The sequence below is a fragment of the Kogia breviceps genome, chromosome 4 (assembly GCF_026419965.1).
Source record: "Kogia breviceps isolate mKogBre1 chromosome 4, mKogBre1 haplotype 1, whole genome shotgun sequence".
Classification (NCBI taxonomy): domain Eukaryota; kingdom Metazoa; phylum Chordata; class Mammalia; order Artiodactyla; family Physeteridae; genus Kogia; species Kogia breviceps.
This window is the reverse complement of record NC_081313.1, coordinates 61883976-62164101: the sequence shown is the minus strand read 5'-3', so window position 1 is coordinate 62164101 and position 280126 is coordinate 61883976. Positions and strand designations below refer to the sequence as shown.

At 43.4% G+C, this 280126-nt stretch overlaps 1 protein-coding gene and 1 long non-coding RNA gene across 8 annotated transcripts; one reads left to right on the top strand and one right to left on the bottom strand.

Annotated features, from left to right (window-relative positions):
• The first annotated feature begins 89933 nt into the window (after positions 1–89933).
• Positions 89934–274843, top strand: LHFPL2 (LHFPL tetraspan subfamily member 2). 7 transcript variants are annotated; one of them, XM_067031193.1, is made up of 6 exons: positions 89934–90371; positions 102334–102412; positions 182219–182406; positions 191087–191144; positions 249353–249999; positions 270648–274843. In XM_067031193.1, the coding sequence occupies exons 5-6, from the start codon at positions 249570–249572 to the stop codon at positions 270902–270904; spliced, it is 687 nt and encodes a 228-aa protein (XP_066887294.1). In that variant the 5' UTR covers positions 89934–90371; positions 102334–102412; positions 182219–182406; positions 191087–191144; positions 249353–249569; the 3' UTR covers positions 270905–274843. The 7 variants fall into 7 exon arrangements, with proteins under 7 accessions (XP_066887294.1, XP_058917384.1, XP_058917391.1 ...); XM_059061401.2 differs by lacking the exon at positions 182219–182406; XM_059061408.2 differs by lacking the exons at positions 102334–102412; positions 182219–182406 and having other exon boundaries at positions 89986–90371.
• LOC136794020 (uncharacterized) lies at positions 257647–261394 on the bottom strand. Its single transcript, XR_010840175.1, has 3 exons — positions 261146–261394; positions 259630–259910; positions 257647–257759 (listed from the first exon to the last, which is right to left on the bottom strand). It is a non-coding gene; the product is annotated as an uncharacterized lncRNA (long non-coding RNA).
• Positions 274844–280126: the final 5283 nt, after the last annotated feature.

Genomic DNA, 280126 nt, shown 5'->3' with positions numbered 1-280126 from the left:
TCTCAGAGGCAGTTTAACAACCCCTGCTTTCTTATAAAGCATACCCCTTGGGGTGATCTCACCCCTGAGGGCCATAACCCACCCAGCACCACACAGGAGTGGAGTCCTGGTGACCACAACTGTGTCTGCCTGGTGACAGCGCTTTCACACCTTCAGGCCCTCATCCTTGGGCTGGCCCATCCCTGAGTCTCAATTTACTCTGGCGGCACCCCTGAAGCCCATTTCCTCCAAGCAAGCTTCAGTGGTGGAGGTCCTCTGTATAACTGAAAACTTTCTTTCTACTTTTAGCCTTTCTTTTTCTGGTGTGAATAATCCCAGAGCCTTTCATCTGACTCTGTACTTCTGTCAGCTCTTCTGATCTGCCAGCACTCCTGTGATTCCAGCTTTGACCCAGGCTAGCCCATATTTCCCTCTTCTCCGTCCTCTTTGCTGGACTAGCTCATCCTTCAGGTGTAAACTTAAAGGTGCCCTCCCCTGGGAAGTTTTCCCTCTAGCCCTGCTGAACTGGACCCGTGTTCCTGACTGGCCCCTCTCCTGTGAGAGAGGATATCACACTTATTGTTATTCAGGAATAAATGTCTGTCTTTCCCACCAGGCGGAAGTCTCCTGTCTGGTTTGTTTCATGGAACATCTTTGTCTCATCAAGCAGTGCTTGGCACTTAGACATGACTAGTTGAATGAATGTTCCGTTTGTTGAATTCAAAGGCCATACCTTCTGATTTCAGGATGACATTGCAGTCCCTGACTTCAAAGCCTGGCCCTTGTCCCCACCCCTTCCATCCTCCCTGCAGACCGTGTTTACTCAGTCTGATGGCAGCCCAGCCCCGCTGCCTGCTCTGGGGAAGTGTGTGTCTGGAGCACTGGCTATCTTCAGAGGGCTTTGTTTGGATCAGCTGGAAGGACTTCAGCACCTTCATCAAATGGGGGTGAACATTACACTATCCAGACACCTTAGGCAGGTTTTGTTTACTCTGGGATCTCCTCCAAGATATCAGCTGATGGCTTCAAACACTTTTTATGGTCTCACATTTGGAAAGATTCAGATTTTCCTCCTTCATCTTCCAAACCTTCCCTAAGATTTTCCCCCTTCATTTGTTCAAGCTTTATTATAAATGCTTTTCCCTGTGTGACTTTCCCTGCAGAGAACTGGCTGCGTAGCTTCTGCCTAGAGCTGAGAAGTCCTGCAAATGCCAAGGACTAGCTGCAAAGGGCAGGCGGCATGTCTCCTGATGCTCTTTAGTTATCCAACCATCTTTAAGAGGCTTTTCTCCTCCCACAGGGTGGAGTAGGTGGGTTTTTTGGTGTAGATACAGTGGAGGTAAACTAATCATTTCCTTAAGGAAAGTGGAGTTGGAAATTTTTTTTAAGGTCGGGGTTGGTGTTAATAGAGATCCACTCTTAGTCACCCAGGTGCAGACTAGGATAGCATGAACCTCGGTGAAAAGTGTTAAGACACAAATGCATTTAGGGGACTTCCCTGGTGGTCCAGTGGTTAAGACTCTGCTTCCACTGTAGTGGGTGTGGGTTCAATCCCTGGTCGGGGAACTAAGATCCTGATTGCCACATTGCACGGCCAAACACACACACACACACACACACACACACACACAAATGTATTTAAAACACACACATACATTTGTTGGGCACCTACTATGTCTGGCACAGCTGGTAACAAAGATACGTAAGCCATGGTCTTTACCATCAAGGAGCCCACAGTATATTAGGACAATGACAACATGGAATGGTGAGTGCCATGTAGAGGTAGAGAGACGGGAGTTAAAGATAGGAAGAGCAGAACCATCTGGGTTGCATGTATGACCCCTGACCTGGCAGCACTGGTACTGACTGTGGCAATGGGACCTAGAAAGCCAGTTTTAAAAAGCCTCAAATCCCTGGGACCCAAGTTCCCAGATGTCTTCACGGTCATCAAGATTGTTTGGAGAGTCTCATATTTTTCTCTCAGCTGGACTCAGAAACCGGGGAAACAACCCAAACACAATACTCCTGCCCCATGTATTGATTACCTATTGCTGTGTAACAAATTACTACAAAATTACATCTGGAGATAAAAATTATTTATTATCTTGTAAAACAAAGAATGTTGCCCACCCTCCACTTCTATAAGGATCAAGTCATTAGCCACTGCAATTACTGATTGACAGTATACCCCAAAAGGAATGCAGGACAAGGCACTCTGTGCTTTGGGGGAGAAAGACCCCTTAGAAAGTTAGATATATCTCAGGAAAACTTGTTTTGTGAACCTGGATTCTTGCATCTTCCCCGTACTTAACAAAGCATTGAAATCATTACGATAGTTCCTCGTAAGTAGCAGTAACCTTCTACTGAGATGTAGGCTTGACTGCACATACTACTTAGCCAAAATCACACATATACAGGCCTTTCCTCTACCGCTTCAGAGGAGTTCCTCGCAGCTACCTGAGAGGCTCTCTCCTGGGCTATAGTCCCCAGTAGGACTCAACTCACAGCTCTTACATTGTATGTGTGTGTGGTTTGGTTTTGTTTTTTTTTGTTTTTTTTCGGTCAGCAATCTCCTCCAGTTTCTGAGGGTAAGGAATCTGGGTGCATCTTGCCTGGATGTCTCTGGCTAAGATTTCTCATAGGGTGGCCATCTCAGTGAAGACTTGACTGAGTCCGGGGGTGGTAGGATTTGAGAGAGGGCACAAGTACCCATGATGGAAGCCACCATCATTTATAACCTACTCTCTCAGAAGTGACATCAATTACTTCTCTCATGGTCTGTGTGTTAGAAGCCAGTCACTAAATCCAGCCCATACTCAAAGGGAAGGGATTATTCAAGGGTGTGGATACCAGGGACAGGGATCCCTGGGGGCCTTCTTAGCGGCTGCCCACTGTGCCTCTCCCCTGGCCTATTGTCCTCCCTTTCTCATTGCTTTCTTCCCAGTTCAGGTTTTGCTTATTAAAAGGACTAGTGATTGCTTCCCTCTTTCCTCTGTGTCACCGAGAGTGGGGAATGGCCTTACATCATAGCAGGATGTTAGGTTGGATGTTCCGCTTGTACAGGTGGGGGACCCAGAAGCACTTGGCGGTGCTGGCAAAGCCTCCCTCTCAAGAGGCCAAGTACTGGACTTCCCTGGTGGTCCAGTGGTTCAGACTCAGTGCCTCCAATGCAGAGGGCATGGGTTTGATCCCTGATCAAGGGAACTAAGATCCCATACTCTGCCTGGCTAAAATAATAATAATAATAAAGTTTAGCTTTTAAAAAAGGAGGCCAAGTACTGAATGGGAGGCAGTATGTTCAGGAAGAGGTCATTTCTGGAAGTGTTTGGCTAGAGGGGAGCCATTTTTCAAATTATGACTTGAAGCCCCGGCCTGTCCCTTGTTGCTGCTAAATCATCTGCCATCTTCTAAAGATGCTTGTAGTCTCCTTGAACGCACAGGGCCGAATAGCTGTCTTGTAGAAGAGTACAATTTCTGTGCCTTTGCAGGGCTAAGCCTTTCTTATATGGTCACAGAGGCCAAACTGTTCCTGGTACCTTCCCCATCTTCCCTTTCAGAGCTTCCAGTCCCTTCCTGGCTCTGCAACTCAGTATAGTCACCCTTAGTACCCAGTCATCCTTGTCTCCTGTGAGCTCTCTGCAAGACCCAGTGAGTCCTTGCCTCCTTCTTAGCTGAGAAGCTCTTAAGGTACAACTCCTTCGTGGGGACAGTCAGAGGCCCTTGCTTATCCCAGGGTTCAGGATTTAAGCCCCAAAGTTATAAGGTGGCATGGGCAACAACAGTTGTTATAACACAATAGTGACGAATGAACTTACCCACCACTCATAAAAGGTGTCATGCAAATACCTTGATCCTAACTAAACCAGCCTCCTTCCTAACCAGCCAGCTCCTCCTCCTTGTCAGCCATCCTCCAGCTGATTTCCAGTGTCTTACAAATGCAGAATAAGATGTAAATGGAATGCACTTTGATGAAGTTGGAGAACTACTCACTCATGGGTAAACCCCCTAACAAAGAAGGATCTGGCAGAAATGGAGCAGTTAACAGAGGGGAGAAAATCGACAAGGATATAGACACAACAGGCTATTCAAAAGAAGGTGATTTGAATATCAGAGATGGAGATGGTAGAGCAGCCCTCAGGAAACTGATGAAATTCTTGAATATTTTTGCAAAAATATTCCTTTCTATCTTCCTGTCCTTGAATGTAAAATGAAGGAAGACATACTGTGTTGTTATATACTTTTATCAAACAGCTAATGCCAAAAAAACACAACTCATTTCTTTTTATTAGTATAAGAATTGGTGCACAATTACACAACATCCATTTTATAGAGTAGATTAAATATGTATGTATAATTTTTGGTTTTGTTCAAAGATCAAGTTCTAACCAAACCCAGTTTTTTCCTTCCTATTTACTATGATATTTTAGGTAAGGTTGGTGAGGTCACTGTTATGAGGTGCAAGGCAGGTCTAAGGAAGAAAAAAGACTATTTTAAGCAGAGGCAACAGCTAACTGGATGTGGAATGGAACTTTTCCTGTAGTCTCAGGTGTTGGCTAAAGCTTCAAAGCTCAAGCCAATGTGATAAGAACCCGCACATTCTAAAGAGAGGTGCTAAAGAAATCCCACAGGATGTGTGAAGGAAAGGCTAGAGGTTCCTAAGGGATCTTTGAAGGGAATTTGTAAGAGGAGCAAGCTTGGTTTTTTCCCCTCCCTCACCAGGGAGAAGGGGATCCAGCCACCCAAAGCAAGAAAAGAGGGGGGCCAAGAGACCCTCAGGTTTGGGGGTGTCTTGCAAGAAAGGGAGACAAACTTGCCTCTCATTTCAAAGAAGCTTGTTGAGTGGTGAAAACATGTCGGCCTGCATAGTGCTGCTACTGGAATGGAGGATACCAAGCGTCTTGAGAGAGTTTGCCTTGTGTCTCCTAGAGTCTGGGGCGTGAAGACTGGGAGTTCTGAAAGCAGGAGGCTAGAGTGGAGCTGGGTGGCAGGGATAGCAAGATGAGACTCTGCCATTTGAAAGGCTAAGAGTGAGAAGATTCCCATGCTTGCTTTAGTAGTGAGAGGACTACCTTCTAGGACAGGGGGTTCCAGCAAAGAGAGAGACTGAGAGATGAGCTGGAGACTGCAGTGTGGGAAGTCCCTGTAGTGGAGGTGGAAGAGGGTACCTCAAAAGTCCCATTAATATGTCTTATGAAAGAGCTAGACTGAGAATGCAGGGGACTCCAGACCTTCAGACACAAGCCACACACAGTGCACATGTTGAACACGATGGCCTCTGCCCCTTTGCTCTCATTTTTCCTCATCTGCTAAGCCCTAGAGGATCCTGAAGAAGACGAGTCGGGGGAGAGAGGAGGAGGGTGAAGGAACAAGCCACTCCCCCATCTCCATTATAGGGCCGTAACCACCATGTCAGACCCCAGTCGGAGGGAGGGAAGAAACATTAAATTGGAGGTGAGACTCAGGTTGGGTGTAGATTGGAGCTTTTAAAATCCTAAAATGGAACTGATATTTGAAAGCGATCGAAGTTTTGAGATCTGCCTGGAGAAATCACCAAAGAACAAGAAAGGAGACCCAGACAGAGCTCATTTGAAGACAGTGGTTTTGGGGGGCGGGGGAGAACTTTTACCAAGTTCAGCTTGCTTAAAAAACTGATGAAGTGTTTGGAGAAGAAGTAGTATTCCAATTTGCAATAGAGGAGTTCTCCCATTTCACAAGTGTACTTACTCCTGGAATTTCATACCCAAGACATCACTCCTTTCCTAAAAGAACGCACAGTCTAGTGGGAAAACTGGAAAGAAAGTGATTATGGAATATAATACAGTGTCATATTGGGAAAGTACAGGGCGCTATATGAACAGAGAGGAGGGCCACCAACCCGATCCTGGGGGCCAGGCAAGGCTTCCAGTGAGGTGATATCTCGGTTTTTATGGAAAAGACAGAGCCAACCAGACAAGGGGGCAGTGTTGATGAATTAACTTTTAGTTGTGTTGGTCATGTAAGTATCAACTGAAGAAAAAAAACAAGCACAACCTAAAAGTTGAGAATTATGTTTTATTCGGCAGACTTTCTGACTTAAGCCAGGGAGGCAGCCTCTCAGATCCCTCTGAGGGACTGCTCCAAAGAGGTGAGGGAGGAGCCGGGATACATAGGAGTTTTTGCAAGAAAAAAAAGAAAAAATCCAGGTAGTCAGAACATCAAACGATTACTTTTAATTAAATAAAAACCAGACATCCCAAGTTAATGAAGTTAGCACTTTTCTGTGTATGAGAAGATGCAAGAGACTGGGCTTATTGAAATCACTGCTTTGACATACACCTTGACTATCTAGGGCCAGCATCCTCCTTTTCTCCAGCCTGAACCCCCAAAGAGTGCACAGTCGGGACAGCTACAGTGGCTGATGGCTTGATGGCCGCCACATCATTTGTTGACTGAAATGGCGGGAGACATTTTTCATCCACATGAGTGACTATGGGCCTGGAGTTCAGCAGCCCTGTCTGTGTACTACGGATCCTGATTTGGCAACATCACCAGAGTGCAGAGTTTGGAGCCCTGCAGGTAGATCAGATCTCTCAGAAAAAGTACATATAGAGAAGACAGAGCCTGTGGATACAAGTTGGTCAGATTGGGATGCACTTGAGAATACCTGTCCCCAGGACCTCAACACCTAAATCCTGTTCTAGGACCCTGGGGAAGGTAAGTACATGAAGAATGTAGCCAAACAGAGGAATCCCCCAAGGAATGGATGTTTGAGGGCTTTAGCCAAGGACCTCAAAGAGGAGCCCTAGCCCTGGTGAGCTGGGCTTAGGTAATAGAGCTGCACAGACTCTCTAGACTGCAGTAGGCAGATCTAAGAACAGACTGAGTGGCCACCTGTCTTCATAAGCCCAGATGCAAGTCTCCACTCTGTCTTATCCCCTTTAGAGAAAGACCAGGTAAACCTTAGAAAAGGCATGGCCCAAAAGATAAGGAAACAAAGAGAGGTTTATACTGGTGCTTGGAGCATTGCTGATGGACATTGCACCTTTAGGACATGTGCTTTCCCAGCAGCAGATGGCCACTGGCTGACTCACTACACCAGATAGCCAGGAAGATAAGAATCCCAAAGAAGGGGCCAAGAGAGAAGGCACCAACTCCAAAATTTGGGGCTCAAGAAAGGGTCTTGGCTCTGAAGTAACTATGTGCCAACCAGTTTCCTCCTAAGAGTTAAAGAACCATCCATGCCCCTAGAGGCCAAGAGGGATCCCCAATATTTGAGGAACGAATAGAGGAAGAAAAATGGGACACAATGGTTGGAAAAGTGAGAGAAACAGCAGGAGGGTGTTTCCATAAAAGCTGAGGGAAAAGAGTTTAGAAAGTTGATCAATATAAGAGCAAAATAGTGTCCTTTGGATTTAGTGGGGGTGGTCACTGACCACCTTGACAAAACCAGGTCCTGAGGAGTGATGGATTCAGGAGCCAGAATGCACTGAGCTCAGGTATGAATAAAATGTAAGCAACTGGAGGGAGGGAGTAGAGATTGCCCTTTCCTGAAGGCTGCCTATGAAGAAAAGGCAATAGTGTGAGAAACAAGAAGTACCTGTAGGAATGTAATGGCATGAGAGAGGGGTTTTCTCTTTTCTAGTTGTGAAATCTTAGAGCTTGTTTGAATGATGACGGGGAAGAGGGAGGGAGAGGCTGAAGAGGTGAACGAATGGGTCATAACTGATAAAGACTCAGGAAGCAGGGAGGGATGGATCTAGAAGAGCACAGACGTTGCACAAGTAATTAGCCTTGGATAACAGTAGGAACAGTCTGTGACTAAGCTAGGGAAAGAGCAAAGAGCAGAGGAGATGAGGTAGATATAGGTAAGTGATAACTGGAGGGGAAGAAAGGTTGATGTTTATTTGCTTTCTTGGTGGATAACAAGGGTGGTGAATAATATATCAATGAAAGCATTTTGTACTTTCAAAATATTTACATAAATATTTAAACCTCCCATGAAGCCAAAGAGGTCTTCTGGTTGGTTCCAAATCTGGGTACACACCACAGGTGCTATATTACCCTTGACTCTGGATTGGTGTTCTCTCCTCCCACACATCTAAGAACTCCCTCAAACTAATCTTTCCCCACACACTGGCCCAAGCTAAATCATAAGTATTTCTTACAGCTGCTGCCGTTGAGAGAATCCAAACAACAGTGGGTTCTTTTCTACCTTACCTCTGTGCCACAAACTTCCCTGCCACCCAGTGGCAACCAGCACCAGCATGGCTCTCCTGTGTTCGTGTTCTGGCCTGTTGCAAAAAAGGACCTTGACCAAAGCCAGATCTACATTAGATGCATGGCTATAGCCAAGAAATATTCCCTGACTTAATGAGGGTCCAACTTGAGATAATTTGGGTTGAGGACACTTTGGCCAGTTATCCACTTCAATTTCTTACAGTGACTCAATATCCAAAGGACCTGAGGCAGTGGCCATGCTCCATCAGTCTCTCAGATTCCAGGCTGTTGTTTGTCCCACAGTCTTTCTCCCAGACCTTTCCATTCTCAGGTAGCAGCATTACAACCATCTCTTGGGATCCCCTAGTTATTAGTTCATGATGGGAAGGAGGGGAGAAGAGCAAGGTTAAAATTGCAAAAAATGTGAAAGGCAGAGAATTGCATTGGATCAAAAAAGCAACCCTGTGACTATTAAGTTAGGTGACATCTTTCTGCTTTCATGCCAGTTGTTTTGAAGGCTACTCTGAAAGAGAAATTTGGAAAATGCTTTGGGCAATAATGGCATCATTTGACTAAAAAGATGCTTTCAAGACCAACATTTAGGGCTTCCCTGGTGGCGCAGTGGTTGAGAATCCGCCTGCCGATGCAGGGGACACGGGTTCGTGCCCCGGTCCGGGAAGATCCCACATGCCGCAGAGCGGCTGGGCCCGTGAGCCATGGCCACTGAGCCTGCGCGTCCGGAGCCTGCGCTCCACAATGGGAGAGGCCACAACAGTGAGAGGCCCGCGTACCACAAAAAAAAAAAAAAGACCAACATTTATTTGGGTATATAGACATATATTTGGGTTGCACATTCTAATGTATTTGTTTAAAAGTTTCATTATTTTATGGTCATAGTTTATAAGTCTATCAAGCAGGGCTCTGACAGTTAAAATGAAGCTCTTCCAGCTGAGATAGAAAGATTTCTTTTTTTTAATGTGGATTCAGTATCCAACTTTGTGCCAAGTATCTTTAAAACTTTCCAGTCCAGAAGAAGATTGAGGCTTTTTGACATTGTGAATCAACAGTGCAGTTAAAGGTCATAGGTTTTAAAAATTTGACACAGTTTAGCTTTGACTTGTACATTCACGAGGCAGATCTTTTTGACCCCAGAGTGAAGATGAGACTGCTAATGCTGATAGGGCAGCTCCAGAAAGCAAAGTCACTTTGTTCTGAAGGCAGCTGTTTTCCTGGGTGCTGTGATTTAATGTAAACCAAAACAGATTCTCCATGCACTGGGCAAGCAATAAAACACAAGCTGGGACATTACGTCTGCTCAGGGAAACTGTCCTGGTGACCCAGGACAATTAATACAGTAGATCGTCCTGGCCTCTCCCTATCACCTCCTACCCTTTCTTTCTCTTTCCATCCATTTCAGCAGCCAATCCAGCGGGCTTTTTGTACTTGTTCCAGGCGCCATGTTAAATGCACTGGACACAGACTTGGGCTCCACCAGGCTTGACCCTAGGTGCGGTCCAGGCATGATGGACACACTCCCTGTGGCCCTCTTATTCTTGGCTGTTTCAGGAACCACCTCTCAGTACCTCCACTGGACAAGACCCAGTCTCTCTGGAGAACAGCCAGTGACTATCATAGTCTGTAACTCCTGTGGGGACCATGGGGCCATATGCAACAGGTGGGTTGTAGCAGGGAGTGAACAAAACACATTTCTCCAAAAATGCTGAGATCCTAAGTTGCTCTTTTTTTTTTTAAAGTAGATGTCTCCCCAGAGAGGCCCTTTTGAGTGCTATCCTACTGCTGGAGAAGTGCCTTTGTACCCTGACTTTTGCAGTAAAATCCCACTTAGGCTCATTTTACATTTACTAAGCTCCCAGTGTACACAAGTCATTGCAAGTATATCTACTCTGATTCTCTCCTCTCCCTGAAAACCCTCCCCAGCTCCAGGGCAGAACCAATGCCACCCAGGCCCCATCTGCTGGGTGTCAACAGCTCTTTCCTCTCATAAAAACTATACATGACCACAGGTTTGGGATTTTTTCTTCATTTTGGAAGAAAAGAAAAACATGCAGGGTAAGGACACAGTTATGTTGTCAGAGCGATTTTTTGGCTCTTGGTCTTGTGGGGGGAGAGAGGAGAAGGCTTGGTAAAAATTAGCTCAGTTTTTCCTTTTTGTAAACACAATCTGAAAAAAAATGTAAACCAGCTGAGTCGGCAGAGCATTTGCCTGCCCCAAATGGAGGCATTTATGGTATCAAAGAAAGTTTACTTAAAGACATTTCAACTTGGGTTTCCTGTGCATGAGTTGAGAAGCCAGTGAGTAGATAAGGCCTGAATGGAAATGGACTTTCTTCATTCACACAATCCCCTAGAAACCAATGCCCTTTATGGAAAACAGGGAGGTTTTGTTTGGAGGATAGGTCTGGGGCACTGGAAGAAACCTCGCACCAGAACACACTTTGATGTGCCCTGGATTGAAATTCTGTTTTCCCGGCCTTCAGCCTTGGGGTGGACATTAAGACTGGGCTAACACTTCAGAGAAGGTTCTTGGATAGCAAGGTTTTCTCCTCCAAAATTATGACGCTAATAATCCAAAGTATACAGCCACGGTGGCTCAGGCAGCCAGCCCTACCTTAACAACACAGAGTTAGCAGAACCATATTTTTATTCATAGTGTCATAAATCAAGTCTCTTGGTTAAGGTGTTATATTCTACGGCTATTTCCTCTACAGAATATAGACTGAGTAAAGCACAAATTTGCCTACTCATGATATGTGGTCCAAAATATGTTTAAAAGACTAAAGCTCATTAAGTTGTTTGGACTTACACATCAATTACATTTATATCTAACAGATGTAATATCCTTACCTTTTTCCATCTAAGTCAATCACACACACGCATTTGGCACCTTCAAGGAAGGCAGTGTTTCAGGCTGACATACAGAAGCCTTAGATGGGGTCCTGGCCATTGGGAAACTTCATTAAGGAGACACAGAACTGTGTGAAAAGTACTGATGTCTGCAACTTACTTGAAAATGCATTTTTAAAAGCAGATGAATTGATGGGTAGATAAGAGTACATCATAACTCATTTATAGCAAAATGCTAATTATAGAATCTAGGTGATAAGTATATGGATGTTCAGTGTATAGTTTTCAACTTTTCTGTATGTTTGAAATTTTTTGTAATAAGACATTGGGGAGAAAAATCCATGTAGCTCTGACCATTGAAGAGAGCAAATGGCTTTCAGCTCTCACAGACTGGAAAGACCACAGAATATAATGATGTAGGTTACTGAGTCCTTGCTGTTCACTAAGCACTTTATGTGTACTATCTCATTTGCTCTCACAACCACCTATGAAGTACCTCACTTTATAGATGGGACACACAACCTGGAAAAAAAATGGCACAGAAAGGTCCAGAAAGCATGAAATGTTTGCACAGAGTCACACAGCTGGTAAGTGTCAGGTTCAGGATTTGAACCCAGGTCTGACTGACTCCAGAACTCAAAGCCATGACTAATGTACCACACTTGGGCCCCAGATGTGGATGCCTGACATGGCGCCTTGTGTTGGGAGGAAAGCACTTGATGTTTGGGGGAAAGTGGGAAGGATGCCCTCATGCTAGCCCTGCCTTCCCCTCTAATGGGTTTCAAATGGTTTGGTTCTTTAATTGTTAATAGACACCCAGACCACCACCTGGGAGTGTTATTCTGGTTTCATCTCTTTTTTCTGTCTCAGTTTGAACAAGAAGTTTACTTAAACAACAAGCTGCTTGACTTGAAAGAAAAACTATATAGAATGCATTCCTTTTAGAGTAATTATCCCCACTTCAAGACAGATTGTCCTATGTGTAACAGCTACATACAAAAATGTTAACAAATTGCCCCTAGTTTTACAGTGATCAATGAAAAACACTAAAGGTCTATAATAGAACAAACTATGCAAGGATTTTTTATGTTGTTGTTTTTTGTTGAACAGTGAGAGAACAAAACAACATGCTGCAATGTAAAGATAAGAGCTGAAGGAGCATGCAGCTAATGGAAAGGGAGAATTTCCATGGAATCAGGAAGTTTTCCCCATCCCACCTCCACTTGAAATTGATCAAAACATACTATTGGCTATTTAGATTTTTTTTAAATGCAGCATATTTGTGCACATACACCATTCCTGGATATGCAATAAAGGAACAGGAAAAGGAAAATAAAAGGATAGAGAAAACTGTTTTGTAGTCACGATGTGGTGGAAACAGATTGTGGTTTTCTTTTTTTTAATTAATTTTATTTATTTATTTATTTTTGGCTGTGTTGGGTCTTCGTTGCTGTACGCAGGCTTTCTCTAGTTGCAGCGAGCGGGGACTACTCTTCCTTGCGGTGCACAGCCTTCTCACTGCGGTGGCTTCTAGCTACTGCACACAGGCTCAATAGTTGTGGCTCGCGGGCTCTAGATGCACAGGCTTAGTTGCTCCACGGCATGTGGGATCTTCCCGGACCACGGCTCAAACCCGTGTCCCCTGCATCAGCAGGTGGATTCTCAACCACTGTGCCACCAGGGAAACCCCAGATTGTGGTTTTCTAATCGCGAATGTACTCGTAGTCTGTAGGAACAGAGTTCTGGAGTAAGGTACCAGATTCCTTTTTGGTAGACACGGCCGGAACACATTAATTGTATCTTCATCCTCCGTTTCCACTTGTGCAGGTGTGTCTGTTTCATTGATTGGCTGCCCATGAAATCAGATTCTGGTCTGCCTCACTGATAAACCCTGTTGTTTACAGCAGGCTTCCATTAGGTGGTATAAAAATGCCTCTTAATCTTAAACTGTACCACAGAACCAGCCACCTTCAAGTTAATGTCATCTTCGTTCTCAGTCTTAACTCCTTCCTTGGGCTCTTTGTCGACCTTGGTGAGCGCTGGGGTCTCCTCAGCTCTGCATCACAAGAAGGGTACCAGATCCACACTGAATGAACATCATCTCATCTTGCCTCTTAGTGTCTCTGTGGAGTTGCTTCCAGCTATTTGTTGAATAGATGAAATACGACAACACTCCCTAAATCAGGCCCTTGATGTAGTTTTCAGCTGCCTGGGCGTTCTCCAAGAGTTTGTAAAAAGAAGAAGAAAATCATTGAAAAACCAAATACTCTAGGCCCTCCTTTTTCACTTCAAAGACCCTAAATATCTCTTGACTGAGGTGCAGAGCCTTTCCCATTGTCACGGGGGTCGGGGTGGTGGGTGGGTGGAGGGGTGTAAGGGAGGGGCTTGGCCATCAGACCTGGGTGCTACTTCTTGGAGTGTCTGGAAATCCCAGTGCAGCCCCAGGGAGGCAGCCTGAGGGTGATGATCCAGTCAAGAGCATCAAGGCAAGGGAGCTCGGGTCACACAACAGTATGATTTCCCTTTGCCGGCCCTCATGAGGCTGTCTGTTCAGGCCTCAGATTCAGCTTGTTTGGGGTTTCTGTTGTTTTCCCCTTCCTTTCACCTTTTAAATGGAAGAGAGGAGGCTGCTTCCCACAACTAGGGAAAAAGAATTAAAGCCCAACTGGATAGCTTTCCCACCTGCATGCCAACAGCTCTCTAAACCCACCACCGCCCTAGAATAGATAGCAGGAGAAAGGATTTTAAAAACCAAAGACAGGGAGCAGGGAAGGAATTTCTCAAGGCTGGGCCTCTGGGTCTTCTCTGAGTTGGCCCTCAAGATAACCCAGAGGTCAGGCTGTCAGAGGAGCATTTGCTTGTATTTAATGCCCTCCAGGGACTCTGAGCCCAGGGGTTCTAGCCGGAATCACTGTTCTGATTTCTCGGGGATGTGTTTAGTGTTTAGGCTTCACTAGACCACTCAGTTCCAGGACAATGCGTGTGAGGGGTTGTGCACGGGAGGTGCTGAATGCCAGCCTCCCTCATTCTGGACTGAGAATCTCCGTCAGTATCTTGCCACAACTTTCCATGGAAGGCTCAGATCTGAGTCTGGCCCTTCAGGCCTTTAAGTCAAAGTATTGTGGGGTCAGATGGTAAAAGCTTTAGAAATGTTCAAAGGAATCTTAGAGATCATCTTATCTAACCCTCTCTCTTTTTCTTAATCGTGGTAAAATATACATGACATAGAAGTTATCATTTTGACCATTATTAAGTGCACAATTCGGTCACATTAAGTACATTCAAAATATTGTGCAACCATCACCATTACTCATTTACAGAATTTGTTCATCATCCCAAACTGAAACTCTGTACCCATTAACCAATACAGCCTTTAAAAAAAAAAAAAATACAATGAAGAAATAAAAAAGGAGAAGGACTGGCCCAATGTCATGCAGGTAGGACAAGGGTTTACAATCTTGGAATCAAGGGCTCTGACACATCACCTGATTTCTTAAAATAGGATTTTACACACACACACAAACACACACACACACACACACACACACACACACACACACACACACACACACACACACACACACACACACACACACATTACCTATATGCACCAAGTACTCAATTCCTTGTTCTGGAAGCTGCACTTTCAGAAGAATGCTGGCAAACAAGTAGTTGTCCAAAAACAGCAGACAGGATGGTGGCAAGGGACCTGGGAACCCTGTCCCTTAGAGATAGGAGTTTGTGATGGGGGAATTCAGGATAATAATGGGTGTTGTCTTCAAAAGGTTTAAAATACAGTGTGGAAAAGAGATTGAACTCACCTGGCTTCAAAGGGCAGGACCCGATGGAGGAATGCACATGGCAGCAAGGTCATTTTTATTAGAAATGTCAAAGATCTCTTTAATAACTACACTAAAGCAGCAGGCAGTGAGCTACTGGACGTGGGGAGCAGAGGTTGGGTGACCACCTGTGCTGACATACTGGGGAAGGAATTTATGCAGCTGAGAAAGTGTCCCTTCCCCTCCCTTCCATGAGTCACGTCATGAAAGAGTAGGAAGATGACGTCTGAGACCGAGAACCCACCTACTTAATCTAGCACAGTTCATGTTCTCCTGGGGCCAGAGTCCTGAAACAAAGGGATCTGGAAGCATTTGATGAGAAGGTGTTCATAGTTTTAGCTGATGACGCACTTGGGCAGTGCATGGAATGGTTAGACTATATAATCTCCAAACAGTAGGTTGTGACCTGTCATGAAATCAATATACTCAGCAATTTTTTAAAAAATAAAATAAAATTGAATAGAATATATCAGAGTGCAATACGATGGTAGGGGTAAATATTAGTCATTTTTCAAGAAATATTTTTGGTTATATTGTGTGTGTGTGTGTGTGTGTGTGTGTGTGTGTACTACTTTAATGTAAAATGTATGTTTTACCATGGGTTTAATTTTCTTTAAAAGTTTAAAAGCCACTACTTAACACAAAGCATGGAACAGACATGTCTGGAGTCTTAGAAATGGATCACAAGTTGCTAGAAAGGTCACATGCCAGAGGAGAGAGGTGACAGTCCCCACCAGGCAGCTCTGGCTGTTTGCTTTCTTGGCTCAGTACACTGCGACGTTTGTGTGTGTGTCCCCAAAGTTGGTCCCATAGGGTAAGCAAGTTGCTTGGCTGAGAGCAGTCAAAAACCTCTGCACACCTGAGGAGCAGAGAAAAGTGCAGGTCTGACTTTTTGTTAAAGTCTTTCCATCACGCTGAGGGACTGTGGTGAAAATGAATTTGGCTCCTCAGAGAGTAATGAGAAACAAACCCTGGAGACAGAAAACTAAGGGTACATGCCATCCTTCCCTACCTATCCCCATACGGATCCCCACACCTGTGTGCAATTACTTCACCGTCTTACCTGAAATCAGGAATTTCAGTCTCCCTGGGACAGGACAATGTGCACATATGCTGGGGACTGTAATTAAAAGGGAACTGCTAAGAAGTTCTAGAGAGGGTTTTGAATGGATAGGCACATTATGGAGTGCAACTTTTTGGACCACACTGTGCAAGAGGATGTCTATAGTAAGACCAGGAGACAGTTATACATATATAATTATATATATACACACACACGGTGTTTTCCAAACTAAGGGATACTGCTGCCAGTTTTCTGCTGAATCCTTTCTATAATGCAGGCATGTATAACAGATCTGTTTTTGTCTGTCCAACATCCCTTCCCAATTCTGACATCAGTATCCACCTTCCTCCACTTCCTACATACAGTTGTTCCTGTCCTGCTACCCATTCCATGTGGTTCTCCTGGGACTGCGAGTCACAATGTATTGCCCCATCCCCCTGGCTTCAGGGATTGGTCCATGGAAAAGGCAACATACTCAAGCTGGACCAATCAGGGATTTTCCTTATACATTATATTAAAACAGTAGGCAATAACTCAATTTTTCCTATGGGGTTGCTACGCTTGGAAGCTGTAAGTTCGAACTGTTTTTGGCCCCATTTTCCTCCAGCCACGTTGAGGAAGACTACTGACAAAGTAAGAGAACAAGAAATCTGATGACAGTCATGCTACTTTGACCAGTTCTACTCCCTACCACCCCCCAGCCCACCCCACTCACGTAAATGGACATATAGAGGGGTGTGTACGGTGGGGAGAGGTATGTGTTTGTAACTTAGGCTGGTAGGAGTTGGGTTTTGTAATTTACACCTGAGAGGGTTGCTTCAGCATGCATATAATGGATTGGGTTCAGGATTTAGAGTGAAGACCCGTGTTGGAAGTATAGAGCCGATTCTTATTAACTGTATTCAAGATATATGACTTGTCCAAACCTCATTCTCTTCATCTGTACAAGGTATTTGCGAGGCTTAAATGAGCTGATATGTGAAAGTGCTTTGTATGATGATAAAACGTTGTCTGAATGTTAATTACTAATCCAAACACCTTTCTCCTACAAAAAAAGTGGGGCTGGGGAGTCTCCCTCGTGACCCTCCCAGCCAATCCACTCTACCCAAAGGAACCACTGTTCTGACCTCTTTCATTAGAGATTGTCAGAAAACCTGGATTTGAATCCCAATGTTGCTAATTATCAACAGTAAGACTTCAGACAAATTAACTTCTTTGAGCTGTAGTATTATCAGTAAAATGGAGTTAATTTTAAAAAAAGAAAAAAACCTTGGAGGGTCATTGCAAAATACTAGGCTTTCTAATATAAGCTTTCTAACAAAGATCCTTACAATGTGCTGAGCTAAGGAATAAGTGGTTTATTTCTCTTCTATGAAACCATCCAGGACAGGTGCTTGGGTTGGTGGGTAGCTTAGGCAGCAGGTCTGATAGGAACTCATGGGTTTTAAGACCATTACGTTTTACACCAACTTAGCCAACAGGAAAGGGCGAAAGAGCATGGAGGAGGCAGCTCCAGTCGAGTGTGGCACGCTCTTGCTCAGGATCCACCGGTGAAGGTGTAGACATGTGACCACACTTGGCTCAAGGGAGGCTGGGAAATGTAGTCCCAGGCTGAACAGCAATGTTCCAACTACAACTCTTGCCAGCGATGAGAGAAGAACAGATTTCAGTGGAGAGCCACTGCACAAGGTGTAAAAGAGATAGTGCATTTAAGGTGCTTAGAATATTCCCTAACACAGGGTAGTTCTCAAATATTAGCTGTTGCAGTATTGTTAATTCTCTCATGCAATAGGAATTAAGAAAGAAAGCTTTTCCTCAAATTAGGCTACAAAATGACTCTTTCTAGGAAAAATGTTTCTGATCTCATTATCATGTTCTGCCAGGTTCCCTTGGCAGCTCTCAGCACATCACTCCCCCCTTTTCTCTAAGAGCCTCCATTCCTCTGGCCCGAAGAGCTTCTAAAATACTCCCTAGTGACAATCTGGAAAGACAAGCCATGGAGAAAGTCCAGCATCGTCTGGTGGAATGCCCCTTTTACTTATGGGATGAGCTCAGAAGAGAAGACAATTAATGATAAATCGGTGTTAGATTTGTTACATTTGCCAGCCAGTTTTGGCCGAATTATGAATTCATGCAAACCAGTATGTAGACTCTAGGGATCTCTCTTGTTAACTCTGACACTGACTGCCTCCTCTTCTGCTGACAGACTCCTGGGGGAGACGGGATGTGGTGGGCCCCTGGCTGTAAGAGGATGGCTAAGATTGATGGTATGCCTTCTGATGCCATAAATAAAGCAGGCCTCAGTTCCATTAGCCATGGAAATTTGCACTAGGAAACTAATGAAGTCTTTAATTATAAAGTCCTAGCTGTTTAGTCTTCCAAGGGTACAGGGTTCCTAATTAGTACTCTGGCAGAGGCCATAAGCCCGGGATGGGCTGTGTTGTGTAGCTGGATGTGTGAGAGACCACCCACAAGGCCAAGATGGAAGGAAGGTCAGAATAGGGCTTGTTCATGAACTCAGCAGATGGGCTGCCAAGGAAACAAAATTCCTCACCACTCTTTTCCCTGCCCCTGACCCCACCCTCTGGACTGTCTAGATCCGGGAGGAATTGGGCCTCGCTGAGGACAGCCCACCTGCACTTAGCTCATCCACAAACATTACCTGGTTCCTTAGCAACCTTGAGCATCTCCATAAGTAATAAATGTGCAGTTTTACCCATCAGCTGTGAGTAGGACCTGACTTCTTCCACCCTACTTGTTATAGTTTCCAGCTGTGACCAAGTACAGGCATGGCTTAGGAAAGAAAAAGAAGTAGAAATGATTGTCCCCCCTACATGAACTATAAAGGAATATGGGGGAACCAGGAAGCACTTCTTTGGTCAATCACTCTTATAAAAGTGCCTGCAGGGCTTCCCTGGTAGCACAGTGGTTGAGAGTCCGCCTGCTGATGCAGGGGACACGGGTTCATGCCCCGGTCCAGGAGGATCCCACATGCCGCGGAGCAGCTGGGCCCGTGAGCCATGGCCGCTGAGCCTGCGTGTCCGGAGCCTGTGCTCCGCGGTGGGAGAGGCCACAACAGTGAGAGGCCCGCGTACCTCAAAAAAAAATAAAGTGCTTGCAGGGTAGAGGTGTCTGGTTGGGGATGGGTAGGGGAGGTGGAGTGGTAGGATGGACTGCCCAAGGCCATGTCCACACACGCAGTGTGAAGTAGAGGCCATTCTTCTGATCATTTGGGCTAAAATTCTTTCACTGAAAGATCCAGAAGATCGAAGCCAGGTTGCTTATCTTTATTTATTTCTAGCTTGACTGTCTCAGAAAATTACCTCAGTTTTCTGTTTCACTTCACTTGTCCAGCCAGCCTACAGGGAACTCAGTTAATTGCCTTGTTCCTGACAAGGTTCAAGTCCCAAGTCCAAGAAGCTGCTTCTAGAGGCAGCCACGGTGTTTAGGTCACTGCAGTGTCACCTTCCCTATCACCGAAGGGAACTGTTGCCAGCCTGGGGTAGGGGACCACGAGAATGCCATGTTGTCTGAACACTAAGAGCCAGATGGACCCCACCATGGATTTCCAAGGGAAGGACGGAAAGACAGAGGAAGCCTATACTAGAAGCATCCAAAGCCCCTTCGGGTGGTATCCATAACAACTGGAGGAAACAATGGTAACAGGCATCCTGACTTCAGGCTGTAGAGACTGCCCAGGGTAAGTCAGAGCTAATAAAAGTGCTCTGAAAAAAAAAAAAAAAAAAGTGCTCTGTAATGTCCCTGCACAAACTGTTGAGAAGTTTGCAAGCCTCAGAGCATTTTCACTTTGACCCAGAGCCCCAGAATCCATCAGCTGGTGATTAATTGCAGGAAAGATTAATTGGGGAATAGATCAGGAACAGAAAATGGTTTGTATCAGTGTGATCATTAAAATTTGATCAAAAGCTGGACTTGGCTTACATTTGGATGGCATTTCCCAAAAGCAAGTTCTAAAAAGCAGCTCCCAGTCTTCCCCACCATGAACTCTCTTTGAATTCCCAAGTAATATGTTGAGGCAACAGTGCATAATGGGTCAGAAAGAAGTGGAGCAAAGCAGATGAGTGCATTGGGATCTTTTTAAGTGGTAATGTGGAAGGCAAAGCAACAGAAATAGTTTCAGCCTTAAGACAACTGGTAAAAATCAGAAGTCTTAGTAACAATGAGTATGGTTGACTTTTTTCTCTGTATTAAGAAGAAATAGTATACAAGCAATGTGAAATTTATATCCTGGCTAGGTCTTTAGTTAGTAAGTCTGAAGTTTGGACTTATAACATTTTCCCATAGTTACAAAGCCAAAGATCCTTATGTTGTAGACGTCACCACAGATGACCGTCACTCCAAAAGCATCCCATCTTATCCACCCAGGCTGCGCTGAGGACCACTTCTCCTGGGGCCCTTGCAGCACCTGAATCCACCCAATTTCACCTTATTACACTGTTGTGGTTGCCTTTTTATATCTGTGTCCCCTAATAGACTCTTAAGTTCATTTTGAGAAAACTCTCTGGCTTTAGCTCATTGTTGGATCCTCAGTAAGTGTTCTGTAAATATCTGTTTAACTAATGAAAAAAAATGAGCCGTTGTTAAGTTTTCAGCTCTTCCATAGAAATCTATACATTTCAACAGTAGAAAAATAAAACCCTAACTCTGGTTTTTTTATAGATATCTGTTGTTCCCTTCTCCCATACTGATATCAGTTTACCCCATGTGGGACCATTCCTCATAAAGCTATAGATTTCCATTGCTTCTGTTGGAAAATGCATTTTGGCTTCGAGCCAGGATCTCAGGACTCCCAAAACGTGTTTATCCTGCTTCAGTGTTTTTAATGAAGACAGTTGCTTTCTGCCTCCCCACCTGCTCTTTTCTTTTCTTTATACACCACCCCCTGCACTTAGTGCATAAAGAGGATGTCTCCTAGGTTGTCACAGCAGAAAGAATGCCACCTACTCACATTCATAAGCACATACTTGTATCCTGGGGAACATTCCTTAAGTGATGTATTTGTATCCTGGTAACTGCCTCTTCTTCCTCCTTCCCTTCCCCTCCTTTCCTTTCCTTTCCCTTCCCCTTCCCTTCCCTTTTCCTTTACATTTTCCCTTTCCCTTTTCCTTTTCCCTTTCCCTTTTCCTTTTCCCTTTCCCTTTCTTCCTCCCTCCCTCCTTCTCCCCCACCTTCCTTCCTTCCTTCCTTCCTTTCCTTCCTTCCTCCCTCCCTCCCTCCCTCCCTCTCTTTCTCTTTCTTTCTTTCCTTTTTTTCTTCCTTCCTTTCTTTCTTTCTTCTTTTGAAAAGGAAAATTAGAAGACAGTTTTGAACTTTTACTTTCTCCTGTCACAAAATCATTAAGAATGTTCAACTCCCAATCTCTTCTCTCTTTGCATTCTCACATTTAGCCAAAAAGAAACAGGTATTCCCATCTGCTTTGAGAGTACCTACTTCATTTCATTTTTATTCTTTAACACTATTTCATTTGTGCATTCCTTAGCTTTGCTCTTACCATCTTGCAATATGCAAACACATCTCTTTCCATCTTGAGTTTCCATTAACGCAGGGAAGATTTTGCCCTGGCAGTCTGGATTGTGGAGATTTGTAACTACTCAACTGGTAGGTGACATTGGCGGTTGGAGTGAGGTTTGGAGATGGCAAAGGTATGAGAAAGTCAGTTGAGTAAATAACATGTAAAGACTAATCTGCTTTGAAGGCAACATCTATCCCATTCATATTTCGTGAAAAATATTTACATAGCCAAAATTATATAAGTAGTGAATATTAATTTAAACAAAATATGCTGTAACTATTTGGGAAGATGGGGAAAGAGAGAAAGGATATATTGGGGGTGAGGTAGGGGAGCATAAGAAAATTTTAAAGAGTTAAATTTAGCTCTTCCATAATAGAAAGTCAATAGACAATGTCCAACAGTTTAAAATCAAGAAATTTCCCCATACTTTAATATATAACATTTTCATTCATTTCATGTAGTCCTAAATATTTTCTAATTTTCATTGTGATTTCTTCTTGGACACAGGGATTATTTAGAGGAACATTTCTAAATTTCCATATATATTGGTGTTTTCTAGTGTATTTTTGTTACTGATTTCTTTTCAACTGCAGTATGGTCACAGAGCTTATGCTATATGACTTCAATCCTTAAAAATGTGAGACTTGCTTTATGACAAGTATATGATCAACTTGTATGATCAACTTCTCCATATATGCCTTAAAAGAATATATACCCTGAAGTTGTTGAATACTTCATGTTGCCTATTAGATTATTTCTTAGTCATGTTGCTGAAGGTTCTGTGTTCTTACCTATTTTTGTCTGCTTGTTCAAGTTACAAAGTACGTTTTTAAAACTCCCAGTAAAATAATATTTTTGACTCTTCCTATTTAGTTCTGTCAATTTTTGCTTTATAGTTAAGCCATATTTTTTAGGTGAATACAAATTTACAATTGTCATATCTTCCTAATAAAATGTACATTTTATCATCATTGTGTCCCTCTTTACAGATATAGTTTATTGTATCTGATATTAATAAGGTTATACCCACTTCCTTTTCATTGGTATTTACATTATATTTCTTTTTTTTTTTTTTTTTTTTTGTGGTAGGCGGCCCTCTCACTGTTGGGGCCTCTCCCATTGCGGAGCACAGGCTCCGGACGCGCAGGCTCAGCGGCCATGGCTCACGGGCCCAGCCGCTCCGCGGCATGTGGGATCCTCGCGGACCGGGGCACAAACCCATGTCCCCTGCATCGGCAGGCGGACTCTCAACCACTGTGCCACCAGGGAAGCACTACATTATATTATATTTCTTAATCCATCTTTTTACTTTCAACATTTCTGTATTTATATAGATATAGATAATTCTTATAAGCATAGTTTTTTAAAATATGAGTTCAAAGATATTTGACCATTAATTATCACATTGCCTATATGCACTTACTGTGATATTGGGGTTTGTAAACTTATAAGTAACTTACTGTTACTCTTATTTGGTCTACATTCTTTTTTTTTCCCTCTCCTTTCTTCTTATTTTGAATTTTTTCCCAGTTTCATTGAGAAATAATTGACATACAGCACTGTGTAAGTTTAAGGTGTACAGCATGGTGCTTTGATTTACATATTTTGTGAAATGATTACGATAGGTTTAGTTAACATCCATCATCTCATACAGATACAATAAAAGGAAAGAAAAAAATTTCTCCCTGTGACGAGAACTCTTAGGATTTTGTCTCTTAACAACTTTCCTATATATCATACAGCAGTGTTAACTATAGTTATGTTGTCATTACATCCCTAGTTCTTATGTGTCTTATAACTGAAAGTTTATACCTTTTCACCACCTTCCTCAAATTCCTCCCTCCTCCCACCCAACCACAAATTTGATCTCTTTTTTTTTTTCGGTACACAGGCCTCTCACTGTCGTGGCCTCTCCCGTTGCGGAGCACAGGCTCCGGAGGCACAGGCTCAGCGGCCATGGCTCACGGGCCCAGCTGCTCCGCGGCATGTGGGATCCTCCCGGACCGGGGCACGAACCCATGTCCCCTGCATTGGCAGGCGCACTCTCAGCCACTGCGCCACCAGGGAAGCCCTGATCTCTTTTTCTATGGGTTTGGGGCTTTTTGTTTTTTAGATTCCACATATAAGTGAGATCATACAATATTTGTCTTTTTCTGTCTGAATTATTTCACTTAGTAGAATGCCCTCAAGCTTCACCCATGTTGTCACAAATGGCAGTACCTTAAAGTTCCATTGTCTTTTGTTTTACATAATTTTACACTGCTTCTGTTAAACTCACTCGTCTGTCTCATTGTTGTTCCTTGAGTGTTGTCTGTATCATAATCAGGATCAGTTTAAGATTTTTCTCTTTGTTTTTAGTTTTACAAGTTTTACCATAATGTAACTAGATGTGGTTTTCTCTTTCTTTTTAAAAAATCTGTTTGAGATTGGTGAGATTTGTTGAATATATGGCATATTATCTGTCATCAACTTTGAAAAATTCACATTGTACTTTTGCCTCATTCTCTCTCAAATTTGTGGTATCTTCTTACTGTATCTTTTTTTTTTATCATTGCCTGTATGTTGTCCATTAGTTTATCTCTTCACAGTTCATTCTGAATTATTTGCTCTGACCTATCTGCCATTTCACCAATTCTGTCTTCATCTGTCTTAAAGTCTTTGTTCAATCCATCTACTGAGTTCTTAATTTCAGTTATCTTTTTCAGTTCTAAGATTTCCACTTGGTTCTTTCCTATACTTTCCAGTTCTCGTCAAAAATTCCCAGTCTTTCCGTTTGTCTCTCTGAACATAGTAAACAGTTAATATGAGACTTTTCCTGATACTAATTACCATATCTGCAGCTCCTGTGGGTCTGTTTCTGTAGTTTGTTGTTTCTGATTTTGTTCATTAGTTTGTTTCACGTTGTCTCATCATCTACTTGGTTATTCTTCATTGTGTGCCCGACGTTGTATTTGTAATATTGCCTGTAGGATCAACTTTAGGTCTAGGGTGACATTTTCCTCCAGAGAAGAATACCACCAATTTGTGTTACCTCAATCCAAGCTCAGAGATGAGCTCTTTTGAAGTTGAGCTCCAATCCTTGTAAGGCATTTCTAACTCCAGAGTAATCTTTTTGGGGTCTCAATCTAGAATTTACCAGAGGTCCCCTTGGTGAGCACTAGTCCAACATGACTGTCAAAAGTGACCTTCAGCCTTTCAGCCAGCTCTTTCAGAGTGGCAAAAGTCCCCAGGGAAAACCGTCTCCACATGCTGGGTCATTCCTCAGCCTCTCTCCTCTATCCTGGGAATTCTTTGCTATCTTGATTCCTCTCAGATGCTTTCAAGCAGGCATTTAAAATATTTTGTCCTCCTCTTCTAATTTTCCTCAATGGATGTACTGGTTTCAGTTAGCCAGTCTATCATTACCAGAATCTCAACAATTTTTAAAAAATGAGTATGGAATCTATGTAATGACACCACATTATTACATAACTGAGGTTAAAAACATATATCTCAGTTCCAGAGTGATGTATTCCATTTCTACACCAATATTACAGCATAAAAATACTTTTTCTTATATTAGAATCTAGGAAGAAAACTGCCAAAATTACAGTCACAATTTGGGGATTTCCAATTTTTTTCTTATGGTATGAAGTAAACTGATATAAGATGTCTCTGTCTTCCCATTTTCAGTCTTCAACTCTAATTTTTAAACTTATTTTAGATGTATTCTCACAGGGTAAAAACATATAAATGTAGAATTGCATAAATTTGGTTGGGCCTCTATTCTTTTTTTTTTTTTTAACATCTTTATTTGAGTATAACTGTTTTACAATAGTGTGTTAGTTTCTCCTTTACAACAAAGTGAATCAGTTATACATATACATATGTTCCCATATCTCTTCCATCTTGCATCACCCTCCCTCCCACCCTCCCTATCCCACCCCTCTAGGTGGTCACAAAGCACAGAGGTGAACTCCCTGTGCTATGCAGCAGCTTCCCACTAGCTATCTAATTTACATTTGGTAGTGTGTATATGTCCCTGCCACTCTCTCACATCGTCACCGCTTACCCTTCCCCCTCCCCATATCCTCAAGTCCATGCTCTAGTAGGTCTGTATTTTATTCCCATCCTACCACTAATCTCTTCATGACAATTTTTTTTTCTTAGATTCCATATATATGTGTTAGCATACGGTATTTGTTTTTCTCCTTCTGACTTACTTCACTCTGAATGACAGACTCCAGGTCTATCCACCTCATTACAAATAACTCAGTTTCATTTCTTTTTATGGCTGAGTAATATTCCATTGTATATATGTGCCACATCTTCATTATCCAGTCATCTGTTGATGGACATTTAGGTTGCTTCCATGTCCTGGCTATTGTAAACAGAACTGCAATAAACATTTGGTACATGACTCTTTTTGAATTATGGTTTTCTCAGGGTATATGCCTAGTAGTGGGATTGTGGGGTCATATGGTAGTTCTATTTGTAGTTTTTTAAGGAAGCTCCATACTGTTCTCCATAGTGGCTGTATCAATTTACATTCCCACCAGCAGTGCAAGAGGGTTCCCGTTTCTCCACACCCTCTCCAGCATTTATTGTTTCTAGAGTTTTTGATGATGGCCAATCTGACCAGTGTGAGATGATATCTCATTGTAGTTTTGATTTGCATTTCTCTAATGATTAATGATGTTGAGCATTCTTTCATGTGTTTGTTGGCAATCTGTATATCTTCTTTGGAGAAATGTCTATTTAGTTCTTCTGCCCATTTTTGGATGGGGTTGTTTGTTTTTTTTGTTATTGAGCTGCCTGAGTTGCTTATAAATTTTGGATATTAATCCTTTGTCAGTTGCTTCATTTGCAAATATTTTCTCCCATTCTGAGGGTTGTCTTTTGGTCTTGTTTATGGTATCCTTTGCTGTGCAAAAGCAAAAAAAAAAAAATATATATATATATATATATATATATATATATATATATATATATACACAAATGAGATCTAATGAAACTTAAAAGCTTTTGCACAGCAAAGGATACCATAAACATGGCCTCTATTCTTTTAGGGAAAGTCTGAAAATGTTTTGGCCCTTGAAAAACTCAGACTTCAAATTTTTAAAAATTCTATATTTCTAAGATTTCTCCTCCTTCCCAAAGAGTATTTAGCTCCTTTCTCACTGGTGGCTATCTTGTGCAAGAATCCCAGGGAATCCTCACTTTAAAGGAACCAGCATCATGGTCATAAGACAGCAGTAAAAGTGGAATTTTAAAAATTTTAAACAGGCAACGGTATCTAAGGTCTGAGATGACCAGACTTCAAGGAAATCATTGAAATTAACATGTGCTGGAGCCTCTGGAATTGGGATTGAATAATTCCTGAGCTCAGTATCTTGTCAAAGCAGATTGAAGAATGGCTTTTGCTTGATTTATTTTCCATTTAAATAATCGTATACACTGTGCTTCCCCATAACTGCACCATTATAACTGGATTAGAGCATTTGGGATTTGCTTTTTAAAAAATCAAACAGTTTATATGTAGATTGGAAGATTTAGACTTAAAAATTTGCCCAGTGCAATCTTGATACTCCCTTTACTGAGGTATGTAGATTAGAAGATCCTTTCAAGTAGACGGTGGTTCCCTTCCATCATAGTGGGTACCTCTAGTTAGGTGAGTGAGTGAGTGACTTACTGTAACTTACTGAATGAACTATTGTTGGAATTAGAGCATAACCATCCATGCTGGAAATGCTAGCTGGCCACACACCAAGATCAAGCAATCCCAGTCAAAGTTGCCTATTCATTTTATTCAAAAAAAAAAAAAACATTTATTGAGTGCTTCCCATGTACCAGCACTGGGAATAGAGCAGTAAAAAGTCAGACTTGGTCCTTGCCCAATGGGACTTATGTTCTAATAGAGAAAATATGATAACAGTACTTAGCAGATAAGCTAGAGAATTGCAGGTTGTGCTGTGTCATCAAAAAATAAGCAGGATGATGTGAAAGAGAGTATCTAGAGAGGCCATGTTAGATAAGGGGATAGGGGAGAGTCTAAGGAAATCAGCCTCAGCCGGAGGCATGAGATTGAGCCAGCCATACAAAGATCTGGGGAGAAAGAGGTCCAGGCAGTGGGAACAGCCAGAAAGGTATAGTCAAGGCCCAGAAAGGAGGACCCCCCCCCCAATTAGAATATAGAGAGAAGAGGGGGGAAAAAAGAGATTAGGAAGGTGGGCAGGAATCGGGTTTTTAGGAATTTAGGGACCTTTGTAAAGGTTATATGTGACTCTAATGGTAAGTGAATATTTTCTCAGTATGGAGTGATCCAGTATCCTCCTCATAAGGCAAAGGAAATTTATCAGGATTGATCTGTCATAAACTGCCTAGGGGTCTGTATTCTATGGGAAAAGCACCGAATCACTAAACCTAAAGTCAGGCTACCTGGAGTATTGGTCTCAGCTGTGTTCATAGTAATGGGATCATAATGGTACCTGGCCAATCCATTTCATGAAGTTCTTATCAAGTCTGGATGGACAAACTCATCTGAAAGCACTTGTCAACATGGAGAACTGCATGAATACACAGTGTTATTCTTTTGATTTCTGGCACAATCTATCACCTGTAATGATCCTTTCAAAGAAATTTCAGAGGAGTGACAAGCCATCTGGGTGTTACATCCTGGGTAAAGCAGAAAAGCCTGTGCCCACCTACTGGGCTGTAGGAAGGATTAAATGGAGTGGCCTGTGTGTGTGTGGCACACCTAACACCCGCCCCAGAGGCTGTGGCCTCCGCCTCCTACCAATCTTGGTTCAGTGACTTCTGTTCTATGTTTATATATACTATATCACTTCTAGTCACCACTTCAAAACATACCTGTCCTTCCCTGATGAGTAGTGATTTGAGCATATTTTCATAGACCATTTTTATGTCTCCTTTTGTAAAGTTTCTGTTCAAATATTTGCTTAGTTTTTTTTATATTGGGTTGTTTAGCTTTTATTATTGATTTGTAAGATTTCTTTACTCTAATTTTTTCTTTATATATTCTTGATATGGAATTTTTGTTTTAATCCATGAAAAAGGTAATTAACAAAAGCTTAGATGGCTACAAGCAAAAACAAAACAAAACAAAAATACTTACCTATCCTGTGACCCATGTTCTCATGATTCCTCTCCATAAGGTAAAGAAGGATTCATTTATGATATTCCTGCCAAATTATACCACCCAGATAAAATACACTAGTTTCCAGAAGGCCTAAGCAATAACTCTGACTTGAGGAATATCAGGTACTGCAGAAGTCATCAGTAAGACAGAGAGAGAGAGAATTCTGGATTTTTCTGGACTCCCCAAATTACATGGAGTGTATAGCTGCTGATTCTGCCCATAGGTAGTGCTGGCTTTCCCCAGAATGTTAGACAAAATCAACACAACATTGATTGTCCATACATTTTCCCCCTCATTTGAGTCTTATTACCCAAGTCCAGGCCAGATCACCCCAATTAATCTACTGCTCTAACACTCCCCACACCTAATCCAACATTTTCAGCAGTTTTCTCCTTCCTTCCTCACTAGACTACCTATAGCTAAGGTGACAATATATATCCCAGGATGATCATGGATTCTACCTGTTTTTCTGGCCTTATTATCAATATATTGATCGCTCTTTCAAATGTGTGCTAGTTTGGAAAATAAAATACATGGTAAACCTTACCTGTAACTGAATGAATGTGAGCGAAGCCTGAAGGCAAATCTAGGGTGAGGAAAGAGAAAAAGCAGAGTTATAAGGCCAAGTTTAGAAGGTTCCATTGTCTCACCTGCATCCCCATTCCCCACTCTCTGGTCCTCAACAAGATTTGCTGGCATCATAGCAGGGATGAGACTGGTTCTCAGGAGAGGTGTCTGATAAGCAAACTGAAAGCAAGAGATTCACAGAAATTAGAGGTGAAAAGACTCAAAAGATAATGGAGGATGGTCTTAAGGGGGCATCAAAAGATTATATACACCCCATGAGGATGTGGGAAGACAGCATTTTGTTGCTTGAATTTTATCTCCATTCCCTAGGGGTTGGTGGGGTGCACAGTATTGGCATCTGGACTGATTCCCTTTGCTCCTTACCACTCAGGGGTTCCTGCCAAGGACCATAGAGGACTCACCCTGACCAGGCAGGTTGCCAGGATTAGATCTGGCTACCTGGACAAGGAGGTAGGAGACCATTTGTCACTTGGTGACCATGAGAGTTATTTTCACTTTGATGAGCAAGTTTTTAATCTGCAAAGTAAAGAGAGCTAAACCAGATAGTCTCTAAGACAATAGTTCAAAATATTTGTATATTGCTCAAAGAATTTGAAGAACTTTCTCCCTTAGGCAATTTTACATTATTTAAAATGTTTCTTTAACACAAGATGTAATTTCCAACACATGATAAATGTGGACATTTTAAAAACCTCATTACATCATTCTTTAAAATGTATCCAAATACCACAGCCATTTTATACCCACCATCATCACTTTGAAAATATATCAAAAAATTATTCTTAAATACATGGAAATTTTACATTGTTCCCTTTTCAGTTTGAAGTCATTTTATTCTACTTCCCCCAAAGAATTTTACCCTTGATATAATTTATCTGTGTGCTTGAAAGCTTTTTTAAAAAAATCACTCTCTCATTCTTTGATATAACAAAAGTGTGTGGACACATTGAAATTTTAAAAATTTCCTGCTACCATAAAGCTCAAAGGTAAAAAAAAAAGAAAGAAAACAACTTTAGATGGAGTTATCGCTACAATTGATCTGACCAACTGTAATCATTAAACATAAAAGTAAAATTTTATTGGAAACGTATCTCTTGGTAAGATAGATATAGCTGCCTTAGTTTTTGGATTTTTTTTAAACGAAATTTATTGATTTATTTTTGGCTGCATTGGGTCTTCTTTGCTGTGCACAGGCTTTCTGTAGTTGTGGTGAGAGGGAGCTACTCTTCATTGCGGTGCACGGGCTTCTCATTGCAGTGGCTTCTCTTGTTGCAGAGCACAGGCTCTAGGCACGCAGGCTTCAGTAGCTGTGGCACGCGGGCTCAGTAGTTGTGGCACATGGGCTTAGTTGCTCCACAGCATGTGGGATCTTCCCAGACCAGGGCTCGAACCTGTGTCTTCTGCATTGGCAGGCAGATTCTTAATCACTGCGCCACAAGGGAAGGTGGGAGTTGCCATAGTTTTTAAGCAAGTTCAGTTATTTTTGGTTGAGTATAATTTATCACATCAAAGTTATTCCCCTTTTTTTGTTTTTACAAATGTTAATGCTGAGGAACGTTATTTATATACGAGCAGATGGCAATGGAAGGATTTTTCTTACAGCAGTATCACTCTTTTCTTTGAAGTCCTGAGTTATATGTAAAAAATGGCCCTGTGATCCATTATTAAAAATAGTTTTTAATGTTCTATCAGCTGATAACTCAATAGGTCCTCTTTCAATTATTTTGAAAGCAAAAACTTGGAAACTACCTTTCACAAGAAATTAGACTTGCAAAAGGATTTATTTCCCAATCTTTAAAGTTGTTCACTTTCTCAAAACCAATGCCAATATTTTGAATTGTTCTTTTGTTTGGCCTCCCAGGGGTCTTCCCTCTCTAGGCAATACCCAGAATAAAATGCAGGACAGGTGAGACTAACTTTTGTCAAGTAAGAAAAGGAGGACTGGGAGAAAAGAAGTGAGAAAGTAGAACCAGCCTGGCAAGGCACTTTCCCAGACATATGAATTTTAGGCACGAGCACTTGTATTCATTCTACATCTAGAAACTGATTTCAGCCTACTAACCCATGAATATACACCCTGGAAGAAAATCTTCCTGATCCTCAGGACTACATAAACCTCAGTTTGAAGATCCAGCTCTAATATCTAAAAGTCCAGACAGTGTTAAGTTAAAGCAAAACAACTGAAAGAGAAAAATTTCAAGTTCATTTTGCTTATTTATTTCTGATTAGGTAATACATTCACCTGGTATAAAATTAGGAGGCATTGAAGCACATACAGTAAATCTCCATACCCCTCACCCACTGTCTGTCAGCCATCCATTCTTTTCTCTAAGCAATGGGTGTAAACGTGCCTTGTGTAATTTGTGGAGAAGATCTATGCATATTCATGCGATTATGATCAGAGCTATTCTTTTCTTCCTCCTCTTTCACAGCTGCTACTGTACTATACATACTGCCTTGTACCTTACTTTTTTGTTATTGTTTTGCTTGGAAATTACATTGCAGTTTTTTTTTAATATCATCATACAAAGAATACCCTCATTCTTTGTTGAACTGAACAGCATTCCAATGAATGTTATAATTTGCTTAAACAGGCCCATATTGGTGTCGTTTTAGGTTGTTTCCAATTGTTTCTATTTAAACAATATTGTGATAAATGTATTGTACATATATCACTTTGCATATGTGTGAATATACTCATTGGGAAACTTCTAAAAGTGGAATGTCTGGGCCAAGGGCCTGTATGTATTGATGATTTTATTTAGACGTTAGTAAATTGTGCATCTCCAAGGAGGATATACCAATTTAATCTACCACCAGCAAGATATGAGAGTGCCTATCTTAGGTATCTATAAATTCTGTAACTACTCCTATAACAAATCATCCCCAAACTTAGTAGCTTCAAACATCAGTGATCGTTTCTTATCTTTCATAGTTTCTGTGGGTCCAGATGATGGGTCACTTGGCTGGGTCATTCTGGTTTGGCATCTCTCAGGAGGTGCATTCAGCTGGTGGCTGGGGTCATTTCAAAGACTTCTTCAGTCAAGTGTCTGGTGCAGGACTGGGAAGAACTGAGTCTCCAGGTGATGGAATTGTGGGGACCACTCAGGTGTCTCTGTCCTTTCATGGTCTCTCTACATAGTTTCTCCAACCTGGTGGCATCAAGGTCGCCAGACTTCCTTTGGAAGCAAGAGGCAAGAGAGTTCTCTGGACCACAGGGTTTAAGAGGGCATTTTTTTTTTTTAAGGCTGACCCTATACTCGCACACCCTTGAAGATGAGTGCTTTCTGACATTTTGTGCCCTGGCCCCTCTCTTGCCTCATCCTATTCCCAACCCTGCTTATATGTCACATAGCATCTCTTCCACACCCCATTCTTCAGAAGAGTTACTAGCCCAGAGGCAAGGCGAGGGGACCCAGAGGAGGGAACTCCATCTTGATAAGAACAGTGTCAGTCACATTGTATAAAGAGCATAGGATATATGCTCAAGTTTTGTACCTTTCCAATATGAAACATGGCTTTCTATTTGTTTTTTAAAATGAACTTCTTTCTGAATATAATTGAATTGTGCTTTTAAATTTGCATTTCTCTTATTGTGAGTGAGATGAATATCTTTTGAGTGTTTACTTCCTCTTTGGCTGTCTTTAGCAGCTTTGTTCATTTTACTATTGATTTTCTATTGCTTTATGCCTATTTTTCTATTGATTAAGCCAATGTGGGAGGAGGGGAGAAAGCTAATTGTTCTTTGGTCTGTGAGTGAGTTACAAACATTTCTTTCCAGTTTATTGTTCACCTTTTGACTTTGCTTATAGTGGCTTTTCTTTCTTTTTTTTTTTTTAAATTGAAGTATAGTTGATTTACAATGTTGTGTTAATTTCTACTGTACAGCACAGTGATTCTGTTATACATATATATACATTCATTTTTCTTTTCCATTATGGTTTACAACATGATACTGAAATTAGTTCCCTGTGCTATAGAGGAGGACTTTGTTGTTTATCCATTCTATATATAATAGTTTGCATCTGCTAATGCCCAAACTCCCAATCCATCCCTCCCCCATGCCCTCTCCCCCTTAACCACCACAAGTCTGTTCTCCATGTCTGTGAGTCTGTTTCTGTTTTGTAGATAGGTTCATTTGTGTCATATTTTAGATTCCACACATAAATGATATTATGATATTTGTCTTTCTCTTTCTGACTTACTTCATTTAGTATGATAATCTCTATGTCCATCCATGTTGCTGCAAATGTCATGATTTCATCCTTTTATATGGCTGAGTGGTATTCCATTGTATATATGTACAACATCTTATTTATCCATTCATCTGTCGATGGACATTTAGGTTGTTTCCATGTCTTGGCTATTATGAATAGTGCTGCTATGAACATACAGGTGCATGTATCTTTTTTAATTATAGTTTTGTCCAGATATATGCTCAGGAGTGGGATTGCAGGATCATATGGCAACTTTATTTTTAGTTTTTTGAAGAACCTCCAAACTCCTTTCCATAGTGGCTGGACCAACTTAAATTGGTGGCTTTTCCATGAAAAAAAGATTTGTGTGTGTGTGTAGTTAAATTTCTCTTTTCTTCTAGCCTTCTGGGTTTTTTGTCATATTTGGAAAGGCTTTTCTCACTCTGAAATTGTGAGTGTTCCCATGTTTTCTTCTGTTCTGTGTGTGTGTTTGGCTTGGTTTAGTTTTTACATTTTTACCTTTGATGCAGTTAGTATTTATTTTAAGGTGTGAAGTGTGGATTCAAATGTCCTGTTTCCCAATGGCTATCCAGTGGACTTGAAATGTTGCCTGTGTCACGTTACATTCATGAGCTCTGCATGTCTTTTCCTTCTGTCCTGCTTGTTCCTGTGGGTCTTTATGTGATGGTCCCACACTGTTTTGAGTATTTTAGCCACATAATGTATTTTAACACCTGGTAAGACGTCTTCCCCTTATTTATCATTTTCCTAATTATCTAGGCTATTCTTTCTAGTTTATTTTTCCATGAAAACAATTCCTTAAGTTAATTGCATGGTGATATTACCAGTCATGAACTGTGATTAGGCTGAGATATTTGGAATTTTCTGCACATAAAAGAAAGAAATGGGAGGTAACTTGATGTCCTAGAAAGAAAACTGACACTTACAGGGACAAATTTCAGTCTCAAATCTGCAGAATATTCTGTGGCCTTGATCTAAGCCATGATGATACTTAAATAGAAATGACCCAGAGTGGTAAAGATTAATGAGGAAAAAAAAAAACCCTAACTTTTTATAAGGTCATTTTCCTCTCATAAGAATTTTAGTGTGCCAACTCTCTCAGGGTAATTGAATCTTTCTTAATGATTAGGAATCATGCAAAATTTCTGATTGTTTGTCTGTATTACTGTTTGGGTCTAGTTTTCCAAAAAACCAAATTGTTTCTGAAAGCATGGTAAGAGGGTAGTGGATGGGATTCAGTCTTTAGAGGTTTTATTCACAAATATTGTGTTAGGCTTTTCCATATTTTTCAACAAACCAATGAATCTAATGAAAATCTCTTAGAAGTACATTTTTGTTACTTTTCCATTTCAGTTTCAGGGTTGTAAACACTCACATTTCTGTGCTCTGAATAATGTACAACAATATTAAAATCATAGAACTTGGTTCTTATTGCAACTTTCCTACTGAAGGGATCAAAGGCATTTGCTATTGTTCCTTCCTTGTTCTCCTGGGATACTGTGAGATCCTTCAGAGTCTCTTGCGTTACATGCGTGTAAAATGCCTTGGATTTGCAGAGGTTTTGCTATTGTTATTTAATAATGTGTCTCAGAATTTCAGGATTTCTATCATGGGAAAAAACCAAAGCTCGAAAGTTCAAATAAAGCATGAATAAAAAGCAAACAGAGGGCTTCCCTGGTGGCGCAGTGGTTGAGAGTCCGCCTGCCGATGCAGGGGACGCGGGTTCGTGCCCCGGTCCGAGAGGATCCCACATGCCGCGGAGCGGCTGGGACCGTGAGCCATGGCCGCTGAGCCTGCGCGTCCGGAGCCTGTGCTCCGCGGCGGGACAGGCCGCAGCAGTGAGAGGCCCGCGTACCAAAAAAAAAAAAAAAAAAAAAAAAAAAAAAAAAAAAAAAAAAAAAAAAAAAGCAAACAGAAACTGAAAACTGTATTGTATATCGAATTGTGGCTCCAAAAAGATATGTCCAAGTCCTAACCTCTGTACCTGTGAATGAGACCTTGTTGGAAAATAAGATCTTTTTTTTTAAGTTAGTTTTAAAATTGAGATATAATTGACATATAACTGTGTAAGTTTAAGGTATAAAACATGTTGATTTGATACATTTATATATTGCAGTATGATACCCACCATAGCTTCAGCAAACAACTCTATCACATCACATAATTATCATTTCTTTTTTGTGGTGAGAACATTTAAGACCTAATCTCTTAGCAATTTTGAAGTATCTAATTCAGTATTATTGAATATTGGAAATAGGGTCATTGCAGATGTATTTTAAGTTAAGTTTCTCAAGAGGACATCATCCTGCATTTAGAGTGGGCCCTCAATCCAACAAGTGGTGTCCTGGTAAGGGAAAGGAGAGAAAGATTTAACACAGAGGAGCAGTTGGTGTGAAGAAGGAGGCAGAGACAGGAATGATGTGTTTACAAACCAAAGAACACTAAAGGCGTCCAGGCAGTGAGCAAAAGCTAGGAGACAGGTGTGGACTGGATTCTCCCTCAGAGCCTCCAGAAAGAACCAACCCTCCTGACACCTTGATCTCAGACTCCTAGTCTGCAGAACTGTGAGAGAATACGTTTCTGTTATTTTAAGCCACCCAGCTTGTGGTAATTTGTTATTGGCAAAAAAAAAAAAAAGCAGACACAGGAAACTAATATAGACCTCTGTACCCATCAAGAGAGGCTGAGCAGAAAAACTTTCATTCTCAGAGTCCAGGAAAATCGTGAAGTAGAAGAAATACCTCTACCCAGCTTCCTCGCTCCCCTCAGGTGCCCCCTATTCGGGATCCCAAGCCCCAGCACCCGCTCTGCAGGCCTCACTCAGACTTCTCCTCTGTGATTCACTCTCCCCCAGATTCAGGAGTATCCTCACTTCCTCTTCAAATTTTCTCCTGTGCCCAGACATCCACCCATGATCAGCTTACAACAGATTGCGAGCTTGTTCACAGCATGGTGGAAACCAATAATGTGGGGTGTTGACCTTCTCAGGAATAGTTTTATTTTAAAAACAGTTGGAAAGGGCCCTATCACAAAGGAATTCACTCTCCTGGTGGAATCTCTGGAATTGGCATGTGGTGGGGTGGATAATTTTGCAGAGGGTCTTCTCCCTGCCTTAGTCCTCCCTGCCTTCCCCCCATCACTGCACCCCCCGGACCCTGAATTCTGTGGCTTCATAAGAGCAAAGGAAGGACCCCACCACCTCCAGCTGCACAAAGGACCTTTCCAGGCCCAGCACTCTGCAATGAGTGGAGGCTCAGGTGGGCAAGGCAGATTGACCTGGAGGTTAAGGATTGTGGGGTGCTGTGGAGAAACTGCTTTGAAGGAAGGGAGATCTTCCATGAGGGTTGTGTGGCCAGAACTGGCTACATAATTTTCAGGGCCCAGAACATATTGAAAATATGGGCCCGTTGTTCAGACTCATTAAGCATGTCATGATGGTGACAGCCGAGCACTGAACCATGACAGGGCCCTTTTTTTTTTTTTTTTAAATGGGATATAGTTGTTTTACAATGTTGTGTTAGTTTCTACTGTACAGTGAAATAGAGTTCCCTGTGCCATACAGCAGGTTCTTATTAATCTATTTTATACATATTAGTGTGTATAGGTCAATCCCAATATCCCACTTCATCCCACCCCACCCCACCCCTGCTTTCCCCGCCTTGGTGTCCATACGTTTGTTCTGTACATCCATGTCTCCATTTCTGCCTTGCAAACAGGTTCATCTGCACCATTTTTCTAGATTCCACATATATGTGTTAAAATACGATATTTGTTTTTCTCTTTCTGACTTACTTCATTCTGTATGACAGTCTCTAGGTCCATCCACATCTCTACAAATGACCCAATTTCATTCCTTCTTGTGGCTGAGTAATATTCCATTGTATATATGTACCACATCTTCTTTATCCATTCATCTGTCAGTGGACACTTAGGTTGCTTCCATGTCCTGGCTATTGTAAATAGAGCTGCAATGAACACTGTGGTACATGACTCTTTTTGAATTATGGTTTTCTCTGGGTATATGCCCAGTAGTGGGATTGCTGGGTCATGTGGTAGTTCTATTTTTAGTTTTTAAAGGACACTCCATACTATTCTCCATAGTGGCTGTATCAATTTACATTCCCACCAACAGTGCAACAGGGTTCCCTTTTCTCCACACCCTCTCCAGCATTTATTGTTTGTAGATTTTCTGATGATGCCCATTCTAACTGGTGTGAGGTGGTAGCTCATTATAGTTTTGATTTGCATTTCTCTAATAATCAGTGATGTTGAGCAGCTTTTCATGTGCCTCTTGGCCATCTGTATGTCTTCTTTGGAGAAACGTCTATTTAGGTCTTCTGCCCATTTTTGGATTGGGTTGTTTGGTTTTTTGATATTGAGGGCATGGCCCTTCTAAACATGGGGCCCTGTGCCACCACATAGGTTGCGTGCCCATGAGGCTGGTCCCGTGTGGGAGTCACCAAAAGCTTTGAATCAGAAGTGAGGGGCTGTGGTAACTTGGGTCAGTGGGCATCTTTTTGTGGACTTGAGCTCATTCCAGAAACTGTGTAGCACAAAGAGAAGCTGCCACCATCAAAGACATGGGCTTGGCAAGGGGACCTCGAGGGAGGTGCTGTTCAGGCTGCCCAGATGAGTTGGTATAGGTGATGGGGGAAAAACAGTAAAACAAACATGATCAGGTATTTAAAATTCCTCTAGCAGGAAGGCTCCTGGTAGCTGAGGGAGCTCTTGTTTTTGGACCCCAAGGTCATCTTGCCTCTGCAGGATGCTCTTGCCTTTGCATGAGCCAAGGGGTAAGGGTCTTGGAATGGGGAGTTTAGGGTGAGGGCGAAGGTTAGTTTGCTGATGCTGAGGGAGCTTACAGGGAAGGTGAGAGATCTGGGAGTAAAGACACATCTAGGGGACTTTTCTAAGTGCAATTCTGTGTGGGTGGTGTAAACACCCTGCCTCTATACCCCTGGGCCCCACTCCCACCACACACTCTGGCAAATCTTCAGTAAAGGAATGACTTCTCAGGAATCTGTGTAGTGAGCTTTCTTTGGGGCATGAAGAGAAGGGTTTAGTTCAGGTAAGGGCAGAGAGTTGGGGTGAGGGCTAGTGTATTGCAGCCTCGTTAGCACAGAGAGGTAAGCTTCTGCAGAATTCACTGAATTGAAGGGGGCAGCTGAGCTGAGCAGCCTCAGAAAAATCTCAGTGAAAAAATTTTGCATTTCTTTTTGGTCCCTGAACTTGGAAAAATCAGGAGGGGGAAAAATATGGTTGGTGGGCCCAGTCTGGTTGGGGTGGGTCCAGTTACTGTGGAGAGAGGTGTGTGTGCTGGACTGGCATTGGCTTAGTTCTGGAAGCCAGGGACAGAGTCAGAAAGAGTACTGAAGCTTCAGGCTCCCTCCTGGTTGACAGCAGATAAGGCCCTGAGAGCTCCTGGGGCTAAAGCCAGGTAATTTCTATTCCTCCTGCCAGAGTAGCTTTGGGCTTTTTCCTAACCAGGTTCAAAATTGTTGCACTGTTATGTTCTCTCTGGCTCCTGGATATTTTGCTGATGGGTATAACCTTATTATTTTCCTAGTCAGCAAACACTGGGAACTGATATTTAGTCTAGAAAGTGTTATCTCTATATAACTAGTTGGTGGGTTGTGAGTATGTTTGGTTGAACTCACTTGTCAAACTGGTCTGAGGCCAAAGTACACATTTTGGTACCTGTCAGTTCCTGAAACGAACTCAGCATATTTTCTCTTTCAAGTAGCACAAAAAGTTTTTATTTGTCTGAAGTAAATGACCAACAGTGTCCCACCTAAGCAGGTTCTACAGATGAAATACCTCAAGATATAATGTGCCCCCTAAAAACCCTGAGAATGTGTCCACTAATGTTTAATTTCTGTAAACTACACTGGTGTGAACGAAGCAGGAGCCATGGTTGATGTTTGTCATTCTTGTGTTGGGTGGAGCAAGGTATTTCCAGTTACCTGGTTCACCTCTGAGGCCCCTTTTCTGAGAAACACCACCATCTTTTACCGCTCTTCCAAACTAAAACCTTAGCTGACCTCAGCTCTGGTGAGATTCCCAGGCACAGCCCACTTGCATATGATACAGCGAAAAAAAAAAAAAAGACATTTACTCCTAGCTGGCAGGTTTTACCTCCAGTTCTCAGGCATAGAATTAACTCAGGTATGCAATCTTCTAAAGCTATGGCTTCAAATCTACTATATGTACATTAGTCTCTGCTTATGGAATTGCTATCTATTCATTTAAGCAGGCCAGAAAATGTTAATATTATAAACTCCTAAAATGTCATTTGGTAGCAAAGTTTAAAAATGTATTGTGCCCTTAAGCCACAAAAGTATAGTAATACTTAATTTTAGAACTCTATATTTTAAGTTAGGTTTGTATGTGGCATTTGATCCCTGAAAAGTGTTGTTTGCTAGTTTCAAGTACTCCTCTGCCTTTTTCACCCTTTACCACTTGTTATCTCTCCATTCCAGCCCACCACTCCTCCCTCACCCCCCACCAAGAGAAAGCCTGCAGGAGGCCAGTGGTTTTATTCCATTGTTTAAAGGACTGAGTGAAATCAACCACTTGGGGATTCCATCCATCAAATCCAATGTTTGGGTTTGTGTTGTTTGGTAGATGAAAACATCCAAATTGGCTGTTTCCCAGTCCATTCTATATACCACCCTGTGAAAGCCAAGACCAAGGGTCCTCCCAGGAAACAAAAGAAAATAGGTAATTCTGTGAGCTAAGAGGCCAACAGTTCTCCATCTTTCCCACCAAAGCCCTTTCAAATTCCAACATGTTTGCTTGTCCATAGTCTTCAGAAGTGGAGAGCAAAGGAGCAGTCAGAGCAGCCAGGTTCATTCACTTATTCATTCATTCATTCATTCCAGCAAACATTTACTGAGCACTTACTATGTGCCAGACACTGTTCTGGGTGTGTGGCTACAACTGTGATCAAGATGCTGATGTGGAGGAAGAAGGTTCAAGAACCCACAAATCATACCATAATAGATGTAAGGTCAACCCCAGAGAGAAATATAGCCTGAGAACCTTACGGCAAGGACATTGTCATCGACTGTCTCTGCCTCTTCCCTCCATCCCACATCCATCCCACATCCGTCCCAGCAAGTGAATATGGCCAACGGCAGAGACCTCTCTCTTCTCATGTAAGACTACCCTTCCCATCAGTCCCAGCTTTGTCCCCTAGAACTTTACAGAACCACCATGTTCTTTCTCCCTGTGATCACCCTTCCACCATTTGAAAGCAGCTGCCATGTTTCTATTATTCTTCACATGAAATATAGGGACAAGGGTGTGGGAGGATAGCCCCAACTGAGTCCACGCTAAAGTGCAGAAATGCCTGGGCTTTTCTGGAAACTGCTGGGGTGTCTCCACCAGAAGTCTGTTTGAATGAGAATGTGAAGATCCTATTAGGAATGAATTCACCCAAGGAGAGGAGTAAGACTAAGGGAACAGCTTGACCCACCACTAAGCCTTGATCACTGGGAGAAAGGGACAAACCTGAGCAGAATTCTGGGTCCCCAAACAGAGTTTTAAAATACACAGGTGTGGGACTTCCCTGGTGGCACAGCGGTTAAGAATCCTCCTACCAATGCAGGGGACATGGGTTCGAGCCCTGGTCCGGGAAGATCCCACATGCCACGGAGCAACTGAGCCTGTGCACCACAACTGCTGAGCCTGCGCTCTAGAGCCCGCATGCCACAACTACTGAGCCCACGTGCCACAACTATTGAAGCCCGTGCGCCTAGAGCCTGTGTTCCACAACAAGAGAAGCCATTGCAATGAGAAGCCCGCACACTGCAAGGAAGAGTAGCCCCCTCTCACCACAACTAGAGAAAGCCTGCGCACAGCAACGAAGACCCAACGCAGCCAAAAATAAATAAATTTATTAAAAAATAAAAATAAAAAAATAAAAATGAAATACATGGGTGTGTATATGCATAGAAAAGGAGGTAGACAAAATGGTGATTTTTTTTTATTTTCTGAGAGGTGGGGTGATTTTTTATGTTTTCTTTATACTTTAAAATATTTTTAATATTTTCTACAATAAATACATAAAACATACTAATAGAATAAAATTTTATTTAAAAAATCATGTAGAAACTAATTTTCCATAGTGATTGATTTATCTCCTCCTTTTCACTGTAGAACAAAGGCCCTTTAGTTTACATAATAAACAACCTTCATAAAAGGCTGTTGAGATCAGCAAACATGCATTGTACAATTGTTCCAGTGTTATTTGTTGGTATTAGCCCTCTCTCTCTCCAAGTGTATGATAGAAAGCACCTGGCACGAGGTCCATAAAGACACTTTAATAGACCTTAATGACTTTCTTTAAACAAGCTGCCAGCAAATCTTCATTAGCATCTGTATAGTTTGAAAAAATAAAAGTGACCACTAGTAAAAATCTATTTCTCCTAAAAGATTGCAAAGGATCTCTCCGAGAAGGCTGGAGACCAAGACATTAGGGCAAAATTTCTAGAGCAGTTAAGCACTGCTTCTTAACACGTAATCATGTTCAACTAAAATTGATTTTCAGATTTTTTTTTTCTTTTTTTTTTTTTTTTCGGTATGCGGGCCTCTCACTGCTGCAGCCTCTCCCGTTGCGGAGCACAGGCTCCGGACGCGCAGGCTCAGAGGCCATGGCTCACGGGCCCAGCCGCTCCGCGGTATGTGGGATCCTCCCGGACCGGGGCACAAACCCATGTTCCCTTCATCGGCAGGCGGACTCTCAACCACTGCGCCACCAGGGAAGCCCGATTTGCAGATTTTTAAGAGATTTACAAAAGTGATCAAAAACATTCACACGTGTGAAAATGACCATCCAGAGAACTTGGGTTGTAGTTACAGGATTTAAAGAAAGAGTAACTCTAAATTATATTTTATGACCAAGTGATATTGAATGCATGGGATAAGATTTCTAGTAAGCATCCTAATGCTTCCAATACTATGAATTCCGTTTTTCTTAACTCTGATTGTTGGGTGGTCATCAGATTCTGTTTCTTTCTAACGTGATGGTAATCACACAAACATGCTGTTTTCTATTTCTTTGCTGGGTTTAAGGTTACAGGGTGAAAATGGTCACAGTATACTAATTTTAAGGCTGGCTCACTTGAGGCACATGTTTCCAGATGGGCCCTGGGATGGGATGGGATCTCCTTGGAAACCAGAGGCATTGAGAAGTTCGACAAAACGAGGTTAGGAGTAAACTTGACTCATTGACAGTTCATTGATGGTCTTTGGTCTGGAAAATGCTCTTTAGTGTAACTGAAATAAGTTTCAAAATCGAAGTGGAGTGGGGAAGAATGAAAAGGTTAAAATTATTGCTGAAGACTTGAGGTTTTATGGACGAGTTTTTCTTTTTTCATCTCCAATTCTTATTTAGTTTAGTTTTTTTTTTTTTTTTTTTAACAAATACTTTTGTTTTTTTGGCCATGCCTCGCAGCTTGTGGAATCTTAGTTCCCCGACCAGGGATTGAACCGGTGCCCCCCCCCACCCCCTACCGCCACCCCACCCCACCCCCGCAGTGGAAGTACCAAGTCCTAACAATTGGACTTCTGGGGAATTCCCTATTTAGTCTTATGTAATGATGACATCTTCACAGTTGCTACAGAGGTAACTGATTTAAAGAGTCATTGAAGTGACTCTTGTTCCTAGAAGGAAGTATAGTATACATGAGGGATGCCTCTCACCTCAGAAGGAAGGTGAGTTTAGGGAAAACAAACTTGGAAAAGTTCACTTTTTTAGCTTTAGGAAAACATATTTGGGATCCTCTAAAATTAACTTGAAATGAACCCCATGTTTCATCTGAGCTAGTGATCTAGTAGTTCACCCAAACATTCATTTAAAGTCAATCCTCAACTGTTAGTCAATTCTCAACTTTCTTTTGTGTGTTTGGGAGGTCTTCTTGCTAGAAGCACAATTTAGTGTCCAAAACCTGAACTCCGAAACCAGTCTGAGTTCAAATCTCCAAAACCTGAACTCCGAAACCAGTCTGAGTTCAAATCCCAGCTTCATTACTTACTAGTGTGACCTTGAGCAAGTCACTTAATCTCCCTGTGCTTTGGTTTTCCACATCTATAAAGAGGAAATAATAGTAGCTACCTCATATAATTGGTGTTAGGATTATAAGAGTTAATATACATAAAGCAGAGAGAATAGTGCTTAGCATATGCCATGTAACTCCTCTCTATGTTATTATTATTATTTTTAGAATTAGCCCTTTCTTTCCAAAATGTATGAAAAAATAAGAGTAACCACTCTTATTATTGTGGCCTAAAGAAATGAATATTCTTCCTGAAGTTTCTAGTTTATTATCAAATTGAAAATCGAGCATTGGAGAGAATGCAACCCCATATTTCAAAATCATAAAGGTATTTGTTTCTCTACAGTTTTCTTTTTTGTGGTTCATTTTCAAATGTGACAGATGTGCTTTTTTTTTTCAGATGTGCCTTTTTTAAATGGGCATTTGATGAATTCTCTATATGGGAGAAAGGCTGGAAATGTCAGGTTTTTTCAAGATAATAAAGCAGTGAACCTAAGTGAGATTTTAATCTAAACCTTCTATAGGAGTAACAGCCCTTGATATCATATTATATCCTCTTCCCGTTCACTCCAGAGTCCTGTTCATCTTTTTTTGCTGCAGCTGTTTGTTGGCACTGGAAAATCCCCTACTCCCAGGACTCATTTAGCCTTCCAGGTCTTCATGAAGCTCATTCTCCCCCAGACAAGATAGATTCGTTTTGTTTTGTTTGCTTTTCTTTTCTTTTGTTCACTTTTCCTTTTATATTTTCATTTCCTTCAAGAGTTTTAGTGCGATTCTTTCTTTTCTCTTCCATTCCCTTTAATAGTTGGTGTTTCCTACATGTGGGCTACACTTTCTGAACTGCGTTGCTCTGCACCTCTTTGGAAGACCTGCTTTCATTTTTCCTGTCCAGGTCATTTGTGGAAATCATTAAAGTTAGAGAATTAGTACTAATGACTGGTCAACTCCATTAATGCAGTCTCCCCTCTGTGAAAGTTTACTTTTCTGGTTCAATGTCTTTTACTGCAAAGCTTGTTAAGAGCCGTTATTGCTTGAAGAAGGTGCCTCCTGGAACCTTAAGACTTCCTGTTTATGCAAAGGGCAGGGCCCCATTGAACTCTTGACAGTGTGGGCAGCTCCTGAGCTTTGCCAAAGAGCTTCCAGTAGGATCCAAGAGGAACCACGACTGGGACTTAAAAGCAAGTGTCTGCTTAGCTGCCATGTCTCTACTAGAGGCCATGAGGAAGCACCCAGCCAGAGCTGGGGACAGATTTGGTGCTGCCAGTAGAGAGGGCTGCACCAATGTCAGGGTCCCAGCATGGCTGCCTTTGAGTGTGAAAGTATATTGGCTCTGGAAGAGGAAAAGTTACCTTTGTCAAAGTCCCCAGGCTGAGTGGATAAAAACCAAGGACTGAGTTCCCATAATTATGGAACCAGACAGACTGCTGTATTTAGCTCCTGTTCATACAAATAGTGTTTATAGAAAATCCAGACTTCCCCAAATCCCTTCAGTGTCCACCAGGGTCTAGAGGGGTCATAATCTGTTTCCACTATAGTGTGACACTTGTCACAGATCTGAGCAGGTCTGCAGGAGCTCAAAGTCTTCTGTCCCCTGCTGAGTTTCTAAGCCCTACTCTGTATCAAATGCTCCCTCTCTATGAAGCTGTCCCTATGGAATAATTATTAAAATGCCAGCAAACTCCTGTCTCCAAGCAGGGGATCTCTTCCCGGATTGGGGAGTGGGGCGCGGGGCGCTTGAGGCTAAATTAATCATTGGAAGCTGCTTGATGAAGCAGAATCTCAGCAGGGAGTCCTGGAGAGGAGCCAGGACAAACCCAGCAGGCTTGCTCCCATGGTGTCAAGTTTCTGGGTCAGGAAGAACCAGATGAGGCACTCGCCCACATGGCCAGAGCAGCAAAGCCGAGGAAAGAGTGTGCATTTTTCATCATGTAGGAGGGAAGAAAGCCATGGATTCAGGACCAGCCCCCTGAGGGGGTCTTACCCAGGCCTGGAGAAGCATGTGCTCCTAGAATGCCCACCCTCCGGCCAGGTTCTTGCTAGCATGGCCCTGAATAAAGCTGGCATCATCTTGCTTCCTGGTTCCCTGTTATCCGGGCTCCATACCATTCAGTCCCTTCCTGTCGGTGCAGTCATATCAGGTAGCAGGTGAGATACAGCTCTGTTCCAGTATAGTCCTCCTAGATTAGACATACAGGGTTAGTATGTGTTGTTATTGTTAAAGCCCACTGCCAGTATTCCTTCTAACCAGGTTCCAACTGTGAAATTGTGGAGAAGAGCAAAAGACTCCTTAAGGTTATCATGTCTTCCTCCTTTTAAAAGCCATTTTCATCCTTATATTCTGGCCTCACAATACTGCTTATCTCTTACCTCAATAATCCTGTGTAATAAATGACCACAAAATCTCCATTACATATAATGGTAACCAGTGTTTTGCTTGGGTGTCTGGGGTGGTCAGCCAGGCCATCTGCTGGGGTGCCTCACACATCTAAGAGTGGGCTGGCTGTTGGCTGGGTGACCAAGGTGACTGAGTTCAGCAGGCTAGCCTGGGCATGTTCTCATGGCATGGTGGAGGAACACAAGGGAGGAAGTGGAATCATGTAAGCCACTCTATTTTCTGTTTATGAGGTGTTGCTAACATCCTACTAGCAAACTCAGTCACGTGGCCAAGCCCGGATTCAAGGAGTAGAGAAACACATTGCCTCTTAAGGGAGAGGGGCCATAGAGTAACATGGCAAAGGGTGCTGGATACAGGGAGGGTTGCAAATATCACCCCCATCCTGGTCTCAACTGGGGTTAGGCTCACTCCATAGAGAAGATAAACTCCCACAATAGCAATCCCAACATAGTGATCTTTTTGTCTTGTTTATGTTTCCCTTTGCTGTGCAAAAGCTTTGAAGTTTCATTAGGTCCCATTTGTTTATTTTTGTTTTTATTTCCATTTCTCTAGGAGGTGGGTCTAGGAGGCTGTCTTTTCTCCACTGTATATTCTTGCCTCCTTTATTAAAGATAAGGTGACCATATGTGTGTGGGTTTATCTCTGGGCTTTCTATCCTGTTCCATTGATCTATATTTCTGTTTTTGTGCCAGTACCATATTGTTTTGATTACTGTAGCTTTGTAGTGTAGTCTGAAGTCAGGGAGCCTGATTCCTCCAGCTCCATTTTTTGTTCTCAAGATTGCTTTGGCTATTTGGGGTCTTTTGTGTTTCCATACAAATTGTGAAATTTTTTGTTCTAGTTCTGTGAAAAATGCCCGTGGTAGCTTGATAGGGATTGCATTGAATCTGTAGATTGCTTTGGGAGGATAAATATTGATAGAACATTTCTAGAAAGCCTTTTGCAGTGTGTATCAAAAATTTTTAAAACGTTTCCAACTATTGAAATCTCTCTAAGACAAGCTGGACCCAGGACCCTGGAACAGGGTAGGTTTCAGGGAGCATGGCTTAGGGTCTGGGTAACACAGGGTTGACTTTTCATGGTCACTTTCACCTAATTTGTTGTTTGTATTTGTTGTTTTTATTGTTAGTGATATTTCAGGGCATTAGAAATTTTAAGCTTTTATCTGTTCAAACCTGTTGACTTTAGAAAGTCATCCCCCACCTGAAGTCAGAAAATTTCAACCATATTTTCTTCTAGTGTTTTCTCCAGAGATTTGATATTTTAAAAACATTTAACTCCTCTAGACCTATAAAACCACTAACATAAAAAATGTAATAACACCAAGTGCTGGAGAGGGTGTGGAAAAACTGGGTCTCTCATACATTTCTGGTGGGAATGTAAAATGGTACAGTCTCTCTAGAAAACAGGTTGTTAGTTGCTTATATAACTAAATGTTACCATATAACCCAGCAATTGTGTCCTTGGGCTTTATTCCAGAGAAATAAAAATTTATGTTTACACAAAAACTTATATGCAGGGCTTCCCTGGTGGCGCAGTGGTTGAGAGTCCGCCTGCCGATGCAGGGAACGCAGGTTCGTGCCCCGGTCCGGGAAGATCCCACATGCCGCGGAGCGGTTGGGCCCATGAGCCGTGGCCACTGAGCCTGCGCGTCCGGAGCCTGTGCTCCGCAACGGGAGAGGCCACAACAGTGAGAGGGCCGCGTACCAAAAAAAAAAAAAAAAAAAAAACACGTATATGCAAATGTTCACAGCAGCTTTATTCACAGCAGCAAAATATTGAAAACAGCCCAAAGTCATTCAATTGGTGAATAGGTGAACAAACTGAGGTACATCCATACAACAGAATAAATACTACTCAGCCATAAAAAGGAATAAGCTATTAATGGCTGCAACTAGATGGACCCCAAGGGCATTGTTCTTAGTGGAAAAGGACAATCTCAGGAGGTTACCCGTGTGATCCCAATTATATATAACATTTCTGAAATGACAAAACTGAAAGATGGAAAACAGATTAGTGATTGTCAGGACAGGAATGGTGGTAGGAGGGAAGTAAAGGGTGTTGAGGAACCCAGGAGAGCGGAATGGTTGGGGATGTGTAAGGACATAAAGAGGTAGCATGAAGGAGTTGTTCTGTGGTGGTAGAACAATTCTGTGCCTTGTTTGTGGTGGTGCTTACACAATTCTACTCATGGGATAAAATTTCATAGAACCGCACACTCACACACACATGCACACACATACACACACACAAATGCAGGTTTTAAAAAAATGGTAGAAAATAAGTATAGTGTGTAGTCTGGTTTAAAAGTAACTTTTCGTTTTCAGTTTCCTGGTTTTGTACAGCAGCTATGGAAGATGTCATCACTGGGAGATGCTGGGTGAAGGGCGCTTAGGACTCTACTGTTTTTGCAACTACCCATGAGTCTATAATTTTTTTCAAAATAAAAATTTTTTTAAATGTAACACTTTAATTAATCTGAAACTTATTTTATAAATTGTATGAGATGAGAAACTGAATTGATTTATATCCACATTGTTACCCAAGATCCTACTATTATATCTTGACTAATACTTTCCTGCCCCACTAATTTATGGAACCTCTTATGATTTTCATTGAACTCTTAAAAATTCTGGGATCTCTTGCTAAGTTACCCAACTCTACTGTTCTATGTGTTCTTTCATCTTGTGCCAAAGTCTCACTGATTTAATTGTTGTGACGTTACAATGTTTCAGTAGGTGATAACACCAGTGATTCTTTATTGCTCTTAATAATAATAAAGAGGAAGAAGGAGGAGGAAGAAGAGTCATGTTTTCTGAATACTTACCATGATCCAGATATAGGACTAAGATCTTCACTTGGATTGTATCACTTAATCCTCTTAATACTCATACGAAGTAGGTTTTATTGTTATTTCCCTTTAACAGATAAGGAGTAAGAGATTCAGAGAAATTGGGCACTTACTCAGGATCACAGGCTAGTAAGAAGCAGAGCTGGGATTCATACCCAGACCTGTAGGATTCCAAAGACTATTCTTTTAACTACTGTTAACATACTGTCTCTTTAAAAAAAAAAAAAAAAGAAAATTTATTTCATTTGTTTATTCTTCTAGTTCAACTAGCAAAATCATACAGTCATGTTCTGAATAGAAAAAAAATATTTTGGTTGTACATTCTCAAATGTCTAAATTACTTTTGAAAAGAGTTAGCTATCTTGACATTTACTTTTCCTATGCATGGTCATGGCATTCAAGTCTTATATCATTCAAAACAGCCAGTTTGATTTTTAAATTACTTTAAATATCTTTGAATAGGTAATTCAGGTTCATGATACAAATGTCAAAGGTACAAAAGGGTACACAGTGAAGTGTATGTGTCCATCCCAGCCCATCCCACTGTTACCAGTCTCTTATGTGCCCTTCTAAAAATAAACGATGGAATTGTAAGTGTATATGTGTATATAGTCTATACATACACACATACTATTTTGCAACTTGATTTTTCTTCGTTTAAAAATCTTAGAGTCTATTCCATGTTAGTATATAGGGAGCTGCCTATTCTTTTAATGCCTACATTGTTTTCCATTGATTGAGTATAATAAAATTTATTTCACCTGCCCCACATTGATGGACATTAAGGTTTTCATTTTTTTCTTATTATAAATAATGTTATAAAGAACATACTTGCACGTACTTTATTTCATACATGTGCAAGAATATGTGTAAATTTAAGTCCCTAAGTGTGAAATTTCTGGATCTAAGGGTTTGTGCACTTATAATTTGAATAGGTGTTTTCCAAACTGACTTTCAGAAACTTGAACAAATTTACACTACCACCAACAAGAGAGTGCCTGTTTTTCCAGAGCCCTTATCGAATTCTTTATCTTTGCCAATCTAATAAGTGAAAATAGTATTTTATTATAGTTTTAATTTGCCTTTCTCATATTACAAATAAAAGTGAGCCTGAGTTGTCAGTCATTTTCTTGATGATTTGTAGGAGATTTTATATATTAGAGGATTTTACCCTTTCCTTGTAATTTAAATATTTCCTCCTGGTTTGTCTTTTTTTAAAAAACTTTTTAAACTTTGCTTATGCAGCAGAGTTGCCATGCAGAAATTGTTTCTTCTCATGTAGTCAAGTCTGTCAATCTTGTCTTTTATGGTTTCAAAGTCTTGTATCATACTTAGGTTCCTCTAGTAATTGTATGGTTCTTTTAAGCCTTTCACTTATCTAGAATTTATTTTGTCTTTGTTTGGCTTGACTACCCAGTTGTCCCAATATTATTTTTAAAGTGAGCCATTTTTCTTTCCTGATTTGAAATGCCAACTGAGTCCATCTATACTAAATTTCTGTTTGTATTCAGGTCCATTTATGGACTTTCAAGGCTGTTTCATTGAACTTTATGACAATTCATGTGTCAGTACCTCACAGTTTTACTTATTATATTTTGATAACATGTTTTATTGTCAGATAAAGCTTGTGTCTTCACCACTTTTATTTTTCAAAACAGTGAGCTTGTTTATTCTTAACTGTGATGCTGGGCCCATATACCTCAGGGCTCCAGCCAGCTCATATATTCTTCCCAGGCCCGGTCCTGAGTCAGGGTCTCTATTTCTTGTTCTTGTGCACATTTAGAAGACTGCTTAGCAGAAATGTGAGCCCCCTTTACTCATCTCCCTCTGGCAGGGGCTTCCCTAAAGACCTTCACCAATAGTGCTTCCACATCCTGGAGGGATTCACCCTCTCTGGATCAAACACAGTGCTTGAAGTACTTCTCTTGCTGAAGTTCTCAGAATAAGTTCTGAGGTTTGATGTTTTTCTCCAACTAATGTCAAATAGCAGGCCTGTAATTTTCCCAAATTTAAAAGCATTTTCCCCTGGCTTCCTGGCTGGCTCAGACTTGCAAAAATAGTCTCGATTTCAACCTCACTTCCTCTAACATTGTGAAAGACAGTGTGTGGCAAAGCCTTAGAATATAAAATGTTTCTGACATTTTCACTCTGTGACTTGCCAGTTTTTCATTTGATTCTTTTTCCTTTTTATAAAGACAAATTAGAAAGCAATCACTCCGTAACCTTTGGCTTTGTTATTTTTTTATCCTTTGTGCTACCTAGTTCTATTTCCTTGTCTATCACTCTTCTCTATTGATTTTGGATGGTTTGGTGTTTGCCTTTGTGCTTTGCAAAGAGGGCCATTGATTTTGAACAGATCTAGAAACGTTGGGAGCTTTTGGTGACATAGCCAATCTTAGTGTTGCTACTAAAGGCATTAGAAGTTGCCTTGCAAGTGAGTTTATTGTCTCAGTGTATGATTATGGAAATAAAGACTGCTGACAGTTTTTGGCAAAGACCTTCAGAGTTATCACCTGCCTATTCATGACAACAAGAACCAAGAATGACCTGTTGAATGTCCTGCTGAACCACTGATGGCAAATGTGTCTTCAGTTTCAACTCTAAAAACTAGGATACGCTGTAATGGAGAGAGAATTTTGGAAGGAGAAGCAGGAGAATATAGTCATAATGTGCTCTGGCTAGATGGAATACGTCACCACGCTCTGGAGAAAAAGGCTGCTGAACAACTCATAAATAGGAGGTTGTATCATACAGATTCTTCTGATGGTCCCTAAATGATAAGCACTGGGGATAATGAGAATAGTGAAGCCTACCTTATTTTTTCACCTTTCTTCCTCACAAATCATCCCCCAGATTTTTACCCAGTCTCTTGCATACAGCACATGTGAAATTAGTGGCCAAAGGGCAAGCAGTAGAAAAGAGTAAAGGAAAAAAATTTAGTCATCCTCAGGCTGAATGACTAGATGCTAAACAGTTGAAAGTTTCCTCTAGGGACTTTCCTGCTGGAGCAGTGGTTAAGAATCCGCCCGCCAATGCAGGGAACACGGGTTTGATCCCTGGTCCGCGAAGATCCCACATGCTGCGGAGCAAAAGAGCCTGTGCACCACAACTACTGAGCCTGCTCTCTAGAGCCTGAAATCCACAACTACTGAGCCCTCGTGCCATAATTACTGAAGCCCGTGCGCCTAGAGCCCGTGCTCTGCAACAAGAGAAGCCACCGCAATAAGAAGCATGCCCACCGCAAAGAAGAGTAGCCCCCGCTCGCCACAACGAGAGAAACCCCGTGTGCAGCAACAAAGACCCAACAGAGCCAAAAATAAATAAATTAAATAAATTAATTTTTAAAAAAAAAGAAAGAAAGCTGCCTTTAATTATATAGCAAGGATGATGGTGAGGTCCCCAGCCCTAGAGATGGTGCCATGAGAATGACCACAATGAAGCCTTTGCCCAGGAGCTAAGGTACTTGCTGCTGGCACATGTGGATCCTGCCAGGCTGACCAAGCATCCCCTCCCTGTCACCGACTCTGCCTCTGGAGAGGTAAGGAGCTATCCTCCATATAAAGTGCTTAGGGATTCATGGGCTGAAGTATGGTGATGCTCCAAGCTAAAGGGAGTATTTCAAAACAGGAAGTGCACCTGCCCTTTGACTCAGCAATTCCTGGGTGAAAACCTGTGAGGGCATTAATTTGAAAAAATGGATTTTTCGGTTGCTTGGGCTGTGGTGCAAAATATGCCCCCCCACCGAAATCATCAATAAATTCTATGGTTCTCATGAAAGCAATAATTTTAATGGCAGCTGAGGAAAGAGCTCACACATAAGGTGATGGGTGAAGAAACGGGTGGCTGCATAGTGAGAGTTGGGCTGATGACTCGCAGGTTTGTGAACTTATTCACCTGCCAGTCAAGCCAGACTGTGTCCAAGACAAACCTTCGAAGGTAGAATGAAGCAATGTCTCATGAACACTCACCCATATCATCAAAGGCTGAATCATTCTTGGTTCATTCAGATTTTCATGTGTTGGCTCTTCCTGGATATTCAGGGAAGCAGGGGTCCTGTGTCCAACTAGAAGTCGGAAATCTTTTGGAGGTCATCTTATTCTTGATTTTCATCTAATGGGGCATTCTCACATTGGTCAGTCACTGTGTTTTGGGTCAGCTTTCTAGCCACATCTGTCTCTTCCTCGACCAGACCAGCCCTGACTCCTTACTAATCACGGCAGTGAGTGGGGGTGAGGGTGAAGTGGGGCAGGGAGCAGAACAGACATCCTTTCTCTGCTGGTTGAGCACATCTGCGGGTGGCCAGGGAGAGATCCTGCCTACACCACACCTCAATTTTCATCACCCAGCTCTTCCTCCCTATTGATGAAATGTCTCCCTCACATTTACTCTTGGTGGAGTATCTGGAATCTCATAATCTCATAACATTCATTCCAACTTGTTATCTTCCACAATTTTTACCTCACCCAATATTTGACATAAAAAAAACATAGGCAACATGACAACTTGGATATGAACTCAGTTCAGGGAAAGAAAGCAGTCATCTTTAATCTGATAAAGGATACCTAGCAGAATCCTACTGAGCATGGTGCAGTACATAATGGACTATTACCCAGCAGTGAAAATAAATGAATTACAGCTCTGAAATAAAATAGGTAGGTCATAGAAGCAATGTTAAGTAAAAAAAAAAAAATGTAATTCCCAGAATCTACATATATAATAATATAGCAATTTTATGAAGATAAAATCTAGCTAAGATGAACTAGATAGATAGGTATTTTACTAGTCCCTATGTGTAAAACACTATATATGTGTATTCATTTCCTGTGGCTGCTATAACAAATTACCACAAACTTGATGGCTTGTGATGACAGGTTATCATTCTCTCCCAGTTCTGGAGGCCAGAAGTCTGAAATCATTCTCACTGGTCTAAAGTCAAGGTGTCAGCAGGGCTGTGCTTCCTCTGGTGGCCCTAGGGAAGAGGTGGTCCCTTGCTTCCCCCAGCTTCTTGCGGCTGCCAGCATTCTTTGGCCACATCACCCCAATGTCTGCCTCCAAGGTCATGTTGTTTTCTCCTCTTCTACAGTTAAAGCTCTCTCTGCCTTCATTTTATATGGACACTTGTGATTGTACTCAGGGCCCACCTGGATAATCCAAGCTAATCTCCCCATCTCAAGATTCTTAACTTAGTCACATCTGGAAAGTCTTTGCCGTATACAATAACAATCACATGTTCCAGGGATTAGGATATCTTGGGGGTCCATTATTCAGCCTACCACTACTCTGTGTGTGTGTGTGTGTATATATATATATACATACACACACACACACACACACACACACACACACACATACATACGAATACTTTTTTTTTTCCTAGAACGATAATATTAAATTCAGGAGAAGTGGTGCTGGGACAAGATTGTACAGTCTTCTAAGAGCTGGTTCTGCACATCTCTTCCCAGCTCCACGCTCAGTTACTTCAGCTTGGTAGCTTGAAATCAGTCATGTGGGAGTATTTACATTGCAGAAATGGATGAGCACTGTAAATGAGAGCTTTTCCCCCAGAGAACTGGTTTATACTGTCAGGAGCGTGATTACTCTCTTGGTGAGTGAGGCAGAGGGGTGAAATTGGGTTTGGTAATGCTCTCGTTTTAAAATTGAGTAGTGTGTTTACAGATGTTTGTCTTATTATTATGTTTTGAACATATATATATATGTACACACACACACACACACACACACACACCTGTATAGAATTTTGAAGTTTTTTATTTAAAGAGAAGAAAAATGAAAGGTACTAGGAAGTTTCTGATCTTTCAAAAAAAAGAAAGAAACCTATACCAATGGATGGCAAGGATGTGAAGATACTGGATCTTTCTTCCATTACTAGTGGGAATGTAAAATGGTAGAGCCACTCTGGAAAATGGTATGGCAATTTCTTACAAAACTAAACATTCTCTTATTATACAACCCAGGAATGGGGGTCCTGGGAATTTATCCCAGAGGAATGACAACTTGTGTCCACATAAATCCTGGACACAATGTTCATAGCAGCTTTATTGTCAATAGCTAAAAATTGGTAACAACCAAAATGTCGTTCAATAGGTTACTGGTTCAACATACTACTGTGTTTAATTACTGATACACACAAAGACCTGGATGGACCTCAGAGGTATTATGCTGAGTGAAAAAAGCCAATCATAAAATGTCACATATTGTATGAATCTATTTATATTATATTCTCAAAATGACAAAATTATAGAGAACATATAGTGGTTGCAAGGGGTTAGGGATGGTAAGGAGAAGAGGGGTAGAGAGAGAGAGACTATAACAGGACAGGAGGAAGAGGAGTGGTGGGTAGCAAGAGGGAGATCTTTGTAGTGGTGAGATATTCAGTACCTTGATCATTGGGATGGTTTCATGAATCTATGTATATGATATAATGGAATAGAACTATATATATGCATTGTATCAATGCAATTTTCATGGTTCTGCTATTTACTCTAGTTACCTAAGATGCAGCCATTGAGAGAAACTGGGTGCCAGAGCCATGGAACCTCTCTTATTCTACCTTTGTAACTTCCTGTGAACCTGTAATTAAATTCCTGTGAACCTGTAATTAAATTCACAAAACTAATTAAAAGTAAAAGAAATTTAAATTTTTCAAAAGAAAAAAGCGAAAGGCTGTCATTAGTTTTATACCTTCCCCTGCAAACTCAGCTCAAAACCTAACTTCTGTGCTAATATTTCCTTTGATTTTCCCCAAGTCACCCTTCAAATCAGGGTAAGTGCCAAATCAGAGCACCCACAGTTATTCAGCATCATCACTGAGCGCCCCCCCCCCCGCCTATTTCTTCTGAGAGTCATCATTTAAGATGCCTTTCACGCGTTTCTCCCTGTCTCTCCAATGTGTTTATGTAACCTCTCTCTGGCTCCCTTAATCACACCTTATCTTGAGTGAGCATCCCCCAGATCTCCCTAGGACAATCTGTTTATCAGTATGGGGAACAAACACAAGGTTTCTTTCTTATCCTGACTTGCCTGAAGTTTCCCTCTGCAACCTGTTCTTAAATCTGTCCCAGCCTGCCTTGCTACCCTTTGTCACAGACACTGACCACTGGGAAGCAGGTTAAAAGTATTTTCTGGGGCTTCCCTGGTGGCGCGGTGGTTGAGAATCTGCTTGCCGATGCAGGGGACACAGGTTCGTGCCCCGGTCCGGGAGGATCCCACATGCCGCAGAGCGGCTGGGCCCGTGAGCCATGGCCGCTGAGCCTGCGCGTCTGCAGCCTGTGCTCCGCAACGGGAAAGGCCACAACAGTGAGAGGCCCGTGTATCACAAAAAAAAAAAAAAAAAAAAAAGTATTTTCTGACAAAAGCAGAGTTGTATATATTTCCTTTTCTTTTATTATCACATTCCCATTTTCCCTAGCCAGAGGGTCAACAATAATAATTTTTTTTTCTCTTCTCTTCCAATAAGCGAATTCCAGCCAGGATCGATAACATCCTTGAATAGGCCAGGAAATTTTAACTTTGATAAACCAGGAGGTAGTTAATGGAGGACTTTCTGATCAGGGGCTCTCAGCTTATAACATACAGAGTTACAGGCTCTTAGGGGAGGGGAGCTTGCAGCCCTCACACATCCCAGAGGATGATGCCTGGGACCAGGGCAATTTCAGGCTATGATATTCCTCTCACCATTCTTTTCTCAACCATTTCTGCATATTCCTGCTGAGACCAATGCCTGTTGATGAGGTTTCCACTTCCTGCCTCTAAGTTTTCTTTCTTTTTGTAAATTCATTTTTTGTCTACATGCACAAAGTTAAAGTCAAATTGTATCACAAGACTTGTGAAGGAAAAAACAGCACTCCTCCACCTCCTACTCCAGTTCCATTTCCCAGAGGCAACAATTTTGACCTCTTTCAGTGGTTTCTCCAGATATTTGCCATACTTATATTGCTATTACAGACATATCAGTTTTTAGACATACCCACATTATCTGTTGACTTTCTAACCAATGGTAGAGTGGGGATTGAACTTTCTTTCACTACCATCCCTCCTTCCCCTCCCCCAATAAAATATCAAAACTTTTTTTAAAATGTAATTGACATTTAGTTTTTATATTATGTTCCCAGCCAAGCTAAGTAGTGTAAGGTAATTATATTTCTTCTGTTTTACGATTTTTGTCTTACCTGCAGTTACTTGCCTTTCCTTTTTCTTAGGCTTGTATATACTTGTCTCTGAATCTTTCTAGACTCTCCCACAATATTGTAGACAAATTCCTCTTAAAACAATTTTCCTCATGGTAAAGACAGGTTTTCTGATCAGGTTTTTTTGTTTGTTTGTTTTTTAATCTGGAGGTTACCTTCTGGGATCCTGAAGGCTTTCTACCCTATGTGGGCTGGTTACTCACCAGGCTTTCTGAACAACCATCAGTCTAGGGCTACTCTTTACTCCTCTCCTTGGTCCTGGGCCAAGTTGGATCCTTTGAGGAGACACTAAGATAGAGTTAAGAGAGCAAGAGATTTATTGAGGAGAAATACCAATGCAAGGAAAGAGAAGAGCAGGACTGAACAGTAGAGATATCAGATTGTGTTGCAGACCCGACTCTACCAGCCCTATAAGGAGTGCCAGTGCAAACAGTGTCCCCTTGGGAGGCCCCATGATAGTGGAACTGGCTCGGTCCTTTTGTCACCGCCTTGCTCAATTGTTGACCAAGGGCCACCCCAAGAAGAATGTAACCTTGGCTCAAAGCTGAACCATAACCCAAAGGAGCTACCATCTAGAGGCTGTCAGCTAACCACACTTCTTTCAGTTGAGCAGCAAGTCATTTTCTGAAGAGGGTCTGAGCAGCACATTTCTAGGTCTGCACAGATCACATTATCTTCCTCTTTATTATTTTACTCCCTTATTTTGTTGGAGCACACTCTCAGTAGTTCCTTAAAGCACTTAGAATGTAAATTTTTTGAAACCTAGAATATCTATAAATGTCATTATTTTACCCTCATACTTGATTGTTTGGTTGGGAATAGAATTCCACATCCCTTTGACTTATAATTTTGAGTAATTGTAAGAAGATAACTGCTCTATCATCTTCGGGATTCTGATGTTGCTGTTCATAAATCTGATGCCATTGTGTTTCCCACCCCTCGTATTCTCACTTTTTTCCCTACTATTTTCTCCCTCTGGAAACTTTTTGGATCTTTATTCCCAGTGTAATTCCCACTGTAATTTAACTTTTTTTTTTTTTTTTTTTTTTTTTTTTTTTGCGGTATGCGGGCCTCTCACTGCTGTGGCCTCTCCCGTTGCGGAGCACAGGCTCAGCGGCCATGGCTCACGGGCCCAGCCGCTCCGCGGCATGTGGGATCTTCCCGGACCGGGGCATGAACCCGCGTCTCCTACATCGGCAGGCGGACTCTCAACCACTGCGCCACCAGGGAAGCCCCCCACTGTAATTTAAAATGACATGACTTGGTAAACTTTTTTATTCATTAGGTTGGGCACATAATGGGCATGTTGAATCTGGAGAATAATGACATTATACCCTGAGAAAAAATTTTTAATTACCTATTTAATAATTTTCTTCACTTAATTTTTTCTGTTCTCTCTTCCTTGAGCATCTGTTAGTCAGAGGTAGAACTTTCTGGATTGATCCTCTTTTGTGATCTTTTCTCTCCTATACATATCATTTGTCTTTATTCGTAAACTCTCTAAAAAAAGATTTTATCTTCCAGTCTGTCCATTGAATTTTTCATTTCGCTGTCATGGCTTTCATTTTCAAGGGTCTTTTTAAAATTCTCTGATAATTCCATTATAACATCCCGTTCCTGTTTCATAGACACAACATCTTCTCCTATTTGTTTGAGGATGTTAGAGTTTTGTTGTTCTTTTTTAAAAAATTCTTCTCTCTGTATTATCTCAGTTTCCTCCAGGTTCCTTTTTTTTTTTTTCTTTTTCTTTTACATTCTGTTCTCTGTCTTTCAGGTTGAAGGTTTTCTTCAAGTATCTGATGATCTTTAGTTGTCTGATCAAATTTAAGAGTGAGATACTGTAGAGCTCATTGAAAGGTATACAGGTAGTCTTGTTAAATGGTAGGCTCTGCTCTAGAGAGACCAGGTGGCAAGCTGGCCTTTTAATTAGGGGTCCTAAAAGGTCAGAATCTATAGAACTTTTCTGTGGAATCTTTAAGTTTCTCTCAAAGAAGAAAACTAGTCTCCTATCTGTGTGCTGCAATCCTGGCTGCCATTGTTTTGAAAGCCAGGAGGGAGAGAGACTGAGGGACTCTCCATTTAGTACACAGATTTTTATTCAGTCTCTGTTTTCAATAGGGCATATCCCTCCCATCCTCTCCTAAGATCTAAGATGTGTTGGTATCCCAGAATGGGGAGCTTGTTATGTTTACATGTTCCAGAGAATTAACATCTAGTTTCTAAACTAGGAGGTGGGGGTAGGAGGTGGTTGCCTGCTGGGTGGGGGGAGAGGAAAGACATGGAGCTATAAATTCTCTTTATACAACTTTCAACTAGTCCCCTGTTTTCATTTCCATACTTAACTGACATCTTCCATAACGCCTAACACTCCAGTTCTTGAGACTTTCCAGGGTTCTGTAGTGTGACCTGTCTTGCTCCTCACTGTGCCTCTCTCTGCAAGCACATTCTTACATTCACCTTTCTCCACTCTGCTGTATCAGTAACTTCTCCTATGTCTACCTCTTCCAAAATTTTTATACCTTTATGTGGCTGTTGTCTTCTGTAATTTGGAATATATATATATATATATATATATATATATATATATATACATATTTGTTAAATATCTTTACTAGAGCTTTTTCAGACAGAAGAGATATAAATGTATATATTTAATATATATATATTTAATATACCATGTTTAATTGAAAATCCCTGACATGAATTTCCAGTGGGTTTACAGGAAGACCATAGTAATTTCTCTATAACTTTATTCCAATTCTTACAAACATTTAGGCATCCTTATGACACAGGGAAAACAGCAGTTCCAGAGTCCCATGACTCTCTGATATTGCTGTTTCCTTGATTGTCCTGGATGTTACACAGTGTTCTTCATGCAGTGTGCTTGTCAGGCAAGACTTTGGTTCAGTTATTTTCCCAGCTCTTTTGGAATGTACTATGCCATGACTTTGTTTTGTGATTCATATTCCAAGCTTTGGTATTAAGGGTGGAATAGGAGTGAACATTGTGTAATATCATAACTTCCCAGTAGAAATTCACATCATAAGTCTTCAGATTTTTAAACTCAAAGGCTAAGCGTTGGCTGCCTAGAGAGAGTAAATGTTTCCACAAAAGGAAAAGAATAACCTTTTTGCAAGCATAAAACTGTGTTCTCTACCTCTTCTAAGATAAACATAAAATTGCTCATGGTGAAAAGGACATGAAAAGTTGTCCAATTCAACCACTCATAGAAGTCTTAGAGCGCCCCACTCCCCATCATCCCCATCAACCTGTAAAAGGAGGGTGGAGACCATACTTGAACTCATCTGGTGATGAAAATTTACTCTTCCTTTAGGCGACCTCTTCCCCCTTCACAGCTCTAACTGTTCTGATTTTTATTATCTACCCCTGACTGAGCACCAATGATGAGCCTAGCTCTCTGCCACGAGCTTTACAAATATCTCATTTAATCCTCAGCACAGCCCTGGAAGTTCTATCATTCCCATTTTGCAATTCAGAAAACTCAGAGAGATTAACTGTTTGCCCAGGATCCCACAGCTAGTGAGTGGCAGGGCCAGCAGAACAGTAGTCTCTCTGTCTATAACTCCTCATTTTTTCTATTGGTTTTTCCTTTTGTCAAGCCCATAATACCCCCTTTTGATAGCTTTCATCCACCAGGGCTATTTCTGTCCCTTGGGAGCATAGAGGGAAAAACCTCACCTCTCTTCCACATTAACACTCTTAAGCTATTTTAAGATATTTATCTGATGCCCTTTCTACTCCAGGCTAAAACTTTCTTAAAAAAAAAAAAAAAAAGAGGAAGAGAAGAAAGGAAGATCAATATCTGTTTTAAAGATATTAAATGTATTTCTCCCTTTAGTTTCTGAGTTCTTTTCCTACTTGTGACGCTGCAGGACCACTGGTCCAACCTCATAAGAGGGCGTACCCTGGATCTCTTCAGTGTGTGGTTGGAAGCTGCTGCCCAGAAGGTAGCTATGACTCTGCCCCAAACTGATGGTTGCAAAGGGCCAAGATGGGCCTATATAAACTGGGAGCATCTAATACATCAGCCTCTGAAGTTGTACCAATCATAATGGAATTCCTTTGGGAAGAGACCCAGATGAGTCTGGGGCAATATTAATTGCTTAATAAAAGGGTTCTTACATAGACTTTGTTGTGTGCACTAAAGCAACTTCAAATTATAAATTGACGTTGAACCACTGCCCATATAAGTCCCACCAGATAGCCTGGTGCCTTGGTTGCAGGTAGATTTGTTTTATGGTGCTGTTGCCCAAATTTGCCTGATCATAAGCCCCCAGGATCTTATTTAAACTACAGAGTTCCGCACATCACCCCAGACCTCCTGAGTCAGAATCTGCAGGGGAGGGATCTGCATTTTTAATAAGCCTTTCCAAGGGATTCTCATCATCACCAAGTTTAGAAAACACTGTTTTGAGGAGTTCATTGCCTGAAATTCCATTCCTTGTTTTTAAAATTTGGAGAAGAAAAAGAGTTGAATGAAGATTATGAGGGTTAATTTTATATGTCAAATTGGCTGGGCCATCATGCGCAGATATGTGGTCCAGTGTTATTCTGGATGTTTCTATGTGGGTGTTTTTGGATGAGATTAACATTTCAATCAGTGGACTTTGAGTAAAGCCAAGTGCCCTTGGTAATGCAGGTGGGCCTCATCCAATCAGTTGAAGGCCTGAATAGAACAAAAGGCTGATCCCCCTCTAGCAAAAGTGAATTCTGCAGCGGACAGCCTTAGACTTGAACTACAGTATGGCTCTTCCCTGAGGCGGGGTAGATAGAATAGTTGAGAAGAGAAGAAATGAAGAGAGCCGTAGTATTCTTCTGAAGGCGCAAGGGGAATTGAAAGGTACAAAAGAGCTGTAATAACTTTGCTGTGACAACAACCCATAACAAATACTTTTGGAAAGCAGCAGGAGTAGAGACTGAGGCCTGTTTTTAATACTAGATTTGTTTTTACAACAGACTAACTGAGGTATAATTTACACACAATAAAACCTACCCTTTTAAGTAGAAATTGGATGAGTTTTGATGAATATATAATATAAACTCATGTAACCACTATAAGAATCAAGCAGAATATTTCCGTTACCTCAAAAGTTCCCTTGAACTCCTCTTTAGCCAATTCCCTCTGCCATACCTGGCTCCTGGCAACCACTGATTTGTTTTCTGTTGATATAGTTTGATTTCTAGAATTCTACGTAAATAGAATCACATGGAATGTAGTTTTCTGTGTCTGTCTTCTTCTACTTAGCAGGATGCTTTCAAGATTTATCTATTAAAAAAAATTTTAAGTAAAAAATAAAAAAATATTTTAAAATATATAAAATAAATTAATGAAAAAAAATTTTGTTAAAGATTGATCTAATACTGCAGCATCTATCAGTAAGTTTTCCTTTCTGTTGCTAACTAGTATTCCACTGTATCAATGTACCACAGTTTATCTATTCACTAGTTAATAGACATTTAGGTTGTTTCCAGTTTGGGGCTAGTATGAATAATGTTGCTATGAGTATTCCTACTCAGGTCTTGGTCCAGACATGTGTCTTAATGTCTCTTGGGTAAATACCCAGGAGTGGGATTGCTGCATCATATGTTAAGTGTATGTTTACCTTTATAAGAAATTGACCAACTATTTTTCAATGGCTGTACCATTTTGCATTTGCAACTGCAACGTAGTACTGAATTTTTTTGACAAAGACATGATGTAGACATGTACAACAATTCATTGCAGACAGATCTACAAACACCTTTCTTTGGTGTCTTCAGTGTTACCACATCCAATCTCACTCTGCTTGCTGCACAACAGGCCAATAGATCAGGAGACAAGGTGTTGAGGCAAGGAATAGCGACTTTATTCGGAAAGCCAGTAGACCATGAAGTTGGCAGACTAGGTTCCCAAAAAAAACATCTTATGGGGTCTGGATACCAGTTTCTTTTATGGAGCAGAGAGGGGGAGGAGTTGAGGAAGTAAAGTAAAAGGGCCATTAGTTTTGCCTGTCTTGGCCAGCATCGGGGAGGAAATATGTTCATTTCTTCTTTTTTTCAGCCATTCACTGGTGGGCAGGGTCAGATTATCTCCCTGTGAGCTGAACAAAGGCATGTTAGTTTAACATTCAGGCAGAGGGTCAGGGTTCCCTGAGTCAGGCCATTCTGTATGATTATAATAACAAAAGCAACGAAAAGCAAAGAAACAGATCCAACATGGGGTCAGATTTTGCTCTTCCCTGTTACATCAGCAGGCACAGAGAATTAGCTTTGTATAAAATACTGCTTAAGAGCACTGGACCTGGAGTCAGACTGAGCTGGGTCCCTCACTGGATTCAACAGTATTACTTCTGTAATTCGGGAAAAGTCACTGGATCTCTCCAAGCCTATTTCCCTCATCTGTAAAATGGAAATAGTAATAGTTCCTCTCTGCTTAGGCATGTTGTGAGGATTAAATGAGATAAAGCACATAATGTACTTAGTATAGAACCTGGTACATAATGAGTGGTCAACATAAATTACTCTTATTGCTCTCATTACCTTCTTTGAAATAGTATTTGTTGCAATAGGGTTTAACTATGTGAGAACATGGACTATGAACTTGACTTCTTTGGAGTTTCTTTTCGGTAACAACTTAGAACTCAAGAAAACCATAGGAAGCTGGAAAGGATGTTTTGTCACTGAAAGAAGGTATTTGTGGTTATCTGGAATGAAAAACCAGCAAGTCTTTCTACATCCTCTCTAAATTTTCTGACTTTAGTTTCCTAATCTCTAAAGCACGGGTAATAATTCTTGACCTTTCTCTCTCACGGGTTTGATGTGGCAGTCAAAGGAAAAACACTTTCATTAGAAAGTGTTAAAAAAATCTGCCACCAGTGAAAGTTTTAGAAGATAGCTTTCATAAGAGATGATTTCGTTAGAAATAATCAGAAAATAGTGTCCTTTAAAAATTTCCTTTTTCCAGTGTTACATTGGAGAAAATAAACTGTTAGTTGGGGGAAATTGCAACAAAATGCTATTAAAGTAAGACTTGTAAGAAATTCGTACCAAGAAGATCAAACTACCACATAGGTCCTAAGCCAGCACTAATGTACCTCCAATGTAAAAAGGAACATCATGCACCTGGTACCTTTTAAACCTACAGTAGGCTAGCAAGCTGAATTCAACATAGTATTTTAGTGGCTACAGGAGAATGGTTTGTCTGTGTATGCATCCAAACATCTGCTTTCAGTTGCTTAGTTAGATGACACATGAGTTTGAACATGTGACTTGAAATCTTTTTTGAGACTCTATTTTTTTTTAACATCTTTATTGGAGTATAATTGCTTTACAATGGTGTGTTAGTTTCTGCTTACAACAAAGTGAATCAGTTATACACATACATATTGAGACCCTATTAATTGCGTGAAAAAAGCTGTTTACACAATGGCATTTTCTACAGTCAGGAAAGTTTTAATACAAATATAAATTATGTAACTCTCCATCACAACCATGTGAAGAACAGAATATAAAGTACAAAGTTGCATTTGGGAACAGAGAAGTAATGTGTATTCAGAATGGAAAAGAATTAATTGTGCCTTCCATAATTTATGAGCACTGCCAGCAGTCAGCCTAAGCATCTAAGTCATGTTTTTCCCCCAGGATCCAGATTATCAGGGTTTGGTCCCACCTGTCCTGTGGAGGAAGTCTAATTCCACCTTATTTCCCCAATAGGAAGAGGAGAGAGAGGAGGGAACCTTTGACACAGCTGCCCCCAGCCTTATCTAGGTGATGTGGACTCTCAAATGCAGATACTTAGCATTTCTTATTTAATAAGTTGCTTTTTTTAACCAAAGTCAGAGCATTTATCATAAATTATTTTTAAAACTCAGAAATAAATGAATGAAGTTATATTTTTCATATGCTAATGATAAATGTATTCATCATTTTTTTTTCTCCTATATGTTTTTAGTGTGGACATTCTGATATTTACTATGTGGACTGAAATAATTATGTGTGGCCAGACATATGGAACATGTGGTTTACTCAGAATTCAGCCCCAAATGTCACCATTCAGAAGCATTCACTGAGCACCTATCTACCTCAAGAATACTTAGAATTATCATGAAAATGAAATATGATCATGTTTGTGAACATGACTAAATATTATATATACTAAATTAATAATAAATATAAATATATACATATTTTTGTATGTATATTTTATACATATAAATATATACATATTATATACATATACATATATATATATTACAGATGAGGAAACCAAGACCCAGAAAGGTACAATAACTTATCCAACATTTCACAGCTAGTAAACAGGAGAAATAGAATTGAAATTCTGGTCCTGCTATTTGGCTGTTGCCAAATAACAGATGTATAATCCAAAAAACTCAGGACATGAAAACTCTAGAAATATATTTTGACCTGTGACCTCAAGGAGAACTGCAGGAATACCTCAGTTGTTCTCCAAGGAAATCAACCTCAAAATTAAGACATACATCTCAAATATCACTACTTTCCTTAATAAACTGAATAGGTCTGTAATCTATAAATTTCTTAATATTTCCTAAATTAATTTCTAGTTCCAACCCGGAATATCTCTTGGGATAAGAAGTACCTTAAGTTTACTAGCAGTTGTGTTTTTCAGTATTGCCTTTATATCAACATAAAATATTTTTCACACTTCAGTGAATATTCCCCATTTCTAGTGTTCTGAATTTTGGGGTACATATTCTTTCCCTATCCTTACTTTCAGAATTTTATAAAGTTTGCTTGTATCTTCCCCCCTAATTAAGAACACTCAGTTTCTGAGTCTGTCTGAATCTGGCCTCATAAGCAAGTCTCTTCATTGCAGAAGCTGACTCTGGGCATCTTGCAGTTGAAAAAAAAAGATAAAACCTGCCTACCTGGCCTCCTTCACAGGCCTCCCTCTGGTTGGACATGGTCTCCTCCCCACTGTGTCCTGCAGGTCTGCCTTTAGGACACCTACTCCCTTCTCTTCTTTCCACTCAAATATTAATAACCAACTATAATTTAGGTTCTTTCTTGCCCTTCATTATTTCACACAGTTAATAGGCCACAATATCTCCTACCTTTCTGATGAGTGCTAACATTTTAGTTTATGAAAGCTGTCACATTACAAAAAAAATTTTTTTAATGAATCAAGCAAAGGATGTGGGAGAAAGAGAGAGAAAAAAACCCACTATCTTTGCCAATCAAAAGTTTTGTGCTACTGTATAGCACAGAGAACTGTGTTCAATATCCTATGATAAACCATAATGGAAAAGAATATTTTTTTAAAAAGAAAGTATCTATATGCATAACTGAATCACTTTGCTGTACAGCAATAATTAAAACAATGTTGTAAATCAACTATACTTAAATAAAAAACTAATAAAATAAAATAAATTTATTTATTTATTTTTGGCTGTGTTGGGTCTTCATTGCTGCGTGAGGGCTTTCTCTAGTTGTTGCGAGTGAGGGCTACTCTTTGTTGCAGTGTGCGGGCTTCTCATTGCGGTGCCTTCTTTTCGTGGAGCTGCGGCTCCAGGCACACAGGCCTCAGTAGTTGTGGCACGTGGGCTCAGTAGTTGTGGTGCACAGGCTTAGTTGCTCCACAGCATGTGGGATCTTTCCAGACCAGGGTGTGAACCTGTGTCTCCTGCATTGGCAGGCAGATTCTTAACCACTGCAACACCAGGGAAGTCCCAAAATAAAAATTTTTTAAGGAAAAAAACAGTTCTGTGGATCACAAGTGTGGTGGGCATCAGAAACATCTGTAGATTACTTGGCTCAACCCCAGACCTAATAAATGAAGATCTCTAGAGTGGAGTCCAGGAATCTCCAATTTAACTGGGCCCCCGCAGGATGATTCTGATGTAAGTGGTCAGAAGCATTGAAATACTGTGATGTAATCAGTCAAACCATTCTCTTTTGGAAAGAGGCAGTGTAGCTGATCTAAAACTAACACTATTCATGACTTCTCACTTGTGATAGAAAATTCCACTTAAAACTATGAGCAATCTAGGGCTTCCCTGGTGGCACAGTGGTTAAGAATCCACCTGACAATGCAGGGGACACGGGTTCGAGCCCTGGTCCGTGAAGATCCCACATGCCACAGAGCAAATAAGCCGGTGCTCCACAACTACTGAGCCTGCGCTCTACAGCCCGCGAGCCACAGCTACTGAGCCTGCGTGCCACAACTACTGAAGCCCGTGCGCCTAGAGCCCGTGCTCCACAACAAGAGAAGCCACCGCAGTGAGAAGCCCGCGCGCCACAACAAAGAGTAGCCCCTGCTCGCTGCAACCAGAGAAAAGCCTGTGCACAACAACAAAGACCCAATGCAGCCAAAAATTAAAAATAAATGAACAAAAACAAAAACTATGAGCAATCTTAGAGGCTCTTATTCTTCTGAATAGTCTAAAACAAAAGACCAAAACAAACAAAAATATCCACACATCGAATCAAATAAATGCTGCCTGAAGCAATAGCAACCGCTTTTTGCCCATGATTTGGAGAGACGGTTTTTAGTTCTTCCCCATAAAGTAGTAGAAAAATAAATGAGTAGAGATCTGTGGGCTCCTCTTTCATGGGCCCTCTATAAAACCTTTGGTTTTTGCCCTGAATGAGAAATGTTTAAATGTCCACATGCATAATCAGATAATTTCCAAAATGCCTTTCCCCTGGTCTAACTCAATTCAGATAACTGTGTTTGTCTGTGAGAAACCCTCAGGGAAAACATTCAGGCCGAATGATCTCATGCCTGGATTTTGCAAAACAATATGTGCACAAGAGCAGAATTTATATCATCATCGAATCTGTGCCATTCCCCAGTCCAGCCCCGGAATATTCTTCAACAGTGTGTCTTCTTCTCCATGTCTGAGTCATTTCCTAGGCCTGGATCCAGGACAGCCTGCAGACCCCTAGCCACCACCCAGGCCACATGGGGAAGCACTTCTATACTATTTCTAGGAATGGCGTCTTTTAAAATTATTTTACACTTATCTCACCCATTTTGCTATCCCAGATGGTTTTAAAAGGGGGGATTGCGTGGCTGAAAGTGATGTTTTATCTTTCCTCAAAATAATTTAAAATTTCTATTGTGTCCAACTGAGGGAAAAGTCAAAGTTGTGCCATGGTGGTAATGACTGTCCTTGGAGATATTGGACTAGTCTCTTGGGGCAAAATTCTGGAGACTTGTTTGCTGCCTTTGGAAATCAGCTGTCTTTGCACCCCTGTTTCGTGGGACATCTGGGGTACTCAGACTCTACCTCTTTTTCAGGGAGATAGAAGAAGCAGGAAACGTTGTTCTGGATAGAACCTCTGACCACAAACAACTGATAGTAATATTTCTTGGTGCTTGAGTTTATTAGACCTATATCTTTGTGGTTGAAAAGCTTTGGCATCATTTTCCTGGTTGTCACCTCCAGAAAGGCACATAGCATGTGTGATCTACACGTATATTTTCCCACTGAGGAGAAGAGTCAGGGAGAGTTATTCTGTGCTCTGCCTCTGGAGAGGAAGCTACGGTTTTCAGCCAGGCCTGCTCAGAAGATTGTCCTGGAGGCCAGTCTGGGATCCGCCGAAAGGGGGCACATCCAATTTGGTGACTGCAGGGTGAGACTCTGAGCCCAAACTTCCCCACACATTGCCTGTTCCAATGAACTCTTTTGGCTTGGTTATAAGTTCTGAAATCTCACCATTGGAAATTCATTTGAGTTGATAGATCTCCTCTTTAAGAGGTCAAATAAGAATGAGTTGGGGGCCTAGAATGTTCTTTCTGTAGCTCTTGTTACCTTACCAACCGGCTCCTATAAAAATCAGGTATCACCTCTTGCAGAAACCTCTTTCTGGTCGTTGGCCCTTCTTTGAGCTCTCATAGTCTAGGGCTGTGTTGTCACTTCCTGTCTGTGGTTAATATTCTCTACTGGCCTTTCTGAAGGTAGGAACTGTGTATGTTCATCATTGTATCTTCACTGGACCTGACGCATGGTCTTCACTCTATAATAGTTGAATGAGCCCCAGTTTCTTCCATTGTAAAATGGGGTTGATGGCAGTAATGCTCCCCTTCTCAGGGTGTCTGTGAGCATAGGTGAGATAATCCATGTCGAAATGTTGGTCAACTATAAGGAACTGTGCAAATGGAGGTCATTGTAATAACTTGAGAGGAGGTGGGAAAGAAGTCCCAAAGAGGGACACATACACCTCACCATTTTGGATATTTTCCTGGGGTCCATTCTAAGTGATTACACGTAGAAGTCATTATACATTGGACTTCGCTCTGTCTTTATACCAAGATCCTTTGCCTTGTGTAAACCTGAAAGGATTAATCCCATAGATGTTCCCAGAGCTCATCTTTTTGTAGAATGAATAACCAGAGGTAGAAAAATCAGATACTAATTTTCACAGAATCTGTTTGATAACTGCTTCGGTGGATAATAGCATTAATTTTTAAGGCTAAGAGCAAAAAGAGACCAGAATCTGCTCATTACTCACGTGGACCATAGCCGAGCGGGAGACTGTAGCAAATTGTAGAGGAGATGCCAGTTGCTTCCTCCCCACTCACATCTGCTCATGAGAGAACCTGCCTCCCCTCCCAGCCCTGTTCTCAGCTGTTTGGACAGGGCTAGAGAGCCACAGTTCAAACCTTCTCACCTCAGAGAAGTAAAGTCATGACAGGGCTATGCCATTTGGATTATTAAGATTTGAAGAGAGACACTGAGGAAGAGTCTACCTTGGAAACATGAACGGGGAGGCCATGTTGCTCTAGGCTTGAAGCACCCGTGCACATCAAAGCAAAGAGAGCCAGGCCTTGACCCTGACCTGCCATTTTACCAGGCCCTGTCTGTTACCATTTCCACTGTCACCATGCCGAGGTCAACTCTAAGAAAGGATCTGTCATTTAAAAGGTAGCTGAAATGTAATGGGAATCAAGAGGATTAGAAAGCAACACACCTGTATTTAAACAAGACAGGAAAAAAAATAAGTAAATAGAAAAAGAAATAGTGTTTATTTATGGTAAATGCTAGAGCATGCAGCAGCAAACTGATAGAGTTTTTTTGGACATTCTGGATGGAATTTCTAGGCTGATTTAAGTTCTTTAAGGACTGATGATGCTGGTGTCTTATTATATTTATTCAGGTTAAGAAAAAATAAATTGCCTAAGGCAAAAGTAAATGTCATATGAAAGGTGGAAAATGGAGGTAACAAAGGACTCATGTCCAAGATTAAAACTGAGGAGATGAAGGAAGTGGTGAGGAGGTAACAGAGGAAATGTTACTATCCAAGTTTGTCATCTGTGCCATGTAATTTGGCCGCCCTCTGAAGTTGGTGACAAGAGGATTTTGATGGGGGTAAGGGTGTCAGAATTGGCTATGACCTGGCATAGCATTCTAAGTCATATTCATAATTGAGTTGTTCTTACTTGGAGATAGTATTTCTCCTTGAGAGCAAGACGGATTCATAGGAAATCTGGGTTGCTGTGGCAATGTAAACATAAAACACCAAGTTGTACTTATAAGATGTATATATGGTATACCTTTAAATTTCAAGACTTCCTAAAAGACTTTTGCTCTGTGGTTATATTTTTACTATTTTTGCAGATAGAGCTTCAAAGGTCCTCCTCTTATACTTATAAGGTCCTAGAGTCTTTATATATTCATACTCGTGCTCTCTTTTCCTTTGCTAGTCCTTAATCCTTTTCCTTCTTTTTCCACGTATTGTATTGTGTTTTCACTTTTGTTTTTCTTTCTACCAACCTCCTTTTTGCTTTTTAGATCTTTATCCATTTAAAAAAGTAGCTGGACTTCTGGAACATGCAGTCAGGAAGAAAGCAGGCAGTCCCCCTTCCTGTTTATCCACCTTGCTTGCTTTTTTGGCATAAACCTCACACTTTCATGGTATTTCAGGCCCACCCCGTATTAGAATAATAATGTGAAAAGTTTAAAAGAACTGTAACCCTGAGGCCATTTGCAAAGTGTTCATTCTGCAAGTACAAAGTTTAAGTGAGTTTGAATGTCAGCTTATCTCCGATCCTGATTTGTTGTTCATTTAAGTGATAATTATACTCAGTTTATTGCTCTAATCTGTGCTGACTGAACTCAGGATCTGCCTGAACCATTTGCGGTCCTTTTCCAAGTCTACAGCATTTCCACTGATTGCCTCCTTATAGCTCTTCCCTGTGATCCAAGGTTCTCCTTTACTTGCCAAACTGCATATTATGTGGGGGGATTGGTAGTGCTGGGGGTTTTCTTTTGGGCTACTTCTTTACTTTCATAAATAAAAAGTAAGCTATGTAATACTCTCAGGCAGTAGGTAATCAAATCTAATTTTTTTCTTTAATCAATTGCTCTGTAAGTGCCTACCCTGAGCCAGGCACTGTGCTTGATCCTGGGGATGTGGTGATGACAATCACAGAAAAGGTGACAACAGTGCACCTGCTCTCATGGTGCTCATGGTCTAGCACATATATCATAAAGAGAAGTAATAAGAGGGCTAAGGTACAACCCCTAGAGGCCCAGTTTTACACCAATCTCATAGAAGAAGATTGCATTATTCAGACATTTAGTTAGAAAATATTTTATTACATCCTCCTGAGGGTCATTCTGGCCATCACTGTTGAATTTAAGACTATTTTTTCTTATTCTCAACAGCGGTGAAGACCTTCTGCTCAGCATCCTCCTAAGGGGAACTCTATATATTTTAGTAGAGTAGCTATTAAGTTGCCCTTTTCTATTTTTCTATTGCACCATTTATCTCTTGAAGGCCTTATTTGTCAGGAGTTCCTGCAGAGCTCATGCATATTGTCAAGCATCTAACTGGCCCCTAGGGGGTTTCCTTGACCCCAGAGAGAATAGAGCACTAGGATATAACCTGAATAATAGTGGACAGCACTTTAGAAAGAGATATTTAATTTTCAAGGGGGAAAAGATTATGTTCTGGAAGTATAACATGCATTTTCTTTTAGATAACGCATTTGCTCATTTGGGCCACTAGGTTAAAGGAGGTAAGAAGCCCTAAGTAATATATGTTTCATCAGAACTACTACAGCCCCAAATCATGCTAGGTTTTATGTAGCATCCAAATGAAGTTTAATGCCTGACCTTATATAAACAAAAGGTGTCATTATTATAAGCAGGGCTGTTGTTCCAGTCCTGTGTTACTAACGGCCTTTTGCTGAAGGTAATGGCTGACTCTATATGTTTAAGCAATTAAAACATATAGAATCCTACATTAGAATCCTACAATGTTATATCTTGGTTTCCATTATCTGTTTGTACATTTCCATCCCATTACCTTTTGAGGAAGCTCACCAATACATGCAACAAGCCTAGTGCTTCTACCTTGGGAGACCCTTTGGGTTTTCGAAGGCAGCTGCTCTGCAAATCAAAGACTCCCTATTTTCCTTAAGAATTTCTTATGTACTATTCTGGCTGCCTGCTTCCCAATCCAACTGGGCAATAAGTCCTACATTTCTTCCTTTGCTGTATCTCTTACATTGGTCCCTTCTTTCTTTGTCTTCCAACACCTTTACCTGTACTTCTGTGAAAATTCACTACCTCTCCCTAGACATGATCAGACAGTTTAAATTTTGGGAAACGTAATATTAGGCTCAATTTTATGATTGTCTTTTGGAGAATGTGGGAACAAAACAATGGGTATCATCACTACCAATCATTCTGGGGCAAGATTCAACATGACATTTAGTTGTAGCTTCACCTGCAATTTGCAGAAGAGACTAGGACTAACACTTGGGGACATAAAAAAGCGGTATACCTCCTCCAAGTCTAATTCTGACAATTCTAGGCAGAGCAAGTGCCCACTGTAGAAATACTTTTATATCACTTAGAACTTCTCCCCTCCTCAAAACCATCAATGGCCTCCCATCACATAAAGTGTAGAATCTAAACTTCTGAGCTGCCTTTCAAGCACTAATATACACAGCAAAATTCGTCTAAATGATTTCTTACGTGTCCTCCTCAAAATAAAAGCTCTGTGCTTTCCTGCCTTTCCTCTTTGGTTACAGCTGTTTCCTCCATCTGAAATGCCATCCTTCTTCTTTCTGCCTGGCAAAATCCAACAATTCTCAACACTGATGACCTCACTCAATCACCTGTGCAACTTAAAAAAAAAAGAAGAAGAATTCAGCAAGTAGATCCCCACTTTGGGGGTAGAGCCCAGCACATATATTTCTTTAAAATGCATTGAGAACCACCAGCCTGCTTAATCCATTAATATTCAGTTCAAATCCCACCTCTTCTGGGTAGACATCCCTGACCATGCCAGGGAAAAAAGTCCTTCCTGCTTGCCAGTATGAGTACATTCAATGGCACCTAACACTTATAGCCTTGTATGACCCTGAGTTATAGCTCAGAAGCTCGTGGACCATGAAACCAAGTCTTATAATCTTCTATTCTTGGGCCATTAGTGAAACTGAGTCCCCGAAAACCAAGTTCTCTTACTGAGTTTAGGTTTAATCTCTCTATCCAAAACTTTATACCTTTTTGTGTCCCACCCTGTTCCCCTCAGGATCAAGGAGTATCAAAGAAAAGGGGTGGATTGAAACCAAGCAGGACTCTTCGGGGCCTTCCTAGGTACAAAAGCCCCTCTGTGTCCCTCGTTTCTTGTTTGTAGGAGAAAAAGGCTTTAGTCTCCTTGGCTTTCCCCCAGTTCCAAAGAGCAGACTCAAGCAGTTAATGATTAGAGCAATAGAGTCACAGGACTCCTAGTTCCTCCTGTAAGGATATAGATAACCATCTTTGAGTTGTTCTGTAGAAACTAAGATCCCCACCCAGGTGGAGGATAGTGACTACATGCTGACCACAAGCACGTAGACCCCAGAGAGGTTGGAGCCAGAAGGCTGAGATTCCCAAAACATCCCCCTGTTCCTGTAACAGAGAAGAACAAACCTGACATCATATTGGATCTATTCCTTTAGCTCTAACCCCTGTGCTCTCTCGTCTGCACTTTAGTCATGCTGGCTCTGCACTTTTGTAAAAGAATGTTGCCTGCAACCTGAATTATACATGATAACCCATTCTCAAGGCTCTGACCTTTAAAGATATAATACTTTTCCATTCATATAAAGATAAGAATTTGCAGAACAGAGAATAACATTTGTCTTACTGGAGGTTTACAGGAACATTGTGAAGACCTATGTGGACAGTTGCAAGAACAAAGGATTCCTGCACCAAGAAGTCTGCAGCAACTAGCCACACACACCCACCCCTTTTAGTATAAAAGGAGCTTGAATTCTAACTCTGGTGAGATGGTTCTTTGGGACAGTAGTCCACCATCTTCTTGGTCTGCTGGCTTTCCAAATCAAGTTTCAATTCCTTGCCCCAACACCTCATTTCCCGATTTATTGGCCTGTCCAGTGGCAAGAGCTTGGATTCAGTAATATTATCTCACTACCAACCAATCAGAAGAAGGTCCACAAGCTGGTAATGCATCCTTCGACCCTCTCCCCTAACACTGTATTTAAAAACCCTTGCCTGAAAGCCATCAGGGAGTTCAGTTCTTTTGAGCATGAGCTGCCAGTTCTCCTTGCTTGGCTCCCTGCAAATAAACGCTTTGCTGCAAACACTCACTGTCAGAGTTTGGCCTTCTGTGCTGCAGGCACATGAGCCCTTGCTTGGTGACACTAGCACAGTGCCATGCCACAGTGACCTTTGTAAGTATTTCCCAGTTGTTTGCCACAGGCTGGAGGGGCAGGTGTAACCAAAAATAGATATGGAGCATGTGATGGAAGAAAACCGAGGTAGGATGTGGGAGCAACAGGGAATTCTCTAACACCTTATGTCCACAAGTGAAGGCAAGCTGCAAGAGGGCAGGAGCTCAGTTCAGGCCAGATGAACCCAGCGTGGGATCTTCAGAAGTAGGGCGAGGTGGAGTGAAAGTCCATGTAAAGTTCTAAATGCACTGCATTTTAGAGGCTTGGGGAGGCAGCTTTCAATTGGAGAGAGGCTGCCCTCCAGTCCAGGCAGATAACTTTGTTACTGAATTAAGTCCTATGGACCCTACTAGGGCTCTAGTCCAGATGAGGATCTCTGCCTTAGCAGGGGACGGTTTGTTTTCCGTTGGGGTTTGAGCAGCCAATAATGACAGTGAACTGATATGGACACAGCAACAAGCTTTATTCACTGGCCAAAGAATGAAGAAGTGGGAACTAAGTTCACAGATCAACTTCTCACCCACTTGGTGAGGGGTGTCTTTAAAGAGTAAAGATGGAGGAAGAGTGAGGCTGATGATGGGGAGGCATATGCATTAGTCTATTGGGGAAGGGGTAATGCTTTTTCCGAGGGAGTGGGGTGCCACCCCCTTTTTATCTTTTTTTGCTTCCTTAATGTCCAGCCCTGGCCTTTGGTAGGTGTGTTGTTTAATATGTGAATGTAGTAAAAATCAGCTTATAATGAGACTCAGGGTTTGTTGGAGGTCCAATTTATCATCATCTTGGTCCCAGCTGGTTCCATGTGGTTTTTTGTCTGTAGCTTCCTTTCTTATCTCTGAACCCTCTAACTTAAAGATTTATGTTAACTCCTGCTAAAGGTGTGGGTTGGCAGGTTTTGATCAAAGACCTGGAGCAGCTCTGACAACAAGTTGAGTCTCCAGGGTGGGTTTAAGGATATTAAAGAAGAGATCCAAGACTTGGATAGGGGGCTGAAAGTAAGGCACAATACAGAAAAGGAGCTGTTCCAAGATGGAGTTGGAGGAGGAATCAGGATTTGGGGGGTGGAAGAAGCAGGCCCTCCTCAGAGAGACAGATAAACTTCTGGAGTCATGTTTTCATGATTCATGAGATACTTGAGTACCAGACTTACATATTAATTGATTCCTTTTATTCCCTTTCCTAATTCCCAGAGTAGTTAGGCACTTTAAAAATGGCCGAGCCTACATGCTGTGCTGCAGTAAAAGGGGCAAAGAGAGGGACCACTGCCCAAGGCCCTGTCTGCTGAGAACCACCTCTTCTCCAATTGCTGTCCCACACTCTGTGGACTTGCCCGGGACAGGCCAGCCAGAAAGGAGCCTTTGAAAAGTCACTCAGAGAAAACTCTACAAAGAAACCTTCTGTTTGGGGATGGCCTGGGGTACCTGTTTCATCACAAACCCTTCCATTTCTGTGATTCCACAAGTGGTAGATATTTTTTAAACAGAGAAACTAGATCTTTCCGATAATACATTCATTGAAACATTCCCACCCTACCACAGCTGGAAAAGTCCTCCAGCCATAACATTTGATGAGAAACAAATTAAGGAAACCCAGACAGTCTGCTGGCCCAGGGGTTCCTCTCACCTCCATGGGTGGGTATCAGGGTAGTGAGGACCCCTGAGGCCTCTCCACTTACTTGTCAAGAAGGAAGCCACCCAAATACTGGCAACTGTGCCCACTTTCTGCCCTTAAAATTCTCTGTCTCCAAACTTCTCCCCTCAGTTCCCTGAACACTTGCTCTGTGGTGTTATAGGGGCAGCGTCTTATAAATGGAGCCTGAGACCACCACCTCCTGTGTGTCAGCTGAGAGCAAGTCCTGTAGCTGCTCTGCTTTGAGTTCATTTAAATGTCCATCCTCACAGCAACCCCGTGAAATGGGTGTTATAAGACCAATTTTAGAGGGTAGAAAACTGAAACACTGAGAGGTTAAACAAGGTGCCCACTGACATTTGGGAACAAGTAGAAAATGGGGGCTTCCAGCCCAGGGCTGTCTGTTTCTGATAAATAATAATAATAGCTAAAATGTATTGAGTATTTATTACCTTCCAAGCATTGTTATAAGTCCTTGACATGTATGTCCTCACAACAAACCTACAAGGTAGGAGCTATTATTATCATTTTCCTCCTTTTACTTATGAGGAAACTGAAGTACAAAGAGATTAAATAACTTGTCTGAGATCACAGTGTTACATAGTATGGCTGGGTTTGAACGTAGACAAGTAGTCTAGGCGCCTCACTGCAGGCAGGCCTGGGTCTTCCTTACTCTGTTTGTACTGCCTGGGCCTTCTCAGGTTGGCGGTAGAAGGTACCGTGTATCAGCAATGCAGGACACATGGTGTGATAGGTGTTTTTGCAAAATGATTATTGAAATATATAGGGTCTTAACAGAGATGCAGGAAATCCATGGGGATTGGAGTGGACAGAATTTTTACTAACATGAGGAAATGTATAGGTCATGGTGTTAAGTTAAAAAAGAAAGTGACAAAGTTATCTACACGGTTGAAGTATATCTGAGTATGATCTCAATGATGTAAAGAGATACATAAAAATGATGAAATAAATGAACTTACAGTTTTTTCAAAAAAGATTTGTTAATTTTTTAAGTCAAGCAACGAGAAAGAAAAATATTTCTACTGGTCTATGTTATTCTAATTCAGTATACTTCAACAAGGATTTTTGAGCACCTGCTGTGCTGGTGACTCAATGACACAGGCGTCTTGGCCTTGCTCTGAGAAGCCTGCCCACTGGTGCAGGCTGGAGGGGCCATGAAGTGTCCTCCCCACTACCGCCCGATCCTGGGTTAGCGGACTTAACCAGCCTGGCTGGGCAAACTTTTGAAGTAGGCAGACATTTCAGTTGTACACTTTCTACCATCTCCTTTCTGCATCCTGCTCCCACCACCCAGCCAAATTTCTGACATATGGCAGGAATTTTAATGTTTGTAAACTAAAAATACATCTCTCCCTGTCACTCAACATAAAAATGTTCCTTAATGCTGAATAACTTATTTAAATTTGCTAATCATTAACAAATAACTTTGAACATATTATTTGTATTGAAATTAAATCAATATTATATATGCACAAAGAAAAAACCTTACCACCTTTCAGTCTCACCTTTCTATTTTATACTTTCTCAAGGTAAACCGATGGCTTTTAATATAGGAGTGGAATTGTTGGGTCATGTTTTAACCCCTATGTTCAACTTTTTGAGAAACTGCCAAGCTGTTTTCCTAAGCAGCTACATCATTTTACATTCCCACCAGCGATGCCTAATGGTTCTCATTTCTCTATATCCTCACCAACACTTGTTATTTTCCCTTTGTTTTTTATTGTAGTCATCCTAGTAGGTATGAAGTGCTGTCTCATTATGGTTTTGATTTATGTTTTCCTAATGACTAATGATCTTGAGCATCTTTTTGTGTGCTTATTGGACATTTGTATATCTTCTTTGGAGAAATATCTATTCAGATCTTTCACCCATTTTTAATTAGGTTGTTTGTTTTTTTTGTTATTGAGTTATAAGAACTCTTTACATATTCTGGATACTAGATCCTTATGTACAGAAGTTTTAATTTTTGATGAAATGTAACGTATTTATTTTTCTTTTGACTGCCATATCTAAGAATCCATTGCCAAATCCAAGCTCTGGAAGATTTACTCCCATGTTTCTTGTTAGAATTTTATAGTTTTAGCTCTTATATTTAGGTTCTTATCCATTTAGAATTCATTGTTTTATATGGTGTGAGGTAAGGGTCCAATTTACCCTTCTAATAAATACTTTGAGAGGTTACTGGAAATTGGTCATGAGACATTGAAGAGTGAGACTTGGGTCAGTAGACAATTAGTCTCTTCTGGAACTTCCCACTCAGCAAATTATATCATCATGAGTTTGTCTCAATGGGGGATATAGTCTAACATAAGTTCTCTCAAGATATAAATAAAGTGAAACCTAGAAATGAATCTTTTAAAAGCATTTCCTCACAATCCCACTGCCATAGAATGTTTGGTTAGGTTACTTTATTCAAAAAATGGTCTATAATTAAATCATGATCCTGACTGGATCATGATTTAGACAATAAATTGTGAGACAAGAAACCAATGTTTGGTTCTCCCATTCTGCCACTGCCTGAAATGGCTCAAGATAATAACTGAACCATCACAGCTACAGTTTGTACTTTGTAAAATGCTATAAACTATTGTTAATACTTTCCATAAAACTTTGTGAGATTTGGGGTTTAAAACGTAATAAAACTTTGAGTTCATTAAAGTTCAATGTATGCATATAAGCAAGCATTATTAAATGGCTTTATTTTGCAATATTGAGAAATGAGAGACATTAATACATTTTCTCAAGGTAATTTCATAAGTCAGCTCCTTGAAGAACACAGTAAATGTACAAACAATCTCTAACATTAAAATGTTAGCAGGTTGCTGGCATTGTTACCTCCAGGCATTGGCAGATTTCCTTTACTTACAATGTCATGAGCTTGGAAGCTTTAAGAGGTATTCTGGGCTGAGAGAACGAGAAGCTATGCTCCTGGACCACAGCCAGTTGCAGACAAAGAAGAAGAAAGATTTAACAATTTGTTTTCTAAGTTTGAAATGTTTCTCCTGAATTCCTTTTGTATTATCAGTAAACATGGAAGTTGCTTTTTCTTTTGAGGTCTCTGAGGTTAAAATGCACTTTAAATAATGGTTTAGTTCTGAACAGGCATATCATATTGTCTTTCTATTGCTGAAGTGGCTAGTTTCTATCAGGCCAAAGAAAGTTCAGGTTTCTAAGAAAACATTGCACTGACAGGAAAAATCCCACATTAGAAGACACAGAGATGGTGTCTGATGTAACTTTATTTTTAGGATATGTTTATCGATTATTTTTTCATGTTAATTTTGATCCCATCAGCAATCACTAAATGCATTAAGCCTTGCATTGAAACTTTATTTTGACTTGAGGATCGATAATTCCCTTAGGATTTGAGGGCCTTATCTGGTTCACAAAGATATGAAGTTTTCTAAAGTAGTATTTTGTATAATTGCAAAAGAACAACTCAGAAGAAGGGAAATTTTCTTTTTACTTGTTATTAAGTTGTTGAACTAGGTAATGAGGTGGCACCCATCAGAAATACTGATTTAGAACACTAGTAGGTTTCACATGTCCCCATAATAAATGACAATGATATATAATTTAACCCAACCAGGATAAACTTCTAAAAAGAGTTTCTCAGCCTCTCTCAAACCCTGGATCATAAAATCGCCTGGGAAAGTCTTCCCCACAGCCTGTTAGCTGATATTTTTCATTTGGCTGGAAAGCATGCAGTATGCCAAGATTTATCAGCACTGTATAGTGTTGGTGTATTTCAAGTTATTGAGACAGAAGCTGGTATCTTCTAGCGCCTGAAGGCCTGTTCCTGGCTTGAGTACCAAGGAAGGTATAGCTGAGCCCAACTCCACCATCTTTTGGCAAAGGGAAGGATTTGACATTGGTCTTTAAAGTTTCCAGGAGGGAAGCTCCAGTGTCACATATCTGTGGCCCTCCCACTCACAGGTGGGGTATGGCACATTCACCATGCCTCTCCCGGAATCTGGTCACTTGTCCCATGTTTGCTGCCTCTGTGGCTGACACAACCTGCTATGCATCCCCCAGCATGGAAACCTAGAGGCCATGCTTGACTTCTTTTCCTTCACTGACCACCCAGTTGGTGCTGCAAGCCCACTGCCATGGCCAATGTAAGTCCTCATCCCCTCCCCTCAAAGGTAGGTCTCTCCATTCCCAGTACAGCTCTCATTCAATCCATCTCTTCACATGGCAGCCAGAGCAATCTGTCTAAAACAAGATCTGATGGTTCCTGGGATTTAAAACCTTCGACGGCTTCCCATGGACCTCAGATTGAACTTCTTAATGTGACTCCTAGGATGTTAGTGGTTCCACTGCCATCCACCCTCCTTCCCCAGTCAACTTCTCCTCATCCCTAGCTTTTCCTCTCTGAATACCCTCAGCCATGCATTCTCTGGTGCTTCGGGGCCTTTGTGCAGGCAGTATCCTTTGCCTGAGTGGACTGCCTTCTACCTTTCACCTTGCGAACTCTTTCTCACTCGTGAAAACAAGGTCACAACCGCCAGAGAACCTCCTCTAATACCCTCCCCTCTCCTCACCTGTTTTCACTGCTGTTGGGCTCCCATGGCACCTGCTCTTATCTGTAGCACAGCACTTTTACCTAGATCCTTCCTCTCACCCCCAAAAGGCTGGGTGCCTTTAGAGGACTGGGACATGCAAACTCTGTATCCCTAAGCTTAACACAGGGCTCAGCATTGTGTATTAGAGGAATGCTATGTATTACGGCTATTTAATCCTGGCCCCCCGGCAATCAAAATATGCATCGATCTTCATTGAACTACATCCATTCACTAGATTTTATGCTCTTTGAGGATGGAGTCCATGCTTAGTCATCTTTGTATCCTCCCTACACATAGTAAGTGTTTAGCAAATGTTTACCAAAATTATTCCTGATTGTATCTGATAGCGCAACCATTTTCTCCTATCATTTTTCTTTCTTTAAATTGAGATGTATTTCATGTACTGTAAAATTCACCCACTTCAAGTGTATAGTTCAGTAGTTTTTAGTATACTCACAGAGGTGTGCAACCATCACACAACCTAATTTTAGAACATTCTTGTCACCCCCCCAAAAGAAATCTGTACCAATTAGCAGTCACTCCTCATTTTCCCCTACCCCCAAACTCCACCCCAGCCTAGGCAACCATTAATCTATTTTCTATTTCTATAAATTTGCATATTTTAGGCATTTCATATAAATGGAATCGTACAATATGCCATCTTTAATCACTGGTTTCTTTCACTTAGCATAATGTTTTCAAAGTTCATTCATGTTATAGCACGTATCACTACTTCATTCATTTTTATGGCTGAATAAAATAAGAGCATATTGTGTGTATATATACCACTTTCTCTTTGTCCATTCACCAGTTGATGGATATCTGGATTTCCACCTTTTGGCTATTATGAATAATACTGCTTGAACATTTTTGTACATGTTTTTATGTAGACATGTTTTTATTTCTCTTGGGTATATAACAAGAGGGAAATTTCTGGGCCATATGGTAATTCTATGTTTCACCTTTTGAGAAATTATCAAACTGTTTCTCAACATAGCTACACCATTACAGTCTCACCAGCAATGTTTGAAAGTTTCAATTTCTCTATTTCCTCACCAATACTTGTTATTATCAGTCTTCTTTAGTTATCTTTGTATGTGTAGTGTGGTTTTCACTGGCATTTTCCTGATTGCTAATGATGTTGAGCATGTTTCCAAGTGCTTATTGGTCATTTGTATGTATTCTTTGGAAAAAATATCTATTTAGATTCTTTGCCCATTTTAAATTTTATTATTATTATTATTATTATTGACTTGTAAGCATTCTTTATATATTCTGGATATACATCCTTTGTCGGGAACATGTTTTGCAAATATTTTAACCCATTTTATTTTTTTTTCCACTTTCTTGATGGTGTCCTCATGTCACACAAAAGTTTTTAGTTTTTTTTTTTTTTTTTTTTTTTTTTTTTTGTGGTATGCGGGCCTCACTGTTGTGGCCTCTCCCTTGCGGAGCACAGGCTCCGGACGCGCAGGCCCAGCGGCCATGGCTCACGGGCCCAGCCGCTCCGCGGCACGTGGGATCTTCCCAGACCGGGGCACGAACCCATGTCCCCTGCATCGGCAGGCGGATTCTCAACCACTGCGCCACCAGGGAAGCCCAAGTTTTTAGTTTTTATGAAGTACAATTTATGTATTTTTCTCTTTTGTTACTTGTGATTTTAGTGTCATGTCTAAGAAGTTATTGCCTAACCTAAGATCATTAAGATTTACTCCTATGTGTCCTTCTAGGAGTTTTATCATTTTAGATCTTACATTTAGTTGTACGATCCATTTTGAGCTAATTTTTCTGGTATGGTGTGAGGTAGGGATTTATATTCCTTGTTTTGTATGTGGATATCCAGTTGTCCCAGCACCATTTGTTGAAAAGACTATTCTTTCACCATTAAAGTGTCTTGGCACTTTGTTGAAAATCAGTTGACCATAAATGTGAGAGTTTATTTCTGGACTTTCAGTTTTACTGCATTGAGCTATATGTCTGTCATCATGAAAACACTACAGTGTTTTGATTTTCATATCATTTTTTAAAAGAAGACTAGGAAAGCTGTGTATTGGCAAGTTGGGAAGAGTGGTCTCCTTGAACTTGGAGAAGATTCTTTTTGCAAGAATATGGATGTCAGCAAAGGAAATAAACATCTACCGAGCGCTATTATATGTTAGGCATTATAGCAGACGCCTTCACATATGTTGTGATAACAATCATGTAATAGTTGTAATAACCACATGCAATAGGTAGAATTATCCCCATTTTAAGTCAAGGAAACTGAAGTTTGGAGAGGTTAAGTATCTTGCTTAAAGTAATTTAGTAACTGGTGAAAGAAGTGGGATTTGTACACGGTCCCTAGGACTTCAAACCCATGGTCTTTTCATAACAAGGAACTTTTCTTACCGCACATCTAGTGAACACAAGCTGCATGTGAAGGCAGTGGAGGGACTTGAATTCATTAATATCAAACATTTTTCTCATGACACTCTAGGAAATTAAAGGAGTACTTGTAACTATTTTGAGACAGTTGTCTAACAGCAAAATTTCACAGGATATTTCAAGAAATCACTCTTCAACTATAAAAACTAGCTTTGTGGTTAATTTTAACTTCACAGCATATGTTATTCTCATTTATATGACCTCAAAAGTGTTGAACGTTATTTTGTATAATTAGCATAGCACAATGCCATCCTGTTGGAAGAAAAGCTAGAACTAATCTCAGCTATGTGGGTGGATTAGCCTTGTCCTTAGTTCTTGTTTTCATTGAAAACCTTCCCAAGGTTGTTCTGAAATGAATACAGGTCATAGTTGTCAAATGAGTTCTATGTGAAATAATAGAAGATTCAGAGTTGAGAAAGATTTGTGAAGTCAACGAAGAAATGGCATTATTTTTTTTGTATAATTCAGTTGATACAAGCTCCATTCTCTTTCTTTTCTTAAGTGAGAGCACAGAGAGTATCTTCTGGGTCCCAGAGTCTGGGTAGAAGTTAAGTTTAGATAATGCAGATTCAGCCATGATAGAAACACAGTCTAGACAATTCTGTCATCTCTTGTTAACTTTTTACCCTCTCTGCCCTGCAGGGCAAGAATCTGTTGCTTTCTTTCAGTGAAGATGCTGCACCTAGATGTTTAGATTGTTCAGTGTCGCTTATGTAAAGATTCCCATGACTCAATTCCTCTTAGAAGTTAGTGCCAGGAAAAAGTTTGCCTAACTTAAGAACAGCTATGATGTTTTTGCCAGACCATGAGAACTATATTATTCATTGTATGTCATTCTTGTCTTGACTCTTGGAAGCCCAGAGCTAAATTTAATGTTCAACTATGTTAATCCAGGACCCCGGCAAGAGGATCTCTTACCTCCTTCTGTTGTTTTTAATAACAAGTTACTCCAGGGCCATTTGGAAGTAGGTAGAGTACATGTTATAATCCATAATTCTAAATATTTTTATTATCAATAGAAAATAATATATATTCTAACTCTAGCACTGTGTGAAAATAGGGTGCCCAACAGTTGCTAGTTTTACAGATATACATGTTTATGCTCCTTGTTTCCAGAAAGAGAATTGTAAGAGAAAGAAAAAGAAAAAAAAGTTTCTTATAGGCCAGGTTTTCAGATTGGAGATTAGGTTTTTTCAGTTTGGGTTATATTAGGCACAAGTATCCTCTTCACAATGCAAGAAAACAGCAGGAATTTCCTCAAATTCTCATCCTAGCATTGCTATTAAAACAGGATGAATATTTTCCAAATTTCATTGTAGGTACTAGTGAGGGTAACAGTAAAACCTTACCTATCAGAGGTTTTGAGAGCAACACATAATTCATAATCAAAAACATAAAGCTCCTGAAAGCACAAGTCAGGGACCAGATGCACAGCACTGTTCTTAGAAAGGGCTACAGTATGCTTTCTTGGGGTGGTTTTATGTGTGTCATGAATACTGTAAGACAGCTAATCCCCCAAGCTTCTTTGTATTTTGTACCTCTTCCAAGAAAGGTTTGTAATCCAGGAAAATGTCTGCAGGTGAAGATTCAGAGTGAATAAAAGTTCAGTGAATTGAGTTTGCCAGTTACATATTATTGAGCAGCTAAGAATGTTGCAGAATTTGCATGCAACTTATAAAGTAATATTGCAATAAAACATTCTCTCATATGGAAATTTCCACCTCACTTCACGGTAAGCTCAACTGGATGAGGGCCAGATACATTTGTTTATGGCCATGATGACATAATAGGAGGAAATAAATGAAGCACCTTCTTGGGTTTAGTTTTGCCAGAGTCACATGAAGTCTAGTTCTGGAACTAGAGGCAGGAAATCTGACGATTACTTTCAGAGAAGTCAGTGGCAAATTAAGACTATTGCTTCATTGATAGAAGAAGGGAAGGCCTGGAGGTAGATACTGTGGCTGTAAGATAAAAGTAGCTGACAGCCCTCAGTTTCTTCCAGAAGAGAGCAAATGCCCAAAGTTCAGTGCTCTTATTTCTCTCATGACTTAGCCGTGGTGTATTTTCAGGGCCATGTTTCTCCTTGGCTTGAGTGTGGACAGTGTCCTTAATAGATCCGTGAGGGAAAAGGAAGTCTTTTCTACAGTTCATTGAGATTTCATCAGGAGCCCATGGCTGACTTGGTCCTATTGCCGTCCCTTTATGTAGTTGTTGGAAAATCCTACATGCTCATCTGCACTTCTAATATTTGTTCTCAGTTGGAGACATTTTGCTATCCTCATTCAACAGATTCAACAGCACCTTGGTAATGGGGGGATATTTCTTTTGTATTTACAGGCTTAATTTTTACCCTTGACTTAACTGCCAGTTGGAAGCAGAAATTGAGATATGACATTACTAAGTCCATTGGAGACTTTGGCCAGGTCATTCCTATGGCCCAAAGGGTGGCTTCTGTCTCACATAGATCAGAGAGCACTAATTTTAATTGACAGAACCCCTTTAAATCAGTAGAGCCCTTCAAAATTGCCTTTTATCAATATGCACTTGTCAAGGAAAATGGATTCTTAGAATTTCAGATGGCTTCTTTGTATAATTCGATCCATGGAATAAAAAGGCAGAATGAAAATTTTTAAGAAAGTGATTTTTCAGAGGACCCCAAGTTGGTAAACTATAATTTTGCTAGTTTCCTTGAAGAGATTCTCAGCTTCAATTATTTCATTTTTTTGTTTGTTTTTGATTTTTTTTTTTTTTTTTTTTTTTTTTTTTTGCGGTACGCGGGCCTCTCACTGTTGTGCCCTTTCCCACTGCGGAGCACAGGCTTTGGATGCGCAGGCCCAGCGGCCATGGCTCACGGGCCCAACCGCTCCACATGTGGGATCCTCCTGGACCAGGGCACGAACCTGTGTCCCCTGCATTGGCAGGTGGACTCTCAACCACTGCGCCACCAGGGAAGCCCAATTGTTTCATTTTTAATGTGATCTTCAAAAGACATGGATTTTCAAGTTTGTGTCTAGCACTGAAATCCTATGATCACAGTTTTAGGAAACAGAAAGCTCTCAGAATGGGGGCGGCAGGGCTGGTTCTGAGTGGTAGATTTTTATGAAGATGAAGAGACAAATTTAAAGCTAATCAACGAAATAGAGTTATTTGTAGTAAGGTAGATGGACCTAGAGTCTGTCATACAGAGTGAAGTGAGTCAGAAAGAGAAAAACAAATACCGTATGCTAAAACATATATATGGAATCTAAAAAAAGAGGTTCTGATGAACCTAGGGGCAGGACAGGAATAAAGATGCAGATGTAGAGAATGGACTTGAGGACACAGGGAGGGGCAAGGGTTAGCTGGGATGAAGTGAGAGAGTGGCATGGACATATATGCACTACCAAATGTAAACTAGATGGCTAGTGGGAAGCAGCTGCATAGCACAGGGGGATCAGCTCAGTGCTTTGTGACCACCTAGAGGGGTGGGATAGGGAGGGTGGGAGGGAGACGTAAGAGGGAGGAGATATGGGGATATATGTATATGTATAGCTGGTTCACTTTGTTATACAGCAGAAACTAACACACCATTGTAAAGCAATTATACTTCAATAAAGATGTTAAAAAATAAATAAAATAAAGTTAATCAATATTCAGTATGCTGACAATCATAAAAATATATCCAATTATCTGTCATAAATGCGTAGTTTATTTACATTCCAGATTCATACTCAGAATAGGATAAAATGTGTTCACACATGAAAATTATCTAGCTTTGTTGATGCCAGTTACACTAGGTGGGGTATAATGTTCAGAGAAATGAGTGATCTGTACTGGCAGGTTAAGTTCAGAATCACAACATTTTAGCCAGGCACCACTGTAATTTTACCTTATGACCCACTGGCTCATAATTATTTTCCCCCAAGGTCTCCTTGTCATCTGATCAAACATTGTAGGTACCCTTTAACTTCTTATAATTTCCTCCTCACTTATCTCCCAGTAAATACTTCTTAAACATTTGGCTGAAGCCCATGATAGAAGCAGCACTCACAATAACCCAAAGTTCCCGCTATTGTTCTTTCTCCAGCCCTGCCTTTCCAGAGAACTTAGCAGGCACTTTCTTCTTGAACTACACCTTTTAGCCTCTCTCCCCTTCTGTCCTCCCTCCCCTGCCCATGCCTACTTTCTTGCTTCCTGTTAAGCATAATTTATCTACTCTTCAGATCCAAATGACCCTATCTGGGGATACTTGCTTTGATTTTAGTCCAAATAGCAACAAACATGTTTCTGAAAAAAACTTTCTTTTTAGATTTCCCAGGTGACTCTCCTGTGAATTCGGTAACACAAGGTATAAAATGGGTGTAAGCTCCCTTTTTAACATATTCCGGTAGGTATTTACTGTGTCAGATATTGTGAAAGATACGCAGATATGAGGCTTGACTCTAGCCCTCAAAGAGACTAAATGTAGATGAGGCATCAAGTTACATAGATATGAAACATAATACGACTCAATAATATGGATCATCCTGTGATGCCATGTTCAAGTACCCACCGTCCACGAGGGGAGACATTTTTGTGTTTCTCTTTACTCACGGATGCATTCCCAGTGCCTGAAATAGTCCCTGGCATATAGTAAGTGCTCAAGAGATGTGTGGAATGAAGTAGAATCTATTTTCTAAGCATGGAATTCAGTACAGTACAGTCTACTCTGTTACCAGCATGTTTCTGTAATGAAAGCATCTGTAACAGAAATTAACTCATTCATGACTGATATGTAGGGATAGGATATTAGTAAAATGCAGCGGTTATGTTGGTTCATATGCAATTATTGCCAGCACCTTAATATTCTGCACCATCAAGAAACAGCAGCTGCAAACAAAACACAGCAGAATGCCAGTTGGGGAGGACACACAGTGCTATGCCCAATGTTCATTCACTCTATGTTCTTTCTCTTGGATTGGTTTGACCATGAGCTCTAACTTGGGAGGGGTGAATTCACCTCTTACTTGTACATTTTGTGCTTTTCTTCCTAACTCAGCAGCCTCAAACAACTCTCCTTCCAATCTCTTCATCAGTTAGTTCCATCTTTTTATAAAGGTAAAGTCCTATATTTATATTTACTGTAATATTTATTAGGAATTGAACGTGGCTCTTAAACTCTGCTAGCATGTTTTTTTGGAATGATTACTGTTTTTGCGGGTGCTCTGGTTGCAGTGTTACATAACTTCTGAGTTGTTTGTTTCTTATCCTATTTCCCCCATAAGCTTTGTTATTTCTAGTGCATGATTTCAAAAGTGGGAAGATCACACACATCCTTTTGAGAAGAAATGTTGTACTACAAACTTCATTTTCAACGAAGATAAGTGGGATTTGGCTGTGGGAGAAGATGAAAGACAGCATTCCGGTTCTGGCAAGAGCATCAGCACCTCCCATGTTTCATACAGTATGGAACCTTCGTGGGGAGGGGAGGATTCCCCCCCACGCTGGTGAGAGTGTCAGGCTCCAAGGAGTGGGTAGGGGGATGGCTTTGAATGGACAAGTTTTTAAGTAATTCATAATTTTCTGTGGCAAAGTGCCTCCTAAAGCTTCTAGAACAGGAAGTAGCCTGTCAAAGCGGTGCTCTAGAACCATTAGCGTGCCGGCTAGGCGTGTTCAGATGGATGCCAGAGCAAAGAGGGCCAAAGCAGGGAACCAGGGAGGAGGTCACTGAAGCTATGAAGTCCTGAATCAGCGAGAATCAGGAAGGTGGCAGTGGGCTTGGAAAGGACGGGGCAATTGGAAGGACCTTAAAGAATGAATGGGAGCGGCTATTGGCAGTGGAGGAGAGAGGCCCCAAACTGACTGCTAGGGTCTGAGTTCATGCGACTAGTGGTTACAACAGGTGACCCAGACGAGAGTCTGAGAAGATGGGGACAGGAGCAAGTTTGCCAGGAAAAAAAGACAAGACGGGTTTGCTTGGCTAAATGCTGCGTCCCGACATTGAAATCACAAGGAATCTTGTCACCTTAATTCGTGGCCATTTAACTCTGGGTTCTTTGCTCCCCCCACCCCCCGGGGAGGGTGGGGGGCAGTTAGTGAGTCCCCTCTCTGGGCAAAGATGCCTTTCCAGACTATTAGCTAAAGTGCCTTAGAAATTCACCCCGAAACCATATTTTAAGTTCAGGGGAGGATGTTTCAGGATCCCAAGCAATCAATTTACGTATTCTTCGCGGCTGTTCGCACTGAGTTTCCTTTCTTAGAGACTCCCAGGGCGAGGAAATTTACGCTCGGAGCCTCGACTCCGGGCGAGGAAGGTTGAGGATGGGGGTCTAGGCACCCCCAGCCCACCCTCCCGCTTTGGATTCTCCAGGACCAGCGGGCGGACATTCTTCCCGCTCGGGCCCCGCCTGGGGAACCGCTCCGTACGCTGCCGAGCACGCTCTCCGCCGAAAGAGTCCGGGCTCTCACCCCCGACTCCGACTTCGCCGTTCCCCGCCTCCCCGGCCGGGCGGTGCGCGCTCTCCGGGCTCCGAAGACGATTTCCTGGAACTGTGGTCGGAGGTTCCCCGGCGCGGCTCGGGGTACTCTGGCGGGACTCCAGGAGACGCTGCCGCCGCCCAGCGGGCGCAGGGACCGGCTCCCAGGCCTCCGGGCCTCCGCCCCTGCTCTCGGGGATCCCCTTTCGCCCACACCCTCCCGGGCCCCGCAGGACACTCCCCCCGGAGGCCGGGCCTCGTCCGCCCGCCCCCGCCGCGTCCCCGGCCGCCCGCCCCGCCCCGCGCGCCGGGAGAGCCCCGGGCCCCGACCCCTCCCCACGACGCTGCCCGAGAGTGGGACGCTGCGGCGATGGTGACTGGGCAGCGGCGCGGGGCCGGGTCCTGGGCAGGGAGGCTCGGCGGCCTCTTTCTTTCTCTGCCCCCGCCCCTCTTTCCCCTTCCTGCGTGCTAGCCCCGGCAGCGGCCGAGGTCGGCGCTCTCTCCTCGCCTCCACTTCTTCCTCCTCCTCCTCCCCTGCCCGGGGACCCTCTCCCCTCCCTCAATCGCCCCCTCCTCTCGCCGCCTCCTCTCCCCTCCCCTCCCCTCCCCTCCCTCCTCCTCCTTCCCCGAGTGGCCGGCCGAGCCGGAGAAAGAGAGACCGAGAGAGAGAGAGACAGAGGTGGCTGCGAGGAGGCGTAACGGTAAGCCCCGGCTTGGGGAAGGCTGCGGGCTCGGAGCCGGGATTGCCGAGCCGGGACCGGCTGAGTTGAGGTCGCCGGGCCCGCGCGCTCTGCGGAGGGAAAGCCCGCAGCCTCCGCCAGGTAGGGCACGCGGCGCGGGGCTCGCGGAGCCGTCGGCGACCAGCGGAGTCCGGGTTGCGTGCGCGGCGGCCGGCGCGGGAACTTCTTCCCGGCGCCCTAGGAGCCCGATGGGAGGGAGGACCGTGCCGGGGAGGTGCTGGCGGGACGGGTGCTGGACGCTCGGAACGGGAGGGAGCGCCAATTCGGCTCTGGTCGCCGTGGTCGCCCGCAGCAGAAGTGGAAAAGAGTTGTGCCTGGAAAGACGATTTGCCGGGAAGCCGGCGCGAGCCCAGCTCTCTCGCCGCCGCCGGCGAACTGCGACTGGCGCTCGGGTCCCGGGCGCAGCTTGGCGCGGGGCTCAGCGCGCCTGGTACCGCGCCCGGGGGCCGCCCCGCGGTCGCTCCCGCGGGGCCTGGTTTGTGGCCTGTGGGTCACGCCGGCCACAGACGTCAGCGGCTTCTCAGATCTGGACTGCATTTTTGTGGGCAGCGCAGGGATTGGGGGTGCGGGTTGGAGGAGGAGGAGTTGGGCGTGGAGTGGGGAAGACCACATCTGGGCTGAGTGGGTTGAACCCAAGGGATGGGGTGAAGGACGGGGGAGGGACTCTGTGTTTCCGGACGTTTTTCAGGCACAGAGTTGTGTGTGTGTCCTTTTTCCCCTTTCATTCAGCGGTCTGGTGTCCTTTGAACTCTGAAGGGCGAAAGCATTTTTTTCAATCCTGTTCACCTTTTCTCCCGTTTCAGGAGGGTCGTGAGTTTTATGAGAATCCTTGAGCTGTTTCCTCAATGGGAGAAAAGTCTCACCCCACCATCCCACCCCCACCCTCACTCCCACCTGGGCCATTTCCTGTACTTAGCACGTTTTCTACTGTGATTGTGTGCGTTCCTGTAGGTTGCTATCAGCGACCCACAAGTAAAAAAGGAGAGCTTCTGTCTGAAATCGCAAAGCGGCCTCTGTAGACAAGTGTGTGCTGGAGCCCGAGGGGGGAGAGGTGTGGGCGGGAGGGAGAGGGGGAGCTGTTAGAGCCTGGTGCGGAGAGTTAAACCTGAGTAACCGAGTTCCGAGGGACGTTTCTCCTCCGCAGGATGCTTTTGCTTTGCCCATTCGCCTGTGAGAGCTCCACCCGCGCCAGGTTTAAGCGATGATGGATGCGAATTTCTTTGGCGTTGCTCTTTCCCGGATATTCCTCTTTTCTACTGGTCCTCTTTAAAAAACGACTTCTCCTTTTCAAATGTAAGAGATAGGGAACACATGCTGGTGGGGAGATTAAATGTTTTTACAGATAGGGAAAAGAAAACCCAAGATTCTCATTTCTTTTTGCTGTCATACTGTGATAGACTTGTTATTAATCTTTGTCAGAGATCTGATTCTGATGAAATAATATTGGAGGAGTTTGAGGTAATACCAGGTAAAACCCAACGTCATGATAATATTTTTCCTAAGTGGTCACACAGGGAGAAGATAGTGTGGATTGTTGGTGTGTTTGCGAAGGGTGCAGCAAACATTTTATGACGGGGAAAAAAGACATTGTATGGTGCAGGAGTTGATGGGGTTAGGGAGGGGAAATCATTTGTCTTCAGAGCAGTACAATTAAGAATAATTACACTGCAAATGAACATTCTTGAATATAATATAATTTGAGTCGCGAGACATGAACCAGTAATTTGTCTATAGGAAGGAAAATGAATCTTTGTAGATTAGAGCAAAACGGTGCTTTCTGGAAAAAGTAATATATGTTCTTTATGCATGTGGATGGGCTCAGGTGTGTGGACTGACGAATTAAAGAGATTTTACTGCATGTAGTGTCTGGGCAGGGCAGGGAGGAAAAGTCCATAGTAGGAGAAGATAGAAAATATATAGAAAAGTATCCATTTTTAATGGACAACTTATACAACTTCTCAACTTCTTTATTGCAAAGAATTGACAAAATAGGAAACCAAAATTTAGGAGACCCAAAATTGGGACTGTTGAGTTTCCAGAGGTGTCACTTACTACCTGAACCTGGGACAAGTTATTTAATTTCTCTCAGCCTTGGTTTCTGTGTCTGTAAAATGATGGTAATAAAGTTCAAGTCAAAGAATAACCTGGAAGTTTAACTATGATTATGTACTTTTGCATAGAACTTAGGGTGGTCCCTCACGCTGGGTAAGTGCTCAGAAAATGTTGATGATGGTTGTCAAGTATTCAAATGCCCGGGAGAAAGCAGTGCCATTCAGAGAGCCGGACTGCAAGGGGAGCCGACTTTGAGCGACTGCTGATTTTAGGTCGGCTGATGGTCGACCCTTAGTCGAGGCTGTCCCTGTGCCCCCAGCAGCCCACACTCAGAAATATTTGATCTTTCTAGAACTTGTAGGCTGCATCTTTTTGGCTCCTGTAGTCAACCTTTTCCGGGACTCCAGCTGTGGGGAATGTGTAGGGCAGGCTCCGTGTGGATCTGAAGACCTGAGCACAGGTGTGGCCTGTAATTCCAAGCCTCATTGCCCCCTTGCAAAGGCACCTTCTCAGGTTCCCGGTCCCACCAAAGTCAATATCGACATTTTATTTAAGAAAAAAAGGAAAACTTGAGTGGTTGACATGGTGTCTCTCTTGGGAATTCTAAAGCAGTGTTTTCTCAGTGTTTACTGCCCTTAGAAAAATACAAGTAGTAAGCAAATACCTGATCTCTAGAATTTATTCCAAAAAGCACCTTTAAAGTATGTCTTGGGGTTAATGGAACATTGCCCAGTTTTTCCTAAGGTTGTACCTAGTTGCAGAATGAACAAAAGGCATTCTTAGCAAAACAGTAGTTTTGGAGCTGGGGAACTATGCTGTATATTTCTTTTCTAATCTGGGAGGAGTGCCTGTTTGCTCATGCATCCATTCTTTTATCCAGTCATTCAGCAAATACCCATGGAGCCTCTTCAATGGGCCAGGCTCTGTTCTGGCCTCTGGGAGCATAGCAAGAACCAAGAGCAGGCCTCTCCACTCACAGAGCATTCATTCTAGTTGGAGAAGCAAACTCTGTGTGCGAAGGACCTCCATAAACCCAAGCTCTCTTTTTTGTTTCGAAGTGCCTGCGCTGGGAAAGCAGCGTGCTGGGCGTGCTTCTCTTCCACAAGCCAGCCAGCTTGGAGGGAAGTGATCTGGCTGGGGGTGGTGGCCCGGGCCAGCTGGTCCTATGGGTCCTCCACAGGGAGAAGGAAGAAGGGGGAGCCTGTTTCTTTCTGTGCTTTATAATAAAGGATGTGTCCTGTTTGAGTAGACTCACCAGCCAAAGTGCCACGAGAACAAACAGGTTTTTCTCCGAAGTGAGACTTCACAGCCTTAGAAAGGCAAAGAAGGAATCAAAGGTCAGATCTGATCATCAGCTTATAAAACCCAGATTGTGTGCAGGGAAGAGTCTGGTCTGGTACTTAAGATACTGGACCCTTTGCTGTAGGAGGCGGGCCCGAGAGTAAAGGGAAGAGTGGAGACTTAGTCCCTCATGTATCTTCAAGGTTTTTTTTTTCCCCCATTACTTTTAAGGTTACAGTAATACCTGGTACAGTAAGAATGCATTATGTTTGGAGTCTAGAAGGCTTGAAATGGTATAAGGTCAACAGGGCACTGAGAGTAGCTGGCCTAGAGGCACAGTGGTGTAGGGAAGTCTCTGAGGGTGTGGGTCTTGGCTGCTGAGCTGGGGAGTATGAACTTCATCTCGAAACCTGTGTGGAAGATGGGGAACTTGCAGCAGGTGATTGACCTGATCATACTGTGCTTTAGAAGGAACTCTAGGTGGGCTCAGTGACAAGGAGGCCAGGGCCGGGGATAGTAGGTGAGCCAGGAGGTTAGTACAGGAATCCCTGTGGGACTTGGTGAGGGAGAGCAGGAGAGACCTGGAGAGGCTGACTGCACTTCCTCGGTCATGTCCCATGGGTGGGCTCTTAGTAAGAGGGAGTCCAGGGTGACTGGAGTGGGTCATGGCGCCTTTCACTGAGTTAAGCAGCTATGGGAACCTCAGTCTGGGGAGATGGCAAGGAGTAATGAGTTCAGTTGAATCCACAGCTGAGTTGTGAGCCGCCCAGGGAGAGGTGCCCAGCAGAGCATTGGATCCATGGGCAGGAAGAGAGGTCTGGAGCTGGAGATGAAAGATGGAGTTATTTTTACAGTAGCAGCAAGTGGTTGGCTGGTCTCTTGAGGTTTACTGAATAGTGCTCAGGGTGAGAGTAATCTGTGTCCTTGTAACTGAATTTTTCTCTTTCATCCTTTCAATGGGACTAATGGGGTAATCAAGCCCCTGACCTTGGCCTTCAATGACCAGACTCTTACTGGTGTTATTTTGCCGACTTGTGAGACCTGCTTATTATTTTGAACTGAGATAATTAAGAGGAATGTACATAGAATGGCTCTGAACATTTTTAATAGCTAGGATGTACAACTAATAAAATTGATCCTCTTCCACCCCAGCACATCTACGTATTCTGGACAGACTGTTCTTCCCCGAATTCCTGAATAGAAACCCTAATCCCCATTGTGATGGTATTTGGAGGGGGCACCTTTGGGAGGTAATTCGGTTTAGATGAGGTCATGAGGATGGAGCCCCCATGATGGGATTAGTGTCCTTCTAAGAAGAGGGAGAGAGTCTGGAGCATGTCCACCATGGTGAGACTGTGGCCATCTGCAAGCCAGGAGGAGGGCTTTTCCTAGGAACCCAGTCTGTAGGCACTTTGACAACTTGTACTTGGAGAACTAGTGTTTTCGTTTCTACCAGGGACAAGGCTCATCTGCCTTCTTTTTTGAAGTTACTATATGGCCCTCAAGGGGCTGTTCATTTGAATTTCATTCATTTGTGGAATAAAAAAACGTGTGCAAAGTAGGCCCCAGTGAATGCCTGTTAAAGGGCAGGCATGCTATTTGATTTGTGTACAGCCTTACTCCTCTTACTGTTGTGGATTTAGGGTACGGCCAGTGGGAATGGCCAGTGGGAATTATTAATCATCGTTAGTCTGTGTAACCAGCAATAATGCCTCGCCTTGCTCTTGCCTGCCTAATTGATCTGCCATTGAAAGGAAAACTGGTAGCCTCGACAGACTGCAAGGATGTAGGCTAAAATTCTGACTGGTTATTTTGGACTCGTGGGGTTACAGGTGACTATTTTCTTTACTTTTCTGCTTTTCAGATTTTTAAAAATAGATGTTACTTAAAAAACCAGAACAGAACAGTTGTTGGTGTTTTCCTCCATTCTTTTTTTGTGCAAAACTGTATCAGCAGTTTTGGCCACAGCACCATACACCTCCTTACATCTGTGCTACATCCATGGTAAAGCAGGTCTCTGTCTTTAAAAAGACTTGAAATTCCTATTTGTTGTAAATATAGTTGTGGAGGAATGTAACCGGGCCTGGGTCCTGTGACCCAGAGCCAGAATGGGGCAGCTTCCTCCCAACAATAGGGAAGGACCCACTCCTTCCTGTCGGTACACTTTGTATGTTTTCATAAACACTGTTAAGTGTGATCTGAGAGGTGTTTCACTTCTATATCTAAATGTGTAAACATCTGTCAGATTGATATGTACCTAATTAAATATCTATAAATATAAATATATTTATATATATAAATATACTATACTCACATGTGAGTTGTTTTTTTTTTTTTCTTGTTTTCAGTTGTTTCAGTGTTCACTAGAACTCAAACCAGCAGTGAGATCTTAAATATCCCTTTAGCATCAACCTCCCCACATTCCCGGAAAATTAGAGTGACTCTCTTTCCTCTACTGATTCTATTGTTCAGCAGTTTCTCTCTTTGCACCCTGAGCTGTGTTGTCAAGGGCACCTGGAGTTCAAGCTTCCTTTCTCCTGGGGCAGGCTGCAGTTGGGCTGAATTTCACATGTTGTTTTCCAGTTTTGAGGCAGTTAGCCAGTTGTGTAAAGATGCCTGTAATTGCATAGACAGTAGCCACATTTAATCTTCAGATAAGTGGTGCATGACACACTTATTACTCAGGACAAATTAACCTCTTAAAAATTTATAACTTTTCTCTCACCCATAGGGATCAAATTTTCTGAAATTAAAAATAATAGACTGGCCAGTCTCGCAACTACAGACTTAACCAGTAATTGGTGTTTTTGTGTTTATAAATGGCTACCCTTTGTATATGAAATATACATGTAAGGAAAACACGGCTCACAACTTGAAAAACAATCTAAAAATCACATTTTTTTTTTAAATGGCTAACTGTCCATTCCTAGAAGATGATTCTGCACAAGGAAGTATGTCTAAACAGATATTTCACTCTGTCATTTGCTCATTCTTATAGTAGCCATTTCAGGGCTGTTCTGTGCGGGAAGCTCATAATTTACCAACCTGATTACGATTCTGCACAGATCCATGCTGTAATATGTAGCCTAGGGTGCCAGCTTACACAGGTGACTATAGGTCTTTTGGGTTTGAATCCTTTTGGTAAATGGGTTGCTTAGGTTGTCTTGTCTTTTTATTTTTTTAAATGTGTTTTTTCCAATTTGTGCTCGGGTCTGTTGTTCTTTTCTTGATTAGTAAAGAGAAGGCAGCATTAAAAGGAGCTAAGTTGATGTGGGGAATGTTTAAACTATAATCCAAAGCCAAAAAGAACGGTAGCCGGGTGCAGAGGCCATACTGAATAATAAGAACGCAAGTGGTGGTAGCGATGAAGAGATGGGACAGGTTGTGTATATACCACCTGTGTGGACAGGTGGCCAGGGTACTGTTGAGGATAGTCTGGTCAGCTGTGCTACACAGGGACCACTGTTCCCCTTGGTCTGGAAACTAGACTCATGGACCCCACGTATGTTCGCTTTCTTAGCAACTACATTAGTTAGCAAAACTTACATGTTTTTAAAAAAATTTAAACATTTTAAAACAAGAACTGTCATCAGGTTAGATTTCCTCTAGCTTACATATGTGTATTTGATTTTTTAAAATCTTGGCCGTAGGACTTCCCACTTCTTCTTGTCAAATTTCAGCTTTCTCATCCTGGTGTCTGATGTTCAGCCCATCGGGATGATTTTGAATTGTCACCGGTCATCTGTCATGTCAGCCACCCCTCTGTGCTGAGTGCTGTTCTTCAATCCATTCTGCTCACCAGTCATCCAAATTCTTTGAGTCCTTTTCTGCTGCTGCTCTGTTCAGCCTCCCCAGTCATTCTCCTCTTAGTAACCAGGGGCGTGTCAGCCTTTGCAGGCAGCTAGAGGGCAGAGGGGAGGAAGCTAATCATACTCGTGACCTCGACCTCATTAACATTGTGCTGGTGGAGAACAAGCCAGCATTCCGTGGTATTGTTTGACTTTGGATCGTCTCTACCGATTTGTGGTCGTGGGGTCCATATTCTTGCCCCCCTCAGGGAGCCTGATAGGTAGAGGAGCCGGAGGAGAATGTAAGGGAGGGTCAGTACTTACCACCTCCTTTTAATTCCCTAAGGTGGGGCTTTGGATTGTCAGCTGTCACTGGGCCCCGCTGATGGTGATTTGGCTGCAAGACAAAGCAAGTCTGAGAAGACTTGTGTAAGGATTGTGAGGGAAGAAGGCCTCTTAGAGTGTGGAGTCGCAGTGGGTGAGCTGGTCAGCTGGTGGCTGTACAGGTGGGATGAGAGTCTCCCCGTGGTGGCCCTCTCCGTGCCTTAAAGCAGGGCTTCTCACGCTTGAAGGTGCACAAGAATGATCTGGAATCTTGTGAAATGGCAGATTCTGATGAAGCAGGCCTGGGCTTCTGCATCGCTGATAGGCTCCCTGTGAGGCTGGTGCCGCTGGTCCTGTGCAACAAGGCCTCACATAGACTGGGACACAACGGAGGCTACGGATTAGTCAGCGGAGACTCAGACCTGTAAAGGCTGACACCAGGAGGGCACCTGTAGGGTCTGGTTTAGAGTTTGTTGCCTGCTCCTTGGGGCTGTCTTTATTGGGATAACCCTGAGGGCTCTCAACCCTGTCACTGCCATTCGCGCCTGTAACTGCCCCAAGGAGCAGCTGTGCAGCGGGGATTCCATTCCATCCTTAGGGCAGGAAGGGAGGTCACTGGAGGTCTTCCAGGTGGAATATGGTTAAGCCAAAGGGAGGAGAGGTTTTGTTTTTGCTACATTTTAATCAAATTGACTTCCTCATTACCTGATGATTATATTCCATAATTTTAACTACTTAAAGAAGGCTCTGACTTCCTCCACTTAAGCCTGCCTTTTCACACATACCCTATCACTTTGAAGTTATGTAACTACAATGTTTTAAAAAGTTACATTGTTTCCTTTGGAACATTGTTTCTGAAGCTTGCCTGACCCTCTGCTGGGTGCTGGTTAGACCTATGTGTTCTCAGACCCTGCCCTGGAGTTTTGACTTCATAGGTTTGGTGTGGGTCCTGGTAATCTGAATTTTTTAACCAAACTGTCTAGATGGTTTTTATAATTGGGCACGTTCTAGAAACACCATTTTCAAGAAACATCAATTTAGAAACCTGTCCATCTGAGCTTGTGTTATCAGTCATGTCTGAGGGGCACTCTTACCTGTTCTTTTCTTGGCCTCTTAGATACTTGGTTGTGAAGGGCTGGCTTTTGTCCCATTGGACCCACTTCAATTTTTATCTTGACTCATGTTTTCATTCTTACAGTAAGGCTCTTTTTTTTAATCTTGGATGTGACCAAATCAGAGTCCCTTGTCAACAGTGTAAGAGTCAGTTCTGAAGCCGTTATTTTTAGGAAGGTTTTACAGACACTGATTATTAAGTGCTTTGGGGCATTCTTGGAGATACTGGGCTGTACGCTTTGGGCCTCTGCAGAGAAAGGAATGTCTTGAGGCCGACTTCTCCCACTCTCTCCCCTGCTTGGGTTCAGACACTGGAGATAATGTTAGCATGTCCCCTTCCTAAGTAAGCGCTGACCAGAAATGGATGGAGAAGGGATCCTCATCCTCCAGAGACAGTTTGGTTCTGACCCAGCTGAATTGACAGATGGAGGAGATGGACTTTGCACGTCATTGTCTCAACATTAACCTCCATTTTTACAAATACAGGATCCATCTCACCTCTATCCTAGGAAGTGGAGGTGTTTTCATAAGCTGACACGAAACAAATGAAGTGGGAAGTGGTCAGTGTGATGGGATTTGAGGAGTATGGAAGGGGCTCTGTAGCGAAAGGCTGGAATTCACTTATTGTTGTGCCTAAAATTTTAACCATTAGAGGAATTTGGGTGAAATGGTCCTCTTTAAATCTCTTATTCAACATGTAAGCATCCATAGAACAGGCAGTACATTAGTTACCTAGGACTTAACAGGAAGAATTTCATAAAATGCCAGCAAAGATCAGGGTATAAAGAGAGTAGACTTTGATGTCTGAAGTGTGGGCGCTGTGAAGGCAGGGCTGGGGCAGGGCCACCGAGGATAGCTCAGGTGTCCGGAGGAGCCCAGGATACCTGGAGGTGGGGGGCACTAGGCAGAACTAATTCTCATTCACTTTGCATGTGTGTGTGTGTGCGCGCGTGTGCGCACACACACACTATGTAATAGGGGCTTTAATATCTTTGATGATGCATCTGGCATACTTCTTTCTATCTAGTGTGGCCATTTCACATATACCTGACCAGTTGTAATGAAAAACCAGGTGATCTAGATAATTGTGCTTGGGATTATGTTGCTTTTTTAAATTTTATTTTATTTTTAGTCTATTTAATTTTGAGAGAGAAGCTCAGGAAATGATTCCCCAGTATCTGTACCTGCTTATCAGGAGAACTTGGCCAGCAGCAGAAACCTTTCCTTCTCCACTAAGGGCCTTTTCCCAGTCAGTTTTGAGGAGGGCTTGACTCTTCTGAGACCTCATGCCACCTAGAAAGTGCTTTAGGGCATGGCTTCTCTCTCATAGCTGCAAAAAATATTTACATTTTAAAGAATTTCTCAGCTCTTAGCTGGCTGAAAGAAACTCTGAACTTGGCCATTCTGGTGCCCAGCTGAAGCTTGTCTGAGTGGTCTAGGGTGTTTTCAGAATAGCGTGGAGATGGTGGGGAGAGTCTTTTTGCTACTGCTTGACCAACAGAGAAGTTAAACACAAGTACATCCCAGGGACCAGGACTCTGGGAACTTTTACAAACTGAAGCACTCCAGAAAGAAACCTGACCCTTCATGAAAACTTGGGAGCTTTCTGGATGGCTTCATTGTTTCTTTTCTGGAGTAGTCAGATTCTGTATCTGGGTGGGAGGAGAAACATTGTCCCTGTTCCTGAAGCTGGAGTTTCCTTTGTCTATTCTGAAATAAAGGAGGGCCACAGAAAAGGATGGGGCATTTCTTAGGGAAATGAAATTCTCCCGATGTACTACATCCCCACCCCAGAGGTGGGCCCGTATACTCTTCCCCATGGTCTACAGGGCTAGCATCATTTCTAAGTATCGATAAAAACAGCATTATGTAGACTTCCCTGGTGGTCCAGTGGTTAAGACTCCACACTTCCACTGCAGTGGGCACGGCTTAGATCCCTGGTCGGGGAGCTAAGATCCTGCATGTCTCACGGTGCGGCCAAAAAACCCAAAAAACAAAACCAAAAAAAAAGCTTTGTGTATTTCCTTTTCAGCATAAATGGACGTCACAGCCCCTGTAGAGTGTGAGGCCTTGAGCACGGAGGTGCTGTTGGGGTAATCAGACCAGGGCTATCTCTGTACCCCTATTTTGCTCACCGCCACCCCCTGTGCTGACAGTGCCCCCACTTAGTGCTTGCTGCCTTTAGGGAACATCAGAATCACCTGGAGGCTGGTTAAAACACACACTGGCTGGACCCCACTCAGGAGATCCTGAGTCACTAGGTCTGGGGTGGGCCGAGAATTCGCATCTCCAACACGTTCCCAGGTGATACTGATGCCGCTGGTCTGGGGAGCACAGGTTGCGAAGCACTGTGACACCAGGCGTTTCTCCACTTTCTGGAGGCTGTGTTGGGACAGGCAGATTCTGCTCCTGATGGCGTGTCTGCCTGGGTGGAATCTCTTAATGCTGGAGGAACCTGTAGTTCAAAAGCTGTGGTTCACTGGAGGGAGCCCTAGCCCTGTCTTCTTACCCTGGGGCCTTCTCTCCTGGTCGTTCCCACAGAAGACCAGGGATGTGGCATTTGAGGTAGCTGAGGGGGGCATTCCTCGCCTCCTTGCAATCCCTTCTCTATGATGTTGCAGAAAGCTTTCTGGACCATGCCACTCTCCTACAGGAGACCCTTCATAGGCTTGCCATTGGCCTTAAGAGAAAGTCCAAACTCTCCTAAAATGACTGCCAGTCTCCCTCTCCGCCTCTGAAATACTCCTTTTTCTTGTGAACTCACTATGTTCTTTTTGCTTCCTGGTCACCCATTTTGCTGTTTCCTCTGCCTGGTATGCTGGTAGTCTGGCCACCTCTTGCTTATCAGACCTCAGCTTAGCCATCACCTGCTCTGGGGAGCTCCCTTTGACCTCTCTGGGGTCAGCTGGTGCCTCTGCAAAGGCTCCATGTCACCTTGTATTTTCCTCACTTCAGCTTCTGTCAGCTGCATCAAGGTCATGATTGCCACCCATTTACTTCTCTGTCTTTGTGGACTGTCGGCTCCCTGAGGGCGGGGAACCCATGACATGGTCATTCACATGACTCCAGACTTGGCATGGTGCCTGGCATATTGAAGGCCTTCTTGATCATTCTGTGAGATAGCTATGGCGGGGAGGAAACCAAGACACAGGTAGGTTAAGTGCCTGGCTTACCATTACCCTCCGAGTTAAACACCAGGATTCGCACCCACTTCTCTGATCCAATCCCTTGGCCAAGTGATGCTGGCCAGGTTTTCTGCATTGAGACCAAGGAGCCTTAGGCAGGGTCTGCAGGTCTCTACTGGGGCTGTTAAAAGACTGGCTATTCCAAGTTAACAGAAATGGCCCTCTCCTATTGTTTTTCAGGTAAACTGGGAAGCAGACTCTTGAGTTCACAGCTGGCCTGTGATTTTTGCATCTCATCAAGGAGCTCCTCCTCGTAAAGGTAAGGGGTTGCTTCCTGGATCTGCTCATGTTCAGGCTGGTTGTGGGATAACTCCAGCCATGCAATGTACTCTGATAACCACCCCAAGTTCTCATGCATTAAAAAGAGAATTCTGGGCTTCTCTGGTGGCGCAGTTGTTGAGAGTCTGCCTGCCGATGCAGGGCACACGGGTTTGTGTCCCAGTCCGGGAAGATCCCACATGCTGCGGAGCGGCTGGGCCCATGAGCCATGGCCGCTGAGCCTGTGCATCTGGAAGCTGTGCTCCGCAATGGGAGAGAGGCCACAACAGTGACAGGCCCACGTGCTGCAAAAAAAAAAAAAAGAAAGAAAAGAAAAGAAAGTCCTTAAATATAGAGTGGCAGCTTCTCTAAGAAAGGTGTAAAGGGACTTCCCTGGTGGTCCAGTGGGTAAGTCTCTGCGCTCCCAATGCAGGGGGCCCGGGTTCAATCCCTGGTCAGGGTAATTAGATCCCACATGCATGCTGCAACTAAGAAGTCAGCATGCTGCAGCTAAAGAAGTCCGTATGCTGCAACTAAAAGATCCTGCATGCCGCAACTAAAAAAAAAAAAAGATCCCACGTGCTGCAACTAAGACCTGGCACAGCCAAAAAAATAAATAAAGAAAGAAAGGTGTAAAGTGGTCACCTGCCCTATTGAGTTATCGGGTGAAGATGTTTATTGACCTGCCTGACTTTCTCCTGGATGTTGCTGCCCGTCTCAGTGCCCAACGCTCTTTCCTTTTTGCTGGGCACCCTTCACCTCTCCATTTGAGTTGGTGCTTTAGAATTCCTTTTCCTCATTTAAGACTCAGCCAACATTTCACTTGTTATTTACAAACTGTCTGAAAGAGAGGGTGTTCGGAGCATAGCCTTTTCCCAGCTTTCCAGCGGAACGAATCGCTGCCCCTCTGCTCACACAGCGCACTGCACGTGCCGGTGGTGAGCTTTACTTACTTGTCTGTACACGTCTTTTCCCCTAGTGTGTGAGTTCTTTTTGTTACCATCTCCTATCTCGCATGGTTTCTGGCATGGAACAGACTTTCAGTAAATGAGTGAATGTTTATCTGAGGAGAAAAAAAAAAAAAAAAAAAAGCCCTAGTAAACTAAACTGAGGCACAACTACAAAAGAAATGATAATGTATTCCTAAGCCAATGAACTGATGTGTAGAGTGCCTTTTTGGATTAATGACATGGCTGTTTGCTTACATTACCACGGGTAATTGAGAATGTGCCATAATATGTTAAGTCGGCAGGAGTTTAGATTCTTACCCCTATTGAAAATGATGAGAAGTCAGGAGTTTTTGTGTCATTGTCAGTAAGGTGCTAACTGACAGCCTGGGACCCTGAGCCACCAGCCCCCTTGGCTGCCCTGGGAGAGACATCTGTCTGCCAGCCCCTGGGAGTCTTGGGCAGCCCCAGGATTGAACGTGTAACCAAATGTATGGCAGTAAGGAAGCAAACAATTGACTTGACCAATTTATAACACAGAGGAATTTTTATTTCTAAAACACAGTTTAGGTTTCAATAATTTTAATAAAAAGCTTTTAAATCATGCATTTCCATTTCCCCTGTAGTCTTAGTATGCTGGGATCTTTGAGAGACACACTGATTGGTTTGATACCATTTTGCTTCATCCTGTGGGTTGGGAGTAGCAACCCCCAGGGCAGTGGTTCACCTGAATCTGGAGCCATAATGGGGCCTGGGTCCTTTTAGGAACTGGCAGGTGGCTGAGTTCCCAGAAGCCAGGGAGGGAGGTGGGGCGGGAGGGACTTCAATCTGATTAAAGACCACGTTCGCACAGGAGAATGCGGTCTTGAGTGTTCGTTCCTGCCTTTTTTAAAAAAAATTAATTTATTTTTGGGCTGCATTGGGTCTTCATTTCGGTGCACAGGCTTCTCATTGCTGTGGCTTCCCTTGTTGCGGAACACGGGCTGTAGGCGCGCAGGCTCAGTAGTTGCGGCGCACGAGCTTAGTTGCTCAGTGGCATGTGGGATCTTCCTGGACCAGGGATCAAACCCGTGTCCCCTGAATTGGCAGGCAGATTCTTCACCACTGAGCCACCAGGGAAACCCCCATTTCTGCCTTCTTATCCTGCCTCTACATGAACAATACTCATTGTTCAGCCTTTCCATTTGCTTTGTTTGGGTGTGTGGAGCGCGAATGCAAAGAGAAAGTAGTTTTCTGGTTTCTGGGTGTGCTTTCCACAGCCTAGTAGACATCCTAGCCAACTAGTCTCACATTAAAAAAAGTGGTCACATCTCCATGGTTTCTTCTGCTTGGTGCTGAGCCCTAGCCAGAGAGCTGCCTGAAGGAGAAGTCAGTGAAAGGCAAAGCAGTAGAGGAAATTTGACTCTCACCTGACCCTGTTCATCTTTAAGTTTCCTAGGGCTTGGGTAGAGGGAGGGTTTCAGCTTTGCCCAGGGATTTCTAGTCTCCATGGACTCCATTTTGTCTATCATACTTGAAAAATAAACGAAGAAAATTACAGTTTAAAAGCCCAGATGTTTATGTCTGAGTAACTTTTTAGTAGGTTATGGAATTTGAGATATTACCAACTGTTTTCTGTTGTACCATGCCTGCAGAAGTTGAGTGCAAGGTGTTGAGTATGTCTGGTCTTCATGTCGCCAAACACATGGGGAATACTTCCCAACTGATAATTGGCCACTCAGTGAGCTCTCTGATTCTCAGAGTGTCTCCTGTTTTATGATAACAATTCTAATCTGGTTAGAAAAAAAAAAAAACGAGGCAGGTTAAGTCATCAAATTGCTGAGCTGGTCCCCCTCCACCCAGGGCATCTCACACATCATTGTGCGTTTGGGCACACTTCACAGAGCTCTCTCATTGAATCTTGACAATCCAGCGTCATCCTAATTAGAAAGTCCAAGAAGTGATCTAGTTCCTGAATTTCCTTAGAGCTTCTGAGCTTTGTTTTGGATTTCTAATGTGGTGGTGTTCTTTCATTCAATTAAATGTTTACTGTTTCTAAAGAAGTTTTACTAAGAACTGCTAGTGCCCCAGCGGCAGTTAAATTGTGTTATCAGGGTGCGCGAGCATGTGTGTGTCTGTGTGTGCGCGTTTGATATAGCCATTTTGGAGCCTCGACCTTGATCCAAAGACACTGTCCAGCATGGGCCCCTTGTATCCAGGGCAGACATTTGGGAGCAATCAGAGCAAAGGCAACTAGCAGACACAGCAACTGTTCTGCTGGTCCCGGACTCCAGTGTCGTTAGCATGCTGGTCTTTGACCAGACAGTTCCTTTATTGCTGAAATGATTGGGAACTCAGCTGTTGACAGATACACACACAGAATGGCATGTCCCCCCTTAGGTGTATGGTTTTTCCAGGTGAAGCCTTTATCTTCAGCTTCAGGTGAGCCTTTATCTTATCTTTCTCTCTCTCTCTTTTTTTTTTTTTTTTTTTTTGTGGTACGCGGGCCTCTCACTGTTGTGGCCTCTCCTGTTGCGGAGCACAGGCTCCGGACACGCAGGCTCAGTGGCCATGGCTCACGGGCCCAGCCGCTCCGTGGCATGTGGGATCTTCCCGGATCAGGGCACGAACCCGTGTCGCCTGCATTGGCAGGCGGATTCTCGACCACTGTGCCACCAGGGAAGCCCTATCTTATCTTTCTCTTAAAGAAGAAGCAAAATCTCCAAAATCGGTTTCCAAGTTTCATTGTAAAGCTGCACCCAGGTATTGACATTTCTGGGGAAGAGTTTGCTTTTTTCTACTTCCAGAACACAGTTGACGCATAATTTGCGAACCGCTTTCTACTTTGATCACGTCACTTGTCAGCTGTGATTTGATGGCTGGTTTGTCTTATCTACTATGGGAGTTTTGATACTGATGTGAAAGAAAAACTTAGAAGTACTTGTTTCCAGGGAACGTTGGTTTTAAATGGAATATCTTAGGCTTTTGCTTTACAAAAGGACTGTAGGTGTTGTGGGGGTTTTTTTTGTATTTATTTTTGGCTGCGTTGGGTCTTTGTTGCTGTGCGCGGACTTTTTCTAGTTGCAAAGAGTGGGGGCTACTCTTGTTGCGGCATGTGGGCTTCTCATTGCGGTGGCTTCTCTTGTTGCAGAGCACGGGCTCTTGGCACTCGAGCTTCAGTAGTTGTGGCACGTGAGCTTCAGTAGTTGTGGCACACAGGCTTCAGTAGTTGTGGCTTGCGGGCTCTAGAGTGCAGGCTCAGTAGTTGTGGCACACGGGCTTACTTGCTCCGCGGCATGTGAGATCTTCCCAGACCAGGGCTCGAACCCGTGTCCCCTGCCTTGGCAGGCGAGTTCTTAACCACTGCATCACCAGGGATGCCCCCTGTAGGTGTTGTTTTGATCACTCTCATGTCCTCTTTCAGTTACGAAATGACTATTTTCTGTTTCTTAAGAGTCTTTTTACAATTATTATGGATCTGAGTTGGAAGGAGGCCTTCAGATAACTAGGTAATAAAAGTAACTTTTTCAAATAGGCAAAAGAGTGAAAAAATGTTCTCTTCCATCTCTTAATGAGAAAGAGTAAATTCCCTGAATTTTAAACGCTTCCTTTTCTCTATAGAGCATTTCTTAGAAGGAGTGGTTTCTGAGGCTTTCGGAATTCTCTTCTCTCAGGTTCTTTCTTCAAAGCTAGAGGCAGCCTTCGTTGGCTCCCTTTAGACTGATGCCACGGATGCTTATCTTTCCTCTCCTTTATTTCCTGGTGGGCAAGCCCTGCTGCTCACCTCGCCTTTGTTTTATGTGCCTGCCTGGGGTTGCTGCTGCAGAGAAGTGCTTCTACCCTTTATGGCTACAATCTGAAAAAGAAAACAAATAGCTGAAGCTCCATCAAGTCCCAGCAGGCTGGGGAAGATAGTTCTCATCCTCCTTGTTCCTGGGTTCAAAGTGCACCTTGCATTTTACAGGGGTGATAGCCCTCCCAGGTGCTGGTTTGAGTGGGCCTGCGTTTGAGCCTGGTGGACAATTAACCACGCTGACCTCTTCCTCTTGCCTCTGCCTTTCTGGCTGAGTTGACATTACTGCTCTGAGTGGGAAGCAGCTGCTGCTCCTTTGAGCGGAGCACCAGGCAGGGGTGGGGGGACATTTGATCCTGTTCAAAGGGGATGTCTCTGAAGCATGAAGATTGAACTGATTGTGACCCCACCCGAGGGGGGAAGCAGAAGCACCCTCTGGAGAGCTGGCCAGGAGGAAGCCATCAATTACTAATCCCGTTGGCCTGTGGGGTCTTCAGGGTCTCATATCCATTTAAAAGAGAGAGAATTAGGGTTGAAGGTAATAAAATAGGCCTTAAATTAGAGGAGCAGGGGGTCATTCTTATCAAATTTTGTGGTTGTTATGGAGGAATAAAAGGCAGAGGAGATAATTTCATTAGCCCCTTTAAGATCTGTATCACAGGGCGATGGCATTTGGGGGTGGAGCAGAGCCTCACAGGGGCTGGCCAGTTGCCTCCTGGTAAATCTAGAGCCCGATTTCAATAGCACTGGGGAGGGCTTGGGAGGCCCAGTGATCATTTAGGGCACTGTGGTCAGGAAAAGAGTTTCTCCTGCTGCAAATGAGTTAGTGACTTCAAACCAGCTGATACCAGGTCTTGATGGACCACTTGGCCTGTTCCTCAGGAACATGGCATTCACACTGAAAATGCATCCGCCAGACAAGAGAGCTCGTTCAGAGCTGGGACGGTGTCTTTACCTCTGAGGAGGGCTTGCCAGTCATCTGTTGTCGAGGTCACTGCTTCAGAGCATGATGGCCCCAGAATTCCGGTGAGTGAGCTGAGCAAGTGTTCAGGTGCCGGGGAGCGAGAAGAACGGTGAGGCTGTGCCTTCTGTTTGATGAGCCCTGTTCTGTTCATGGTGTACTTGCACTTCTGCCGCTTCATAAAGACCCTGCTGGGTAGGCAGGTATTTCTGTCCATGTTTAGGGAGCCAGGCAGAGAGAGGTTATGTGACTTGCCCTCTCTGGGTAGGGAAGTGGGGGATCTGGGATTCTATCCCTGGACTTCTGACTTTCAAATTCAGCCCTCTGTGATGGTAATGAGAAGAAACCAAGGAAGGAGGAAGAGGGGTGAATGATAGAGAGTCCTCCAAGGGAGGGGAGAGAAAAGTTTGATGATCAGTAGATAGTCCTCTATACCAGCCACCAGCTGGCACCATTCCCCAAGGCAGCCTGGTTTCTTTCTGAGGGTGAGCAGTGATCCAGGTGGGCAGGGCAAGGGAGGTGGGAGTTGGTGGGGGGGCGTTGGAGAGAGGGCACGATGGGAATGGCTCTTTGTATGTATGAAACAGTCCTGAGTAAAGTCTTGAGTAACGTCTGGAGAGCCTGTGTCTATGATCAGAAAGGCCAAGCCATCAGCTGTCTGCATCACTGCTTCTGGGTGGTTTATTTCCAGGGCCCAGCCTTTTCCATGTCCATCTTCATTTCCACTCTTACGATCTCATATCTGCTTGCTTTCCAGTCTCCAGCTTCTCCTTCTCTGCTGTAGACATTTCCGCTTAATATTTGTGAACTTAGCTGTGAATAAAAAGAAAACTTCTATTAAGATGTGCTAATAAAAACCTTAACCACTAGTAAGTACATTTAATTATAGCTTCAGTTTGTATAGTTCTTTATAAAGTTCTATCCCCGCATTAGTTCAGGAGCCGCTATTTCCCCGTACAAGTTGATGATGGAGACCATAGATGCCTCCCTTTTGGGTGGGTGTGGTGCTCTTGGGAACTCCAGCCAGTGTTTTCCTAAAATGTTGTCTGAGGGGAATTTTGGGGGTTGGAGGAAGATTTTCAGTTGTTTCACTGGTGCTTCTCCATATCCTGTACAAACACCTTTGCCCTTACAGTCCTCAGAGGCCCTCTTACTTTGGCCATGTACTGTTCTTTTCCTTCATTACTGTGGCTAATCAGAAGTTGGCTGGACTTCAGTGACTTTTAAAAGCCTTTCTTTCTGGCTGTGTCCAGGCAGTTGAAGTGCAGTGTCAGAAATGATGTGAGTTGATGAAGAAGAAATAAACAAACCCAGGCAACATGTGAGGAAGCCTTGGCAGCCCTGCTTCTGTTTGTCTGTAGTTTTGATCTCAAGGAACCAGATTGCCTCTGTGTAGAAGGAACAAGGCCATGAGGGTCCCTGTGCCGGGAGCCTGAGCTGTGCCTGCCTGTGGGCCTTCTGTGTTAGGGCTACACTTAGTCTCCTAAACTCTGGGATGAAAATGAGTCGTTTATGTTCAGCAGAGTGCAGAGAAGTCACACGTCTGCAACCTGAGCTATATGAATATGGAGTAAAAATGGCATCTGTTCAGGGAAGCAGAACATTCCAGAATGCTTCAGTCCCCTCTTGGCACCAAAGCCAAGAGTGGAGAATAGGAGAGCTGGGAGGGACTTGAAAGAGCTTCTTGTCCAAGCCTTTTAATTTCAGTCCAAGACACTGAATGACTTGGCCCAGGCTCTGCCCAAGCTCTGTCTTGTTTGTACAGCTTCATACATTTGGTCCCTGGCATGTTTTATAATAGGTGCTTCATGTGCACTTCTTAGGTGGGTGAATGATATACATGAAGCTATGACTTCGGGCTCCCAGTCTAGTGCTCTTTGAGATACTTTTATAGGCTGAAAAGTCGGTAAGAAGTGGTGTCAAGTAGCTTGTACATAGTTGAGGCTTTCTTGAGATTACAGGTAGGTTAGAAAATTGAGACGCAGCAAGATTAAACTGATGCCTTAAAGTTGGTGGTGAAGTTGACAGCAAGACAGGCTTTCTCAGGCTTGGGGGTGGCTGGGAGGCAGGATGCCACGTGGTAGCCTGGGTGAGGGGTGCCCTGTGGAGTTGGGCGGAGCCTGTGCCTTGCGGAGGTGGTGGTCCCAATCAGTCTGGAGGAATCAGGACAACTTTGGAGGTTGGGTTTGAAGTTGCCCCTCTACCCAAGAACAGTATCTGACAGCCAGAGCCCACCCTCCTTTTGTGGTTCAGTGCTTCCTTTTCAGAGGGACATGCTACTTGGAGCTTATCAGACTTGCAGTCTGTTGGTGGACGTGTGTGTGTGAGTGTACATGGTGCTCTGGGTATGAGTGGAAGGCCCGGATATGTTTGAGCACTGTAGCCAGAGCAGGAGGACTCAGTCCTCCACACTGATAGATGCCACTGACCAGTAAATCAGGCTCTCCACCACTCCCAGCCTCATTTTGAAAATAGCAGCCCTTCTGTCAGTGGCCCCAGCCAAGTAAATAAACCAAGTCGTGCAGTGTCATGTGTCTAGAGATCCACAGTGGTGGCAAGCATGCAGCTGCTTTCAGGCTGGTAACTCAAAGCATTGCGGTTCATTTATCTCCCTTATTTAACCTCCCAGTTAACTCACAAAAAGATTTACCATTGCAAGCGAGTTTTAAACTTTAGAGTAGTTATAGGAGATTAATTCAAGATGCAGAGTTGCCAAAGAGAGTTTGGAAGGTCAAGATATTCTGTTTGAATTCACAATCACTGAAGAGATGTCATTGTTTACTGCTTGGTTGGTTTCATCCACCCACTCTGGCCCAGCCTCCTAGCCTGGCTGAGCATTTTGCATCTTTTTAAATTGACCTCTAGGCTTCACCACCTGGCCTTGATGTCCGGGGGTGAGTGTCCTTCCTCTGGAACCCTTGGCACCTGACCACTTTCAGGTGGACTTTCTGTGCTGCCTCAGAGGGAGAGAGCACAGTTCCTTCTGGAAACATGTTCCAGCCGACAAGTCCCTTCACAGGTTCACCAGACCTCTGCTGATGCTGGCTTTGCATGACATCTCCTTGCTTCTCTTCAGGAAATAGGCAGCAGACATCCAGTCTCCTGGTGGGTCTAACCCTGATTGATGCCTACAGGAAGGTACCAGTAGGTTATCGGCTTCTGCTCTGTGTTATAGATCACAGGGCTTATTGATCTAAAGCTGGCAGGCATTCTGCAGGCCAGAGGTGGGCCTGACCAGGTCTCCAAAGCAGCAAGAAGAATGATGACTGTTGGATGAGTTATTAGATCTTGAATAAAAAGAACAAACTTAATCTTGCACAGTGGCATTAATCATTACTTTGTTTTTTAGTGAAAGTCAGGCCTGGAGAAGTGATTTTGTGATAGTGCCGGCATGGTCTGGTGTTTGAACTTCTCATGGGGGCTGTTCCTTGGCACTGATATGGTTCTTTGTGATCCTATGCTGTTCAGTGCTAGCGTAGTGCTTTGGAAGTGAACAGTAAATATTGTACTCGAACCCAAAACATTTTATATGAAAAACCATACAAATTAGAAACATTCAATTTTTAAGAATTCATATATGTTGATAAAAACAGTGTTTGGAGCATCTGGTTTCTTGAATTCATTTACATGTGGGGAAAACTTGATTATTCTCTTCAGATTTCTTGAAAGTACAAAGAAAATTGAGGTGAGAGTGCCTGACTTCCCAGCTGTGAGCCCTGAGCTTTTATTAAAGGTGATTTAGAAAGCAAACCTTTTAGTGGGAAAGTGTTTTGATACTGCCTGTTGGTGAAGGCATACTTTTTGTTTATTTATTTACTCATTTTATTGCATGTGATAATCGTTTCAATTCAGTAGTTCTCTTTCTCTCTCTTTTTTTTTTCTTTTAAAGCAATCTATGGGGATTTGTAACCACAATGGCAAAAAAAAAAAAAAAAGTCATGGAGGTTTATATAGTAGTGTTCATGTTTACAAAATTAAATGCTGAAATGTGATGGAATTCTCTATTCATAGGGTTCCAGCTTGCTTATAAAAGTTTAGTAAGTTAGAAGATTTATTAACCTTCATAATTTTCTTATTGTAAAGTAAAATCATAGTATATGTACATTCATTAGTCACTCCCCAAATAATGTATAAATCATGTAGGTGCAGTTTTATAGGGAGTAGGTAGGAGAGTAAGAATCAAAGTTTGTAGTTATTTTGCAAGCATCTTGCTCCTGTTTTTGTAACACAAATCAGAGAAGTCTTTCATGTGCCCATCTGTTTTTCTTCCATTTATACCTTCTGTATTTTCTGTAGGTGATTTCCTCCCTTGTGCTCTTTCCCCAGAACCAGTATTAAATCCCAGATCATCATGCCAGTTTCATCACCCTCTGTTTGTAAGGACTCAACCGTAGGGTCTTCATTGGAGGACCGAGTTCTTCCTCCAGTCAGGCCAGGTCCCAAGGATGTCTTGGTCTGTGTCTCTGGGTCCTTTCTGGATCCCAGTTGTACCTAATGAGTAGCCCAGCTCACCTTGAATCTGAAGAGTATGCATTGTCTATAGCCTAAACTTGTTAATGATTAAACACACAGGATTAGATGTTGTTTGGTGAGTATGCGGCCTGTTTAAGTATATATTTTACCGGTTAACAAACACTAGAGAGCTATATATCAGGCTCTTTGGAGGAGAGAGTGTTTGGGAGACAGCCCTTCTCAGCCGCATGTTGTCACAGGGGGGAGTGGGCTCTGTGTTTGGGCAGGATCTGGGATGGGGCAGAACCAGCCTTGAGTTAGGCAGGCCTAGGTTCCGGTCCCCACTCCCAACTCCTAGGATCCATGGCCCTAGGCAAGTTACCAATCTCTCTAGGCCTTGGTTTCCTTATCTGTGAAATGGAGAGAATTGTTATAATAATAGAGGCAACCTCTGTAAGGCATATCTGGAACACAGTAAGTGGTGGTTTATCACCACTGTTAAAATAGGAGCAAGTCAGCTTTAAGTAATCCAAGAACTCTGAAAGTTTCTCCCGAATTGTTGGCCCCTCAAGCGGAGGTGCTCAAAGCAGTTTTTGTAGCTGACGTTTTCAGGCATGTGGTGTGTTTAATGCAGGTGCCGCCCTTTCCCTGTTGAAGCTCGCTGTGAGTTTCCTGGCAATCCTTGCCTTGCTTGCCCTTTCTTCAGCTGGCAGCTTCTGTAATCTGGCCTTTCTCAGGGCTTCCTTTGCCTTAAGGATCAAAGGAGTGTGTATTTTGACATGAGGTAAAATTAATAGTCGTCATTTAAAAGTTAGTCCTGTGGTCATATTTGTTAGCCGGTATGTGTTTCTCAGGAGTGAGGGCCACACTCCATGGTGATGTGTGGGATAGCTAAGGTTCTCCCTCCTAGGGCAGAAATCTTTGTTGGAAAGGGGGTTCAAAGCCCCCAAATTGTATAAAAAGTGTTTATGTTTATCCTGGGAGAATGGCAACATATCACGTGCTGTTAATGGGCCTGGCCCGCACTGCAGTTTGTGCCAACTCAGCGATGTAATTTATTTCACTGAGGGAATTGTGCTTTTTTTGTGCCATGGCTGGGTGTCATTGAAACCTTATTTTAAGAGGAAAATAGCAGTTAATGTTAGAAATAGGAAATAGCTTTACAAATTTGTGGTGGAAGAGACCCAATAAAAATGGCTGTCAGAAGTTCCCCAAAGGTGAACATCAGAATTTATGAGAAGTGTTTTCTGCCTGGTAAGTTGACAGCTTTTGATTCGTAAGTATAAACCAAAGGATGAGTGCCATGAACAGAGCAGAGCATGTGTGAATGTTACTGTAGGGAAGAAAGTCAGTCCCTGGGCTGTTCAGGCAGTCATCTGTGTTGTCTTACAGACAGGTGGCAGAGGACCGGCTGTGTTTGGTCAGATTAGGCCATGTCTGTGTCAGTGTTGCTATTGTTCTCCTGCTGGGAGATGACAGATGGGAGAGGCTGTCCTGAAAGAGCGGCTGTTAATCTGTAACTCAGGGTTTGCTCGCACCCATGCATAAACATTTCAGCTCATTATTTTAAGAAACAAAAGACCACAGCATACAGCAGCCCCTCAGTTCTGATTTGTTTAAAGTTCATTTTCTGGTTTGCTTGTCTGTAGTATTACTGATGTGACTGGGTCATCTAAATTAAAAGGGACTCTTAAAAATTACGTTAAAGAATGATTTCATGATGAGAGTTATGACTTTCAAACTTTGAGGAGACCTCTTTTTTTAAAATGACATATTCCAGTGGAGCCATGGCCTCTGCATTTGACTCATAGAAATTCAACTGTACATGCATGGTGCAAAAACAGAGGAGAGAGAAAAAGCAATGAAAATGATGGGGAACTGCTAACAGTCTGCTCAATTAGAGTGTGTGCTTTAGAGCAGGATTTCTCAACCTTGCTGCCATGGGCATTTTTGTGCTGAATCATTCTTCACTGTGGAGGCTGTCCTGTGTATTGTAGGATGTTAAGCAGCATCTCTTGTCTCTGCCGACTGGACGCCAGCAGAACTCGCCTCCCCTAGTTGTAAAGATCTGAATTCTCCAGACACTGCCCCTTCTCCCCTGTGGGCTGGGGGCAGGAAACGGGGAGAAGCAAGATCATCTTGGCTGAGAACCACTACCTTAGAGTGAGAGTGTTAGGTTCTTTTCACTCTGTTGTTACCTCAGGTGACCTGGGTTCCAGGTCCTCTCATACATACATCATCTTGCCTTACTGGGTATGATTGAGTTAAAAGAAAATAAAAACTGAGGCCTAACAAGTGTAAATTGCAAAGGATAACTCAGAGAAAATGAGTTTAAAGCATTGGGGATTATGCCTCAAGCGAGAGCGGCCTCAGTGAAATCACTCCTAGAAGTTTCTGAAGGCCAAAACCTTATAAAGAAAAGTGACTGGTCCAAGGGGGAAGGGGGGAGGGTGGGAGGAATTGGGACATTGGGATTGATTTATATACACTATTGATACTATGTATAAAATACATAACTAATGAGAACCTACTGTATAGAACAGGGAACTCTACTCAGTGCTCTGTGGTGATCTAAATGGGAAGGAAATCCAAAAAAGGTGATATATGTATACGTATAGCTGATTCATTTTGCTATACAGTAAAAATTAACACAACGTTGTAAAACAGCTATACTCCAACAAAAATTAATGTAAAAAAAAAGAAAAGCGATTGGTGCTTTTACACAAATCCTTTCTTTGTCCGTTCAGAATTTCTTGGTAATAGTTGGGACTCATTGCCAATTTCTAAACCCCAAGTCTGTTTATTGAGTCTGGATAATACCACTGGGCTGTTTCCCTGCTGTTTTTGACCAGTTTTCTGAAAAGCAGTCACTGGTTCCTTTTTCTCAGCCTCAGCATCCCGAAACAGGCAATTCTGAATGGATATGTTCAAGGCTCAGTGCAAACTACCTTTGTCAGAGTCTTTGAATTATTTTTCATACAGTATGGCTGGGGAGGTTCTGGATTTTAAAAACAAGCTTTCTGGGCTTCCCTGGTGGCACAGTGGTTGAGAATCCGCCTGCCGATGCAGGGGACACGGGTTCATGCCCCGGTCCGGGAAGATCCCACATGGCGCGGAGCGGCTGGGCCCGTGAGCCATGGCCGCTGAGCCTGCGCGTCCGGAGCCTGTGCTCCGCAACGGGAGAGGCCCGCGTACCACAAAACAAACAAACAAACAAAAAACCTTTCTTTCCTTGAATCTGGGTGGGCTTGTCACTCCCCTCACCAGTAGAGTGTCAACATGTGACTTCCAAGGCTAGGTCATAAAAGGCCATGCAGTTTTGCCTTGATGGTGGGAACACTGCTCTTCAAGTCCTGAGCCGTCATTTAAGAGGTCTGCCCTATGGTCATTGTGGCAGGTGCTCCAGGGGACAGTTTCGGGTAAACTCAACCTTCCAGCCAGCCCCACTGACATGTGAATGAAGCCATCTTGGACCCTCCAGACTAGCACATCCATCTACTACCTAATGACCCCTGCTGACCCCTGCCATTGCTGCATGGAATGGAAGCATCACTCAGCTGCTCCTTGCCCAGATTCCTGGCACACAGAATGTGAGACACTATCAAAGTGGTTGATTTAGATGACCCCTAATAAAATAAATCAACCACTTTGTCTAGTGTGCTATAAAACTTATTCTAGAAGCTTCTTGAGAGGTGGTTTCTTGGTCTTCTAAAGAAATTTTGAAGGGTAATCATGACTGCACATGTTATGCCTCACTGCTGACTGTGATGTTTCTTGGGCATTAAAAATATTTTAAAAATATTTTAATTTTAACAACTATTCAGCAAATAAAAGTGAAGTTGCTATGGTTTAATCTGGAGATAAGGGTCAGAGCCCTTGCCTTCATCTGGTGTCTTATGCCACATTAATGCTCTCTTTGCCCAAGGCAACTCTTCAGAACCTCCCTGAAGCTGCACAGTTTGAAAGAGCTTTTCAGTTATTCTTACAAGATTAGATCAATTTGCCCTAAAGCCAGTACTGGGGTTGCATGCACTTTAAAAGGTATGTCTCCTGGAGGTGATCAGAATTCAAGTATAGTTTGTAAAAATGGAATCTTTGGGCGTCTGGCTGCGTGTCTGTGTGCTTGTGAGCAGCCAGAATGACTGTCCCTTAGGCTGACCCAGTTAGGGAGGGAAAACATAGAATTATTTGTACTTACCTTTTTCTTACAAGAGAACTGATAGTGTCTTTGTAAATGTGAAGTTACTGGCACTTTTAAGAAGCCTGGAAATAACATAAGACCATCATAAGAAGAGACTTGTGATGCTTCAGCTTCTAAGTGTGCATAATGAGTTCTCCCAGAAGCCAGGGTTTGCTTCCGGAAAGTCAGGATTAACAATTCACATGCAGGGATCATTTCTCCTAACTTAGGGCAGGTGGGTGGGGTGGGCTTCCCACATATAAACAAGTCCAGGTTGTTAGGGGTATGGGCATCCAGGATGTCACTGTTGATGCTGATGTCAGTGACGAGCATCAAACTAGTCTCAGGGACTGTTAGCTGTTATCTGACAAGGAGAGTGGTAGTTATCTTCTGCAGAGCCAGGGAGGACTGCTGGTGAACATCAGGCTGCCTTAGGGTGAGCTGGAAGGCTACCCACATTCTGAATTCCTTGTAGCATCCTTTCCTTTTCTCTCTGGGATATGTCAGTTCACAGTCCAGGGATTAGGGGGGCTGAGCATCTGTTGGCATGGTGTTCTGAAATTTGGATATGACTACCTTGGAATTCTTGCCAGAATCCCTTTCTGGCTTTGTGATTTTTGTGTTAAATGTCCTCAGAAGCAATCCATAGTCAGAATGGCTACAAAGAAAACCTGAGAAAGGATGTTTGCATTTGCTAAGGGAATGGGAGAGTGGGGAAGAGAGGAGTAGAGGGAAGAATGAAGGAGGAGAACAGGAGAGAGGAGGAATGGGTGAGGGGCTGGAGGACACAGTGTGACTGTTGGTCCTGAGAGCATGAATGCCACTGGCCCCTTCAGATCCCACATCCTGGCACCGGCTTTGCAAAGGTGAGCTCTCTCTGTGTCGTCATCTAGGGGAGTTACCTTTGGGTGGTCCTGCTGGCGTGTTGCCTCATCAGATGGCAGAGAAGAGAGGGCAGGCTGAGGAAGCAGTGTGGTTGTGTTTCTTGCATATCTATCATTATGACCATCTTGGTTATTTGTATTTTTGGAGCCAAGTGAGCGGTTCCCTTTGTGTCAGAATAGAGGTTCTTATTAATTGTAGTACCAGGTTTTGGCTCCAAATTGGATTTTTTGTTTTTGGACAATCTGAGTTCTTTTGTGTTAGTCTGAACAGAGGGAAGGGCTTCTCATCTGTAGATTGGAGATCGTCTGGCAGGTCCTAAGTTAATTTGAAATCTTGGGCTTAAGAGTTTATGAAAGAACAGATTAAGAATGCCTACCATATATGGATTTGTTTTTATTTTTTTAATATTATTTATTGATTGAGTTTTGGCTGTGTTGGGTCTTGTTGCTGTGCGCGGGCTTTCTGTAGTTGCGGTGAGCAGGGGCTACACTTTGTTGCGTTGCGTGGGCTTCTTATTGCTGTGGCTTCTCTTGCTGCAGAGCCTGGGCTCTAGGCTCCTGGGCTTCAGTAGTTGCAGCACGCAGGCTCAGTAGTTGTGGCTCACGGGCTCTAGAGTGCAGGCTCAGTGTTTGTGGCGCACGGGCTTAGTTGCTCTGCAGCATGTGGGATCTTCCCGGACCAGGGATCGTACCCGTGTCCCCTGCATTGGCAGGCGGATTCTTAACCACTGCGCCACCAGGGAAGTCTGTATATGGATTTGTTTTTAGAAAACAGTTTTCTGTCAGCTGCTGAGTCCTGATGACTTCTCAAGCATTTGGATTGTTTTTAGTCTAATTGCCAAACTAACAATGCAGCATTGAGGCAGGGGAAGGGAGGAAATATGGTATGTGTCTTCCTCTTGTCTCTCCTTTCTTTCTTCATCTGCCTTTGCTTTCTAAAAGGTATTTTTTGTTTTAGTTTTCTTGATGTCCTTTTGATTTGCTTTTCTGTTTACCGTAATGGTTCTGTGGCAAACCCAAACACTCTCCTCCCTTGCCCCTCCACATTCCAGGGGTGTTTGGATCTGGAAGGGGGGATTTTAGCATCCCCAAAGGCTTTTTAGGATTTCCCAAAGGCTTTTAGGAAATAGGGACCAGGGATCCTAAATGTCTACATAGGAATCCCTCCTGAAATGTTAATTAATACTGCCTGCATTGTAGATGGCATTCGGAGGCTCTTCCACAATTTATGGTAGAGAAAGAATCTTGACCCTTGATTTATAAACTCTGACTAGCTAAGATAAAACAAGCTAGTCGAGTTGAGTGGTTAAAAGGCCAGGCTTTGGAGCCAAACTGCCTGGGTTTGAAACCAGAGCTAACATTTGCCAGCTGGGTGATCTTTGGGACACTACTTAAAGTCTCTTTGCTTCAGTACCCTCATCTGTAAATAGGGGTTAATAATACTTCATAGGGGGCTTCCCTGGTGGTGCAGTTGTTGAGAATCTGCCTGCCAGTGCAGGGTATACGGGTTCAAGCCCTGGTCTGGGAAGATCCCACATGCCGCGGAGCAACTAGGCCCGTGAGCCACAACTACTGAGCCTGCGCGTCTGGAGCCTGTGCTCTGCAACAAGAGATGCCGGGACAGTGAGAGGCCCGCGCACCGCGAAGAAGAGTGGCCCCTGCTTGCCGCAACTAGAGAAAGACCTGGCACAGAAACGAAGACCCAACACAGCCAAAAATAAATAAATTAATTAAAAATAATAATAATAATACTTCATAGGTTTTTGTGATGATCGAATGGGTTAGAATACTTGGCATATTTTAAGTATTCAGCAGTTACTTCTTTCTAATAAAATATCATTCTAAATGATCTCAAGGCCTTACCCCTATTCTTAAATCTTTTAGTCTTGTTGTCTTTTTCTGAACATAAGCCATATTGATGGTCAGACGTTTATATTTACAGACCCCAATATGAATTTTACCACAATTTAAAATTCAAATATAACAAAATGGTTCAAGAGTATTTCTTTTTAAAAAAATAATCTTTGGCTGCGTTGGGTCTTCATTGCTGCACGTGTGCTTTCTCTCATTGTGGCGAGCGGGGGCTACTCTTCGTTGTGGTGCGAGGGCTCCTCATTGGGGTGGCTTCCCTTGTTGCAGAGCATGGGCTCTAGGCACACGGGCTTCAGTAGTTGTGGCTTGTGGGCTCTAGAGCGCAGGCTCAGTAGTTGTGGCGCACGGGTTTAGTTGCTCCACAGCATGTGGGATCTTTCCAGACCAGGTTGTGAACCTGTGTCCCCTGCATTGGCAGGCGGATTCTTAACCACTGTGCCACCAGGGAAGTCTTACCTAAGAGTATTTCTTAAAGACTTTTAATGAAATTGGGTAGAGTCTTGCAATAGAAACAATGTTTGTATGCTAGATACCCTGAGAAGAACTTGTAATAGTCTGATTTAGGACTGCTTTTCTAATTCTAGAGGTGGGCTAAAAAATAGATTCTTTCTCCTTAAAATGAGTGGGTTTTACCCAGAGCCTCAGATGTTCAGAGTATGGGTAACAACGAGCTTTCTTGACCTTCCACACCCTCCTGAGACCCAGTGGAGATGAGCCCCCCTAGCCACGGAAGGTGGGTAGAGTTGTTCTAGTAGCATTTTATCTGTTGGGCCCTTCTTCCTAGGGGTCCAGCTAGAAATGGTGCCCATGCAAACCAGGCCAGTCTGCCCAATGGCATTGAGGGAGACCAGACCAGATTCAGGGCCAGGACTGTCCAGGTATATTTTACCCATGAAGGCTTTTAAAACTTAGAGCTAAACCCCGTCATCCACTAATGTTTCTAACACAGCATTGCTGCCCAGGCCATCAGTCAGCAAGCATTGTTTCGAAGTTCTGTTCTTCAGTTATTGTAGAGTACTCTCTGGCCACCTAGGAAAGAAAGTGCTGTTATTATTATTTTTAAAAATTTATTTATTTATTTATCAATTTATTTATCTATCTATCCATCCATCCATCCATCCATCCATCCCTCCCTCCATCCCTCCCTCCTTCCCACTCTGGGTCTTCGTTGCGGCATGCGGGATCTTTAGTTGGGGCACATGGGATCTTTTAGTTGCAGCATGCAGGCTTCTTAGTTGTGGCATGCACGCAAGATCAAACCCAGGCCCCCTGCATTGGGAGTGTGGAGTCTTACCCACGGGACCACCAGGGAAGTACCGGAACTGTTGTTATTAAGTGGCATTTGCCTGGGGTATACTAGGCCCCAGGGAGGATACTGACCAGGTCTCTCTTACAAAGACAGCTGTTGACTCCTTCCAGTTATTTTCTTGGTAATCCTTTAATGGTGATATTAACATCCCCATTTTGTACCTGATGAAACTGAGTCACAGGTTTAACAACTACTGACACCCCCCACCCCCACCCCCCCACAAAAATAAGCTTCCTAAAAACTTCCTCCCCCCATCACAAACAATTCCACCACCCAAAAAGTTTGACAGCTTTCCCAAGATTGTACAGCCAATAAGTAGGAGAACTGGATTTTGGACCACATCTCTGTTTAAGCCAAAGCCTGTTTTAAATCACTACTTTGGCCTTTCTCTTAGTATGAAATACACATGGATAGTCCATTTTGAAATGGATTTAAAAATTTGAAACTGAGAATAACAAACAAGCACAGAGAGATGGAAATCACTCATGATAGGAGAAGGTTGACTTTATGTAAACAGAAGGCAGTAATAATTAGCATCTGTTTTATGCCAATCTTCATGACCTCCCTATAGAGTATTAGATCCATCTTACAGATGAGGCAATAGAGGTTCAGTGAGTATAAGTAAATTGTGTAAATAACACAACCAGTAGGTGAAAAGCAGGAATATGAATTCTTTTCTCACCACACCATGCTGTGAAAATGCTGGGAAGGCCTCATTGCCTCATCACTTCCAGTCACTTCTAGGGTACATGGAACAATCCTGGAATTAAGACCCAGGAAAACCAAGTGTATCTTCCAGGCTTCTCACTGTCTTATGGAATCAACAGCCTTTACCTTAAATTCATTTCTCATCCAGGAAACTTAACCATGGCTAAAGAGAGAAATAGCCCACAAGGGAGGAAGAGGACTGACAAAGGAGGCATGACCTCTAAGTTGTCGGTTCCATGGACTTGGCCTTGTTCCTGTGGCTTCTGCTCTGCAGAACTTGGAAAAGAGCCAGTGAGAATTGGCATTCTTTGCACCAGCAAATGCATCAACTTTGATGCACAACTGCCTGCCCCACTGAGCCACCCCATCTTTCTGGTGCCTTATCTGCCAGTAAGACCTGAGGGTTGCCAGGTGTGCATGTGTTGGAGCTCACTGGGGAGGAGAGGCTGGGATGTGTCTGTCTGTCCTGGAGCAATTAGTGGACCATCTCACATGCATCATGAAGGTTGGCTCTTTGCTGAGCCTTAACTCATTAGGAAATCGCTATCTCCCCAGCCCATTTGGTGCTGGCCTTCAGGGCAGTGTAAATAGAGGATCAAGTACTGCTATAAAATGGAGTCCAGTGCTTTTGATTCAACCCCTGGCACCAGGCCTCTGAGCCAACATTACAGGAGCTGGTTTCATAGCAGTAATTCTGGGTATTGGGGCAAGGAATGGCAGCCTTTGTGTAGGGGAAATATGCCATGGGTAGGTAGTTGACTGCTTATTAGTTTACTCTTTCAGCCAAATTATTTTTGTTGCTATTAAAAATTAATTTTAATAATTGCTTTTGGATCAAGCTGTTGAATAACTGAGCCAAGTTTTCACGCCCAATGAACTTTTATAGCAAACTCTCCTCTCTTTATGGGGTTATTATGAGGATGATACTTGTAAAGCACTTTAACTGCTTAACAGAAGGCTCTGGATAAATAGTGGTGGTACTTTCAGAGTTTTGGATCATACACTGGCATTTCAGTTCTAAAAGATGCAGATCATACTCTCCTACTAACCATTTACTTCGGTGGCTATTTTCCCATTTTTAATTTCTATAGAGCCACCTATGCAAAAGACTTGGAGTGATTTTTATTTTTCCGTAATTTTATTCAACTGTTTAAAAAAATCTCTTTGAGAGGAAATGTTTTCAGCGTATCAAAGTTTGAATAGTAAGTAGATAGTTGAAAATTCTCTATTGTCAGTGAATAGCCAACTTTGCAACAAAATGTCTAGTGAAAGGGGAGTCCTTTACTATCAAAAATGTTATTTTCCTACTGTTCTCTTCTGTTTTGCCTTTCATCTTAGGGAAAACACCAAAACATAAACATTGTTTTTTTGTTCTTTCAGAGAGAAATACAATCCCTAAAAGGGACTAGCATACAATGTACTGTGGGTTTTTAAAGAATGAAGCACCTATTTTGTGTGTGTGTGTGTGTAGCCAAAGGCTTGTCTGTACAACATGTGGGGAAAATGGAATTAGAAAAAGACTCCCCTTTGTGGCCTCAGTACATTCTGAGTTTTAGCTATAGATTTTCAGTAAGACTTAAAGTTTGAGCTCCCACATGATCCATTATATACACGGCAGCTGTCGGGATTGTTAAAAATGTAAATTAGATAGAGTACATTCATTCACTGCTTAAAATCTTCCAATCCTTTCCTGTTGCACATAGGATAAAATCCAAATTCCTTGGCATGATGCATGAGGTCCTGTCTGCTTCGCCAGCCCCAGCTCATCCTGCTCGAGTCCTGAGACCTTTTTCCTGGTACTCGGCCACCAAGCTCCTGCCCTACTCAGGACTTTCACATGTGGCCGTTTGCCCTGAGATGCTCTTGTCCCAGGTCTCTGGTGTGCCTTCCTGAGGCTTGGGGCTCAGCACTACCCCCCAGGCTCTGGTGTGTCAGTTATTGAAAAAAGAGCTCAGAAGCCTCCAGGGTCAGGGTCAGGTGGTGATTCTTATCCCAGCAGGGTGTAGATACAGACAAGGAACAGAGGTCAAGGCCCAGGCTTAGTTCCACTTTGAAAGTCTTTCTTCTATACCTCAGCCTACATTGACCTTGCCCTGCACTGTACTGTCCTTGGAGCCAGGCCACACAGTTTAGAGCTGCCTATTCCCTGGCCCAGTCTGCTGTCAGCTTTCTGCTGACAAGGCAGGCACTGCCATCCCTCGCTTGATGAACACTGGAATTATGTCTTGTTTGATTTTAAAAACTAGTGCCTTGGAAGAATTCATACCCCTATCCGTTTGTTTGATGGCTTGTAGCAATTCATAAACTATTTTTTTTTTTTTTTTTTGCAATAACTAAGCAATGAAAACTGAATCTGGAGCTGTACGACTTAACTCTGCCTCTTGCTTCTTGGGAAAAAACACTTATACATCCTATTAATGCCCAGGCAATGCTCTTTTCTTTATTTAGGGTCTAATCATATCTTCTTTTTGCCATGTGATAGATGTCAGCATATTTGTATAATCCCTGAATATGGCAAAAAAGTCACATTTTTAAAACATATTAAGAATTATTCAAGAATGCACAGGAGAGAGAGGGAGAGGGAGAGAGGAAGGAATGAGAGGGAAGGGGGTGGGGAGGGGAAGGGGAGGGAAGAACAGTAACTGCTAGAGAAACTCTTCTTTGCTGCTTTAATTGTTAGAGAGATCGGACTTTGAGGTTGGTCTGCATTGGAGAGACTACTGATGGCGTACTTTTCCCTGGACTATGTAGCCTTCTTGCTTAATATCTTTCTTATTTGCTGATGCCCTGAATTTTTAGAATATTTGAAGGGGGGGCTTCTCCCCACCCACCTGTAGTGTGTACCACAGTTCTAGACCCATAGTCGGCCTCCAGTAGGGACCTGTTAACTGGTAATTGTTTAGATCCTTTGCTCCTTGAGTGGAATCTTGCCAGCACAGTTTACCCTTGAACAATGCAGGGGTGAGGGGTGCCAACCCCCCACTTGCAGTTGAAAATCTATGTATAACTTGACTTACCCAAAACTTAACTACTGATAGCCTACTGTTGACCAGAAGCCTTACTGATAACATAAGCAGTCTGTTAACACATGTCTTGTATGTTACGTGTATTATATTCTGTATTCTTACTCTAAAGTAAGCTGGAGGAAGAAAAATGTTAAGAAAATCATAAGGAAAATACATTTACAATACTGTACTTATCAATACCATAAGTTCACATCATCTGTTTACAAGATGAATCGTCTGTCAGTACCTACATCAGTATTGTGTTATATGATGCAAAACACTGTAGAGGTTATATGTATTGTTAACACTAGACATCAGAAATGAAGAGTGTGAAAAAGAAATTCATATTTATTTACAGGTGTAATGATTCATGCATTGATAATGAAGAAGAAGCAATGTAATTGCTTTATGGTAGCCTAGTATAGTAATCAATGTGATTGCTTCACAGTAGCCTAGCCTATACACTAATGAGTGAACCGTTATACAGTTTTTATGGCATAGTCATTAATAGTACAGTATTGGAAACATTGTTACTTTTTAAAGAAACCACTTACCTGTGATGATTGGCTGATACACAGTTTTCTCCAATTACAAGAGAGAGAGGCATATTCTACTGTAATGCTTTCTTTGAAAGCAAAGTTATAAAACCATAAGAAAATGAACACATTATTAGTTTTATATTAAATATTACTCACCTTAATGCCCATGTAAGTATAGACTAGTATCTACTTCTATACATCCATGACCTACCCGACTTTTTCTTAATTTTTTTTGATATTTCTAGGCTATGCCATTCGTCTGTAAGTTTTTAAAATTGTCACAAATCTCCAAAAAAGTTGACAGTACATTTATCGATTAAAAGCCTGTGTATAAGTAGACGTGTGCTGTTCAAACCCGTGTTGTTCAAGGGTCAACTGTATTTGGTGGGTGTGCTTAGACCAAGTCTTTTCCGGTGGCCATGGGCTGCCTTATCTCCTCTCTCTCCTTTCATCACCTCTGGGTAAAGTTTCATTTTAGCATCATTCCCTACCCAGACAGAGCACATGCTGAGTACAGAGGGCCCGCCTGGCATTCCCTGAACTAGGACCTGCAGTTCCACCTGCCCCTCGTGGAGTCATGGAGCAGGAAAGTGCGTATGTGCTGCCCAGAAGGCTGGTCCAGTGGGCTCAGGTGGGGCGGACTGGAGGCAGCTCTGCCCAGCTCTGTCCAGGCCGGTCTGGCTAGAGGACTCCAGGAGTGCTTGGAGCTGTTAGCCAGGCAGGCTGTTTCTACTCAGCAGCTGCTGATGTATGGTTGTGAATTTTCACCCTATGAATAAAGGATGACTCTTACTGTCTCTAGAAAAAATTCCTTTTTTTAAAAAAAAAATATATTAGTGACTTTTTCTCCCCCCAAATGGAAGAAGCTTAATTTTCTGGTTTCTTTTCTGTTGTTTCAAAAAAATGCTTAATGTAGAAAGTTCAAACAACACAGAAAAGTACAGGTAGAGGGCAAGCCATGCCAAGTACTAACCTTCTAAAGGTAATTATTGCCCATATTTTTGATAATTATCATACATATGTACACACAACCTTAGATACATGAAATCATTTTACAAGGCATTGTTTTATTCTTTGCTTCACAATAAATTGTGGTAGTCTTTCCATGTCAATAAATTTAGACACCTCCTTTTTAATATCTGAAGAATATTCCATTTTATGAATGTGCTGTGGTTTATTTAATCAAACTCTTATAGATGGAATATTTTCCCTGTTGTGAATAATACTCCATTAAATGTCCTTGTACTATACTTCTCTAATGATCTCACAGGGTAAATGGATTAAAACTACTGAGTCAGAGTATTTTGGATTTTCATGCAGGTTGACCAAGTACTATCAGAAAAGTTGAACCATTTTTTATTATCCCATAATGAAGGAAAGCCCTTGCTGACTTTCTTTAATGTTGTACTTTAATGTATTTTATTTTTTAAAATTTATGTATTTATGTATGTATGTATTTATTTGGCTGCGTTGGGTCTTAGTTGCAGTACGCAGGATCTTTGTTGTAGCCTGCGGGATCTTTCGTTGAGGCGTGTGGGCTCTTCATTGTGGCATGTGGGTTTCTCTTTAGTTGTGGCACGTGGGCTCAGTAGTTGTGGCATGTGGGCTCTCTAGTTGTGGCGCACAGCTCTAGAGCACGCAGGCTCAGTAGTTGAGGCACATGGGCTTAGTTGCCCCACGGCATGTGGGATCTTAGTTCCCCAACCAGGGATTGAACCTGGGTCCCCTGCATTGGAAGGCGGCTTCTTAACCAGTGGACCACCAGGGAAGTCCCTTTAATGTATTTTTAAATGATTACATTTTCCAAACTTTTTAGCTACTCTTTTTTCTTGGCAAATATATTTGGGATAACTACATAAGAAGAGATTTAATGATTAATTTTGTAGCTTCAGTGGTTAAAAACCAAAAATGAATATCCAGTGTACATTTTCCCTCACATTATTCTGGTATGCAGTTGTATCTTTTTTTGGCTTTCATATTTAGTCACCACATTGGAAGTTATGTAATTAAAGCAGTGCCTCTTTTCAGTCTTTATTTTGAAGAGTCTGTCATGCTCCAAATTTTCATATTACTCCTAAAACTTTGCCAAAGAGGGCTTTTTGACAGTAAAAGTAGCAAATACTATTTTGCTATTTGATAGGGATTTAAAAAAATAACTGGAGTTCTTATTTGGAGGTGTAATCTTCAGGTGAGTATTCTAGCATTTTTACCAAGGAAGCACTGCTTTCATGACCATCTCTGGTTTCTTCTAGAATGCTTTCTCCATTCCTTTCAATCTGTGAGAGTTTTCCCAGATCCATGTGATTCATGACCTGTTGTTCCACCTCTTTGAACTTTATCTCCTTGATCTCATTTGTCCATCCCCTGGTGTCACCTGAAACTTTTTACCAGTTCATTGGTTAATTGCTTATCTTTCTTTTACACTTTCTTGAGTTCATGTAATGATAGGGAGGGATATCATGTATCTTCTTAAAAAGCTTTTTTGGTGTGTGTTCTTTTACTGCCTGGAGTGATTTAACATTTGAAGTTCATTATGTGCTCCCTTTGTCTGGGCCTTACACAGGTCCACAAAACACAGACTTTGGCTGTTGAGATTATTGCAATACCAAGGTGTAGGCACCTTTAGCTTAAGGGAAAAAAACAATACCAACTTCCTTTGTTTAGAACCTTATTTGGAATTTGAAAGGATGAGTTTTAAAGTAGTTTGGGAGAAATTTTTCAATGTCTTCTCTCCTCCTTAGGTAAAGCCTTCCAGAGGAGACAGACTTTTCATGTTGAATTTTGATTTAAAAGACTGGGGTCACTAACTGGAGGGCAGGGATAGCTATTGAAGAGGCTAGTCTAGAATAACATGGGAATGAGAGCTGGGAAACAAGAGGAGGGGAGTAACACAAAAAAGATGCACAAAAAAGACATCTTGGAGAAGGTTGGTGGAGCAGATACGGCAAATTTTATTTGTATTTAGATCACAGCTTTTGTGTGTGTGTGTGTGTGTGTGTGTGTGTGTGTGTGTGGTATGCGGGCCTCTCACTGTTGTGGCCTCTCCCGTTGCAGAGCACAGGCTCCGGACGTGCAGGCTCAGCGGCCATGGCTCACGGGCCCAGCCGCTCCGTGGCATGTGGGATCTTCCCGGACCGGGGCATGAACCCGTGTCCCCTGTATTGGCAGGCAGATTCTCAACCACTGCTCCACTAGGGAAGCCCCATAGCTTATTTTTAAATATCCTTTGTTCACGTCAGAGTGGCAAAATATAAACCTATGGAAAGAGATACACGACAACTTTGGGTGTGGATTTGTAGAAGAGAGGGGTCTGTGATAGACCCAATGAGGCTGCTATCTTTTCACACCCAGTACTCAGGCTGCAGGGCAAACCAGAATGTGGGGGACTTTAATTGGGGATGTTGAATGAAGTGTTTGCTCATCCATCTAGCTGAATGACAGGGTTCCAGGCTAGAGTTGAGTACTCTGTGACAGTTCATGCTGTTTTCTTGCAAACAGCTGGATTCACCCAGTGTCTAAGCCTTCTCAGGGCGAATTGTATGAAAAGGACTCTTTCAGGACACTAAGGTGCTAACAAACTGTTGCTTTAGTGCTATTTAATAACTCACAGTCTTAGTGCAGTAAGTGGTAATTAATTACTGACTCTTTGAGCCACTGGGGAACCATTTGGTAATTACTGCTTCATTGCTGTTTAATAAATTTCTGTTTTACATTAAATAGGGCTCTGCAGTAATTCACAGCCTAATCCCCAGTGGCAGAAAAAAAGTTACTGCTGCTTCTGGAGATGCTTGTCTAAGTGACTAGATGGTCACTTAGGCAGGGAAAGTAAAGGTGCAAGAAAGTCTTTCAAATTAATGGTGCCTGGACTTCTGGATTTCATGGACTAGTTTTCTTGTATTTTTGTTTTGTTTTGTTTTGTTTTTGTGTTTAGAGACATACTTAGGGTTGCTAATTTTTTTATTTTGTCAATTACTTTTCCCCTAAAGAAGCCTGACTCAAGAGCTCATTGCCTAGGGCATAGTGGGCACTTGGTAAACACCAGCTGAGTTGAATGGAGTTACACATTTTAGGACAGACTTTTTGCTGATGATACCTGTTTAATTTTATTCCTCTTTCATCAGAGCTCATACTGGAGATGTTAATTTTGTAAAATGTGTTCTTGAATATGGCTGACTAAGGAAATTTCACTTTATGTGGGGATTGTGAGGGTTAAGTAACAAATGTGGAAGCTTTGGAAGGGCATCAAACCAGATTGTAAATGTAAGGTAGTTAATATTGTCCACTGACAATACTACACAGAAATGATTAATCTTGGATTATATTAAATTCTGGGGAACTCTAAAATATAGAACTGATTAATCTAAAGATAATTCATCCTCAGGTTGTTGTGTCTTGATTCCTGAGCTAAATTTATGACAGGTCAAAGGAGAAAGTCTTAAGATTGATTTAATTAACATTGATACTTTAAAAAAGAAGCATAAAGGCTGCCTTTTCTGTGATTTTGCCTATCATAGAAGCTGGATGTGTCATAAGGTGACCTGTCTGAATTCTATCCAGTTTAGGTGGCATCGTGGTCATGGTGGTAGTAATGGTGACATAAAAAATACTAAAAATCCGGGCTTCCCTGGTGGCACAGTGGTTGAGAGTCCGCCTGCTGATGCAGGGGACGCGGGTTCATGCCCCGGTCTGGGAGGATCCCACATGCCACAGAGCGGCTGTGCCCGTGAGCCATGGCCGCTGAGTCTGCACGTCCGGAGCCTGTGCTCCGCAATGGGAGAGGCCACAATAGTGAGAGGCCCGCGTACCGCAAACAAACAAACAAACAAACAAAAACACACTAAACTAAAAATCCTGGTGAGTATTTTGAAGGATAGTGGAAGGAATGATTGGCAGCTAATGACATAGAAAAGTGGCCCATGGAACAGGTTCCTGGAATGGCTGATGCCCAGGTTGGTGCCATCTATTTCCCAGATGGATGTCATCCTGTTTGGAGGCCAAGTGATGCATCAGTGCATGTCTTGCTTCTAATGACCACCAGCTTTTGAAGTTGCATTGATTTCCTGGATGTCCTGTAGAATGTCTCATTTTGTCAGCTAATCAACAGTTAATTGAAACACTTTTCATTAAACTCCTCTTTCTAATAATGTTTAAAACATAATTTAAACTCTAGGCAAACCATGGCTTCTGTCACCTGCCTTCAGAAGCCCATTAATACAGGCAAAGTCTACTACAGTGGGACTGGAAAACCTTTTCTTACCCTGGAGGTAATAGAAACCTCCCATCACATTTTCTGATAAAATTTTAAGAGATGAGTTTTCAGACGCATTATTTTGTACAGGTTCATTCAGCAAGTTACTAATGTATGAAACTGTAAACACATTGATCAGACATAAGGTTAAGTACATTCTTGAGAAAATTCACCACATCTTTAATCCTAGCGGTTTAGTGCTGTGGTTTAAGTAGAAGGGATTTAGAGAGTTCATAAATGCAGGGAATAGAATAAACAAAAAGGATTAAAGGAAATGTGTCCCAAGCAGCACTGATGTAGAACCTCGTTCCTCATTACTCTCCACAGGGATCCTGCTGGCTTTATTGTAAAGCCAGCCTTCAAGAAGCCACAGAGCAGACAGGTATTTTATTTTATTTTATTTTTTTTTTTTTAATTTTTTTTTTAACATCTTTATTGGAGTATAATTGTTTTACAATAGTGTGTTAGTTTTCCCTCTACAACAAACTAAATCAGTTATACATACACACATGCTCCCACATCTCCTCCCTCTTGCATCACCCTCTCTCCCACCCTCCCTATCCCACCCCCCCAGGCGGTCACAAAGCACAGAGGTGATCTCCCTGTGCTATGCAGCAGCTTCCCACCAGCTATCTAATTTACATTTGATAGTGTATATATGTCCCTGCCACTCCCCCACTTCGTCACAGCCCACCCCTCCCCCTCCCCATATCCTCAAGTCCATGCTCGAGTAAGTCTGTGTTTTATTCCCGTCCTACCACTAATCTCTTCATGACATTTTTTTCCCTTAGAGTCCATATATATGTGTTAGCATACGGTATTTGTTTTTCTCCTTCTGACTTACTTCACTCTGTATGACAGACTCCAGGTCCATCCACCTCATTATAAATAACTCAGTTTCATTTCTTTTTATGGCTGAGTAATATTCCATTGTATATATGTGCCACATCTTCTTTATCCATTCATCTGTTGATGGACACTTAGGTTGCTTCCATGTCCCAGACAGGTATTTTAATAACACAAATTAAGAAATTAATTTTAATGGTCAGAGTGTGCATGTGATATTGGTGTGAATACAAGGTTCTCTGATCACATAGCAATCTATTACCTGTCTTTGTTTTGACTTTTTACAATTTGTGTTTGTTCAGCAGCTTTACAATCACAGATCAACAAACTATAGCAGATTGAATTCTCATGTCTCTGTCTCTGCTTTTGGTTCTGAGATTGTATCCATGTGAGATTGTTTTATGATTTTAAGTGGTGAGCAAGTACTATTGTATTTAAAATATTTACTGTTATTGTAATTTACATTCCATATAGATGCATGAACCACATTTAGCTCACTTTGAATAGTCCATTTAAGAAATTGACCCTTGGGCTTCCCTGGTGGCGCAGTGGTTGAGAATCCGCCTGCCAATGCGGGGGACGCGGGTTCATGCCCCGGTCCGGGAAGATCCCACATGCTGCGGAGCGGCTGGGCCCGTGAGCCATGGCCGCTGAGCCTTCGCGTCCGGAGCCTGTGCTCCGCGACGGGAGAGGCCACAGCAGTGAGAGGCCCGCGTACCGGAAAAAAAAAAAAAAAAAAAAAAAAAAAAGAAATTGACCCTTGAACAATGTGGGAGCTAGGGGCACCAGCCCTCCACGCAGTTGGAAATCCACGTATAATTTATAGTCAGCCCTCTATGTCCGTTCCTCCATGTCTGCAGATTCAACCAACCAGGGATCATGTAGAATTGTAGTATTTACTGTGGAAAAAAATCTACATGTCACTGGACCCATGCAATTCAAACCCGAGTTGTTCAGGGATCAACTGTATTTCATCGTTTTGTGTGTCATAGTGTGCTCAGCTAGCCCCATATTAGGGCATTGGAACTCTTTTCGATTTGAGGCTGGAATAAATAATCCTGCTGCAAACATCTTTAAGCAGATTGCCTTTCCCATTGGAGTTCATTCTTGGGGCTATATTTCTCCAAGAGAAGTGCCTCCTGGTGAAGGGTATGGACTCGTGTAGCCCTTGCTCCATTTTGCTACTTCCCATTGGCTTCAAGCGCCCTCTGCGGAGATGTAATGAGAAAGAGAAATATGGCTGGAAGGAAAAGGAATTGTCTCTGAGGTGTGGAACCTTTTTATTGGTTCAACTATCTGAGAGCAGTAGTTGTCGGATCTCTAAACTGAGGCTCTGCCTGCTGTGAGCTTAACAGGTGAGTTAGACATTTGGAGGTAGCGGTTCAGAGCACAGGCTATGGGGTTAGCCGGGCGTGGCTTCACCTCCGTGGCCTCAGTTGCCATTTCATAAAATGCATATGTTAACACCTGCCACATTGTGGGTGGTGGTGCAGTTTAAATGAAAGGATGTGCTGTAAAGTGACTCACTGACAGAGGTCTGGCTCACGTTCAGTGCTCAGTGCGTGCAGCTGCCGTGATTTGCTCACACTTGGGGCCTGTGGCAGCAGACCTCTGACGTGGAGTTCATGCAACGTTGGCAGGTTGGTCCCCAAGTCCTTGGGCTCCCGGGTGTGTTCACTGAACCCCAGGTCAGTGCACTTCTGCCTGGGCTAAGTCCTCACTGTACGGCTCATTCTCAAGTTTACACGTTGAATGAACATTGGTAGTGAAGGGCTTCTGTGGCTTAGACTCCTACACAGAACTAAATCTAATAAGAGTATCAGCATCTCTGTGTAGCAAACTTACACCGTCCTTTTTTTGTTTGGTGAAAAAATGGAGAAATTGAGAAGGATGTGTTCCTTTCAATTCTGAATTTTCTTAGCTTGAATAAAATGCCTTTAGAGAAGCGGGCAGGTAAGAATTTTAACTTATTCAGGTTTGATAAGAAAACGTTGCACCTTTCACTTTCCTGTGACATTAGAAGGAATCCATCTACCTTAAAACCACCTAATTTTATCAAGTCCAAGAAGTGTCAATGTCATTTGGACCTTAATTTTTTTTTATTTTCTACTTCTCTTCTTCAGTGCCTTCATCGCCCCCTTTAACCATATGTGTACTTTTGTGGGTTTTTTTTAGAATCAAACTTATCTATCACTTTTTTTTAACATCTTTATTTGAGTATAACTGTTTTACAATAGTGTGTTAGTTTCTCCTTTACAACAAAGTGAATCAGTTATACATATACATATGTTCCTATATCCATATGTGTACTTTTGGATCAATGACTTGTCTTTCTCCAGAGTTTGTATCAGATATGCCTTCCTTTTCTGGAAATTTCAGTGGAATGCCTTTTAAGTATGGTACCATATTTCGTTAGTATTTTGGGGGGTTAGAGTATAAACTAATGTGTGTGTTTTCCACATAACTATATTTTTTGAAAGCACTTTTCAGTTTTTTGGTTTTGAAGAGTTAAACTTCCCCACCCAGTTACTCTTTGGTATTGAGGGTCCAGCCACAGCACAACATTTACACTTGTTCAGCAGTGTTTAAGTAGGAATGTGATGACTCTCTACATCCGTGTTTCCACTGCTGGAGGGACTGAGGATCTGAGGAAAATGACTTTAGGGTGAGGAGACTAAAAGGTTGGAGGAGAAGCCCCCATCCCTCCTCAGTCCTCTAGGTTCTCTTCTTTCTCCAGCAAATTAGCAGGTGGCCTGAGGAGAAGGCAGCCAACATGGGGGCTCTCATCCTGTGTTGGCCCTAACCCTGAGGAATGCTTGTGAGGGGTTGGAAGGTTTTGTATTGTTTTGGTTTGTTCCCCTTCTAATGCTGTTGAATTCATCAGTGGTATAAGTTTGCTACATAGAGATGTTGATACTCTAACTAGATTTAGTCCTTATCTGTTGGTTCTTAAAGAACTAACATCTTTCTGTTGGGGTTCTGCCTCACTCACCAGAGCCCTTCACTGTGAGTCTTAATTCCTATACAAACCTGAGAATAATTTGCATTGTTCATGGGCAGAGGAATTCAGTGAATGATCCATGACTCTGTACTCTTGGGGCTGTCTGCTCTGGGACCTACATTCTCAGTGGTAGTTTTGTGACCATGGTAGACTCATCTCAGCTTAATAAATCTCAGGCCAAACCACATCACCCCTTCAAGAAAAGGCATTTGTTCTGTTACCTTACTGTCACAAAGAAGTCAAGGGTCCAAATATTTCTCGTCCTCACTGACACCTCACCTCTCCTTTTATCACCAGACCAAATGGTAGGCATTGTTCTACTTAATTCTATTTTCACAGTTTTTCCTCTGAGGCTTCCCTGCCTGCTGTTACTTGATCTTTCAGACGTGAGTGCCCTCCTGGCCTGTGGGGTCTGGCAAATGGCAGACCTGCTGGTCAAGTGTTGGGCAGATTTAGATGTGATTCCCTTTTACTTTTTAGTGTTTGGGGAGTTTCAGTTAATCCCTTTGCTTTTTTAAACAGCTAATTTAAGTTCAGACACAGGCCAAAGTAGAATGTTGTCCTGATTGTCTACTGTTTATGTTCATTGTGGAAAGTATTTTCTCTGAACATTTACTTTAGTTACCAACTTCATAGTATTTTCTTGGTACTGTCTCTCTGAAGGGGCAAGTATATTGTCTGCTTGCGTTCATTAGTCATTTCTCTCTATGAAAGCTTTATGATTTGATTTTTCAAACTCACAGTAGAGAAACTATCCTTTGACTTGGGTTATAGTATTAGCTCCTGTTTTCATAACCCCTAACCCCAAACTGAAGAGCTTACTGATGAACTCTTACTCTGAACTTTGATGTGGCCGTATATTGGGAGAACACCATGAAGTAACAGGGCTTTTGTTAGAATTGGTATCTAGTTTGCTTACTTGACAAGAATATATCTGTAATTTTATTTGAAAGGCTCACTTTTAAGTGAAAAACCTCACATTGAAATTTTCAAAACTGTTTGGGAATTTAGTAACTGCAATGCTTTCAATTTCAGTCTTTCAAAATAATTTTCATACATGAAAAACCTCCCTTTATTTGATCTCCTCTGTTCCCTAAGAAGCATCTCTTTCTGAAGAGTATATTGCCTGTTCATTATTAATCTAAGTGAGAGATTAATTGCTGAAAGTCACAATTAAGATTTGCTTGGCCACTTAAAATTTTCTTTTAGTTAGAGATTTGACTTCTGAACAGTCACTTCAAAAATTTTATCTTTTCAGGCATTTTCTGAAGAGAACTCCAGAAACTGCCAATGATTTGGGGGACAATTTGAAAAATCCCAGATTTAAGGGCTAAGAAGCATTCAGAATGGTTGAGGTCGTTACACATGCAGAAGGACGTCTCATTTTCTACACCAAGTCACAAGCAGACAAGATCCCAAGGCTAGGCAGTGAACCTTGATGTTTCTTATTCATTTAACTGTTGAGCTGGCAGGCAGAGAGAGCCTGTGTATAGACATATGGCCTCTTCTTAACGAAGTTCTACCTGCTAGGAGGAGGGTTTATCCTTGGCCATTTAATCTTGGGAAGTTTTTATCTCTAAGAATCATGGAAGTCACAAATAAAATACATTTCACATTAGTTGAGAAAATAAAGCTATATCTATAACCCTTGGAAGGACAGAGGAATGACATAACAAAACAAAGAGCCTGGCTGTGTCAAAAAGGGGCTGGAGATCAGGATGCTGGGCTGACAGTTAAGCACACCAACAGTTAGAGCTCAGCATTTGCTGTGACTTGTTGCTTGAAAAACTAGGGATAAATGGACCTGGATTAACTAACACAACTGTTGCTGAAATGACTGTATGTTCAAATTTTGTTAAATAAGACTTTCTCTTATCTGAGGACTTTGCATAAATATAATAATGCTAACCATGAAAACAATATCCTTTATTTTTTTAAACTTGGAATATTATTTGAAATATAACATGAAATAATTCATGAGGTTATTGGTTAATTGGTGGATAAACATTCATGATTATCCATTGTTCTCACTTGAGAATACTTAGGAGAGAACTATTCCGGAACTCCACTAGAATGCTTTCTCTGCCAGAATGCAACATGAGACAGATCTGTTTTGATCAAGTGAATTAAATTGTGCTATGAAAAGAATCTCATTGTGAGGTTGCCTTGACCCAGAAGTTCCTAAATTGTCCCTGTCTTGGTGCCCTAGGTGTCTTGATAATGTTTTCAAAAGAAATACCTAACAGTTTTGTTTATTAAGTATTGATAGATAAGTACAAACAACCTACTAAGTATTAATGTCCTAACAACTTAGTTGCCATTTGAGAAAGTAATACCTATAAATTGAAAAAATATATATGTTTTTCTCTTTACAAAATTTTAAAATTTATTTCCTTCTTAAATATCCACCATTATTTGCTAGTGGGATGTGTCACTGAAACCTTGGAATTAGATTGGACACTCCCACCCTTATTTTTTGCTCCACACTGATTTTCAGATATACTTGGCTTGGTATCATAACAATTGTAAAAAACTCAATTTCACAAAGATAGGATGTCATCAAAAGTACAATCTGTGAATTAACTTGAACTAGTCATTTTTACAGTGTCCAGCACTTCACTCTGTTTTCTTTGAAAAATTGAAATACCCTCCATCCTCCTGTGAATTCACTGTGGCTCACCAGGGCACCTTGGCACGTACTGTGGGAAACCTGGTGTTAACCTGTATTTGTTCTCTATAACTAAGTCAGAGTTGCCTGAAAGGGCCTGTGTATTTAACTGCATTATCCAGAAATTGCCTCCCATTGTTAGTTAGTTTGTTGTTGTCAGTTTTTGGTGACAACAAAAACATTTCTAGACTTGGCCTCCTAGATATTATTTTTTTTCCTTTTTTGAAAAAATTATTATTGGAGTATAGTCCATTTACAATGTGTTAATTTCAAGTGCACAGCAAAGTGATTCAGTTATACATACGCATATATCTATCTATATATATATATTCTTTTTCAGATTCTGTTCCATTATAGGTTATTATAAGATATTGAGTATAGTTCCCTTTGTGTTATACAGTAGGTCCTTGTTGTTTATTTTATATGCCTCCTACAAATTCTTATTCTGTACGTTTGGGATGAGTGGGTGGAACCCAGGTATCTGCATTTTTAACAAGCTTGCCTGGCAATACTGATGCATGTGAGGTTTGAGAACCACTGAATTCCATCACAGATCTCTTAAGTTCAGGAACCATGTCGCTTTTCACTTAAACACCTTCTTATGCCTATAATATAGCATAATGTACATTTGACAAATGTTAATTGAATGTATTGGACTTATTTATTGTCTCTTACTTCACTTCTCTCTCCTTCACGACTTCTTTTGTTCCATCCCTTAAAAGGGGGAGCAGGAGGAAGGATTGGGTCTGAGAGTTTTGTGACTTTCCAACCCTCTTGTCCAGTCTTCCCTGTCTACCCTGCCAGTTCCTTACTCTCCCACACATATCCTTTCATCTTGTTGAATCAGTAGCCCATATTCCCTGAGATACGCTTGGTACGTTTCTCTCTCTATCTTTCCTTGCTTCTGTCCCACTCTAAGAGATATAAGTTTCCTAAAGTGGGAAGAACTCTGGGTTTGGGAGAACATTGAAAAAATGTATATGTTAGGCTAGAAGAGACTTAGATTATGATTTGATACAGTACTCCCATTTTAGACTTGAGGAACACAGAGAAGAGATGTGATGTGCTCAAGGTCACACAGGGAGTGAAAAGCCCCGCTTGGAAAGTGCATCTCCTGGCCCCACGCTCAGGGCTGTTGCCGCTCCCCGCCAGACCCACCTCATTTCTGGGGGTGCTACAGGATCATCTGTGAGCTTTCCAAGTCCCACAGGTAATTCTGGTATGGACCAGAGGCTGATAACCAGGCTTGGAAATATGCTTTGCTCACACATTTATCGTGTGTAGTATGTTAAATATTACTCTGTGTTTTATTTAGTCAGTACTTACAAATTGTTTCCTTTTAAATGTCTGAATTTTCATTTCATATGAATTTACAGACTGTGGAACATGGACAACTTAGAGTCAATATTTGTGTTTTAATGGGAAGAAGGCAAAAACTTGAACAGAAGAAACTATCAACATTGTCATAAAAGGAGGAATTTGTCTTTTCTGGATGCTTATTTATAAATTACATTCTGTCAGCATCCAAATGTGGTTTGCTGACCAACCAAGCATTTCCCTGCTCAGAGCCTCTTTCTCCTTCTGGATTCCTAACTGGGGTCTGAATGGTTGGGCTCTGGGGGCCTGACTTTTGGACAGGTGGGACATGGCTGTAGTGGACATTTTCACGCAGCGGGGTGACACCTTCACCCCTAGGCAGAATTGGAGTGATTAGATAAGACTCACGAGGATTGCCCAAGGAAGATCAGTGATTTTTACTGTGCTTCTCTTTATCACATTTCTGGTATATTTTAGAAGAGGTAAGACCAACTTATGTTGAAGGAAAATTGGGCACTGTGAAGCTCATGAAAAATACTCTTGGAACTTTGGAATTCCAGGGCTACTTCATTCAAATATTCTACCACTCATTTGTTCCTGCATGCTTCATTCATTTACTCAGCAGAATTAAAGTCTCTCTGAGAGCTCATCCTCCAAGAGCTTCTTACCTCCCGCGAGATGATGCCAAGCTCTAGGTTATCTTAACCAGGTGTGTGTGTCCTGGAAGTCCAGCCTTCTCTCTTGAGAACTAATCTTGTAGCTGTGCATCTTTTCAATTCAATTTCAAATAATATTTGTTTGCCTTTAAAGGTAGACATTATAATGATAGTGGAGGAAAAGAAATTTATAATTTGGATGTCATATGAAGTTGCTTATAATTTATTATCTCTTGTGACCTATTTCTTCAGTCCAGAATAGCTGGAGAATTGAGAATGCCACTTTTTTTTTTTTTTTTTTACACTGATGAAGGAATGTTTCACCTGTATTATCTAATATAATCAAGAATAAATTTAACTTAAATCCACAGATAAGAGTGATATCACTTAACACCATTATTGGTAATGTAAACCCCCCTTTCCCTCAGACTACTCTTTCCCAGAGGTGCTTATAAGGAAAAAAATGTTATTTGATATTGGGTTTCTTTTCTGGTTTTTCCTTGTCTGGAATCTTCTCTAAAGATGCGCAGTTTCCGAGGGAAGGAATGCCGTAGATTCTCCTGAACAGCCAGGACTGCTCGTCATGTCTCTCGTCACTGAGACATCATCCATCATGATAGAAAGAGTGTGCAGATTCCAGGCGGCAGAAATCCGTCCACTCACTGCACTAGAGTTGCCTTTAAGCACTGATGTAGCTTAAACTGCGTTTGACCTGGTGCTTTGGATTCAAGCCAGTAGGTGACTCATTATTTCAGATGTTTGGTTTGTGCTCTTATAGTTGAAGCAATCTGTAAGGAAAATAGAAAAGCCTGTTGTAGAAATATGGTCTGTCTCCAGGAAGGAGAATCCCTGACTCCTGACTGGGGGTGGGATGTCAGTACAGGGCTCATCTAACTTGTTGTTTTACTTTAAATTCTGGTTTGAAGTGATCCTGGCAACTGTCCATCAGCGTGTGTGTCAGTGGCATTGCTGGCTGTGGTTGCTTTTTTTTTTTTTTTTTTTTTTGCGGTACGCGGGCCTCTCGCTGTTGTGGCCTCTCCAGTTGCGGAGCGCAGGCTGCGGACGCGTAGGCTCAGCGGCCATGGCTCACGGGCCCAGCCACTCCATGGCATGTGGGATCTTCCCGGACCGGGGTATGAACCCATGTCCCCTGCATCGGCAGGCGGACTCTAAACCACTGTGCCACCAGGGAAGCCCATGTGGTTGCATTCTTGATTGTGAGTTCAGAACATGCTGGGTATGAAGTTTGCTGTCCGGTCACTGAGAGAGAGCTGTTCACCCTGAGGATAGGCCAGCCAGGCACCGGTCACCAGGCTCCATCCGGAGGGAGAGCAGTGAACACAGTGCTCACACCCATTAAAAGGTTAACCTTGTCAGATGGTTTCTCTCTGCACTTTGGGACGTTATATGCAATTATGTTCTTTCTTTGGTCATTGGAGTCTGTCCATCTTCTATAGGTGATTTAGTAATTGTGGAATGTTTAGCTTTCTAGAATCAAACTAAGACTATTGTAAGATGTTATTTTAAAAATTATCTTCAACTCTTGCATTACGTTTTTAAGTGAAACATTCTGTTAACTTGTAAATTTGTCTCTTTTTTCTTATGTCTTGGTTCTTAACTATCCCAGGGGAACACTTAGGAAAAATTATTGAATCCCTCCCCAAACACTGTGGTATAGGACCTGCTGAAGATTTGTAGCTCTGTGGCTATGAACTCACCGTTACATGCAGTTGTAGACTTACAGCCATTATTACTTTGTTACAGTATTTTGATTAATTTATTAGATGGTGACTGTGTGTCAGATGCTTGTTTTGAGAGCTTTCAGCTGGTCAAATAATAGATTCTATATTTTGGGTATGTGCCAGGAGCCCCATTTAATCCTCACAGATACACTAGACAGCATAATTTACAGATACAGTGAATAGCCAATTCTCAGAGAGGTTAATTAACATGCGTACGGCCACACAGCTAGCAGGTAAGAGCTGGAAGAGTTGACCTCTCACCCACACTGGCGTGATGAGAGGATGTGTCTCAACCAAAAGCTCTACTGCCTGTCCCCTAAACACGAGGGGGCAGACCTACCATGCCACCTAGTGCTGACCGTCCCTCAGCCTCTCAACTTGTCTTCTTGCAGAAGAGCAGGATAGCATAAAGCAAGGGTGATGCCCGAATTCCACACTTACTAGCTTTCAAACCTTGGGCAAGTTCCTGAGCCTTTTTATGTCTTCCTTTCTGCATCAGTGGATAAGACAGTGCCTGCGGTTGTGAGGCTTAAATAAGTTAGTATCTTAAAGTGTTAGAAGAACAGCTCACAATAAGCAGTATGAGAGTGTTTGCTACTCTTGAATATTATCTTGAGGTCTGACTAGAATGAGAAGTGCTCTCCATCTCTCTCTTTCTTGCCTTATCAAGCAGGAAGCCCTGGTTAGCTCGTGGGAATGCTTCAGAGCAGGGAGGGTCCTGAACTATCAGTTGGTGAGGGCGGCCCCCTCAGGCCCCAGTTCAGTCTTTACCCTCTAGACCATGTGTGTTGCTCCCAGGTTTTTCCTCCCATCCTGGGTCTGTCCAGTTCCCTGTTCTCCCCAAAATGTGTGTGTCCTCAACCTCTACCACATGTGCTATAAATACACCATGGCCCATCAAACACTGATTGAGTATCCCAGCCTGTTGTCCATGTGTTTCACCTAGTGTGGACACAATGATGTATCATAAATATGACCTCCCAGAGGCAAGGAACGAATCTGTGAGGACCTTATAGAGCAGTTTTGTTTTGTTTTTTAAATTTTAAAATTTAATTTTATTTATTTTTTTATACAGCAGGTTCTTATTAGTCATCCATTTTATGCAAGTCAGTGTATACATGTCAATCCTAATCTCCCAATTCATCACACCACCACCACCACCCCCTGCCGCTTTCCCCTCTTGGTGTCCATACGTTTGTTCTCTACATCTGTGTCTCAATTTCTGCCCTGCAAACCGGTTCATCTGTACCATTTTTTCTAGGTTCCACATATATGTGTTAATATACGATATTTGTTTTTCGCTTTTTGACTTACTTCACTCTGTATGACAGTCTCTACAAATGACACAATTTCGTTCCTTTTGATGGCGAAGTAATATTCCATTGTATATATGTACCACATCTTCTTTATCCATTCATCTGTCAGTGGGCATTTAGGTTCCTTCCATGACCCGGCTATTGTAAATAGTGCTACAGTGAACATTGGAGTGCATGTGTCTTTTTGAATTATGGTTTTCTCTGGGTATATATGCCCAGTAGTGGGATTGCTGGGTTGTGTGGTAATTCTATTTTTAGTTTTTTAAGGAACCTCCATACCATTCTCCATAGTGGCTGTATCAATTTACATTCCCACCAACAGTGCAAGAGTGTTCCCTTTTCTCCACACCCTCTCCAGCATTTGTTGTTTCTAGATTTTCTGATGATGCCCATTCTAACTGGTGTGAGGTGATACCTCATTGTAGTTTTTTTTTCAGTATGCGGGCCTCTCACTGTTGTGGCCTCTCCCGTTGCGGAGCACAGGCTCCGGACACGCAGGCCTAGCGGCCATGGCTCACGGGCTTAGTTGCTCCGCGGCATGTGGGATCTTGCCGGACCAGGGCACGAACCCGTGTCCCCTGCATCGGCAGGCGGACTCTCAACCACTGCGCCACCAGGGAAGCCCTCATTATAGTTTTGATTTGCATTTCTCTAATAATTAGTGATGTTGAGCAGCTTTTCATATGTCTCTTGGCCATCTGTATGTCTTCTTTGGAGAAATGTCTATTTAGGTCTTCTGCCCATTTTTGGACTGGGTTGTTTGTTTTTCTAATATTGAGCTTCATGAGCTGTTTATATATTTTAGAGATTAATCCTTTGTCCGTTGATTCGTTTGCAAGTATTTTCTCCCATTTTGAGGGTTGTCTTTGTCTTGTTCATGGTTTCCTTTGCTATGCAAAAGCTTTTACTTTTCATTAGGTCCCATTTGTTTATTTTTATTTTTATTTCCATTACTCCAGGAGGTGGATCAAAAAAGATTTTGCTGTGATTTATGTCAGAGTGTTCTTCCTAAGTTTTCCTGTAAGAGTTTTATAGTGTCCGGTCTTACATTTAGGTCTCTAATCCATTTTGAGTTTATTTTTGTGTACGGTGTTAGGGATTGTTCTAATTTCATTCTTTTACATTTACCTGTCCGGTTTTCCCAGCACCACTTATTGAAGAGACTGTCTTTTTTCTCCATTGTATATCCTTGCCTCCTTTGTCATAGATTAGTTGATCATAGGTGCGTGGCTTTATCTCTGGGCTTTCTATCTTGTTCCATTGATCTATGTTTCTCTTTTTGTGCCAGTACCATATTGTCTTGATTACTGTAGCTTTGTATTTGTAGTATAGTCTGAAGTCAGGGAGTCTGATCCCTCCAGCTCTGTTTTTTTCCCTCAAGACTGCTTTGGCTATTCAGGGTCTTTTGTGTCTCCATACAAATTTTTAAGATTTTTTGTTCTTGTTCCGTAAAAAAATGCCATTGGTAATTTGATAGGGATTGTGTTGAATCTGTAGATTGCTTTGGGTTGTATAGTCGTTTTCACAATACTGATTCTTCCAATCCAAGAACATGGTATATTTCTCCACCTATTTGTATCATCTTTAATTTCTTTCATCAGTGTCTTATAGTTTTCTGCATACAGGTCTTTTGTCTCCCTCAGCAGGTTTATTCCTAGGTATTTTATTCTTTTTGTTGCAGTGGTAAATAGGAATGTTTCCTTAATTTCTCTTTCACATTTTTCATCATTAGCATATAGGAATACAAGAGATTTCTGTGCATTTATTTTGTATCCTGTAACTCTACCAAATTCATTGATTAGCTCTAGTAGTTTTCTGGTGGCATCTTTAGGATTCTCTATGTATAGTATCATGTCATCTGCAAACAGTGACAGTTTTACTTCTTCTTTTCCAATTTGTATTCCTTTTATTTCTTTTTCTTCTCTGATTGCCATGGCTAGGCCTTCCAAAACTATGTTGAGTAACAGTGGTGAGAGTGGACATACGTGTCTTTTTCCTGATCTTAGAGGAAATGCTTTCAGTTTTTCACCATTGAGAATGATGTTGGCTGTGGGTTTGTCGTACATGGCCTTTATTATGTTGAGGTAGGTTCCCTCTTTGCCCACTTTCTGGAGAGTTTTTATCATAAATGGGTGTTGAATTTTGTCAAAAGCTGTTTCTGGGTCTATTGAGATGATCGTATGGTTTTTCTTCTTCAGTTTGTTAATACAGTGTATCACATTGATTGATTTGTGTATATTAAAGAATCCTTGCATCCCTGGGATGAATCCCACCTGACCATTGTGTATGATCCTTTAATGTGTTGTTGGATTCTGTTTGCTAGTATTTTGTTGAGGTTTCTGCATCTATATTCATCAGTGATATTGGTCTGTAATTTTCTTTTTTTGTAGTATCTTTGGTTTTGGTATCAGGGTGACGGTGGCCTCATAGAATGAGTTTGGGAGTGTTCCTTCCTCTGCAATTTTTTGGAAGAGTTTGAGAAGGATGGGTGTCAGCTCTTCTTTAAATGTTTGGTAGAATTCACCTGTGAAGCCATCTGGTCCTGGACTTTTGTTTGTTGGAAGATTTTTTTTTTTGGCAGTACACGGGCCTCTCACTGCTGTGGTCTCTCCCGTTGCGGAGCACAGGCTCCGGACGCGCAGGCTCAGTGGCCATGGCCCATGGGCCCAGCTGCTCCGCGGCATGTGGGATCCTCCCAGACCAAGGCACGAACCCACGTCCCCTGCCTACGCAGGTGGACTCTCAACCACTGCGCCATCCGGGAAGCCCTGTTGGAAGATTTTTAATCACAGTTTCAATTTCATTACTTGCCATTGGTCTGTTCATATTTTCTATTTCTTCCTGGTTCAGTCTTGGAAGGTTATACCTTTCTAAGAATTTGTCCATTTCTTCAAAGTTGTCCATTTTATTGGTATAGATTTGCTTGTAGTAGTCTCCCAAGATGGTTTGTATTTCTGCAGTGTCTCTTTAACTCCTCCTTTTTCATTTCTAATTTTATTGATTTGAGTCCTCTCCCTCTTTTTCTTGATGAGGCTGGCTAATGGTTTATCAATTTTGTTTATCTTCTCAAAGAACCAGCTTTTAGTTTTATTGACCTTTGCTATTGTATTCTTTGTTTCTATTTCATTTATTCTGCTCTGATCTTTATGATTTCTTTCCTTCTGCTAACTATGGGTTTTGTTTGTTCTTCTTTCTCTAGTTCCTTTAGGTGTAATGTTAGATAGTTTATTAGAAATTTTTCTTGTTTCTTGAGGTAGGCTTGTATAGCTATAAACTTCTGTCTTAGAACTGCCTTTGCTGCATCCTATAGGTTTTGGATCATCGTGTTTTCATTGTCATTTGTTTCTAGGTATTTTTTGATTTCCTCTTTGATTTCTTCAGTGATCTGAAGATGATCTGGTGAAATAACCAGTGATCTGGTTATTTAGTAACGTATGGTTCAGCCTCCATTTGTTTGTGTTTTTGATGTTTTTTTTTTCCCTGTAATTGATTTCTAATCTCATAGCGTTATGGTCAGAAAAGATGCTTGATATGATTTCAGTTTTTTAAAATTTACTGATGCTTGATTTGTGACCCAAGATGTGATCTATCCTGGAGAATGTTCTGTGTGCACTTGAGAAGAAAGTGTAATCTGCTGTTTTTGGATGGAATGTCCTATAAATATCAGTTAAATCTGTCTGATCTATTGTGTCATTTAAAGCTTGTGTTTCCTTATTAATTTTCTTTTTGGATGATCTGTCCATCGGTGTAAGTGAGGTGTTAAAGTCCCCCACTATTATTGTGTTACTGTCGATTTCCTCTTTTATAGCTGTTAGCAGTTGCCTTATGTATTGAGGTGCTCCTATGTTGGGTGCATATATATTTATAATTGTTATATCTTCTTCTTGGATTGATCCCTTGCTCGTTATGTAGTGTCCCTTCCTTGTCTCTTGTAACATCCTTCATTTTAAGCTCTATTTTTTTCTGATATGAGTATTGCTACTCTAGCTTTCTTTTGATTTCCATTTGCACAGGATATCTTTTTCCATCCCCTCACTTTCAGTCTATATGTGTCCCTAGGTCTGAAGTGGGTCTCTTGTAGACAGCATATATATATGGGTCTTGTTTTTGTATCCATTCAGCAAGCCTATGTCTTTTGGTTGGAGCATTTAATCCATTCACGTTTAACGTAATTAGCTTTTCCTTGTCTGTAAAGCTTTTGATTTCTCCATTGAATCTGAATGAGATCCTTGTCAGGTAGAGTAATCTTGGTTGTAGTTTCTTCCTTTTCATCACTAAGTATTTCAATGCCACTCCCTTCTGGCTTGTAGAGTTTCTGCTGAGAAATCAGCTGTTAACCTTATGGGAGTTCTGTTGTATGTTATTTGTTGTTTTCCCTTGCTGCTTTCAATAATTTTTCTTTTTCTTTAATTTTTGCCAGTTTGATTACTTTGTGTCTAAGCATGTTTCTTCTTGGGTTTCCTGTATGGGACTCTCTGCGCTTCCTAGAGTTGGGTGGCTATTTCCTTTCCCATGTTAGCGAAGTTTTCGACTATAATCTCTTCAAATACTTTCTTGGGTCCTTTCTCTCTCTTCTCCTTCTGGGACCCTTCTAATGCGAGTGTTATTGTGTTTAATGTTGTCCCAGAGGTCTCTTAGGCTGTCTTCATTTCTTTTCATTCTTTTTTCTTTATTCTTTTACTCAGCAGTGAATTCCACCATTCTGTCTTCCAGGTCACTTATCTGTTCTTCTGCCTTAGTTTTTCTTCTATTGATTCCTTCTAGTGTATTTCATTTCAGTTATTGTATTGTTCATCTCTGTTTGTTTGTTCTTTAATTCTTCTAGATCTTTGTTGAACATTTCTTGCATCTGCTCGATCTTTGCCTCCATTCTTTTTCTGAGGTCCTGGATCATCTTTACTCTCATTATTTTGAATTCTGTTTCTGGAAGGTTGCCTATCTCCACTTCACTTAGTTGTTTTTCTGGGGTTTTATGTTGTTCCTTCATCTGGTACGTAGCCCTCTGCCTTTTCATCTTGTCTCTCTTTCTGTGAATGTGGTTTTTGTTCCACAGGTTGCAGGATTGTAGTTCTTCTTGCTTCTGCTGTCTGCCCTCTGGTGGATGAGGCTATCTAAGAGGCTTGTTGAAGTTTCCTGATGGGAGGGACCGGTGGTGGGTAGAGCTGGCTGTTGCTCTGGTGGGCAGAGCTCAGTAAAACTTTAATCTGTTTGTCTGCTAATGGGTAGGGCTGGGTCCCCTCCCTGTTGGTTTTTTGGCCTGAGGCAACCCAACACTGGAGCCTATTCCGCTCTTTGGTGGGGCTAATGGTGGACTCTGGGGGGGCTCATGCCAAGGAATACTTCCTAGAACTTCTGCTGCCAGTGTCCTTATCCTCATGGTGAGACAGAGCCACACCCTGCCTCTGCTGGAGACCCTCCAACACTAGCAGGTAGGTCTGGTTCAGTCTCTCTGGGGTCACTGCTCCTTCCCCTGGGTCCCGATGCGAACACTACTTTGTGTGTGCCCTTTAACAGTGGAGTCTCTCTTTCCCCCGGTCCTGTTGAAGTCCTGCAGTCAAATCCCGCTAGCCTTCAAAGTTTGATTCACTCCCGTTGCCGGACCCCCATGTTCGGAAGCCCAACGTGGGGCTCAGGACATTCACTCCAGTGAGTGGACTTCTGTGGTATAAGTGTTCTCCAGTTTGTGAGTCACCCACCCAGCAGTTATGGGATTTGATTTTATCGTGATTGCGTCCCTCCTACTGTCTCATTGTGGCTTCTCCTTTGTCTTTGGATGTGGGGTATCTTTTTTGGTGAGTTTCAGTGTCTTCCTTTCGATGATTTTTCAGCAGTTAGTTGTGATTCCGGTGTTCTCGCAAGAGGGAGTGAGAGCATGTCCTTCTACTCTGCCATCTTGAACCAATCTCGAGTCGAGCAGTTTTTTTCCAAAGTGTTTAATCACGAAAATGATATTATTATGGGACCTTGGGCATGAAGGGAGAGGCATCTGTGGAAGACACTGTGCCTTTAAGTTCCCAGGCCCCATCTTCCTCAACCATGAAACTACAAGGTAGACTCGTGTCCCCAGGTATCCTAGGGCCTTGGGCTCTTGACTTCAGCTCTTCCCCCTTCCTTATTCAGGGAACCTGTAGGTCTTATTACCCATCCCCCTTCAGGACAGTGAAACATTTCTCTTCTGATTCCCACAAGGAAGAGAAGTGAGTCAGCCATTCCTGCTGTAGAATCTGCTCCTGGGAAAGGACTCCATGCAGGGAGTGATGGCCCAGCTCCTTGGGCATCTCCTTTCACCCCACATAAATGTCAGAAGCTGGTGGGCACCTGGCACTGCTGTGGAATGCCCCTCCAAGCCAGAAACCTTCAGCGATGGAGGTTGTGCAGAAATTGCCAAAACCCGGTGTGGAAACAGCCTGTTGCTTTTTGTTTTGTTTTTAATTGTGGTAAAATGCTCATCACATAAAGTTAACCATCTTAACATGTGTAAGTGCACAGTTCAGTGGCATCACGTCCATTCATGTTTTTTTGTGCAATCATCACCACCATCCATCTCCAGAGCTCTCTCTTTCATCTTGTGAAGCTGATGCTCTTTACCCATTAAACAGGAGCTGCCCACTCCCTCTTACCCCAGCCCAAGGCAGCCATCCTTCTGCTTTCTGTCTGGATGAATTGGACTACTCTAGAGACCTTGTAGAAGAGGAATCATACAGTGTCCTTTTGTGACTGGTTTATTTCACTTAGCATGATGTCCTCATGGTTCATCCATGTTGTAGCGTATGTCAGATTTCCTTCCTTTTTAAGGCTGAACAGTATTCCATTGTGTGTATGAGCCACGTTTTGTTTATTCATCTCTCTTTTGATGGACTGTGGGGTCGCTTCCACCTTTTGGCTGTTGTGAATAATGTTGCTGTGAACATGGGCATACTGCCCACTGGTTCTTGTTCTGATGGGATGTTAGGGACCCAGGAGTAGATTCTGTTCTGACTGGTTGTGTAAAGGAACCTCTATTTGTACAGCTTTGAATCTTTTTTGAAATACAGAAAGAACAACAGCCTGATTGTCAGCAGTGATTCAGCCAAGTGTGTGTTTCTGTGTACCTGGATTTTTCACTAGTTGAGGAGTGATCGGGCAGAACTTAATGAGGATGAAATTAGAAGGGGAGAAAAGCGAAACATGTTCCAAAAGGGTCAGTTTGGCACCTAATTGTGAAACTTTGGTAGAGAAAAAGGGAAAAAGAACTTCACTCCCCTCACAGAGCAGAGAATTTATGCAGTTTACCTGGAGAACTGTAAACCACCCGGGAGATAAACCCAGGTTAGCTCTTACTTTGTAGAACTACCAGTGTATCTTTTAGAGCCAGGAATCCCCTCCACACGACAGGCTCCTGTTTGCAGAGGCTTCCTTCTGCCATCTGAGGCATTCATCCTCTCACTCCTTTGTTGGAGGTATGCCCTGTCCTTCCTGAGCTGTTGGGACCAAATGCCTTGCCATCTCTGGCTTCTTCTGGTCTCTTCCAGAGTTCCCTGGCTGGAAGTATACTGCCACACCTATGTCTTCCTTTTGACTTCTAACTGTAGGTCTGTATTGCTTGTTAAAAAGAATATTGTACTGTATGCTAATTCATTAATACATGTTCTTGACCACTGAAAAGATCACCAAATGGAAATGATTTGAAAGGGACCATTTCTTTTCAGAAAAACTTCCCAGGTGTAGTGTTTGGCACATCCTTCCCAGCCCTCCTCGCTGGCCATCAGTCCTGAATTCAGATGGGAATCAGTCTCAGCTCCGTCAAGTGCATGTTCATGCCAGTTGTGTGTGCCCAGATAGAACCATAAGAAAATTTGATGAATGTATGCGATGCCCATTATTTTTTTTCTATCCATGTTCTAAATCATGCCTAGTTTTTGTTTTTCTTGCCTCGACTAACCAGCTTCCCTTATGTTTGTTTAAGCCGTCAGAAGACAAGTACCCCTGACTACCACCTGACTTCGGCCCCCCTCACTTACCTTCCAAAGGACTTGGTTTTAACAATGCTAATTATTCCACAAGAATGTCTATGTTTGATAGTTGTCGGAATGAAAGAGCTCCGTTAAGGTGGGAGGGTAGAGGTGATGTTGTGAAGGATTACAGGGCCAAAAGGATCACAGGCATTTTCTTTCCATTGGTCTCAGGATTTACTTTGAATTGTACATTGCCATCCTATGTTTCTATCCCAACTCTTCAGCCTTGCTATTCCCTGATGATTTCATTGAAAAGCAATGGCAAATTATGACTTGTCTTTTCTGCTAGAGCCTTAACAGATAGTTTATTCCCAACTGTAAACATTTTAGTAAGCCTTTTGTTTAGTGACTCATTAATTTGATGAGGAAAATGTCCTAATAAAGATAAAGAAACTGTAAACTGTTTCAAAAGCTGCAGAGGGAAAAACGTTTGGGCCCTTGTAGGTCAACTGCTTCCCCTGGTTCCTTGCATTTTGTCTGTTGCTTGGTCATGGGAACAGACAGAGTGGTCATTTAGGGGTTATGTCCTCATCTGAAGTCCCTTCTGTGAACTTAGACATACACGCCAAGAATGATGTCTGACTTCTGTGGAGTCTTTTTTATATGGACAGGGACTATATATGCGGTGGTTTTATGAAAAACAGTCAATGAGATTTCCCCCTTCCACCACAAACTAGTGGATTAAATGTGTCACTAGGTTAGCACCAAGAAATACTTGGTTAATTTTTACTAGAATGTCACAAACCCCCAGGTATAAAGGGTCAAAGATCCTAAAATAGATCAGAGACTTAAGAGATGAGGAAACCTCCTTAGCTATAAGCCTGTGGTTGCATAAGGCAGAATCTGCATTCTCCATTTGTATAAAATTTTTCTGGGGGTATTATGACCTTACATTCTACATAATTTTGGTAAGACTCAGTGTTCTCACATGAATATAACTATTTCTTGGTTTTGCTTGAGTGTCTAATGAAGTATAAACTTATTTCATGTAAAATATTCTTTGTTGGGCTTCCCTGGTGGCGCAGTGGTTGGGAATTCGCCTGCCAATGCAGGGGACGTGGGTTCGTGCCCCAGTCCGCGAAGATCCCACATGCCGCGGAGCGGCTGGGCCCGTGAGCCATGGCCGCTGAGCCTGCGTGTCCGGAGCCTGTGCTCCGCAACGCGAGAGGTCACAACAGTGAAAGGCCCGCGTACCACAAAAAAAATAAAAAATAAAAAAAATAAATAAATAAAATAAAATATTCTTTGTGAGAAAAATATAAGTCTTTATTAAATTCAAGAGTAAACATCATAGATATTTCAAAAACAATTGTCCTGGGAGTTTTCACTTAAATGTCAAGAGGCAGTTGTATGTCTCTGTGATTCTCAACTTTTCAGGAGGAAGACGCAATTGAAAACGGGGGAAAAAATATTAAATAACACTCTCCAAACTTTCTTTGATAGAGACTTTGCTTGCAGTATTCATTAGTTGTATAAAGTGAGAAAGAAGGGAAAAATGAGTTTGTAAAAATAAAAAATCAAGAGGCGAGGTAAATTGAGGCTCTAAGTACATTATAAAGAACTTGGATTTTGTTTTACTTATATAATCAGTTAATGCCTTTATCTAAGTTTGTATCTACTCTCTTGCCAGATACTTGTTAAAAGGAAATGATCCAAAGGTAACCTTCCATTACAACATACCCTTAAAAGTATTGCCCAATGTTTAATTGCTGATGGGGTCTTCCTGGACTACCTCAGCCCCCCTACCCCTGCCCCCCCACGAAGAAAAAAGTGGCATAACACAGCCATCTGCGTGTAGTGTGTGCATTTGTATCATGATGCAAAAACATTTCATAGCAGACACGGCAAGTCAAGTTTGATAATGATATAAATATATTTTGGTTAGCTGTCTTTATAATTACATAGAATTATGAAATGCTCTTTGTGAAGTGTGATCTTGCATACTACACAGGTCGTATTCTGCAGTGACATGCTGCAGGGGCCAGGTTTAATTCTGGACCCCCTTAAACCTCTCATGATGGTCAAATAAACCAGTCTTTGGTGTAGCAGGGACTACGGGAAGGGCCAGGATTCATGCATCCATTCAGCTGACAGCATTGTGCCCTGCTGTGGGCTGGGTGTCGGGTGGGGCCTTGGGCACATGAGGTGAAGCAACTCATGGTCTCTTGGAGGAGAAGGAGGCAGACGGGAGCCCACAGGTGTGCTGCTACGCCACAGGTGCTGCCCCGGGGTCCATACAGGCTGGGGCGGGGTGTGCCACAGGAGCCTCTCTCACCACTCACTGCGGTTAAGGAACGGCAGGGAGGGAAGTCAAGGGTAGGTGCCAGCTGAGCTGAGCCTTGACAGCTTATGTCCAAATATTAAAGCTGTTTTTTTTACAATAACCTTTGAACCACACTGCCTATGTAAATTAGGTGACTTTATAATTTTTTAGGGAAACCTTTATTACACTCCTGCTTCATATCTAAATGGAAACAATGCAGTGGAAAGCATAGTCTGGGCCATTCAGGCCTGACTTTGTGTCCTGGCTGCCACCTAGTAGCCACTTGACCTTTCTGGACTTTACATGAAAGCGGATAATGAAATAGTCGGCACGTGTTGGTTGGCAGCATTAAATGAGGTAGGCTACCTAACGATCATTATTAGTCCCCCCTTTTCCCTTAGCACACCAAAGTTGAATACCTCGAAAAAGGTATTTTATTTTGAAAGGTGCCTGATGAACTCAAGAAAGAAAACAAGGCTAGTGACAGGATAAGGAGAGTGGCTAATATTAGGCACCATTTATTGTTCCTGGCACTGTTCTAAGTGCTTTCTTTACATTTCCTCATCTAATTCTCTCAATAATTCAGAGTTAGGTGGTGTTATCTCATCCCCACTTTACAGATGAAAAAAGTGAGGTTAGAACAGTTACATAACCTTAGTTGACCCTGTCTGCCTGGCTCCAGAGCACTTAACTGTCAGAATGGAGCTTCCAAAGAGGATAATGAGGCTGACAGTAATAATAGTGCTTCATCCTTTGAGGAGCACTTCTGTGTACCTTGTTATGTTAGTTCTTCATAAGCAAAAAAAAGGGGATGGCTAGAAATGGGATTAGAAAACTGAGGCCCCCAGATGGGAGGTGATTTGCCCAGGGTTACTGAATCCGTATGTGGCTGAATTGGTGCAAGAATTTTCCTGCTTGATTCTTGTGAGTGTTTATGGAATGAAGATAGATCAGTACAGGAATCCTTTTAATAAGTGAATGCTGTTAAATTTTTAAAATACAGAACAGACTCATGGAGGTTAATTGCATTGTTCAGGTGTCACATATCACTGTCACATTGCCGTGGCCAACTGTAATTAGAAAGGGCATATCAGCCCCAGAGCCACATGGCTTTTGAGCACCCCAAGTGAAAGAGGTGGGGAAGTACCAGTGCATCTGTCTTCTGGTCCCCTTGGAGCCGGGGCGCCTCCTCAGGCCGCCTCCTGGGATTCTGAAGCCGCCAGGGAGGAACATCACTGGAGCAGGGCCCCTCACTTGCTGTTATAGCCCAGATTGCCTCCTGCTACAATCGGAAGGGAGATGGTAAGGATTTGCCGGGGCCTGTGTGGTGAGGGTGATACGGAGGACTTGGGCCGCCTTCTTCCGATGCTAATCAGGCTGTCTGCAAGTTGAAGGCTCAGCGCAATTTTAAAGAAAGCAAGAGAGACAAGAAACCAAATATGGTTGCGTCAAAAGCCTCTTGGAATTATGTGGTGTTTTGCCCTGTAGCTGGAGATCCAGTTACAGATGACTGTGATTACGGCCTTTGCAAACAGTTGTCAGAGAAATTCATAAGATTTCCAAAGGCTGCAGAAGAGCAGATGTGGAATTAATTTTCAAGCACAGTTACTCATAATGGCTTACATGTGGACATGGAGTATTTAGGATTAAGGCCTGAGTCCTTGTGTCCAGGAGGTGTGGGATGCTGAGACTGGAGGTGTCAGCATTTTCTGGTGGTCTTTTCCTGTAGTATCAATTGTTCTTGGCTCACAGACCCTTACAAGTGGTGAAATTCTTCCACAACAGCTAGCTCACAGTGCCTAATATTGTCGTCCTTTGTCCTATTTAGTAAGAAGACTGTAACCAGCTTCTTTGCCAACAGGCAGGCATCAACCATGCCAGCAGATAGATTGTGGAAAGCGTGAGTCTCTATGGCCAACTTTAATTGGCTGTGCAACAGACATTTTCACATTGTTAGCAAAGTTCAAAGTATTCGGCTTGCCATGTTTAATATCTGTTTTTTCACAGTTCAAATGGCAAGGACGTTAATGAATGTAAGAAATACCTTTATTTTATTACTAATAATGAAGGTCAAGATCGAAAGGATAGGTGTAATTATAATAATCTAACAGTTGGGGCTTCCCTGGTGGTGCAGTGGTTGAGAGTCCGCCTGCCGATGCAGGGGACACGGGTTCGTGCCCCGGTCCGGGAAGATCCCACATGCCGCGGAGCGGCTGGGCCCGTGAGCCGTGGCCGCTGAGCCTGCGCGTCTGGAGCCTGTGCTCCGCAACGGAAAGAGGCCACAACAGTGAGAGGCCCGCGTACCTAAATAAATAAATAAATAATCTAACAGTTGTTCCTTTTGAAACAATAGCTACTAAGTATCTCCGATAAAGAGGTAAGCTTACTGAGTTAAAAAATCCAGTAAGTGATCATTAGGCAACAAAAACAATTAAAAAGAACGTTCCAAGTGTTAGTATATATAAAAAGAATATTCTAGTTCTTGTTAAATTGAAATGCCCTTTTCTAGAGCTTTTCAAATAATAATTGCTAGAAAACGCAGCTTATACTATGTTAATAAGCAGAGAACCTACAATGAGTGGTGGAACAGAATTTAAGGATGAACTTTTTTTCCCCCTATAAAATCTGGACGTTTCTGCTGTTGCTTCATTGGATGTGTGCGCCTGCTCTGTGGGGAAGAGAGCTGGAGAGCGTGTAGGGCTTGTGTGGGATCACTCTTAGGACACTCACACATGCCACGTAGGAGTCCTCTTCGCAGACTCGGCTGCCAGCATGAGTCACCATTTTGCGGTGACTGAGCCAAATGGTAGAGGAGGCGCAGAGGCTGCGGAGCGAGGGCACACCAGCTCTGTGACGGCTCCGCGCCCGGGGCTTCAGTCACTGTCCGTTACTGCATTCAGATCCTGCTGTGCCTGAAGTACACGCACTGCGTCTGCAAAATGAGGCAGCGTGAAACTCCAGTGGGGTAACATGGAATAACAATCATCAGTACTTGCCTACTGCTTCATCGTGAGGAAACCATCTCATTTCATCCTCACAGCTGCCCGCTAAGGTAGCATGACGATGAGCTCGTGTTAGGAGGGGAGAAGCTCTCAGAGGTTTGAGTAACTTGCCCCAGGGAAAGGAGACCAAAATGGACAGTTTTTGCCCACCCGTGGTCATTATGTCCCCACACCGAAAATGGTGAAGCCGGTAGTTAATAAACCCAAGAATTTGAACCCCAGAGTTGATGCCGTTCCTCCTTCTCTGGTCCTTTAGTGAGGCACAAGCACTGTGTAAAAATGGCCTTGCCATCCCTTCCACTTTAAGTCCCGGCATCACATGGCCTTCTAGACCACTGGGAGGTCGTATGAGAAGGGTCTGACCTCAGACCCCATCTGTAAAATGGAGTTAATAGCTTGTTTCATGTAATTGTTGTAAGTGATCCGTGGAGGGCAAGGGCTCAGTCCATACATGATGATGAGGAGGAGGATTGTTGTTAACTGTTAAGATGCTCAGTGCTCTTGAGGTTTTAGTTGTGGGAGGTTCTGCCTCCCTGGATGCATGGCTGGGATGTTTGTGTGCTGAACATCCACTCCTGACCCTCCCATGCTACACTCACCCACAGTAGCTTCCTGGGGGCTGGTTTCCAGGGAGAACAGCGTTTGAACCTCTCTCGTCATCTGTTTCTTATTCATTCCACATACCTGAGTTCAAACTTTCAAGATTCTTATGCCTCATCAAACAGTGGAGACAGCTGGGCCTCTGGTTCTTGCTGACCCCGACACCTTCTTAAGGCCAGTGGTATTCATAGTCTCTGTCCACAGCTAATCTTTTAATTCATCCTTTAAAGGTTTATGGAACATTTTTCTCCCAAGCAGAACCAAATGCTTTATGTTCCTCTACATCACTTAAGCAGGAGTGGAGATGTATCATCTTATCTCATTTCCTAGAAACAGGTAGAGACAGGCCCGCAGGAGGACTTAAAATCTGAGGTCACACTGCTTCCCTCATTTTCATTGTCAACGAGAGGTACTTCCCAGCAAATGCTACAGTTCTTCTTATTACCTTTCTTAAGAAGCTTTTTTTTTTTTTTAAATCCCGGTTGTCTTTTCTTCCTCATTTACTTACGGGAAATTGAAAGAACATAAGAGGCTCTGTTCCTACTTTTTCAGTGTAAATCTAAATTTTGTGAAAATCCTAAACTGGTCAGTTCCTCCCCTTCCCAACTGAAATCTCCTTGAGCTTAGAATGCCATCTCCATTTACAAAATCCTTCTCATCAGCTACTTGCCGAGAGCTAGAATCATTTAGGTCGGATTGTTTCAACATGAAATAAGACTGAAGATCCCTTATTTATCATCTAGAAGAAAAACCATTTATAAAACCGTCACTCCTTTATTTATTTATTTATTTATTTATTTTTTTCGGTACACGGGCCTCTCCCTGTTGTGGCCTCTCCCGTTGCGGAGCACAGGCTCCGGACGCGCAGGCTCAGCGGCCATGGCTCACGGGCCCAGCCGCTCCGAGGCATGTGGGATCTTCCCCAACCGGGGCACGAACCCGTGTCCCCTGCATCGGCAGCTGGACTCTCAACCACTGCGCCACCAGGGAAGCCCCTGTCTCTCCTTTTTAAAAAAAAAAAGAAAGAAAAACAGCCATTGGTACTAGACTGAATCAATGAAAATTTGAGTGGAATGGGGACAAAATTCGTTCCCCCCCCCTTTTTTTTTTTTTTTTTTTGCGGTACGCGGGCCTCGCACTGTTGTGGCCTCTCCCGTTGCGGAGCACAGGCTCCGGACGCTCAGGCTCAGCGGCCATGGCTCACGGGCCCAGCCGCTCCGCGGCACATGGAATCTTCCCGGACCAGGGCACGAACCTGTATCCCCTGCATCGGCAGTCGGACTCTCAACCACTGCGCCACCAGGGAATCCCCGTTCCCCTATTTTAATTTTTTTTATTTTTTTTATTTATTTTATTTTATTTTTTATTTTTTTTGCGGTATGCGGGCCTCTCACTGTTGTGGCCTCTCCCGCTGCGGAGCACAGGCTCCGGACGCACAGGCTCAGCGGCCATGGCTCACGGGCCTAGTTGCTCCGCGGCATGTGGGATCTTCCCGGACCAGGGCACGAACCCGTGTCTCCTGCATCGGCAGGTGGACTCTCAACCACTGCGCCACCAGGGAAGCCCCCGTTCCCCTATTTTTAATTGTAGGGCTCCTGTTTATGCAAAGTGGCCGAGGGATAAAGAAGTAGATAGTCTGAGTTGAGCTGGATAAAGATGAACAAAAGGGTTGAAAACATTTATTGAGTTATTTATTTGCCTACTCATTTCCTGCTATTGTTAATTGAATGAATTTCTCTACCAGCCTCTTCCTCAAGCATCTTCCTTCTGATTATAATAGTTGAGGAAGCTCCAGGGACTTGCTTGCTCTTTTCCTTCACCTAAAGATCCCTGTTAAAGTCCTTACTAGATACGATAAGCTGGAATATAAATGAAAAGTGGTAAATGAGATTCCAGGAGCAGTTTTTCAAGAGTCCTACAGCTCCATCAGTCCATTCAGTCAACCAGTATAAATTACGCAGTATGGTGGGCATTTCGACAGATGCATCTTTCTACTTGGCTCAGTCCTGAAATCTGAGAATATTCCAACCACGGCTTCAGTAGTTGCTCTGCTTTGACCCATGCTGCAGGAAAATGGCCAGGCCAGAATCACTCAACTTGGGGCCCTTCATAGGCCATGTGAGGGCCGTTTTTGCTTTGTGTGAGGGCAGTTTTCATCTTTTTCCTTTTTTTTTTTTTTTTTTTTTGCAGACTCAGATTCAAAAAGGTGGAGGAAATAAACTTTTGTACTGAGGTTTGAGTGTTATACCTAGTGTGATACTGAGTGTACCTTCTCAGAAGTGTCTGCTCGAAACACAGCTATTTATGAATAAACAGCCTCCCTACCACTGAATTGTAGCTTCTAGGCAGCAGAGAGCTGGACTTGGAGTCTCTGAGCCCTCACAGTGCTCTTGTATGTTGTTGATGGATCACGTGGTAGTTTTGTCCTTGTTAGAGGACATGTAGCTAAGAGCAAGCATGCTACTGGGAACCTAGTGTGTGAGATTAGTGGAGTGGAATGGTGTTGGAAGCCTTATACTGAATGATTCCTGGAAGAGAATTCCTAGAGGAAATTGGCAGTAAAGTGAAGCCATTCATCTCACCCCTTGATCTCTTAGTAGAGGAAAGTACCTGTCCCCAGGTGGACTGAGAAGGCCCTGAAATATATATGACCCAAGCCATTCCCAAACAGGTTTCCATTTGAAATGGAACTGCCAAAAGCACCACACTAGGAACCTTCTTTCTTGCAAGAAAAGGAAATTATCAACTACACCTGGTTGTAGGTGCTCAATTCCAAACCTCTCCAAATGCCCCCTGCTAGAGAGAGCCTGAACTCAGCCTCATTTGGACACCAGTTGGCAAAAAGTGGTCTCATTCCTTCTTCTCTCTGCCCCTTAGGTCATAGTTTTTTCCTGCTTTCTCATTGCTTTTGAAAAACCCAGTAATATTCCTTTTATTCTTTCTGTGATTGACATCTTTTTTTTTTTTGTCACAAAGGTAATGTGCTGGCATTTCCTATCTTTACATTGATCTTCCAAAAAGGTGAAGTGCAAACAACCATGCCAGAGAAGAGAACATACTTAATATCTTTGCGATGCTATCCAAGTTCTTGAGAAACTTATTAGAACTGGATTATCTTCGTGTTTGCCAGTTGAGATCAAGCCAACAACTGTACTTGTCTTTCTTTCTCAGAGGGCACAACAAGAAAAGACAGAAAAGTTAAAGGAATTAATAGTAGAGCTTTCATTAGGAGGTCAGGTAAACATCTCTTTCGAGTTTCATTGAAAAATTCCAGGAGGTCAAGGGCAAAATCTCCAGAAAACTTGTTTCAAGGGGTAGCTCAGTGGAAAGTTCACCTTAAAAAAGATTTAGGAAACCTGAGTATGATATTGCTTAGGGGACTCTTAGAAAAACAGAAAAGGAAAAGGACACGAAAACCCCAAATTTCTACTCATTTGGAAAGTGTGGAAGACCTGGGAACGATTTTCACCAGTGACTACGAGAGACCTCTTCATTGCTCATGAGTTTCTTTCTTTCCAGAAGCTGTAGAGTCATTTCTTAAACTTGTGAATTTGAGTCATGAGTGCAGACACCCATGGTGCATATAGAGTCATCTGGGCGGAGAGAACAGCGTAACCATTCTTGTAATCCAGGCATATTTCTGATATCTGTGGTTTAACCTATAGCATAGTTCTTGGTTATTCACTTTGTGTTGTTCCAGTTAACTGGTTTCAGGGTTCAAATGACATCTTTTAACAAGAGTTAAGCTCTTGTTTAACTTTTTAAAAAAAGTTGAAATAAACAGTCACCTTTGACTCCGAAGGAAATTAAACCACAGTTCAGGTCACCAGTGGAGATTGTGGAATTTCTGTCCTGGAGATCTTCAAAAGTAGAACATGAAAATTAGGTCACTTAAGTAAGTCTGTTTGGGGGCTAAACAAGATGGCATCTTGCAGAGTTCCCAAGTTTAGAAAGCAACTCATGTTAATATTCATATATCCTTAGAACATAAGGAAAATCAGTACTTTGTTCCATTGTCTTTTGACTTCTTAAAAATGTTTGACTTTCCCATGCCCTGAAATGACTGTGTCTCTCATTTGTGTTGTATGCTAATGTTGCTTGTGGAAATTTGGGATTGAGTAGGAGGGAGGAAGGAAGAAGTCCTTTTAGAAGGTGACATTTGATCTTTTCAGAGGGTGGCACATTTGATCTTTTCAGAGGGTGGCTCACGGCTTCAACAGAGCTGACTTGACTAAGCATATTAACAAACTCCCGGAAGAGCAGTGCTTAGCTTGAGGGCACTTCCTGTAAAGAACTATTGCTTTATTAAATGGTCAAACTTGCTGGCTTTAAATGGTCTATAAAATGTGAAGAGGTTGGTTGGTTCAGTGTCATTGGAAGCTATTAACTTAAAAAAGTTAAGAGATTGTCTGAAACAAGAGTTTTAAATCATCTGGCTCCAGTAGGAGTCTAGAATGACAAAAATGAAAAAGTCAAGAAAAGTTTTTGTGGCATGCCAAACCACAGTGAGCATAGTTCTTAGTGACTTGTTGAATTCCCAGTGTCCCCAGGGCTGGCTGTCTACTTCTGCAGACTGCATCCAACTCTAGCCTACCACATAGTGACAAACCAGCTTCCCTCCCGCCTACTGACCTTAAAGACACACTGTTCATTGGCTTTTGAGCATCTGTAAGAAAGAATTGGTTTTTTAGAAATGGGAGACGTTACAAGCTATTAAAGGTGCTCAGCAGACAGGAAAACAAAAGGTAAAATTGGAGGGCTTTTGTGCGTGCGTGTACCAGTAACTTATGAAAACCTTTCTTCCGTTCTTTTTAATGAAGATAGATTTATCTTAAGAATTTTAGTTAGGTCAATGTCCTGTGTGACTCTGTTTCTTGAAATTGCCCCGTCAATGTAATATGGATTTAAGACATTCCCAGGGACCTAGAAACTAAAATATAATACCTTCCCTTTGTTTTTCTTCTCTTTGTCTTTTTTTTTTTTTTTTTTGCTGTATGCGGGCCTCTCACTGCTGTGGCCTCTCCCGTTGCGGAGCACAGGCTCCGGACGCGCAGGCCTAGCGGCCATGGCTCACGGACTTAGTTGCTCTGCGGCATGTGGGATCTTCCCGGACCAGGGCACGAACCCGTGTCTCCTGCATCGGCAGGCGGATTCTCAACCACTGCGCCACCAGGGAAGCCCTCTTTGTCTTTTTTGTTTGTTTGTTTTATTTTCCTGGACAGGCAAAAATAAAGGAGAGAACTCTTAAGCTATAACATTTGGTTTTAGTGTTTTCTTTCCTTGTTCCATTTAAAAAAGGACACATTCATTAAAGTTAGACCCTATGTTTTTAGTTCTTTCTCTCTTTTAACTTTCCATTTATTTGAAGTTGGTTCTGCCATGTGGTGGTTTTCAAGATGTTTATTTATTTACAGTGAAACCCTTTCTTTCAAATGAAATTTTGTGTTTAATATATGAAACAGATAAACTGCAGCTGTTCTGGGGGTTGCCCCTCGGCCTCCTCCTGCCTCATGGTTCCTGAGACACAGCTGAGTAACCCAGGGCCCTGAGGAACCTGGTTTTTAATCCCCTGGCATGAACACAGGATTAGGAGGGAGTGCCCAGTTTGCTGTCCCCAGCTTCGCCACCCAGACTTTTTTGTCACTTCAGTTCTCTGGATTGAGTTCCCTGTTTGAAAAAATGATGGCTTTGTATCAGATCATCTCTGAGGTTCTTCCTGCCCTAACAGTCAGCAGTTCTGAGCTATACACAGAGAGCTTTGAGGCGCTGAAATGTTCGGTGACTGAGGAATAGACACAGCGAGAGCAGGAGGCCTGGCTAAAGAAAGAGTCATCCTGTTCTAGTATGAATGGTTCATGTAAATGAAAGCTCAGGAACCTAAACTGATGCATCAGCAGAATTGTCTCTGAGGAAAATGTTATCTGGAGATTTCAGTGAGGCATCCTCTAACACAGCAGAGTGTCGCGGAGAGAGGGATTTAAACCAGTTGCAGGTTGCTGTTTACCATTGATTGTAGTTGAATTTGCTGCTAAGTGCTTAGCTATTGATATTAAAAAATAAAATAATATTCTCTCACTAGAGAAAATTCTGTCCTATCACTGTGTGTGTGTGTGTGTGTGTGTGTGTGTGTGTGTGTGTGTGTGTGTGTGTTGGGAAATGCATCTGAGGCATAGTTCAAGAATCTGCAGCCAGTTAATACATTTGGTAAGAGAATGGGGTATGGTGAAGCCAAGGTCAGGGTTCAGTAGCTCTGGGGGCCAGTTAGCTGGGCAGGGCTCTGGGGCCAGACTGTACTTTTAACCCAGACCAGCTGCTTCTCACGTGTGTGCCATGAGTCACAGGGAGGGTTAGAGAGCCTGGAAGGATATCTGAACTCAGCTTTTCCTCCTGGGACCTTGCAGGCAGGTCCTGGTTATGGAGGGCTTGGCGTCTCATCTTGGTGGGTGGAGGGCACGCTGCCTACATCTTTAACAGCTATGAGAAAAATCTTGTAAATACTCCCTGTGAGCCAGGGTCTCGGTGCCTGCTGCTCGTGGGTCTCTCTAGCCTGAAGGCAAAACTTCCAAGGCTAAGTTAGAGTAGAGTTCACGGAAATAATGCTCTATAGTTCTTGCTGTGACAGTACCCTCCTCTTTTTGGGAATTGGGAGAAGGGTTGGCATTAGAAGAGAAATCTTCTTCTATTTTAACTCCTTGAAGTCCATTGTTTCTGTAGCTGTTCTCATTTCTTCATTAAAATACCATTTTGTAATTAAAATTTGAAACACTTGGCTTTCCTTTGTAAAAGAATAGCATACAGGAATCTTATGAAAGTTGTTTGGAAAAATATGATTCCAGGGCACACAGTTCCCCCAGAGAATGGTTCTGTATGAATAGATTTTTACTACTGATTACACACAGAACATTTTCTCTTGTTTCTTAGCATACATGCAGTCACGTATGAGCCCTCAGCAGGATTTCATTTTTTCCCAGGGAAGCAATTAGATTTAGCTGTAATCTGTCATCTATGAAAGATAAGGAAAGACAAGTCATCTGAACTAACGTTATCTCTGACACTTCTTTGATGAGAAAAGTATTCGTTTTCATTATAAACATTACAGAAGTATAAAACTTAAGTGCCTCCTGATCTCTGCAACAATCATCATAGTCTTTTTTTTTTAACATCTTTATTGGAGTATAACTGTTTTACAATAGTGTTAGTTTTTCCTTTACAACAAAGTGAATCAGTTATACATATACATATGTTCCCATATCTCTTCCCTCTTGTGTCACCCTCTCTCCCACCCTCCCTATCCCACCCCTCTAGGTGGTCACAAAGCACAGAGTTGATCTCCCTGTGCTATGCGGCAGCTTCCCACTAGCTATCTAATTTACATTTGGTAGTGTATGTCCCTGCCACTCTCTCACTTTGTCACAGCTTACTCTTCCCCCTCCCCATATCCTCAAGTCCATGCTCTAGTAGGTCTGTGTTTTATTCCCGTCCTAGCACTAATCTCTTCATGACATTTTTTTTTTCTTAGAGTTCATATATATGTCTTAGCATACAGTATTTGTTTTTCTCCTTCTGACTTACTTTACTCTGTATGACAGACTCCAGGTCTATCCACCTCATTACAAATAACTCAGTTTCATTTCTTTTTATGGCTGAGTAATATTCCATTGTGTATATCTGCCACATCTTCTTTATCCATTCATCTGTTGATGGACACTTAGGTTGCTTCCATGTCCTGGCTATCGTAAGTAGAGCTGCAATGAACATTTTGGTACATGACTCTTTTTGAATTATGGTTTTCTCAGGGTATATGCCCAGTAGTGGGATTGCTGGGTCGTATGGTAGTTCTATTTGTAGTTTTTTAAGGAACCTCCATACTGTTCTCCATAGTGGCTGTATCAATTTATATTCCCACCAGCAGTGCAAGAGGGTTCCCTTTTCTCCACACCCTCTCCAGCATTTATTGTTTCTAGAGTTTTTGATGATGGCCAATCTGACCGGTGTGAGATGATATCTCATTGTAGTTTTGATTTGCATTTCTCTAATGATTAATGATGTTGAGCATTCTTTCATGTGTTTGTTGGCAATCTGTATATCTTCTTTGGAGAAATGTCTATTTAAGTCTTCTGCCCATTTTTGGATTGGGTTGTTTGTTTTTTTGTTATTGAGCTGCATGAGTTGCTTATAAATTTTGGATATTAATCCTTTGTCAGGAGCTTCATTTGCAAATATTTTCTCCCATTCTGAGGGTTGTCTTTTGGTCTTTTTTATGGTATCCTTTGCTGTGCAAAAGCTTTTAAGTTTATTAGGTCCCATTTGTTTATTTTTGTTTTTATTTCCATTTCTCTAGGAGATGGGTCAAAAAGGATCTTGCTGTGATTTATGTCATATAGAGTGTTCTGCCTATGTTTTCCTCTAAGAGTTTGATAGTTTCTGGCCTTACATTTAGGTCTTTAACCCATTTTGAGTTTATTTTTGCGTGTGGTGTTAGGGAGTGTTCTAATTTCATACTTTTACAGGTAGCTGTCCAGTTTTCCCAGCACCACTTATTGAAGAGGCTGTCTTTTCTCCACTGTATATCCTTCCCTCCTTTATCAAAGATAAGGTGACCATATGTGTGTGGGTTTATCTCTGGGCTTTCTATCCTGTTCCGTTGATCTATATTTCTGTTTTTGTGCCAGTACCATACTGTCTTGATTACTGTAGCTTTGTAGTATAGTCTGAAGTCAGGGAGCCTGATTCCTCCAGCTCCATTTTTCGTTCTCAAGATAGCTTTGGCTATTTGGGGATTTTTGTGTTTCCATACAAATTGTGACATTTTTTGTTCTAGTTCTGTAAAAAATGCCAGTGGTAATTTGATAGGGATCACATTGAATCTGTAGATTGCTTTGGGTAGTATAGTCATTTTCACATTGTTGATTCTTCCAATCCAAGAACATGGTATATTTCTCCACCTATTTGTATCATCTTTAATTTCTTTCATCAGTGTCTTATAGTTTTCTGCATACAAGTCTTTTGTCTCCTTAGGTAGGTTTATTCCTAGATATTTTATTCTTTTTGTTGCAATGGTAAATGGGAGTGTTTTCTTAATTTCACTCTCAGATTTTTCATCATTAGTGTATAAGAATGCCAGAGATTTCTGTGCATTAATTTTGTATCCTGCTACTTTTCCAAATTCATTGATTAGCTCTAGTAGTTTTCTGGTAGCATCCTTAGGATTCTCTATGTATAGTATCATGTCATCTGCAAACAGTGACAGCTTTACTTCTTCTTTTCCTATTTGGATTCCTTTTATTTCTTTTTTTCTCTGATTGCTGTGGCTAGAACTTCCAAAACTATGTTGAATAAGAGTGGTGAGAGTGGGCAACCTTGTCTTGTTCCTGATCTTAGTGGAAATGGTTGCAGTTTTTCACCATTGAGGATGATGTTGGCTGTGGGTTTGTCATATATGGCCTTTATTATGTTGAGGAAAGTTCCCTGTATGCCTACTTTCTGCAGGGTTTTTATCATAAATGGATGTTGAATTTTGTCAAAAGCTTTCTCTGCATCTATTGAGGTGATCATATGGTTTTTCTCCTTCAGTTTGTTGATATGGTGTATCACGTTGATTGATTTGCGTATGTTGAAGAATCCTTGCATTCCTGGAATAAACCCCACTTGATCATGGTGTATGAGCCTTTTAATGTGCTGTTGGATTCTGTTTGCTAATATTTTGTTGAGGATTTTTGCATCTATGTTCATCAGTGATATTGGCCTGTAGTTTTCTTTCTTTGTGACGTCTTTGTCTGGTTTTTGGTATCAGAGTGATGGTGGCCTCATAGAATGAGTTTGGGAGTGTTCCTCCCTCTGCTATCTTTTGGAAGAGTTTGAGAAGGGTAGGTGTTAGCTCTTCTCTAAATGTTTGATAGAATTCGCCTGTGAAGCCATCTGGTCCTGGGCTTTTGTTTGTTGGAAGATTTTTAATCACAGTTTCAATTTCAGTGCTTGTGATTGGTCTGTTCATATTTTCTGTTTCTTCCTGGTTCAGTCTCGGCAGCTTGTGCATTTCTAAGAATTTGTCCATTTCTTCCAGGTTGTCCATTTTATTGGCATACAGTTGCTTGTAGTATCTCTAATAATCTTTTGTATTTCTGCAGTGTCAGTTGTTACATCTCCTTTTTCATTTCTAATTCTATTGATTTGAGTCTTCTCCCTTTTATTCTTGATGAGTCTGGCTAATGTTTTATCAATTTTACTTATCTTCTCAAGGAACCAGCTTTTAGTTTAATTGATCTTTGCTATTATTTCCTTCATTTCTTTTTCATTTATTTCTGATCTGATCTTTATGATTTCTTTCCTTCTGCTAAATTTGGGGTTTTTTTTGTTCTTCTTTCTCTAATTGCTTTAAGTGCAAAGTTACATTTTTTATTTTAGATGTTATCTGTTTCTTAAGGTAAGATTGTATTGCTATAAACTTCCCTCTTAGAACTGCTTTTGCTGTATCCCATAGGTTTTGGGTTGTCGTGTCTCCATTGTCATTGGTTTCTAAGTATTTTTTGATTTCCTCTTTGATTTCTTCAGTGATCACTTCGTTATTAAGTAGTGTATTGTTTAGCCTCCATGTGTTTGTATTTTTTACAGATCTTTTCCTGTAATTGATATCTAGTCTCATAGCGTTGTGGTCGGAAAAGATACTTGATACGATTTCAATTTTCTTAAATTTGCCAAGGCTAGATTTGTGACCCAATATATGATCGATCCTGGAGAATGTTCCATGAGCACTTGAGAAAAAATGTGTATTCTGTTGTTTTTGGATGGAATGTCCTATAAATATCAATTAAGTCCATCTTGTGTAATGTATCATTTAAAGCTTGTGTTTCCTTATTTATTTTCATTTTGGATGATCTGTCCATTGGTGAAAGTGGGGTGTTAAAGTCCCCTACTATGATTGTGTTACTTTTGATTTCCCCTTTCGTGGCTGTTAGTATTTGCCTTATGTATTGAGGTGCTCCTATGTTGGGTGCATAAATATTTACAATTGTTATATCTTCTTCATGGACCCATCTTTTGATCATTATGTAGTGTCCTTCTTTGTCTCTTGTAATAGTTTTTATTTTAAAGTCTATTTTGTCTCATATGAGAATTGCTACTCCAGCTTTCTTCTGATTTCCATTTGCATGGAATATCTTTTTCCATCCCCTTACTTTCAGTCTGTATGTGTCCCTAGGTCTGAAGTGGGTCTCTTGTAGACAGCATATATATGGGTCTTGTTTTTGTATCCATTCAGCCAGTCTGTGTCTTTTGGTGGGAGCGTTTAATCCATTTACATTTAAGGTAATTATCAATATGTATGTTCCTATTACCATTTACTTAATTGTTTCGGGTTGTTCTTGTAGGTCTTTTCCTTCTCTTGTGTTTCTTGCCTAGAGAAGTTCCTTTAGCATTTGTTGTAGAGCTGGTTTGTTGGTGCTGAACTCTCTGTGCTTTTGCTTATCTGTAAAGGTTTTAATTTATCCATCAAATGTGAATGAGACCCTTGCTGGGTAGAGTAATCTTGGTTGTAGGTTTTTCTCCTTCATCACTTAAAATATGTCCTGCCCGTCCCTTCTGGCTTGCAGAGTTTCTGCTGAAAGATCAGCTGTTAACCTTATGGGGATTCCCTTGTGTGTTATTTGTCGTTTTTCCCTTGCTGCTTTTAATATGTTTTCTTTGTGTTTTATTTTTGACAGTTTGATCATTATGTGTCTTGGTGTGTTTATCCTTGGGTTTATCCTGTATGGGACTCTCTGTGCTTCCTGGACTTGATTGACTATTTCCTTTCCTATATTAGGGAAGTTTTCAACTATAATCTCTTCAAATATTTTCTCAGTCCCTTTCTTTTTCTATTCTTCTTCTGGGACCCCTATAATTCGAATGTTGGTGCATTTAGTGTTGTCCCAGAGGTCTCTGAGATTATCCTCAGTTCTTTTCATTCTTTTTTCTTTATTCTGCTCTGCAGTAGTTATTTCCACTATTTTATCTTCCAGGTCACTTATCTGTCCTTCTGCCTCAGTTATTCTGCTATTGATCCCATCTAGAGTATTTTTCATTTCATTTATTGTGTTGCTCATTGTTGCCTGCTTCCTCTTTATTTCTTCTAGGTCCTTGTTAACTGTTTCTTGCAATTTGTCTATTCTATTTCCAAGATTTTGAATCATCTTTACTATCATTATTCTGAAGTCTTTTTCAGGTAGACTGCCTATTTCCTCTTCATTTGTTAGGTCTGGTGTGTCTTTATCTTGCTCCTTCATGTGCTGTGTGTTTTTCTGTCTGCTCATTTTGCTTATCTTACTGTGTTTGGGGTCTCCTTTTCACAGGCTGCAGGTTCATAGTTCTCTTTGTTTTTGGTGGCTGTCCCCAGTGACTAAGGTTGGTTCAGTGGGTTGAGTAGGTTTCCTAGTTGGGGGGTCTAGTGCCTCTGTTCTGGTGGATGAGGCTGGATCTTGTCTTTCTGTTGGGCAGGTCCACGTCTGGTGGTGTGTTTGGGGATGTTGGTAGCCTTATTATGATTTTAGGCAGCCTCTCTGCTAATGGATGGGGCTGTAGACCTGTCTTGCTCCTTGTTGGGGATAGGGTGTCCAGCACTGTTCGTTGCTAGTCCTTGAGTGAAGCTGAGTCTTGGTGTTGAGATGGAGATGTCTGGGAGATTTTCGCCATTTGATATTGCGTGGAGCTGGGAGGTCTCTTGTGGACCAGTGTCCTGAGGTTGGTTCTCCCACCTTAGAGACACAGCCCTGGTGCCTGGCTGGAGCGCCAAGAGCCTTTAATCCACATGGTTCAGAATAAAAGGGAGAAAAAATAGAAAGGAAAGGAAGGAAGGGAGGGAGGGAAGGAAGGAAGGGAGGAAGGAAGGAATGAAGGAAGCAAGAAAGGAAGGAAGGAAGGAGGAGAGGAAGAAAGGGAGGAAGGAAGGGAGGAAAGAAGGAAGGAAGAAAGGTGGGAAGGAGGAAAGGAAGGAAGGGAGCGAGGGAGGGAAGGAAGGGAGGATGGAAGGAATGAAGGAAGGAAGCAAGAAAGGAAGGAAGGAAGGAGGAGAGGAAGGAAGGGAGGAAAGAAGGAAGGAAGAAAGGCGGGAAGGACGGAAGAAAGGAAGGAAGAAAGTTAAAAAGAAAGGGAGAAGACAAAGTAAAGTAGGATAAAGTATAGTTATTAAAATAAAAAATAATTATTAAGAAGAAAAATTTCTATTAAAAAAAAGCAAAGAAAAACGGGTCAGTCTAACCCTAGGACAAATGGTGAAAGCAAAGCTATACAGACAAAATCTCACACAGCAGCGCACACATACACACTCACAAAAAGAAAAAAGGGGAAAATAATACTATATCTTGCTCCCAAAGTCCACCTCCTCAACTTGGGATATTTCGCTGTCTATTCAGCTTTTCCACAGATGCAGGGCACTTCAAGTTGACTGTGGAGCTTTAATCCACTGCTTCTGAGGCTGCTGGGAGAGACCTCCCCCTCTCCTCTTTGTTCGCACAGCTCCTGGGGTTCAGCTTTGGACTTGGCCCTGCCTCTGCGTGTAGGTCGTCCCAGGGCATCTGCCCTTCGCTCAGACAGGACGGGGTTAAAGCAGCCGCTGATTCGGGGACTCTGGCACAGGCCGGGGGGAGGGAGGGGCACGGATGCGGCGCGAGCCCGTGGCGACATAGGCAGGCGTGACGCTGCACCGGCCCGAGGCGCGCTGCGCGTTCTCCTGGGGAAGCTGTCCCTGGATCCTGGGACCCTGGCAGTGGCGGGCTGCACAGGCTCCCGGAAGGGGCAGTGTGGAGAGTGACCTGTGCCCGCACACAGGCCTCTTGGTGGCGGCAGCAGCAACCCTAGCGTCCCACACCCGTCTCTACTGTCTGTGCCAACAGCCGCAGCTCGTGCCCGTTTCTGGAGCTCCTTTACGCAGTGCTCTTAATCCCCTCTCCTGGCGCCCGAGGAAGCAAAGAGGCAAGAAAAAGTCTCTTGTCTCTTCGGCAGCTCCGTGCCCATTTCTGGAGCTCCTTTAAGCGGCGCGCTTAATCCCCTCTCCTCACGCCCCAGGAAGCAAAGAGGGAGGAAAAGGTCTCTTGCCTCTTCGGCAGCTCCAGACTTCAACCAGACTCCCTCCCGGCCAGCCGTGGCGCACTAACCCCTTCAGGCTGTGTTCACGCCTCCAACCCCAGTCCTCTCTCTGGGATCCGACTGAATCCCGAGCCTCAGCTCCCAGCCCCCGCCTGCCCCGGCGGGTGAGCAGACAAGTCCCTCGGGCTGGTGAGTGCTGGTCGGCACGATCCTCTGTGCGGGAATCTCTCCGCTTTGCCCTCCGCACCCTGTGGCTGTGCTGTCCTCCGCGGCTCCGAAGCTTCCCCCCCTACGCCACCCGCAGTCTCTGCCCGCGAAGGGGCTTCTAGTGTGTGGGAACCTTTCCTCCTTCACGGCTCCCTCCCACTGGTGCAGGTCCCGTCCCTATTCTTTGTCTCTGTTTTTCCTTTTTTCTTTTGCCCTACCCAGGTACGTGGGGGAGTTTCTTGCCTTTTGGGAGGTCTGAGGTCTTCTCCATCATAGTCTTGAATGTGTATAAAAATTAGAATTTTAAAACGTCTCTTGATTTTTATCCCCGGAATTAATCTGCTCCAGGTCAGTGGCTTCTGAAGTGTGTGTTTTCACCGTTGAGTGCTTTCGTCAAGCAAGAGTTTACATGAAATTTTAACGCAGAAGAAAAAGATAAAGGCAGAGACCCTGAAGTTGTAGCTGGGGAAGCACGCTGCTCTCTTTCTCCTGCACCCCACCAGCGGCACCCCTGGGGCCCTGCGCTCAAGGACCCTCTGCAGCATACTGAGAGCAGGCGCCTCACCCAGTTGCTTCGGGCCCTGCACGTGTTGAGGTTGGGCCTTCCTTCGCCTCCTTGACTGACTCTTCTGAACGGGGCACTCATGGTGACGTGTGTTTCCCATTGTTGATTCTGGGTGGTTATTTTTAGTTAAGCTACAGTTCGTCACAAACTCAGAAGCAAACCACCTAAGCCAACCAGTGATTTTTTTTCTATCCTGAGATTGGACCTTTACATTTGACTCATCTTTTGAGTTTAGCTCAAATGCCACATTGTCACTGCTTTTAGTCTCTGCCAGGAAGTTTTTCTCCTTGTGGATTTACATTCAAACCTGTAACTACAGTGCTTGTGCCATGGTGGACACTCATGTTCACGGACCTTGTAGGAATGAGCTTTTTCCTTTTGTACCCCATTCTGAGTAATTGTGTTCCTGACTGCTTTCTTTCCGGCACTGGATAATAACACATAATGCAGTATTATTCCACACTGTAGATAACGCTGGAGTATCTCTTAATCTTTTATCAGACTGGACTAACTCAGAATCCTACACGAGAAAAACAGCCTCGTGTAAATATACAATTCTTGAATCCATGTTGTGCGGGGAAGGTGGCACTGAGGATGGTTGGTCTTAGTCTTAATAGGTGTTCATATTGTCAATAAGCATTTTTCGAGCACCTGTTGTCTATAGAGTAATTTGGCTAAGCCTCGACGAGACAGCTCAGATATTTCACATAGCCAGCTCTAGGCTGGCTTACTCCAGGCTAATCTCCAGGCTTACTCTAGGCTTACTCCAGGCTAATCTCATCCTTAACTATGGCTTCAACCATCTCCTGATAATTTCCCAAATTCTCTTCTCTGCTCTAAAGTCCTTGCTTCAGTTCCTGCCTTTTGCGTACTGGAATCCCCCGTACTTGGTTGCCCAACCAGTTACAGTTGGCCCTCATATCCGTGGGTTTTTTTTCTTTTTAATATTTATTTATTGGCTGCGCCGGGTCTTAATTGTGGCATGCAGACTTCTTACTCACGGCATGCGAACTCTTAGTTGTGGTATGCGTGTAGGATCTAGTTCCCCGACCAGGGATCGAACCCAGGCCCCCTGGATTGGGACCATGGTGTCTTACCTACTAGACCACCAGGGAAGTCCCTTTCCATGGGTTTTGTGTATGCAGGTTCAATCAGCCTTGGATTAAAACCTGCCAATACAGAGGGCCAACTGTACTTCAAACAAGAATTAAAACTGTCACTGTTTGCCGATGACATGATACTATACATAGAAAATCCTAAAGGTGCCACCAGAAAACTACTAGAACTAATCAGTGAATTTGCAGGATACAAAATTAATGCACAGAAATCTCTGGCATTCTTATACACCAACAACAAAAAATCAGAAACAGAAATTAAAGTAACACTCCCATTTACCATTGCAACAAAAAGAATAAAATGCCTAGGAATAAACCTGCCTAAGGATGCGAAAGACTTCTACTCAGAAAACTATAAAACACTGATGAAAGAAATCAAAGATGACATAAACAGATGGAGAAATATACCATGTTCTTGGATTGGAAGAATCAATATTGTGAAAATGACTATACTACCCAAAGCAATCTACAGATTCAGTGCAGTCCCTATCAAATCCCTATCAAATGGCATTCTTCACAGAATTAGAACAAAAAATCTTACAATTTGTATGGAAACAGAAAAGACCCTATATAGCTAAAGCATTCTTTTTAAAAAATTAATTAATTTATTTATTTTTAACATCTTTATTGGAGTATAATTGCTTTACAATTGTGTGTTAGATTTTGCTTTATAACAAAGTGAATCAGTTATACATATACGTAAGTTCCCATATCTCTTCACTCTTGCATCTCCCTCACTCCCACCCTCCCTATCCCACCCCGCTAGGTGGTCACAGAGCACTGAACTGATCTCCCTGTGCTATGTGGCTGCTTTCCACTAGCCATCTGTTTTACGTTTGGTAGTGTATATATGTCCATGCCACTCTCTCACTTTCTCACAGCTTACCCTTCCCCCTCCCCATATCCTCAGGTCCATGCTCTAGTAGGTCTGTGTCTTTATTCCCGTCTTGGCCCTAGGTTCTTCATGACCTTTTTTGTTTTTTCTTAGATTCCATACATATATGTTAGCATATGGTATTTGTTTTTCTTTTTCTGACTTCACTCTGTATGAGAGACTCTAGGTCCATCCACCTCACTACAAATAACTCAATTTTGTTTCTTTTTATGACTGACTAATATTCCATTTTATATATCTGCCACATCTTCTTTATCCATTCTTCTGTCGATGGACACTTAGGTTGCTTCCATGTCCTGGCTATTGTAAATAGTGCTGCAATGGACATTTTGGTACATGACTCTTTTTGAATTATGGTTTTCTCAGGGTGTATGCCCAGTAGTGGGATTGCTGGGTCGTATGGTAGTTCTATTTGTAGTTTTTTAAGGAACCTCCACACTGTTCTCCATAGTGGTGGTATCAATTTACATTCCCACCAACAGTGCAAGAGTGTTCCCTTTTCTCCACACCCTCTCCAGCATTTGTTGTTTCTAGATTTTTTAATGATGGTCATTCTGACCGGTGTGAGATGTTATCTCATTGTAGTTTTGATTTTCATTTCTCTAATGATTAATGATGTTGAGCATTCTTTCATGTGTTTGTTGGCAATCTGTATATCTTCTTTGGAGAAATGTCTATTTAAGTCTTCTGCCCATTTTTGGATTGGGTTGTTTGTTTTTTTGATATTGAGCTGCATGAGCTGCTTGTAAATTTTGGAGATTAATCCTTTGTCAGTAGCTTCATTTGCAAATATTTTCTCCCATTCTGAGGGTTGTCTTTTTGTCTTCTTTATGGTTCCCTTTGCTGTGCAAAAGCTTTTAAGTTTCATTAGGTCCCATTTGTTTATTTTTGTTTTTATTTCCATTTCTCTAGGAGATGGGTCAAAAAGGATCTTGCTGTGATTTATATCATAGAGTGTTCTGCCTATGTTTTCCTCTAAGAGTTTGATAGTGTCTGGCCTTACATTTGGGTCTTTAACCCATTTTGAGTTTATTTTTGTGTATGGTGTTAGGGAGTGTTCTAATTTCATACTTTTACAGGTAGCTGTCCAGTTTTCCCAGCACCACTTATTGAAGAGGCTGTCTTTTCTCCACTGTATATTCTTGCCTCCTTTATCAAAGATAAGGTCACCATATGTGCATGGGTTTATCTCTGGGTTTTCTATCCTGTTCCCTATATACCTGTTTTTGTGCCAGTACCATACTGTCTTGATTACTGTAGCTTTGTAATATAGCCTGAAGTCAGGGAGCCTGATTCCTCCAGCTCCATTTTTCTCAAGATTGCTTTGGCTATTCGGGAACTTTTGTGTTTCCATACAAATTGTGAAATTTTTTGTTCTAGTTCTGTGAAAAATGCCAGTGGTAGTTTGATAGGGATTGCATTGCATCTGTAGATTATTGCCTTGGGTAGTATAGTCATTTTCACAATGTTGATTCTTCCAGTCGAAGAAAATGGTATATCTCTCCATCTGTTTGTATCATCTTTAATTTCTTTCATCAGTGTCTTATAATTTTGTGCATACAGGTCTTTTGTCTCCTTAGGCAGGTTTATTCCTAGATATTTTATTCTTTTTGTTGCAGTGGTAAATGGGAGTGTTTTCTTAATTTCACTTTCAGGTTTTTCATCATTAGTGTATAGGAATGCAAGAGATTTCTGTGCATTAATTTTGTATCCTGCAACTGTACCAGATTCATTGATTAGCTCTAGTAGTTTTCTGGTAGAATCTTTAGGATTCTCTATGTATAGTATCATGTCATCTACAAACAGTGACTGCTTTACTTCTTTTCTGATTTGGATTCCTTTTATTTCTTTATCTTCTCTGATCGTTGTGGCTAAAACTTCCAAAACTATGTTGAATAAGAGTGGTTAGAGTGGGCAACCTTGTCTTGTTCCTGATCTTAGTAGAAATGGTTTCAGTTTTTCACCATTGAGCACGATGTTGGCTGTGGGTTTGTCATATATGGCCTTTATTATGTTGAGGAAAGTTCCCTCTATGCCTACATTCTGCAGGGTTTTTATCATAAATGGGTGTTGAATTTTGTCAAAAGCTTTCTCTGCATCTATTGAGATGATCATATGGTTTTTCTCCTTCAATTTGTTAATATGCTGCATCACATTGATTGACTTGCATATATTGAAGAATCCTTGCATTCCTCGGATAAACCCCACTTGATCATGGTGTATGATCCTTTTAATGTGCTGTTGGATTCTGTTTGCTAGTATTTTGTTGAGGATTTTTGCATCTATGTTCATCAGTGATATTGGCCTGTAGTTTTCTTTCTTTGTGACATCTTTGTCTGGTTTTGGTATCAGGGTGATGGTGGCCTCATAGGATGAGTTTGGTAGTGATCCTCCCTCTGCTATCTTTTGGAAGAGTTTGAGAAGGGTAGGTGTTAGCTCTTCTCTAAATGTTTGATAGAATTCGCCTGTGAAGCCATCTGGTCCTGGGCTTTTGTTTGTTGGAAGATTTTTAATCACAGTTTCAATTTCAGTGCTTGTGATTGGTCTGTTCATATTTTCTGTTTCTTCCTGGTTCAGTCTTGGCAGGTTGTGCTTTTCTAAGAATTTGTCCATTTCTTCCAGGTTGTCCATTTTATTGGCATAGAGTTGCTTGTAGTAATCTCTCATGATCCTTTGTGTTTCTTCAGTGTCAGTTGTTACTTCTCCTTTTTCATTCTAATTCTGTTGATTTGAGTCTTCTCCCTTTTTTTGTTGATGAATCTTGCTAATGGTTTATCAATTTTGTTTATCTTCTCAAAGAACCAGCTTTTAGTTTTATTGATCTTTGCTATCGTTTCCTTCATTTCTTTTTCATTTATCTCTGCTCTGATCTTTATGATTTCTTTCCTTCTGCTAACTTTGGGTTTTTTTTGTTCTTCTTTCTCTAATTGCTTTAGGTGTTAGGTTAGGTTTTTTATTTGAGATGTTTCTTAAGGTAGGATTGTGTTGCTATAAACTTCCCTCTTAGAACGGCTTTTGCTGCATCCCATAGGTTTTGGGTCATCGTTTTTTCATTTTCATTTGTTTCTAGGTATTTTTTGATTTCCTCTTTGATTTCTTCAGTGGTCTCTTGTTTATTAAGTAGTGTATTGTTTCGCCTCCATGTGTTTGTATTTTTTACAGATTTTTTTTCTTGTAATTGATACCTAGTCTCATAGCATTGTGGTCAGAAAAGATACTTGATACGATTTCAGTTTTCTTAACTTTACCAAGGCTTGATTTGTGACCTAAGATATGATCTATTCTGGAGAATGTTCCATGAGCACTTGAGAAGAATGTGTATTCTGTTGTTTTGGATGGAATGTCCTATAAATACCAATTAAGTCCATCTTGTTTAATGTGTCATTTAAAGTTTGTGTTTCCTTATTTATTTTCATTTTGGATGATCTGTCCATTGGTGAAAGTGGGGTGTTAATGTCACCCACTATGATTGCGTTACTGTCGATTTCTCCTATTATGGCTGTTAGTATTTGCCTTATGTATTGAGGTGCTCCTATGTTGGGTGCATAAGTATTTACAATTGTTATATCTTCTTCTTGGATCCATCTCTTGATCATTATGTAGTGTCCTCCTTTTTCTCTTGTAATAGTCTTTATTTTAAAGTCTATTTTGTCTGATGTGAGAATTGTTACTCCAGCTTTCTTTTGATTTCCATTTGCATGGAATATCTTTTTCCATCCCCTCACTTTTAGTCTATATGTGTCCCTAGGTCTGAAGTGTGTCTCTTGTAGACAGCATATATACGAGTCTTGTTTTTGTATCCATTCAGCCAGTCTGTTTTTTGGTTGGAGCATTTAATCCATTTACATTTAAGGTAATTATCAGTAAGTATGTTCCTATTACCATTTTCTTAATTGTTTTGTGTTTGTTATTGTAGGTCTTTTCCTTCTCTTGTGTTTCCTGCCTAGAGAAGTTCCTTTAGCATTTGTTGTAAAGCTGGTTTGTTGGTGCTGAATTCTCTTAGCTTTTGCTTGTCTGTAAAGGTTTTAATTTATCCATCAAATGTGAATGAGATCCTTGCTGGGTAGAGTAATCTTGGTTGTAGGTTTTTCTCCTTCATCACTTTAAACATGTCCTGCCAGTCCCTTCTGGCTTGCAGAGTTTCTGCTGAAAGATCAGCTGTTAACCTTATGGGGATTCCCTTGTGTGTTACTTGTTGTTTTTCCCTTGCTGCTTTTAATATTTTTTCTTTGTATTTAATTTTTGATAGTTTGATTAATATGTGTTTGGCGTGTTTCTCTTTGGATTTATCCTGTACGGGACTCTCTGTGCTTCCTGGTCTTGATTAACTATTTCCTTTCCCATATTAGGGAAGTTTTCAACTATAATCTCTTGAAATATTTTCTCGGTCCTTTTCTTTTTCTCTTCTTCTTCTGAGACCCCTATAATCCTAATGTTGGTGTGTTGTTTAGTGTTTTCCCAGTGGTCTATGAGACTGTCCTCAAGTGTTTTCATTCTTTTTTCTTTCTTCTGCTCTGCAGTAGTTATTCACACTATTTATCTTCCAGGTCACTTATCCATTCTTCTGCCTCAGTTATTCTGCTGTTGATCCCTTCTATAGAATTTTTAATTTCATTTATTGTGTTTTTCAACACTGTTTGTTTGCTCTTTAGTTCTTCTAGGTCCTTTTTAAATGTTTCTTTTATTTTTTCTATTCTATGTCCAAGGTTTTGGATCATCTCTACCATCATTATTCTGAATTCTTTTTCAGGTAGACTGCCTATTTCCTCTTCATTTGTTAGGTCTGGTGGGTTTTTACCTTGCTCCTTCATCTGCTGTGTGTTTTTCTGTCTGCTCATTTTGCTTAGTGTGTTTGGGGTCTCCTTTTTGCAGGCTGCAGGTTTGTAGTTCCCATTGTTTTTGGTGTCTGTCTCCAGTGGCTAAGGTTGGTTCAGTGGGTTGAGTAGGTTTCCTGGTTGGGGGGACAGGTGCCTGTGTTCTGCTGGATGAGGCTGGATCTTGTCTTTCTGTTGGGCAGGTCCACTTCTGGTGGGGTGTTTTGTGGTGTCTGTGACCTTATTATGATTTTAGGCAGCCTCTCTGCTAATGGATTGGGTTGTGTTCTTGTCTTACAAGTTGTTTGGCGTAGGGTATCCAGCACTGTAGCTTGCTGGTCATTGAGTGGAGCTGGGTCTTGGCATTGAGATGGAAATCTCTGGGAGATTTTTGCTGTTTGATAGTACGTGGAGCTGGGAGGTCTCTTGCGGGCCAGTGTCCTGAGCTTGGCTCTCCCACCTCAGAGGCACAGCCCTGATGCCTGGCTGGAGCACCAAGAGCCTTTCATCCCCATGGCTCAGAATAAAAGGGAGAAAAAAAAGAAAGAAAGAAAGAAAGAAGGTAAAATAAAATAAAATAAAGTTACTAAGTTTAAAAAAAATAATTATTAAAAAATATTTTTAAGGAAAAAAAAACCGGACAGACAGAACCCTAAGACAAATGGTAAAACAAAGCTATACAGACAAAATCACACCCCGAAGCATACACATACACACTCACCAAAAGAGAAAAAGGGAAATATATATATATATATCTTTGCTCCCAAAGTCCACCTCCTCAATTTGGGATGATTCATTGTCTATTCAGGTATTCCACAGATGCAGAGTACATCAAGTTGATTGTGGAGATTTAATCCTCTGCTCCTGAGGCTGCTGGGAGAAATTTCCCTTTCTCTTGTTTGTTTGCACAGCTCCCGGGGTTCAGCTTTGGATTTGGACCCGCCTCTGTGTGTAGGTCACCTCAGGGCGTCTGTTCTTGGCAGACAGGACGGGGTTAAAGGTGCAGCTGATTGGGGCACTCTGGCTCATTCAGGCTTGGGGAAGGGAGGGGTGCGGATGTGGGGCGAGCCTGCAGTGGCAGAGGCCCGCGTGACGTTGCACCATCCTGAGGCGCTCCGTGTGTTCTCCCGGGGAAGTTGTCCCTGGATCATGGGACCATGGCAGTGGCCGGTTGCACAGGTTCCTGGGAGGGGAGGTGTGGATAGTGACCTGTGCTTGCACACAGCCTTCTTGATGGCCGCAGCAGCAGCCTTAGCATCCCATGCCCGTCTCTGGGGCCCACGCTGGTAGCTGCGGCTCACGCCCGTCTCTGGAGCTCCTTTAAGGCGCGCTGTTAATATCCTCGCACACCAGGAAACAAAGAGGCAAGAAAAAGTCTCGTGTCTTCAGGAGCTCCAGACCTTTTCCCGGACTCCCTCCCGGCTAGCTGTGGTGCACTAGCCCCCTTCAGGCTGTGTTCACGCAGCCAACCCCAGTCCTCTCCCTTGGATCCGACTGAAGCCTGAGCCTCAGCTCCCAGCCCCTGCCCGTCCCGGCTGGTGGGCAGACAAGCCTCTCAGGCTGGTGAGTGCTGGTCAGCACCAATCCTCTGTGCAGGAATCTCTCTGCTTTGCACTCCGCACCCCTGTTGCTGTGCTCTCCTCCGTGGCTCTGAAGCTACCCGCCTCTGCCACACGCAGTCTCCACCCACGAAGGGGCTTCCTAGTGTGTGAAAACCTTTCCTCCTTCACAGCTTCCTCCCACTGGTGCAGGTCCCATCCCTATTCTTTTGTCTCTGTTTTTTCTTTTTTCTTTTGCCCTACCCAGGTACGTGGGGAGTTTCTTGCCTTTTGGGAGGTCTGAGGATTTCTACCAGCATTCAGTAGGTGTTCTGTAGGAGCTGTTCCACATATAGATGTATTTCTGATGTATTTGTGGAGAGGAAGGTGATCTCTGCATCTTAACTCTTCTGCCATCTTGAAGCTCCCAGCCCAAAGCAATCTTGAGAAAGAAAAACAGAGTTGGGGGAATCAGGCTCCCTAACTTCAAACTATACCACAAAGCTACAGTAATCAAGACAGTATGGTACTGGCACAAAAACAAAATTATAGATCAATGGTACAGGATAGAATGCCCAGAGAAAAACCCATGCACATCTGGGCACCTAATTTACAACAAAGGAGGCAAGAACATAAAATGGAGAAATGACAGCCTCTTCAATAAGTGGTGCTGGGAAAACTGGACAGCTACATATAGAAGAATTAAATTAGAACACTACCTAAGACCATACACAAAAATAAACTCCAGTGGATTAAAGATGTAAATGTAAGACCAGACACTATAAAACTCTTAGAGGAAAACATAGGAAAAACACTCTTTTTTTTTTTGGTGATATGCGGGCCTCTCACTGTTGTGGCCTCTCCCATTGCGAAGCACAGGCTCCGCGGCCATGGCTCACGGGCCCAGCCGCTCCACGGCATGTGGGATCTTCCCGGACTGGGGCACGAACCCGTGTCCCCTACATCGGCAGGCGGATTCTCAACCACTGCGCCACCAGGGAAGCCCGGAAAAACACTCTTTGACATAAACCACAGCAAGATCTTTTTTGACCCACCTCCCAGAGTAACAGAAATAAAAACAAAAATAAACAAATGGGACTTAATTAAACGTAAAAGCTTTTGCACAGCAAAGAAAACCATGAACAAGATGAAAAGACAACCCTCAGAATGGGAGAAAATATTTGCAAATGAAACAACAGTCAAAGGATTAATCTCCAAAATATACAAACAGCTCATGGAACTCAATATTAAAAAAAACAGAGAGTCCAGTTAAAAAAATGGGCAGAAGACCTAAATAGACATTTCAGCAAGGAAGACATACAGATGGCCAAGAGGCACATGAAAAGATGTTCAACATCACTAATTATTAGAGAAATGCAAATCAGAGCTACGATGAGGTATCACCTCACGCCAATCAAAATGGCCATTATTAAAAAATCTAGAAACAGTAAATGCTGGAAAGGGTGTGGTAAACGGGAACCCTCTTATACTGTTGGTGGGAATGTAAATTGATACAACCACTATGGAAAACAGTATGGAGGTTCCTTAAAAAGTTAAAAATAGATCTACCATATAACCTAGCAATCCCACTACTGGGCATATACCCTGAGAAAACCATAATTCAAAAGCGACATGCACCACAGTGTTCATTGCAGCACTATTTACAATAGCGAGGACATGGAACCAACCTAAATGTCCATCGACTGATGAATGGATAAAGAAGATGTGCCACATACATACAATGGAATATTAGTCAGCCATAAAAAGAAACGAAATTGAGTTATTTGTAGTGAGGTAGATGGACCCTAGGGTCTGATACAGAGTGAAGTAAGAAAGAAAAAATACTGTATGCTAACATATATATGGAATAAAAAAAATGGTACTGATGAACCTAGTTTCAGGGCAGGGATAAAGAGGTAGACAAAGAGAATGGACTTGATGATATGGGGTGGGAGGGCGAAGCTGGGGCGAAGTGAGACTAGTATCGACATATATACACTACCAAATGTAAAATAGTTGGCTGGTGGGAAGCAGCAGCAAAGCACAGGGAGATCAGCTTGGTGCTTTGCCATGACCTAGAGGGTTGGGTTAGGGAGGAGGGGCTCAAGGGTGGGATAGGCGGGAGGCTCAGGAGGGAGGGGATATGGGGACATGTGTATGCATATGGCTGATTTGCTTTGTTGTGCAACAGAAACTAACACGGTATTGTGAAGCAATCATACTCCAATAAAGATCTGTTTTAAAAAAAAGCCTCAGTGAGCAAATAGAGGCTACCCTCTCCTGATCTCCTTTTCCCCCTGGGTTTCTTGGCCAAGATGTTATCATCTACCCATACTTGTATTCATCAACTGATACTAAGAACTCTGTCTCAGGTGCTAGTCCAGATATTAGGGGTCCATACAGCACAGACTCAAGCACATTCAAGGCCTTGCCTTAATGGAGCTTACACTCTAGTGGACAAACAAGTGACTTAGAAAAAAATCTTTGTCTGTACTTATATATCTGGATATGTCTGTAACTGCCCATTCATCCTTCTGTATGGATGGCTGTCAGGCAGTGGTGAGAGCTTGGAGAGATAAAGCTGGGTGAGGATGGCAGACAGTGCTGGAGACTGAGAGGATGTATGCTGTGCTCTTCAGCTTGGGCGGTGAGGGAAGGAGGTGACATTCGTACGGGGACTTGAAAGAAGTGAGAGGATAAGCCATATGAATATCTGTGATCTGGAGAAGGCCTCTGTTTCTAGTCAAGGACTTAGTCATGGCCATTTTGTAATGTTGCCAAAGCCACAGTTCATAAATGTTAGCTAGCAGATGGATGGATGTACTTGGACCTGGGAGTCAGCCAAGCAAATAATTATTACCCAGTGTGCTGGGAGTGACAGCCATGCTCAGAAGTCTGCATGGGCTCAGAGAAGAGAGGGATGGGAAGAGGTCAAAGGCAAGAGCAAGTTTAGAGAAGGCTTCGCGGAAGATGACATTTGAGTTGGGTCTTGAACAGAGTTCCACATATGGAATTAGAGAAGATATAGAGGCACACGGGCAGATTTGGAGGACACAGCATCAGATTTGGGGGTCAAAGCAGGCCACGAAAGAGGGGCTCATAGCCCCATGACTTGTCATGGGGAGTGGTCAGCAAACCCAGGACAAGTGAGCTAAGGTCAGGTGTGTTCTAAGAGGATGCATTCATTAATCTGACCTTGAATGCTGTCCTTGGGGAAGAAAAAAACAGGAGAAAAAATCTTGGGTTTTCCCGTTTTCTCCCCTTCCCAGGTGCCCCCTTGAGAGCATTCCTTCCCCACATCCCCTTACACTGTGTCCTTTTCTGATTTTAAAGACCACTTCAGCAAGGTCCCTGTTCTGAGAGCTGTTGCAGAGGTCTCTGCCATCTTGGCTGGAAGATCAGTCATTTATGTGTTTTGAGAGAGAACTCCACTTTGTCGTGCCACGGGGAAAGGACCTGGCTGTGTTGCCTGAAAGCTTGAGGGAGAGAGGATGGGGCTCAGCCTTTGCTTCTGACCCAGGGTAAGGCTGTCTTGGTGGGGGGGTGGGCAGGAAGGGCAGGCTGTGGCTCTCCTAAATGAGGGGTGTAGGCTCTGAGGTCACCCTTGGTCTGGGCGCTCATTGGGAATGGGACGAATGAGCAGTGGGGACTCCGCAGAAAAGCTCTGGTATCTTCCATGTGCAGCTTTGGCATTATGTTGGTTTTAGTGTGTTTGCCTTCATTTTCTCTAATTTATCAGGGCAGGTTTCCTCCACCTCCCACTTTAAGTTTTATATGGAAAGCTTTATAAATACAGTGATTCTGCAATAAGATTTCTGTCGTGTATAATAGTTTTTTGGTGGGGGGCTGTGTCCGGGTGTTCGTTGCTGTGCATGGGCTTTCTCTAGTTGCAGCGAGCGGGGACTACTCTTCGTTGTGGTGCATGGGCTTCTCATTGCAGTGGCTTCTCTTGTCGCAGAGGATAGGCTCTAGGTGCACAGGCTTCAGTAGTTGTGGCACGCAGGCTCAGTAGTTGTGGCTCATGGGCTTTAGAGCGCAGGCTCAGTAGTTGTGGTGCACGGGCTTAGTTGCTCCGCAGCACGTGGGATCTTCCTGGACCAGGGATCGAACCCATGTCCCCTGCATTGGCAGGCGGATTCTTAACCACTGCGCCACCAGGAAAGCCCCATGTATAATAGTTTTTATTCTTTAATACTAAGTCACTGTATTCCTTTGTGGTGTGCATATTCCTCTGCTTAGTTAAGCAGAGCTGTCCGAGGAAATGTCAGGAAATTTCAGTACCCACCTCCTTCTCTCCCTCCTTAGAGTGCAGCAGCTGTGCTCCCTTTTTCCTTGTGGGGTGGTGGTTGTAGGACAGGCCTCATTACAGGACTCCACCGCCGAGGAATATTAGGATTTATTTTTATTGATAAATTATACTGTACATTACTATGTGAGATTTAGTGCCAGCTAAGAATATTTTATTAAAGGTTCATGTACCGTTTGTTTTGTGGTGATACAGATTTTTACACATTTCTTGAAATTTTTTTTTTTTTCCTGAAACTGAGGAGCATTTGAAGTGATTTTATCCCTCTGCCTTCATTCGGAGGGTGTCCTCACGTTTGTCCTGGTGACACTGGCCTTCTGGGCTCTCTCTGGTGTAAATGAAGATCCTCTTCATTGTCTCTGTGCCACCAAAATCCTGTTACCTGCTCACTATTGTCAAAGGTTTAGCAAAGCTCAAAGCCTTTGATTATGAAGACTGAAGCTTAAAGTACACATACCAGCAGTGACCCACACGCATTGCGGTATAAGCAAAGGCTGCCAGCCCTTCCCCCAGTAGGAGTCTTGGGGGCGCAGCACAGAGGCATCCAGGCAGAGAATTGCTGACAACACACGAGAGGGAGTACTTTCCTGGAAAGTAGCAAGGAATGCCTTGTTCGTTTTGGTTTCCGCAGTGCCTGGCAGATATTTTTTTTTACTGGGAGTAGATAAAATAATGGACAGATAAATGCTTTTATGTATATGTAAGATAACGAAAAGGGTAAATATTGAAGCTGGGGAAGCTGGGCTTCCTAAAGCAAGCTATCCATTTTACCATTAGAGCTACCTTGCTTAGAGGCAGACTCTCCCTTTTTCTGATTTCTTGCCTGTGTTTTCAGGAAATTGCAAATCCTTTAAAGGAAAGGCATTTCCACAGTGGTGAGTTGGCCTGTCCCGATGGTGTAACAGCCCTGCCCCTCAATGAGCTTCGCCTCTGTGAAGGCGATGCCATGTGAGGGTGGGTCTTCAGGAAGCATTCCATAGGTCAGACAGGCTGATTCCTGGACTTCAAGGGGTTTATCATTGACGGCCAGCCTGGGAGCAGGGTCTCTAGTTGCTGTATATATGCCTTGGCCTGTGTGAGTCTGAATTACCCTTTGGTAATTGGTTTGGAAACCTTTTTAATGAGTAGACGTTCTTTATTTCGAGTTTTAATCTTGGCATCTGTTTTTCAGAAACACTGGTCTGTTATTACTTAAAGTTTATTCCCAGATTTGGAATGCAGACTGCTAAGAAATGTCAAACAGAAAGGGGTTGTCAGCACTTACAGTCTAAGTTCTTCACAGGGCCGCCTTTTGCCTGGCATGTGCCCCGGCTGTGCTGTGCTCACCTGCCCTCCTGTGACAACCTGGATCTGTCAAATCTCAAATGACCTGTTCTTGAACAAGTGGTTGTTGGAGTATTGGATGAGGTTTACTCATTGCCAGTGCCTGACGATATTCACAACTGTTTCTCTCTTGCAAAATGATCACATATCTATACTCAAGTTTAAAAAACAAGCGAGAATATTAAGAGTAGTTGTCATCTGGAGGAAGGTTTCTCAGAACTACTTAAAGAGCTCTTTATTTATTTATTTGTTTGTTTGCTTATTAAAAAAATTTTTTTGGCTGCATTGAGTCTTCGTAGCAGCACGTGGGCTTTCTCTCTAGTTGCAGTGAGCAGGGGCTACTCTTCGTGGCGGTGCGTGGGCTTCTCACTGCGGTGGCTTCTCTTGTTGCAGGCTCTAGGCGTGCAGGCTCAGAGTTGTGGTGCACGGCCTCAGTAGTTGTGGCAGGTAGGCTCAGTAGTTGTGGCTTATGGGGGTCTAGAGTGCAGTCTCAGTAGTTGTGGTGCATGGGCTTAGTTGCTCCGTGGCATGTGGGATCTTCCCTGGACCAGGGCTCTAACCCGTGTCGGCAGGCGGATTCTTAACCACTACGCCACCAGGAAGTCCCTAAAGAGCTCTTTACTTGTGCACACTCGCTCCGTTAGCCTCCTCCACCGCCTGTATTCTAAGTATACTCCAGGACAGAAGACATTATGCACAGACTTGAGGACTCCCCTGCGAGGACAGCATAACCACCCCCCGCCCCGTACTCCTTCCATGCCTCCTGAGTCACCCTTCATCTCTGGTGTTTTCTCCTCATTCTGGAATTCCTGCTGTCATCTTGGCTTGATGATTTTCTCATTCCTATTAACCCAGTATTTCTCTCTTTCCCATATCTTGCCTTTTCTGTCTGTGGCAAATTTTCCTAATGCAATCATCCATTCGTTTACACGGTAAACGTTCATGAAACATCTGCCCTGTGCCTTGCACTGTCCAAATGCAGGAGATAAAATCCAAGTAGGCTATTCTGTGGAACACAGTTACTTAAAAACTTATCCTTTAACAGATTCATGTTGATGTGGGGAGTTTTGAATTGAGTCATTTCTCCTTCCTTACGAGTAAAAGGAAGTTTCTGTGATGAACATTCAGCTTGTAGTCTGTGGGGTCTTTGGAAACTTGAACTTGAGTCATTCCCTGTGTGGCTGAGTGGCGGGGCAGGCATTGTAGAGGTTCAAGTTTCCAGGATTTCACATGAGTTATCACAGTCCAGCCTTTGGCAGTCTGCCACCCTCTCTACTTGGTAGACAGGTTCGTGAAATTTGACACTCTTATGTCTTTCCTGGAAAATCTTGTAAGGTTCAGCAGTCCTTCAGTGGCTGACCCATTTCTGTTAAACTCCTGTTGTCAGACCCAAGGTTATCCTGGACCTGTTGTTAGAATAGTCAGTGCATTCCACTGACTTTTTTTTTTAAACTCCCAGCCTAGGCTTTGAGTGACAATTTACACTTTACATGCAGAAATGGAACACTGCTCTTTTTTTTTTTTTTTTTTTTTCTTTTTCTTTATTTTTTTGGCTGCATTGGGTCTTCGTTGCTATGTGCAGGTTTTCTCTAGTTGTGGTGAGCGGGGGCTACCCTTCATTGCAGTGCACGGGCTTCTCATTGCAGTGGCTTCTCTCTTCTTGCGGAGCACAGGCTCTAGGGGTGCAGGCTTCAGTAGTTGTGGGGCTCAGGCTCAGTAGTTGTGTCTTGCGGGCTCTAGAGCACAGGCTCAGTAGTTGTGGTGCATGGGCTTAGTTGCTCCATGGCATGTGGGATCTTCCCGGACCAGGGATCAAACCCATGTCCCCAGCATTGGCAGGCGGATTCTTAACCACTGAGCCACCAGGGAAGTCCTGGGACACTGCTCTTTGTGTTTATTATGCTGCCACTAACTCCCCTTAAAATATGAACCGCCTGCCCCAAGCATTTATTGTATCAACATAGCACAGTAAAGTAGGATTTGAACTCTTATTCCTTTAGTGGACACATGTAAGCGAGAGAAGTGTCTCTACCAAAAATATAGAGTACTTCTTAGTGAGGTAGAAGGGGTGGTTTGTGAGAGTAGTAGGGCTCTTACCATATTTTGCTTTCAGCTCATCTCCTTTGGTATTCACTTCCGTGCTTCACATCTTTAGGACCCATCATTGCCCCTGTCCTTGATGAATAAGTATGGTCTTGGTTGTTGCAATATTGCCTCGTTGGAAATACCCTGGACTTGGGAGTCAGAAGTCCTGGGTTGGAGCCCAGATTATAGCATTTACTGTGTGATTCAATTTAAGTTGTTCAAATTCCTAGTCTGTAAAATGGGAATAATAAATGATGTCTGTTCCCACATCTACTCCAGCTACCTTCCACTCCTAGTGTTGATCAAATGAGAAAATGAATTTCAAAGTGTCGTGTAACTTACACAGTGCTCTGCCATGGGAGCCCCCATCCTTACCAAGTATGGGCTTTGTGAACTACCGCAAGGTTCATGAAATGCCTCTTTCTGTTACAGGACGGTTATTGAGACTTTCCCCTTCTACGGGTATCTGTGATCACAAGCAGCTGCCTCTTCACCCACCCAGAGGCAGCATGGACCTCTGTGGGACAGCTGTTTATGATGACATTCTTTCTTCAGTTAAGCTGAAATCTAGCCTCCTAACTTCAAGATAACTTACACTTCTTGGTTCTAGTTTTACAGACTAACAAGAAACAGTTCAAATCAGTGCATGTCAAGTTATAGAAATTTATAACTGAGAAAGGGGTCTTAAACTCAGCTTCCTGTTTTTGGCAATTCAATTCAATAAATAAGAGCTGGGGCCTGTCACGTGGGTGCTGTGCTCGGGCACTAAAGGCAGCTATTGTTTCTCCTCCTGATCTCCGGAAGTGGAACCAAAGGGCAGGGAACCAAATGGGGATGAATGGGAAGCAAAAACTTTTTAACTCCTTAATATGCAAAAATGTGGTGGTTTGAATTTTTTTAAGAATCCTTGCTAGAAGAAATAGTACCTGTATTTATTGGGCTATGAATAATTTAAATACCTCAGCAGACTACTAATCTACAAATGAACATATTTACAAAATAGAAATAGAGGGCTTCCCTGGTGGCGCAGTGGTTGAGAATCTGCCTGCCGATGCAAGGGACACGGGTTCGTGCCCCGCTCCGGGAAGATCCCACATGCCGCGGAGCGGCTGGGCCCGTGAGCCATGGCCGCTGAGCCTGCGCGTCCGGAGCCTGTGCTCCACAACGGGAGAGGCCATGGCAGTGAGAGGCCCTCATACCGCAAAAAAAAAAAAAAAAAAAAAAAGAGAGTCAAAGATGTAGAAAACAAACTTATGGTTTGTTTTACCAAGGGAGGAAGCGAGGGAGGGATAAATTGGGAGTTTGGGATTGACATATACACACTATTATATATAAAATAGATAACTAATAGGAATCTACTGGGGACTTCCAGTGGTTTAAGACTTCGCCTTCCAATGTAGGCGGTGCGGGTTTGATCCCTGGTCAGGGAGCTAAGATCCAACATGCCTCTCTGCCAAAAAACCAAAACATAAAACAGAAGCAATATTGTAACAAATTCAATAAAAACTTCAAAAATGGTCCACATCAAAAAAAATCTTTAAAAAAAAGAAAAGAATCTACTGTATAGCGCAGGGAAGTCAATACTCTGTAATGACCTATATGGGAAAAGAATCTAAAAAAAAGTGGATATATGTATATGTATAACTGATTCACTTTACTGTACAGCAGAAACTAACACAACATTGTAAATGGACTATACTCCAATAAAAATTAATTTTTAAAAATTACAAAAATGAAGACAAAAGAATGATAAATAAGAAACAGATATTTCTAATTTTTATAAGCTCCCATGTATTTAACAACCTGTCAATGAAAAACATATTTGCACATAGAGAAATGGAAAAATGGTGATATGGCATCATGATAATGCCTTTGTGAGTGCTTCTCTTCCAGTGCAGGGGGTGTGGGTTCGATACCTGGTCTGGGAGCTAAGATCTAAGATCCCACATGCCTCTCAGCCAAAAAAACCAAAACATAAAACAGAAACAGTATTGTAACAAATTCAATAAAGCCTTTAAAAATGGTCCACATCAAAAAAAAAAAAAAACTTGAACAACACAGTAAAGCAACTATACTCCAATAAAAATTAATTTAAAATATAATAAAATAAATGGGTATGTTTAGTACCTACTTCAGGGTTTTTGTGAGAAATAAATGAGTTAATTTCCATGAAGTACATAGAACATTATCTGACAGTTAATGCCTAATACATTAACTATTTTTATGAACTTTTGAGGACTGTGAGATTTGACATATTTCTAGTCTACTGTATCTTTTTGAAATAGCATTAAAAAATAAGAAACTGTAACACCCTATTTACCAACCATATCCAGTAACAGAATTGGCATAGTTCATCTTTCTGATCACTTTGGTGGTTTCACAAGATGGGACTTGGCTGTCAGAAAAGCTTTATCATGATACTGAAAACTTGCTCCCAGATACCATACTTCTTTGGACCTTAGGCCAAGTTTATGTATTCTAGGAGGTGCTTTTTCTCTGCAGTGTGAGTTTGGAGAACTTTAGGTGGGAATCAGGATTCAACCCTGCCTTCTTTGTTGTTAGGGTCTCGATATCTGCCTTAATTGTCCAGAATTTTTGCTTGCCTTGTATGTAACAAAAGAGATTTTTTAAATGTTATCTTTGATTTGGAGGTGTGCTAATTCAAGTATTTTTGTCACCCATTTAGCTCTTAGAGGTAATGAAACATTGATCAAGAACTTCATTTATAACAGACCCATTCATAGTAATCCTAGTGGCTTATTTCACCGAAGCTGTTTCCAGATAAAAATACTGATCATGACTTCCCATGATGTTTCCTGAAAGGGTAAAATTAAACTGTGGGAAATTCTTGGAATTTAACTAGTAATTAACTTACAAAGAACTTTTAAAAAAACCATAACTCCCCCAAGCTATTATATAACAAAGGACCTTAGGAGTTCAGAATTCTTTTATGTATGTATTTTTTCTTAACTGAAACACAATGAGCATTGTCCAGTATCTTCGAGTTTGTAACTGAACTAAAATGATTTCTTTAGATAGAGGAGCCTTTGAGTCCAGTATTGGCTTTTCAACCTCAGGTCCAGTCTGGATTTATACTGATTACTGATGCTTCACGTGTTAACCTAGTTATCTGGATGTAAGTTTTTACTCATGTACTGTATTATGTTACAATCGTGAATGGCATGATTAGGCTCAACTTTTTTTTTTTTTTTTTTTTTTTTTTTTTTTTTTTTGCGGTACACGGGCTTCTCACTGTTGTGGTCTCTCCCTTTGCGGGGCACAGGCTGCGGACACGCAGGCTCAGCGGCCATGGCTCACGGGCCTAGCTGCTCCATGGCACGTGGGATCTTCCCGGACTGGGGCACGAACCCGTGTCCCTTGCATCGGCAGGCAGACTCTCAACCACTGCGCCACCGGGGAAGCCCTAGGCTCAACATTTTTAAACATGCAGAAAGCACAAGTTAATTTTATCTGCTAGTCAGTTTCCTTTCCAGACTTTTACTTTAAGGAATGTCAGATTTCTATTTGGGGAGGTGATGAATAGACTACATAAAGTGAAAGGAGTGCTTTCAAGGGGCCACATGGCGGAGTGAAAAGAGCATGATTTGGAAACCCTGGATCTGTGTGATACTGGGAAAGTTTCTCTGCTTCTTTCAAAATCTGCTTCCTCATATGTTAATGGACATACTCCCTGTCTGGAAAGGTTATAAATCTGATGCCACACAGTCCTGGGTGCACAATAAATTCCCAACAAATGGCAACTGTGATATTTTATATAAGAAATTTGTTCCATTTATGTTTAATATTTCAGAGCAGTGCTGAAAGACATTTTAGTCTATTTTGTGACTGTATTAAATAGGCTTATAATTTTAAAAGGTTATCTAAATACTTTGAGAACACCAAAAGGAATACTTGATTTTGGAATAAACTAACTAATCGTTTAAGAAATTCTTCTTGATTCCTCTGTTTACTCTGAGGATTTTAATGATCATTTCCCCATCTCTCCAATTTTTGATATCCTTGTGAATTTAGCTTTAAAAAAAGTTAACAGAATAACAGAAAAAGGATATAAAGTGCTGCCAGGATGGATTCCTCATTCACAATTTTATATTTCATTCCATAATTCGTTTTTGGATTATTTGAACTTTTTATGTTTGTTTGTGACCTCAGGGTCACAGGTTGTGTTTTCAAGTTGATCCCCTTGTGAGGGGAAAGGAAAGGATGTCGTAGGGTGCGTGTTCATGGGTTGCACCTTCCTCCCTGCTCTCTTATTTTTTTCTGCTTCATCAGGGGTTTGGACTTTGGGTTAGTGCATCAGTGTTCCCAGGAAGGGGTGGCTACATTGTAATGCAAGCTGAACTTATATGCAACCTGGGGGCCAATATTTGAAACACCACATATTTTAATGAGACATAAAATTGTATGGTAAGCCTTCCTTATGTGTTTAAAAGAAAAAAAGTAATGTTTTGTTCAATTTGTTTCTCCAGGTGGCATTTTTCTGAAGTTGTTCATTGAGACTTCCCAGCATTCCTGCAGATATAATAGGTGAGTCAATGAAATCAGATACCCTTACTATCAGTGATTCTTTGGAAACCCTTTTTAGGTGGGTGGCAACTTACTTCTTGAAAGAGGTTCAGTGTTCCAAACTTTGGGGCCCTGAATGATAAACACTAGTTTTTTTGGTTTTGTTTTTGGCTAGAAATACCACTTTGATGAACGTACACAAATGTTGTAAAGAACCCTGTAAAGTTTCACTAATGATATTAAGTTTAATGCTGTAATTTCCATACCTTCAGTTCTGACATGGTTTGTTCTGTCACCATTTACAAACAAGTTTGAGACCTCTTTAATAATGGGCACAGCTGGCTTTAAGTTGTCTTTCCTTTCAAGCTTCTCTGTGGATCATTCACCCTTTGTTATCATTACTCTCTGAAAGGGGAAGTAGAGATGGCCAATTTGAATTACCCAGTTTTAGTTTTTGATGACAGCATGGGTAGAGGAATTGCCTAAATAAAAGTTGAAAACAGTTGACTAATAGGTGATTTATGATTAACTCTATAGATTTTAATTTATAAAAGTCACTTTGGGAGAATATTAGTAACAGAAATAGGGGCTGAGTAACCTCCTACAGTATGCATTCAAGGAAATCAAAGTGGAAAGTTAAATAACTGTCCCCAAAGACTTTGATCCAGCTCTTTTTCTCAAAAGGGAGAGGCCTGTTCAACCTGGTCCTGTAGAGGCCTTGCTCTTGTCATGAATTTGAGGGTGGGGCTCAGGCCAAGGGAACCAGTGCATGGTTTGTACTTGGAACTGACCGACACCTGTCCAGAAGGGTCTGCCATGTGCAGGGGATTTGAAGAGTATTTTCACAGATACCGTCCCATTTGTGGAAAGGTGATCTTTTTTGTTTACAGATTCTGGGGAAGGAAAAATTGCTCTTATGTCATGAATTAAACTATTGATTTCTCAAATGTTTTTAAATTGTCCTAACAACTGCTGGTTGGGTTAGGTGAGGAAGCTTGGCTTGTTTTTTGTTTTTTTTTAAATGGGAACTGTAAGCACTTATGAGTTATGAAATTATTTGAGCAAAGTTCCTGCTCATGGGAAAGCCTAGGCTGACCCAAGACAGGTGGGTATCCTGTTGGCACTTTATCAAACTGATAATCTTTAAATATCTGCTCCATGTTTATATAGTGGAGGTGAGAGAAACTGATTGTCTGTTAATAAGACTATTAATAAAAAATACATACCTTTCCCTGAACATTGAAAATAAGGGATTTATTACTTGTGATTTTCTGAACTAAGTGTTCATAAACCTGTTTAAAATTTGGCTAATAATAACAGTCTGCCATGCGCTGTTCAGATCCAGAATTCCAGAGACCTGCCAGCCAGGTGATAACTGGGGTTGGTGGTGAGGCCTGCTTTTGCTCATACAGTTCTATGAGGGGAATAGTCTCAACAGAGACAGGCTTGTGCTGGTGAGGGGTGTTTCTTTCCACTCAGAGGCACTGTCTGCTTGAGTGAAAGCAGGTCTGATTGCCATTTTGCCTGTTATGTAATGAGTAGAGTGCACCCCCGAGTTAAGTGGCTCCATGTTTCCAATGTATTCCAATGATGATTTAGTCCCCCTTTGTGAGTTGTCACCCTGGATCAGTTCCAGGCTGGCCTGTTTAATCCAGCTCTGGGGAAAAGCCAATTCCATCTGCCAGTGCCTTCAGCAGCTAAGTCGTGTTTGCCCTTGAAATCCCTGTCTCTGAAGATTTAACCAGATAAAACCAACCTGCTCTGTACCTTTTTTGGTTTTTGTTTTTTGAATTGTGAATTCATCCCATGTAAATACAATAAAACGTTACCAAATCAGAAGACATAAGAACAGCCACTCTGATTAACAGCATCTAAATTATGAAGAAATCTGATCCTACCTTCTGCTGTATATGGTCACTCATGTTATATCAGCTTGGTAGAAGATTTCTCTTGATCAAAGAGAGTCACTGTGGTTTGGGGAGAGTCTTATCATCAGGAGGCCCTAGGCTGAGGCTCCACCTCTGCCGGACGCAGATCTGGGTTGGAATTCCAGCTGTGGTGTTAGCTGGCTGTGTGACTGAAGGCAGCCTTCCTTACCTGATGGAACTCTCATCTCTTTATGTGTGGATACTACTCCCAGAGTGGTTTGGAAGAGTGAACAAGGCATGATGGCAGCATGCGTGGTACATAGTAGACGACAGGTACCCCCTGCCTGGCTCCTGACCCCAGGCATGTTAGAAAAGGCATTGGACACGGGGTGGAGGCACTGCTCTCCTGGGTAGCTCCTGTGTCTCCCTGGTAAAGTACAAGGTGATTCCTGCTCTGTTTTGCCCGCCTACTCCGTGAGAATTGTGAGGAGCCTTTGAAAAGTAGGAACTTAGGGTGTGTGGTTAGAATTAGAGGGCTTCTGTGGCAGGCTTTTTTTTTTTTTTTTAACCTGACTTTCTGGGGTTGAATCCTAGCTCTGCACCTTATAATTAGGTGTATGACCTTGAACAAATTATTAACACCCTCTCTGACTCTCACCCAATCTCACAGGATTGCTGTGAGATTGTGATGTACTGTGTGTAGAGTGGGGCATATGGAACTAGTACCTGGTGAATCTCAAGAAATATGCCAGTAAATTTGCCAGAATACTTTTAGACGGGAGACAGAGAATCTGACTCAAAAGAATATTCTTGGTTTTAAAATCTCTCCAGTTTGAACCTCGGCTCACTGTGCTGCCTTTTCTATCATGTTATGATAGTTTAGACCAGGGAAGGTCATCTTTGTCCTGAATAAACTAAGAGTGACCATATCCTGCCTTGTGGGACTCACTCATTCAGAAGGGCAGAGCATTGGGAGTTAGTCTTCCTGGATTTTCTTCATGAGTAAACAGATCTTTCCCCATCTGGAAGAATTCTTACCAGAATTGACCAGATTTGCAAAGTGAAAGCTCTAGACCTGCATCGTCCAATATGGTGGCCACATATGGCCATTGAGTATTTGAAATATGGCTTGTATGACAGAGGCACTGAATTTTTAATTTTATTTAATTTTAGTTCATTTAAAATTTAGAACTAATAGTTAATTCAGTTATTGGAAAACTTTTATGTATGTGTGGGACAACTTGGACATCTACTTTTCAACTGTAAATTTTTTAAAGTTTAAGTCAGATCAAGTATTTCTGATGAAAATTTAGTGCCTGAGTTGAGATGTGCTGTAAGTGCAAAATACACAACAGATTTTGAAGTGTTACTGTGAGAAAAAATTATGTCAGTATTTTAATACTTTTTATATTCTATGTGGAAATGATATTTTGGATATTTTGAGTTAAATACATTATTGCAATTAATTTATTTTTGCTTTTTTAATGTTGCTCCTAAAATTTTAAAATAATGTACATGGCTCACAAAATTCTGTTGGACAGTGCTGCTCTAGACGATCCTTGAAAGAATCGGATAATTTCTAATTTATTAAGTGAAGTACAAGTTTTTCCAATAGACTGCAGATTATGAAAGTGGTTTTTTTTCTTCTTTTAAGTTTTTTGTTTCAGTTTACCAATTAACAAGTTTAGAGGAATTTTTTTAAATACTTAAAATTGAAAAGAAAAAGAAAAGGTATGTAGCAGATGTGTTACCTGAACCTTATGTGTGGTACAGCCTGAGGCTCCATTTAGACGTCTTGGCTGTAGTCTTTCCCCTCAGCCTTCTTACGAAATGTACTAAGGGAGGTACTCATCGCTATCCACCAGGATATGAACCCACACACTGTTTTTCAGCTAATATATATATATATTCTGCTTCTTTGATGATTGTTGGCTCTGACATTTGATGCAGATACCTTGTTCCCCGGGTCACATTTTGCCATGCCCAGGAGATGGGTTTATGAACTGTCATCCAGGAGAAAATGACTTTTAATCACCTATAGCAAGTAGCACTCCCTTATTACTGTAGTACCAGAAATACAGAGATACGTTCCTAAGGGAATAATTGCTGGCTTGATGTTTAGTTGTAACTGGTGTGTGTATGAAATGTGAGAAGATAATACAATGAAAGTCATCGGTATTCTGTTTCACATTTATGCCCTAGGTGACACTTGTGTATTTTAAGTGGTGGGGGGAAGAGTGTTAGATTCAGAATCATCTTGGTCTGGGTTTGAGTCCTGGCTGTATCACAAAGAGATGGTAGTGAGGTTTCCTAACTTCTCTGATTGTGTTCCTGTGTGATTGGTGCCAACAAACACGAGTCACTTTCCTTGTCAAAATTCTTCCATTCTAAGTACTTTCTCTGTGACACCTGCACCCCTTTCTGTAAGAAACATGGCAAATACCTTGCCATCCTCATACTTTTCCATACTGAGCAAGTGAATGAGAGTTTACTTTCCAGTACTGTCAACTTTATCCAGGAATTAAACAGGATTTGATATTTATATATTAGATAGAAACCATTATCAAATTTCATGAAGAATCTTCAGCTAAGGAAAGGTAGCTTTTCCTTGCAGAGAGTTTAACTGTTTTTAAATTTCAGTATTAGAGTATAGAATTCATTTCCACCAGCAGGTTGAAAGCAGTTAATAGGAGAGGAGAAGCACTTAGTAAGAGAGGATATTATAGCCTTCTCCTTTTACTGAGGGTAAACTGGATGAAATGTACATTCTCTAGATAGAAAATGATAAAGTATAAGTAGGCAGTGGTTTACAAGATTTAGCAAAAGCAAATCAAAGTAATTAAATGCATTAAAGACTTAAACTGAGTGCAGTTCTTTTTCTATTTCTGTTACTTGCATGTTGACAGGTTGTCTTTTTTCTGGTTAGAAGTCTGGCTGTAGACACTGTGCCTGTCTGAAGGAGAGTCCTGAGCATTCTTCCCAGCAGGGGCATTCCCTTTCTATGAAAAGTGGCTTCCCTTGGTAGACTGTAAACCTCCTGAGGGCTGGTCTGAGTCTTTTATTATACCCTCTGTGCCCAATACAATGTCTGATGCATGGTAGGTGCTGAGTGAATATCAGCTGAATGGATGGAGGATAAATGATGCTTAGACTGTAGAGCTGGTTCTGTAATATTCTTTGAAGAGAACTCTACTTCAGGTACATTATAGGCTGCCCAGCACAGTGCCTGACACGTGTTATGTGCTCAGTAAATGTTGGGCAAATGGAGGTGTGAATGTGGGCTTAAGTATAACTTCCAATTTATAAAGGACTTTCGGGAGTATGACCTGTTTGTTTATTTTTTTGATATTTAAAAATATCTTTATTAACATGAGGTTGGAAATAATTTCCTAAGAAACAAAGAGCATAAGTCACATAGGAAACAATTGGTAACTTTGGCTACATTAAAATTATGAACTTTATCAAAAGGCTATATAGAGAGTGAAAAGATAAAATATTTAAAACACTCATAAATTAACAAAGGAGAATATGTAAAGAATGCCTGTGAATCAATAAGGAGGATAGGCAACCAACTGAAGCAAAAATCTAGGAGTGGAGAAGGGTGGCAAAATACTTGAACAAGCACTTCATAAAGAGGAACCGCAAGGAACCAGTAAAATGAAAAGTTGCTCAACCTCTTGAGTAATGTGATTACAAACCCCCAAGATACACCCTCACCTCCACCTGATAAGCAAAAGGTTTTTAAGTCTGATAATGGCAAATCCTGATAAGAATGTGGAACAGCATGAACTCTCAGATACCACTGGTGAGAATCAAGTTATTAGATTCACCCACTTTTTTTTTTAACTTTTACTTTTTTTTTAACTGAAAAGACGTTGACATACAGTATCGTGTTAGTTTCAAGTAAACAACATAGGGAATTGACTTTTAAATACATTATGAATTGATCACCATGATAAGTCTAGTAACCATCTGAATATAACCCATTTATAATTTGGGAAGCAAAGAAGGTTCTTTTAAGCAGAGAGTTGAAGTTGAACATTAAGAAGGCACCACGACTGACAGATTGACCAGAGGCTAGGAGGCCAGATAGGAAGGTGTCAGTGGCAAGAAACGACGAGGGCTGGGGAGGAGAGGGTGTGCAGGGCTGCAGCTAACTGATGAAGCGCAGTCCCGGGGGAAGGGGGAAAGGTGCCTGTGGGGTTAGCTCTGGGCAGGGGCTGGGGCAGCTCTGTGGCAGAGGGAGGGAGGGTTGCAATAAGCTAAGATTAAAGTACCAGGAGTAGACGTTAAGAGAATTCCCACGTGGTGGCCTCAGTTCTTTTGAGAAGTAGAAGTTCATCTGCTTTGGGGAGAGGAGGTGAAGCCTGGGGTTAAAAAGAAGAATCCATGATCCCCTACATGGAAAGGAACTCGTCTCAATGCTGATGTAGCCATCTTCCTATGAAGTCTGGTTCTTTGGCTGATGGATTATTCCACAGGGAATTCTGGTTCTCCATCTGATGCAGTTGGTCCACAAGGACCTTCTGGATCTCACATCAGTAGACAGATTTGTTGTGATCAAATGCCTAAGTCTATGAAAAACGCTATTTGCAAACCTTCCAGCAAGTTGATTTGGTTCCAGCTGGTACCTCTCTTGTCCGTCCCATATACATGGAGAAATGCCATAATCCTTACGTAGAAAGCTTTTCTACTTTAATGGTCCACTCTTTAAATTGTTCCTTGAAAGGAAGGGGGTGAACTGACCTCAGGTGAATGAATATACACTGGGATAGTGTAGAGGTGTCTCCCTCATTATCACCATAAAATATATTTATGCTTTTATATGAAGCTTGTTAATATAGGTAAATAATAGCTGCATACATTTTTATTTGGTTTTTTTTTTTTAATCATTTGCCATGTCAAACCACAGCAATCCATGCTTACAACCAAAGAAGGCCATAATATAGCTCTGAAGTTCCCAGATCCTGCCCCCATAAACACCCTCTCTACTCTCTGAGATGTCATCATGGCTTTATAATAGAAACTGACTTCTTCTGAATTAAATATTGATTTAATCTACATTTCCTTTTGGATTAATTCAATAACCAAAATAAAGTGTTCGTAATCTTTTTCTTCTTGTGCTCTAACGCTTTGGGGAGACCACTAGTCATACAGCGGTCCTCTCCTTCCAGACACCAGCATCCCCTGAGCCACGGGGCAGCCATTTACCACGTATTATAGGGCTGGGGTGCCAGGCAATGTGTAAAGGTGGGACTGGACCCCAGTCTCTGTGCCTTATGTTACCAGCCCAGAATAGCCTGTGAAAAACTCTTAAAGCTAATTGGCAAGCTAAGATGGACTTGGAAATGTACCTGACTTTGATCCAAATTATTCTATATACACAGCCAAGTTGTGTTAGGAAATGGACACTTCCTGTCATTAACTCACAGCTAATGAAGACAAATATGACTGCAAATCCACTTTAGAAATCTCATGTGACTAATCTGTAGGAGCTGGGTTCTCTCTTATTGCCTCACTGCCTCATTTCTCTCTCCTTCCTTCTTTCTCAAACTGCATTCCTGATTCAATTAAAGTTCAATCTATTTTTCTTCTACTGTTCATGGAATGACTATGGATTGGAAAGGTACATTCAGCCTAGGGTGGTGGTCAACTGCTGTCATGGACTCATCATTGTTCAAGGTTAGAGTAACCAGTTTATTGGCCATTTACATCTCACATCAAGTGTATTTAAGTCTGCTCTTCAAGAAACTCAGGCATTTTGGTACGAGGGTAGTTACAGAGAAAGTCACTTGGGCAAAAACCCAGGAATTACATTTTTATTTAACTGCTGTGATAGTCTATGTTTTATGCTTGTATATTTATGTCATCTGCACATCTTAAAGACGGCTTGTTTTTTTTTTTTTTTTTTTACCTGCTCAAAGGTCACACCTCAGTCTTTCTTGTGCCCTTGAGCACTGTATACTCTTGAAGCCAAGCCGTAGTCCTTATGTACTTACTCTTGTGGCTGGACTAGAATTGCCAGATGTTTGTATGTGTTTTTCTCCCGATTATCAAAATAATCCATGTTCATACAGAAAAGTATAAGCAGGAAGGGAAAAAAAAAATCAGTTCCTTAAGGGGTCACCACTGCCAATCTCATGACAAGGTTTTCTTTTTGTACATTCTTTTCTTCACATAATTGAGCACTTATTCTGTATGCGACTTTGTATTCAGTTACTTTTTTGTTTAATATTATAAGCATTTCCCTATATCATAAAAAGTTTCTTGTTTAAAAAAAAATTTCAGTGGTTGAATATTGTCTTATGGTACATATTTAAATCATTTTAACATTTTATTTTTGACATTTGGGTTGTTTTCTGATTTTTTTAAAAACCATTAAATATAAACTTTGGGGCTTCCCTGGTGGCGCAGTGGTTGAGAGTCCGCCTGCCGATACAGGGGACACGGGTTCGTGCCCCGGTCCGGGAAGATCCCACATGCCGCAGAGAGGCTGGGCCCGTGAGCCATGGCCGCTGAGCCTGCGCGTCCGGAGCCTGTGCTCCGCAACGGGAGAGGCCACAACAGTGAGAGGCCCGCGTACCGCAAAAAAAAAAAAAAAACTTTGAATATGCTTTTATAGATATTGATTCAGTTTTAAAAATATATCCAGGAAAGTTGGGCTGTCATTGGCAGTATAAGAGAGTACTTGTTTTGTCATGCCCTAAAGATGATCAGATCTTTCATCTTTGCCAGTTTGGGATGTGAGAATGGCATCGCATTTTAAATTTTATTGTTTTTATTACTAATGAAATTGAATATTTTTCATAAATAGAAGAGTCATTTGTTTTTTCTCTTTTGTGATTGTTTATGTCCTTTTCCGGTCAAATTGTCATTTATGATAATTGTGACATTTATGATTTTCCGTTTTCCTAGAAGGATGTGTTGGAATGCATAACTTTGAGCATGGTGTCTTCTCACTGATAGTTAATTGTGTGCCAAATTGGCCTGTATTTGAGGGGAAATCAGGCATGGAAGTGTCAAAGAGAACACACTCGGAGGTCGTGATGTGGCTTGTTGGTTGTGACAGTCAGCATCTGGAAAGTCAAGTCTACCCAGTGAGCACCCGTCCTCCCTCACCCAGACCTTGTGGGTACCCCATCATCACCCTGCATCCTGCCCTGTCCAGGCAGACGTGGCATAATGCCTGTTGACAGAGGAATAATAAAAACACAACGTGTTGGCTCATAATGAAGTGTTCATTGACCCCTTGAAGTGATTCTTACCTGCTTCTTTTCTGCTCATGTTTCTTCTCAGGCTGCTTGGCTTGCTTTTCTTGCCTACCCCTTAAGATAGTTTCCAGGTAGTCCTTGACCCCGTCTCCCCTGCATCTCCTTGCATTCTCCAAGTTCTCTAACGTACTCCGTGCCTTCAGTTGCTGCCCACAGGCCAGACCTCCCCAGACCAAACCTCTTCTCCAGTCTGCAGACCCATGTAGCCTTCTGCCTGTTGGGGGGTTCCCCCCTGGTGTCCCACTGGCACATCTAATGCAGTGTGCCCTCACATGAACCTGTTCCCTTTCCCTGACTGGCCCTGTCGCCTGGATTCTATCTCCTGGTAAAAAGACCTCGACTTATCCTCCATGCTACTCAGACACCTGAGTAGCATCTCGAGACCCTGCTTTTCCCTCACTGGCAACATCCCATGGGTTATATGATGTTCTGTCACTTCTCCCTCCTTCACATCCTTCATCTGCATCCCCCTTCCTGAACATCCCTGAAGTTCAAGCTTCACTCCCTGAATGAATGATTATCACTTTCCCAATTAGAGACAGTCTTTTAAAATAAGTAAATCAGGGCTTCCCTGGTGGCACAGTGGTTGAGAGTCCGCCTGCCGATGCGGGGGTTACGGGTTCGTGCCCCGATCCGGGAGGATCCCACATGCTGCCGAGCGGATGGGCCCGTGGGCCATGGCCGCTGAGCCTGCGCGTCCGGAGCCTGTGCTCCGCAACGGGAGAGGCCACAGCGGTGAGAGGCCCGCGTACAGAAAAAAAAAAAAAAGAAAACAAAAAAGAAAAATAAGTAAATCAGGTTTCTCTAAAGTAAAATTGATGTTTTGCAGGGCATGGTATTGTAATGGAATATTTATTAATTCTCTGTGTGAAGTAAATCCTCATCCATTAATTTATCTTTTATAGAAACCTGAATTCTTCACCTACTTGCTTGGCTTGAAGCAAAGTACACCTTGAATAACCTCTAACACCTATTAGTCAAGTGAGAGACCCTGCGCATTACTCTCTATTGAAAGGGTTTTTGATTTGAGGACTTGACATTTTTCCTTTGGGTCTTAATTTCTATATGTGTTGTTTTTCTGTAATATTGGAATTATCCTTTATTAGCTAGTTTTTCAACTTCACCTCCCATGGAATCAGGCAAGAAATACAATTGTTTTCATAAGATTCTTTAAGGGAGTAAAATTAATATTTTGGAGAATGAAAATATGGTGAATTGTCTCCTAAGGATTGAAAGACTTTATTAAGATAGCAAAATATCATTCCGCAGGGTTAAGTTTTTTTCAGGGCTTATTGGAAGTATGGTGCTGGGAAGAGTAAAAGGAAATTTAATACCATGGAAGCTGGAAACAGCCACTGAAATCCAGTTTTTAGAACACATATAATGCACTAATTCCCAGAGATTTAAGACCGCTCCATTCGCTTCTTGAGGCTCTCAGGCTCCTTATGACCCAGACATATAAAGGTTCTTCAGCACAAATATACCATGACATTACTATATACCATTACTATGAATACTGACTACACCTGAATATGGGATGTCCCAGGGTTCTGCCTTCCCTTATCGGTATCAAGTTGCTTCACTGTTGTACCTTTCTTAGATGGGGTTCCCCCATTACAGATCCTGTGACAAAGATTCAGGCACAAGTCGGCTACCTGGGAGGTTATCCTGGAAAGCATAGTTAGGGGAATAGGCATGTGAATTAGGGAGGAGAAGAAAGCCAATAAAGGGATGCTCTGGAGCAGGTTGCTCAATCCCTGGTGAATTCTAGGAAACATTCTTCAGAATCATCCCATCTGAGGGGCCAGCAAGCTAGGATATGTCTCCTCCAACTCACATTCGTCATTGATGGGTGCTCCTCAGGCCAGCGCTTAAGGTCTGTTCCTTGCTGGGGCCAAAAAGAGAGCCCTCAGTGGAGGTCCTGGATGCTTGCTGTACACATGTTCAGGAGAGGGGGCTGAGGGCGGTACGACTGGGGCATCAACAGTGCCTGCTGAGTGCACTGCTTTAACATTCTTTTTTTTTTTTTTTTAATTTTTAACATCTTTATTGGAGTATAACTGTGTTACAATGGTGTGCTAGTTTCTCCTTTAACATTCTTAACATTGACAGACGAGAGATCACTTGAGAGACACCTCAGGCGGTCAGAAACAAAGCATACGCAGAGAGTGTTAGTAGAATGTACTTAAGTCGTATCAGTGCCTGATAGATGTCGGAGTGCCTTTAAAAGATACTGAGAATTGGCCATTGATCCTGAAACGGGGAAGGGAAGATGTAGAGGGAGTCTCTGAGAGGTGTCTAGATGTTGTTCCTAAAATGACACATCATGCCTCAGTCACAAAGGCTGATAAAGCCATTACGATAACAAATGGAACAGCTGGATTGTCCCAGCTCCTTATAGGGTCGCAGTTTCTTCAGTGCTAATCAGCCTACAGAATTATAGCTAGGCCCACAAGGAACTTATGATATTTTTTCCATGCACTGAGATCTGGAAGAAAACAAAAATCTGGCGGAAATCTGTGGCCAGCCAAGTGTGAACAGGGCCACCTTCATTACTTGGGGAAATTCCTGGGGAAGGAAAAAAAGGTGGAATCCAGTGCTGCTAGTGGACCTTAAAAAGAATCCTTCTCTGCTACGTGTTTGTCTATTCTTCCTGTTATACAACAGTCTTGATGATACATCTTAACATGGAAAATATACCCTAATATCCTGTTGTCTGTTCTGTTGGTGTCATCTAGGGGACAAGGGGATAAGATCTTGACGCTATCAGCTATCTAATTACTTAGACCTGTTTCATGATGGCGGAACAACAGGAAAGTGTTCCTGCCCTAAAAGAGTCCCCAGTGCAGACATGAGACAAGCAGAGAAGTAGCTGCCACTGTGATAAACTGATTATATTGGGACAGAGGAAGGAGCAATTAAATCTGCTGTTCGGGGAGGCATCCCAGAGCTGTGACATTTGACTTGGGCCTTAAAGATGACTGGGTTTCACTCAGGGATGAAGGAGGAGAATGGCAGTCCAGGCAGAGACCAGTGAGGGCAAAGGCAAGGGTCCTGAAAGTGCAGAGCGTGGTCAGGCAGCGGGGAGTGGTTGGTGTGAGTGAGATTGTGCCGGCAGGCAGAAGTCAGCCTGTGAGAGTCCTGAGGGCCTCGCCCCTGCCTGTGCCATCTCCCCTGCACCATTGTCAACAGGTATTAACCACTTACAGCCACACCATTTCTATTGGTTCATGTCCACATTCCCATCAAACATCCTGCTGTCGTAGAAACAAACAACTTAGGTGCAGGATGATGAATGGCGCTTATAGAACTTGTGTGAGGTTCGGAGTCCCATCAATGCAGCCTTTTGGCAGTGAAACCTACATTTTGTGCCAAGTGGCTGGTTAGTGATCCCTGTAAACCCTATGGATGCCTTGTTGAAGGGGAAGGTGATATGCTTCTTACAGGTGGGGAATATTATGCATAAAGTATATTATTCATACTCTCTTTGCCGTGTATTTTCTATCAGTCCATCAAGCCCCAAGTGTTCTGTGTTCTAAATATCTAGCTATGTTTAACATTACATAGAATTAGTTACTTCCTCTTTAATCATTTATGGAGTGTTTTTCCCCATGGAATTCCCCATTCCTCTGTAGATTGATTCACTTTCATTCCATCCTTTGAAACTGCATTCAGGCTTCCAGGAGATGCTTCCCTAATGATTTCATAACATAAGATGAAGACTTAAAAGTAGTTGATGCCAAAGAAAGAAATGTGAGGACGTCTTGAGTCTGATTTAGTAAATTGGCCTCTGGCTGCTCTGTATCTTTGGGTGAATCACTGTCCTTTAGTGAGTGAATGTAAGAATAATCAAGTCTAAAGATCCAGCAGCCAGACGCATAAATCCTTCTCTCTACCCCTTGTCAGTCACTCTCCCCAGCATGAGAGAAAAAATAAAAGTAAATAGGATATATGTTCAGTTTTGTTTTTAGCATCCAGTTTGCATTGTGCCTTTGCTGTGCGCTCGTACTCTTCTCCAAGTGCAGGGACGGACTGGGATGGGGGTCTGGTCCTTGAATTTGGGGAGACTGCTCTTGTTGTTTCCAGTCTGATAAGTGCTGTCATCCTAACAGCCCTAAATCTTGATTTGACCTGGCCTTGCTCACATGAATCTTCACCCACTATTGAGACCATCATAGTGTAATGACCAGAGTGTTAGATTTATTGTTTCCGTATCATAGCCATTGAAAGCTTCCAGTGGAGAACCTGGTTTTGAGGATGGATGAGCTTTTTTCTTTCTGCATGAGCAGAAAATTGTATGGGAGGGTACAAATCAGTGGCCAATAGATAAGAATTAAAGTAGTTCCTGAGTGGTTCGTCAGCCCCTTGTGGAAGAATATTGGTTATGCTATTTTCACTGAATTTTAGGCTTGTGAAGGTTTGAGTGAACCCTAACATCCATTCTGTAAGAATCAGGGCTTTTTTCAATGCTCAAAAATATTATATCTGAAGATGAAGACCCCAAACCTTTGTGTATCAACTTTGAGGAAAATTTTTTAGGGCTAATCAAGATGATTTTGAGTAGAAGTTTCTCCATGTCTAATTACCTGAGAGATAACTGTGGTGACCTTTAGTTTTATGACCTCAATGCAGGACTTCTGGTAGTATGTGCCACTTTCACACATTAGAGAATATTTTGGACACATATGACATTTCTGGGATGTTCCAAAAGACATAAGTATGCTAGACTAGAATTGTTCTCCAAATCCAGGATTCATGACCACACTTTCAAAAATGGTGTTAAAAGTTCCTTGGCTTCTATAAACATATTTGTTCATCATGAAACAAAGTTAAACAGGATTTATTTTTATTGTGGGACTTCTCAGAGACTTTACCATGCTAGTGAGTACAGTGGCTTTTCAGGGGTGGCATATAGGATTCAGCATTTGTCCTGGGATCCCTTTGATCTGAAAGCACTTGCAAAATCGTCTCCCAGAACTCATGTCACTCTGACACAGTGGGGGAGACGCTGACATGTTGTAGACTTAAAGTAGATTTAAAGTCTTCCCATACAGGACTGGAGCCTATTTCCCTACCCCTTGAATCTGGACTGGCCTTCTGACTTGCTTGGAGTGATAGATGTAGCCCAGGTATTGTGTGAGTCCCAGAGTCCAGTTCTCTAGAAGTCCGGCAGTTTCACTTTTGCCCTCTTGGGGCTTTGCCCTGAGACCTCCATGTGAGGAAGCTGGTCTAGCCTACACAGGAGGATGAGAGGCCGGTGGAGGAGAGCCTAGGTGCCCCCATCAACGGGCAGTGTTAACTGCCAGATGTGTGAATGAAGCCTTCGAGGGCCTTTAGCACAGCTGACCCAACTGAGAGCAGTGCGTGAGTGAGCCCAGGCAACCCATGGAATTGTGAGAAGTCATAAGTCACTGTTGTTTTAAGCCACTAAATTTTGAGGCTCTTTGTTACACAGCCATAGTCAATGGATACACTAACATAAGCAGTAGCACCGGACAAAATCTTTGAAACAAGACAGAAAAAATATGGTTGTTTATCTAATCAGATACTTTCTATGAAGCTTTTCTAGCTTAAAACTAAATTTCTGGACAGGGATTTTCCAGAAACCCGAGTCACATGACTAGTTAACAGGAACCTAAAATGTCTGGCATGTGATTCGCAGCACCGGAAAATGACACCTAATCACAGATGGAGTGGTCCAGGGCGGTCGTGCTAACACTGCCTCCGGAAGATTAGAGGAACTGAAGGAGTAGTTGGAGCCCGTTCACCTGACATTTTCCCGAGGGCTGGCTGACAGCTATCTCTGAAGGTGACCAGTGTCACTTAGAGCTCATCCTTCCAGCTTAATGATTAGATTCCAGCAGACATCTGTTCCACCTGCCGACCAGCTGTGGGGATGGGAGGTCTCATGATCTCGCTAGCATTCCCGGCATAGAGCTAGTTTAATTTTTCCTGGCTCCGTGGAGCAAATCCGATTAGCAGATGTTGAAGGGGCCTGTTTTCGGTGGGCCCTGGTGAGATGTGGAAGTGGACGAGGCCTGGGTGCTGCCCATTGCCAAGGTCTGACGGTGGAGGGCCCGGGCCTGGCAGCACTGGGTCCTGGGACATCACACCCACCATCCTCTCGGTGCTCCGAGGCCAGGAGGAGCTGTGGACGGGGACGTCGGGGCTACAGGCTCGTGCACTGCAGTTGGGAGGCCTCAGGCAGAGCCACGTCAGTCGCTACGTCCGGGCCTTAAAATGCTCAGGCTCGAGGGTTGTGACAGTCAGGCCACAGCCATGCTGGTCGCAGTGAGTTGGGAAGAGGCCGAAGGATGTGAGAATCATGGCAGCTGGAGCTGGAGAAGACCCAGCTGTTCATGAGGCCTCTTCCTCCGTGATCGCCAGATGGTTCCCCCGGGAAACTCTGGAGCGCTTTGTAAAATCTGTTTCCCAATGACTCAGGCTGGGAGCCTTCCAGCTGTTCCCTTGGGACATGGGGTGGCTTTTTCTGTGAAGGAAATACTTTCCTCACGATTGGTTGGGACCTTTTGTTGGTTGGCTGCAGCCCCATCACTCCTGGCTGGTCTCCCTTGGACCACCCTGGACAAGTCCCCCTCTCCCTCTTGCCTTCCCACAGCTCAATCTCCATTACACTTCCGCTGAGCAGCAGTGAAGCAAAGGAGGAGGGGCCTGCTTCCCAGTCTCCAAGCTTTCTGAAATGACCACTTTCTCCAGCTGCTTCAGTATTCTGACCCCCTACCCCGAATCTCTCTCATTTTTTTTTATCCCTGTTACATTTGACATATGTGAACCCTGTGCTGGTAGTTCACAAGCTCTGTGAGGAGTATATATTCCACCGTGACCATGTCATTTTCACTGAAAATTCTTTGGAGTTTCATTAGATTAGATCAACCCTGGTTTATACGTCATAGCCCAGTGGGTGCAAAACAACTCTAAATGGAACTCGGCTCCTCCAGAAACCAGCAACAGCGATATCCTACATCATACACAGCGGCTGGCACGGCCGTGTGAACACCGTGGTCCTAAGGCATTTCTTTTGGGGGTTGATGTATCTCAGGGTAAGTCAGTAAAACAAAGAAAATAAGCCTGTGTGTCTGCACAGACCACAGCCATGTTAGGGACAGTTGGTAAGCGAGGGATCGTGGTTTTGTGGGTCTCTGACTTTGCTATCACTGATGAAGCTGGGACACGAAAAGCCGGAGCTCTGCAGTGTGACTTCACGGTCAGGGCATGTGGTGTTTGTGGGCCATGAGGACCAAGTTGCAAGAGCGGTTTAGGTCAGGGTTTTTCTGAGCATGTTGCAGAGTGCTGAGGTTCCTGGCGGCATTTTAGGGGCTCACTGGATGTAATGGTTGTGACAGGAGCAAGGTGGCCTTTGTCAGCCTCTTACTTTTTAATCAGCACAGCTCTGCTTTGATCTGTTTCATATACAGAACTGGGGTTGCTCGTCAGATTCCGTTTGATAAGTAGTGTTCTATGCTCAGAAGAAAGTTTGCAAACCGCAGGTTCAGAGGACTGACTTCTAGTAAAAACAAACACAGAGAGAAGCCTCTTTAGCCGAGCAAGTAACGATTACATTTCTGGGATCCACATAGATCAATCCACAGACATTTGGAAGCAGCGAAAAGCAAAGAACTAAACAAATAGATGTTTCTGGGTAACTGCTATATGTCATCAGGAAACTCTTAGTCAATATAAACAGAACATGTAGACTGTGACCTAAGTGGCAAGGGGAACAGGAGGCCAATTCTGGTCATCTGTGCAGGTGACTCTGCCAGAGAGTATCGTTCTTAAGTAAGCCCCAGTGAGCCGTGGAGCAGAGGTTATAAGAGTCACGTGATAAAAGCTACCATTACTGAGAGCTTTTCATCTGCTGAGAGCTGTGCCTCGGATACATGTCTGTGGTAGTAAATGTAGGTTCTATCATTATCCCCATTTCACACATGGGGAAACTGAGGCTCAGAGATTGAATAACCTGCCCAAGATCACATAGCTGATAAAGTAGTGGAGCTGGGGATAGGTCCTTTTGGTTAGAGTTATGTCTGTAAATGTTCTGCTACATTGCCTCTCTCTGTTAGTCCCTTTTTAATTTTTATACATGTGCGTGTTTTCCTCCCTAATGGTTTTGGTAACTGGAGTACCTCAGGATACCTAGTTTGAAAAATGTCTTTCTTGTCATAGTTATAACTTTATGATCAACCCGCTCCAAGATGGCTCCATATAAAGCTGAAATGTAGTGTTGTGTGTAAATGATCCTCATTGGTTATAAAAAGAATGTAGAGAAAAGGAGCTAACAGCTAAAAGGAGCTAACCTTACGGGGCAGGGGGGAATACTAATACTAAGCAGGCACGTGCAGCTCTGGAAGTGTGTGTTTGTGCCTGGATTTAATGGCTCACAGTCACTCCACAGTTTTACTGGTGCAGGAGAAATTAGGACTCTTGAAGCCACAGCAGCAGGTAGCATTGCTAAGGCAGATAAGGAATAACCTCTGCACAGGTTTTAAGTTCTTAAATGTTGGGTGTTTTTCTCAGATGGTACCTCAGCTTCTCCAGTCCATCCTCTGTGTCACACACGGCCTTCGCAAAGGCTGGGTAAAGGTAGTCTTTGTGAGGATCTGCTCTTCACTTACTTCGTGCCCTTCCAAATGTGCATGAACTATTCCTTACTTCTGCCAATAACCACATGGTTCCGTTGAGAGCGTTAGGTTCTGCTGAAACTTCTCTCCAGTCAGTTGACTCAGCTGGAGCAGAGTAGTCCCCTAAAGAGAGAATTTAACAGGCATTTAGTTTTGTTTTTGTAGGTGCATTTGGAAAAGCTGGAACTGTTTGAGCAGCTATTGCACAGCACATCCAGGCGGCTTGAACAGTCTACGTCCGTGCAACACACCAATTTTAAACAAGACTGAAGCCTGTAGTGCATTTCTCTCGTGGAGCCAGTGAGGCCCCCCGGGAGAAACATGAACTTGTGTGGGTGCTTAGGGAAGTATTGAGCAATAACTCTCTCAAGCCACAAGGGCCCCATTTGCCTAGCAGAAATTTATGAATAGGGCCCTAGTGGCTTATACAAGTTCATTTTTCTTTCCCAAGTGCCTCGCTCACTTCCTGAAAGTAATGTTTTCATCGAAAGATTTGACCGTACTGGATCTTTACAGAGACACCTGAGAAATCCCACCCTTGATGCTGTAGCAGATGAGGATGACTTTGCTGAGATAGGGCCTTGGATGTGGCCTCCTGGTGGGGAAAGTGTTGGTTAAAGGGGATGTGGAGAAAAAGTTGCCAAATAACAGGTATCTGTCTGACCTGATCTAACAGTTACCTAAGGTCTTGCAGGTCGTGGTAGAGCTGGGTAGTTTGGACCTGAATGGTCGTGAGAGTGCCTCATAGTGACAGGCAGCTTGTCAGTGGTTTCCAAAACATCTGTCTCAAAGAGGGCGGTTGAAATTCCTACCGGGGAGTGTTTCCAGTCATTGTCCATGAGAAACGAGAGTGGGAGTAAGTGAAACAGATCAAGAGGAAATGAGTCTGTGCTCCACTTGGGATTACATGCAGATGAATTCCATATTTTGGTTAGGGAATGTTTTCTTTTAGGAAAGAGAAGACAAGAAAGAAAAGCTTAGAGTCTGACCGAGTTACTAAAAAGCAGACTGAGATGCAGATTAATGCCGGCCGAAACAGTTGCTTCAGTTTGCCGTTTTTGTGTTCTGGTGTGTGTGTGTGCGCACGCACGTGTGCACAAGTAAGTGACCCAGGACTTACTGGCACGCTCTTCTGCCCTTGGCCTGACATCCCTGCCAAGGTGGCCTGACCTCACCAGAATGAACTGTTTTAGAACTGCTGTAGTCAGCAGAGCTGTGGTTCCTCGCTGCATCTGCACAGATCGGTGACTTGAAGATTCAGACAAATACAATAGCCGCCCACCCCTGCCTCCACAACCCCATGCACAGGGAACACGTTCCAGGACCTCCGGGGGATGCCTGAAAACTTGGGAGGGGGGTACCAAACCCCATATATCCTGTTTTTTCCTATCCACACACACCCGTGATAAAGTTTAATTTACAAATTAGGCATGGTCAGAGATTAACAACAATAATTAATAATAAATAGAACACATAATAATATACTGTAATAAAAGTTATGTGAATGTGGTTTCTCTCTGTCAAATATCTTACTGTACAGATTTAATGCCTTTTCCATCTTAACCACTTGTCACGTACTGTGTCTGTAACTTTTGGAGTTTGAGGTGCAACAGCAAAACCAGAACGAATTTCTTTCTCCTTCTTCACAATTTCGTACATAGAAGATTCATTCTTACTGAATATTAGCAACCACAGCATATGATTTTTTTTCTTTCCTTATTAAGTTGAGAACTTTTACCTTTTCACTTAAAGAAGAAGCCTTCTCCGGCTTTTCTCTGGCGGATCCAAATTGCCAGCATCACTATTCTTGACTTTGGGGCCACAGTTAAGTAAAATAAGGGTGACTTTAGCACAGGCACTGTGATATAGTGACAGTCAATCTGACAATTGCAGTAGGGCTACTAAGTGGCTAACGGGTGGGACAAGCTGGACAAGGTGATGATTCATGTCCCAGGAGGGACGGAGGGGGACTTTGGGAGATTTTGTCACACTACTCAGAATGACACACAATTTAAGTCTTGTGACCTGTTTATTTCTGGAATTTTTCATTTAATATTTTCAGACCATGGTTGACTATGGGTAGCAAACCACAGAAAGCGAAACCATGGATAAGGGGGAACTGCTATAATATGTGTTCATCCTATTGACAAAATCACAACTGAGGTTTTCCTGACTTAATTACAAGAAAGTGTCTATCGATTTTTTTTTTTTTTTTTTTGCGTTACACGGGCCTCTCACTGTTGTAGCCTCTCCCATTGCGGAGCGCAGTCTCCGGATGCGCAGGCTCAGCGGCCATGGCTCACGGGCCCAGCTGCTCTGCGGCATGTGGGATCTTCCCGGACCGGGGCACGAACCCATGTCCCCTGCCTCGGCAGGCAGACTCTCAACCACTGCACCACCAGGGAAGCCCCCTATCAATTTTGATTTAAAGATTTTATTTGCCCCCTCTGTCCCCTGTGTATAAATCATGGAATGGAGACGCTGATTTGCTCTTTGCCCGTTGTGTTTAAAATGTGCTACTTCCGATGATTCCAAACCAGACCCGAGCTCTGTTTTGCCCGCTGAGGAGTCGTCCAACAGGTAGTCAAGAGACGCCAGCGGTGTGCGCCAGACGCCGTGTGAGGATATAATGGTGAGCAGGGAGACAGACGGGGTCCCTGCCCTCCTGGAGGTCACGGTATGCAGCCGCCTGGCAGCGGAGCTCTCGCAGCCTGGGGACTTGGAGTAAGGGAGGCTCCGGGGTGCCGGGCAGAGCTGAGAACCTGGAGACCTCCGTTGGCAGGTGTCTCCTCATTGCTACCCCGGCACTGGTGGGTGGTCAGTGATTTTCCTAAGCCGCCCTCGGGCCCCCAGCTTGCTCCCAGGTCAGTGGGCAGTGCTGTCAGCCCCTCAGGACCACCAGGGAAGAGAGTGCTGCTGCCCCCACCCCGCCCTGCCCGGGTGTGCCTCCAAGGCCGTCCCCTCCACTGTCTCCAAAGTCACCCGCTCTGCCCTCAGCTCCCAGACCACAGTGCCGCTAGGCCTTGCCTCATCCTGTTGATACTCTGTCCTCATTGTCACTGTGCAGCTCTCCCCATCTCCTTACTCCTCCTCCTGTGTGGACCTGAAGGTGACCTGACTGGGTGAAGAAGGGCTCTTTTTACAGCCCCTGCACAGCCTCCCTGTGCTGCCTGTGCTTCTGGGACCTGCACGGGGGGCGGCCAAGGTGGGGCTGGAGAAAGAGCTGCAGCAGCTCGTGGCCCTATGCCCCTGCACCTAGGAGGCCAGGCCTGGGGGCTGGAGTTGTCTCTAGGGATAGGGCTGAGGGTGGGGCCATCCTGCCACGCTCTGTCCTCCCAGAGGGGCAGTGAGAAAGGTGGGAAGCCCAGAGCACCTGGGTGGGAGGCCGGGAGGCCGGGGTCCCAGCGCCTGGCCCGCCCTCCCTGCAGGCGGGCCCGCGCTCTAGGGGGGCACTGAGCAGACTGCGTGTGCGGCCCTGTGGGGATGTGACGCTGAGTCAGATGAGGATTCAGAACTAACGTGTGGACTGTCCAGTAAGGGAGAAAAATCGTGTTCTTAAACCCACCCTGCTCTAGAAAGTGCTGTGCCGTCAGAGGGGCTCCAGTAAAACCTGGGCCACCCGGTGGGGGAGACTGACTTAAAGGGAAAGGCTTCCTGGAAGAGATGGCATTCGAGCTAAACCTTGAAGGACAGGTGGGAGGGGGATGCGAGGAGATGAAGGGGTGATGAGATAACAGCACCCAGGTGGGCAAAGGGGGGAGCCCCCCACCCCGTGGGGCAATTCCTGGATATCCCAGGAAGCAATTCACAAGTGGCCTTTGCTGGTAGATTCCGCAGAGGGACAAGGGCCAGTGGGTTTGGCAGGTCTGTAAAAGTGGGTGTGTTTGATTGTCCTGCCGCTGGGGCCACAGCCGTGTCCCCCATTCAGAAACACGAGCCTCTCTAGGGACCCTGCTGGAGGAAGCGTGCTCTGGAGTAACACAAGGGCCCGTCGATTGTTAACTTTTCTTTCCCTGATGGCAAATCAGAGCCATCACACAATGCTGGAGGATTTATTTCTGAAGGATACGTAGGTAGTTGGACAAAAGCTTAACTACAATGGGTTTTTTTTTTTTTTAACATTCAAGGTCACAGCTATTAAATTTCTGTAACTTAAGGATTCTAGAATTACAAATGACTTGCCTCTTAAAGTGCACCCTTGTCATAATTCAAACTCAAAGCATTCTAATGCCATTTCTTCTACAGAAATACATTTTTTAAATGGGGGTGCTATTTTTCTGTTTCAAGTTTAACTTAAGCTTGGTTAAGCTCAGAACCAGTGGTTCTGGTTCCCATCCTCTGTCGGCTAGGTGGGCGCAAGCCAATGACAGCTCTCACTTCTGTAAGTTTGCAGGTACTCGGCAGTTGCTTTAATTATAACCATTTTCCTGTGATGCACGTCTCAACTGTAAGTTCTCTTTTCTGTGGGTTTTGCAGCACAGTATTATTTTATGGGTTTTTTACGTTTTTCCCCCCTTTTGAGTGTTACCGGATCCCCAGTCACCAAAAGGCCAGGATCTGTTTCAGTAACTGATTTATCAGGTGCTAGGCTGGTGACATTGCGAGAGTTTATGGAAGGGACCCCACCTCCTTTCCTGGGGACTTTGTGACTGGCTCGGCCGTGAGCGCAGCACCGAGTGTGTTCTCCTCACGGTGGAAGGTGAAATGGCTTCTACGAGCAGTGGTCGCCTTTGAAGTGGGAGCTCTGGAACCTCCTCCAGCGGCTTCTGTGTCTCCTGCCTGCACTCAGGGGTCATTCAGGAGGAGTGAGAAACTTCAAAGGAAGTGCCACAAGGCCTTGGGCCTGTGGTCAGAGTGTTGGTAGTTTGTTATCAGTAAATACTTGGAAGATGCTCTCCCCACTCTCTCCCCCCTCCCTCTAGTTCCCCAAATATTTCATCTCCACCTTCACTGCTGGCCAACTGCGGGTCCCGTTAGACGACTTCTTTCAAAGCGGCTGATTTAGCGTCTGTCCTGAGGGCCGGCACCACCCAGGTCTGGGGTGAAATGGGGGTGACGGATGGTTGGGGAGGTGAAGCTGCAACTCCCTGGTGACACCTCAAGCAGTTAATCAAGGGACACACTTCCTCTCAGTGGGAGGTAAGGGATTTTCTGTTCCTTTGTTCTTAATGCTAGTATTCAGGCCATTTTACCTCCTGGACACCTCAGGCTCTGCTCAAAAAGGCTTCCATGGTTCCCTCTGGCAGTGTAAGAGGTCAGCATTGTTCCCTCACCAGAGACACAGGGAAGTCACAGACCTTGGGTTTTCCTTGTTGCTAAAGGCCACGAATGTGAGATGTCCTCCCTGTCCCCATAGCAAGGTAGCGGCTGCCCTGCCGGGCTGTGTGGTTTGTTCAGACAAGCAGACCATTCCAAATCGGCCCCAGAGAGCCGCTTCAAAAAGACCATTGTCTGCCCCACGGAGGAGCCGTTGTCAAGGGCTGCCATTAAAACAGTGAATTTAGGAGCTGCTTTAATGTGCCACTTACAAGTCAAGGCTGGTCGTGGAGCGGCAGCAGCAGCGGATGTTTGACTAAGTGCCATGGGCCGCACGCAGGTGCCAGGAGTGATCCCAGACACCTCTGTTTCCTCCCCATCTCTAGGAGACTAAAAACAGCCAGGGTGGTTCTCTTCCCAGCCCGCTCCCGCCGGTGACCACCATGCGCCCCCTGCGTTCTGCAGGCTGTGAATGGGTGGCCGCTGTCGTTCCTAAAAAGGATGGCTGAGGCCAAGGTCTGTGGCCTGCTGAAATCAGTGACTGATATTTTAGAACCAAAAAGAGGAGCTTGCATGGAAGCTTGCATTGCTTTTGGAAAGATACATGTTTCTTCCAACAGTTTTGCAGTGTTGGCAGACAAAGTGTTGCAGCTCAGAGATCATCACCAGTCCCTTTTTAAGGAAACGAACAAGACAAATGACCCAATTCAGTCCCTTTTCATTTATTTTACAGTGTATGGGTCAAACATTACCAAAGAAAACTGGACGAGTTCCATTTCATAGTTTAGTTAACATGAAGCTTGTCTTTTAGAACACAAGGGGATGGTTACGGATGGGCACGGCATGTATTGTGTTTGTTGTGTGCTTAGCACTTTGCTGGTGCAAAATGAATGCCAAGAAAGGTCTGTTTTTCCTGAAACAAGGAAATTGTTGTGTATGGACGAGTGTGTAGGTGTGTGTACTTTTAAAAACACCTGTTTGCCACACAGTGTGCTAATCACCTTGAGAGGCCACTTAAGGGTTTTTCTATATGAAACGTGGAGAGAGCCTTAAACGCTGAACTGTGTGGTCCTCACCAAGTGCAGTATGAGTTCAGGAAAGGGAGAGCTTTGTGTGGGTTGAAATGGAATTTTAAAATATACCTTATTAACTTCAAGGCAGGCATGCTAATGGTATGCTAACATGGACATGCTAATAACTTTTCTAAAAGCACAATGTTTGGCAGGTTTGTGTAGAAGTTGTGAGTAGGGCTGAGGCAAAAATGCCAGGCGTGGCTGTGTGGTTTTAGGGCTCCATCCCACAGGCCCACATCCTCTACTACTGATGTGGGTAGCCTGTCCGGAGACCAACCCCCAGAGGCTACGACACCTCATTCCCTCCCCTAGGTGTCAGTGCAGAGGGTGTGAGAGCTGACCATTTCTCTGGGGAGGGGGATGGTCCAAGGTGATGGGTCAGTTAATCAGTTAACAAATCTTTGTTGAGCACCGACTGTGTATAATGATAGGAATAGCTACTTTTATTGAGCGCATAGGTATGCGGGGCACTGGGCTAGGCACTTGGCGAGCAATCTTTTGTTTATTTCCTACACTAACTCAGTGGAGTACTGAGTTAAGTGCTTCCTCTAAGTTCACAGATGAGGAAACAGGCTCAGGGGGAGTTAGTGGCTTTCCTAGGGTCATCACACTGCTACTGAGTGGCAGAGCTAGCATTTGAACTAGGTTGCAAACAGGATTGTGTTTCCTGATGTGGGCTTGGTGCTGGGCACTAGACAATACAAAGGATACATGGTGTGTGGTTGCAGACCCCAGCAACCTGTGGATCTCAAACAGGGCAGGAACGGTATGAAGAGCCAGCTCACACAGCACGTGCTCCTCTCCCCAACACAGGGATCATATGGAGAAGGGGAAAGTGCCGATACAGGTGCAGTTGCTTACCTTCAGAACTAGTACAAAGAGTTGAATGTGAAGGTGGGTGTCATGGGCAATGGTTCTTGTCAATTTTGGAAACATAGTCTCTATGATGTTATAGTCACACATTCAGGTAGGCAGCTCAAAGAGTAAAACAGGCTGCTGTACTGTAAGGCAATATGGAGTAGTGGAGACTGGGGAAAATTGGAGAATCTGCCCTGTCTAAAGAGAACAGTCACTATTCAACTCCAGTCATCTATTGTCATGTGGAAATGTAAGTCCAGTATTGCCAGTGTACTGATTTTTTTCACCTGAAAGAAAAGCCAGAAATTTGGATTTTTACATTGTCTTCCTATCTTTGAATGTTTGCTACTAATTTTTTAAAAGTTTAAGGGATCAACTGTTGTATACAAGCCTCCAGTTTTTGAAACCTCTAAAAGAATTAGAATAGAAGTGGGGATGTTGAGGTTGGAAACCCCAAGATAGTAGACCAGGAGTGGCAAGTGCATCTCACATCAGGTCCAGCTTGCACCAGCGTTTCTCAGACTTCAGTGTACATGCGAATCACCTGGGGTCCTGTTCAAATGTGCATACTGGTTCAGGAGTTCTGGGGTGCAGGTCTGTTGAAAAGATTCTAAGGCAGTATCTAGGCTTAGTGGAGAAAAGCACTGTGATAAATTAGTGCCGTCTACTGTGAGCAAAGAAAAGGGGAATGGCCTGACCTATTTGCCATCCCTGTAGTACAGCAAGGTGTAGTACAGCAAGGTGATAAGGTGATACAGTATCTAGGCTTAGTGGGGAAAAGCTCTGTGATAAATTAATGCTGTCTACTGTAAGCAAAGAAAAGGGGAATGGCCTGACCTATTTGCTATCCCTGTAGTACGGCAAGATGATAAGGTAAATTGAGCACTTATGGTCATTTCCAGGGTTCCCCTAAAAAGTCAGAATTTGAGAACACAGCTAGGTCAGAAGCTTTTGAATTTTACATCCTCCCTTATTTATGCATGCTTCTCCACTTAAGAAGAACTTGGATTCATCTCTCTATCATCTGGGAAATTGAGATAAGACTATCAAACTTTCAACCTGGGTGGGATAAAAGGAGAGTTAAGTGATTGGCTCTCTGTTCTTTCTGCTGTATTTTGAGGGTTAAAAAAAATGTCTTGCATATGTTGGTATTCTTTTACTTCCACGTGGCCTTGGTATCCCTTCAGCATGGGGTCCATGGTGGGAGGAAAGGGTGGGTGCCAAGGAAATTGCTTTGAGCAGAAATCATCTTGTTTCCATTCACTTAGAGCTGTTCTTGGAGCCCTCTTCTGGTCCCCTGCCTGTGTTCAGTGCCCTTGGAATTGCATGCCAGGAAACAAGATGATCTTTCTAGTTGGGCAAGTGGGAAGAGAGGGACTGGGTGAGCCAGGATGGACTGGCAGTTGACGCCTAAAAATAGATCTTTTTCCTCATGAATAAACATTTTTGGGGGGCAAAACGCCTTGCTAACTGTTCTGGACAGGTCAGCAGAGGAGGCCAGCAGGGCCAGGGTGCAGCCAGGTGGGTGGAATGCCAGCCAGTGTGGGGTTGCCATGGCAATGGGGCCCCTTGGAGGAAGCTTCAGTGGCCTCCAGGGAGTGGGGGCTGATCTCAGATCTGAGGCCAAAGTATATGTACAAGGAGGGGGTGGACGGGGGAGTGGGGGGGTGGGAGGGGAAAGGGGTCCGAGATTCTGCAGTTCTAACAAGCTCCCAGGGGATGCCGATGATGCTGGTCCAGGGAGCACACTTTGAGGGGCAAAGGGTTCGAGTCCACCATGATCTTCAGGACTCTGAGGAAGGGTGAAGGCACACAGGCAGGGGAGTTAACCCCATTCCATTTTTTTATCATCTTGTATTTGGCCTAAGCTAAAAAAAAAAAAAAAAAATGGCAGTGCTTTAACAGCTGTTTCTCATCATACTGAGATGTTTTCCTTGCCTGGTGGTGGTGGTGGTGACACTTTAATATAACAACAAAATTGTGAGTGTTGTGTATTATAATTTTGCTGGTAAAAATGTATATGATTGGGCAGACTCTACTGTCGATATAACAATTAATTCAGTAAAATGCAGCCTGTGCTAGTTGATGTATAACTGAGACTCTTCTAAAATAATGGGGCAGGGCTTCCCTGGTGGCGCAGTGGTTGAGAGTCCGCCTGCCGATGCAGGGGACACGGGTTTGTGCCCCGGTCTGGGAGGATGCGGCTGGGCCCGTGAGCCATGGCCGCTGAGCCTGCGCGTCCGGAGCCTGTGCTCCGCAACGGGAGAGGCCACAACAGTGAGAGGCCCGCGTACTGCAAAATAAATAATAATAATAAAAAATAATGGGGCAGATTTTAGCAACATTTTAAGAGCAAAAGAATAGCTCAGACACTAGAGCTGGGAGGTGAAAGTCATTTTGATAATTTAAAAACTTTGACGAGAATGTAGGTAGCTTGCCTTGTGCAGGGGATAGAACCATTCCTTGAGAGGCCAGGGTCCTTATCCAGTCTCTCAGAGAACGAGCATGACAGGCTGGTCGCTTGTGTCTGGACAGTAGAGGCACCAGCTGTTTGCAGGGCCATGGCCAAGGTGGACCTGAATAATGGCATCCTTCCCCGCACCCCCTGTGCGCCCACTCTTCACGTGATCCCATTTTCTCCCTGCGCCTGTTTTCAGGCTATGTCATGGGTCTGTTCTTGGCGTGGCCTCCTCAGAAACTGTAGCAAAGTCTGACCATGGAAGCCGTGACTGGGTGACCGTAGAAGGAAGCTCCCTTTTCACAGGTCTTTTGATCGACTCCCAATTCCCTCATGGGAGGATGCCTAAGTCCCTTCCAAGGGTATCAACAGTCAGTCTGATTATTAAAACTCTGAGACCGGGAGGCTCCAGCTTGTGATTTTGATTGTATTCCAGAGATGGTTATCAGTTTGTGTCAGGATCCAGAGCCCATTGTGGTGGGGAAATGGTGTGGTCAGGTCTGTGGAGGAGCCCGCAGCCTGCCTGCCCCTGGGGATGGGGTCCTGGAGTGACGGAGCCCAGTGGGCCATAGTCACGATGTGTCTGTGGTTATCCACAGACACCCCCAGCCAGACTTGGCAGGGGAGCAAGGGCTAGGCCTCCCTACTTCCTGCATGAGGGCTCCGGGCCTGGACAGCCTCAGCAGAGGGGGTGGGGCTGGGCATCAGCAGGCAGAGCTGGGGGCCGGCAGCGGGGCTGACAGGGAGGAGCTCTCTGCCTGGGTTTTCTCTCCTGGGCTCATCCTGCTCCCATGACTCCAGACAGCTCTGGTGGGGACTCTATAGGGATGGTGCTTCTCCATCCCGGCCCAGGTCCCGCTGGCCGCTGTGGACGGTCCCCTCCCTGCTCTGGGGAACATGAGACCAGCAGGAGCAGGGACTGAGATGTGAAGGGGGTCTCTGCACCAGAGGGGTCCAGAGGAGGCTTTCTGAGGATCGTCTTTATCTCTGTTCCCCCCACAGTGACTTGCTCAGGGTGAGAGTTGAGCGGGACGCCAGGCCCTGTGCACGTGGGTGCTGAGTGTCGTGCTCCAGGTCAGAACCGCCTCTGCAATTCCTTGGCAAGAAACCACCTTCTCTGGAACCCCATTCCTTTATGTCTGACCCTGTGGTATGACCCAGGACTCAGATGAAGCCTCATTTCCCTTTGTGGGATACAAAGAACTAAAATGTAATGGGGAGCAGTCCTGGGACACTAGAAAAAAATTTTTTTTGTATTTTCTTTCCCTTTCACTCCTAAGAAGTTGATGGGTTTTCTCCCCACATTCCAGCACACTTGTTCAACTTGAAACAAAATGCTATGAAAAGCTTTTAAGTTTTTGCCATGGACTTACAGTACAGGGTGAAAAATAATATTCTGAGATTTTAAAAGCTTAAGTTGAGGTGGCTGGGTGATTTTGGCAGTGTTTCTCTACGTGAAATCCCCGGGCCTCGTCCCCGCCTCTACCTCCACCGTCACGGGTTGGCAGGAGCGGTGAGTTTTGCCGGAGCGGAGTGGGGATGGCAGGAGCCTGCTTGGACAGAGGAGGCCCTGGGGGCCAAAGCTTGGGCCTCAAGGGTCTGCAGCCGCTTTAGTAACGTGGGAAGTAGGGAAAATGGACCCCACATCTGGAGTTCTGCCTTTGTGTTCCTGTTTTTCTTCGAATCCAAAGGGTGGTTGGGAAAAGAAAACCCAGCGGTCACAACTTGCTTGAGTTAGCACCAGGGATGGGTGAGGCGTAGGGACAGGGAATCACTGAGTCACGGGTGCTGCAGCTGTGAGAGTCCTCCACAGCTCCCTTTCTAACTGCCTCACTTATGGGCCTGCCACGGAGGCCCTGGAACAGCAAAGGACCCGCCCAGGGACGCACAGCTGGCTGGCGACAGTGCTGGGAGAGGAGCAGGTTCCTGGAGTCCCAGGCCAGTGCTCCAGCATGATGCCCAGGATCCAGTGACTTGCCCATCCTCCCTGTGGCCCTGAGCACAGTGCTGGGTCCAGGTCCAGGACACTGCCCTTGCCTGTTCCCTCACTCTCTGGGCCCTGAGAGCCCCCGCTGTGTTCCCTCCGGAAGGAAGTGCAGGGTAATATGATGCCAGGGCTCTGGTTCCCAGAGAGCCCCCACTAGGGCCTTCTGGGGCATAGTGACGAGCTTCCTTGTCCTCCTGTCCCTCCTCTCCCCCTCTCTCCCCTCTCCCTCCACCAGCATCCAGCATCAGGTGGAGGTTTGGCTGCAGCTGCCCAGCTTCTCCCTCCTGGGATGCCATCTGGGGTGCTGCTTTCTCGAGCTGCCTAGACAGGCTGGGTGAAGAGCGGCCCTGCAGAGGCTTACAGGGGGAGCAGTGGTGTCTGCATCCCCACAGGGCTGGGAAGGCTCAGGGACCTCCACTCTTTCCTTGTTCTAAGAGCCACTCTGGTTTTTTTTTTTTTTTGGTCCCTTTCTTAGAGTAATGGCTTAAAATCTGAGGCAGTGACTGCAGGTTTGGAAGGGAATGGTGGACCTTGGGCTTAAAAAATTTAATAAAACAGCCCTAGTTCTGGGAATGAAAAGAAACAATTTTAAGGTGTTGATAAATGCTTGGCAGAGTTCTTTTCCTCTTTTCAGAGCTGATCCTGCAGATTAGGGTTTTGGCACATGGCTTATTACTTAACAACCCATACAAGCAGGCAGAAATGTAAATGACGCTTTCTTTTCTTTTCTTCTGCTGAAAAGGGGGCTCTGACCTTGGAATAGGAGCCTTCAGTTTAAGCACTGACATCTTTCCAGTGGGAGAGGACTTTTTCCCCTTATTTCCTTTGTTCAAGAAGATTGAAGAGTTCTGCTTTTACTTACCTTTCCCAGGGTGTCCGCACCTCCCAGCCCCAGCTCTCACCGTGTTAACAGACCATTTACAAACTGGTACTTGTATTGTTCATTCTGATTGATTCTCACATATATTTGTCACATGTCGTCTAAGGAATGTCACGGAGCAACACTTTGTTCATATGGTTTGAATTACTGTTGTACCTAATGGAACAAAGCTTCATTTGTTTAAAAATATCCAATAGTTAAGGTTTAATGGTCAGTGCTCCCCAGTGTATAGGAGTGTGACTCTTCTGTAGGGGGAGCTATGCCGGGAATGTGAAAGATGTCTTTTCTCAAACCTTGGTTTTTGAGAAGATGAACTGCACTGAGTTAGGCGTAAGTTAATTTTTCCTGCAGTTGAGTGGTGAATCCCTAACGTGTGAGGAAGCACAGAATTTCAGCCTACTGGACCCCATTTGTAAGGATATAAGTGGACTCGGTGAAGGAGAAAACAGGAGATGAGCCTCTGAAATCAGTCATGTGCTGCCCGGTCTACATAGCACCAGGTATACACCGAAGCAGGGCTCATTTGGCACCCTTGGCTTGACTCAGCATGTCTGCTTGTCAGCACACAGCAGGCAAGTGTGCTGTCAGCCTGCTCACCGTCCTGGGGAATGCTACTAATCCATGCATGTCTTTTCCTGATTTTTGCCTCTGTAATTACTTGGAGAGCCTGTGAATTGGACCTCATAATAGTAAACTGACACTAGAATCATCTGGATGGAAACACTGGTGTTTTGGTTAATAAGATGGAAAGAGAAGTATCTGAGATGGTGGTGGTACCTCTCAAAACAACCCCACCTAAATGGCTTTCTTGTGGTGTTTCAGTTTTTGTTTTGTTTTGTTTTTTAAGTACTCCTAGTGCAGATGACCCTTGAACAACGTGGGTTTGAACTGCATGGGTCCACTCATACACAGATACTTTCCAGTAGTAAATACTACAGTACCACAAAGTCCGTGGTAGGTTGAATCCACAGATGTGGAGGAACCGTGGATACCAAGGGCTGTCTAACTAGAGGGCGGGATGCGGAGGGTGGGAGGGAGACGCAAGACGGAGGAGATATGGGGATGTATGTATATGTATAGCTGATTCACTTTCTTATACAGCAGAAACTAACACACCGTTGTAAAGCAAATATACTCCAATAAAGATACTAAAAAAAAACAAAAACAAGAAAAAACAAAGGGCTCGCTATAGGTTACACGCAGATTCACCCCTGTGCTGTTCAAGGGTCAACTGTTCATCAGTTAAGCACTGCACTTGTCAGTTAATTGAGACTCACTTACAGCACTTTAAGTTTTGTTGTTTTCATGTAATAAACAATCCTGAGGTAGGCCGATCAGATGTTAACTCCATGACGTTTTCAGGGACCCAGGCTCCTTCTGTCCTTCTGCTGCATCGCTAGCGCAGGGCTCTTCGTTCCTTAAGTCCCCATTGGAGCCTTATGGTCACAGCCTCCAAACACAGAGGAGCCAGTGTCAAAGCTGAGTCAGGTCCTTTGTTTTGTTTTTTTTTTTTTCAGGTTTTTGATTTTCAGCTTTATTGAAGTATAATTAACAAATAAAGTTGTAATAATATATATAAGGTTACAATGTGATTATTTCATATACATTTTACATTGTGAACGGATTCTCACCATTGAGTGAATTAACACATTCATCACCTCACAAAGTTTTTGTTTTGTTTTAGAAGTTTTTCTTGTTTGTTTGTTTGGTTGGTTGGTTTTTCAAAAATTTTTGGTGAGAGAGCCAGGTCCTTTTTAATAGGTTTTGTAGAAACCCCTCCCCATTTCATCCACTGAAAGCTCATTGGCCACTCCATCTGCAAGGGAGGCTGGGAAATGTGGTTTTTTTCAGCTGGGCACATTGCCAGCTCCCCACTTCCCACCCCCCATATGATAGGGTTTCTTTCAGAGCCAGGAATGAGGTAAGGCAAATAAAGCATTCTTCTTTGGTGTAAAATGTAAGGGAGCACCAAAAAAATCAGTAATCAAGATAAATGATGTTTTAATGCAATGGTACAGTGCCATATTAGAGCCTGAGGCAAAAGAAAAATATTGGTAATGTTGATCCAGTCTTTATTTAAAATTGTGACTTTTGTATACTGGATTTTTAAATGAATTAAAATTTTTTACGTTATCGCTTATTAAAGTATTTATCATGATTAATCAATTTGGGGCATTCCCTTAAATTTTGTGCTCAGGGCAAGTGCTTTACTATCCTCATCCCAGTCCCAGCCATAGGTTTTCCTAGTCAAGAAGAAGAGAATGAGGGACTTTCCTGGTGGTGCAGTGGTTGAGAGTCCACCTGCCAATGCAGGGGATGTGGGTTCGTGCCCCGGGTGCGGGAAGATCCCACATGCCGTAGAGCGGCTGGACCCGTGAGCCATGGCCGCTGAGCCTGTGCGTCTGGAGCCTGTGCTCCACAACAGGAGAGGCCGCAACAGTGAGAGGCCCGCGTACCGGAAAAAAAAAAAAAAGAAGAAGAAGAAGAGAATGATACCGGGTAGGAACAGCAATAGTCTCTGCCAAGGAACGATCCCATTGCTTACTCAGATCCTTACCCACTGCTGATTGTGAATGAGTAATCTTGTGGTTGGCAGGGGGGCGATACTCCTACAGCCTGAGAACTGCTCAGAAACAACCCCAGTCTTTCGGTAGTAAACTTGCAGTAGCACTTTTGTATCTGCAGGTAGAATTCTCAGATGGGTGTAGGTGCTTTTGGTGACCAAGGATGAGTGTGTGTGATCAGAGTCTGGTGGCCACTTTAGGATCCAAGTGGCAGAAGTCTGACCGAATAGGTACAAAGTCAGCAACCATGGAGCATGGAACTTCTGGGAGGAACCTTGACAGGACAGCTTATCAGCTGCTGTAGAACCTCAGGGCAAATGATCTCACTAAAGGATGGGCCCTCACTGGGAGAGAAATTAATGAAGAGATCACTTTCAGGGTAGAACTCTTCAGCTCCCCACTCCATGTGTGGACACACCTCTCAGTATGAATGTTTCTGATTCAGCTTGGTTTCGTGTGGGCCTTAGTGGTTATGGCCTTCTACAAGGAGTATTGGAAAAGCAGTAGACTAAGGCCACGTGTGTGTGAAACCAGAAATAGTTAATTTGCTGTTTTTAAATCCTACAAGGTACAGTTGACCCTTGAACAATACAGGTTTGAACTGTGCTGGTCGACTTGTACAAGGATATTTTTCCAGTAGTAAATGCTATAGTACTGTATGGTCAGCAGAAGGTTGGATGCAGGAGAACCGCGGATGTGGAGGTTTGAATATAAGCTATACTTGGATTTTCCAATTGTGCAGAGGAAAATCCCGTCTTGTTCAAGTGTAAACATGATTTGATTATTAGATAGTTTAGAATTTTTCAAATAATTTTAAACAATCATCTAGCATTCCGGAGAAGTTCATTTTAAATTTCATGACAATCATTTGTAGTTTTAGAAAAGTTCTACTGACGGTGTTTAGTTATGAATTGGAGTGCCTTTGAATATTTATACTAAAAATAAAGTGTCTAATGGATCTTATGGCTCAACTTGGTATCATGAGGAAGAGTAAGATGATAATGTCCCTTTTTGGTAATACTTCTGGTGTAGATAAAATGGCATGCAAACAATCTACTGTGCTGGGGTTGGAACTAGTTTCTTTCCGCCTTTCTTCTTCTAGTTTCCAGAAATTTTAAATCTTCAGGTAGATTTTTAAAATTATTTTTACAAATTGTTAAATGAGTCAGTACCTAAAACAAAAAGACAAGTGCTTTTGGAAGTGTTGCTGCATTCACAAGGGTGATTTTTACAAGGATGTTAAAAAAAAAATTTGTGGCTATGATTCATACCCTGATGCTTTTATAAATTCTTGCATTGCAGAAATTCATGATTCAGTCTGTCAGATGATTTCCCTTCTTGAGACTCTAGTGTTGCGAAAATTCGGTGATTTGTTTCACAAATCCTTTCATCTGTGTCCTCACGTAATGCTTTCTGTTTTCAAAGCTGTGAGCATTTTATCACCCAGCCCCACCCACGGCAGCCTTGCTGCATGGCCTGGCTCCATCCTGCACTAGGCCCTGTTGCCTGCAGACTGCAGAACACTTTTCAGAGACACTCTGTGGCTTCATTCAGGGAAAATACTATACTTTGTCAGTTCTTTTCATCCTTTCACAGGAATGCTGTGACAGTGAAATGAGGTCATCAGTAAAAGTACTTTTCAGTTCTTAGGAAGACACCTGCTATAGCATTCCAGGTATTGGCACAGGTGAACTTTTAACTTTAAGGTATGAAGGAGCTTGCCTTTGACAGGAGTCTTACAGTTAACATTTGGTTGTGTCCAGTTGAAGAATTAATTTCTAAAACACAATTTTTCAAAATTTGTTAGCATTAGACTGATTAAAATAGAAGTATCTTGGTTGTCAGTATTTATTAGCTCTTTCAAATGTGGACACTGTATCTTGGATGTTAGACAGAATGCTCTGTATTTATTGATTCGGTTAAATGGCCCATGCCTCAGTTTCCCCATCCATGATACAAGATCCTAGCACCCACCTAAAAGCTGAGAGGGAGGAAGTTGAGCAGCAATGCATGCATGGTGCACGACTAGCCCAGTGCTTGCTGCGTTATAAAGCCTGTAAATGGCACCACGGCTGTGAGTTACTGCTGCCTAAACACATTCTGCATCAAATGCACAAACATGGCAATGAGTTTGAGAAGAATACAGTAAAGGACAGTGAGAGCATAAAGTAGGGAGCATGCAGAGTTGAGTTAGGACCATGGTACCAATTTTATACGGCGTCTTTTAACTCAGAGGCCCGCAGCAGCTACAGTTCTGTGGCTAAATGCCCACATGAAATGCATTGGCTTAAACATGTCAGGGCTTTCGACAGATGGTGGTACTTCCAGAGATCGACTGTAATCAGTGAAAGGTCCTGGCAGCTGTCAGATTCAGAAAATAAAGAAGGAGGGTAATCAGAACTGAGAAACAAGAGAAATAGAAAGTAGAGATTGATGAATATTGGGTTTGCAGCTCCCATCCCTGCTCACTCTCTTCAGGACTTGAGACCAGAAATGTTGGTGACACCTCACATTCTCATCCAGGCAGTTCAATGAACATCATGGATCTGGATGAATAAAGCTGGGGGGGTAGGTGGAAGGGTATAGCTGATTTTTCCAGTTGAATAACATTGTTCAGCTTCTCTTTTGATGAGATTAAAAACTGTTGTAATAATGAAATCCAAAAATTTCACCACCTTTTTCTTCCTTTCCTTGTGAGTGAAGTAAAACCTAAAATCCTTCATTCCTTGGCTCCCCTAGAAGTACAGTGAAGCTGGCCATCTTTACCAGTTTTTAGGCAGGAAACTTTGTGTATCAAATTCGCAAACACAAAAAGGGTCAGGTAAAATCATGAGATAGGAAGCTGATCCAAATTTTGATCCTTTTGAATTAAAAATTGTCCACAGCTCTGGGGGTGGACAGTGCCTCCTGGGAGGCCATCGGAAAGTCATGGTGCCATTTATCAGCCTTCCTCACGGCTGAGCTCTCCGGAACTTCTCATTTGTACTTTTGAAAAATCTCCTCAGCTTTAAGAGCTTCCGTGAAGCTGGATCTTCAGCGTCTTGCATCCTGATTTCCAGACAGAACTGAGTTTTAAAAAAAAACATAGTAACTGACTCCGTTTGTTTTTCTGTCTCCAAGGTGTTTGGCCCTGAGTTCCTCCTCCCCGCCCCAGCGGGAGAGGAACACTTATTTACTCACTGACGGGAACAAGCTCTGGAAATGGTGACTTGATCAAATGTTGGCTGGGGGAAGCCCAGTTCTCCCTGAAGCAGGACTAAATGTTTCCCAAATTAATTCTGACAAAGTGAGTTTAGATTCAACTTTCTGGAATTTCTCAAAATGATTTAGGGTATTTTAAGTCAACGCTTTATTTGTTGCCTGTTTTTCCAATGTCTAACCCCTACTACCTGTTGGGTGCTTCATTTATGTTAAATATTTTTACTTTCTAAGCTGTGCTGTGGGAGTTTGTATCGTGTAAAAATTTCCCTGGAATGTAAATGCCCTGTGATGTCTTTGATTTGATGTTGGGGTCAAATACAGGCCGCTGTGTGGCCTTCCTTCAGGAAAGAATGGAGGCTTGTCTTGTTTTACTCATTTGGTTCTCAGCATGCATTCAACCGACAGCAACATAATAGCGAATCGGGGTAAAAAGTCACTCGCCTGCACTGGGGTTTTGGGTGGACAAGAGTTGGGCTCAGAAGATTATAGATGTACGGGCGCAGGGTCCCATGTTAATGTGTGCCGACTTGAATGCTGGGCACAAGCCTACTACTATTCTGGGTTATTTATTTTACTTTAATGAGCAAAGGAAAATATGGTGCATTTGAATGACATAATAATAGACAATTGCATGTTCTCGAGTTATAAGTAAATCATGGGTCAGAAAAAGACAGCGAAGAGGGTGTTTCACTAAATATGTTCAAGCTTTGTCTCACAAAGACTTGGTTGTATTTTGGAATGGCTAATTAGGAGTTAGATCCAATTTAGCGTTGCATTCTCTGTGAGTCAGATGACTGAAACAGCTTATTTCAGACTTCAGCTACCGGATAAAGTCACCGACTGTTTCCAAACCCAAGACGGTTTGGATGCTGATTGACTCACAGTGTTTGCGTTCTGATTGTTCCATCCAAACCCAGGACGCGTGGGAAGCACAGATGACATGGGCTGGGCGGAAGAGGCAGCCCTCTGTTCCCTGGCTATGGAGGGGAGGTACAGGTGGGCCCTGGGCGGGGGCTGAGAGGCACAGTGGCCCACTGAGCAGTGAAATCACACCTGTCCCACCGAGGGGCCAGGGAACAGCTGAGGGGAGATGTCCTGGTCTGAGATTCCTAATCATGCCCTTCAAAGGCAGTGGACTCGGGGCAGCCCTGGGGTCTCTGCCACCCTCCTCAGCAGGCTTGGCTGTGTTTCCGGGAACGAGTTGTAAGACAGCTCCTGGCCACAGAGGGAATCTCCAGTGCTCGCCTCTCCCCACTTCTTTGGCATTTGCTTGCATTACTTTTCTTCCTCGCTGCTTCAACGTAGGACTGTCCTCTTCTCCTTCCAGTGACCAGCTGTCACTATATAGATGCTCACCAGCTCTTATCATGGGACCCTGACCCGAGATTCAGCATGTTTATTTGATTTGTGGCCCAAGTTATTTTTTTAAAGGTGTGAATTTTTACCTTTTTCTCTTTGTGCCAGTCTCTCTTTGGTCTGTAGCTTTTTTTTCCTTTTCTTTTCCTTTCTGCCTACCCCCCTTTCGTCCCCAAAGGAATTAAAACAACTTGATTTTCTCAAGGTTAGTACCATAGTAGTTGTGTTTCTGACATTCTTGCCGTAAGTGCCCTTGTAGAGACTGTTTAGACGTGTGCTATGTGGGCAGCTTGTTCTTACTGGATGGACAAAACAAATGACCTGCTCAATTCTGTCTTCCAAGGTCATGGGACTACAACTCTCTTTTTTAACGGTATCATTGTTTCCATTTACTAAAAGCTTACTGTGTGTCAGGCTCTGTACCAAGTATTTGACATTAATTTTCCCATTTAATCTTCATATCAATCTCATGAAGTAGATAGTATTATCCCTATTTTGCAGCTGGGGAAATTGAGGCACAGGGAGGTTAGTTACTTTCCCAGCTTTATTCTGCTAGTATATGCCACTTGCCAGGACTTGAATCTCATCTCAGTCTACGTCCTGTGCCTTAACCACAAGTGGGTACCTTCTAGGGCAGAATTGTCTTTCAGAGACATATGGCAACATCTAAAGACATTTTTTATTGTCACAACTAGGAGAATGCTACTGGCATGTAGTGGCAAGAGGCTAGGGATGCTGCTAAACATCCTCCAACTACAGGACAAAGAATTATCCAGCCCCAAATGTCAAAAATGCTAGTGTTGAGAAACGCTGTTATAGATAGAGCAGACCATTTGAGTTTAATGGTTAAGGGATACCAACTGGGTGATGTTCTGAAACTTCAGTTATTTCAGGAAATATTCCTCGGAAGATAGAAAAGCTCAGTTTTTTGGCAATAGCAATTGGAGACTTAAAAAAAAAAAAAGAAATATTCCTCGTTTGCGTAGTTTTGAAAAATATTTTAAAATTTCTCAATAGGGAGAAACTATATACAACTGTTTACATTTTGTGAACTTCCTAACTTTTGAAACGCAGAAGGGTGGCTAACAATTCCTATACCTCCATTGTAATTTGGTTATTGGAGCAGAGCATGCCATTTGGATAATAACATCAGAGTTTTTCTTTGGTTCCTACTTAGAGGCTTCGTACACATAAATTCTTTGCTAGATGTCAGCAAAAAGTTTTAAAATTGTGAAATTTGGTGTCCTGGCCTCGTTTGGATCTAATGCGTGCATGAGACTCCTGGGGTCCCACAGGCCATGTGTGCAAAGCCCCATAGACCAGCCGGGGAGGGCGCAGGCTTGGGGAGCAGGGTCTGCGGGGCCTAGGCTGCCTGCAGGTTCCGGGTGGAGCAGTCCTCGCAGCCTTAATCACAACCTTCTGTTCCTGTGTTCCAGCCATGTGCTCAGCCCCTCTGCTCAGCAGGCAAAACTGAGCGTTCCCAGTTGGAGAAGTTTAAGGTCTTCCTGTTTGTCTGATACTCCTGGCAGCGAAAACGTCCACATCTGTGCATTGTCCGGCCCATTTCCTTCCCCAGCACCCCTCCTCACGCCCCCAGCAGCCTCAAAGCGCTGTATTGTTCACATTCGTCCTCATCTTGACCTTGTGCTAACTGCCTGTTTATTGTAATTACTCCTCAGATAAGGTACTCCTTGGGACTTTTTTTTGCATTTAATTAAATGCTTGGGGCCGGGAAATTGAGGATCTAGCTAAAATGCAGTGCACAGCATTTTGAAGTGTATCTCAGGCCACAGTGAGACTGAGCGGCTCCTGCTTAGCCGTCTCGTTACCTCTTTTTAGGATTCTGTGTTTCCTGGGTCGTGAACGGCCCTGTAGGCCCTGGTCTCTGTAGACCTCGGGGACCCGCGCCCATCTCCCTCCGCCTTGCCCTCCAGGACACGTGGTCCCCTCTATCTTCCTGTTGGCCTGCTCCTCCATGCCTTTGGCATTTTTCTCCTATACCCAGGGTACGTCCTGTTCCTCCTGTCTTCTTACTTCACAGCGTCACTTGGGAGATCTCATCCGTGCCCCTTGCATCCCTTACGCCGGAAGACCCCAGCGCTCCCCATGCCTTGTGTACGTTCGCACAGACCTCAAGTTCTTCTCCACCCAGACTAGATTCGTGATCTCGCCCGGCATGTCCCTCCTCCCATATTCCTACTCCAGGGAATGGAAACATTCAAGTAGCTGTACAGAAATCTGGGAGTCCTCCTTGACTCCTCTTCCCAGTAACCTCCAGGTCCAGTTACTCTCTGCGTCTTACTGCCCCTCCTAAACATTTCTCAAACCCGCCCCCTCCAGTGCAGTAGTTCTGGCCCTTACCCTTCCTTGCTTGGATCCCTGCCAGAGCTTCCTAACTGGCCTTCCTGGAGCTACAGATGTGCCCCTTTCTACATCACTGGCAGCAATCCGCTGGATGGAGGGGGCCGCTGCCCCCGTTGAACAAACCTGGTGGTCCCCAGCTCCCACTGAGCCTGTGCGCAGCTCTGGTACAGCTCTGCGTGCACGTGTGCAAGGGGCACACGCAGACACTCACTCGGGACAGGTTTATTCCATCCGTTACTTGCTTAACTCTCGAAAGTGTCCACGGAAATAATCGACAAACAGTCTGTAACAGGAATGGGAAAGAGTTTTATTTGAGCTATACTGAGGAGGATAGCCCCACGGTCTCTCGGGTAACCCTGAGGAACTGCTCTGGAGAAGCATGGTTTTCAGCACAGTTTTTATCTTGTCAGAACAAAGAGCATCAAACAAGTCAGAGATACATTCCTTCAAGATTTTAAAATAAAAGCCAAAAAAAACAGATCAGTGTGTACACAGCAAGTCAGTATGGCCTTGGCATCTGGGAAGGGAGTCTTATCATGGAAGAAATACCAGCCATTGGCATCCCAGGAGGAGAGGCATTTAATTTTTTTTTTTTTGGGGGGGGGCTACGCGGGCCTCTCACTGCTGCGGCCTCTCCCATTGCGGAGCACAGGCCCCGGACGCGCAGGCTCAGCGGCCATGGCTCACGGGCCCAGCCGCTCCGCAGCATGTGGGATCTTCCCGGACCGGGGCACAAACCCGCGTCCCTTGCATCGGCAGGCGGACTCTCAACCACAGCGCAACCAGGGAAGCCCACAATGTATGTTTGATAGACCACCAGCAGGCTGTTTTAGTTAGCATAAAATTCGAGTTAAATGATGTATAAGCCAGAATGACTTCCCCATACCTCAGTATGTGAATATTTCTTCCATCACACGTATCCTAGATATGAGTTTTCTAAAATGCAAGTCAGATTTTGTCACTTTTATGCTGAAAATACTATAGGGGCCCCTCATCATAATGTATAAAACAGAGTTCAGAAATCCCAAACATGACCTATCCAGTCCCTCCCAGGACGGCTCCTGCCCTCTCCTCCTGCCACGTTTCTGCCCCCCGCCCCACACCCCGCCCCCGCCGGCTTCGAGGGATGACCTTGACCCTGACAGGCCATGTGCTCAGCACTTGTCCCCTTGGCCTTCTCTGCCTCCAGGCAGAACAGGGCGCCCCTCTTGACTGCTTCCATAGCACCCACTGCTCTGTGCTGGGCCCACCCGCTGATTTTGCTGTCGCCCCGCTGGCCTGTGACCCCTTTGAGGATAGGGAGTCATCATTTTGGTGTCACAGAACTGGTTCCAAACCAGGCACGTGAACAGATTTCAGAAGTCACTGTATGTGAATGTGATCTTTCACTCTTAGAAATGAGATCATATGGTTTCTGAGGAATGAATACTACCAGCCAGCTTGCTTCAACTTTGCTTTGTTTCTGATGAGGAAATTAGGGTACCCATAGCCATTGAATGTCTTGCATAAAATGAAAAACTTTTAGTTTTTTTAACCACATCCATTGGAGCCCCCTTCCTTCCTGTCCTGAAAAGGTCCCACGTGGTCAGGAACTGAGAGAGAATTTAGTGGGAAGGGACAGCTTGAAAAAAGGGTTGCAAATTCCTTTTGGGGATCACACTTTATACTCACAGACTCTTCCCCTAGTGTGGTCATTAATTTTTTTTCCTGAGCCGAGTTAATACATATTTACTCTATCCAGTACAAACTATTTCTATGAATGATAAAGAGTTTCACTAGCAGTGTTTTTTAAGGACCAGAAGATACCACGCTCTGAAACAGAGGCAGAAGAGGGCAAAGCACACCAGCCTCCTAAAACCGTCTGGGCTTCACGTCAGGAGCGTGTTTATCTTTTAAAGCTGTCGAACTCCATGTGTCCTGGGAGTTTCTTTCCTGATCGAATTTGGATCAGAAAGCCAAACTCACTTAAAGGTCATCCTGGTTCCTTGAAATCATTATAAAAAGTTCACAAATAATCCTGTAAGTTAAAAAGTGAATTTGGGGACTTCCCTGGTGGCGCAGTGGTTAAGAATCCGCCTGCCAGTGCAGGGGGACATGGGTTCAATCCCTGGTCCGGGAAGATCCCACATGCCGTGGAGCAACTAAGCCCCCGCACCACAACTACTGAGCCTGCACTCTAGAGCCCGTGCTCCGCAACAAGAGAAGCCATGGCAATGAGAAGCCCGCGCACCGCAACAAAGGGTAGCCCCCGGCTCACCACAACTAGAGAAAGCCTGCGCGCAGCAACGAAGACCCAACTCAGCCATTAAAATAAAAAAAGTGTATTTGGATAAAGGGACTTTTAGAAAATAAGGTTAATTTTCATTCTTCTGTTTAAAATTCATCATACTAAATAGCTAGCAGATACGCCTGGATTAACTATCATTCACCCTTTCAGCCATCATTTCTACTTACACACACCAAAAAAAACATGAGGGTTATCAGCCACTTCTGTTTTGCTCAGAGCATAAGCAATGTCAGCATGATCCAGCCCTTTAGGTTTCTTTTAAGAAGTGTTTTTATGCCACCATCCAGGGTTATCCAACAGAAACAGAAAAATTCCAGCCTTTCCCCACCCCAGCTGCGACTCTCCCGTTTGAACTAACCATAGATTTACTTCCCAATTATTATACTCCTAATAAAACCTTATTGTGTTTTCCTCAGTGTTCTCCCTGATCTAGTACTGCCCTACCCACCACAGCACACTTCTCAGTGGGTAGTCACGCTCCACTTGGCCTTGTTCTGTCTTAAGTCTCTGTTTCCTGATTCCAACTTTAATGATGTTTCCATGAGGCCAGTAGGAGTATCTTTGTGTCCTCCCTCTCCCTGCCCCCCCCCCCATTACCCAGTGTGTCCCCTACACACCTTGGACTGTCAGGTCTTGGACAAGGGCACCTGCCTTGTCTTACCTCTTCAGAGCTTCAGTGCCTAATTCAATAAAAGTTAGCAGTTGCTAATCACCGTGATAAACAAAGGTCAACAATACACATTAATAGAAATTCTCCAGTTTGGGAAGCCCACAATATGCGACTCCTTTATAAGTGCTTTAGTTTCAGCAGATGTTTTATGAGCATTATTTTCAAAGAAGGGTGGGACTTAATGAGATAAGGACAGAGGAAAAATCCAGAAATCAAATATTCTGGGTCCTGGGAAAAATAAGAGCTATTTTTGCAGAGTTGGTGCAGTTTCACCCAGTACCGCAGCAGTCCGTTGCTTCTGTTCTTTGAAGCCTCTGGGCCCTTGACTTCTTGGTGTGGGTGGGAGGTGCGTCTGTGTGTGCACACCTCAGTCATCAGCCCATTAGTCACCTACACAGAGTGGCCTTAGAAAGGCTGCACTTTTCTTCTTGCTCGTATCACAGAGGCTGAATACAGTTCAGCCCTTGCTTTTGTGAATGGCCACCTCTGCTAAAAGGCAGTTTGGAACAAAGATCAGGAAGTTAGGAGAAGTGAAACTGGGCGTGTTTGTGAGTGGTGTTCTTGTTGACGTAGCTTTCTTCTCACAGCCCATTCTGCAATTTAGGATCTGTGTGGTTGACTGCCAAATAATTTGTCTTACCAGAACCTCTCCCACCCAGGCCTTTGCTATCTGTGATTATCATTGTAATCAGATCAGTTTTACCAAACCTTGGTAAAATATTGCCTTTGACACCGCTGAGACCAAATTTTTTTTTAAATGTTTTTAAAATTCTATCCGTGATCCCACTGATAGTACCAAGTAAAATTGAAAATTGCTTTAAATTTATGTCAGCTCAGCAGCCTCATCACCAGGCTGTTAGGTTGGAGTATTGGATTTTTAAACATCATTTGAATCATTTCAATGATCGTAACAAAACAAGACATTTTATTATATCATTAATAAGAATACTTATCAGAAATAAGTTCCCCTCGATGGATGCAGATCAGCCTTCTGGGGCCGTTTATAACTAATGAGAGAATTGCACTGCTTGACTTTAATAATTCACCAAGCAACAGAGAATAAATAGCAGCAAACATTAATTTTATGGGACAGTTTCATACAGTTTATGTTTTGAAATAAAAGGGATATGACTTGATTCCTGCCTGCAACCAAAGTACTTAAAAAGGAGTCTCTCATGTTGTTGGCATCTCCCGCTGGAGAACTTGTACTCAGATGCCTTTGTTAATCAGTTGGCACCCTTCTTGCAATAAACAGGAAGCCAAAATATAAATACTTTAAACGGTGATCAAAACTTTGTATTCTATCATGTTCTTTGGCTTATGGCAATGAAATTCCTTATAAGCAAGCATTTTACTTGTCCAGAACAGAAGCTAAAGTAGCTACGAAAGAAAGGACCCTCTTTTTTGTGTGTGTGTGTGGTACTCGGGCCTCTCACTGCTGTTGCCTCTCCCGTTGCGGAGCACAGGCTCCGGACGCGCAGGCTCAGCGGCCGTGGCTCACAGGCCCAGCTGCTCCGCGGCATGTGGGATCTTCCCGGACCAGGGCACGAACCCGTGTCCCCTGCATCGGCAGGCGGACTCTCAACCCCTGCGCCACCAGGGAAGACCAGGACCCTCTTTATAACCATGGATTTTTCAAAACCAAGTAAGGGTTCTTTAATTGCTGGCTGCATATGTGAAGCTAAGGATAGAGAGAGGACCGCGTTTTTAGTTGTTAGCCCAAAGACTGGAGTGGGGACTGCTCAGCGGTGGTTCCAAGAATGAGAGAGACACTTTGCACCTGGAAATGAACCGTTACAGGTGGGTTCTCCCTCCCCAGAGGAGAAAAGGGGTGATAAGAGGGAGCCAGTCTAGCCCACGCCCTCCGACCGGGACCCTTGGACAGCAGCTCCCTGTGTTCAGATGGACCTTCTCTTCTGCCTCTGCACTTGGCACTTCTCATAAGTGTGTCTTTCTCCCCTGCAACCGGAGCCATAGGACTTAGAAAGCCACCTGCTCCAGGGGGAGCCCCTGGTCTGGGAGAAGATGATAAGGGTGGTCATGTTCTTGAAATGACTGAGTTTGGGAGCTAGAAGTGACAGTGGTGATCTGCAGCTCCAACACCCCCCACTACCACCACCACTTTCTACCTGAGACCCTGAAGCCAGAGCAGCTAAGGATGCCGCATGTGGTCACACACCATTAGCCAACAGCCTAGACCAGAGCCCGTGTTCCTCTGCTTCCCGTCTAGTGTTTTTGTTTCCACCTATTACTTTGCCATTTGACGAGCTTCTGTCTATAGAAGGATATTGATAGTAGAAGGTGATTTTTTTGTGGCTGTGTGGAGACAGCCCACCAAGAGCATAAAAATAAATGTTGACCAAATATGATAATAGTGATGATTCCTACTACCTGTTGAGTACTTCAGATTATACCTTGCTTTACATGCACGGATTTTTAATCCTTGTAACACCCTTTGGGGTAGATACTTTGAACACCTCCACATCATTGTTCAAAGACACAGAGCTAAAGGTACAGCCAGGGTGATAGCATTGAAATAGGTCTTTTTTTTTTTTTTTTTTTTTTTGCGGTACGCGGGCCTCTCACTGTTGTGGCCTCTCCCGTTGTGGAGCGCAGGCTCCGGACGCACAGGCTCAGCGGCCATGGCTCACGGGCCCAGCCGCTCCACGGCATGTGGGATCTTCCCGGACCGGTGCACGAACCCGTGTCCCCTGCATCGGCAGGCGGATTCTCAACCACTGCGCCACCAGGGAAGCCCGAAATAGGTCTTTTGTATCCTTTTTGTATCCATTTTTATCCTTTGTGCTGTAGAACTCTTTTTACCTGGAGAAAATTGATATTTGATGGTGAGGCTAATTACTCACATGCCAGGTGGGCCCTAGAACAGGAAGATCTAAATGGAGAAAGGAATGCCGTGGTGTGACTTCAGAAGTGGCCTTGTTGATGTGGGATTTGGGGATGGGGAGGCTGGATCCTGCTCCAGAAAGTGTACTCCACCTGCCTGGAGTACTTACCATCCAGCAAGCACTGTTCTAAGCTTGTTACTTACTCTAACTTAGTTGATCTTCACAACACGCCTGTGTGGTGGGTTCTATTCATATCCCCATTTTACAGACACAGGAACTGAGGTACAGAGCCACATTTGGGCCCAAAGTGACCGCCTAGGAAGTGGTAGAACCAGGATTCAAATCCAGAAAGTCTGGCTCCAGACTGAATCACCCCCCGAGGCTGCCTTTCTGGATGAGCTCATTGGCTGGAAGGGGGGGCGGGCAGTGGTTTGGTAGCAACCTTGAGAGGGTGACTGTTGAGCGCACCTTCATCCTGTGCGTGAGCCTGAGAGGCCTTCCCCCAAACGTTGTCCTGCCCACGTTTTCTGCCGGCACCCAGAATGATCCACCACCCTGCTCATGGGGGGTTGGCACGTGGGATGTGGAGAAAAGGCCTTTCTTTGCCACATGTGGGTGTCTTCTCCTGAGGCCCGTGGTCATCAGAGCCGTGGGAAATGCTTGCTCTAATGAAGTCTGTTAGCTCCAGCCACCTCAGAGAAATATGTGTCCGCACCCCAGGATGCTCCTTTTTCTTATCTAACCAAAACACAGTTTTATTTTTCCCCCTCCCCTGATTGCCTGGGGCTCCCTTGCCAAGCACCTTTCTGTTTCTGAGCCACGTGGGTTCAAAGGGAGGTGCCCACGGCGGCACCTGGAGTCCAGGGCACTGGACACGTGCGTAAACTGGGACAGGTCCCTCTTTGCCCACCTCGCTTAGCAGCCCTTACAGGTGAGAAGGTGGGGGACGAGAGGTTGGGATGTCTCAGGGAAGTGAACCTAAAGCCGTTTGTATTCCCAGCCTTTCCAGCACTTTTGCTTGTATTTTTAAGTGGCCTGGTCTTCTGATGTGTACTCTCTTCTGAGTTCATCTCTGTTTACGAGGCTGCGCTATTGTTAGAAGCTGTAACAATAAGTCCCTGTTCCCAGAAAGAGTCTTGGATCCTATGAACAAGGACAAGAGTTCAAACTTCCACAATGGGGTTTTCTGTGACCGGCTTGAACTTTGAGTCTGCACTGACTTCATCTGAGCTGCAGTGAGAAAAGCTCACTGGGCCTCCTCCTCCCACCTGGCACATTCCTGAGTCCTTAGGCCAGTTCAGTAATGCAGGCCGAGGCCTGGCCTGCCTTTTAGGATGGTCCCGGAGCTGCTGGCAGCTCCGTGTTGAACTTGCTTTTCCTTGAAGAGTGTGCATCCCTTTGGGAACTACACTTAAGCTCATCTGTTTTCAAAACACAGTTTGAATCCTAAATGTCTGGGGAATTCCTCTAGTTAATAAATGAAGGAAGTTTAAACCTGTCTATGGTTTTGAATTTGGCATTCTCATTAGGGAAAGTTGAAAAACCACTGGGTGGCTTGACATCTGGCCGTGAAATCACTGAGATGGATAGTGTTTAATGAACTGGGCATGGATGCAGCATACAAATCTGTCCTGCTGACTTTTTAGATGTTAAAAACATCTAACATTACAGATGCGTGTGAATGTGTGTCTGTATGTGTGTGTGCATTCCTCATCACAGTGTTTCATGGGTCTTAAATATTTGAGAGAAGTAAGGCACTAAAGAGAGGAAATTTTTGATGCATGAACGAAGAGCCATGTTTGTGAATATCCACTTGTGCATTTTGTTCTTTATTGCTTGTGTGTTCAATACATAAAGCCTTAGGCTGTTTCCAGATCCTTCTCTGAGCTCACTGGCTTTCAGGAAGTGTGTACTGTGGACACAAGACAGGGCAATTCAGACGTTAAGGCTGCAAGTTGTACCTTTGGTTGTGAAAAACCAGCGTCCGTGTGAGTGAAATAATAAAAAGAGTGAGTTTTAACATTTCAGTGATGCTTTTAGAAATATGAACCAGCCTACAATAAACTTTGGCCCTTTACTTTAAATCATTCAGAAACTTTCTAAAATACTACTACTGCTTAGCAATGTTGGTTAGAAACAGAAGTGACCTCAGTGAGAATATAGAAGGTGTTGTGTTTTTTTTTTTTTAAGTGAGCAATGGCTAGCATTGTCTTGGTCCCTGGGTAAATCCCGAATTAGGTCTTGGTTTTTAAGGATGCGGGTTATCTTACATCATTAGGCCCATTTCACTGATAATATCCTTTAGTGGGTAATTAGAAATGCGTCACTCTGCCGAGAGCTTTGCAGGTAAATCCGATGGCAGTGCAAGCCTTGTGGTGTTTGTTTTGATGGGATTCTGGGTGAAGGTTGCTGCTGTTGTGAGCTGTTCTGCCCTGTGCCCTCCAGGAAGTTCCTGGCTTGGGGTTTGGGCTGGCACCCCTCTCTGTGAGTCATGCAGCTGGCCTGTCCCCTGGGCCACACTGGGATGACGTTCCCGCCGCACTCACGCTCACACCCGTCACCTCCTTAACGGCTGCTTGGAACCTTGGCACTAAGGCCCAACTTGAACATTAACCACTCCCGTTTCTTCTGTCAGTAGCACTAATTGGGTCAGGTTTTCAGGGCCAGTGGAGATACAAGAAAAAAAAAACATTTTTGCCATTCTTTAACTACCTGTGACTATTTCCAGATTAACATTTTTGTCTACTACTAATTTTTGAGTTTATAAAATGATACCACATCTGTGTGTGTGTCTGTGTCTGTGTCTATATATACAGACTTGGTTCAAAAGGAGGCAATACCTAACTTAAAACAACTGTATTTATAAAGTGACAGGTGTTCTTATGTGCTGATGAACATCTTCACGGAAGCCACCAGTTTTCACCCTAATGCTATGGTCTTCTCCTTCATCTCTGAAATGACTGTATTCCTGGAGGGAATATTTGGACTCTCATGGTAGAGATGACCTGAAACCAGTTAAAAGTGTGGTCACGGCCGTTTGTCTGCCTGTGACTTGCTTCTTCCACCTCATGCCCCATGGGCTCAGCTTTTCACTCTCTCCGCCTTTACTGCCCTGCATCCTGGGCTGTCGTTACTTCTTGTTTGCAACCAGAGGCCCAGGGCTTCAGTCATCTCCACTGCCCTCCTCCGTGGTCTCTTGCCCCCTTGGTTTGTGGATACCCTCACTCCAGCCCTGTGGGCTTCATTCCTTGGAAAGACCTGGCCTGATGCCTGTTGGAGACAGGCCCCTGGGCAGCCCCGCACCTGTGTCCTGGTCTGACACCTGGTACCAGCTGGCCCTGGACGTGTCTCCTGCGCTGCTGGTCCGGCTGAGCCTCCCTCCAGGCAGAGCTGAGAGCTCTCTTCCTGTGTTCGTTAGAAGCACACTTCCTAGTTGCCATCCTAGCTGGCGGCTGCACAAGGTAGCTGGAGCCATCCCAGGATGGAAGAAATAGAAGGAAAGCCTAGGCAGCTCCGAGTGAGTCAGGACTCTTTGGAAAGAGGCTTGGAGAAGCGCCTGATGCGGGAAGCGATTCTCCCAGCTGTTGCTCTCAGAGTCACTGCTGATGTCCTCATTTACTCAATTGGGACTTTTTCTTCTTTCTTAGCACTTCCATTCACTAACCCTAAAATAAGTATATTAAGAAAGTAAACTTTTTATCGAAGCAGTTTACCTCCGTGAGTTGTACAGTGAATGTTTCTGAGATAGTTGCCAAGCCTTCGTGTGTCTCACTAGATGAATTTTATTGTTGTTAAATTTCAAACAGTTCTTCACCGTGTCTTTCGTAGGGGGTGATGGAGTTGAACGTATCCTGACGCCAAAGACAGGATGCACAGGCACTGGCTCTGCCGGGAGCTCAGCCCTCAGAGAGGTTGGGTTGTCCCGTGACCCTAAAATCTCAGCATCGGCAGCAACAGAGGTTTGGTTTTTTCACCCACACTGCATGTCCATCAAGGGCTGGCTGTGCCTCTGCTTCATGTTGTCAGGGACCCAGGCGGATGGAGAGATCTCTGTCTGTGATTTTTCTGATTTCATGGGGGTGGGAAGAGAGCTGGACAACAGAGCACCAGCTCCTAAGCTCTTCTGCCCAGAAGTGGCATGTGTCACTTCTGCCCACGTTGGATTGGCTGAACAAGTCCCCTGGTCAGGTCTGATGTCGATGGGGTGGAAAAATATCATCTTCCTCGAAGAAGAGACAGAATATTTGAAAGTATAATACAGTCTTTCACAAGAGCTTTCCCAGAAGCTTCTAGTCAGGAAGGGACTCTTGTTCTAGTTGATTATTGAGTTTACTTGGTGTTTTATGGGTTTGTGTGAGAGGCTCAGAAGTAACAGGTGGCATAATCCTCTCCATTGATCGTGTTGGGCCTTCTTAAGCTGCTGGCGGGGAACCTGGCCGATGGCCTTGTATCTTGTGAACAAGCAGCAATTCTTTCTGCCTCTGTGCAGAAGGGACAAGAAGGCCTGCAGTTGCTGTAAGCATGAACATTCGTGCTCCCCAGTGCTGGGGCAGGCTGCCCAGCTGTCCACTTAGATGAGACAGAAGCCCGTCCCCTAAGGGTTATTTATTCTCAGAGTTGGGTCACTTAAACAGAGGGCATTTGCAGTCCCCCTCTATGACACCAGGGAGTTCATGAAGCAGGAAGTATCTTGATTTTTATGTGTAAGGTCTTATAAGTTTTTCGTTTTCCACCCTGTGTTACTTTTGTCCATTAAAACTCTCTGCTTTCTTGTTGATCCTGAAAATACTAGTGAGGCTCACGTTAATGGCTTATCTTTTGCCAGAATTCATTATGAATATGAAAAATACCTTCTGTTTAAAATTATGTAAAACAGTAACATTAAAAAGGCATCTCTTGAAGCTCAAGTTGTAATTCCGCTTCAGCAAACCCGAAACTTTTGACACCGCACACAGTGCGTACAGGGTCTAGGCATGTGGGCCCTGGCTAGCAGTATCTGTGCTGAGTCACACCTTGGTGCCCACCACAGAAGTTGGTTCTTCGGTCTCTCCTGTTGGACAGAAACAGAAAGACATGTAAAGGAAGACTTGCCTCCTGCAGATTTTGAGATGATGACATTTGTAGAAAGAAAAGAAGCTATAAAATGTGTAAGTGGGGGACTTCCCTGGTGGTCCAGTGGTTAAGAATCCGCCTTCCAATGCAAGGGACGCGGGTTCGATCCCTGGTTGGGGAAATAAGATCCCACTTGCCGCGGGACAACTACGTCCGCGCCCCACAACTACTGAGCCTGCGCACTCTGGAGCCCATGCACCACAACCAGAGAGAAGCCCACAAGCCGCGACTAGAGAAGCCCGCGTGCTGCAGCGAAGGATCCCACATGTCACAATGAAGATCCCACATGACACAAATAAGACCCTACACAGCCAAATCAATAAATCAATAAATCAAGAATGTGTAAGTGGGCTTGAGAAATCTTAAAGAATGGATCATTTAGAAAATAGGACCAGACAGGTAGACCTGTGGTCCCTGGTTGCTGATGCCTCAGGACAGAGTATAAAAATGACCCCTCTAGAAATGTGTGCTCAGAAAGCAAATTGATTGGATACAGAGGAGTTAGAGTGGGCATCGAGGAAGACACATGTGACTGGCTAGGAATGGTGAATTAAAAAACAAACTTGACAATGAGCAGCTCCTCAGCGAGTGATCAGACCCAGAAAAAAGAGGCTTGCTGAGGTGTTCTGGAGAGTGGAACCGTCACTTCCTTAGAGGGGCCCCCAGGCAGCTGAAACTACCTCTGGGTTCAGTGGGAGAAGCATCTTGCAGAGGGGAGCCAAGCTGGGGTCAGGTAATAACTGAAATGCCTGAAATTACTTAGGTCTACTTGGTAAGTTCCTTGAGATTCCCTGACATTTGCAGTGGCCAAGGCCACCTGAGCACATACTGAGTGGCCAGCCCAACTCTGGAGAAGGAGAATTCGAGAGAAATAAAGGCCATGTGGCCAAACTTGCAGTTTCGAGAAGCCCCATTTTACCATTCATAGAGTAGAGATTACTGAAAGCAAAAGCTGATTTTCGTTTGTGGTCCAGAAAAACTGCCAGGACCCCGGGAGAGGCAGGGTAGAGGTCCTGTCAACTCTGGCAAGTTGGATTCCACGTCCTGTCAGCCTGACATCTTGGACATGCAGATTAACTTGGACCTAAAAAGAATTTTGCAGAAAAATGACTGCAAGTGTACTTAATTTAGTGAATACTGTGCATGTCCATCCAGATGACAGAACATGACTTGCTCATTAGAGCAGACCTCTCTAAAGTGTGGGGATTTTCAAGCTCTGTTTTAAGTTGCACCTACAAATGTGAAGACTGCAGGAAGGCCCCAGAGCGGGGCTGTCACCCTCCACGGCCCGACTTGCTCTGCTGCGGGAGGGCCGGTGTTAGCAGCACCCTTGGCCTCTGCTTGCTACATACGAGTAGCACCCCTCCCCACTCCAAGTTGTGACAACCGAAAATGTCTCCAGACATTGCCAGGTGTCCCCTGCAAAGGGGGAGGGGCGCAGTGGCCCCCGGTTGAGAAGCACAGCTTGAGGGTTTGCCTGTAGAGTCAGAGGTGGGACGGAGCGGAGGGGTTTATCCCTGAGGAAAGGATACTGGCAATGAGCAGGAGGTGTTGAGCACGCTGAGGCTGTAGCCTGAAGAACAGTGTAATTATTAGTGTACTTGGACCCTCCTCTTAAACAGAGTCAAGGTGTCTGCATTTCCACAGTCAGTGTATTTCAGGGAGGGGCCAGGACAAATGAGAGTTTGCAGAACTTCCTTTGGTAGCTGATTTGTTTACAAAGATCGTGGAAGGTGCTGAGCTGCTCACGCCAGCGCTGTCTCTTCAGTTCTAACACGATTGTGCTCCAAAGAGGAGGTCCCGATGGACGGGGCGCGGGGCTTGGGTGGGGGGCGTGCCGCACGCTGTCCGAGGATTCCCGGGTAACACGTGAGCAGAGGCATGAGGGGGCGGCTGGTTTCCCTGCAGGGTCGCCCGTGCTTGTGACTTGCGTGGCTCTGTGACCTGTGCTGGGGACAGCTGGTCTGGCTGTGTCCTGATGCGCTGGGCCACCCGCCTGTCGGCCTTCTCTTTGGCCTCAGCGCGCCCGCCGCCCACGCCCCCTGCCTGCTCCAGCCCCAGGGAACGTTTCTGTGCAAGCGGACCGCGCCCGTGTGAGACGACCTCCCTGCTGACGGACTCTGAGTCCAGTGTGTAAAGAAGCTCCTGGGGGCTTGTTAAAAACGCAGTTTCTGGCAGCACCTCCAGAAAGTTTAGTTCAGTGTGTGGGGACCATGAACTTAGGCTTTTGGAAACAGGTGGCCCACATCCCCCTCTAGGAGCTGGGGGCGTCCAGGGACCGCACTCTTAGAAGTAGCACTCTAGAGTGTCTTTCCAGCTTCTGGAAGGCAAAAGCACATAAATTCTACTTTCCTAATCCTCTAATCCTTCCGGAGACGCTGGGGGAGGCCATGGTGGTGAGCCTTTGTGGGACTTGTGCATCTGAGGGAGGTGGTAATAACGAACACGGATATGGGCCAAGAAACTACCCGTGGTGTGGGAGCAAAGTGCAGTCTGCTCCGAAGCGTATCGCTTGTTTGGGCCACAAGGGTCAGTGTAGTAAATTTATTATTAATCACAGGAGTTGCTATTTTTTTTTTTTTTAGTACTTACTAAACCACAAAGACTAAAATAAAATCCCTTTGGTGAAGGATTTCTTTAGCTTCCAGGATGGCCTCTCTCAAGACAGGGCGTCTTCACTGTGACATCAGAACGTCCACCACCAAGTGCCTCCCGCCCTGCACCCTGCTTCCTGCCCAGAGCAGACTTCTCATTGCCTCATCAACATTTGGATTGTTTTAGGGCCAGAGAGGGCCAGACAGACTGTTCTGGTTTTGTCTGTGTCTTTCTATATACATACACATACACTTATGCATATGTATGTATGTGTAAAGTTACTGATTCTGAGGTGTAGCCTCCATCATATTCCCCCCAAATGCGATGCAGTAGGAATTACACAGCGTCACCTACAAAAGATTCTCACCAAAAATGTTTAAGCTGAATCTAAACTAGCCTTTAGATTTAACTTCCAGTTTCTCTACAGTAGAGGATAGAGAACAAGTTTAAATGGCAACATGAGGAACTAGACAAATTGTGGGGTATCCTGTTAGACAGCTGGCCTGGTATCTTCAAAAAAGTCAATGTCAGAGGAAAAAATGCAGGTGGCACAGTGGTAGGTTAGAGACGGAAGGACTATTTTTGACTAAAAGAGACTAAAGACATAACGAAATGCAATGCATGACTATTTTTGACTAAAAGAGACTAAAGACATAACGAAATGCAATGCATGAGCCGCATGAGCCTTGAATGAGTCATGGTTTTAAAAAAACTGCTATAAAAATTGAGGCAAGGTTGGGAGATTTGAGTGTGGACCCAGCTTTTGGATGTAACGGAATTATTGTCAGTTTTCTTGGGTGTGTTAATTTTACTGTGGTCACAGAGGAGATGTCCTCATTTTTAGGAGGTGTATGCAAAAATATTTAGGGGTGAAGTGTCAAGACATCTGTGACTCATTTTCAAACGGTTCAGAGAAAAGATGTCTGCGTATGAGCATGAGTGTGTATGCTATGGATCTGTAGAACAGATATGGCAACATGTTAACCAGTGTTCCGTATACGGTGTTCATTGTCCGTTCTCTTCACCTTATATCTATGCTTGCAAAAAATTTTCTTAATGAAGTTGAAAAACAGAGCCAAGGTGAGTAAGGTGGTGGTGGTCTTCAAAACGTGGTTTGTAGGGTCTCCTTCTCGGGCTTTGCCGCTGCTGTTGCTGTGATGGTGGAGAGTGTGGGCATTTGACGCAGCTGTGATTGAAGTGTGCTCGGTCTGCCCCACCTTTCTAGCTGTGACCTTTGTTCCCAGGCTTCTGAACTGTAATCTTGTAGTCAACTGACGCTGGGCGGTTCGGCCTCACATGCACTCTCTTCCCTTTGCACTGACAGCACGAAGCTGCCAAGGAAAGGACCCCCTCCAGACCCCTTTCAGCTCTGCTCGCACCTCCCCCTTCTTTTAAATATTAGGGCTCTTTGGAGAGCTATGTATGACGACTCCCATGGACCAACCATTTGTCACTCCTCCTGGCTCTGTATTCTGACTGTGGTATATTACCCTAGGTTTCTGCAGGAGTCTCATTTGTTTGGGTTTTTTTCCTTATTTCTTGCTAAGAGGCTTTCCTCTTTGGACCTTCGATACAATGATAGCATCTTTTTCTGAAAGTCAGAGGGCTGTCCACATTATCCATCAGGGATGTGGTAGTAAAGCCAGGTGTCCTGGAGGGGATATGTATTTAGTGGTCCACGGAGAGGAGATGTTTACATGGAATGTCAACAAGGGTCTGGTCTTACTACAGGATCTTTGGAGGAGTGGGAATCACAGTGAACAGCAGTGTGGTGCTAAGGAGCCCTGTGCTGAATCCCTGGGTTAACAAAATCTGTGACAGGGATCTGTTTTCCCATGATGTGGATGTTATCTCAGTACGTGACTTTCCCTGCACATCGGATATGACCAAACTGGGGCATTTTACCAGAGTACAGAGCACTGTAGAAGCCCCTTGCTGCACTTCCAGATTTTCCCGTCCCACGGACCCGAGGGCTTTTCTTGGATCCTGAGGAAAGCCAGTTTTTGTCAGTCAGCCTTGCATATTGTGGCTGTTCCTCTAATAGTAGTAATTAGCATATTTGCTGGCAAGACCAAAACATCTTATCTCCCTGTTGCAAACAGAAAAATGAAGGCGTCATTCCAGCCACTCTGGTGTGGATGTGAGAATCGGGTATAGTGGAGGGGGGAGCGGATTGTTTTAGTATAGATGGACAGGGGACTCTACTTTCTGAATTTAAGCACAGGGGTCCCTAAATAATCCTGCCTCAAATTTGGCATGAACCATTTTGCTAAGCCTGAATGTGCCATCTTCCCTTCTCCTGAAGTTTCACATCCTTTCTCTTTAGAAGTTGCAACCTAAATTGCATCCCTTGACTCTGAGGTGAGCTTGCTGACCAGAACAGTATACACTTCGCCATATTCATTAAGATCCAAGTCACCTGAGAGGTTGTAGCAGAGTCTGAGGTTCTGCAAGAGGACAACTATATAGGTAGAGGTTTTCTATTCATATTGAAAAATTGCCATTAAACAGTAGAGGGGCAGGGATTGAGAGCAACTGGGCCCATCAGTAAACTGGCTTTCTAATCAGATGGGAAGATCTTGCAGAGCCTCATTATCTCCTAACAAGCAGACTCTCCACCTGTAGATTGAAAGTGTTTGTAAGCCTGGTGTGTGGGCCCAGCTTGCATGGCTTGCATGGGGTGGGGTGTCCCCCCCGGGGGAGTCATCCTAGCTTGTTTCCTTGTTCTCATTTAGAATGATCACTTTCATTATACACAGTCTCCTCCAAAGCTCTTTTGTATTGGTAACATTTTACTCAAAAGGCATTTCTCTTTGGTAATATGGGGGGGGGGGTGAGAATGAGTGAGTGGGAGTAGGTTGTACTTCTGGCCTAATGCTAATTTATTTTCTCCAGCTGAGCTTGTCAGCTGTGTTAGGCGGTAGGGAAACAGGAAGTAAGACCAGGACCTCATCCTCAAAGCCCACCAGGGAAGCTTTAGACATGTGTGACCTCATCCATCTCTAAATAGCCTCTGCTTAATCTTTTAACGGCCAAGTTTCTGTTATCCACGGAGCACTTCCGTTGGTGAAACAGTTGTCTGACCAGCGTCATCCACGTTAGGGGAAAAGCTTCTGAGGCAAAGGAGTTGATATTTCCGAAGTACCTACTGTGCCAGGCACTGTGCGAGGTGTTTTCACAGGATGTTGCTTATTTCTCACAATAATATTGTGAGGCAGGGTACCCTTTCTTTTTTCCTGTGTCTGTGAGGAAGCTGAAAGCTAAGGTTCTGAGAAGTTAGATGTCAATATGGCCAGTCTGTGGTGGAGCTAGATTTAGAGCCCAGACTTGATGAACACCAAAACCCTTGCGTGCAGCACACCACCTCTCCCTTCCCCAGTGACACACACACACACACACACACACACACACAACCATGACAGTTCAGTTCCTCTGTTCCTAGCTTTGCACTAGCTAATTTTGCAAAATAGCATCTTGTATAAGTGCAGTGATGTGAAGATTGTTAAATACGCTGTGTTTTTATAAGGTAATCACCTCTAACTAGGATGTTAGCCAGCATGGTGGAGAAGTTTTGACACCCACTCCCTTCTTTCCCCACTTCCCTCCCTCTTCCGTAACTCCCCGCCCAACCATTGCCCACATGCCATGAGGCTCTTTGTAGTTGTTGGGGAGTTGACATGACCTCAGTTAATAAGATCTAATCATTCAGAACAGAGCCATGTGCCCAGATGTCAGATGTGAGCTGTGCGATTCTTCCTGACCTTGGTGGGCTGGGGGGGGCGGCGGGCAGTAAATGGGGCTGTGAGGCCCTGCGGCCCATTTCAGGGTTCAGGCCTCCCTGAAGGGGGTTTAAGCTGTTAGAGCCCTCTGGTAATGAAGCCGTTTGTCCTTGGGAACAGAATGAGTCCTTGTGACATGAGAAACAATGCGCATGTTGAGTTTCAGACCTGGGGTGAATTGAAGCTCAGGCAGAGAGGCACATGTGATGAATTGGGACAGTTCAAGGGACGCATTCTTCACAGGCAAGTCTCTGTTGTCAACAAGTCCCCTCAGTGGTAATGATACTTAGTCAATGGTCATTAATGCCTCTGTTTTGAATAATTTCCCCAAGTGAGTTAAGTCATCAGTTCTTCCTGGAGCTTTATTTTTCTTCTTTGCATTTTAACATGTGTAGTTCATTTTGTCTAAAAATCACCCTGTGAGAAATGGATGAAAAATAAGTTTGGGTGGCCAAGTTTTATTATTTGTCATGGCATTGTTTTCCTTTTAAATTCTCATTTACCTCTGAAGCAAATACTCCCTCTTTTGTCTCTGCTAGTAATTTGATTCCCAGGAAATAAAGTTGGGTGTTACTACTCTCTACTGTTAAGCAAAAGGTTTTGACGCAAGTTTTTCTAACTTAGCTCATCTAATACCAAAACAGCAGGCAAAGAGTCCTGTAAACTTTAAAAACAACGCAGGCAGTCCGTTGATATAGTTCGCTGGCAATCATATCTTGATCTGTCTGGATCCCTGTGCTATTGGACTTTTTCTAATAAGATACAATAGAGCAGGAGCTACGTCCCAAGAGCATGCAGCTGGGGCAGGAGCCCCATGCGCAGCGTGCCCCCGGGAGGGTGCAGGGACTGGCATGGGCCCCTCTGTCGTGCTGCCGAGAGATAAGGGTAACCACAGACGCCTCTGAGAGCGCGGTGACGGAGACCTTGAAACAAAAACACCGGCCGACACAGCCGAGGACGGCTGCGTGTTGGCGGGGGCGCAGGATTCGCCGGGGCAAGGTTCTGTGGGCACGAGGGGCGCCGCCGAGCAGGGCTGCGCAGGGCGTGGGGAGCCGTGCCGCAGGCGCGCACCGGGGTCTGAGCCGGAGTGCGGGCGGCCGGGCGGGCAGGCGGCGGGGGCGGGGCCAGCGCCGCTAACCGCTCTCCTCCCCTCTCTCCCCGGTAGGTGAGGCTTGCGGCCGCGCGGAGCTGCGACATGGCAGCATGACAGCCCCAGAGAGCGCTGCCCCACGACGCCGCCGGGACGAGGGAGCCCCCGAGCAGCGGCCACTGCCGGCCCGGAGCGCCTGAGCCTCCTTCCCGCTCCTTCTCCCACCGCCCGCCGGGCTCGCCTGTACAGTTCACCCCGTGGCCTCCCGACTCCTGACGCCTCGAACATCAATATGTGTCATGTCATTGTCACCTGTCGCTCGATGCTCTGGACCCTCCTGAGTATTGTGGTGGCGTTTGCCGAGCTCATTGCCTTCATGAGCGCAGACTGGCTGGTTGGAAAAGCCAAGCCCCGCGGCAGCGCCGAGCCCGGCGAGCAGGGCGGAGGCTCCCCGGAGCCCCACCACCCCACGCTGGGCATCTACGCCCGCTGCATCCGGAACCCCGGCGTGCAGCACTTCCAGCGGGAGACGCTGTGCGGGCCCTACGCCGAGACCTTCGGAGAGATTGCCAGCGGCTTCTGGCAGGCCACCGCTATTTTCTTGGCCATGGGCATCTTCATTCTCTGCATGGTGGCCCTGGTGTCTGTCTTCACCATGTGTGTGCAGAGCATCATGAAGAAAAGTATTTTCAACGTCTGCGGGCTGCTGCAAGGAATTGCAGGTAAGCGTGCGCGGAGGGCGAGGGGGCCTGAGAGCCATGTGTATGCTCGTGCGTGTGTGCAGCACCCTCACTGCTCGTGCATTTGCTGCCACACTTGAGGAGGACGGTCTTCTGTCCGGTTTCAGGCAGCAGGCGTGCGCTGCCCTCATCGCTCCCTTTCCCTGTGTCACTCCCCTGAAGTGAAGGAAGTGTCTGTTCTCTGCTCTCACCTGCTCCTCTTCCTTGCTTGTTTCCTCGGGTTCTAAGTTGCTGGGTTTTGTTTGAGTAACTACTCCTACTTTTTGCTTTTCCCATTAAATTAACAGCATGCTTTCCGCGTCGTGCGTCCAGGGAAGAACTGCGGTGTGTGAGCCCCCCCCCCCCCCCCCCCCGCTGCAGCGGGCCCTGCGTGCTGGGATGAGCGTGAGCGTGGGGCGTTCCCTCACCGGCACTGAGCCTGGTGCTGCCACCCACTCTCGGCCCATCCCCGGCCCCAGGTGGTTTCAGCTCTGGAAGGTGAAGAAGCTGGCTGGAAGGGAATTAGTATCAGCTGCTCTGTGTTTAAATTGTCTGTCTCCTGGAGACAGTTGTGTCAGAATGTTCTGTGCGCTCAGATCAGAAATTACAAATGAACTCTTACACTTTCTGGGAGTTTCTCACTAATGAGCTTGTTAGAAATCAGTGGAAAGAAGAGTATGAGCACTTTACAGGGATCCCAGCGGGGAGGCCGTGAGCTCCAAGAAAACTTCCATGGCCACCCGCATTTTCATAGGCTGTCCCATGTGGAGTTGAAAAGTGGATCTGGAACCAAAAGGGTATCAGTCTGTCCACGCCAAGGGACTTGTTCTGAGCAGCAGAAACACACACACACACAGAGACACACACACACGCAGAGACACACACGCAGACACACACACGCAGAAACACACACACACACACCGGAGTTTGAAGCATCCACAGGAAGCAGAGGAATAGACTCTTGCTTTGATTCTCAGGAAAAAAATTCACTTTTTAAACAACCACAACCAAAGTATTTATTAATCTGAACTCTAACAGGAGAAACAGCAATCCACTTACAACCCTCATTGAAGGGCACATCCTGTAGCTTCTTTCATGGGGCTGCTGACAATGAAGATAAGCACTGAGCCTGGCATCCAGGCCTGTAAAGAAGCAGACCTCGAATGAATTAGCTCTTGCCTGCCGTATAGCAAACTCTTGAGCTCAGCAGGGCTGGCTTCCAAACAAACAAGTCAAACAGCAGTTTTTTTTCCAAACAGCTGATAAGATGATGTTTTCTGTTTCTCAAACCTTAGGGGGCCCCATGTGTGTATGTGGGGGAGAGGGTAATGGGCCCAGAGAAATGACAGAGGACCTGCTTCACAGTCATGCTCTGTTTCAATGGGGGATATACTCGTGACAGGTCTCAGGACCCCTCATCTCTTTATCTGCCAGGATCAGCCGTACCATGAGAGACCCAGGCACTATAGGCACTCATGGAATTTGGGAGGCCAGGATTCTGATTTTCAGCTTTGCTACTAACTTGCAGTTTCACTTGAGATAAATGCACCAATTCTGTGGATCTTGGCATTCCTCTTCTGAAAAATAGGGAGATTGGAAAATATGATCCTATCTTAGATTTTTGATTCTGTGAAGCTCGTTGTCCCCCTTTTGATTCACTTCTCAAATCTGCAGTTCACCCCCTAAGCTTGGATTTTTCACTTCCCAGAAATGTTCATTAAGGTAGGTTTCCACACTGGTTCATGTTTCTCTTGTCAGAGAAATGCCTCTACTTTATCCCCCCAGGTACACAGTGCCTCGGGTGCATGCATGTGTATCTTACAGCTTGCTGAGGAGTGTTACCAAAGTGTTACTAAAGTTTTTGAAAAGTCAAAATAAACATGTAGATGAAGGGAAGCCAGTTTACAAAAATAATTAATCCTGTTGAAGAGTCCTGGTTGACCAGAGAGGCGTATTTCTGCTCAGTTTGCCCTATGTTTTATTTGCTTATCTTCAATGACTTCATGCCTTTATTATGAGTTTTGTCAATAGGCTGGTCTGCAGATGAGACTTCTGGTTTGTCATCCCTAGGAATGCTTTTCATCTTGAGAAACTTAGTGCTTTCCAGCAAAGGAATGGCCATTTACAGTAGGGTGGGACATCTTGGGCCATGCCACCACGATCGGTCTTTTGCAATCAATTTGCAGAAAATTATAGATGTCTTTCAGTCTCAAAGACTGAAAGTTTTTAATAAGGTGTTATTCCAGTGAATTTAGTCTCTTAAGAATGTGGATTAGTCCAACAAGTCTTTTGGTGCTCTTGTTTGCTATTTCACATGAATGGCTGGAGTGTTCATTTTGGCACAAAGATGAGTACATATTTTAGGTATTATTCATACACTCCAGTGAGTTATTCTTGACTTTTCTCTTTTGCTCTACCTCAGGCCTCTAGGAAGAAGGGCTGGGAGGAGGGAACAGTAGCGCACCCAACATTCTGGGCTGTCGGTCATCTGTCTCCCCAACGTCTTGAGTTTTCTAAAAGAAATTTTTCTCCTCATCCCCTTTCACTTCTGTTCCCCGTGCATACATATGGCATCTCAGAACGTCTGAAATTGCTAAAAGTTGGCCAGAGGCAGCGATTCCTGTACAGTCCGATTCTGCCTCTCTAGGGGGCCACTGATCTAAGGCTAAGAACTGTAATACAGGAAAGTGGATTCTCTTCACCTCCCAGCCCAGCAGCACCCCTCTGAGAAGAAATCATGGGAAGGATGGACTCAACGCTGGTCAGCTGGCTCCCTCATGTTGGGGAGGGGAGGAGGGGCACATCTTTGAGGGGTGCTTAGTGGGCTCTTTCTCCAGTAGTAGAGGTCTCCACCAGGCAGTTCAAGCCAGCATCAGTGGCAGCCATGGCCCTTGAATCTGTGGCTTAAGAGAGTTGCCCCCTGGGTGTCTGAAGCAGCTGACTTGCTTTCTGGCCTCTTGGCCGGTCTCTAAGAGCATCTGGTCAGCCCTAGTGTCAGCCAAGGACTTGCTGCAGCTGTGAGCATCAGTCTTTGCTCTCCCCACAACCCTTCTCTCAACTCTGGATCCCTCTGACATTGAAACAAATGGTGAGAAAGGAAGCTGTTGCCAAAGCAAGGAAAGGATCCTTCAGAAAGATACTCAGACTGTGTTTGTTCTTACAACTCACATTGGCAAAAATGACATTTTTGTAAAATGTAACTGGGTGACAAATTACAGGCTATCTAGTATGCCTTTACTATGCCTAATCTTAAAGGCCACAGGCTCGCATAGCTGTCACAGTCCATAGTATAACAAAAACCATCAAAATCTTAGTATTTTGATTTTAGAAGTCGGGTGTAAAAGAAATCTGCTACCTCAGTGGAAATCTCAAAAAAATTTGGGTTACTTTAAAAAAAAAAAAAAAGAAAAAACAACTATTGACTATTAAGCTAATTCAGATAGCAGGATTCGCCTTCAAGGCCTTACCTAATGGTGGGCACACAGCTGACGCTTCTGAAATGCTCATGTACAAATGCCCTGGCTGTTCAGTAGGTGCTCTCAGCAGCAATTAGAGCTCAAACCTCATCTGGCCCTGGATCAGTCCTGACCTCACCTTAAAGTGCCTGTGAAATGATAACCAGCCTGCCTCATCTCTAAGCCCGTTTTCTTACTTGGAAAACGGGCATGATAGTAGTACATACCTCAGGTTTGTTTTGAGGATTAAATTAGATAATATATGAGAAAGGTTTTTAAGCACACATAGTAATTAGTAAGGGGTAGTAGCTATATGATGATGATTAAAGTATTTATGCTTTCTTGGCAGGTTTTAGTACATTCTTTTGTGTTTCCTACAATTGCTGCATTCTAAGGAATAGGAGTCTTTAGAACTGACCTTGTTCTGTCTAAACCAAATGTTAACTACATTGTAAAGTGCCATTCCTGGCCCCTTAATAGCCTGCCTTTGTTGGGACTGAAGAGCACAGAGCAGTCCTTTGGCTTCTATGGGCCTCTGGGTGTCCTCAGGCATTTTTTTAAAAGCTGAATTGACAGGAAAGCAAAGAGCTGCTTCCTCTCACTCTTCCCCTGACCCGTACATTCTCCATCCTTTCCTTTCTGGAGGCAGCTTCTAGCAGTTGCGTCCTGATTGCAGGTGGCTTCTCAGGCTCCCCTTGCAGAATAAATCACAGGCTGATTGGTCTTCACTGGGTGAGGACTCATTCGGGACTTGGTAGAGCCAGAAACACACGTCAGTTCATAGCCCTCTGGGATTCATTACAAAAGCTGGGGAATCAGCCAGCAGGGTCGTTTTCGCCAGCTGCCTTCCTTAGGCTGTGACCTGGATGTGGTCCACAGTGAAAGCATAGAATGCAAAGATCCAGGTTTTCCATGACAGCATCAAGCATTTTGGGTTTGGAAATGCATGTAGGGCCCTCTTAGAAGTCCGTGGAATCCCCAGTGACTCAGGTCTGGGACGGGGCCATGGCAGTGAGCTCAGGAGTTGACTCACTGCTGCTGGCCCGGGCTGTTCCCCTGGGGTTGCCACGAGGCTTGGACTAGCGTGTGAGCTTCTGGCCTGGCTGCCTGCTGTCCTCCAGTCCTGCCTCGCCAGTTCTGTGCTGCTTCGTGTCTGGTTGGCTCTCACGCTGTCTAGTCCCTGTAGCCCTCTGTCTGTCTACACCGCGTTCAGCCCAGCAGGTTGGCCTCAGCGAGCTGCCCCACCAGTCTGACTGGATAGATCACTGTGGCGCCATCCATGCTCACTAGCATTGCTCTCTGCAGCGGGGGCTCAGGGCCTGCTGTGCAGACTCAGTTTTCTTGGAAGTGAGCAATGATTGAGGGTGAAGGAGAACAATATGAAAAAAAGAAAGGGAAAGGAATAAAAGAAGGATCTCAGAGAAAAGACAAGTGAAGGGTTTTGTCTCTGCTGCGAGTAGAATTGCTTTGTCGTAGTCCGGCACGCGTGGGGAAGTCGGGGTGGGCATGTGAGATACACCATGACTGCTGTCTGGGTCTTGGCATTCTCATTGCTGTTTTTCAGAGGGTGAAAGATAACCAGGACTCATCCTGGTCGCAGCATCCGTTTTGACTTATCCCATGCCCTACCTGTTCACTCCCAGTGACCACGTTGGTCACTGGAGAGGAGAGAAGTAAGAACAGGACTTGGGAAACGTAGGGAGATAGGAAGAGATTTCTGACTCTTGCAGGGACCTGGCCCCATTTTACACCTGAAAAATTCACCTTGCTTTCTCTGAGAAGGTAGTGTGACCTTGGTTGCCCTACTTCAAAGAAAAGACATGAGGGAAGTAGAGGGAACATCCCCTACTTCTCCTTAGAATGAGGCACCGGAAGCTTCTGGCTGTCTAAAGGAGGCTCTGGATTTCTGGCTCTCCAGACAGATAACGCCTCCAGTCAGATGTAACCATTCTATGTCTGAGTCAATTTAAGAGTACCCCTGACAATGACGCATTTACTCATTCTTCAACCTTGTGGAAAACTAAAGAATGCCAAAATGTTATAAGGCAGGCCAGAATTAAATTTCAATCCAAGGAGCTTTTATTGGATGCCCGATAAATACAAAGACCTGTAGACTCAGGTCTACAATTTCTTGAGTTTCTGCTCCAAAACCATATTAGAGAGTCATTGCTTTAGAAGCTGTACCCTAGAAAAGCAAAAACAAAACAAAGCATCATCATATATGAAGGGAATAAAAGAATTCAATTGTATCATTAGAGGAAAAACAAAACTACTGCCTAAGAGCAAGTGGACCAAGCAGGCATTCATTTGAGTAAATCTAGGGACTGTGATCTCTTTTTAAAGAATCAGTTGGAAAATCTAGATGAAAATTGCAAACTCTCTTAAAATTCAGATAGAATATGCAATTGATATGCAAATAAAGTACTTTGCTATGGTAACCACTTAATTGTAGACAAATAATCTCAGAGCCCTGGATGATCTATGTTCCAATTCCAGTAACAAATCATCACGTTAAGTATGGCTCTGGATATTTATACACGTGGTTCAGGCATTCTGTTTTAAGAACTTAATGCAACAGTGGTGTTCTTCTAAGCTCTGACATCACTTTAGAAGTAATCTGTGCACTCTTATGTGCCCAGGCACTGTTAGCCATAGTTATGAGTTCAGTTGTTGTATAGAGGCTTCCCAATTAATTGGCCCTCAATCTCTTTTATTAAAAGATAGCCCCCAGTACAGATGAAACCTAAAATACACATATTGAGAAAATGAAGCCAATATTAAAAACTTCAAACCAAAATACTCAGTGGCTATGTGTTCAGAGTTGAGAGGCCAGCCTCAGGGCCCTAGTGTTGAAAAGATGGCACCTGCTTTGTTGCAGGAACTATTTAACATTATCTGGATCCCAAAACTTTAGCAGGCAAGAAACTTACTTACTGTTGTGAAAATTTCAGAGCTCAGTAACTAAATTTTTTAATTGTCTTTTATTCTGCTATGCACTGCATTTGATTTTTGGGGGGGGGCAGCTTACTTTGAATTTTAAGTGTATTTTGGTTAGAGTCAAACAGGAGCTCTTTCTAATCCTACGTGTTGGATAAATAATTTATCAAGAAATAGTTTATAAAGTTCTTCCAGTTGCATAGAAACAGTTTAGGAAACACCTTCTCACTTGGAATGCAAAGTAAAATTTTATCACTCACTCATGGGAAGGAATAATCTGACTAAATTAGTCTGTTGGGATGCATTTTAACAGGTAAGAGTTAAAAGTTTTAGAAACTGCCAGTGAAGTAATTTGCATATAAACATGAATCATTGCTGAGAAAGGTTTAGGGAGGCTTCAGCATGGGAGAAACTGCATCTTTCTTGTGGATTGTTTCTCCACATAGTCTAGGGGCATCCGACAATTCTTAATTGATGGTCATTAATTTTGAGTAATTGTAACAGAAACTCCCTCCGGGGGGCTTGGCTGTAAGGTCTTTTAATGACAACTATGCTCTGATTGTCTTCCAAAGAATTCTCTTTATTGCTTTGTCATCCGTTCTCCACCCACCACCCTGGAAGAGTGTTTTTCTTGCCAATTATAATTCCATGGAAGTGTTTTTAGTAGAAAACAAGTACCCTACTAGACTCCTCCAGGGAGAACGGTATAAGCATTAATACAAGCTTTAAGTAAAAAATTACTGACACTGATCCTTCACTTTTCTTCTCCTTCCCCTCAGAAAATCTTGTTGGTTAAAAACCTCTAATGTTGGGCTTCCCTGGTGGCGCAGTGGTTGAGAGTCCGCCTGCCGATGCAGGGGACGCGGGTTCGTGCCCCGGTCCGGGAAGATCCCACATGCCGCGGAGTGGCTGGGCTCGTGAGCCATGGCCGCTGAGCCTGTGCGTCCGGAGCCTGTGCTCCGCAACGGGAGAGCCCACAGCAGTGAGAGGCCCGCGTACCACCAAAAAAAAAAAAAAAAAAAAAAAAAAAAAAAAAAAAAAACCTCTAATGTTGTTGATCATGTACTAAAATGACATGTAGATATAATCTGCTCTGCAAAGACACTGGTTATCAGCTGAAAACCCTTTTCATTACCAGTGACCTCCCATTTCTGATCTGGCCTTCAGAGTTTTTAAATGTCAGTTGGGCCCAGTCTAGCTTGTCCATAAATCCTTGAAACTTTAAAATGAGGTGCAGTGAAAACTCTTTACCTTTTCATTTATACAGTAAACAAACAGTCTTCTTAGAAAGATGTCCCCCATCCTAACACACACACCCCAGCGGCCTCTCACTGCCTTTGAACAAGGGTGGGTCCACTCTGCTAAGGTTGACTGAAAAAAAAAAAAGCACAACGTGAGAGTTGTAAGTTAAGTTTTATTGGGGGCAAAATATGAGGACTGTGGCCCAGGAGACAGCGTCTCAGATAGCTCTGAGGAACTGCTCGAAGAGGTGCGAGGAGGAAGGTCAGTATATATGTGATTTTGATGAAGGGGGTACATGCAGTCAGGCACACATTTTTTGCAGAAGGTTGCTGCTAGTCTGGTGAAGGTTACTGCTAGTCACGAGGAGAAAAGTACTTTTCTAGATAAGAGAAGATGCAAGAATTTGGGCTCATAAAATCTTCTCCTTCAAATATGTATCTGAAGGCCTGTTCTGCTAGTTTTTCCCAGAACACAGAGCGCCTCATTCCTGATCTCCACCCTGAACTCCTTTCAGGGGATGTTGAAGGTCAGCGGCTGCAGTGGCTAGTGACTTAATCGTTGTAGAGGCAGATGGCAAGCGCCAATTTTTAGTTTCCACCAGTCCTCAGGGACAACGAGAAAAATAAGGACAATGTTGTAAGATTTCATAGTGCTAAATGTGTTCAATTTAAAGAACTGTCCTTTATTCTTAGATTACATCCTTTACTCTTTTTGTGTTAAAATACCCTTTTTTATGAAATGATAATGAGAGGAGATAACGGTTATTTTTAGTGTCCTTATATTAGCGAAAGAAAAAATATTTAACTCCCAGTAATTTTTCTGGAGATTTTGCGTCTGAAGTGCAGAAGCTTGGGAACCACTGTTCTAGAATATGAGCAAGGGTGTGGATTGTGACTTTTTCACAGCTCTCTAATGTTCAGAATGGGGCCTGCTACAAACACACTAGGCGCTCAGTAAATGTTGTTCACTGACAGAAACATAGTCTGTTCTGTGCTCACTAATCTGTGCTAGAAACTGTGAGTTTCTAGGCATTTGGAAAGAGTAAAGGATGTACTAAATGCTGCCAAGTCTCAATCCTAGCATGTACTCTGCCCTCCTAGACAGAGCATAAATAAATGAGTCATCATCCAAAGAACCAATAAGAATCATTTCAGAACTGGCAGTCAGTAAAACCAAATTCTGTTTGGGCTTTATAGAATAAATCTTCAATGAAAATTTGAAAAGCCTTAGTGGGCAAAGTGATTTCAAAAGTAGAGATTAACCAAAGGTGGCAGTTCTTGGGCAGAACTCCTTGATTCATGGTATAACTAATACTTTGTTATATTACTCTTATTTATAAATACTGTTCGAATACCCCTGACTCTGATGGCTAACTGGCATTTTGGTACTGAGGGTAGTGTCTTGGCATCTGGAGAAGTCAAGCAGGCTGGAATAGCATTGTTAATTTAGCTTTGGGGCTTGGGAGGCAAGGACCAGAACTCTTCTTGGGTAGAAGAGGCCTGGGGGGCCCCATCCTGGTGTCTGTAGTTGTCATAAGCAAGATTTCATGAGAGCCTGATGCCTTAGATTGAGAGCAGCATCCCCTGAATGTAGACATTGAGACAAGCAGATCTCTTGTTAGCACAGGATTAACTAAAACCTACTGCGTACAGGTAATGGTGAATGGTGCAAGGGTTCAGGATTAGGAGGAGGTCAAGGCAAGGATCCTCAGCTCTGTTCTGTGAATTAAGAAAGGCTACTTGGAGGAAGCGGGATGGTTAAACCATGGCCCCAGCTGCTGGAGGAGGGATGTAATTTGGGGGCTGTCTGAGAATGCGCTCGGTGCTTGATTTTGTCTAACCAGCTACAGATGTCTCTCCTGGAAAGTTCATAGGATATGGTTTTTTTTGTGGACTATTTTGTGGACGGCATTAGTATTCTAGGTAGATGTGCAGTTTCAGATGGTTCCCAAGTGCACAGAATCTCAAAGACTAAAATGTAAACAGATTATATGGCTTACATGTTCTCCCTCTGGTCTGATGGGTTTTGTGCTTTATTTCCGGTTTTCTGCTCACACAGATTCTTCAGGAGAGGACGTCATAGCGAACATTATGTTGGTTTGACCTGTTCATAGGTTTTCTTTCTAGAAGTTTTTTTTGGCCAATGGCAGCCATTCCACGGTGACATCTATATTGCAGTAAAGGAGGCTGATGACACTCAGGTTGTAATCCAAGAGAAGGGGTGGATGGAAATTCTTTATCTTGCTGTTGTCTTCTTGTAGGGGTCGGCAAATCAACCTGCCTGAGAATAGGTGAGCCTTTATTTTTGTGCAGCCTTCCTCTCCCCGTCATCCCCTTACAGCATTCCTGTGGTTTCTTCCACTTGAGAGCTGTTCATCGTCATCTGCTCTCTAACGTCTCATAGATATATGCAAGCCAGCTTTTGAGGATACAGCAATCTCCCCTCTTCAGCTGCACAGATGCTTTGTTTCGGAAGCTAGTCTTTGGTGTGCAGTAAAGCAGCAGCCTGGATTTGAGTCCCAGCTCCACCATTGATTAGCTGTGTAACCTTACTTAAGCCCTCTGTGCCTCAGTTTCCTCATCTGTCAAATGATGATATTAATAGTACCAACCTCATAAGATCCTCTCACGGAGCGAACTCTCATTTGAGTTATATTTAAAGTGCTTAGCCGGTGCCTGGCACATTGTTAGTGCTTAGCACTTAACCGCTGCCGTTGTTATTATAACAATTATCATTAGGATCATTAAAAGGTTCTAATCACCTGTATATACTTCCAGCTTTAAAGTATTAGTTGTGAATGTGTAAAATTGGGGGAGGGTGTTTATAGCTTAAACTCCATGTCACCTTTGCTTGGGATCTACCATTTTTACCATAGAAGATCTTTCCAAAAGATTCTTCCAAAAATGAGAAGACTAGAAAGGAAATGGGAATCAGAAATGACATGTGAAGTTGGTCAACAGCACAGTATGTGTAGGGGACTGTGTTGGATTTGGGATGGAGATGGAGGTAGAAGCGAAGGAATAGAACACACTCCTTACTGCTGTCCAGTTTATAATCCAGTGGGAGTTCATCTGAGCCAAATATACATACTTTGAGGCATCTAAGAGACCTTGGAGCCAGTGCTGTTCTGTTATGGGACAAATGCATAGTATGTCACAGTAAGATTCCTAGTTTTTACTATCATTGTTCTGGATAATTTTCCAGATAGTTGGTTAACCATGTACTTGTAATTTTTTATTTAAACTTTTTACCCATGAAATTCTGAGGTGCCTCTCTTCTTAAAACAGAGCGTAGGGGACCTAGTTCAGCCTTGCCTTGATGAGTGAGAATGATCACTACAGGCTGTCCCCAAAGTCCCTGCACAGGAGGAGTATACAGGTTCATACTGTGATCTTTGGAAAGAGAATAGCTTGATGGCAAATTCGTTGGTCTGACATGGTGCCTTCCTCAAAGCACAGTCTTAATAATACCTGACAGTTTGCCTTAGGGTATTGTGAAAGAGAAAAGGTCCCTACCTAACAACACTTGATGACTTTCAAATAGCCGTTGGGGACTGCCAAAATGACTTCCAGCTGTCAGCATGGAAGGTGACTTGGGAAAAAATAAAAATGTAGACAGAAAAGAGAGGTAAAGATACAGATAAATGTTAACTAGCAGGCCTAGGGTTGTTGTGTATCACTCTGTACATCAGTTGTTGTATCACATGATGGTCCCAGACTTAGAGTTAAATAACTAAACGTATTATTCCTCTTGGAAGCAGAGAATCACCTCCTCTCCCTCCCCTGACCACCCCCCACCCCCACCCCCCCGCCATCACTCCACCTACGCTGTCCTCAGGGCTGCTGATGGGAGTGGGTATTTTCCTGGGCCGCCAGCAGTCCTACATTCCTGCCTTCAGTGCCGGCACTTTCTGTTAGTCTCTCCATTCTCCAGGCTCGTGCTGCTTCTAGACACCGCCCTTACCACTTCTGCAAACTGCCGTGGTCCACCTCCCTCCTCATTCCCCCTGGGGTACCCTTCTGCCACCTGCCATTTTCCTGAACTTCTCCAGGTTTATCCCTGCTCTGCGCCTCCCTTCCCAGCTGGTGTCCGGGGCAGTTCCCAGTCAGCCGCAGCATGTCTTTATAGATGTCGTGACGGCAGCCAAGCATAGTTGGAAACAATTTCAGAGTTTTGAGGCTAAAATGATCTCTAGATTACTGAAAACTTATTACATTTAATTGACTTACTTTTTTCTGTGTCATCTCACAACAAAGATCTATTTTCTGGGGCTTCCCTGGTGGCGCAGTGGTTGGGAGTCCGCCTGTCTATGCAGGGGACACGGGTTCGTGCCCCGGTCCGGGAGGATCCCACGTGCCGCGGAGCGGCTGGGCCCGTGGCCGCTGGGCCTGCGCGTCCGGAGCCTGTGCTCCGCAGCGGGAGGGGCCGCAACGGTGAGAGGCCCGCGTACCACAAAAAAAAAAAAAAAAAAAAAAAAAAAAAGATCTATTTTCTGTGGCCAGAAAGGAGATATTCAGTGCTTGCAGTCAAATAGAAGGCCAGTCCCATGGTTTGGTCCCTTTGTGTGTTTCATTAGTAAGTGTGGCTGGTGTGCTGTTAGCCAAAACTGCCGACCAGTGGGATTCACCGTTAATCAAATGTAGCTTTTCCGCCAACCACTTAAAAAACTTGGCAAGAACTTAAAATGGCTTCATTTAAAAATGTAACCGTCCACATCATAGCACTCTTTTCATTCACCCAACAAATATTTACTGAACACCTATTACACATCAGACATTGTTCTAGGCAACTGGGATACATAAAGAAAAAACTGCACGAAGTTCTCTATCCTCATGGGGTTTACATGCAAGCTGGTGGAGACACAATAAACCAAATAATTATACAGTATGTTAAAAAGTGATGGGTGCTATGGAAGGAAAAAACAAAAGGAGTAGCCAGGGTGAGAGAGGTTGGGTATGCTGGGGTGATAAGGGGGGAAGTTGCAATGTTAAATAGGGTCGTCAGGGCAGGATTCAGTGAGGAGAGATTCAACCAGAGACTTTAAGGAGATACAGGAGCTAGCCATATGGGCAGTCAGGAGGAAGCGCTCTCCCGGCCAAGGGAGCAGCTGGAATGAAGGCCAGTAGGCTTTGCCGCAGAGGGATGTGGGCCCTAAGAGAGGAGTCAGGGAGGATTCTAAGGGTTTTGACCTGAGCAGGTCTAAGAATTGGACTCCCATTTGCTGAAATGAGGTCCACAGGGCAAAGGCCAGGTTTTGAAGTGGGGAGTAGGAAACAAGAGTTAGGTTTGGACACAGTTTTCAAGTACCTTGTTAGATATCCAAGTGGAGGTCAAGTAGGCAGTTGGATATGCAAATCTGGAGTTAAAGGTGGAGATCAAAATTCAGGAGATGCCAGCCTAGAGGCAATATTTAAAACTGTGGGACTGAGTGTGATCCATAAGGAGAATGTGGAGAAGAGGACAAAGGATTGGGCCCTGGGCCCTCCAGTGTTCAGAGATTGGAAAGGTGAGGAAGAACAGCCAAGGATACCGAGAAGGGACAGCCAACATGGCTTCCCATCTGGAGGCAGGACACTGGCAGATGATATGCAAGGAGCACTGCCCTGTCTCCTCAGTTTTCCTTTACTACGATATTGTCAGTACTTTCTGAACTTGCTGATTGAAGCTGTCACCCCCAGTAAGCCTGGAATACTCTCCGAGCTGTGTCCCAGAATAGGGATGGGATGCAGGAAGCCAGTCACTCTCCCGTCTGATTTGTCTTGCTTCTTGTTAGAGAGATGGCCGCCTGGGCAAGAGGCTGAGGGGCAGGGGCTGTGGTGACAGGGGCAGCCTCCTGGCACAGCTGAGCTGGGCACCGCAGAGACTGGAGCTCAGTCTGAGTCACAGGGTAGACCTGATAGGGATAAACACCACCAGGTGAATTTTTTTTTCCCCCCCTGAGCTATGTTGAATGGGAAATGGATGTTTGATAGTTAGATGGTTTCCTGCTGGGTTCCTAAATGAGTCAGTGGCTGTTTCAAAGCCAGAAATAAGTTGAACTCTTGACCTCTGTTACCCAAGGTTAACTGTGTGACATACCCATCAGAGGTTGATGGTAAATGCTAAAGATAAAATTGTGATGTAAATCAAGAAGGATAAAGCTTTTCTGCCCTCAGTGTCCTGCTAGGACATTGCTCTATCCTCTGGGCGGAGAGTAATGCCTGCCACTTAGTAGGTAACTCAGTAAATTGAGTTGACTATACAAAAATAACATATGATAAAGAGCTGAAGAGGGATATGCACAGGGCGGTGGGAACGCAGAGAATAACATTCTGGCAGGAAGTGGTGACAAATGTCACACAGAGGTGACATTTGGGCTGGGATGGGGGGGGTATTTCCAGGTGGATGAGTGCCCAAGGGGTCAGCATGAGTGAGACCCCTGGTTCAGGGAGGGCACTCCTCAGTTAGACCTAGTTGGAGCCCAAATGTATCAAATGATGCTAAGCCTGCTATCCGCTGTCTGCTGTGAGCTCGCTCTCCAGATATTAGGATATTTCAGAGCTTCAGAATGAGCCTGTTATGACCTAGTGGAGGCTCAGTGTGCGTCCCTCACTGGGGCCTTCTCCACAGGCTGCTGGCAGCAGTAACCGACGGCTGTCTTTTCTTCCCGTCCTTAGAAAATTTCCTTTGCAAACTGAGGTCTAGTCAGTCTTTACTATTTAGTCTGGAAGCCTGTCTGAAGAGGAGGCAGGGGTATGATGTCCAAAGACTCACTTGTTCTTCTGTACAACAGGGGCCAGCCAGCCTCTAGTTCTCACATGTCAGGCCAGGAAAAAGGGCCTCCTTCTGTACAGACAGTGGGTGACCCACGAAAGGCAAGAAACCTGGAGTCCATTCCCTTGGCCAGCAGGTAGTGAAAGTGTTGGGGTGACTGGGTGACAGACTGGCAGGGAGGGAGTCGGGGCCGACACAGCCAGGGAGAGCCTTTGAAGTAGCCACGGAGCCTTCCGCACTCTTCCTTCACAGGCTGAAGAGCAGTGGTTCAGACTTGGCTTCCCCATTCCTAGCGTCCCAGACGCTTAAAGCTGGAGGTGGTCACGTTCACACAAGTAAATTATTATTATTGTATTCAGCAACTCCTAGTCTTTCCAAAATTGGGGGCTTGGCAAGATTATGGAGGTTGTCTCCCCCACCTAAGGGATTTGATTGAAACTTATATTTGATAACATACTATTTGATTTCAAGGCAGTAGCAAGAAAATTACCTAAGATATATAATTTTGTGGCTGGTCTAATCACAGTCAGTGCTGACTTTTGATCAGGAAGACTATGACTTTACTTTTTCCAGGGTGTTTCATTCATTTTATTTTTTAGCATCTTCTTTTTTAAGGCACTGGAAACTCAGACATGAAACACAGCTCCTACCCTCTCCCTTTCAGAGCTCATGGAGTCTAATTATTTGAATTAAACCCAAACCACGCGTTTAGGTCACCCATAGACTCTAAAAATTCCTGTGTAGCAGGATAGAACTGCTGGGAATCCAGGGTTGAGTCTGAAAGCTCCTTCCAGGTAGGGGAAAATATGACTAAAATGGCAGAGGGACATGATGGGTGTTGCAATGTGATAGCTGGTGTCCATGAGAGCCAGCACCCTGTGGTGAGCCTTGGTAAATTGTCAGGGCTCTGTCTCCAACCTGGCATGGCATCTGTGGGGTAGTCCAAGTGACTAACCATCCGTTCCCTTTCATTAATTTCTTAATTAATTACTTTCCCAGATAAGGTTGAGTCATCCCCAAGTGACCCCATGGTGAGCATCTGCTGGCATCTTCTAGTCCTCTTGGTACAATGAACTGGGAGGCTGTTAGCAAGAGAAAAGACAGGATACAAAGGGAGAGGATATCTCTTAAGGTTGGGGAAAATGGTACCTTCTTGGGTATCATCAAGTCGAGCCACTGCAGAAGTTACCAGCCCTCTGAACTGCCTGTGGTTTCTTGTAGTGGTGGCTGTTTTCTTGGGTAGTTGGCCAGTATCATCCTGCCTGCTTTTCCTCCTCCTCCCAGTTGGGCCTATCGCAGCTCAGCCAGGCACCAGGAAGAGATGCCAGTCAGAAGAAAATCACATGCCCACTGGCCTAGTCCCTTATTTTCTCTGCCACCCTCCCAACACACATTCACACACAACGAAAACTGTGATGCATTAAGGCAAGGAGATGGAAAGGCCCCAGAGATAGGCTGGCCTTGCTTCAGGAGCTGCGGGGGAGAGCAGACCATTTTCTGGTGTGGCTCTTCCGTGAAACTCAATCCAGAGCACACCTCAGCTGACAGTCCCTGGTGCCCTCCAAATTGATGACTAGAAAAGCCACGCCACATTTGCAGCAGACTTGGTATATGTCTTACTATGTTCTCTTGCCTGCTGTCTGATGTGCCCATCTAAGAAGTCGTGGACTTTAATTCTGTCTTGGTAGCAGGTGTCATCAAGCCGATTTGGAATCTGGGGCATATGTTTGCTTCTAGCCCCTGGGATGCACAGGCCTGGAACAGGCAGTGTGACAGGAGAAGCCAGCCAACCAAGAGTCTACATCTCCTTTCCTGCCAGGATAGCTTCATTCTTGTTGATTGGCATCTGCCAAAGTTATTTTACTCGTTCTCTCCATGGGCACTATGGTTTAGAAAAACTGTATTGCAAAACAAATTGCACTGACATTGGTAAAGTTTTATGACGAGTCTGCTCTGTGCCAGGCACTATTCTGAGCACCGCCCTCGTGGAGCTTAAAGTTTAGAATGGAGGTGGATTAACAATCAGAATAACTAAGTGAAGTATCAGGTTGAACCACATGAAATGACCATTTTTGTAGGTAAAAAATGGATAAATATTGACAGTTTCATATGACTCAAAGTCACATATTCTGTCAGTAATAAACGCTAAGGAGAAATAATAAAGCAAGGAAGGGGGGGCTAGCAAGTTAAGGGAGAGGTGGGTGCTTGAAATTGTAAATAGACGGGACCAGAAGACCAAGGAGGTGGTGGCGTTAGAAGATGGCTGGAAAGCTGTCTGGAAGAAGGGCACTGCAGGTGACAGCAGCATAACAAGAGTGAAGGCCCCTGCATGGCTGGTGTGTGGCTGGAGCAGAGAGCAGGGGCAAGAGAGGCAGGCGGCCGGGAGCCGGGACACAGAGGACCTTGAGGGCCAGGGAGGGAAAACTGGATTTTACTCTGAGCTGGGAGATCTTTCTGGGCTTCTCGATAATGTTACTCGGAAGCAGAAAGAACCTGTTGAGATGACGGCTGTGACTAAGGAGCACTTGTTAGGGCCCAGGACCTGGCGCCCAGGCAGCTCCGAAGCTGTGCCGGCCCGGGAGGCCCAGGAGGCCCAGGAGGCCCGGGAGCGGTGGAGAGTCCGGGCCGGCAGGGCGGGGCGAGGCGAGGGCCATGTGTGGCCACCTGAATTGTGAAAATTTCTGGAATTCCTTTGGTAGAAGCGCCTTTTTTAAATACCTGGGAAGACGACAAATGCTTGTTCTGTTGTTGCTCACCTGAAGGCCAGCTGTCTTCTCTCTCCGACTGTCTTGTGTTTTCATGGCATTAACCAAGCTAGGGGCAGCTCTGGTGACTGCTTGGGAGGAGAGGCCCACCAGCCAGGCCGCCCAGGTTGGGAGCCTGTCGTCTGGGCACACGTCACGTGCACTGGGGCTTGCAGATACACCAGAGCCACTTTCTGTCTCCCTCCCAGGGGGACTGCCCTGTGGGCTTTTAAAAATCGTCAAGCTGAGGATTCTGACAGACGCTTAAGCACGGCACCCCCTTTTATGATAGGTCTCCCTGCTGTCCTCATTCACAGATCGATTGGCCAGTAGCAGCCACAAGATTTTAAGAAGGCCTGAAGCACTTCAGGAAGCTTATCTGAGCTACCAGCAAAGAGGACAGCTAAGGAGAAGGACAGGGGTGAATGTTACTGAGTGTTCTGCAAAAAGGGGTCTGATGATATTAAAATAATAGTTATTTTAAATCTGCTGGCTTCCCAGAAGGATCTGAGACAGCCACATTATTTTGTGCATCCTTCAAGCCAGAGCCCAGCACAGGGTAGCAGAGCTGCTACGTGACAGCAGACTCTGTGCTTTCTGTCTTCTGTCCCTAGCCCCTATCCAGTGCAGGAAAGGGCGTGGAGAAAAGGGAACCCTGCTGTGATGATGGTGGGAATGTAAATTGCTAACAGCCACTCTAGAGAAGGGTGGTTAAGAAAAGTATTTTGCCATAAAGGGAAACCCTTACAATTCAAGGGTTATATTGCATATTAAAATGCATTAATTTTACTAATTGGACTGTTTAAGCCACATAATACAAACGATGTGTGCAATTAATATTCAAATGTAAACACTCTGGTCTTGTAAAAGGGAGAGCCGTTAATACTCCCTTGCCCACAGGCTGCGTGCTGGAAGTGCCTCTGAATCCTTATACAGGTCCCAGCGATGGTGCCTCTGGTTTCCAGCGCAGTAACTTAGGACCTGAGGGAGGAAGCTCCCAAGGTTCCATGTGCCTTGGGTGAGGTTTCCTAGGGAACAAGGTGGGAATTAATCAGGATTTATCACAGGCTTAGAAATACAAAAGAATTAGCTCAGTCATCGTAGATCTCCCCAGCTGAGTTACATTTGTTCAGATGGAGAGTAGTTTATTCTTTCAAGGGTACTAATTGTAGCCTCCTCTCCCCAGTTATGACACCTTTCAGAATATCCACCCCGGCCCCACCCCCCCCAATAGGCCAGCCTGTCTATTCATAACTGGTAAACTTTGCACTGCTTGTGCTTCTGCATGGAAGGGGCCTGCCAAGGGCTTTACCCTGTTACCTAGTGCTAGTCTGTGTTCCAGGTTGTTGTTAGGGACACAGCAAGTACTCTTCACAGACTGCGTAATACTCACACCCACCTTATGAGTTAAGGATTAGCTCACTTTACAGGTGAGTAATCATACTTAGGTTCAAAGACTTCTCTAAGGTCACCCAGCTCGTAGACGGCAGAGCTTGGATTCAGACCTCTATCTTACTCCAAACCTAGAGACCTTAACTACTAAGTGCCCGACCATCTGGTGAGTTGTTGCCGTGGTCCACCATCTTGCTGGTTTGTGTCCTGGCCTCACACAGGGACTACAGGGGCCTTTCTGCTATGTGACTTCTAGCCAGACACCCAGACCAGGATTGCTGGTCCGGGACGGTGCATATGCCAGAGCAGCAGCATGTTCTCCACAGGCGGCCTGATCCTTGGGAGGATTTGCTCCGAGCTCCCGGTCATTTCTAAGAGCATCTCTCCAGGTGTCTGGGCTGCTGCTCCCCTCACTTACGCCTCCCAACACTGGATCACATTTCCCTAGCTACAGATCACTGCCACCCGGCTCCCCGACCTACGGAGAAATAAGGGCTGCACAGTTAGAAAAACTTCTTTTGTGAATCGCTCTTCTTCAGACCGTGAGCATGTAAATGGATTCCCTGTGTTCCACCCCTGCTAGAAAGCCCCGCGAGGCCTTCAGAGGAGAACAAGGGGATTAATTTGGGAAGTAGGGACAATCAGACCCCAAAACCCACTCTAGTGCCATGATCGGGGAGAAGATGCTCTCCATGACAGCTGTGATCTGTGGTCTGAAACAGTCTTCCTCAAACCGAATACTAGCACAAATGCAGTTGTGTTCTTTTTGTCAGGAAGTTGCTGTAAATGCCTAGGCAGCTTTCGTGTGGTAACCCCAGAGGATTTCAGTAAAGGTAGGAAAAGAGAATTTAGAGTAAGCTTAAATTTAGAGGACAGAACTGCTCGTCCAATGTATCTAAAAAACAGGTCTTTTTGACTGTGAATTAGCGATCTTGATTATGTAGGTGACATTCTTCAAAGAAAACTATTTCTTCCTGCTACGTCGAATAAAGTCATCTTCTTCCCTCCCGCAGCACCCTTTCTACCAAGAAAGTTTTGTCGGTAAGACCTGAGGCCGCTCCGTTCCCTTCGTGGTCCGGGGATCTGGACGCCCTTGTAGGCAGCTTCCGCCGTGCGTCGGGGAGGCACTGCCTCCCAGGCTGCCGCAGGCACAGAGCAGGCACCTGAGAACGATGGTCTGTGCCTCACTTGCCTCGCCTCATCCTTCCATGGAGTAGCTCCTAACCCCCAGGGCTGGCAGGAAAAAGAACTCTCAATTTCACAGTGAACAGCTGGAGAAAGACAGAAATGGGCCTTTAGTATGGCAGTGCTGTGGTGGCGTCAGCAGGTGGAAACAGAGCTTCTTAGCGTCTCCTCAGAGCTGAGCTTACTTGAAAGCACTCGGACCAAACGTTCTTATGGAGTTTGCAAGTGGCCTCTCGATGTATATGTAAACATGGAGGTCTCTGTCCTAGGTATGCGGTTGGTTGCCGGTGAATGCCAGCAAACAGACTCCTCGTGGGTTTATCTTTAAAGCATGACACCCAGCCTAAGATGTGGTCTCTCGCACTTAACCATGGTTCTCTGTGAATTCCCTCACACCGGGGTGGGCAAACTTCTCCTGCCAAAGGCCAGAGAGTAAATATTTCAGACTTTGCAGGCCATAGGGTCTGTAGCAACTCCTCACTGTGCTGTGCTTTTGTGCTGTTCCCGCACAAAAGCAGCCATGGGCAGTCCCTAAACGAATAGGCATAGCTGTGCTCCAATAAAACTTTATTTACAAAAACAAGACTCCACTTGACCTTAGTTTGCCGACCTCTGCCTTAGACCAAAAGGGAACTGCTCACTGCAATAAGAGCCCTGTGGGAAGAAGTAGTTATAAGGATACCTGCTTTTCTAGAAGAGAAATTATTAGTGGGTTCACATTCCAACATGTACAAAAGCAGCTAAAAATATTTTCAATAAAGTGATTGATTGTCTTGATCAGGCCAGATTAGTTGCCTAAAACAGTCCCTAACACTTGCTACTGCAGAACGGATGCCATTGCCCAGAGCAGGCAAATCAAGTAGCCATTACACAGGTTGGTACAGTTACTCACTTGCCATTGGAGAGCCGTGGGACTTTCACCTGTTTTTCTTCTGCCCTGCAGGCCTCTTCCTTATCCTGGGTTTGATACTCTACCCTGCTGGCTGGGGCTGCCAGAAGGCCATAGGCTACTGCGGACACTACGCATCGGCCTACAAACCCGGAGACTGCTCGTTGGGCTGGGCCTTCTATACCGCCATCGGGGGCACAGTCCTCACTTTCATCTGTGCCGTCTTCTCCGCACAAGCAGAAATTGCCACCTCCAGTGACAAAGTACAAGAAGAAATCGAAGAGGGGAAAAATCTTATCTGCCTCCTTTAGTTTGGAAGAGACATCAGTGCCGTTTTCTTGCTTGTGTAACCTTGTGAAACACTTCACTTCTGGTTCTGTCATTTGAATCAAGTGAAGAACTCGCCTTTACCTACCGAAGCCACGTTCCACGGCCCTGAGCCTTGCCAGAACCAACGACAGGCAACACCCAGCTGCAGAGTGACTGCACAGGAGGGCCACAGTGCAAACTGTAAGAGATGGAACATGAGAATAGTACATAAACCCTGACATGCAGTTAAGTTCTGTCAGACTCCATCTCCCCCCAAGGCTCAATGAAGGATGATGATCTAAACCATTAAAGCAGCAGTTTCTCTGGTAACAGAAGAGACCATTGGCCAGATTTGCAAGCTGTTTAGAGACGTTTCTGCACAGGTTGCGTGCCTGTGAGCATCTCTGCCTCAGAGTGAGGTTTGGGGGTTGGTGCTTTTGTTTCCTCCTAGTTCTTTCAAACTGTCTCAGGTAGAGACTACAATGAAGAGTGCACACCCACCGGGGAGAGGATGTGTGCTAAAGGGCCGAGCAAGACACTGTCTGTTGCTTAGCTGACCCGAGGGGTCAGCAGGGACGGTGTGGAATTCTGTGGTGGGACTTATTCTAGGCTGAATTCCGGAGTCAGGCGGATCAATTGATCTGTCGCTCCAAGAGTTTAGAAATTTGAGTAAAGGAAGAATAAGCACCTGTCCAGTCATGAGAATAAAAGTACAAAATCCTGCTAGTGGAGACAAATTCATTCCACTCCCCAGCAGCCAGGCTAGCACCAGTGCTGGCCAAGTCTCCTCTTCCACTGGAGATCACACGTTGTTCTTCTAGGGCTAGGACTGCGCTTTGACTGCCAAAGGAAACCTCACTCTGTTTCCTGATTCCAGAGACAGAGGTCTCCGAGCCAGCTGTGGCTCATTCATCTGGTGACTGGGAGCCCTTGCCAGAATCTCAGCACTTGCAGGGAGACCTTTTCCCACTGTGTGGTAACCGTGCTGTATTCAGCTGTATTCCCACCTCCCAGCAGCAGCAGGATGGCATTCTGTGCAGAAAAAGGAGCTAGAGACGGGAGTTAAGTTTTTCTAGTTACTGGTGTTGGTCCTGGAAAGCAGACTGAAATAACATTAAATTGCTCTAACTGGTGAGTTACATCAAAGGCTTCATTCTCAGGAAAGCACAGAGTAGATAGAAAGTTAATGCAGAATGAGAGCTAGACCAAGCTCATAGCACCTGCCTATACCTGTTTACAAAATGAATGAAACACCACTATTAAAAAGGATTCAGGGGCTTTTAATCTAGTTTCTATAAATCACCAACATAACTGATTCAGGAAAATGATATTAGCCATCACTTCAAACTTACTTTGGAACGATCAAAGTGACCAGAAAGAACCTAGTCTGGTATTATCCTGAGCTTCAGAATTGCAGAATGCAATAGAAACACTTTCTTCGTAACTTAAGCAAATGGAGTGGACCTGCCAAATTTCTGGAAGGACTAAAAGGACGGGTCTCTTTAGGCTTATGAATCTGCTTACTTGAGGGCTTGCTTTGTTTTGAAAATTTAACAAATAACTATGAACCTTGTTTGGGCAAGGTATTGTGTGCTAAGCCCCACCAGGCATAGAACCCTGATTCAGATTTTACAACCCTGCCCTGAGTAAATCATCTTAAAGCTGTGCGAGTCTAAAACCATGCCTTGCTGCAGAACAAGTAATTGCTTTAGTTGTTTCATTCCAATTTAATTCCATTCTAGCCTTCGGCCTGTACCAGAAACCATTTTATCACAGATAATGAGGTAAAGGGCAGGAAGGCAGGGACATGGAACCAGGTCTTCATGAGCTCACCATTCTTAGACCAAAGTTCAGAGTAAAAACAAGATGTACATCTGTGACTTCAAGGGGTAAATATGTATCCTCATAGCAGCCTGTCGTAAGGGCTCAGGACACAAACAATAACTGACGCCACACAGAAATAATAGGTTATGGCAGCCACTGGACAGAACTCCTGTCCCTTACTGTGCATCTGTATGCTCTAACCAAGTCCTGATGCCATCACAGTCATTGCTTTTTAACCCTTGGCAATAATTTTCATTAAAAAAAAAAAAAGCAACTCCCTCCATCAGGCAAATAATTTAAAACCCAATTTTTTTTCTTAAATTTATCATCACAAGATTCACTCTACTTTTTCTTCTATACAAGACAGAGAACCCATGTTATAACACTAATTTTACACTCTCACTCTCCTCGCAGACAAGTCATAAGCTTAGAGGATCCTCTAAGCACGTCCATCATCTTTACTGCCTGACTGCGCCTTCACTTGAGGGGTGGTGGAGGGTGGGATATTCCTAGGTCACTCCGATAACAGAAGTCATGAGCAAAAATGTGACCTCTCATGGCCAGAAGAAAGTCACTTGACAGTGTTTACTTCATTAGTCTGAATGCTACAAAAGACCAAAAAAAAAAAAAAAAACCAAATAGCACATGCACACACACAAAACCCCAAACCACTTAAACACTGATCTGTTAAGCAGAGCAGAGATGAAATTTCTCTAGCGGAGAAAGAGTAAAAGGGTAATGTGGGCCTTTTAAACCTTTAGTCCATTTAGCCAGGCTTCAAGTTGGGATAAATGGAATGTCAAAATCAGGCTAGTCTAGACGAAAACTGCATGGCTGTTTAAAAACCACTGAATAGGAGGAACGTGTTAGAAGGAAATAGATTAAAAACAATTAGACAATCGTTGACCCGCACCTGTTTCTCTAATAAATTTCTATCAAGCGCCTCAGTCTAAAAATCGAATATACCTGAACCATTACTACTACCAGCAAGTCTTATTTATTTTTTGCCTGCATTTGTGCTTAAAGTTTTGTGATGGGGCTGGGCTTCTCAATGAACTCCAAGAAGGCAGAAATGTTTGCTTTGGATTCTGTGGATTTTTTAAACCTGTGTGCTAATTCAACAATGTTACATTAATTGTGTAAGGATTTTTGTATAATTATCAAACATCTGTGGTGTAATGATCTTTGTTAAACATGTATTCTGTAAAGTGCCATAGTCTTTTTTATGTGTAGCATATTTAAAAAATATATATGTATATTATACATACACAAGTCTGTGTGAAAGATGTGCAATAACAAAGGTGTATGTATGTTTTGTTTTTTGGAAACTGGACGGGAGTCGGAACAGAGATTGTTTCTGTTTTGGCAAAAGGAGAGTTAAACATTTTGCCTTCATGGCCTAGTCATTAACCCATAACAATTTTAATGCTACACAAACCTATGTGAAGAAAAGACTGGTATGAAATCATTTTTTCCTGGGTCTAAATTAAAATAATCACTAGATTTATGTGAAAGTTAAGCCAGCAAGACAGGCCCAGTTAATGCTAGTCTTTCATGTGAAATGTGAAGCTGCCACGTTGCCTTTTCTGTTTGTGTGATAACTAGTAGCTGGTACATAATCACTAAGGAGCTATTTCTTAACATGCTTTGATAGACCACGTTAATGCTAGACCACTATTTTAAGGGCTAATCTCACACCATCTTAGCCATAAGGGTCTGCTTAGAACAGACCTCTCTGTGCAATAACATGTGGCCACTGGAAATCCCTGGCCTGCATTTGTATTTGGGCAGCAATGACTCCCAAGGGCCAAAAGAAATAAAAGCACGACTGGGATTTCTTCTGAGACTGTGGTGAAACTCCTTCCAAGACTGGGGGGTCATGAGGTGCTTTGGAGGAACTCAGCACCATTTGATACTCAACAGCCACTTGAGCCAAATATAAAATTGTATTACCGCTGATGGACTCAATTTGAGCCTTTGAATTTCTGGTTATCCTATTATGTTGTAAACTAATACATTATTTGTCTAGCATTGATTAGGTTCCTGTGCATATGTATTTTCACAACATGCTCCCCTACCCTCCCCAGATATGAATTAAACCAGATTTTGCAAACTCATTCTGATTCGAGTCTCAGTATATTGGTTTCAATATGATGTGTATAATTTCATCAAGAAGATATCTACCAATCAAATTTTAAACACTAACTTATATGTAATAGTGATGACAGGAAAAAAGATATTCAGGCATTTAAACTATGCCATTCACTAGTAACATATATACACCTACCTTAGGTTAGCTTTAACTTCAAGATAAGTATATATTTCTTTCTTGGATGAAGCACTGATGTAATTATAAATAGGGAGAAATAAAACCCTTCAAATACTATACAGATATCTTAATTTTGAAGTAAAGAAATATGGAAATGCTTCAAAGTATTTAAAAAGCTTTATAAACAATGTAAAGAAATGTGTATAACAAGGGAAAAGTCAACAGAAGGACACATTCACCCCTTCCAACAAAAATACCAAAATTAAAAGCCAGTCATGGAGCAGTTCACATCCACATTTCCTGAAGGTAACCCTGCCCATAAAAAACCTCATCTAGAAGCAGAATTCTAATTTAGAAACTCAAAGAAGACACTAACAACCCTTTTCATAAATTCTTACTGAATTCTGTATCGTGTGAAGCACTTAGTGATAGAACATACAAAAATAGCTATTTTCCTGATCTAGGGCCTGTGACAGCTGAAACTACATGTATGCTTTGGCTTCTAAACATACCTGACACATGCCAGGTTTCTAACAGGAATCAAAATTAAAACTGAAAAAATTACCCAAATCAATAAAGGCAAAATTCTTCCAAATTATGATCTAAATAATCCAAGCAAAATAGGACATTTTCAGTTGCTTTTTCAGCTCTTGTTAGATTTTCCTCAAAAGTTAATCCACAGGAGAAAAGCCCTGGCTTTAAAATTGCGGCACAAGCTGGGTAACCTTCACCTGTGCTTCCCATTTCATCCTTAGTTTTTACTCAGCAATTTTGCTACCGGATCAACTTTCCATGATTGATCTTCCCGGAACACACTGCATTCAACTTAACTCCTAGCTCACCTTAAAGTCTTTGCTTAACAGAATAACAGTCTTGACTATCCTGGGCATTTCCTTTAAATGGGTTATTTCAGTAGCTTCCAATAATTCAGTGCCTCTTTAGACTCTCAACCACTAAAGGGTAAGAGCATCAAAGCAAACTTTTAAGCCTACTCTCCAAAGCAGCAAGAACCAATCACTCTCTTGATTTCAGGGCCCTATCTGGTTGCTTAGTCACTTGGCTGGGGCCATCCACTGCTGCCCCTGCTATCTTCTTCCTTACAGCTTCCTCCTCACCCTGGAGAGTTCGGCAAGATAACTCTTTTAAGACATGAACGGCCCATTTTGCTTAGATACACAGGATGTAAATAAAAGCATAAATGAATAAGAGGAAGTAGTAAAACCACACGGAAAAGAAAAATCAAATAACTTGTAGCTCTTAGTAGCTCTTTGGCTTTTTATAGTCAAATATCCTGAAAAACCTAATACCTATGCAAGCAGTCCACCAAGTGCTTGTGTTTGGGAGAAACCACTAAAATTTATTCTCAAGAAAAGGAACCCTGAATTAAGGCAGGAGATGGTGAAGACAATGAGATGAAGTGAGTTAGGGAGAAAGAAGGGACAGCTTGGAGACTGATTGGAAGCAATTGGGGGAAAGAGTCTAGGATGACTCCCAGGCATGTGGTTTGGGCACTAGGCAGAAAGTGGTGCCGTCACCTAGATCAGGAATCCATCGGGGACAGAGACAGTGAAGGGGTTAACCTTCAGCTTAGGCTGCCAATGGCAAAGTCCTGTGTGCAGCTAGGAATATACCATGGAGAGAAGACAAGCTTGGAGATAGAGATCTGGAAGTCTTCAATACACATGGACAGACAATAAGAATTTTTAACCATTATGCACTTTTCATGTGCAGGTACTGGGCTAAGCACTTCTTTTAATTCATTTATTCATCAAAACCCTATAAGTAGAAACGATTATTATCCTCATTTTATAGATACATTATCACCCAAGCAACTTAACTGAGGTTAAGTAATTTGCCCCACGTTAAAAAGCTAGTAAGCCAAAGCTCAAATACAGGTTTGACACCAAAGTCTACATTCTCAAACAGCTGTAGTTTCTTTCTACCAAGAATGTACCGGGTGAGAAGGCAAATATAACACAAACCCCCAGGGGACACCAACATCTCTGCATAGTAAACTCTTAGAATAACCTCCAAGTTCAACTCCAAAAAGACCGCGCCGTAAAATGACAACTGATGAAAACACTGCTCCCTTTCAGAGAAAAACCTGGTTATTTTTCATACTTTTCAAGAGGACAACATACGTACCAATTTGCTCAATCCTGAAAACAGAAACTAAAAATTCATCAAGTATATGACAGTGGTTAAAAAAATGACAGTTTTGTTTTCTTATTATAAATAATCTCTTAACAACGAGGTCCTACTGTACAGCACAGGGAACTATATTTAATATCCTGGGATAAAACATAATGGAAAAGAAGATAAAAAAGAATTTATATGTGTGTATAACTGAGTCACTTTGCTGCACAGCAGAAATTAACACATTGTAAATCAACTATACTTAAATTTAAAAATTATAATAAATTAATAAATAATCTCTCATCCAGGATAAGCAGCTATTATGATTACATAAGAGGCCTATTTTCTTCATAGCCAATCTAATAATTAAATAAGGATTTGTTTTCAACTAAAGTTTCTCCAAACACACACACAAATGCCAAAGACCATTTAGTAAGTTAGCACTGCTGTGAAGAGCAGGCAGCAGGTACTTACCCACATGTGTGGAGCACTAGGCCTTGGTCTGAAGATTTCAAATAAACGTTGTAATTTTTTTCTTGATTACTGAATTTTTTTCTAGGGTCCACTGTCCCTAAAGGATGGATATAAATTAATGGAAATGTGAAAGTATGAAAAAGAAATAGCGAATTGGGGCTTCCCTGGTGGCGCAGTGGTTGAGAATCCGCCTGCCGATGCAGGGGACACGGGTTCGTGCCCCAGTCTGGGAGGATCCCACATGCCGCGGAGCGGCTGGGCCCGTGAGCCATGGCCGCTGAGCTTGTGCGTTCGGAGCCTGTGCTCCGCGACGGGAGAGGCCACAACAGTGAGGCCCGCATACCACAAAAAAAAAAAAAAAAAAAAAAAAAAAAAAAAAAAAAAAAAAAAAAAAAAAAAGAAATAGCGAATTGGAGAGAGGTGGCACCATGTGGCAGAAGCAACCCCATGCTTGGCAAGAGTCACGGGACGTTGGTCTAGCTGCCTCTCCCTAGCCCATCACCACCACTCACTAAGTGACTGGGATAATTTCCCATTCCTCTATAAAAATGGGGCCAATAATAGAAATACCACCATAGGTTTGGTGTGAGGATTAAGTAAGTGATGTATGTGAAGCATTTAGTATAGTCTCTGATATATAGTAAGTCCCCAATAAGTATGTTATTATTAGAAGAAAATTAAAAGAATCTTCTGTCCAGACTGATATCATTTGGAGTTGATCTTAAAAATTAAGAGTTGTTCTAAAAATTGTGAAAACATAACCTGTTGTTAAAACCAATCTAGTTTTGGGACTTCCCTGGTGATCCAGTGGTTAAGAATCTGCCTTCAAATGCAGGGGATGCGGGTTCGATCCCTGGTCAGGGAACTAAGATCGCACATGCCATGGGGCAACTAAGCTCGCACACCACAACTACTGAGCCTGTGTGCCACAACTAGAGAGCCCACATGCCACAACTAGAGAAGCCTGTGCGCCACAACAATGACCCAGCACAGCCAAAAAAAACCCCCAAAAACACAATCTAGTTTTACCTAGAGAGGCTCAATGGATTGGCTACCTGAGGGCACCATTTTTTTCCAACCTGTACTAATCATCTTTAGCTTAGTGCTTTCAGGAAGTGGAAGATTTCTCTGTGCATACAAGATACATGGTCACTCCTATTTAGCAAAAATAAAAAATAAAAATGTAGTGTCAGGTGAGCCCATCATCTCTGGGAAACCAGAATGCTCAGAAAACCTCCTGATTATTTGTCAAACTTGTTGATGGCAAAGCCTTTTTAGAAAAGGAACATCCAATCCTGGTAAAGTGTAAATAAAGAGGCCCTGCTCCTGCAGATGGAGGCACAAATTGGTACAATTTTCTGGAGAGCCATCTGGCAATGCACATCAAAGATCTTAAAATATATACTTATGCTTTGACCCAACAACTTGTCCAAGGAAAGAACACAAGCTTGGGCCCCAAATTTAGCAATAATATATCCCTTGATTATCCTATATTAATTATTAATTATATTAAATTATTTATAATAACTGAAATTCAGAACCTAAAGGAATAACAGGACTTTGAAAAATATGATACATGCATATAAAGGTAGCTATACACCTACTAATGTTACAGAAATAATTCATCAATGTGAAAAATTCCACATATTTATATCATTGAAAAAAAAGATTACAAGCCATTGTGTTAGTTAAAATTCTCTAGTAAAAAGTAATAGGGGGAAGGGGACTGATGATCTAGGCTTGGTCCACCGACAGGGGGCTTGGTAAGCAAGGCTGGGTTGTAATAGAGAAAGCCTGGAAGGGAGAGGAACTGAGGAGGGCTGTTAAATACCTGTGACTAGAGGCGGGGCCTGAGGTCAGCAGGAAGATGGTGCTCCTCGTACACGGCTTCCCCTCCGCAGTGGCCGCCCTTCGGGATCTCTGCCCGCCGCCACCACCTCACGTGCCGCAAGCCTTCGGGCCTCCGCCCCGAGACGCCGCGCGTCTGACACCGAGTCCGAGCTGGAGCATGACGCCGAGACCCGCTGCACCCTGTGCGCGCGTGTGCTCCAGGATAAAGAAGACCCCGTGTTGCCCCCACCCTGGCTGCTCCCTGAGGGCCCATGTGATCTGCCTGGCAGAGGAGTTCCTGCAGGGGGAGCCAGGGCAGCTTCTGCCCCTAGAGGGCCAATGCCCTGGCTGTAAGACTCACTGCTGTGGGGAGACCTGATCTGGCTGTGCCGGATGGGCACCGAGGAGGAAGAGGAGGACTCCGAATTAGAAGAGGAACACTGGACCGACATGCCGGAGATCTGATCCTCAGCGTCCCCAACCTCTGCCCACTCCTTTTCTGTGCCACTCCCTGTAGGTCTGGGCAGTTTTTACTTGAGTACAATAAAAAAATCTAAGTTAAGTTTAAAAAAAAAAAAAAAAGTAATAGGAAACCAACTCAAGATAGCTCCAAAAGAAAAGAGTAAGAATTCTACTTAGAGAATGTAATATCCAAATAATGAAATATGGGTGAACTAACAGTCAGGCCTCA

Bases quoted from the DNA above. Each gene is read 5' to 3' on its own strand.
- LHFPL2 (XM_059061401.2), top strand. From the start codon at position 249,570: ATGTGTCATGTCATTGTCACCTGTCGCTCGATGCTCTGGACCCTCCTG. The intron at 250,000-270,647 runs GTAAGCGTGCGC...TCTGCCCTGCAG, and splicing joins GCTGCTGCAAGGAATTGCAG to GCCTCTTCCTTATCCTGGGT.